This window comes from Pomacea canaliculata, linkage group LG6 (genome assembly GCF_003073045.1).
Source record: "Pomacea canaliculata isolate SZHN2017 linkage group LG6, ASM307304v1, whole genome shotgun sequence".
Lineage (NCBI taxonomy): Eukaryota > Metazoa > Mollusca > Gastropoda > Architaenioglossa > Ampullariidae > Pomacea > Pomacea canaliculata.
This window is the reverse complement of record NC_037595.1, coordinates 29,589,106-29,877,463: the sequence shown is the minus strand read 5'-3', so window position 1 is coordinate 29,877,463 and position 288,358 is coordinate 29,589,106. Positions and strand designations below refer to the sequence as shown.

The following is a 288,358-nucleotide window of genomic DNA, read 5'->3' as shown; positions in this document are numbered from 1 at the left end:
ACTAAAAAGTGTGTTATAAAAATAAAAGAAAATCAAAGTAAACTCAAAAGACGACTTTTGTCAACCCTCTTCTATCGTCCATCTTCAACTTTCAAGGACAAATAAAATCGAGTTGTCTGGCCGGGACCTTGTGGTGCTGATGACAGTATGAAAGTGATAACACGTCGCTGTTGTCATTGTCAGTCTCCTCTGACCGGACGTTGTGATGCAAGGGCGAGGGTGTGTAGTAAGTCCTGAAGCTTGTCATATTTACTCTGTTTCAGCTTTTTTCAATATATTTTATTGATATGGATAGCATGGTGAAAAGCTCAGTGTAGAATAAAAAGACTGATAGAGGCAGACGGACAGACTGACAGACAACAGAATACGATGATGGGTGTCAGGGTTAAGTCTTGAAGCACCACTCTGCATTCGGTGTTTATTCACCTTAAATAGTTTTACATATTTCTGCTCCCTATCCATGTCTGCGCATGAGCTTGCACGTGTGAGAGAGAGAGCCCCAATGTGTGAGCAAGTACGCATGCGCCGTCGTCCGTGTAGGAGCATCATTTTAACGGAAGCGCGCGCAAGCTTGTTTGTGTATACATGTATGTATATGTGTGTGTGCTTATGTAGATGTGTCTAGCAGCAATCAGTACCCAGTAAATGTCATGTTGACCAACACAAAGAGTGACAGGGCGTAGTCGAGTTGACACACGGTCTCTGCTCGTCTCTATCAAGTGGATCTTAAGCTGCTTTGTCCGCATAGGAAATCCGACGCACAAGGCGTGTTGCCATAGAAACATTTCCTCGCCGACCTCGTCACGACATTCATCGTTTGGCGCCATTTTTTGGCCGGCCTTTGCCCAGGTCTGGTGTATAGTATGCTGAGTAGTTTGTATGCACATCTCGATATTTAAACATACTGTGTTACTAATGACACTGAGTGTGACTCATGTCTTTTGTAGATACAACAGTAGAAACACTTACTCTTTAGCTTCATTTCAGCTTTAATTCATTTATTATTATTTATATCATGTTTTATTTCTGTATGTCTGCCTATTTTGTGATAATTTTGAACTCGAAAATTGTTCTTCTAGCCCTTACATCTCAACTGTTACAAACGTGGTCGCAGGTAGAAGATGTAAATGTCGTAAATGTAGTCGATCTTTGTAAACAGACTTGGTTTAGACGAGTTTTACCTCCCTTACACTGTCTGCTGACACACTGCCTGGGGATACATCCCCCTGATTATATTCCTGAATCATTCTATTTTAAGAAATGATGAGATTCTGCGGAGACTTTTAAAGATTTGTGTATACAGCTGTATTACTTGTGAGAAAATGTAAAGATGTTTTTAATTTATTTTAGTTTAGTGCTAATATTCTTTTCAGCTAAGAAAATCTTCAAAAGAATGATTCTCTTTTTTTAATTCTTTATTTACTGTCTTGAAAGCAAGAGTGTGTATTTTTACAAGATAAACTCAGCTGGCATACATTCATTCAAAGCTTAATTATTCGAAGACAATTCACCCTAACAGAAATCTTGTCTGGGCCAATACATACCTTGTGTTCATCTTACTAGGCTTCTAATATTTTTTAGTGCTAATAATTCAATTAGCAAAAGGTTATTCCTTCGATTGTGAACATTCACATAAGACGTGTTACATGACTGAGAATGCAAATACTAAACTTGTTTTACTGCATGCCGAAACAATTTTTTATCCTAGAAGAATAATATCCTAGAAGAATAATAATCAGGAGTAATGTTACTTTGTCCATGATGTGCCTTATGTGTCTGAGGGAGAAATGTTCACCTTTGAACTTATATTTTAACATAAGTCAGACGACACAGCCATATCAGACAAATATAAGAAAAAATGTTAGCGGCATGTATTATTTGATTGTATGCAGTTATTAACTGATTATTAATTATTAAAATAATTAATTGATTTAATGTTGATTGAGTAAACCTGGTAAAAATAATCATACTTTTGTGGCAGAACACTCTTCAATAATCTGATGTAGGACACTTTTCTGTGAAAATCACAATGTATCCTTAATCAATATATCGTGATATAATAACATATCACTATTTCAACATAAACATTTATATAATTTTTTTAATACTACGTATATGTATATACTAGTATATACTAGTACGAGCACTATTTGGAATTGTCCCTGGGAATCAATAATGTTGTGTTGTATTGTAGTGTATCTTAAGGGTTTTGTATCAAAATTAAATGCTAACTTTAGTTGACAGAAAGCTGTATATCAATTAATGTGATAAGAAACAGAAGTACTGGTCACAGAAATCGTGTTGATATACAAACCCTTGAACACCACAGGAAAAGAACAGCAAGACCCTCACACAAATGTCTTGTAGCTCACTAACTTATTAATACTACAAATATGCACGCCGATATATTGTATAAAGCAAATAAATTTATCAATAACAGCTCAAACAGAAAAACCAAAATAATGTTTTAATCATTCTTTTATTTAAATCTGAGATGTAGTTGCAGTCACTATAGTATAAGAAACATTGATGTTATCTGCATCCGGCTCCATGTCGGCAGCACATTTAAACTGAAGATTGGTCCCAAGTCCTTGGCTCTGTTGGTTTGATGCTCTTGGTCGTAATTTTCTTTGCCATCTTTTCTTGGTGACATGCAGTGATTGAATAGGGAAATAAATGTATGAAACATATTTGCAACTATTACACTAGCCTGATCTTTATATTAACTTTGTATTCAAGCCGTGACAGTTTATTTGAAACATTTCATGACCATGTAAAGTGTTTTCAGATGATGTATACTGCATAATGCTAGCGCAAGGCAAATTGTTAGTCATATTAGAAAAAACTATTTGCAGGAAGATTTTACATTTTACAAATATTTGTAAATTACATATCTTACATGCTCACATAAATCTCTATTAAACTTAACATGAAAATGTCTAAGAAGACTTTGTGTAATAAAGTAAAGCGAAAAAAATGTTATACCTTTATTTTTTCCTTTCGTTGGCTCTTGATATTCTGACTTTTGGAACAAAATGTGTTTTACAACACTGGACTGCCACTCTTGGAGCAAGAGAGACAACCCGCCGTCGACTGAATGAAAGTTACTTCCCTGCATACATCGACAACATAATTCCCACGTACTCTTTGCTGCAGCTTTATTCGTATATTTTATATTGTTAGTTTAGTGTATTAAAGAGGTCATTTAAAATGAATGTTGATAGGTCTTGATGATGCTGTGTACTGTGAACATGAGTACAATCGACATTGTGATGATAACAAGCTCAAACCTGGTTTTCTGACGACCTCTTCACGGGGTACTTTACAGCAAGCAGACCTTGTACATAGCAAGTCAGCACGTCTGGAACAGGTTTTAATCATGTTTTATCTTCAAATCTTCTTAGTTCTTTGCAAATAAGTTCTTTCAGCTCAAAACTTCCTTCCCAGTGACCACTGTATGTTTGAAGTGTAAGATTTAGGTCGTTATGAGGAGATTATACATGTTAAGCTACAAGGAAGAACGAATAACTATTACCAGTAAATCCCCAAAATGTAGAATAGAAAAATCTTTTAATTTATTTTTAGATGTATTTGGCCTTATTCTCCGTGTACAAAAGGTTAGGTTAGAAAGAATGTAAGCAAAATGTGGAAAGTATTGAATTAAATCAATGGACAAAAAATATAACGCACAATGTAACGATTATGAAAGGACACACTAACAGACAGAAAAAGTGTCGTTGTAGATAAAGCCTTTCCCGATATCTATCTCGGAAGTGTGTGTATTTACCTGTTATTACAGAGGAAGCGATAAAATAGGAATCCGAGCAGTGGAATACACAGGAGACCAAGTAGCATGAGCACAAGTGTAGTGACTGACATACCTGCCTCTTCTGAAAGAGATAATCATCGTCAGATGTATCGGATATTAATGGAGTCGCTACTACTAAGGACTACTCCTACTTTGTAGTCTCTTACATTTTTATCGGCTACTAATCAATGTGAAAAAAGTTACAAAGAGCACTGATGCAACAAGCAATATAAATCTTAGTGAAAATATGCTTTTAGGTGCAGGACTGAAGGGTAGAGTATATCATGAAGACTGGATGAAAGGATCTAGTGTTTTTAGAAATTATTTGCGTTAATAGAAGTATTAAAGTAGATTAAAGTATGAAGTCGTTTGCGTGCTCCTCTTCTATATAGGCGATAATTGCATTAGGTTTTTTTTCAACAGAAACATTTTCTACTAACAATGACTGTCGACACTTAACATTAAGTTAAATATTGATGAGAACGCATATCATCATTTAGCTTGTGTGCTGTGTGCTTTGATTCACAAAACTGTATACTGAAGGTAAATCACTCTTTATCAAAGAATTGATTATAAGAGACCTTCTGTTCTTATGTCCTTGGCAATAGGCACTGCATCGCACCCATCCTTTGTACACACAAAGCCAGTAACTCTGAAAAGTCCAGTCAAACTGATATACATCTCAAATTTACTATACTCTAATAGTTATTGTTTCTAGGAAATGAAAAAGGTGCCTACAGGCATGTAAAAAGAAGAATAAAAAGTGTTTTGTGTTAACCTGTTATACAGTAAACATAATGCAAAAATCTCTCACTGCCGTTACAACAAAGATAAAAAAAATATAAAACACAAACAGATAAATGGTGACAACAAAGAACGTGCTATCAATACTAAGATTTAATAGGTCTAAACTAAAATTTTAAAACATTTTAAAGGACAACGTATAAGCAAACTACACTTACGAGTATGTGGAACCAGGATCAAGGGGTCCATTGCAGTATGGCTGGTACAGTGGGTTGTCACAGTTCTCATTACCAACAATCAAGTCTTGTTTGTTCCTACATGACTCCTTATTTTCTACAACAAATCAATGTACTATGAAGCTTCAGCAAAATTCATAAGCTTAGAAGAAAGAACATTTTTATTCTATCTCTCTCTCCCTCACAATGGAAACATTAGAAGATTATTGCATATTCTTCTTGAAAAGTAGATGACGCCAGTCCAATGCCTGCAGTTTCGTTGGTTTATAGACTTGTGACCATTTTACTGACACCGTGAACGTGGCTGTCAAGCTTGCTATTGGTAAAACTCATATAAGTGTGAGAGCCCATCACTTGTGTGATATTGTAGAGGATCCTATCTTAATATTAAAACAAACAACTAAGTACATCACCCAGCTAGAGTATCTTTATTTCTGCTTCTTGAAGCATATCAACATCCACAGGTTACAATGTCTTGAGCTTGACTGACGATGACACGTGGGTCAGCAGCCATACATCGAGTTTGAATCAACAAGTTGATATTTTTCTCCATTTAACCTCATTGAAACTATCTTTTTTTTTTATCAAAAACATAGGCATTATTAGAATACTGATGGTTGAGGTACAAGTGTTATTTTAATGATGTGGTCACACGTGTAGGAGACTGGGTGCTCAAAAACTAATGTCGGGTACAAGCAGCTGAAGAGTGGGGGGGGGGGGAGTCGAATAAAAGAAATTAAACACATGGGAATGGAGCCTAGAGTTTATGGGTACTTTAGTTTTAATACTAATTTGAAACTGAACTAAGCCTTCCAAAAAACTTGATTTAACAATGTTAGTGACCTAATCAGACCTTCCTTAGCTGTGCCCTACTTTATGTGAAATTACTATGCGCATTCAGTAATCATAATCACCAATCATCATAATTAGTGATAACCAGCACACAGATAGCTATTACCTGTCTCTGTTCATTTTACTTTGCTGCACTTACTTAAAAAAGATGGTCGAATCTGGTAGTAGCCCATGGATCTATTGTACCATGTCGGTAGATTAGATAAATTACCTTCATTTGTCCATGATTCTAAAAATAAATGAAATTCTCGATAATTTACAATCGTAAACACACGAATGTTTGCGTAAACATAAATATATACCCCAACCCAATAGAGTTATTAAAGTTTTTTTAAATGTTTCTTTATACGGATTACTAAAAGACACAGAAATAAGTATAAAAAAATTAAACATATACATTTCCTATACAATTGGTTGGTTTATACCGTGTACCCTGTTTTATGTCAAACTTAAGGCTGAAAGGAAAAGATAATGATAACAAAGGTCTTCTAAAGGACCAATTTAATGTGTTTTAATTGTAAACAACATTGTAATTTAAGTAGGATCTCTTTTACTATTTTGAAAAAAATAAAGTATTTACTTCTCTTTTGTTAGTGATATGTTAAAGATTCTTCCTAAAAGATTAATTGTTTGGTAGATTTTCTTTCCCTCTTTAAATAGGCAAAAATAAATAAAAGATTTACTTTTGGAAATCACAAATCCATTTATGACTACTCTTCCATAGGTGTCCGATGTCATGAAGCAATAAGATGTCAATGAAAGAGCGAAGCTTGTCTTTTGTCTTTGTGTCGATATTTCGTGGGCTTGGTGTTGTTCTTTATCAGTGATGTTTGGTTTAATCGTCGGGACTTGAAAACTGATACAGTTGGTAAGACCCTTGTATGTCCGTCCTATCGCCGTCATCTGAAGAATGAGGCGAAAAAAAAATGCCAAGAACATGATAGCGTCCATCCCACACTGTTTCTGTAGTTTATTCATTACACGAAAACCTCACTTACACAAAGTGTGTAGCTGGATCCTGTGTCCACAGGAAGCAGGAGGCTGCACGTGGTCCTTGTCCTGTCTTGGCGCATCCCGTGATTCTCTTCGTTATCCCCCGGCTTACAGTTCACATAATCTGTCTCCTTCAAATACAAAACTTAATCTGTATTATACATCTCACAAAATCTTGAACAAATATTTGATTTTCAGTTCAGCAGGCTTTGGTGCTGGGCAATATTGATGTGTAAGTCAGGAAATTATGCCATGTCCTAAGACTGAAAACCGGAATATGAATCCGGCTGAATTAACTCCTACCCTTTTCGTGATTGCGGATGACTTGGATTTTTATGTCTTCGTCATGGATAATATTTAGGAGTCAATTATTATATTCATTTATTATAAGCTAGTAATTTGCTCAAAGTTTATGGGTACCACAATATGTAGGCTTGTGCTGATACATACACAAAAAAATACAAAACCAGACATAGTAGAGGAAGAGAAATCTAAAGAGAGGAAGAAAGGACTGAACGTGTAAGTGAAAGACTAACACATAAGAAAAAATATTGATACACAGACATTGATATCACATTATCTGGCCATATTCACTTGTAATACTATGAACCTAGTGTGATATTACAACATGCTGTAGTATGTATAACATCCAGACTTACATGTGTGTCGCCATTACTAAGACTGTATTCGTAGGTTGTGATGTTGTCGCCTCTCTCACGTGGACAGACCTCCTCCCACATCACACAGACATCATTGTACGACTCCCAGGGTGCATTGCCACACTTCATACTGTCTTTTACAAGCTTCCTTGTGTTTACATCCAGGTGAGAAACAGCACCAGGGCCTTTAATCAGAAACCACCACAAGCAACATCGCCATTTTATTTATCCATCAACGCACACAGAGGCAGAAAATAAACTTTATCGGTAGAATCAAAAGACGTCCTATAGTATTGAAATTAAATGGAGTGACATGGACCACACAAATATATACACACACATGCATAATAGCATAAGGGTTGTAGGACATAGCGCATTAAGAAAGGTTAAAATATTGAGTAAAGATATATTTAGATTAAAGAGCATCTCGGGTATTGTGTACTTAAATGTGTAATGGCTGTATATAACACGTGGCTGATGTAAAATGTTCACAGACTTACTTTCAGGAAGAGTTCTGACTGTAACCCACTGAGGGGTGGAGTTGCCTGTTTCAGTAGACATCACCACCGCCACCTGGTATTGCCAGAAGGGGTGGGGCACCGGGATGACACGGGGGCCTTGGATAGAGTTCTCCTTGTCTGTGGGAAACGACAGTCGACCGAGCAGCGATGTTACATGATAGAAGTTAACACTCAGGTTAGACACACCTGTCAGTTTGTAGCCATTGTAAGCAGGTACAAAATTGATTACATAAAATATTGCACAGAGTCAGAAACGTCTCGACAGGAAATGTGTCCACAATAAAAATATATAAAATCATCATCATCATCGTCGTCGTCGTCGTCGTTGTCGTCGCCGTGGCGGAGACAGGGTAGAGGCGTGCTACCCAGACGCGTGGCGATGGACTTATAAGCAATTTTTATCTCCCCTTCACTAAGAAAATAGTTTAGCGGCGTCTCCCACCCGCTGGTTATTTGATCTGTTCCGTCTGTACACGATGTGTGATGACATGACCGGGATGACCCCGTATATTATTTTATTGTGTCAAGCAAGTAGAATATCACATTATTGTATTAGCATCATGAGTAGTTACTACAGCGCAGTAAACGCGTGATAAGCGAGGTCACTACATTTCTTAGATAGTCTGCAGCGGGATGTGATGGTGTATTAAAAGAAAAACTGTTACTGCCTACTATCCAGAAGACATGGATACATGATTTACTATGATAGGTAACAGTCTCTCCACCTTAGTATCCGCCCCTGAATCCGATCAGCGACTTTTACTATCCACACGGCAAGACTGTTTACCTTTTAAACGTCCCCTACGATTTCTTCCCACCTGTTGGAATCCAAACGGATTACTTTTTACAATAGTAGAAAACCTTTTTTCACCTACATGTGGTCACATTCCAGGGTATAATGATCGGCAACGTTGTGTCCACGTCACATCCTGTTCCCGCCTCTCCGACCCGAGGGTCACCGTCTCTGATGTACAGGGTGTAGTTCGCGGGGTCAGGAGAAGGTAAGGTCCAGGTCACAGTGACACTTCTAGATCCCATGGATGTGGCGCTGATGTTTGTAACGTCAACTGGATCTTTACAAAAATAGTAAAATTGGTAAGTGTAACAATATTCCTACTAAAATCAATCTATTGAATTAAACTGTAAATATGTTATGCTTAAGATAAAAAAAGAATTTTTTTTTAGTATAAAAATCAACCTGAACGGTTTGCTGGGTTATTTAGATATCAGTAGTTATAGGCGATATAAACTAACCTGTACATTTCAGCCTCTAAAACCCATCCGTTAATTAATTATCCCTACGATTTGCACTTCGATAAGTGTACTACGTCACGTTGGTACAACCATTCTCAACATTGCCACTAGTCAACCTTTCTAAGTATCACAAATTCTACATAATTCTACACTTTGTTGTGTTACAGATATAGGTATGCCCGTTCGTGTTTGTCTTTATATACATACTTATTCGAAAGTTAAGAAGTCAAGTCATTTTATTTTATATTGAAATAAAGTCAGTAGCCGTTCAAAACGTTTTCTATTATTTGTGTCAGAATAAGAAGTCGTTGTATGTCAAGAGACCAGATCAGAACGGATTTATATTATGTATAATCAGTTCACGGACTCACTGTTATTTACAGTGTACACCCTAGTCACGACACACCTCAATGATTTCTGTGCAACAGGGAGACTAAATCTTCCGACAAAGCAACCCATGCATGTCATAAACAGTCCAAGTGTATCCAAAATCGGCAAAACTATCAAAACAACCAAGTTGTTAAAGAAAAGTTTTCTTTTGTGATACTTTGTTTTGAAATGCTGATACTTCATTAAAGACTACATGTACATGTCTATCTGAGGAGTAAAGTAACCAGAATATGACAGAGTTGTGTTCCCATAAAACATCTCACCACCAGCGCCAGTCGTTGCAATCAGGGTAGAAATCGTGATGATATTCGTGTTGAGGTCACAGTAGATGTAAGACAAGTCAAACGTGTAGTCTGTTGATGGCCGAAGATTATCGAGGGGCAAAGTGATGTTGATGTAGCCGGGCTGTTCATCGCATTTCTCCAAATCAATTTTTGATTGATGTCCACACGATGACGGAGGCTAGCGATAAGAAAAGCCTTCTAATTAGTTTAATAATTTACCAATTAATTAATTTACCAATCTTAAATTGTTTACAATTCTAAATTACTTTTAACTGATTAGAGATTTCCGTAGCTGTGCAGGTGATAAGTGGAATCATGTCTTTTAAATCTGCGTTTAGCTCTGGGTTTTTTTTTTCATTACCCACTGAGCTAAGGTAGATGTTAAAAAATATTAAACATCATAATTAAGTTCTATTCCTTAATGCGTGAGGGAAATATTTTTAGGCACATTAATTCACTGAGAGTACAAAAAATATATAATAAATTTGAAATAAAATATTTCCAAACCAGTATTTTATTGTGAAATAATAAAAATCGTTTTTTTTCTATAAATAAAGTTTTTGGTATATATAAGGTTTCTAAAGTGTGTTGTATTAAACAACTGACATGCATTATATGTGGTAATTTGATATTTACTCACGAATAATGCTTTGAGTTGAAAACAATATTTGATAATTAATTTGTACCAGTAAAAGTACAGGTAAGGCATCTGACAGGTATGTCTTTATGAGCACATTACTGACTTGTCTTACTGTAGGACGGTAGTTTAGTATTAAATATAATAAAACTGAAGGCTACTTCAAAAGTAAAATGTCTAGAACACAATAAAAGTACAGGGGTCATAGGGGTGGAGGTGACGATGATGACATACCTGACGACATAAACTGCGATTACAGTAGTCACACGTCGGGAACACCACACAGCTCGTGTCCATGTTGTCCCCTCTGATGTTGACCATCATGTACCCGATGTCTACTTTCATGGCGATACAAAAGGCCTCCATCATGATGTTCGCTGATCGGGACCAAGTACTTACAACAGGGCTACTTCTTACAGGTTCTGTAAAGTGACACAAAATATCACACACAAAAAGCAGACACACAAAAACACACACATATACACACCAAAAAAAAAACCCCACAAAAAACAGACACAAACACAAAAAACAGACACACACAAACACATATATATATATATACACAAAGGCACCAGAACCACAAACACACGCACACCAAAACACACACACACACACACACACACACACACACACACACACACTCACTAACACGCAAAAACACACATCAACAAACACACATACAAAGAAATCAACCAAACAAACCCCTTCAACCTTCCACCCCCAACCTGTTTCGATGTTTTGGGATGTGCTAGTATCTACATAAGCTTGATATTTTGTAACTGGTTTGCTAAAATGATGGTCCCGTTAAGACGATTTCTTACCTGAGTTAAAATAGTAGTCAATTTTTTTCTGTTGAACTGCAGTTCCACTACATGCAAACTTTACGGTGTAGTGGACATTTTGTGCCAAATTTGTAAATATGCAAGTTGATTCTCCATTTTCCTTAAAACGTGCATCAAGAGGTTTGGCTGTCTGGCTAGGAGGACACAAGGTGCAGGTGACATTTTCCGTGCAGCTGTTGGCCCAGAACTGGACCTCCACTTTGCCTGGACCTAATGGTCTGTCTTGGGCGCTGGCAGCACTTGGTGCTAAAACACACGTTGTTTCTGTTAAATATTTCTTATCTGTAGATTAATTCAAAGATAGAAAGACAGAAGAGCAGGCAAGTAAAAGAGTAACTGTACGTGATCTGTCTTTTATATTGAGTAATATTCGCTTCCACGTGAGAGCAATGCTTAACCCCGAATGCTTGTTGATAATGTGTGTTTGGATGTCGCTCAGACTCCCGTCATTTCTCACGAGAGGATATTTTCTAACATTTCTCTACTGTACAAAGAACTCCAACGACCAACAACCAGCACAAGACCCGACTCTTAAATTCTGTCATACAAGGGATAATTTAATGTTTCAGCACTGATCTTAGAGTATTGTACACGGAACGAACCTTCAGAGTTTGGTACATTACTCGATCCTGTGTTAAACACAGCACACTAGGCGTTAACTGTTTGAGTAAATATGTTTTTAAAACAGAAAAACATGAAAACAAGGACATTTGTTGATGTTGTGTGTAGAAGGGATTAAAGTCAGGCACACATTACCAAAATGAAGCTTAAACTAAATATTGAAAAGGTATAAGACTCACCAGTTTGGTTACAGATGTCTGCCAGGACACCCTGTTTAATGAAATTACAATTATCGGGTTTTTAAAATAATGAAGGCTGTTAAATTCTTACACTTAGAACTTTACTGCTTCAATGGCATCAATTAGAGGAATTTTTATTTTAACCAGGAATGCACTGTTCTTCAGCATTTCATAAGCTGTTTATCATATAGACAGGGATTTATGATTATGTTCTTTCTTTGATTGAATAATTTGATAATAAGGTTGATTAAATGGCTACTTTACCCCACCGTCAAAGGTCTGCTCAAAGAAAGAAAAAACAGATGATGATAATGATGCTTAGTGAAATAACAGTTTCTTCTTTGGGGTTTTTTAAATAAAGGCATTAGTTTATCTTTCCTCTCATATTCCTACTACATAAAAATAAGTGAGATGATTTTTACTTACCACGCGTTGAATATTATATAATATTACGCTAGACTTGATACTATAAATGACAGTTTATAGTATAGTTACAGTTCTTTATATAACTGATTTGTGCTTTTTTCTTTAAGAGTATTGTAACTTGTTTAATAGAGTTGAGATATATATATATACATTTTACACCACCATTTAACTCATAGAAATAATAAAAATACTACCAATAATAATAATTTCAGAGAAGACGCTGCCTTGGGTTGGTGAGCCTTGTGAGCACCAGGATACTGGATAAGCGATTATCAACTCTCCCAGAAGCAGACCGAAAAGTTAAGAGGCGAGACCTTATCAAAGATTTTTTGCGGAATGGTGTTGTTGAGAGCGAACTTGAAAACTACTTAAAAAGACTGCATAGGAGACAATGGATGCTAGGTGCTGGAAGACAATATAAACAACTAGGGGGACAGTATCGTCCACCGAAAGCTTTTTTACTTTTGTGACTAAAGCACCTTCTAATGTACAAATTGCCCTCTGTGACAAATAAAGTTGGTCATTGTCATGTTCATGGTCATGGTCATTTGCAGCTTGGCCGACGAAGACGGTGGTGGGAGGAAAAAAGCACATACACCATAGCAAGAGACCGAGAAGAGGGCAGACAGACTTGCAATTCTCTCTAACTCACTCACTAGAATAACAATTTTAGTGTTTAAAGAAAGTTCAAAACCTGTTTAAATATACAATTTGAAATTAAGAGTCATTATGTAGTCGCGGATCACTGGACTGAGAATTACAGACGTAGTCTGTGGATTATAGGTATGCTGCAATGAAATATTGACCGAGACCAAAAAAAAAACAAACAAACAAACAAAAAACAAACAAACAAACACAAAAACAAACCCAAAAATAAATTAAAAAACAAGAGAAGAAAAATAGTTTCGGAGGCAGTTGTCTCAAACCCAGACTTCAGTACAGAGTGCAATTGTCGGACCTTGGTGTAAATACATGTTCTCCTTTTTTCAAATTTCTTCTTTTATTAATTATATTTTGTGCCTTACATACGTGTACTTATATCTTCGTTGATTGTGTGGATGCGTCTGTTTCAATGTCGTAATAAAGTGTTGAATGGATGCTAGAGTCAGTCATCCATTGCATGACAGGGCACCGTTAGTAGAGGTGAGCCTGAATGTACAGGCCATTATGTTACACCTTGTAATCCGTTACACTTGCCCCTATCTATCCAACACTAATAATGAGCGAGTGGATAGAGGTGGCGACATCTAGATGGAACATGATAGATAACTAGCGGTAACTTTGAGAAAACCCGCTCTGACAAAAACAGCGGAGAGAACAGGTGGAGAGATACAGAAGGGCAGCTGAACGATCTTATAAAACGGTCATCACCTTACCACAACATCTTGTTTCAGATTTTAAAAACTCATTCCTGCTTAAAAACTTTTTTAAGTTCTACTTGTTGCACTCACACAAATACTTTTACCTACATATTACCATGTTACACTCACACCGATACTTCACTTACATACAGACAGCCAAAGACACACAGCAGTGCCAGTGCCCGGCTCATGGCGGCCTCTTCACGCCCTGTGGCTCTCCGATTCACTCAGGTGTGTGATGTCCAGTCACCTGGACGCTAACGGTAAACAACAGCCACACGATCTGTCAGACAGACAACAAGATCATATCTGCATCCTATCCTCGCACTTTTGTTTGCATTGTTTAAACGACTTCATAAATTTATAATTGAGTGTACACATATATTGCATGCATTAAAGACTGAAAAGATCAAAGAAATGGATACATATACCCATCTATATATATATAAATAAACAGTATAGATGGACATAGGACCGGACCAACATATAGCTCTAGGTACTGAAAGTTTTGGGGTTTTTTTTTTGATCAACTGAGATTATATTAAAATAGTTCATTATGAATGTTTAAAAGAGTGATTTCACATTTATTTAGTTTATGTGGTTTTGTGAACATAATCTCAATCACTATCAATGTTCGGATGTAAAATAATGATGTTTCTGTACATCTTACATAATTCATACTATCGAAAGTTAATCGTATTTTTATTTTACACAATACACTTTATGAAAAGGTTAATGATGATGGCTGCGGTTGTTCCCCTTGAAATATGCTCAGACTCACGCCTACTCAATAAAACAATTGGAAACCTGGAATCTCACAGTGAAAAAGTCAGACTGTACCAACAAATGCACGAACACGCACACACACACACACACACACACACACACACACACACACACACACACACACACACACACACACACATATTATTTATACTTGGAAAAGCGACCATTAAGCACTGCTGTCAAGTCCTGAGATGATGTAGTTCACACCAACAGCAGTGATGATGAGACCACAAGTCATCTTTAACTTCCGCGTCGCCATATTGCAAAGGCACCTACAGGGTCTTTCTGCACGATCTGGTATTCGAACTCGATATCGTTACAATAAACTTAAGATAATTCTGGCTGTTGTGGTGGTTAAATTATTAATTCCGTTTTAGCAGAAGAAGAATTAAAAAGTTATAAGCTGTCTTAGCCTTTTGTAAGTACCCGAGATATCAAATGTTTTCATCGGGTTTTTTTTTCTGCAATATTTACAAGTTAAAGTCAACAAAAGACATTTGATGAAGTGTATGATATTGTATTAATATTGCTTTAATGTATGATATACATAGAGAGAAGTAATTGTGCTCGCAAATTTCTCTGATAGTTTATGTAATGAGATTAAAACATTCCTCCAATAAGCTAACCAGTCTAACATTTTATGAAAAGTGAAACACGAAGCAGAACGCCGACGTATGCGTACAGAAAGTTCATTATCCCTGGACTAAATCTTCAGTCTGTTGTCTTCTGCACTACACTACACCCTTAAATAAATTTTAAAATAACAATCATATATTTGTTGATTACACGAGCAAAATACATTAAAAAGAAAAGAAAATATTTGTCCAGCTTTCTGCAATAACAGGTAAGGTCAACAGAGGTACGAGATAACACGTTCAAAACGCCATGCAGTCAGTGTGATTAAATAAAGGAAGTAGCGAAATGTGGCAAGAAAATTCACAAAGCATACGACTTACCTATAAAAAGAATTTTGTCTGTAAGAAATGTCGACCAGTACAATGATGACCCCAAAGCCCGCCACTAGCAGCTTCAGCCAGTTGCCAGCCTGGACCTGATGACGACTGTAGTGTCTAAGCTTCTTTGCTGGCAAAGCCCCTCTTACATAATACTCTTACTTTATCTTATTCCGGCACATACACCATCCTGATTATGAGGTTAAAGCTATATCTGATTGTGGTATAGCCAATTAGGCATGTGTGTGATGTGGATATCGCGCTAGACTGGAATGCGATTATCTTTATCTGCGAAGTTGAGACATGTCTGCCATCCATATCTAGCATCTAGTATTTCATTTCTAAATGTGTAGCTTTGGCAAGACTACTCGGGGTCTAAGTGCACATCCTAACACTGACCATCCAGCTGAGTCCAAGCGACATGTCCGAACCTGACTCCAGGTCGTCATCGATCTAAGTCACATGATTTAGAGCACGTTTGAAAATAATATTATTAAGCAGAAAAGAAAAGGAAAGATACTAGAAAGGAAAAAAAAAGAAATTTTCAAAAGCCAGAAAGAAGGAAGAAAATTGTGTAAATAGAAGTTAGCTAAGTTAGCTAAGAAAACAAACAAAAAACAAATAACAGAGTGCAACGATAAAAGTGACAGTAGGAGAAAATATTGCAGTAGTAAGGGAGCTATTTAAATTCACTAAAGAGGTAAATCCTAGAAGCCCTTAAGGTTGTTACCGTAAAAAGACAGGCTCCCTTCAGACACTTGGACAGGAGAAGGAAACAGTGAAACGCGAAGCATGTGTAAGAGTAACCATGAGCAGACCGAGGCTTGAAAGCTCTTTGACAGACATCCTGGTATCCTGTGGCCAAACCACGAGGACAAGGATGGCACAGAGAGGCCATTTCAAGTGAAAAATCTTTATTTGCGAAGATACCAGAATTAGAGTATCGTACTAAGTCTAAACCTGTTTGCCATATTACCTTGTTACTTGTAATAAATAAAATTACATCAGATGTAATGAAAACTTGCCTGTTGTAGTAATAATAAAAAAGAAGAAGTAATGATAAATCAGAAGAAACTGAGAAGTAAGGTATCAACATCTGTGCAAGTGCAAGTATTCATGAGTGCGGCCAAGAGCTTGAGTGTGTTTGTGAGTGTGTGTGTGGTATCTGTCAACATTGGCTGATTTCTTGACAAATATAATATCATTTATCTTTCTTGAACATGTTAATACTTCTATCGACGGAAAATGCTAATTTGTGTCAAGGCGTGTTTGTTTTACTAGTGTTTGCTCCAATTTGCATGAGCGGACAACACACAGAGACAATTTAAATTAGTATTGTTATAGCAGGTTGAACACAAAATCCTACATAAAATATCATTTTATATATATATATATCTTCTGAGTTTTGATCATCTTTGGAAAATATAAATAGTAATAGTCACACACACACACACATGTCTATTGTATGCACAAGGAAGGAGGTCAAACCAAACTGAAGAGACTGACGTGGGTGATAAAGAATTAATAATTCAGAGAGATAGGTTATATAGTTCTTTGTATTTTCATTGATGGCTACTTTACACATAACATCAGATAAAGTATTTTTCTGCACGTTTTCTTTGATGGGATCCTTGACCCTTGAGATCGTGGTCTGTGTTTTCTCGTGGACACCCTATTGTCTCCGTCCAGTCCTATTGTCTCTTGTCAGCTGTGTTTGTTGTCCTGAATTCTAACTCTCAGGTCTTGGTTTTTGACCTGGTTGAACAAGTTCTGTCACCTGTATGCACACATCAGGCTGATGGGGGCTATGCCATTTCTATGCTGACAGCAAAGTCTGGATTGCACATCCCACTGATGTCCTGTCTCCTGAATGAGGACTGTGAGGTACATGTTCAGAGGGATGAGGTCCATGATGAGAGTGTAGGGTGTAGCCCGTTTCCGTAGCCTGTCCTTACTTCCGCTTAACCTCGTTATCGTAAATGATTGTGGGAACATTCTGTTCTCTACATCCGAGTTGTTTTTTAGAAACACTTCCAGAGTCTCTCCTCACACTGTTCAACATGCTGGGCAAATAATTATCTCCACCATGACATCGACCACACCCATCCACACCGACCACGCCCATCCACACACTCTCTCTCTCATGAATTTTCTGCCCTCGCAAAATTTAATCAAGTATCAAATCGTTGTGATTTGTGCGAAGTAGTCAAGTGTTTAGGAAGGATGACAAATATCTGTGAATACAGATAAGGTAGTCCTGCTTCGTTATGCCATATTCAGCAAACAAACAAACAAGCAAGCTAATTTGTACCAGATCACAAAGATTTTAAAAGTTATATATTGTCTTCTTCGCTATTCAGCCTGCTTGAACTTTGAAAACACGAAATACTAGTTCTACTGCGGTTATTTTAGTCTTTTCTAGAAGCTGGCACATTAAGAAAGAAACTGAAAGAAAACTCTCTTGTCTACAAACTGACAAACTTTGTAAGATAAGAATTTTTAAAAGACTTGCTTATACTTTTGTATAGTTTGTGCAAAATGTGTCATATTGATTGAGTAATATTTCATGTTGAGAAAAAAATTGCATGCACACACACACACACACGTAATTAAATTGTGTACTGAAATACAGATATGAACACAAATACTGTTTCTAACATATTGATGAACGCGATATCAAGGAGATTTACACAAGAGACAAAAATTGAAAATCCATTTTTTTCTAGCGACATAATCACAGACACACAGACACAAGCACTGGTATGCACACACCTCCCATACTAAAATTTGAACACTTCGGAATGGTCTTCAGACCATGATTCCTTTCGGCAGCAACTCTACCGCTGTTTTGTGAGTACAGAAAAAAATGTTGGGATGTGTGTAGAACCTGGTTGCTGTCAATGCTGGGGATACATGGGTCTCTATGGTTACACCAAACAACGAGCAACTCTGTCAAGCCTATAATAATTTGAATTCCTCCGTATGCTAACGTCTGTAGTCACTGATGTCATAGATGAATTGCAATAGTTTAATTACATTCAGTAGCATCAAGTTAGAATTCGTGAGGACATTGTTTGATGAAGCCTCAACGTCTCTTCCGCGTGTTTTTAGGTGAATGTCAAAGTCTGGTTGTTGTGTAGGAAGTCCGTACCATAAGCCGAGGGAGAGTTCCTCGACATAGTAGACAGAGACACGATATGCTAATGTTAGATAAATGTAGATGTTCTCACGCTCGCTACAGTCCGCTGTAAATGTACCGACATATCTCTGAGTGCATCGTATTGTATGCTCCTACACCGTTAAACTGATTTACTGCCAAGATTAACGTTTCTTGAAGTTTTCGAAGTACAAAAAAGTGAAACTAGCATTTTATTACAAACACATCACATTCTTATATACATGTACTTGAAAGAGAGGGACTGCGGGGGGCTGCCTAGCGGTAACATGGGAGATGTGGGATTTGGGGAGATGGCCTGACGGTTTGTATTGTGTTACAGGCCTCTCTAGTACATCCACTCAGGTACCTTTGTCGTGGAGTGTTTGCCCGGGTGGTGGCTGGGGAAGGGGTGTGTTGCACGCGGTATCATCAGTGGGGGTTGTTTTGTTTTGGGACCGCTCAAGCGTTTAGGGCAGTGTGAGCTATGTGCGAGTGTTTGGTAGTTTGTTGTTTGCTTTTCTCCCTTTTTTTTTTTCGTCATTAATAAACGTGCATTTTGTACTGTTCCCATGCGTGTCCGTCCATTTGTGCACCAAGTAGCGATTGGGCACATCGCTGTGGGTCTGTGTGGCTGTTAGAGGGGAACGAGTGTCCCCCGATTGCTGAACACGACATTCATGAAGATGCATTTTAAGCACGCTCGTGCGACACTATACAAGCTGTCACGTGACCAACAGAGGAGCAGGAAAGAGGCGAAGGCTACGGCACTAGAGGCTCTTGTTTTAGTCTGATCGTTGATTTTTAAAAGTAGAACAAAACTATATTTTAATAACTATTTACTAGCAATAATATTAATAAACAATAATTTCTACAGCACGTTTGCCTTAAGGCACAATTAAACACCTGGAAAATGTCCAGTTACATTTAATTCTTACTTCATCCTAGTGCCTCAACAGTGATTACAATCTTCCTTTAACTTGAAGACGTTGACTATTGGAGAGAGTTTATATCTCCAACGACACTGATGCCAGACGAACATCCTTTTAATTAAGCAAAGTTCTCATCGCTTATTATAATTGCTTATATTTACACAGCTCTGCAGAACATGAAACGTGAGTACTTCCTCTTTGTGAAGATGGCAAAGCTAATGTCGATGGACTAGCAGTCACGTGATACGCTGGCACCAGGAAGTAGCGTTGACGTTTCTGGCGAAGTTTGCGACGACAGCTTCGTGGAAAACAATCCGTGGTCTTCTGGCGCCGTTACTTGCTGACACATCGTGTTATCAGATGCGTTGAGAAACTTCGCCTCCATCATCAGGGTTTCTTTGTAGGTTTTCCGGACTTTGGAGAGTTTGTTGAAGGATGGTCAAGGGAGGTAAGGCATCATAACCGAGCAGGTTCTGACTAAACTTTGGCTTTGGAGAAAATTTTGATTATCAGGAATTAAGTAGATGATTAACCACATTGTCAAGTTTAATTTTGATTCTGAGAATCTTATTTCTTAAAGCATGATTAAAATGCTTGGAGCATTAAAAGTTGACTCCAAATGTCAACCACTTCATTATTTGTAACCACTGACACGTGGATCTGTGGACTCTTGACTGACGATGTTGTCTCAGGCAAAAGATCAGTAATTTCTAGAATATAGTTGCAGTCGTCCTAAAATACTTCCTCGTTATATCAGGGCCCAACGAAACTGTCGCCACAGCTTGTGAGTATGACTGTGCTGGTTACCATAGTAATAAAACTGTTTGATGTTCCTTTTCTCTCTTTATAGCCTTGTTTCTCTCTCGATTCTGTGACTCTGAGAACTTATAATAGCCTATAATGCTGATTTCTCTGTATTTGGAAAGTTGAAAATTAAATGTGTGTATTACTTGAAGTCGAGAGGCAAAGTAATAATATGTTGCCTGCAAACAGCTACGAGGAACCCCAATTAGAACTGAGTGCCAGGTGAGGACCAACTCGATGAACTGCCCCGATGATTACGAAAATCCTCCCGCAATAAATACTACCTCCTTCTAACACCCTGACACCCCATCGATGTTTAGAAGAACATTTCTTTTCAAAATAGTGTAATTGTGCTATAAGCGACTGTAAATTTTATGTAAGGTCCACGGGGGAAGAAACCTTTTGTTTTTCTTCATGCAAATATAGTGATACTTTTGTGTTTTCCTTCTAAACGACACGCCATACAGCAAAACTGAAATTCTCATTGAAACCCTGACATCTGAATGCAGTCAGTGTCACCACCTTACCACTATGTTTATTCTGAACTTTAACTAAAGAATGAAATGACTTGTATTATATTGTATTATATGTTTTTAAAGTGTAAACAAAAATGGCGAAGTTCTCTATTGCCTGTTTGTGATAATGCCTCTGGCGTCGGTTCTCAAAAGTGACAATCAACTTAATAAAACAATTCTTCGCTTTATAGTTTCAAAATACTCTACTTAAAATATAAACATTAAAGAAGTGTTCGTGTTTTTTTTAATTTTTTGTCAATTCTTCTTCATGATATGAGGCAATAAAAATACACTGTAAACATAGGAAAGATGGTAGCTTTTGTATGACGGATTATTTTTACTACTTTAAAGAGAAAACTCACGGAGTGTAGTACAATTGAAAACCCATTTATACTGATTATGCAGGTTGAATACCTGTTAAAGCAAAATAAACAAGAAGGTAACAAACACATTTCATTAGTCTCAATAACTTGATCTCCTTGTTAATGTGTTTTACATGTTCATCACAGCTACACATTATTACAGACAGGAGGTGACGTAGCAACAGTTCCATTGGTCTCAAGCCGGAAGAGATGGTTCGACCGCCATTGTGCTGGAGCCTGCTGGGCTTGTTTATTGTAAGTGACAATTTTTTATGTTTTATTTTAACATGTGATGCAGCAGCAGCAGCATCGTCTCCACATCATAATCATCCTCCTTCTTCTTGTCATTATCATCATTTTTATCATCTTCGTCGTCGTCAACCGAATCGCAAGAGCAAAGTCCGTTTTGTAATGTTTGTTACACTTTAAATTGTTTCAGGTCGCCCACAGTGCCGCTGTTAGTTCCAACAAAGGTAAGGGACGCTAGTGCTGTTTGTTTTTCTTAAAAACCTGTTCACTTATTCACATTTTCTACAACTATATTCCACAGTCGCAATAATCTTTGTTCTGTTTTTGTGTTCCACTTTCCATACAAGACATGAAGTTAAACTCGAAATAAAAGCCTGTCAACGCACTCCATTAAAATGTCCACAAAGAACTGACATTAAAGACAGTTACAATTCTATACCTCGTCACCTATGACCGATGGTGGTGGTGGTGGTGGTGGTGGTGGTTTTTTTAGTGTTGTTGAGCTGGTGGTGATGGTGTTTTGTTGTGAGTTGTTGTTTACTCTTTTCATTCTTTGTGCGACAGGAACTTTGAATGACATTAACACCAGGTGTGAAGTTCGAAGCCCGGTTGACATCATCTTGTACTGGAAGCAAACGACGCCCACACAAAATGAGAATGTCACCTTGTGTCCTTCTGACCAGTCTGACGATAGTTGTATCAAAGGACAACTGATTCCATCAAACGAGGTCAAAAGTGGAAATGTGTATATGTTCACAATCTTCAATCAATCGTCCATGTATAAAGTAATTATTGTATATGATGTAAATAATATCATCTACAACGAAACTGTGGAGGTTGATATCGACCAGTGTTGGCAAACAGGTAAGTACCGAGCTTTTTTTAATGTTTACGATATGTTTTGTGAAAATATTCATTATATTAAATCATTTAAATTTTTTTCTTGTACCTATCTCACTGTAGGCATTCCCCTAGGGAAATGTGTAGATGCAGGGTTGCGTACTGTTGCAGCAATCCTGATTTTTGGCCGAAATGGAAACACTGGCCCCGGGTAGCCGAGCACGTTGATGATAGTTATACTTAACTCCTGCTACCCACGTTTACACAAAGTTGCAGGGGACCATGCGCACTATTTTCACACGTTGATAACTCAGTTTCCACTACGCGGCTCACGAGGCTCCACCCCTACTGTTCCCTGAACACAAGACTCAACGACATGTGATTTAACATGTAACAATAAAGAGGGAGTCCCAGTACTATCCGAGCTAGATGTCATGTAGACATTCGCTTTCCTTGACGACAGCAGGCAGACCTGACAGTTCTTCGTCACTGACGCCCCCTGGCTCAAGGTTCTCTAACCCAAGCGTCTCTCCTCGCGAGTCTCGCCCTCTTGGCTTAAGACCCGGTCTCGGGGTACAAGTGAAGTCGGCGCTAGAGATGCTGATGTCGCTTCGACTGTTGACTGGCTGCCCCGTCTACTCTGACGTCGGACCGGGACGTTTCTTGCAAGGTTCTCGTTCTCCTGTTTTGTTTCGCACATTCGCACAGACACACACACACACACCCACCAAGGGATGCTATTGGTCAGCACATATACACTTCTAGAGACGCCACTCTCTCATCATCCAATCATCAAGTAGCCAACACCGACAAGGCAAAGACCACTCTACTGACCTTCTGTACCGTCTACAAGTGGCGTGGTGGACAGGTGTGGGAGGCCTGAGGTGTAACTCTATCTCCCCAAGCGCCTTTGACAACTCTGCCAGCAGACTGGTCATGTTTGGCTGCTGTAACCACTTTGTCTGCCCCACACAACACCCATCACAGTGGCACATATGCCCCCTCCCTTTCTCCCTTTCTTGCCTAAGGGGTCTCAAGCTTGTCAACAAGCCACCTTAGACCCTACATGGGGCGATTATTATTTCCCAATTACAGCTACCACATGACGCATTTAATCTTTATAACATAATCATAGAAATTAATAATAATTATCTGATACGTATGACACTCTCCAAGTAAGATAAAAGTTAAACTGACACTTCTTCTAAAAAGCAACATTTGTTCTGAAAGGATTGTTACAGGACAGCAATGTTCGATGTGAGTTGCGAGGCCCAGTCCGTCTCACCCTGCACTGGAAGCAGAATATAACGACAGTACAGGAACACATTTATTTGTGCCTTGACGACCATATTATCAATGACTGCATCAAAGGAAAGCAAATCATCTATGACGGAACAAAAAAAGAAAGTATCAATCATTTCGAGAACGTTCAGCCAAATGCCACCTACAAGGCAGTCTTAACTTCAAAATTAGAGGACAAAACTTTCTACAACAAAACCATTGATATTGATATCGATAAGTGTTTAAAACAAGGTATGTAGTCATATTTCTTTCCAATATAATTGGCATGTTGTAAATGTATTTTTACAAGTAAAAACGAAAGAGAATGTCGTCCTAACATTTCTTTAGTTATTCACTTTATATTCTTTGAAAAGTGTTTTAATTCAAAACAAAACCACGGGTATTATTATCAGTTGATAGTGATATTTATTTCTATTTGAAGTTGTGTCTTTTAAAAAGAAATAGTTTTGACAAGAAAAAACGAGGTAAAATGTTATCCGAATATTCATGTCGCTATTCAATTATTCTTCAGTCTTTGAAAAGTGTTTAAAAAGTGTTTATCATCTACAACTTTGTAATCTGGAAAAAACAATACTTAATCATTACACACATGAGTTAGCTTTTAAATGAGAAGCAAAAAGTCAGCACGAATTCATTGTTCCACATAGCATATTTATTTAATCTCTTTCATTAGCTTATAATTTTATTAAGAGATGTAGGTACAACTTAAAACCTATTCTTTGTTATCTCTATATCATTGATCGTTTTTAAAGCTTATATATATATTTAGATAAAGTAATGAATAAATGTCTGCATATATACATTATTAGTGGGCTGATTTCTTATGAGCTTATATATATATATTTGTGTGTTGAAATTGTGATCAACACATTGTCTAGGATGCAAACCGGAGAGCACTTCGACCACAACTTCGTTTGCAACGGGTCTGGCGTCCGTCACTGCAGGAAGGAGATGATCGTCAATGGAGCTTGTTGTACGTACACTTCTTACTCTTAAGACAATACACCATCGTAAGGTTAGTAAGGTTCACCGTCAGTCGGTGATCGTGAAACGGCGATAGACTAGTGGAACCTTACTTAGAATTATACAAAGGTCACTGAAAATATACCATTCACATCTGTTACATTCTCACACGTGCACACACATGACATGTGGATGTGGAATATTGCTGTCTCTCTCAGTAACCATTTTCACGGGAAAGGCAGAGAGAGTTCTACAGCCAAAGCTGGCTTTAATGAAGTCTTTCTAATACGCAGTCGGTCAGGAGATTACGGGTCCTCTCACACAACTATAAATATCAAAGTAGATTTAATAAAAAGAATGCATGAATTTGTAAGAATTGTATGTGCTACAGTAAGTGCTTTATCAACAGAACTTTATTTGATTGCAGTGGTACATCATCACATAGTCCTTGGGGAGTCTTCAGTCTTGATTACACTTCATGTTCACGAAAACGTCGACTCGGATTATCAGTTGAACACAAGCCACCATGCTTCAATAAATAAAACAAAGAATGGCTGTGATGTAAACTTTACTGGGTTGATGCCTGGTGAAGAGGTCAAAGTTCAAATGATGTTGCATACGTTAACCGACAGTGACACCAAAGCACTTCAATACACCCGAAAAGCTTATTCATGTAAGTATTAAAATATTTGGGTTAATACTAAAGTAGTACTCGTGGTACAATTCATTGACATGTGACAATCTTTTGTTGCCTGTTGGGAGAAACACTAAGGCATCACAATACATTCAAAAAGCTTATTCTATAACAGTATACGTATTAACATCGTTAGATTAATTCTAAAGTAGTTCTAGGGTAAGATTCGTGTGGAAATTTTTGCCTGTATTTTTTCCGGGAGTTTATTCGTTTCGTTTTAAAATGCCAAAAAGGTGTATTTTTTGCCAACATATTTTTCTTACATACTTAGCAACGTGTCAAAGAAAAGATGAAATGTCTATAGCCTTGCTCTCCCAGACTGCCTTCCTTAGTTAAAGATAGGTAAACAGAAGGTAATAGTAGACAAAGAGACATAATAATATCACACGTTAGTGATAGAAAATACAAGTGTCTATTTTCTTTCAGGACCCAACACCACGCAGACATAACACATAAGTAGAGAGAAACGTGTAAACACATATAGGAGGATAGTTGTTACTTATAGGAATATATCTGAAAGAAAGTTTTATTGTAATGCTTTTCTTTAAAAAGATAACTCTTAAATTAAGTATTTATTATTATGAAATACTTATATCCATATGTCAGACCTATACTTTGAATTGCCATACAACTCACAACCACAACTCACAAGTCAGAAGGTTTAGTTTAGTGCTGGTCGGAATGTATCTACCGTGAAGTTTACCAAGTGTTGGATAGGTCGCATTAGGTACACGACTCAAGGACGCGTTTCAAAGATCTGAATAATCTGTATTAACAAAAGTAACAGATATCTAGAAACAGATTTAACACCTGGTCTCATCAACTGTTGTAGCGAGCATGTAATTTTGTCATACTTGTTACCTCTTTGGATTTCTCTTCTTCTGTTTAGTTAATTCCTTGTTGCTCCTTTGAGGAGCATAGGGCAACCCCTTATTCTGTAAATAGGAATTATTGCAGACCTGTAGTTACAGAATAGAAGAATAGCATCACTCAGATTTAGGGATAAGTGTCTTTCACTGAGCTCAGCTTTGTGGCGAAAACAAATTGTTGCAGACGTTTGCATGAAAATGTAGTTGACACAACTTACACAAACATCCATCGATCAAGGATAATATAATAAAGTTTAGGTTAACAATTCAATGTAATTTGACTTAGTTTCTCCTAAGCAGCTTTATTGATGTGTTATATCTATCAGTGTCAGCAGCACCCAGTGACCTACAAGGCCGCTGTACCACGCCGGACAATGTCAGGCTGACATGGAACCAAACAGGATTTTGTGCAAAAACCTTTTGTAGAGTGTGTCCAGCTCTGGGACCTAAAGACACGTGTGTCAGTGTAAACGGTTCCAGCTGTGGTGGCGCTGGTGTTAAGGAGCTCACCTGTGCTCTCAATGTTCAACTAGATGCCAATTATACTGCCACCGTCGACATATACAACGGTGCTGGTGAAAAGGTTACCACGGAAACAACAGTGAGCTGCTCCTCCACATCAAGTATGTCACTTTGTGTTATTCAGGTCTTTTACCTGTATTATGGAATTATAGCATTAGTTTAAGCGGAAGAAGTTAAATTAGCTTTCGACGAATTTTTTTACACACTTCTAATTTATGATTCTTCCGAAATAATTGTTTCTCTTGAAGGAAATGTCGGTTATCTATTTTGTAAACGTAGAATGTGTCTTAATTTCCTTTGCGACTGTCTCTGAGCAACCAACTTTAGCTTTAGAAACTATCAACAATATCTCAGCTGCTAATTTCAGTGAAGGGTAACCTTTAGGCTATCGAATTCGGCACATCGGTACAATTTTCGAGTGTACAAGACTTAATTGTCACCAGTCCAATACGAGACGCGGACTCGGCATGTTGACACATTAACTGCCTGAAAACTTGCTCTGAATGTTCGACACAAACTTTAAGCTCGTTCATTTAGTAAGTCGGCAGAGGTAACTGGATAGATACCACTTTGCCTTCTGTGAGGAAATCATGCATGTTGTGGATAGATAGCCTGTTCATATCATTAAACAGAAATGGCTTCCAACAATTCTCTGTTACCAAGAGGGGTGTTGGTAGTCTACCAGGGAGGAATGACCCCACTCCACACAAATTCATTCATTCTGCGTTTCATGTCCAAGAATACAACCAATATCCTCAGGAATATGTTATCGAATGCATGTAGTTTTCTCTTTGTATCAGCAGGCAGAGATCATGTCTGGCACCTGTAGAACAGGATTGAGACTTGTACAGTATGGCGTTGATAGAAAATTGATCATATTGCTGTGCCATGTTCAGTCCATCCCAAGTGTTCTTGCTGTGGCTGTTGTGGTCCTGATGTACATATATGCTGGGAAACTTTCAAGTTAAAGGTGTTTCCATGTACCAAAGACCTCAATCTGTACTTTGCTCATGCAGTTACAGTGGACATTGACCCTGACATTGTTCTTTTTCCTGATGGTCTGTCGGTGTTGAACTGCCATCAGACTGGTGTGGGCTGCAAAGTGCAGGTAGCATCTCTCCGACACCCAGTAAACAGCTGGTATTCGTCAAAGGATCAATGAATAAAACAAATAAACACAATGTTTATATGTGCTTTATTGCTTTCGTTTTCAGTACCAGCAGCACCCATGAACCTAAAAGGTCACTGTGACAGCCAGGGGAATATAACCCTGATATGGAATCAAACAGGACTTTGCACTCAAACAGTTTGCAGACTGTGTCCGGTAGGAGGATCTGACAAATGTGTCAGTGTACGTGGACCCAGCTGTGGTGACAGTGGCACAAAGGAGCTCAGCTGTACAGTCAGCCTGCCACCTGGTGTCGTATACAACGCCTTCGTCGAAATACATGGTGATGGTGGTGTTAAGACCAACTCATCAACTACAGTAAGCTGCTGTGGTATGCAAGGTAGGTCGCCTTTAACTTCTCAACCTCACATTATGTGCAGTCTTTTCACTTTAATGAGTAGACAGACGAACTCAGACTTACAGACTGTAAACAACGCACACAGGGACATCTGCACGTGCACAGGCACGCACCTCAACCGCAGTATAGGTGTCCTTTATTCGCACCAATGTATCTCATAGAAATCTCCAATTATCATTGAAACCAGCAGACATTTGAATCTCTAAAATACTTATACTAAAATATTATCAGTTCAAAGTTTCCAGTGTTAAAAGAGAGAACAAATCATTTCCCATGAAACTGTGTTTGCCTTGTGTCAGTCTGAGACAGAAGCAAACAGCGTGTGCTGGCCAAACAAAGGGTGAGGGATTCTCGGTAGGAGGTAGAGAAAAAGAAGCTTTTAGAAGTAGACAGGGCAAGAGTTTCAAAAAATAAAAAGTAAAGCAAAGCACAGAGAACTTGTATGCAATGTGAATAAGAACGGTCATCCGTTACCTGGTTTGAAAGCAAGACGTCTACGTAAAAGAGGTAGACATTGCAGCCTGCAGGCATATGACTGAAAGCAAAAGGTGAGACAAAAACAGAGAAGAAGAACGAATTTATTTTAAAAAATAGATTATAACGATGCTGGTTATAATCCTGAGTCTTCATAACTGACAGGTATAAATTGGTAATAGTATTCTTTACTGAGTTCCATCTAGTCATTTGAAAAAAATTACTGTTGATATCTTTAACTAAAATCTGGTTGATATAAAATAAAAGGAAAACTAGAAATGTATGAAATATCATTCGCTCTTCCTGTTCCTGCTTTTGTATACACATCACGATACACAGAACTCACAACTGACTTGTGCACATTATATACAACACCACAAAATCTCAAGTAGGCTCCCTGTTTATTACTTCGACTACAACAATTATGAAAGATAATGATAAAGAATCAACATAAGTGTAATGTTATAACCACGTAGCACGAAGACCGGCTCACACTCAAGTTATCTCCCTGCTTTAACATGTTTCCAAGTATCTCTGTTTACACGTACATCTACACAGGTTAGCATATACTGTGTCTCTATACCTGATTTAAATGAATGTTACTTCTGCAACGATGTCTTTTAAAAAAAATTATTAGAATGCCCCATCTGTGTCTTTCATTTCCGTCCACATAGCCAATCCTCAACACGGTATAAATCACATATAGCGACAAAATAAAATCATCAACATAAATGACACTCTCATTGAGAACAGACAGACCAACTCGAGAGCTTTAACAATTTACTATGTTTGTCTTTCAGTGCCTGGAGCACTCACTAACCTACAAGTTCACTGTAACAGCCGGGGAGATGTCAACCTGACGTGGAGTCAAACAGAACTTTGTACAAGAACATTTTGCAGACTTTGTCCTATCCCAAAAACTGAAGAGAACTGTAGCTTTATAGATAGACCAGGGTGTGGTAACACTGGTGTGGAGGAGATGAGCTGTAACATGAAAGTGAGAACAAATACCAACTATACTGCCGATGTTGCTTTGCAGCTCACTACTGGTTGTCAGACCAAGGTGCAAACCACAGTCAACTGCCATTCTGCATCAGGTGTGTAGTCGTGTCTGAACATTAGTCAAGTCAGGAAGTTCATGTCCTGGACATTCTGATACACTTTAGTTAGATGACAGCAGACGGCGGACTATGAAGAATAAACTCACATCAGCAAGCGCACACCCACGTACACCAGCTGCACAGTTTTTATTATGAACATCGCCATATTTGACCACTGAGCAAAAGACATAATATATGGACTCATATTCCCCCATCGCGCGAGCACAAAACAAAAACAAAAGGAAGAGACTGTGGTACAAGAAAGCAAAAATGAATCATCACATAAACAAAGGTGGCTTAAGTTTGATTCGCATGTGTGTTAAGCATCATCACAAATTTAATGACTTGATCGACGTACGGAGGTATTTAAAACTTTTTTACACGCACGAATAAACAGAAAAAAGCCATTTGGTCATCTACCCGTCTGACACGATCCCCACCCCCCCACCCCACGTTTACTGTTGGTTTACTTCTTTGTAACGTTTTTTCTAGCCATAGGGTCGGCCGCCTCCCCCGTGTCATTTCATAACCATTTTCTCCACACTGCGTGACATGACTTAACCACTTCAGCTTGCTTGTTGAATCAAAGCAACACACACATATTTGTAGAATCAGTTATTCCACACGTCACGTATTTGTTATCATTCCTTGTTTATTTAACACACCTCTCTCAGCTCCAGCCCCGCCGGTTGGTTTGCAAAGTACCTGGAAGGCCCCTGGAGAAATAAACCTGGCGTGGACTCAACACGGACCTATCTCACAATCAGTTTGTAAACTGTGTCCGATTGGAAAACCGGGAAATTTCTGTCTCAGTGTCACAGTACCTAACAGTCCTGACGACACTACCAACCATCTGAGCTGTGATTTAACCCTGCAGCAGGATGTGAAGTACTATGTCGTCGTAGAAGTCTCTAACAGCGAGGGTGACAAGGCCGCAGGGACAGGAAATATTGAGTATTACTTCAATTCAGGTAAAGTCACTTTTGTTCCATCACACCATGTCCTTGTCCGACTATAGTTCTAAACATACAACTCTACCAACACCTCCGTTTAAACAAAACTAAACTAGCGAATTCTTCTGAGCAAGCCATTTATTCTATAATAATAACAGAGGGTTTAAAATGTTGGCGTGGCATTTAAAAATAACAAAGTGAATTAATCTTTCATTTTCTAAAAGAATCTTTTGTGAGAATAGAGCTATTAATAGTGTCTGATACTAAGTAATAATAAACGGCCTACAAATACAATACATCTGTTTGCTTTTCATGTTAATAAAAATGAAATATGCTGTTAGCTTAATTCTTTGTCTGTGGGAGCTAAACGAATTATTTTGACACTATATGCAATTTATAAAAGAATGATATATAAAATAATTCAGCAATGATGACTTTGATCGTCAAGAAAGTTATGATTATTCTCCACCAGTCTGTTTAATCCTACAAGTTAATAGAGATTGCTGAAAATTTGAGACATGAACCACTTTGTTTGCAAGTTCTTTCCCACATTATCCTTTGTTTTGGTTTTCTTTTGAATTTTACTTCTTAGGCATGCACTTTGGATTTACATTTCGATCTCTTTTAGCTGTTTCTTTACACATTTGATATTTACCTTTTTATATGATACCTCAATTCAATCGTGTCAACCTTTCTTTTCTTTCCATATTGTCCATTTCTGATTTATAATTTACTTTGCTTTGTACTCTACCCAAAGCACACTTTAAACTAGATTTTAGTTGATTACTCTTTAAGAAGACTAACCTGATATTGGATGTTGATTTCTCTTACTTCTGCAAAGGTCTTTAGTTAAAAATGTAGTAATAATAGAAGTATTCCGGATATAATCTTCGACCATAATCCTTACACCATCAAAGTACTTCGTCCTTTAAATTGTTTTTATCGCAATACTGTATTTTAATTCATTTAATTGTTGACACTTGGCTGACAGAACCTGTCCGTAGTGCCTCTGTCACTGGCGTTGGGACTCGGTCAGTCAACGTGACTATGAAGGCCTCGTGCATGGCCATGGGAGGTGATGTGAGATACGTGGTCGTCAACATCACCAACAGCCGTTGTCTGGTCTTTGGAACTGGTCATACAATATGCAGTCAGGTGTTACCTTTTTTTAAAAACTATTTTATATTTAGTTTTTTATGGCCTTCTAAAGTATCACTTCATTTGTATTGCATACAGATTTAGCTGCTGTTATGGCACAAACCAGTAGGTGGGGAGAGGAATATTGCCGGCAGTGGGTGAGCTCTGCTCAGTTAACGACTCGATGGTCAAGGGACCGGTGCATGTATGTACACCACTGTGTAAGCAAACAGTTGTGGCGGAACACATGACTTTCATACCTATTCATTAATTCATCCCACGACCGGCTTATTATGACAATCAACTGAGGTGGAAGCGATCTTCAAAAGAAAGTAGAGAGGGACACTGTGTCTGTCTTGAGCGGCGGTCAGCAGCTTCTCCATGGTATGGACAGTCCACTCTGTTATGGGAGCAGTCAGCCGAGAAGCAATATTTTACTGGAAATTGAGACAACTTCATAGGTGGTGAAGAGGTGAGCGATGTTCAGCATGGCTGACGGACATGCTCCTGTGTATGGGAGAAAAAATTTTCCCTAAACCAGCTTCAATCGATGTTGAAGATGTTTAAAAAATATATAAAATAGTAAAAAATAATCAGGGAATGTACAAATGAAAGATTTCTGCACCCGCTGTGTTACAAAAGAATAACTGATTGTGAGACGTGGTGAGTTCTGCTTCTGCCGACTTCGTAAACAACTCTAAGCTTTGGTGAACACGGGCCAGGTTATGGCCTCAATGAAACAAAAGGACAAAAAAAGAAAGAAGGCTTCAAGTTCTGAAGAAAGTGCGATGGAAAGCTCCAAAATAACGGACGGAGAAGAGAGAACAGGCCGTCTTCGTGAGAGATCGGATAGTAATTCCAAAAAAGGTAGGCCGTCCCTGTCTAGAGACAGGCAACAAACGCTACTCACTCAGGCCTTTGTCGTCAAACAAGGCGACAATGCTGCTATTGTAGAAAGACTCGAGGCCTTACAGAAAACGACCGATTCGATGAAACAACTGATAGAAAACAGCAGATGTTCACTTGCTGAGCAAATTGATAAAAAATTAGAAATTCTTACAAGCACTTTGTTTGAATTAAGAACTGAAAACGATCTGCTCAAAAAAATCTTAGAACAAACGCAAAAACAAGTAAACAGCTTGGAGGAAGAATCACAAAGTTTGAGAATACAATGTGCAGAGCAGAAGGAACAAATCAACGTGCTGGAACAGTACTCACGACGTGAATCCATACGTGTGTTCGGGATACAGGGAGACAGAAAAGAAGAAACACCTGCAGAATGTGAAAAAAAAATATTGCATATGATTCAGAATGTGCTTGGTTTGACAGATATTGATAGTGCGAAAATTTCAACACTGCATCGAGTGGGGAGAGTGACGACAAACAAACCTCGACCAGTGATCATAAAATTCGTGTCGCGCAAGGACAGAGATCAGGTCATCAAAACAAGAAATAGACTTAAGGGCTCAAATGTTGTCATCACAGAAGACCTGACTAAATTAAATGTACAAAGACTAAATCGTCTGCGGCAACACGATGGAGTGTTAGATGCCTGGTCAGCGGCAGGAGGTCGTTTATTCGTTAAACTGATAGACCTATCAATAATGGAAGTCAAAAACGGAGACACCAACCCCATAGAGAAGAAACTGGTGGGAGTTACAAGAGAGCAACAGCGACAAAGCAGGGAACCAAATAGACAACAGCGATATCGTCAGGGGGAGCAACGACGGCAGCAAGACCAAAGACAACACCATCAGAGGTCAGGACGGATGGGGGACGACCGTCATGGGGCCTCACCGTCACGTTCCCACTTCTCTCCTACCACCTATTCGACGCCTTCAACTACCTGGGTACATGCGCCGAAACCTGTGTTAGAGACAAATGTCCATCAGCATGACTCTAACAAGGAACAGCAGCCAGCCGCAAGTGATGTGAGCAACATTGATGTGGGAAACACAAGCAGAACATTGGATAATCCACTTGTGTAATTGTGAAATACTAATGACAAAAAGCAGTAGTTACTCGGTATGTAGAAACTGAAAATTCATGGATATATTTGATTTCCCCTCAAAAACCAGTGTGTACTGGTAAGTAACTTTCATATATATATATGTTCTGTACTCTTTGAGACCTTAATAAGGGGAGTGAAGAAGCTAGTAGGAATACGCAGAGCCAAGGATGGGTTACCTTTTTTTTTTCTTATTTATTTTTATTTTTTTTTTTTAAATAGCCCACCCTTTGAGATTCTCTCTATTAAATAAAAAAGTAAGAGACAGTTATTAGTGCATTTAAATTCTAAACTGCACGAATTCTTACTACTTAGAATTGAGTGTGCTTTCTTTCCCCCCTCCCATGTACTCGCATCAAGAAAAAGTACGCAGCCGTAAATAAAGGTAGCGCTTATGCACAGCAAAAAGCTCACCGACGTAAACATAGATGCACAGTGGGACCTTTATGTCATCCCTTTCTGTAACAGTATACATCATCGACATCAATACATCTGTGAATACCGCTCATGGCAAAATGCTGTGGCCTTGCTGCGCCACCGTGCCAGCTTTTTTGTTTGTTGTTACATGTTGTTGCTCTGTACTTTGTTACGTTTTACATTCGGAAGAGGAAACAGTCCAGTTATGACTCTTTGGGCAGTCTAGTTTGTTTGTTTGGTTTTTTTTTTTTTTTTTTTTTCTTTCTAATTAAAAATAATGGATAAGTTAACTATATGTTCTATGAATTGTCGAGGCTTGGGAGACCCGAATAAAAGAGATGATATTCTCCATTTCCTTAAAGAAAAAAAATACAACGTATACTGTATTCAAGAAACTCATTTTACTAAAAAAATAGAACATATTGTCAAAGCAAAATGGGGATATGATGTTACTTTAATCTCACAGTTCAAATGCTAAGGGTCTGGCAATATTAATCAATAATAACTTCGAATACAAATACAAAGATCTATACAATGATCCAGCTGGAAACTTTATGATTTTAAAAGTGGGCATTGATGACTCTGATTATCTGCTAGTTAACCTTCATGGCCCAAATACTGATAGTCCAGCTTATTACAGTGAACTTAAAGAAAAGCTGCATAATCGAGAAAAAGTCTATGTCATCATGACTGGTGATTGGAACCTGGTGTTAAACCCAACTCTTGATTATTGCAACTATAAAAGAATAAATAATCCCAATTCGAGGAAAATAGTAAAAAACATTATTGAAGAGTTTAATCTAGTTGATATTTGGAGAGAGATGCATTCTGAGACTAAAGGTTTCACTTGGCGCAAGAGACACCCACTACAACAGGCTAGGTTAGACTTCTTTCTGATATCAGAAACATTAGCCGGGAAGTTACTTCAGCAAAAATAGAACCATCTTATAGATCTGACCATTCCCCTATAATGATATCACTTCAGCTAGGAAAAAATCATGGAAAATGCAAGACATTCTGGAAGTTTAATAAATCCCTTCTTAAAGATGAGGAGTACATACAATTAGCCAAGAAGGTCATTAGCGAGACTAGAGAACAATATGCAGCTTTACCATATTGTCGTGAATCACTGGATTCCATATCTCCTTCTGATCTTCACCTCCAAATAAGTGATCAACTTTTTTTTGAAATGTTACTTTTACAGATTAGGGGAGCCAGTATAGCTTATGCATCTGCCAAAAAGAAGAAGCAGATTACAAGAGAGAAAGAGCTAAAACAACAAATAAGTAACATAGAAGAAAACATGACTGAAGACTCCACATTACATCTTGTAGCACTGCAAAATGAACTACAGAATATTAGGGAACATAGAGTTGAAGGATTGAGGATACGATCGAAAGCAAAATGGATTTTCGAAGGAGAAAAAAATTCTAAATACTTTTGTAATTTAGAGAAAAGACATTTTGTAAGTAAATTAATGAAGACAATAGAGAAAGAAAATGGGGAAATCCTTTGCGATCAAAAACTGATTACAGAAGAATGTGAAGCATATTATAGAGAATTGTATAGAAGTAAGGAGTCTGAATTAATGGAGTTTAAGCCAAACTGTCTGGAGAAAAATAACTTCCCAATACTAACTGAAGATGAAAAGAATGAATTAGAAGGTTTAATAACAGAAAAAGAAGCATGCAGAGCTCTTAGAGAAATGAAGAATGATAAAAGCCCTGGAAATGATGGTTTCCCAGTAGAGTTCTTCAAATTCTTTTGGAAAGATTTAGGAATATTTCTAATAAGATCATTAAATGAGGGGTTCAAAATGGGCAGTTTATCTGTAACACAGAGACAGGGGTTATAACACTAATACCAAAGGAGACAAACCCAAACATCTGTTAAAAAATTGGCGCCCAATCTCTTTATTAAATGTGTCATATAAAATTGCCTCAGCCTGTATAGCTCAGAGAATAAAGCGAGTTATGCCATCTATTATTCACGAGGATCAGAGAGGTTTTATGCAAGGAAGATCGACTGCAGATAATATTAGACTAGTATATGATATATTATACTATACTCAGTTACAGCGGAAGCCAGGTTTGCTACTGCTAGTGGACTTTGAGAAAGCTTTCGATTCCATTGCACACTCATTTATTCAGAAACCCTTAGACTTTTTAATTTTGGACCAGATCTTTTACGGTGGGTAAATGTATTTTATAAAGATGCAGAATCTTGCCTTATTGTAAATGGCTGTGTCTCTCGACGTTTTCGTATAGAACGAGGTTGCAGACAGGGTGATCCTCTTTCGCCATATATCTTCCTTATATGTGCGGAAATTCTCTCCATTCTACTTAGAGATAATGCTGATATTAAAGGTATAGTTGTGGGAAGCAAATCATTCCTAGTGTCACAATTTGCTGATGACATGTCATTGTTTCTTGATGGATCTAAAGAATCTTTTGAAGCAACTGTTTGGGAACTGGAGAAGTTTGCTCTGTTTTCAGGTCTCAATATTAACTTTGATAAAACTGCTGCAATTTGGATTGGTATTAATCGAGGCTGCTTGACACGCTATATGACTCAATTAAAAATTCAATGGAATCCCGAAACATTTACAGTTCTTGGTATTACTTTTTCTCTAGACCTTGAAGCTGTGATAAATATTAACTACCAAAAGAATTTTACTAAAATGCACAGGATTATGATGGAATGGAAGGCGAGAGATCTCACACCAATAGGGAGAAACGCTGTATTCAAATCCCTTATACTGTCTTTATTTACTCATCTATTTATTACTCTTCCCTGTCCTGGTAAGAATATTCTTAAGAAAATTAGTCAGTCAGCCTTTGAGTTCATTTGGAAGAAGAAAATTCACAAAATTAAAAAAACCACTGTTATCAGGAAATACTCAGAAGGGGGACTAAAGGTAATGGATATAAATGCTTTTCATAATGCACTCAAGCTGACATGGATAAGGAAGATTTGTACATCAAATGCAGGCTGGAAGTACCTTTTGAATTCAATTCATCCACAGATTTTAAATTTTCAACAGTATGGAGGATACTTTCTGGAAAATATTGCTGAAACAAATGTGTTTTGGAAAGATGTATTCGCTATTTTTTCTGACTTTTGCATTAGATTTACCCCTTGTCACTTACAGAATTTCTGCATGAACCGTTATTTTTTAATACTTTTCTGTCCAAAAATGATACACAAAAAACAGTAGAAAAATGGTTAAACTGTAATATTATGAAAATTGGGGATTTACTTGATAATAATGGAATACCTATGAAATTTGAAATATTCCAACAAATACATGGCAAAAATATAAACTTTCTCGAGTATTACAGTAGAATCATGGCCATTGTCAGATATAAAAGAAAGATTGGTCACTTATGGAAACAATCAGATAGAAATACTACATGCTATGCACCACTGTTAGCCATAACAAACATAAAAAAGGCACAAAAGGTATATATAATAAACTGTTGTGTCCACAGACGCCTCCTACATGCATTAGAAAATGGGAAAAAGTTTTTCCAGACCTTCAGTGGGGACAAATATTTGCTCACCCTTTTATTGTTACAATGGATACAAAACTTCAGTGGTTTCAATATCGTATTCTGCATCGTGTTTTAGCTACAAACACACTATTATATCAAATAAAACTTAGAGATTCAGATCTTTGCACCTTCTGCAATCAGTCAAGGGAATCTATAGAACACTTGTTTTTTGATTGTATTATTGTTAAAAAATTTTGGAATGATCTCTTTACTAAGTTAAAAGAAAAATGTGCTCATTGTGAGCAGATAGAAGTAAAGAAACAGTTAATACTATTTGGAGTCCAAAATGAGCTTATGACAGATAAGATATTCAGCCTTATTCTAATTATGGCAAAGTTTTATATTTACCGGTGCAAATGTTTCAATATTCATCTAAGTGTGAACTCATTTGTATTGGAAATAAAAAAAAGATATCATGTAGAAAAATATTATTACACAATAAATAGTAAGCCAGAATGTTTTGCACTAAAATGGATACCATATGAGCAGCTTTTCTTCACACATTGAATGTTTCTGTCTGTATTTTTTTTTTTATTTTGTATTTTTTTTTTTTTTTTTTAAGTGAGAATGCATTTACATTGTGGTCTAATAAAAAGCCTGCGAATCCTGTTCTTTTCCACATTCCTCTTCCTCCCTTTTTTTTTTTTTTTTTTTTTTTTTTTTTTTCTCTTTTGTGTTTGTGTTTTTTGTGACAATCCATAGTTTTGTTTTGTTTTTGTAAATTTATGTGTTTTTTTTGTGTGTGTGTGTTTTTTTGGTTTTTGTTTTTTTTTTTATTTTTTTTGTTTTTTTTTGTTTTGTTTGTTTATTTATGTTTTCTCAAGGTGTAGAACAAATGTACAGTCTTGCTTACTGTTACTTTCATTGGCAACGTCATCAACCATGTGTTTAACTGCTAAAACTGTGTTAAGCCTCAGGTGTCCTTTATCTGTTTTCATTTACATTTTTGGTGCAATTTTTATCCATTCTGTCTTAATTCGTGCTTTACTGCCAACATTTGGCAGTCTCCACAACACTTTCTTTAATAGTCTAGTTAGTCTTTCTTTTCACATTCTTTATTTGTCTTGCTTCCCTGTTAAAATATGTAAATACTTGTTTCATTATCAGCCATTTGTATAAATGCGCTTAGGGCTTGGGAGAAATAAGTTTTTGTGAGAACAATATGGCTGCAGTTTTTGTGTCATTCAAATTTTGATTTATGCTGGAACAAACTGCACATTTCTGGAAAGTGTTTTGCAGTCTGTGGTATGCAACCAATGAAGATGGAGGAGAAATAAGTTTTTGTGAGAACAATATGGCTGCAGTTTTTTGTGTCATTCAAATTTTGATTTATGCTAGAACAAACTGCACATTTCTGGAAAGTGTTTTGCACATTTCTGGAAAGTGTTTTTAAATATGTGTGTGTGTGGAGGTATTAGGTCACATGATTGTTGGATGTAATTTCTTGTTACTGTCGTGCTTTGCTTCAGGGCTTGAGAGAAGTGCTTAACTTACATTCATATGGGGTTGACATGGAAGTGTGCGCATACTGTGTTGTATGACTTGTTTTTTGACTGTGCCTTGTGCGTTTGTGGTTGTATTTTTCCTACGATGTTAAATATTGTATATTTATTTGTATCTGTTTGGTGTATTTAAGTATTATGAAATAAAATCAAAAAAAAAAAAAAAAAAAAAAAAAAAAAAAAGAAAAAAAAAAACTTCATAGGTGGTGCTAAGAGAAAATTATAAATAAGCTCTCCTTTCTAGTCTTCTAGGATTCTGAGTATATGTTTCATAAAAAAAATACAAAGTCTTGATTCAGTGAATAAAGCATCGGTCAGTCTGCCTACCTATGTCAGTGCGTTTACAAGTACAAAATGACATGTTAATTATTCATAGTTTCAACTTTGAAGCTGGCATGAAAAGAAAGGAATTGGATAAAATATTAAAAACATAATAATTTGATTCACAGAAATCACCAAGATTATTAAAAAATATATTTATTCATAACTACATCAAAATATTAAATAAAAGTAGCATAAAAAGTGGCCAGGATACGAGGTTCCGACTGTTAAAGCTGCTTTTTTATCCTATTAAATCTCGTTACCTGATCTGTTTTCGCGTTGATGACGTAGATATATTCTTACCTTACAAAGAGTAAACTGCTGGTTCACATGGCCAAACCAGACAACCTGCACCACTTCACCGTTGCCCACAGAGGCTCATGTAGAAAATTTGGAGCAATTTTTTTCAGATACTGGATCTCGAGTTATCTATGCTAGTATGTAAAATAACTAATAGTGTGTACACTTAAATATTTGAATAATGGATGTTGGTGAAAGACTGTAAGTGAATGTGTGACATGTTTGTTACATCTTGTCACTGCTGTCACATAAAGTTTTATTGCAGAAAGAATTCTTGACTTTCAATTTTTTAGCTTAATATCTGCCTTCTTTGGAGAGAATGTCTGTGCATATGTTGGTATATCTGTATGTAAACATGTATGTTTATAATCTTTTATACCTATATGCATGCACTTGTGGTGGTGCAGAAAATGTCATTTGTGTCCTGTGACAGATTAATAACTTTATTCTCATAGAATAAGACCAACGAGTTGACAAGAAGCACATCCTGTGATCATGAAACGATTCTTGTACCATATCAACAAAATCTTTCAACTTTTCCTGTACATGTTGTAGACATAAACATTTACACCAAAAGCATTGTCTTTTCTAAGGAAAATCGTCAGCTGCTCGCAGCCTGTGAAAGACAGCCTGATATCCCTACAGACGTGTGTGAGGAAGATGAGGACCGTGACTTTATCTTACCTGTCAGTGGACTCACACCTTCCACCACCTACACACTGCTCATAGTGCCTTGGTACTGTGGCTATAACCATGGCAACACAAACAACTCTTTTATTCTTGAGACAGCAATAGATCCACTAGGTAAACTTCTTTTTTGGTCTGATGCCAGAAACTAAGATCATCGTGCTATCACTTATACAGTATTTTTGGTCACTGAAAAATGACAACTTAATTCTGTGTTTAGCACATATTTTAGCTTTTAATTTCTTTTTGATTGTAGCCAAAACCTATAGACAAAATAAAATCGTTGATCACCAAGTTTGAAAGATTATGAATAATTAGGGTGAGTATGTAAATCCAAGATCATAATAAAGTTTTCTTCAGGGTTTTAGTATTACAATTAAATTCTTGAATAACGTGCACAAGACGAAAGTGTGTGACAGACAAAACGTATACCTCACTAACCAAACATTAACAAGAAGTAATGAATCTTATTATTGCAGAAACCTTTGATTAAGCGTAAAATCTTGAACATAAAAGAATGGAGGATACATAAAGTGTGTGTTACAATGTATATGTATGCAGAATTTTCATTTACAATTTAATATAATTCTCAGTATCCTGTTATCACTTTGCAGAGCCATGGAATGTGACTATTGAAAATGTGACTTGGAGTAACAACACAGTAACGATCACTTGGCCGTTACCTAACCTTGACCCTGGTCCTGTGATATACAGTCTTCACATCACTGATGCCATACAGGCGCCACCTGGTGTGAAAAACACGACCACACCATGCAGTACTCCACACAAACCCTGGTCTCACAGAGTGTCCTGTCATGTACCGGGTAAGAGGATTCCAGTGATGAGTATATCTACCTTCACCTCTGGGGCTAATAACGACTAGCTTCTGCAATATCCTTCTCCACCTACCGACATTTTCTTTCTCTAGTGCTGGACATTACGAGATTTGATCCGTTTTTCTAGTAGTTAATTTAGCACAAAATACTACGTTTAAACCATATCTTAATATTGCTTGAATATTTATTAACATTTATATTTTATAATTTTAAAAGAAATGTGTCAGATGCTGTAGATTTTACAAGATAAAAGGCTTTAATAAACTCATGCACTTTACAGTGTACTTTATCGGAAGCAACACAAACATCAGTAGTTACGAAAAAAGTGTGTTTAATATCTAAATTTTTTGTGATTTGTTTTCTTTCGTCTGTTTACCATACGTGCGCTCACAGCAACCAGAAAGACAATGAAAGGACATTGCAGTGCATCAGTTCCTTATGCATTCTGGAACTACAAAGTGGCTGTAACTGTAACAACAGCAAAGGACAGCATGACTTATCAGGCGACTAATGTTGAAAGTACTCCACAAGGTGCACCATTCTTACGAACTGAATATGTAAAGTTTACAAATGGATTTCTAGATTCTCTGTGTAGGTCCATTAAGGTGTTTACGGTAGTAAACGACATAAGAAGAAATATCTTTACCTGAGTGATTAATCATTAGTGAAATGTTTATTTTTTATGTGTATTTTTGGTTTCTTAAGCAGCCAAAAACTGACCTTTAGCTTTGTGAAAGATAAACATGGCGCAAATACGCTCTTGAGCGTTTTGTGTGTGTGTGGAAGGAGGGAGACGTTGATTCCATATATGTGTGACCGTTTGTTTATTTATATTGAAGGCTAGAACGCGTGTACACTTTATTGAGTTTTCCAGCGACGTGTGTATCACCATTCATATCACTATTCATATCACCACTTGTGTATCACCATTCTACCTCCAGTCCATGTATTTCAGCTCCAGGGCCAGTCTCCGCTCTTCACGTATCTACCAAGAACATGTCTGACCTCACTACTCTATGTGGTCACGTGACGTGGACCGAATACAGCGATGTCTGTGTGATGTGGAAGGAGACTTGTCCCCACCAACGAGGCAACTTTATTCATGGATACATGTACAGACTGGCACCTGATGACAGCGGCAGTGTTAGTACTTTTATCTTCTATTATTGGATGAATCGAGCAGACATCTAATTTTATAATCATATTATCCTTAACAGAACAAGTTGTTTGAAATTATTATTAAATGTAAGCGCTTGTGTGAGCTGAGAGTTTCTAGTTGGTACCCAAAGGCTAGATGTGCATATTCTGCATCGTAACCATCGCTTTCATGTGATCCTATTTTCAGTGTAATCTTTCTTTTATCGCCGTAGTGTCCTTTTATTTTATTGACATAAGTGTTGTTGGAAAGGTGTGATGATAGATGGGCGGGTTGGGGATGAAAGAATGAGTAGTCGGAAGTAGAGATTTATTGGCAATCACTGAGGTATCAATTAACAAAAATTTTTGAATCGTACATAGAAATTACAGCAATACTGGATTACATTATTTTAATTCATGTTTTTTCTCACAGTATTACATTAGGACAATTTGGTTTAGATCCATCGATTATTTGGTCAGTGAACGATTGTTGGTTTGTAAATCTTTATAGACGTCTGTCCTCATTCACAACATCATTGCTACAGGCATCTTTACAGTTCACATATTCTCTTATCTCCTAAAATACATGTTACTCATAATACATGTCTCATTTTATCTTTGCTAAAGGAAACGGATGCCTGTTCTCTTAGTTTCAGACCCCCCAAGTGAGTTCCAGTCTGCTGCTCACGCATGGAAATGACGCAGTGCGCATGCGTAGCGATTGGAACGAGACTTCCTACTTCAAGCTGCTACGCGTTGCTACAGACACTAACTACACATTCTGTGTAAGTCCCAAGACTCAGGACTGAGAGTGGCTATGTTAAGCCAAGCTCTGAGAGCATCACACTGTCCACTGACCAGAATATTGAGAGCATTAACCACCAATGGTTTCTGTCTTGTCGGCAGGTGCGTGCTGTTGGTCCTTCCCCCATCATCACAGGAACAGAAAACTGCACCAAGTTCTACCTCCCAGCCATTAAACCGTCTTTGCCCCGTGGAGACCAATACAAGGTGGAAAAAAAGGACATTCCAAGGCAAAATGATTCCCATCGTGTTACCTTCACCATGAAGTCCACATGCTTTATGGTTAAATCAACATACGGCAACATCACGGATAATGGATTGATTATTTCTAAGGGTATACTGCATATAGTTTACATTATGTATGGTATTTCATATTGTGCATTTAATGCTATAACTGCTTTTGTTTCTAGCCTATGTTTCATAATACAGTAAATGTGCGCAGAAGTGTAAAGCAAGTGCAGTTGGTAAAGGGAGGTAAACAATAAATGTTTATTAACAGCCTGCATGAGCAAAGAGCCAACTGATGGAACCTTGCAAAACAGTGAGAGATTGTGTGTGATTTGTTTTATTTTATTTCCATAGGTCCGTTAAAAAATGATATCGACTATGCAAGACTACCATCATGGTTTGAAAGAGACAAGTTTGGATATTACAAAGTCAAACCAGACTACCTGAACTGTGAGTGACTGTGACTATGTCCTCTCTAAGCATCTACTTGCATACTTACTCTGTATCGGTGGCTATGATTAAGACAAAGGTAAATTGTAGATTCAACAACCTAAATACCTTCCTTAACACAACAAAACAACAGCAGCACAAATAAATAGCAACGTTTTAAAAATATTTTCAATGAAAAAGCATGTTCATGTTAACATTCGCGAACTTTTATATCAGCCGGTCTTAGACAATGTTTTAAATCCAAACTAATATGTTTCTGTTGTTCTCTCACAGCTCAGAGTAACTGCAACACGAGCAGAAGTGTTGTCGTGGGCAAGGATGCTTGTTCCCCTGGAGACAACCGGCCTGTAAAATACTGTGATGGCCCTCTTGACCCTGGAACAAAATACTCGTGAGTCTTAGAATTATATCTTTGTCATGATACTAAACCTGCAACATGTAATCATTATCATGAATTCTCCATTACTTTCCCGAAACGTGCTTTGCGCACACTTTAAGTACACTAGCTAAAACTATCTATATTTACTCCTTTCACTTATTTGTGTCCTTTCAGCATGTAATCCATGGAAATAGGTTCAGACTGGCACCAGTAGATATAGTACTTATATTTCACTGGCTGGGAATCACGTTTTATGAGACTTTTATTGAAGAGGAGATATCATTAAAAAAAAAAAGATGCGTTTATTTTAAATTTATTAAAATGAAATTTATATTGGAAGGGACTGAGGATTGACAGTCTGTAGGACAAGACTTGTGACTTCTAATTCTCGTTTTACTTCCAGGATCAGCGCCATGGTGTGTACAAGGGCTGGGTGCTCCGCGACTACTGTGGTGGACAACATCACAACCCCAGGTTAGATTTTTAATTAGTGATGTCCTTTGTATGTTCTTTAGCCAGCATATTCTGAAGATCAACTGTCCACATTATCATTATCAACAAGTATCATTCATCATTTATTAACCTTCACCCTCTGTCTTCTATTTAGAATATCCAGTGATGCCCCTGTTCCTAACATGCTTGAGGTGACGGCTTTGTTTGTTTTTGTCTCGTTCCTGGATGTACATCGGTTTTGATATCTCCTGCTGCTCTCTGTTTTTGTTAGGGTATTGGGTTGATGCACAGTCCTAGTTCATTTACTTGTCTTATTTAATTACTTACTCTTTCAAGAGACAGCGACCGAACAGTCTCGACGATCTCGATGTCTGCAAGAGCAGGTTGCCACATCCGCTTGACACCACATCAAGCAGTCCATAACAAACACCAGCTTCTGAAGCATAAAAAACTACTTACAATCACTCCTTATTCCTTTCAACTTTATTCTGCAGTACCAGAACCTAGTGTGCCAAAAGCCAAAACAAATCCAAAACAAAATAAGCAAAAAATACCAGCAAATACAAAGTGATCGTCTTCAGCCCCATTTGCAACCCACGTAACGAGAACCTCTGTAGCCCTCCATGTTTCTTCCCCCCCCCCCAAAAAAAAAAGAAAGAAAAGAAACACAGTTTGTCAAATATTTGTGCAATCAAATATCAACTTTTTTTTCTTTCTAGTTAATTCTTTGTTCCTACAGCACTTCATGTATTATCACAAGGCTTCAACCCAAAAGCTATATTACACAGATATCCTGTGTGGTCTCCTGTACAGGGTGTTACCGATATTTAATGTATGACCGATGAACAATTTCCGAGTGTCGTCGAATGCAGACTGAGTCGGTTTCTTGGCGGCGTTGACGATCGTTGAGTACGAACCCCGTACCGGTCGCTGATAATTATTCGCCGAACTTTGGATGCTCTCACGTTTTCATCCAAACCATAGCGACTTTTATACAAACCTCGACCTCAAAACGAGCAGTAATTCTGTCGCTTTTTTGAGAAATTCTACCCGGAATTCCAACTTTATTCTTGGAACACAAGGACAGAATAACAGAATAGTATACGATAATGATACATTAAGAATTACATGTAATGTTCTATGGGTATGTTTATAATTATGAATATTTGATTGGAACTGTATTTTACCTTAAGTATCAGTTTAATCATAACATTATACACAATATCACATTTTACTATGGGCCACAAAGAAATAGTTCAGATATTTGAGTACTTACAAGTAAGAATCCTAATCACGCCAACGACCGTGAACTGAATTCGTATCATGCATATTCGATTTTTTTCTTCATGAAACACAGTTCTACTTGCTTGCATATGTGTATGTGTGTGTGTACGCGCGCACACACGTCTTATACCCTTCCTGGCGATTATGCAAGCGAACTGTAGAACTACTTTGTCTGAAGGCATTCATTTTCATGTCTTTTCGTGTGTTTTCCGTCCTTCTCGAATAATACCTGGTATTGAGGTAAAAAATGTAAGACAATCCATGCAACATATAACCCGGCAGTAATCTGGGCTTAAATGTCACACACACATATATATAAACTATATATAAATATATAATGATACATATCTTAGTCTTAAGTTATGTAACATATACAAAGATAAGACCATATCAATACTTCAAACTGTGTTTTTAATCCGCTGCTACACATATAATCACGTGGATAAATAATGGATGAGGCTGAGGCCGCTGAAAAGCCATCTGACGGCTTGAGTGTGTGGTTTTGTTTTTTTTTTTTTTAGTCCCTTCGCCCCTCCTGTGGCATAGGCATAACTGTTGTCGATGTTTTAGTAGCAAGGATTTGTTTTACGGGGCGGGGTAGCTGGCCCCACGCCCAACCCTCCTCCTTTTTCAGCTGGGCTTGGGACCGTCCTCTGCGGAGAGCAGCCAGCCCTGTAAACAGATGCCAAGTGCAGAGAAAGAACAGCATGCCCGAGACGAAATGAACTCAGGGCAGCCAATCTTCACTGTATTGGTGACAGGCGCTAACCGTTGCGCCACCGGGCCGCCGGCTTGAGTGTACCGGGCCATTAAACGTATGTATTGTTCTTGAAATTTCAGTCATCTTGTGTCTATTTTTTACAACCATTTTTATCTCATACAGCTTTCATATCCAGCCACATTGTCTAAAATTGTGATTTGATTATTTCACAAAAACCGTGACAACAAAAACATTTTTCCCTTCTTCACAGGTGTATAACTAGAGGTCACCGCCGATGATCCATGATAAAGGGACATGTAGAGATAAGAGCTATACTAGTAACACTTAAACTGTTCTGGATCAATGTATGTCTTGGTTTTCTCCATTCAGGTAGCCTGGTATGGTTCTGTACCTCTGCCTCATAATCCAGCGTCAGAGAATTTTCCAATTTCTGTCCTAAGGTGACAAGATGTTGCCCCACAGTTGTGGAGGCAGTAGCTGTTGACTAGGTAAAAGATATCCAAGTAGCATTTATAGCTCACACAACTAAGGGTAAAAACTTGTTTCCTCTTTGTTAATTGATGTGAATGAAATAAGATTTGTTTCTCTTGCTCTTATGTTTTGATTTATTGAGATATCACCACGAGCCCCTTCATCTACCATCAGGCGCATGGACCGTCACTGCTGGAACCACCGCTGATAATGTGTAAGGAATGTGTACAGCAACCTGTAAACTCCTGTAAGAAATGTCTATCATAATTTAAAACCCTGTCGATCTACAGTCATTTATGTTTGTCATAACTTGCAGGACAGTTTGTAGAAAACACACCACGGCTTTTTAGCTCGTCTACCTCAAGCACTCCACAAGATAATCTAATGAAAGGGTTTGGTAAGAAATCACTGTAAAAGACAAGTTAGACATCAGAGATTAGACAAAAATCAAATAAAAATGTTTTTAGAACGTTCATTTGTTTTGAGTTCTCATGTAACGTTCTTTATATATAAAATAAATACTTTTACATATATATAAATGTGGCTAGTTTGACTCTTTCCCTTTATTTGACTTTTTGAAAGAGCTAAAAGCTTCCTTGTTGCAATCGTTAGCACACATTTATATATTCACCAAAATGTTTGTTAAAGACAGAAAATACTTGTATTATTTCATTTTCACATAGTTATGTTTAGGTATCTGTCCAAGAGCAAATTCATTAATCATCTAAAGCTTAAAGGGAGAGAAATTAAAAGGTTGTTTGCTGATTTGCTTCCCTTTTTGTGTTCACAGGTCATATTACAGGCTTTTCTTGACTGGATAAATATGGATGAACTCACATTAACCACATTTAGCAAAGATTGACTACAGTTATAATGTAAATACTTTAATTAGACTTAGGAAAACATTCAACCATCTGTGTCCTAAAGAGTGTTTATGGCAGAAACATTGAAAAGCCTAAAAAGAAAAACTAGTCTTTCAAAAAATATTTTTATATATGGCTATGTATATTTCGTAAGCTTTTTGCCAGTGCTAGAAAGCTAGTGCTTGTATGTATCTGCATATATATATATGCACACACATATTATGTGTATAATCTGTGATGTTTTTTCGTCTTACCAGCTTCAGGAGACTAGCTCTCCAAATGTCTATGGATTTTACTACTTATTTAGCTAATTTTGATTTTGAAGTCCATTGCTTGACCTGTCGTGATCATAATGATGTACTGGACTGTGTTTCTCGATTGTGACATTTTGTTTTCCTTTTATGGTTTCAGCTGCTCCTTTGACTAACCGTTCTTCCTTCCATGCCGCCATTTTCGTCTCAGTCCAGTTTCTTGTTTGTGCAAGTCGACAGCGGGATGAAACATGTGCCATGTGGCCAAGCATCTTGATGACTCGAGGCAGCAACACTGTCTACAGTTCTTTTGTCCTGCGGAGGTGTATCATCAGCATTCTTGATTGGTTCCTTCTAGTGACTTCTCTGATGAGAAAAAAACTGTTGATGTCACCTTTAAATCTTCAACGGGGAAAGAACCATGGGAAAGAAGGGCAGCCACCCCATCAGATTAGACACTGGGGAGGCAAGAATGTGAATGTTGTTTACTGTCAGCATCTAATTTGCTTTCCCACCTACGTTAAGCATCTTTCTACGCCACTAGAAATGTGTTGCGAAGCAGCACAGACAAGTCGGGTCCTCCAGTTGTTTCTGTCTCCAGGATTTTTTTTGGACAATAATTTATGCATTTATTTCAGTTTCATATACTTTTTTGATAACGGAGTACTGCATTCCTTCAGTTGTCAATCATATAGTACAACACAATTGCCCCCGTTTTATATGTTGTCCCCTTTTTTCTGGTATCTTGGTTATTTTCTTCAATTTCTCTCTATCATGATTATTATTTTTGTTACAATTAATGTTATTTGTAAAATTCCTTGAGCTTGCTAATAGAACTTTGGAAGATAACCCTAACGCACTCATCAATATTAGCATATCTACGGTGTAAAGTGTTTTAAAGCAAAGATGATAAGAAAGCTAACGAAAAACATGTTCTGAACAATATTTTTTCATATTTAGTATTGTTTTTTATTCCGCTCTTCCAAATGATTCTTACATCACTGAAATGCAGTTATCTCCCTTCCCTTACAACTTGGAACGATGTCTTTGAAAATATGAAATGTAATAACAACCATTTTGTATGCTCCAACACTACAGACATCTCTGCGTCGTGAAAATTGAGTTGTGAAAATAAATGAGTGTAGTGATCCACATGGGTTAGTGTGTGTGTCGCATAACCAAGCTTTTACCTCCCCTCTACCATCTTTGTCTCTTCTTTTCTGTGTGTGCATGCATGTGTAAGAGTTTTGTATGTGTCAGAGAGCGAGAGAGAAAAGATATACAAAACGACATTTATTAATGATTCAGGCATTTAATCTAATATCCTAGATAATACAACAGGATAACATGCAAGGTAAACTGAAGATATTTAGCATGTCCACCACTAGATGTTTACTCATTTGTATTTTACTCACACAGTATAAATAACATGTATGTATACAACCATTATAATCATGTCAGTGCACGGAGATGTGCCCCGACTATTTAAGTCGCCATACATACAGGTACAAGCACAGATATCAAGTTATTCAACACCATACAATCGTGCAACACATAGGTACATCTGTTAATATTTATGAAATAATTTCTCTCCGTATGTCATGTGATCAACTTAAGTTAACTATTATGTTTTTCTTTCACAAAAAAAAAAAAACCAAAAAAACAAAAAAAAACAACCTAATGTTCAACTAATGTTGCTATAGCGTTTCTTCTATTTCCAATGCATTATAAGTAAAGGTGGAAATGTGTGGTGTAATCAGCATTCTGTTATCTGACATCAGTGTGAGATGACAAAGAGAAGATAAATGACAAAGGAATATTTATTTTAGGGATAAACTGTTTACGAGGATACGTATATTGTGTGCGTACAAGAAGGTGTTTTCAGTTTCAGCTGTATGAAAACATGATCGAGGGGCAGTTTAAATACATGTACTTTGAGTAAATTAAATGTTAACACATTTAAGCTCAGTTAAACCATTCTAAATTTATCAGGTATCTGGTGAGAGTGCTGTCCCTTGGCCTAACAGGCTGAGTATCGGCTCTCCTTGATTTTATTTCTTTTGTGGTCGTGCTTTGATTTGGATAAAAGTGTTGGACTGTCATGTTTACTAGTGCTTCTGCTGCGTTTTCTTACTCTTCTGGTTTGCAACAGGACGGTATATAATGTATATAATGTTATTTTGAAGTGTAACTGTTTAGATCTGGCTGGAGTCCACACCGACGTGCATCACTCGCTTCGGCAGCGACCTTGAGCTGCAGTGAATAAACTGAAGTGATGATCACTCTCTTGCAGTTTTATATGATAACATTTCTTCATATTCTTAAGATTACTCAATATCGTTCCAGTATTCTCCTGATGTCACTAGACATTATTCTCTGGAGTAGTTACTGTTACATCTACAGTGATCTCCCTTTTCTGTCATAACGCAGTGAGTCCTCGTATTCTTCCTTCTACATCTTTGTTACCTTTTTGTGATTTTGTTCTACATCTTTATTACATTATTGTGATTTTGTTCTACATCTTTGTTACCTTTTTGTAATTTTGTTCTACATCTTTGTTACCTTTTTGTGATTTTGTTCTACATCTTTGTTATTATTTGTGATCTTGTTCTACATTTTCGTTATTTTTTGTTAACTTGTTCTACATCATTGTTAATTGTTTTGTTAACTTGTTCTACATCTTTGTTACTACTTTGTGATCTTCTTCAGCGCAGAGTCCGCCTTTGGCTGAGATAATGCACTTTATATATTCCCACTTATTATTATTATTAAGAGCGTCACACCATTCCTAGTGGTGACAGTCCACCAGTCTCAGGATTTATATAAAAAAAAACGTTTATCATCTCCAGTTCCTTGACATTTCCACTCAACACCAAAACCATATTTAAACAGAAATATCATAAATCATGTAGTCTGATCATAAGGTTTAATCTCCAAAAACTAAAAAATAGCTCAATATTAGATTAGGGGAAAGCTGAATACCACGTTATACTCATTTATGGTGTCTGTTACTTCGTTTATACAAGGATAAGTAGCACAACCATTGGTTTGAGACCACAAGTCAAGGCATTTAATACAATCAGAGAAGTTTTTACTAGCTTATCTTATATTCTTCATGTTATTTTAATACTTTCAAGAGTTAAACTATTTTCTCTTTCAACACCATTTTCCAGTACATTTCATATTTTGTTTCTTGAAACCATATAAAAGTCTATGGAAGCAACATATAATTTTTATGGTCAAGTAGCCACTTCTGAATTAATCCATGAGAGGAATGGCTTGATCTGAAGTACTATAGCATCTCCTAAACAACTGCTTGTTCTTCATCAATGTTTCCAGTATTCTTCAGCCCATCTGTAATTCTCTTATTAAAGGCAATAATATAAATATTGCAAGAGAAATTCAGTAGGGAAATGCCTTGATATCTTTTTGGTTTTACTACAATCCCTTTTTTGCATAAGGGTTTTATTCTTAATTGTGTCCACCAGTCAAGGGAAAAAATCTCTTGTCAAAAGATATTTAAAATATGTGATAAGAAAAGGTAAAACATAATTAAAGGCATATTTGTATAATTCTACAACTAAGCCATCTGCCTTGAAAGATTTTTTCCTTAGAAGATAGCACTGTTTAGCACATCTTTATTTTTCCTGGAATTGCTAATGGTATCCTTTTCTGTGCTGTTGTATGGAGCTTTAAAACTGCCATCTAGGATTGTTACTTTTTTGATTGAATCACAAAACACAGCTTAAAAGGTTAGACTTTTAGTTCAGTAGACATAGGGCATAGAGATAATGTTTTCCCCTGGATGGTTTTAACAATTTTCCCAAAACATTTAGTTCAGTTGTTTGATTGAGAAATCTCACAGAAGAATTTTCACGTCCTTTTTTTGTATAAAGCAAATTTTTTTAATTTCTTTTTTTCATATATTTACTTTTGTTCCCATCATAGTGTGATATGCAGAATTTCTTGAGTGTCTTACGCAACAATTTGCTACTTTCTCTGCATTCTTCATCAAACCAAGCCCTTTCTATCACTTTATGCACAATCTACTCACTGCATTCACCAGCAAACCATTAGCCAATCAATGAATATTGAAAGTGAATCATTTATGTCTTCAAGAATAAGATTCCCATCGTACTCATCCTTCTCATCCTCATCCTGCTTTACATTAAACGACTTCAAAGATTATTCTGAAACTCTAGGATTTTGTCATTTGTTTTGTACAAACTTTATCAACTTTACATTATTTAGTGTACTAATCTTGATCACCACTATTAAAGACAAGTTCAAAATGTTAATGATAGAGGCACAAGCTTTTTAGAAAAAGACAAAAACAGTGTCAGAACGTGAACTTGAATCCAGACATTCGAGGACAAGTGTGCCGGATCTGGTACAAGGAACATAAAACCAAGGACTTTGCAGGAAGCATAGTTGCCACACTTGTAGGACACCAGGTATCTCTACTTTCAACAGTCAAGGGACAAAAGGCCAGAGGAAGAACTGGCTGAGAATGTCGAAAACTGGGCGAGTCGTCCTGTACAGGATATGCTGACTTGCCCTCAGCAGGCAAGAGTGGTAGACTGTCACCTGGTTCGTGTATTCATGAGTTCCTCAAGACAGTACTAGTCCAGGGATCAATGATATATGTTTAGATTCTGCAAAATAATACAGCATCGTCTACAAATGGTTGTGACATGATTTTATACAAACATTTAACTTGAAAATGGGAGTCATTTAAGTCATTGGAACGCTAAACACATGCTCAATGATCTCAGTAAGACTAGTCAGTTAATTACTAGCTTGCAGCTTCTTTTGGACAACAGCGGGTGTCTGACAAGCATCCACTTGTCGCTTTACTGTAAAATATCTCACAGAATATTATACAGATAAATCTTGATCATTTTCTGTATCTCTGACTAGAGCGAATACGTAGCTTGCACTTTGTAGACGACATCCATATAGATGGCAGTCAGACCTGAACTAGAGACTGACAAGGAGATATAGATACATGATGTATACTATTGCTGACAATTACGAAGTTCGATACGTGTACAAGAAGTCGTTCTTTAAGCAATGCAAACATTGATTAAACGGAGATCCAACTACCATGATAATGTATCTTTACTCCTAATTGTGTGTGTAAATGTCTGTATGAGTTAATGTGTGCGAGCAAAAGAAAAATTCTCGACAGACAATAAAGTCTGATTTGATTTGAAACTTTAATGTTTTCAAATTGCCTGCCCTCTGTAACAAAGATGTAGTTAATAATCAAGGCACCACTAATTTAATTATTTCGTTATTTTGGGTTTACGATAAATGTTGCAGATAGAAAAAAAAGTTGATTTAACATGTGTCTAAAGTGCCGAGTTTATGACCAGTCGCAGGTTGTCGCTAATGTGTAATTAAGGTTTTCGGTGTGCAGAATGTTCAAATCACTACATTTGCAGACTTATCCGGCTTCGAAGTTTTTAGAGCTCACGGAGTGCCACATTGTTGTACTTTGAAGTGCTTGTTTCCGAGGACTTCCTGTGTTCCGTTTTGGGAATTTCGAAGTGCCTGGTATCAACGGCTGTTGCGAAACGCATGGCGGGAACGTGAAGAGTCAGAAATATTTACTGGATGACAACACCAGCGCATCCACAAGGAACAAAGATTATTTTAATGGCCGAGAGTTCCAGCGATCTTGCCAACTTCAGAAGCTGAGCGTCATGACTAAAAGAATCATTTTAAAGTCAGTCTGTCTGATCATTTACTTGCATACTATAGTACCTATCCCAATTCTACCTTAGCCTGCCATAATCATCTAAATAGAATATATAAATCATCTACAACAGGAGCGTTAGCAACAGATAGGGAAACTGTAGCTCACTTAACGAGATAAATAAAAACAAAATCTTCATCATAAGAAAAGTGTTTTATCTTGAGATGTATTCTAGGCGAGGGTTACTGTACACCTGAACTAGGACCTAATGTTGTTTTGTATGCGTGTCTGTCGTGTGAGAGCACCTTTGTATGAGAAGTGCAAAATACTACAAGGTCTGCCAGGACTCATACTGTCTACTTTCCTTAATCGTGAAGTCATTCACCTCTCACGTACTCAGCGTATGCAGAAAGGAGGAGACAACCGTAAGTCCACACTTCTTAAACACCAACGTTCATAGGTGAAGCTTGTCGTCAAGATTATCTTGTATATCTGTCGTTTGTCTTTCTCCACCGTCACCCCATCCCTCCCCCACACACACATTCTATTCTACTCACATGACCTCTCGAACTTTTATTTCACTTGACTCAGTGATTGCCTTCCGGCACATAGTGTCCTAAGTAGGGTGGCCCATAGCTATAGCGAGTTAGTGAACACCATTCCACCAAGCTAGGAAGGCATTGAACAAAGCATTCAGTCTAATTAATTTAGGACTTTGTTGTCTGTAGTTAACAAGTCACAGACGTGAACGCAGGGTTGAGATGCGCTAACAGAGAGATGAGCAGAAGATGGTGGAAGACAATCTGTGAGTTGACAAAGAAATAGAGACGTCAAGTAGACAAACCAACAGGCAGAGAAGGTAGAAATAAAATAAGCGAAATGTACAAACTTATTATTTATACCTAATACTTTAGTAAACTATTGAAAATCCAACATTTTAATGTTTACTCTGATTGGATTTATGTAATCGATTGTGACAATGCAATATTAATATTTAAAGATGTCTACTAGCAGTCAAATAGACTTATAGGCCGAATTAGGGGAGACAGTTGTAGTTCACTAGTCCTATAGCAGTAGTTAGCTAAGTAGAAGGCTCAAAAAATCAAACGGAAGAGAAGGAAGAGAAACAAAAGAAGACTAGGAAAAATGTGTTTTTTTCCCAGTTACTCTTAATATTTAATGTTTATAATTTGTATATAGTCTTACATTGTATTGAATAAAAGAATAAATAAAAGTAAATCCAAAAAAGGCTAAAACCTTTAAAATTAAAAAAAACACGTTTATCTAAAATATACTTGAAAGAGGAACAAAGTTTTTCCCTTAGATCTCGGAGTTTTCTCTCTTTACTTAAAATATGAAAGTGTGAGGGGTAATCTTTGTAAGCCAATGATTAATTCTGAATATGTTTTTAAATCTTATTTTCTTTGCCTATGACATTCTATTCTAACTCGCTCGAAGGAAATCTCAAAGCAGTTTTCGTCTCTTATCACCCGATCATTACTTTAAAGTTATTTGTTAACTTAACGTAGCTCTACATTACTGCCGTCGTCTCTATAACAGATTTTCTGGATGTCAAGAGACCGGAATGGTTGCTGTGCATGTGAAAGGACATCGTGCAAATGGAGACTGAAGGCTGCCTCCAGACGAGATGACCACCGTTAGACACCAGCTTACAAACACCGATTTGCACCGGGATAGATGTCTGCTCCAGGAGAACTCTTTGACCTGCAACCCTGACTGTTTTAACACATGTAGACTGCACAGGATGTGCCATTGAGGTCTCCTTAGATGGCTACTCTATGGCACTGTTCTGAAATGATGAAGTTGTGGGATTTGTTGCTAATAACAATGTAAAGTTTGATGCAAGAAAGTATTTCTCCGAATCTGAGTGAATACATCTCTTGGAAAGAGACAAATCATTTGTGTGCATAGATAGCCCTGATCAACACAAGCCTCGAGCTTAGAAGTCAATGTGTCTATCAGTCGTGTGTATAAAGGGGTGTGACCGATTTCATGAAGCCTCAGTTTCCGTTTCAACTTGCAATTTGAAGTGGATGTACGGTTCGCATTGTTGTGTAGAAAATCCGCACCAACAGGCACCGCACCCAGGAACAATTCCTCGGTAAACTACGCAGAGCATGCGCATGGGCAGTGTAAGATTACACAGAACGATTAGTTTGAATCTTACTACAACACACTGTCACCATACCGACAATCTTGCTTGTGTTTTATACAATCAGTTGTCTAAAGTCTCATCTGTGATTTACAGTTTAAAAAATGGATAAAGCATTGATATTTACAGACCTAACTACAACAAAAAACATAAAGAGATTCTAATATATACGCAGAAATGCAAACAAAGAGAACCACGTGCATGAAGTAATCATCTTAGCCTCATCATCAAACTCTAAGGTTTGTCGGTCAACTTCAACAGGGAGTCAGCGTAGTTCTCTAAGCAAGATGAGCGACGTGGTCTGGCTTACAGTTTCTTGTAACAATTCGAGAGAGCTGTCCACAAGGCAGACACACAAGATAGATTGCAATATTCAAACTCCAAGTGACCATTTCAGCAACAAGTATGACACAACTACTTTGAGAAAGATGCGAAGGGGACACGCGTTGGCCAATGGTTCTTAACTAGGTCTTTAAAATATACACAGCCTAAGTTTCTTGATTCTGTAACTGGGTTTAAAATATTTTTTCTGAAATTTCGAAACAAAGGAAGGTTCCAGTCGGGGTGAAAATATTTGAGGCGTACAAGGTTAACCAAAGCCTGTCTGTGAATTTGGATACCAAGTGTATAAGCGCTGAACTTGTTAACACAATCAGCCTGTCCGTCCGTGCGTCTGTCCGTCTGTCTGCCTGCTGAATACACGCACACACCACATATGCACGCACACACATATTCTTTATCGAGTAGTTTGCTTATTATCCTTCTATCAGTCAATTTTTTTGAATTCTTTATTTTGTGTCTGTCTTTTTATCAGTTCTACTGTGTAACTCTAGTCTTGTCGACGAGCACAATTTCATTAAACATTATTGAACAGATCTCCGGGAAATGCCTTGTTAAATTATAGCCATACTTTATTCTACAACCTAATTACAAAACAGTGATTGCAATCTTCCTCGAACTCGAAGGCGTTGACATTAGAGAAAGTCTGTCTCCGGCGACCCTGATGTCAGATGAGCATCACTTCTAGCAACGGTCGCATCGTTCATGACAATGGCTTATATCCGGTACAGCTCTGCAGATCATGAAAACGTTAGTACTTCCTCCTTCTAAAGACCGCGACACTAATGTCGATGGACCAGCGGACTCGCACAGTCACGTGACGCACGAGCATCAGGAAGTAGCGTTCACGTCGCTGGCGAAGTTTTGCTTCAGCTTCGCGGAAAACGAGTCGTGTCACGGTCTCCTTGCGCCCTGTTGCTTGCTGATGCATCTTATTATCAAGTGCGTGATCACCCTCGCTTCCATCGTCAGATTTTGGAGACGTTTTTCGAGACTTTGGAGAAAAAAGGCTGTCCCTCAAGGGAGGTAAGGCATCGCATAACTAAGTAGGTTTAGTCCAAAAGCAGACTTAGTCGAAGGAGAATTTTTTTAGTATCAGGAAGTAATTAGGCGATTCTCCATTTTGTCAAGCTTAATCTTGAGTCCGAAAATCTGTATTTCTTTAGAGTATAATTACAGTGTTTTGAGCGTCAGAAGTTCTTGAATAAAAAGTAAACACTTTTATTATTTGTAACCTCGGACACTTGGACCTGTACAGTCATTTGCTGCTCATTTTCACCACGTTCCTCTTGAGCAAATCCTCTCAGCTCTGATGGTCTCGTCCAGCTCTGGCGCTGAAGTCGTCCTGAATGACAGGCTCGTTGCTGATGGTAGTAGACCTGATGATGTGGTTAGGCTTTTGTAGAACCGCTCTTTTGATTTTTCCGAGCTTTCAAAGAGTTAATGGATAGGCACTGATAATGGTGATTTTTCTATGTTTAGAAAGTGAAACATTAAATTAAATTCGTTATTAATTCATGGAGCTCCCGATAGGTAAAGTAGTAATGTGTTACTTGTAAACGGCCACGAGGAACCACTAATGAGGTGGGGGCCAGGTGAGGACCAACTCGATGAACTGCACGATGACCACAAAATCCTTCACCGCCTTTGTGCCTCTTCTGATACCATGACAACCCATCAATGTTTACAAAACTGCTCTATTCACAACAATCCGACTAATTGTATTATAACCGACTGACTATCACTTTTGTGTGAGGTTCACGGAGGAAGAAACTCCTTTTTTTTTCTCTCGTGTAAATATTGTGATATCTTCGAGTTTTTCTTCAAAACGTCACGCAAAAATGAAATGAAAGCTGTGACATCTAAATGCAGGCAGTTTTACCCTCTGTTCTCATAGAGATGCTTTAAGCCAAGACAGGTAAAATGACTAATTGCGGTATAAAACTGCTGTTGGTTATTAAGTAACACTTGGTGTAGATTAAAAACTCCGTAACTCTGCGAAGTTGAGAACGACATTTTATCACTGTCTATAACTTGATCCCCTTGTCAATGTGTTTTATATGAGCATCACAACTACACATTATTACACACAGGATGTGACGTAGCAACAGTTGGTCTCTCAAGTCGGAAGAGATGGTTCGACCGCCATTCTGGTGGAGCCTGCTCGGCTTGTTCATTGTAAGTGATAAGGTTTTGATTTTTTTAACATTGATGCAGCAGCATCGTCGTCGTCATTACAAAATGTCTTCTTGTTGTTATTATCATCATTATTATTGTCTTCGTCACCATCATCATCATGGGCAGCAGCAGCAATATTTTAAAAGCATAATCTGTACTTCAGTGAATTTCACTATTTCTTTTGCATCTGTAACTATAAAATTCAGACTGCTACATACTAACCTGCAACAATCGTAATGGTGAGAGCAAATCCTGTCTGGTAATGTTTGATTGTTACACTTTAAATTGTTTCAGGTCACCCACAATGCCCCTGTTAGTTCAAACAAAGGTAAGGGCCAGTACTACTGCTTTGTAATAAAAGCCTATTGACTTATTCACATTTTCTACAACTGTATTCCACAGTCGCAAGAATCTGTTCTTTTTGGGTTCAACATCCCACAGTAGACATAAAGTTAAACTAGAAATAAAAGCCTGTCAACGCAATCCATTAAAATATCCACAAAGGACTGCCATCAAAGACAGTTACAGTGCTATACCTCGTCACCTATGACAGATTTTCATGTCACGAAGTGTACACTTCTAACTTCCCAGCTAAAAAGTTTTGAGCAAGTTTTTGTTTAACTATATAGTGCCCAAGATTAATTTATACCTTAGAAACTATATGAAATAAACCAAAAAGTATAATCTTAGATATCCTAGTTCACAACAGCGTCAGTTTTGAGTTGATATCCTCCCAGAAACAATTCAACTGTTTTTGTGTGGGTGACCAAACACTATTATCGTATGTCTTTAGTGTCACCCCTACTATATTTTATGTCAATAAAATTGTGTAACTTAAAAAAAAAATTCAGCAGCGCAAAAAATATATATTTAATAGTATTATAGACATATTACTTTTCTATAGTATAAACAAAATGTAAAGGTATTTTAAATATTTTAAAGACTTTAAGATTTTTCGTTACTTCTTTCATCCTTTGTGCGACAGGATCTTTGAATGACATTAGCACCAGGTGTGAAGTTCGAAGCCCGGTTGACATCATCTTGTACTGGAAGCAAACGAAGCCCAGACAAAATAAGAATGTCACCTTGTGTCCTTCTGACCAGTCTGACCAGTCTGACGATAGTTGTTTAAAAGGAGAACTGATCCCGTCAGACGAAGTCAAAAGTGAAAGCGCCTTTTTTTTCACAATCTTTAATCAATCGTCCGTGTATAAAGCAATAATTGTATATGATCTGAATAATACCACCTTCAACGAAACTGTGGAGGTTGATATCGACAAGTGTTGGCAAACAGGTAAGTACTGAGCTTTCTTTACATATGTACGATATGTTTTGTGAACATATTCATTAAATTAATTCATGTAGGCATTCAAAGTAGGGAAATATGTAAATTCAGGCTTGGTTGCATATAGTTTTATAACATATAACAATCATACAAATTAATGCTAATTATCTGATACGTAGGACATTACGTTCTCCGAGTAAGATAAAAGTTAAACTGACACTTCTTCTAAAAAGCAACATTTTTTTCTGAAAGGATTGTTACAGGACAGCAATGTTCGATGTGAGTTGCGAGGCCCAGTCCGTCTCACCCTGCGCTGGAAGCAAAATGTAATGACATTACAGGAACACGTTTATTTGTGCCTTGACGACCATATTATCAATGACTGTATCAAAGGAAAGCAAATCACCTATGACGGAACAAAAAAAGAAAGTATCAATCATTTCGAGAACGTTCAGCCAAATGCCACCTACAAGGCAGTCTTAACTTCACTATTAGAGGACAAAACTTTCTACAACAAAACCACGGATATTGATATCGATAAGTGTTTAAAACAAGGTTGGTAGTGATATTTATTTCCAATTGAAGTGGTATGTTGTCAAAAAGGTACTTTTACGAGAAAAAAATGAAAGAAAATGTCATCCTCATATTCCTTTAGTTATTCACTTTAAATTCTTTGTAAAGTGTTTTAAAAGAGTTAAGCATACACAAATATTGTAATATGAAATGAACAATATATCATTATTACATATTTGAGTTAACTCCTAATTTAGAAGTAAGAAATCAGTACGAATTGATTGCTTGAGAAATCATTTCTGTTCGTTTATTCTGCCTCCTAAGCCTGATTTGATTCAGAGATGGAGGTACAACGCCAAATTTCTTTTCTAACTTTAATTGCTTGTGTCATTCCTATGCCATTGATCGTTTTGAAACCGTGACTTTAAATACACGGGTTTTTGTGTATCTATTAATATGTGAATTAATAAATTAATGAAAGCCTTCATAAATGCATTATGAGTGGGCTTATTTAAATGAGATTTTAGTTTTACACGCTGTGTTGAAATTGTGATTAACACATTGTCTAGGATGCAAAACGGGAGAGCACTTTGACCACAACTTTTTTTGCAACGGGTCTGGCCACCGTCACTGCAAGAAGGAGATGATCGTCAATGGAGCTTGTTGTACGTACACTTCTTACTCTTGAGACCATACACCATTTGTGTTCCATGAAGGTTTCGTAAGGTTCACCGTCAGTCGGTGATCGTGAAACGGCGATAGGCTAGTGGAACCTTGCTACGAATTATACAAAGGTCGCCATTTATATTTGTTTCATTCTCTTTCATACGCACTCTCACACGCACGTGCACAAACACACACACACACACACAGAGACACACGCACTCATTCACACAAAGACGCACACACACACACATGGCATATCAAACCAGTGTCTTTCTAACCCAGAGCCGAGCACAAGATTGCTGGTACTGTTCCCAAGTATAAATATCAAAGTAGATTTAATAAAATAGAATGCCTGAATTTGCAGGAATTGTATACGATCCGCTTTGTTAAGTAAGTGCAGACAGCTTTATTTGATTTCAGTGGTACATCATCACATAAACGTCCGTGGGGAGTCTTCAGTCTTGATTACACTTCATGTTCACGAAAACGTGGACTCGGATTATAAGTTGAACACAAGCCACCATGCTTCAATAAATAAAACAAAGAATGGCTGTGATGTAAACTTTACTGGGTTGATGCCTGGTGAAGAAGTCAAGGTTCAAATGATGTTGAATACGTTAATCGACAATGACACCAAGGCACTACAATACACCCGAAAAGCTTATTCAAGTAAGTATTAACATCTTCTGATTAATTTCAAGTAATACTCGGGATAACATTATGTTGCAATGTGCCAATTGTTTGCCTGTTTTTACCCGGAGAAACAAAAGGATAGAAAGGTTTATTATCTTTTAACAACATATCTTCTTTATATACCTAGCAACCTGTCATAGAAAAGATAAACTGTTTATAACTTTGCTATTCCAGACTGCTTTCCATAGAAGTTGATAGTATTTGAAAGGACAATAATTTTACACGCTAGTGATAGAAAAATACAAGTATCAATCTTCAGTGTCAGCAGAATATTCTTGTAGCAATTCAATTATTCTTCATTCTTTGAAAAGTGTTTAAAAAGTGTTTAGCGTCTACAACATCGTAATCTGGAATAAATAATATTTAATCATTACACACTTGGATTAGTTTTTAAACCAGAAGCAAGAAGTCAGCACGAATTCATTGTTTCACAGAGCATATTATTTATTTATAATAATTTCTCTTCACAAACGTAACAGGTATTTAGAGACTAATTAACACCTGATCGATATCTCATCAACTGTTGTAGTGAGAACGTAATTTCGTCATATTTGTTACCTCTTGGGATTCCCCTTATTCTATAAATAGGAATTATTGTAGTCATGTAGTTAGAGAAAAGAAGAATAGCATCACTCAGATTTGGGGAAAGTGTCTTCCATTGAGCTCAGTGTAGTCGAGAAAACAAATTGTTGCAGACGTTTAATGAAAATGTAGTTGACACAACTTACACAAACATCCATCGATCAAGGATAATATAAACAAGTTTAAGTAAACAATTCAATGTGATTTGACTTAGTTTCTCCTAAGCAGCTTTACTGATGTGTTATATCTATCAGTGCCAGCAGCACCCAGTGACCTACAAGGCCGCTGCACCAGGCCGGACAATGTCAGGTTGACATGGAACCAAACAGGATTTTGTGCAAAAACTCATTGTAGAGTGTGTCCAGCTCTGGGACCTAAGGACACGTGTGTCAGTGTAAAAGGTCCCAACTGTGGTGGCGCTGGTGTTAAGGAGCTCACATGTGATCTCAATGTTCAACCAAATGCCAATTATACCGCCATCGTCGAAATAGACAACGGTTCTGGTGAAAAGGTTACCACAGAAACAACAGTGAGCTGCTCCTCCACATCAAGTATGTCACTTTGTCGTATTCAGGTCTTGTACCTGTGTTATGGGATTTAGCCTCATTATAAGCTGAATAAACTAAAATTATGCTTCATTTTTCTATAGAGGAAAGGAAATGTTGGTAACTATTTTGTGAAAGTAGAATGTGTCTTAATTTCCTTTTCAATGGTCTCTGATTCGTAGGGTTTCTTCTCGCCAATTTTATTTTATGAAATGTTAACAATATAGCACATCTTCTACTGTTGATGAATAATAATGTTTGGGCTATCGTGTTTTGAACCGCAAATACACCCACTGCAATTATATTTGTTATCGTTGTTTAAAATGCTATTTCATATTGTAACTGTTGACATCAATGCAAAAGAAAAAAATTGGAAAGACTACATTTCAACTGCTTCTCCCACTGTAGTATGCAACTAGGACACGCGACCCACTTTGCTTGCTTAGTAAAATATAACAGCTTTTTCATTTATTTTTTTTTGTTGTTACGGAAAGGAGATAAGATTAGAAAAAATAATTAATGTAAATATAATGTATAAAACCGTTTCTTAGTTTCAAGCCGCTTTAAATTTATGCAAGGTCAAAATGTCCACTAGACCTTGCATACTGTAAAGATTTCTAAATGTAATCACAATTATATCACATTTCTACAGCAGGAGTATCTTGAATTAAAGGTCGTCTAAAATTTAGGTATTTTTTTTTCTCCAGAATACCCGGGCGGCGCTCAGATTAATTACAGTGAGTAATTACACTGCTTTCTATATTTAAATAGACAAACATGGCGGTGGACTAAACTAGATCAGACGTTGACGTCACTAATGTCCAGGTAGTAACATACGGGTAGCTGACGTCAATCTTTACGTGCTGCCAAGGTATTTGACGTCTTTCTCTGCGGTCGCGTTCCTCGATCACAGATAAAGATTGATTACATAGACATGTCTGTACCTTTAAAAACCCAGATATCTTCTCATAAATAAAGCGATGTTGCGATATGTGTGTGTGTGTGTAAAAATAGGAATATGTAGGTTTTATTTCTGTTAAAGTACCCTGTACCCTGTACCCCAGTGGTCTAGAGCAAGACGAAAAATTACTTTCCTGATTGAAAAAAGAAACATCATCCGCAGCTACATGTTAACAACACCACAGCCATGTATGTGATCTAAAGGAGAAAATGTCGTGATGTTCACGCATCACTGGGCAAACATTTTCCACGAAGAAAGAACCACGCAGTCAGAATTAGAGGCCACACGGTGACCAATCGTTTAAAGGATCTCAGGCCTTTGAAGAATAGATACGATAAAATATACAAGCCTAGAGAAAGCAAAGGCTTAGGGATATATCAGGATGGATCGGTCGAGGTCCGGATGAGCAGCGACCGCGCGCCCCACTGGCGGGCTTTAGGGTGCAAAAAAAAAAAAAAAGATTTGCTGCTGTAGCTCAACCAACCATTAACCTGAACTGAAACTATCTACTGAGGCGTGCCATGTTTGTGTATTAAACAAGTGCGGCAGGATAAACCATCATACTCTGCTAGAACGATATCAGGGGACGTCATGGGACTGGTCACTCTTGGAGGAACATCAGTGGAAGAAAGACACAAGATTTGATACTGCGGTAAAGGAAGACAAGACGAGCATAGTGAAGACTTTCTTTAACCACTGTCTCCGCGTAGATCGCGTTCGTGTGAAGGTGTCCTACTAGGGTAGTGTCGTACAACACATTGTGCTATGAATAAATTAGAAGGGAAAAAACTCCTGCTGCATTCAGGATTTGTTCTAGCATGGATTACGTCCCTTTAACAGCCAACACTATATACATGTATATACAAAAGTCAACCAAGCAGGTACTTTGTTATGCTTGAAAGTAGGCAAGTTTTAGTTGACCAAGCGCCATTTTTGCAGTAGTCGCGAGTTACTCAATTCGACATAGATTTGTACTCAAACACCTGTGAATTACAAGAAAATAGTAAGTAATATTTAAAGCCTAATGTCGATTCTAATAAAATATATGTGCCGTGGCACTATATGTTTGCATATAATGTAGACATATATTTTTTAGAGAATTATAGAACTTTTAACCTTTTCTCGGTTTTTTTTCTCTCTGTCCCATACAGCTGCAAACTTTCATTTTGATTTAGTAGAAGAAAACAAAACCTATAATTCTTAACACACTATTACTTTACAATAAACTGAGAGAATTTTTCATACAGAAGTGGGTGTCCATCAATGGTGCCATTTCTCGCATGTACGTCTCAACTAACATCGCCTTGAAGATCATTATGCAAAATCATCTTCATCACCACCACACTTATGTAGCAATAGAAGACCATCATGTGACGTAAGCTTAGCAGATGACAAAGACCCAACAGTGTGAATGCTCATGGAATGTAGCCCAGCACTAAGAAGATCAAAGTCATTGTTAACATAAGTTGCGACCAAAGAAATCAGAGAGCTACATTAGCGATGATCAGTTTGAATTCATGGTTAGCCTGTTTATATAACTAAACCAAACCTGTTTGCGACGCTTTGGTGTCGTCAGGTGGGGATCTTGGTAGTCTACCAGGTTGGCACTCCGCACAAAATCAGTGGTTTTGGGTTTCATATATGAGATTCCAAGCAGCATACTCAAGAATGTGATATCGAATGCTTGCATTTTGTTCTCTTTATCAGCAGTAAGAGTCCACGTCTCGCATCGGCACAGCAAGATGGAACTTGTACAAACATTAGTTGTCATAAAAACGATTCTGTCTGCATAATGTCCTGTCTAACCTAGCTATTGCTACATTTCCTGTTGTAATACTGACTCGCATGCCTGTTGGGGTGATAAGTGTCTTAACTGGAATAGTTTGCTTCCAATCACTAAATACCTCGAGCTGCTCTTTGTTCTTGTCATTGTAGTTGATAATCATTACTTCACTTTATCAGTGTTGGTCTCCTTTACATTTGCCCGTCTGCCAGTCTCTCTGTAAGGTCTTTCAGTTCACTGTTGGTGCCAGACTGGTGTCGTCTGCAAAGTGTATGTAAAATATGGGCCTCCCCCTCCCACGCCTAATGAACAGCTGGTATCGGTCAACGGATAAATATGTGTTTATCTGTTCTGTCTTTCAGCACCAGAAGCACCCATTAACCTAAAAGGTCACTGTGATAGCCAGGGGAATATAACCGTGATGTGGAATCAAACAGGACTTTGCACTGAAACAGTTTGTAGACTGTGTCCGGTAAGAGAACCTGACACATGTGTCAGTCTACATGGACCCAGCTGTAGTGACAGTGGCACAAAGGAGCTCAGCTGTACAGTCAACCTGCCACATGGTGTCGTATATAACGCCTTCGTCGAAATACATGGTGGAGGTGTTAAGACCAACTCATCAACTAGAGTAAGCTGCTGTGGTACGCAAGGTAGGTCGCCTTTAACTTCTTAACCTCACGTTATGTGCAGTCCTTTCACTTTTATGGGTAAACAGGTGAGTTCAGACTTACAGACTGTTAACAACCCACACAGGGGCATCTGCAAGTGCACAGGCACGCACATTAACCACAGTACAGATATCTTTTATTTGCACCAAATGTATCTCATTCCTTATTTTCATTGAAACGAACAACCTTTTAAATCTCTAAATTATTTAGACTAGAGTATTATCAGTTCAATGTTTCAAGACTGAAAAGAGAGAAGAAATCACTTCTGATAAAACTGTGTTTGCCCTGATGTCAGTCTGCGACCGAAGCAGACAGCGTGCGCTGGCCAAACAAAGGGTGAGGGATTCTGGGTGGGAGGTAGAGAAAAGAAGCTTTTAGAAGTAGACAGGGTGAGTGTCTTCAAAAGAATTCAAGCAAAACAGATAACGATTACTAAATGTGAGCACGAACGGGCAGCTAGTGAAGAGAACAAAGGAGGGCATGGTTCTGTTCCCTGGTTTCGTAAGTTGTAAAACCTGTAAATAAGGTATACAGGGCAGTCCCATGGCATATGGCTGAAAGCAAATGAAGTGAGACAAAAGCAGAGAAAATAAAGAATTTATTTGAAAATAAATTAGATTATACCAAAGTCTGTGTACGATGCTAGTTATAATCTTGAGTCTTGAGAACTCAAAAGCTGGTGTTTGTACTGAACTCAACCCATTTATTTGAAAAAAAACAAAACACTATTGATATCTTTAGTTAAAATCTTGTTGACATAAACTAAAACGAAAACTAGAAATTATGAAGTATCGTTCGCTCTTCCTGTTCATTTGTTTGTAAAGACGTGAAGGTCAACAAAACTCACAACTGACTTGTGCACAATATTTACAACAAAACACAAAGATCTGACGTTGGCTATCTTACTGTGCATTATTTTCAGCACAGCAACAACAATAAAAGATTATGACAGAAGTAAAAGAATCAACATTAGTGTAATATTTTAAGACAGGCTGACACTTCCATACAACTCTACTCCATATGTCTCCCTGGTTCAGTACAAGCAATGTGCAATCAAGAATCGCTGTATAAACAAATTAACATATTCTGTACCTCGATGCTCGATCTAAACTGAGTGTCGATCTAAACCAATATGTCCTATAAAATTCTGCATGAAAATGTCCAATCTGTCGCTTTTATCCTTCACTCTCGATAAAAATGACATGATAACATAAAAACAACAAGACACTCACTGAGAACACACATTCCAACTCGGGGGCTTTGACAATTTATTATGTTTGTCTTTCAGTGCCAGGAGCACTTACTAACCTACAAGGTCACTGCAACAGCCAGGGAGATGTAAACCTGACGTGGAGTCAAACAGGACTTTGTACAAGAACAACTTGCAGACTTTGTCCTATCCCGAAAACTGAAGATAAATGTATCGTTATAGATAGACCCGGATGTGGTAACACTGGTGCGGAGGAGAAGAGCTGCAACATGAAAGTGAGAACAAATACCAAGTATACTGCCGACGTTGCTTTGGAGTTCACTACTGGGTGTCAGACCAAGGTGCAAACCACAGTCAACTGCCATTCTGCATCAGGTGTGTAGTCGTGTCTGAACATTAGTCAAGTCAGGAAGTCCATGTCCTGGACATTCTGCTACCGTTTAGTTAAAAGACAGCAAATTACGGATTTTGAAAAATAAACTCACATCAGCAAGAGCACACCCACGTACACTAGCTGTACATTTTTTAGATAAAACATGGTACTACTAACAGATCATAATGCATTGATTAATATTTCCCTATCCCGCGGGCAAAATGTCGGAGCTTGTAAAAAAACTGTAGTACAAATATGGAAAATGAACCATCATTCCAGAAAATGTCTGTAGATATTAAACAACGCTAACTTAAGTCTGTTTCACATATGTGTTAAGTGCTTTTACACACTTAGCGACTTGGTTCATGTACAGAGGTATTGATAAACACTCTGACAAGCACAAATAAACAAATATCAAGCAAAAATTAAAAAATTTAAACATCCCCGCCGATGTAAAAGTTGTGAATATTGCTCGTAAAAGGCGTTTGTCAAGTGAAGCGTGTCATTCACCGCTGATGTCTGGATGTTGTTCCATGTAATAAAGCCTAACTTACAACTCACTCGTAAATTACATACATATAAAGATTTGGAAACATTGCCCATTTACTGTGTGACTAGTGAAATTTATTCTCTTTTTCTCGACTGATCTTTGTCTGGTTTCTTTTGACCATCAGGTGTCTAACGAAGGGTGTGTTTAGGTGACGGGTTTGTTCACTTTCTGAGTACATGACCTAAACGTCTCCTTTTCAAGATTATAGTTGTCACAGTTTTTTCTTTGTTGTGGTTATACTATGAGACATCTTTGGCGAGTTCATTTTTTTTTCTTTTCGATATGTTCAAGGACAATATAGTATAGGCTGTTTATGGAAGCTATGGTTTGCTAAATACGTGTGTGTGTGTTTTAGTACATCATTAGTTGATACATAGTTCAGTTCTTTTTATGTCAGTTTCACAATATCTGTATTGATGGCTGTATTGTATAAAGTTGATACACATCTGTTTACACAGAGCTATTGACTAGTAGTTTTGACAGATCTTGTTTTGTATAGCTGGCACTGCTGTGGGAAGAAGATAGTTTTACTGAAATGCCAAGAACTGTCTGTCCTCTATAAGTAACTGTATATCAATCGCTTTTCAAATGCTCTGAGCAGAATGAGAAACCATGGTTATTGAGCTGGCTTGCCGCACAGACAACTTCCTGTAGTTGTATTGCTGTCTTTTGAGTTCTTGGCAAGGTGTGGTATCCAAGAATTTCCAGCAATTCACATATTCGATATCATTACCGTTAATAATGAGATTGTGTCTATTTTTTGCGAAATGTTACTAATATCTGTTTTTTCATGGAGACATTCAGCGGAAGATTGCTGGAAGATGACATCAGTCTGTCAACTGTCCTTGTGGTAAACGGTCTCAACAAGCATAATATATATATATAGTACTGTCGTCAGCAAATTTTTCTAGATTTGAAAAAAATCAAGTGAAGAGACAGAACACTCATGGTAACTATTTCGCCTAAAGTTCGTAAAAGACAGCTACAATTGCTTAAAATGGGAGAATAATGCTGTTTGTTAATGAAAACATCACACGTTCATAAAATGAGCTATTCGACACGTCATGGAGTCGCTCTTTCCTGCCTTGTTTATTTAACACACCCCTCTCAGTTCCAGCCCCGCCAGATGGTTTTAGAAGTACCTGGAAGGCCCCTGGAGAAATAAAGCTGGAGTGGACTCAACAAGGACCTATCGCACAATCAGTTTGCAAATTGTGTCCGATTGGAAAACCGGGAAATTTCTGTCTCAGTGTCACAGGACCTAACAGTCCTAACAACGGCACTACCAACGGTCTGAACTGTAATTTCACCCTGCAGCAGGATGTGAAGTACACGTTCGTCGTAGAAGTCTCTAACAGCGATAGTGAAAAGGCCGCAGGGACAGGAAATATTGAGTATTACTTTAATTCAGGTAAAGTCACTTTTGTTTCATCACACCATTTCCTTATCTGACTATAGTTCTAAATATAGAACTCTACCAATACTTTCGCTAACATGAAAATAAAATATTGCATGCTGCTGTATCAGCCTTTTTTTATGTTAACAGTTACATGGTTTAAATTATTTGTAGTTTTTTGAGGTAATTCCTATAATTCTACACTGAAATAAAAAAAAATAATTTTCCATATTTTGAAAGAAACTTTTTCAGAGTTGAGCTGGTAATAATGTCTACTCCTTTCTTTCAAATCAAATCTCAAATACTCAAGTAGCTCGCTGTGGAAAAGCCTCACTCTCCATTTTAAGCAATTGAGCTCCCTGGGCTGGTTTCTACACCAGTTACTAAAATACATGTAGGAAAATTTGATGAGGCCTCCTTCAACAAAGATTCCTAGACCATATAACATCAGAGATACCTCCCACTTCCATGGCCCTCGTAAATATTTGTTTTAACCACCACTTTTGTACATTTTTACCTTTCATCACTCTCTTCTGAAATCTTGCCTTACGTTCATTACTATTTATTCTTTTAGCACTTAGTTAAATGCTTAGCCTATTCACCCGTAAAGGGTGAGGGATAAATTATTTTACATCTCGTTAATAAAGAATTGTCCTTGTCACTGTCATCTTTTAACAAGCTGAAAACTACTAGCATGTATATTTTTCATGTCAGCAAAAAAGAAATAAATTAGTGGCTTTGCCTGTGGGAGCTTCGCTACGCCTTATTAATGTGAACATTTTATTAAGAATTTCCCAAATTGTGTACTGTAAGCATCTGTTTTAATTTTGTACGTGTCTTTAGCATAAGTTTAGTGTTCTTTCCGCCTTCATCTCCAAACATGTCTCGTACTTTTGTCTCCTACTATGCTCTTATTATTGTTCATTTCAGATTTATAATTTATATTTTACAGTTGCTTTGTCATCTACCCCCACCCCCGCTTTAGTTGATTTGGAATTACTTTTAAAGCAGACTAACTTATGTTGGATGTCTGATTTCTGTTTTTTCTATTTAAAATACAATGATAATGTTCGTAGAAGTACTTGGGCTATAACATTAGATGTTCCGCACACACTCAAAGTACTTCGTCCTTTAAATAATTTTTAATCTCAATACTGTATTAATATTAAATATTCATTTAATCGTTGACACTTGTTGGCTGACAGAACCTGTCCGTAATGCCTCTGTCACTGGCGCTGGAACTCGGTCAGTCAACGTGTCTATGAAGGCCTCGTGTCTGGCCATGAGAGGTGATGTGAGATACGTGGTCGTCAACATCAGCAACAGCCGTTGTCTGGTCTTTGGAACTAGTCATACAAAATGTAAACAGGTATGTTTGATGCACTCTTCCCTATTTTCTTTCTATATTTTAGTCTATTTCTGAACTATCACTTTATGTGTTTTTATTGCATTCCGTTTTGCACCAACTGCTATCGTGGCACATTACACTACGTTTCGAGAGGGACATTGCTGGCAGTTGGGGAGAGATGTTTATTTGACTAGATGCTTGGGGGTAGGTGAGTGTATGTATGCGCCTGCATAAACAAGCAATTATTCCAGGACACCAGAGTTTCTTATACTCATTCATTTAATCCCTCCCTTGACTTCTTTACTATATGACGAACAGTTAAACTGTTAGACGACTCGCTCGCCTTTTTAGTCTGTTTTGAGCGGTGGTGAACAAAGTGTCACACACACCCTTTCCCCCTATTGCTACTTATCTTCTTCACTACCTTTGCAAAATCACGATACTCTTAGTTCTTGTTACTTGGTTCCTCTTCGCATTATCTCTTTGCTTTTGGGTTTTTTTTTAATTCCTTATCAGTGCTGGTGTTTATCCTTTCATCTTTCATATATTGTTTGTTTTTCTGCCCCTCGTATGTTGTCAATGGCTCGATCTTCTTTCCAAGCACTACGAGCATTCTCCTTACGAGAGGGAATTATTGTTATTATCTGTGTATTTTGTGACTGAACCAAATGATAATAAAACAAAATTACGACACTTAAATAAAGCTTAAGATAATATAGGGTGGAGGCGAGGGGACTCAATGTAATTTAATAGAAGAGTCACAGATATGGAGAGTTCTGATTTAATAGCTGAGATAGCGACACATAATCTCTAAAAGAAGAACACAAACCAAACAGTAATTCTTCTAGTTTTTAAGTGTGATTAGTTTGTATGTTTTAAATAGAAGTGAGATATAGAGTTCTAATAATAAAAGTAAAATTCAGAAATAAAAATAAGAAATAAAGTTCAGCGTTAAAAAAGATGTCAACAGTGACAAATACCAGCAAAAGAAAAAAGGCAGGGGATAATTTTACATATATATATATATAAAACAAACAAGAATACTTACATCAAGGATATTCATGTGTGCACGTAAAGCATCACACACACCATTGACATTTCATCTGAGGTTGAGCAGCTATACTGCTATTTAAAATAGTACAAGAAGAAATGGCTATGAATGAAGTCCTACTAAATAAAATTAAGATAATTATAATGCACCAATCATCCATCAATAAGGAAGTTGATTTGTATAGCTCTTTTCCCCACCATTAAAGGCGGGCTCAAAGCGCTTTATTATAGAGAAAAACACACAAACATAATAATAATGGATGCTGGTTTAAAAATAATAAGTTTCAGTGTTTTTATCATTATTTACGCTCACTCGTTCCCTCCAGCACCGGACTTTGATGCTGATCTTCGCAAAGCAGATCGGTATAAGCAATGTCTTGAATGTCCATTGTAGCCCAGCAAAAAGAAAAATTCGTCAGAATACGAAGAGCACAGTCCTGGCACTGAAGAAGCGAAGACACCAGCAGCCAGCTACACGCAGGAAGCAAGATGGAGGATGGCACACACACACACGCGCGCGCGCATGCCCACACATACAATCTCATCGCCAGACGACAGCGTGACGCGCATAGATCCAGAATCTAATGTACACAACATGTCGCAACGTACGTGGTTCGTCAATCAACACTGCTAAACGGCCTGGAGCACACTGGTCTACAATGTCAGACAGTTAACAGTATTAGTGAAGGAAGCGCAGAATGATCTTCAGTCAAAAATCAAAGCAAGATGGAAAAACGACGAAAAGAATACAGAAGCTGTTCGTGGAAGAAGAAGATGTCTGTTGTAATAAATGACGCAACACAAGGACCAAAGAAACATCCACAACAAAGGTGAACGGAGCACCAAACATCACAGATGAGTAGAAGAAACCAAAACTCGACGTACATCCACATCCACAGACGAACAAAACGACAGAGAGCCGGTCTCCTCCAGTCGGGTGGGCGAAGGGACATCACTCTGTCATAAGTAGTCAACATGATTGTTACGTGCATCACGGTGATTATTCCCCTTTGTTTACAGTCGACGTTCACTGCTTCTTGTTCTCTTAGTGACTTAGTCATCTGTACTATAGAATTATTCTTCTTGGTTTCTAGACAAATATTGCTTCTTTTTTTTTTATCCGTCTCGCTGTCAAAGACACATTTATAAAGATGGTTTTACACAGAGTAACTTGTTGGTTCTCATGTCTAAACTAAACAATCAGCGCTGCGTATAGTGGGAGCTCTTATAGCGAGGTATCCCAGCCAACGCCAGGCTATCTGAGCACTGCAAACACAAAAACACAAGACAGACAAAACTCCTGTGGCTCTGTAAACTTAATAGGAATGCCAGGCCATTCTTCTGCCAGATGACATTCATAGACCAAGATGTCAGTGAGACATATCTACAGTCACTGGACTGAAGCACAATACATCAATAACCAAACACGCAGATCAAAGCGCCAACAGCCACTTAACTATTGTCTGGAGGGGTTCATGGTGATCTGCCGTGTCGAAACTTCGGGGTATTTGGTTTCGAGTTGAATATATCCGTATGTCTATGTCATATAACTATATCTGATCATGTCAATTCTGTAGTCAAGGCATGTTATTTCCATATCCGCACACTTGGACGACTCCGACCCATTCTCAATAAGAAGACTGCAAATGCAGTTGCTGTGTCCCTCATCGGTTCTACATTAGACTATGCCAACAGCTGCCTCTGGGGGATTTCAAAGAGCGAGTTGTCGAGGCTACAGCGAGTGCAGAATACAGCTGCGAGGATAGTTGCAGGAAGGAAAACAACTGACCACATTACTCCTGTACTTCGTGACCTACATTGGCTTCCTGTGGAGAAAAGAATTGAGCACAAAGTGTTAACCTTAACATATGGCTGTCTTCACGACCTTGCGCCTGTCTGCAAGAACTCATTCGCCGTTATCAACCTCAGCGGAACCTTCGTTCAGCAGCACACTTCAGACTTGAACGACCGAGTGTTCAGTCAGGGAATGCTAACAAGAAGACTGCGGGTTTCAGATCCTTCTCAAGTGTATCCCCGCTTTTGTGGAACTCGCTTCCCCTCTCGACCAAGGAGTCTGATAGTATTGCATCTTTCAAGAAAAATCTTAAGACTCACTTGTTCAAATTTATTTGAAGTTATCATTTGACCTGCAGTTTGGTGGCTGCTGGGATCACCGCGCATTGAGCGCATCTTTGTGATGCGGATACTAGCGCGTAACAAAACATCATTATCATCATCATCATCATCATCATCATCATCATCATCATCATCATCATCATCATCATCATCATCATCATCATCATCTGTAAACAGACAAATATTCTGTACACTTAAATAAGAGAAAAAAAATTCATAAATTATAAACATACTGTACTCCAGTGAGTGATAGTATTCTCTTTTTCTGAAAGTTTAGGTTCATGTCTGTACGTTGGGATGTCTGTGCATGTGTTCATATGTCTGTAAACATGTGTTTATACTGTTTTTATGTACATGCTTGTATACTCGACTATGTGCGGTATTGCAGAAAATGTCATTTGTGTCCTGTGACAGATTAGTAACTTTATTGACATAGAATAGAACCAACCTGCTGACAACAAGCACAGCCTGTGATCATAAAACATTTCTTGTACCATATCAGCATATTCTATTGACTTATCTTTCTCTATATGCTGTAGACATAAACATTTACACTTAAAGCATTATCTTTTTTTTTCAAGGAAAATCGTCAACTGCTCTCAGCCTGTGAAAGACAGCCTGATATCCCTACAGACGTGTGTGAGGGTGATGAGGACCGTGACTTTATCTTACCTGTCAGTGGACTCACACCTTACACCACCTACACACTGCTCTTAGTGCCGTGGTACTGTGGCTATAACCATGGCAACACAAACAACTCTTTTATTCTTGAGACAACAACAGATCCACTAGGTAAACTTGTTTACTGTTAGCCTGATGCAAAAATAAAATCATCAGTTATATACAATTTTTTTTAATTCACAATAATTTCTAAAAGATTGAGCTTTTTAATTTCTTTGCTCGTAGCCAAAAAAAATCGCTTAACGCAATGCTTAGGAGATAAAAAATATTTAAGATGAGTGTGTAAAACTAAGATCATTGTATATCTACCTTATACTAAACAGGCGATAACAATTTACGCCTCCATTTTAATGTAAAACTCAGTATCTTGATATGTCTTTGCAGAGCCATGGACTGTGACGATTGAAAATGTGACTTGGAGTGCAAACATAGTAACGATCATCTGGCCATTACCTAACCTTGACCCTGGTCCTGTGACCTACACTCTTCACATCACCGATGCCATACAGGCGCCATCTGGCGTGGAAAACACGACCACAGTATGCAGTACTCCACACAAAACCTGGTTTCGCAGAGTGTCCTGTACAGTCCCGGGTAAGAGGATTCCAGTTATGAGTATATCTACCTTCACCTCTGTGGCTAATAACGAGTAGCTTCTGCATAATCCTTCTCCACCTCGCGACATTTTCTTTCTCTAGTGATGAACATACAATACAATACAATACAATACAACTTTATTAATCCGCAAGGGCAATTACAGGTATGATGACACACCAGCACACTAGAGGGAAGATTATGTATATATATATTATATTATCATATATATTATGAACATACACGTATCTGCAAAATTTGATCAGTCTGTCATCAGTATAGCACAACATAAATAGTATCTTTAAAGCATATCATATCACTTCAATATTTATTAACATTTATATTTTATAACTTTAAAGAAGTGTGCCAGATGCTCTAGATTTTACTAGTTAAACAAATACACTCCGCACTTTGCATGTACTTTATCGGAAGCAACACAAGCATCAGAAGTTACGAAAAAGTGTTTAAGAATCTAAATGTTTTGTGATTTGTTTATTTTCGTCTGCCTACCATACGTGCGCTCACAGCAACCAGAAAGACAACAAAAGGACACTGCAGTGCATCAGTTCCTTATGCATTCTGGAACTACAAAGTGGCCGTAGCTGTAATGACAGCAAAGGGCAACTTGGCTTCTCATGCGACTAATGTCGAAAGTACTCCACAAAGTAAAGCATTCTTACTAACTGAATATGTAGATTTTTACGTAATTTGTTTCTAAAGTTTCTGTATAAGTTCATAAAGAAGTTTTGGTAGGAAACGACATACGAAGCAATAACTTTACCTAAGTGATTAATCACAAGTGAAATGTTTCAATTTTATGTGTAGTCGTGGCTTCTAAAGCAGCAAAAATCAGACCTTCAGATTTGTGGAAGATATATCGTCCGCAAATACCTTTTTGAGTATTTTGTGTGTTTGTGTGTGTGTGTTGTGCGTGTATGCTTGTGGAAGGAGGGAGACGTTTGTTCCATATATGTGTGCGGAGTTGTTAATTTATATTAAAGGCTAGAACCCATCTACACTGTATTGAGTTTTCCAGCGACGTGTGTATCACCATTCTACCTCCAGTCCATGTATTTCAGCTCCAGGTCCAGTCGCCGCTCTTCACGTATCTACCAAGAACATGTCTGACCTCACTACTCTCTGTGGTCACGTGACGTGGACCGAATACAGCGATGTCTGTGTGATGTGGAAGGAGACTTGTCCCCACCAACGAGACAACTTTATTCATGGATACCTGTACAGACTCACACCTGATGACAGCGGCAGTGTTAGTACTTTTATCTTCTATCATAGGCTGGATCTAGCAGACATCTGAAATACAGCTTTTTATCATAGTCCTTAAACAGAAAGAAGATGTTTGAAATCGTAACGATTTGTAAGCGGTTGTGTAAACTGAGAACGTGGTGAGTTCCTGCTTGGTACTAAAAGGCTAAATGTGCTCTTTTTCCACTCGGAGATAGGTTTACACTTGACAGTCAAATAGTGTAGAGAAGATTATATTTTATATGTACTCTTCCTTTTATCAATTCAGTGCCCTTCTATTTTTATCGGCATGAATTTTCTTTGGAGGATGTGGGGATACATGATGGGTTGGGGGAATAGAGTAGACGTCTGTGCTCATTCACAACATCATTGCTATAAGCATCATCTCTTCAATTCACATACAGTGGAACCTCGGTTAGCGAACGCCTCGGATAACGAATATTTCGGTTAACGAACAAAAATTTCGATAAAAGTTTGTCTCGGATAGCGAACAAAATTTCGGATAACGAACAGCCACGTGAACCACACGTGACCGACCAGCATGTCATCATTCGCGCTCGAGACACAGATACGATCGGTCGTTCCTTATCTGTGCGCATTCTTCTTATTTAGTGATTGTTGTGCTTTGTTTTAGTAAGATAATCCTCAATCATGGCTCCAAAGAAGATTAAGAGCAATTAATAGTAGTGAGGTAATGACAAGGAAGCGGCCAACAAATGATTTGAAAAAGGAAATGATTTCAAAGTATGAAGGTGGCATGCGTCTGTCGTAATGTGATGTCGTATTACCCAAGAGTTTTACAAAAAAAGGCAGAAGGAACAGACACTGGACAAGTTTTGTCCTTTAACCTCAAAGCCACAGAAAAGGTAAGTCACCCCCGATTTTATAATGTCACGTGTGCTCATGGAGGGGGAATCCAAGCAGTAATTCCACCCCTTCCTCCCCAAACCTGCTTCCACCCACGCCGTCAAAACGGCAAGTTTTCTGTTTAAATGCTTTCGTTAATGTTTTTATGTTTATTTAACTCCATTTATTTTGCATTATAACTGTTCTCATTAAAAAAATACCTATATAGCCTGTAACTTTCAAATATTAGCGAGTCAACAGGGGCTGGGAACCAATTAAATCTATTTCCTTTATTTCTTATGGAAAAAATTGTTTCGGATAACGAACATTTCGGATAACGAACAGCTTTCCAGAACGGATTAAGTTCGTTAACCGAGGTTCCACTGTACTCCTATATCTCCTAAAACACATGTTACTCATAATACGTCAGTCTCATTTTATCTTTACTAAAGGAAATGGATGCTTGTTTTGTTTATTTCAGACCCCCCAAGTGATACCCAGTCTGCTGCTCACGCATGGAAATGACGCAGTGCGCATGCGTAGCGATTGGAACGAGACTTCCTACTTCAAGCTGCTAAGCGTGGCTACAGACACTAACTACACATTCTGTGTAAGTCCCAAGACTCAGGACTGAGAGTGGCTATGTCAAGCCAAGCTCTGAGAGCATCACACTGTCCACTGACCAGAATATGGAGAGCAATAACCACCAATGGTTTCTGTCTTGTCGGCAGGTGCGTTCAGTTGGTCCTTCACCCAACATCACAGGAACAGAAAGCTGCACCAAGTTCTACCTCCCAGCCATTAAACCGTCCTTGTCCCGTGGAGACCAATACAAGGTGGAAAAAAAGGACATTCCAAGGCAAAATGATTCCAACCGTGTTACCTTCACCATGAAGTCCACATGCTTCATGGTTAAATCAACATATGGCAACATCACTGATAATGGATTGATTATTTCTAAGGGTATAATCTATACATACTTTATATAATCTGCATTTTATAATTTCTATTACATTCTGTATTTATATTTTAATTGCTTTTATCGCTATCTTATATCTCATATGCAAAATACTATGCACAAAATGGTGAGACAGGATACAGAGACAATAAACTTTTTTAATTCCAGATAGCTTACCTCAAGTATATTTTTGGCACACTAAGGGTGCGAATGTTCAGTGCCTAAAGCAATTTCTATGATATGACAGTGATATTACGAATTCTTGAAGAGACATTCGCGATTATTTTTGCTTAAATTTATGAAGTATCTTTTTGATGCACAACTCAGTAGATTTTGAGCATATCAAGATATCTTATTTGTTGTGAGGTTAACTTAGGACAGCATTAATTTCATCAAAATAGTTAATAGACCAGTCGCGTATTTTTAAACCCCAGTAATATACCAAAAACTGACAACTTCGTTGTTTGCACACATTTCAATACAAGCCTGAGTAAAGTGATCCGAAGCCTCATTACAAGTAAAAGTACATTAGTAATTAGGTGATTGGGTAAATCGACCAGTTAATTATGTTCATGTCTCCAAAACGAAGAAATACCAAGATTATCTAATAATAAATGAACAAATCAAGCCATTATATCTTAGTTAATTAAACGTATGCAATATTCTTCGTCTTAGGAGCAAAAAATTACAAAATTACAGCGCCCTCCTCAGATTACAAGTGAAACTAGAAACAAACCAACTTAGACATCGTGAAAATAGAAAATACATAAAAAACCGAGATCCAAAGAAGTTAAAGTACATTGTCGGTAAACATCGCCTCGTGACCTTTTGGGTCGTTGGGAGAGAGGTGTTAGAGCTCACACTTTTCTCGGAGCCAGCAGCTGTCTGTAAGGAAGGAGGGGAGAGCTGCTAATCTCCTCTCCCTAGTGGGTCTTCCTGCCTCATCCCGTTATGGAGTCAAATACATACAGTATTTCCTACATATGGTTTGACTGGGGAATGGGGTCAGGTACCTATTCTGTAACCTTACAAATGCGGTCTGTGATAAGAGATTAACAAAAACTTTTTTCCTGAAAGGCTGCATGAGTAAATAGTCGATAGATGGAGTCTTACAAAACAGTGACAGAGTGCGTGATTTGTTTTACTTTTTTTCTTTTATTGTATTTCCATAGGTCCGTTAAAACAGGATGTAGACTTTGCAAAACTACCATCATGGTTTGAAAGAGACAAGTTTGGATATTACAAAACCAAACCAGACTACCTGAACTGTGAGTGACTGTCCTCTCCAATCTTTTCTTCTTTACATAAATTACTCTGTCTATTTTTTCATCAGTGAAGTCAAAGAAGTGATTACTTGTGCATTATATGCAATAAATATTTAAAAATACATTATCATAATTTTTTAAAAGAGTTTATGGTAAAAATCAGCATACAAATGTCTAAATGTAAGAAAATACAGACTTCTATTCACGCTAAAATTCAGTTCATCTGGGTAAACAATCTCACACACACACACACACAGAGACGCTAATTTCATGCTTCAATTGTAGCCAAAATACTACTTTATTTTCGATTTTGCTGCAGAAAACACACACCCCAAGCAGTTAAATGTGTTATGGTTATAGAACTTTTATTTTTAATGGGCTACAATCTCTCTGATACATGTGTATTTAAACATTAACACAACGTGGAACTGGTTGTAATGTTGTCTTAGAATCAACCAAGATGTCGGTTATATATAATCTGGTAGCTCGTTTGCATCACGAATTTAAATTGATAAATGTTGTAGATGTTGATTATTCCTAATACTTAATTTGTATGTTTAGTAGAGATTGTTGTTCTTTTGATTAAATTCTGCACTAGTTCTGTTGTGTTTACACTCTTTAGCAGGGAAGTAAAATCAACTAACCTATTAATCATTTTATCAATAGTCGATTAATCAGCGTATCAATCAGCCATACAGTCAATTAAGCAAGGTTGTAGTGGGTCTTAGACACTGCTTTAAATCCGAACTAATATGTTACTATTGCTATGTCACAGCTCAGAGTAACTGCAACACGAGCAGAAGTGTTGTCGTAGGCAATGATGTTTGTTCCCCTGGAGACAACCGCCCTGGAAAATATTGTGATGGCCCTCTTGACCCTGGAACAAAATACTCGTGAGTCTTAGAACTATATCTTTGTCATGATACTAAACCTGCAACATGTAATCATTATCATGAATTCTCCATTACATTCCCAAAACGGGATTTGCGCACACTTTAAGTACACTAGTTAAAACTATCTCTATTATCTAATGGTCCATATTTTTACAAAATCGAAATCCCTTTAGTTCCCATTATGTCTTCTTTCTTTTGTTTTGCTTCGTGTGAAATATTTTTTATATCTCACTTAGTTGTTTAGGTATTTAGCTCCATGAAAAAAGTTTTAGACGGGCACCAGTCGAAATATTGACCAGGACTCCCGATTGCAAAGAAATAATTTAGGAAAACGAGTGATTTTAAAAAAAGAGCACAAGTTTCTCGTTTTTTCTGGGAGCTCAAGGTTTATTTAAGATGAATTTTTTATGAGGATGGGACTGATGATTGGCAGGCTGTAGAACAAGACTGGTAACATCTTTACGTCTCGTCTAATACTGTTCTTACTTCCAGAATCAACGCCATGGTGTGTACAAATGCTGGGTGCTCCTCGACTCCTGTGGTAGACAACATCTCAACTCCAGGTCCGAATTTTCATTGCTGATAGCCTCTAATGTTCTTTAGCCAGCGTATCTAGAGGTCCACTGTCGACATCACCATTATTAACAACCATCATTAACCATCTATTAAACCTCATCCTCTATTCTCTATCGAGAGTGATGCCCGTGCATTGTTCTGTGCCTGCACCAATTGATTTTTTACTTGTAAACCACTTCTCCCATTATCCTCAGCTCATGTTTTGCTGAGGCTTTTCCTTTTGTAGATATTCCCCTTTTGTTTTGGCTGAACAAATGAGTATTGCATTGCGGAACATGCGTAAGCAGATGCGCATATGAAACGGGATGATGATGATGAGGATGAGGATGGTGTAGTACTAACAACAAAAATTGTAACGCAGCTGCAAACCGCAAAAGCAATAAAACATGTGTGGGAGGGAGAAATGAAGGGGAAGGAAGGAGACAATAAGTTACTAGGGACACTAAAGGGAAAGGTAGATCTTAAGGTCAGTCTTGCCCAAAGGTGGTCATTGTATGAAACTAGTGACCAATCTAGCGTAGGCTTCACCTCTGCTAGTCACTGCTTCTTCCAATAATTCTACGACTGTGGCATCACACATACATTAAGGTGAAGGATTTACACATTCTATATTCTTTAATCTTCGTTTCTTCAATGTTTCATGCTTTTCACGTCCACTGTTTTTTCTAAACAGGCGATAACAATTTACGCCTCCATTTTCATGTAAAACTCAGTATCCTGTTATGGGTTTGCAGGGCCATGGAATGTGACTATTGAAAATGTGACTTGGAGTAACAACACAGTAACGATCACTTGGCCATTACCTGACCTTTGACCCTGGTCCTGTGAACTACAGTCTTCACATCAACGATGCCATACAGGCGCCACCTGGCGAGAAAAACACGGCCACAGCATGCAGTACTCCACACAGACCCTGGTCTCACACAGTGTCCTGTCCTGTCCCAAGTAAGAGGATTCCAGTTATGAGTATATCTACCTTCACCTCTGCGGCTAATAACGACTAGCTTCTGCATAATCCTTCACCTCGTGACCTTTCTATTTTAAATTTTTTATGATGGATATACCCGTATCTGCAAAATTTGATCAGTCTGTCAACAGTATAGCAGTGCATATCATAATATCACTTCAATATTTATTAACATTTATCTTTTATAACTTTAAAAGAAATGTGTCAGATGCTGTAGATTTTACAAGATAAACTAATAAACTCCGCACTTTACAGTGTACTTTATCGGAAGCAACATAGACATCAGTAGTTACGAAAAAAATTGTGTTTAAGAATCTCATATTTTGTTATTTGTTTATTTTCGTCTTTTTACTATATGTGCGCTCATAGCGACCACAAACACGACGAAAGGACAGTGCGGTGCATCAATTCCTTATGCATTCTGGAACTACAAAGTCGCCGTAGTTGTAACAACAGCAAATGGCAGCTTGACTTCTCAGTCGACTATTGTCGAAAGTACTCCACAAGGTGCAACATTCTTACTAACTTGAATATGTAAATTTTGCAAAATGGATTTCTAGATTTTTTTTATAGGTCAGAAAGGACTTTCGGTAGAAAATGACATAAAAAGTAATATCTTTACCTGAGTGATTAATCACCAGTGAAATGTTTCAATTTTATGTGTAGTCGTGGCTTCTAAAGCAGCAAAAATCAGACCTTCAGCTTTGTGAAAGATATAGCTTGCACAAGACCGTTTTGGAGTTTTTGTGTTTTGTTTTGTTTGTGTGTGTTTGTGCGTGTATGCGTGTGGAAGGAGGAGACGTTGATTGCATATAATATGTGTGCGCGTTGATTTATTTATATTAAAGGCTAGAAAAGGCATCTACACTTTATTAAATTTTCCATTGACGTGTGTATCACCATTCTACCTCCAGTTCATGTATTTCAGCTCCAGGCCCAGTTGCCGCTCTTCGTGTATCAACCAAGAACATGTCTGACCTCACTAATGTTTGTGGTCACGTGACGTGGACTGAATATAGCGATGTCTGTGTGATGTGGAAGGAGACTTGTCCCCACCAACGAGGCAACTTTATTCATGGATACCTGTACAGACTGGCACCTGGTGACAGCAGCAGTGTTAGTACTTTTATCTTCTATCATAGGCTGGATCTAGCAGACATCTGAAATACAGCTTTTTATCATAGTCCTTAAACATAACAAGTTAATTGAATTTATAATCGGTTGTGTAAACTGAGAACGTGGTGAGTTCCTGCTTGGTACTAAAAGGCTGTATATGCACATTCTCCACTCGGAGATAAGTTTACACTTGACAGTCAAATAGTGTAGGAGAAGATGATATTTTATGTGTAATCTTCCTTTTATCGATTCAGTGCCCTTCTATTTTTATCGGCATGAGTTTTCTTTGGAGGATGTGGGGATACACGATGGGGAGGGGGAATAGAGTAGATGTCTGTGCTCATTCACAACATCATTGCTATATAGGCATCATCTCTTCAATTCACATACTCTCATATCTGATCCTAAAGTACATGTTACTCATAATAAATTAATCTCATTTTATCTTTGCTAAAGGAAATGGATGCTTGTTTTGTTTGTTTCAGACCCACCAAGTGAGTTCCAGTCTGCTGCTCACGCATGGAAATGACGCAGAGCGCATGCGTAGCGATTGGAACGAGACTTCCTACTTCAAGCTGCTACGCGTTGGCTACAGACACTAACTACACATTCTGTGTAAGTCCCAAGACTCAGGACTGAGAGTGGCTATGTCAAGCCAAGCTGTGCGTACATCACACTGTCCACTGACCAGAATATTGAGAGCAATAACCACCAATGGTTTCTGTCTTGTCGGCAGGTGCGTGCTGTTGGTCCTTCCCCCAACATCACAGGAACAGAAAGCTGCACCCAGTTCTACCTCCCAGCCATTAAACCATCTTTGCCCCGTGAAGACCAATACAAGGTGGAAAAAAAGGACATTCCAAGGCAAACTCATTCCCACCGTGTTACCTTCACTATGAAGTCCACATGCTTTATGGTTAAATCAACATATGGCAACATCACGGATAATGGATTGATTATTTCTAAGGGTATACTGCATATATACTTTATATAATATTCTTGCTGTATTATATTCCGTTTTTTATATTTTAATTGCTTTTATCGCCAGCTTATATCTCATAAACAAAATACTACGCACAAAATGCCGGGACAGGATACAAAACAGAAAAACTTTGTTTTTAACATGCTTTTAACTCCAGTTAGTTTACCTTAATTATATATTTTTGGCACACTAAGGGTGCCGATACTCAGTGGCTAAACCAATTCTTATGATATTGGGAGTGATGTGACGAATTCTTGAAAAAGACATAAGCGAATAGTTTTGCTTACATTTATAAAGTATCTTTTTGATGCACAACTCAATAGTTTCTGAGCATATCAAGATATGTTATTTGTTGTGAGGTTAACTTAGGACAGCATTAATTTTTCATCAAAATAGTTAATAGACCAGTCACGTGTTTTTGAACCCCAGTAATATACCAAAAGTAAAAGTACATGAGTAATAAGGTGATTAGGTAAAGGAATAGTTAATTATGTTCATGTTTCCAAATGAGGAAATACCAAGATTATCTAATAATAAATGAACAGAATCAAGCCATTATATCTTAGTGAATTAAACATATGCAATATTCTTCGTGGCAGGAGCACAAAATAAATAATTACAGTCGCCTCCTCAGGTTACAAGTGTAACTAGAATCAAACCAACCTAGACATCGTGAAAATAGAAAACACATAAAGAACCGAGGACCAAACAAGTTAAAGTTCATTGTCCATAAACATCGCCTCATGACCTTTTGGGTCGTTGGTGAGAGAGATGTTAGAGCTCACACTTTTCTCGGAGCCAGCAGCTGTCTGTAAGGAAGGAGGAGAGAGCTGCTAATCTCCTGTCCCTAGTGGGTCTTCCTGCCTCATCCCGTTATGGAGTCAAATACATATTTTCTACATATGATTTGACTGGGAAATTGGGTCATGTACCTATTCTGTAACTTTATACATGGTTGACTATGGGAAGTTCTCAAGCTGGAAACCGTTTTAAGCAAGTGAAGTTTGTGAAAGGAGATTAACAAAAACTTTTTCCTGAAAGGCCGCATGAGTGAATAGTCGATAGATAGAGTCTTACAGAACAGTGACAAAATGTGTGTGATTTGTTTTACTTTTTTTCTTCTTTTATTGTATTTCCATAGGTCCGTTAAAACATGATGTAGACCTTGCAAAACTACCATCATGGTTTGAAAGAGACAAGTTTGGATACTACAAAACCAAACCAGACTACCTGAACTGTGAGTGACTGTGACTATGTCCTCTCTAAACTTCTCCTCCTTATATAGATTACTTTGTATATTTTTGTCAGTGAAGTCAATGAAGTGATTACTTGTGCCTTATATGCTATTAATATTTAAAAATACATTATCATAATTTTTCAAATTAGTTTATGGTAAAAAACAGCATACAAAAGTCGTCTAAACTGTAAGAAAATACAGACTTCCATTCACGCTAAACTTCAGTTCATCTGGAAACACAATAAACACACACACACACTAATTTCATGCTTGAATTGTAGCCAAAGTATTTATTTTTCGATTTTGCTGCAGAAAACACACACCCAAGCAGTTAAATGTGTTATGGTTATAGAACTTTTATTTTTAATGGGCTACTATCTCTCTGATACATGTGTATTTAAACATTAACACAACGCGGAACTGAGTTATAATATTGTCTTAGAATCAACCAAGATGTCGGTTATATATAATCTGGAAGCACGTTTGCATCACGAATTTAAATTGATAAATGTTGTAGATGTTGATTATTACTAATACTTAATTTGTATGTTTAGTAGAGATTGTTGTTCTTTTGATTAAATTCTGCACTAGTTCTGTTGTGTTTACACTCTTTAGCAGGGAAATAAAATCAACTGACCTATTAATCAATAATCGATTAATCAGCGAATCAATCAGCCAGACAGTCGATTAAGCAAGGCTGTAGTGGGTCTTAGACACTGCTTTAAATCCAAACTAATATGTTACTGTTGTTCTGTTACAGCTCAGAGTAACTGCAACACGAGCAGAAGTGTTGTCGTGGGCAAGGATGTGTGTTTCCCTGGAGACAACCGCCCTGGAAGATACTGTGATGGCCCTCTTGACCCTGGAACAAAATACTCGTGAGTCTTAAAATTATATCTTTGTCATGATACTAAACCTGCAACATGTAATCATTATCATGAAGTCTTCATTACTTTCGCTAAACGAGCTTTACCCACACTTTAAGTACACTAGCTGAAACTATATATATATGGTCCATATTTTTACAAAATCAAAAATCGAAATCCCTTTATTCCCATTATGTTTTCTTTCTTTTGGTTTGCTTGGTGTGAAATATATTTTACCTCTCACTTAGTTGTTTAGGTCTTTTAGCACCATGAAAAAGTTTTAGACGGGCACCAGTCGATATATTGACTAGGACTCCCGATTAAAAAGAAATTATTTAGGAAAACGGGTGATTTAAAAAAATAGAAAACGCAAGTTTCTTGGGTTTTGGGGGGCTCAAGTCATACTTAAGATGAATTTTTTATAAAGATGGGACTGATGATTGGCAGGCTGGGACTGGTGACATCTACTTTTCGTCTTATACTGTTCTTTCTTCCAGGATCAACGCCATGGTGTGTACAAAGCTGGGTGCTCCTCGACTACTGTGGTAGACAACATCTCTACCCCAGGTCCGATTTTTTATTGCCGATACCCTTTAATGTTCTGAAGCCAGCGTATCTAGAGATCCACTGTCGACATCACCATTATTAACAACCATCATGAACCATCTATTAAATTTCATCCTCTATTCTCTATCGAGAGTCATGCCCCTGTTCCTATAACTTGCTTGGGGTAACTGCTCTGTCGTTTTTTCTTTGTTTTGTTGTTATTATTGCTTTGTTTGTTTGTTTGTTTGTTTGTTTGTTTGTTTGTTTGTTTTTCTTTCGTTTTTTGGGCTTTTTGTATCGTTCATGAATCTACATTGTGTTTGATATTTCCTGTGCTTTTGTAACGCCGTATTCTGCATTTCTCTGTGCCTGCATGCAGTGATGTTTTTCCCTGTAAACTACTTCTCCCATTATCCTCAGCGCATGTTTTCCTGAGGCTTTTCCTTTGCAGATTTTTCCCCTTTGTTTTGGCTGAACATTGCAGAACATGCGTACGATGGTCATTGTATAAAACTATTGAACTATTAACCTCTACCAGTTACTGCTTCTTCCAATAATTCTACCCAAGATCTGTGACGACTGTGACATCACACATATATCATTCATTAGGGTGAAGGATTTACATCTTCTATATTCTTTAGTCTTCGTTTCTTCAATATGTCATGCTTTTCACATCCACTGGGGACATATTCATATAGAAGGGATGTGACAAGATTAATTTTTTTACGTGTTTTTGCCTCATTTACTGACCACTCACAAGTACACAGCTCAAAATTGTTCATCTTATTCCGTATTCTATATCCTAGTTGGTACACATTTGTTATCTACATTACGTTACAGGAAAAAATGTAAATATTGCCAGTCAAATTATAACTTGCAGGTATACTGTAGTATACTCGAAAAAATAAGCGATTACAATTAATATTTAATGCAAGAGGGTCGTAAAGGTCTGCCCGGGGCATGTGTTAGCTTTAAACTGCCCTGGACTCTCATCGTGATATTTTGAAATTATTTTATGTGATCATGTGTCTACTTTTACTTACTTTTTATACATTTTTTGTGTAGATGTTTAAGTACACCAGCTAGTATTATTTATAACTGTTATCTGGCAGTCTACATACTTTTTACAACGAAATTTATCTTAGAATCTCTTTATGTAATACAGGAGGGGTGTAAATACAGAAGCAAAGATCGGAGTTCTAATTTATACTCCGTTTGTTTTGTTTGCTTGCTAAGAGGTTACTAAGACAAGCCACAGCATCTCCCTTCACACTCTTGTGGTAATTTGTGTGGCTCCAGTCTTGTTGATAGCTATCGCCTTCCTCGTGTATGTTATTATTCGATCTAAAAGGTGAGTTCCACAGTTTCAGTAAGAGTAGCATTCACACTACATAGTCAGCTGTGTTGTGGCCTGGGTTTGAGCAAAATTACTTACAACTTTGTGAAAGCCAATTTGTGGGTTCTTCAAACCTCATATATAATTATGTGTATAAAAATACATAAACAGTTTTTACTAATTTTATGGAATATCTGCTAAAAATTCTATACTAAGTCATATATCTTGAATGTCTTTGTATCGCATTCCAAATCTCTTTTTTTCGTCTTGTGCTGATTTTTTTTAAATGTTTTTCTTTCAATCCTCAGACGACAGGGAAGCAAGACTTCGGCAACAGAGATGACATTGTGGCAGTCAGATCCGTCTGCATGGAAACGGTATGAGTACTCACTTGCTCGTATTGCATTTCTGTAGACACCAGGCAGTAAGGGTTAATGCTTGTAATGGAAAACGCAATATTTTGTTTGTTTTTGTTTTGTTTTTGTTTGTTTTTTTTTGTTTGGTTTGGGTTTCTTTGTTTGTTTGTTTGTTTGTTTGTTTTTTCTTTTGTTTTTGTTTTTTGTTGTTTTTATGCATTCTCCGTTCGCTTAATTTTTTACTATAAAAAAAACACTGTGTTGGTATATAATTACACGGAAGAGATTGTTCCTCTATAACTAATATGCCAATCACATTTCTAAGCTCATCTGTTTTACATTAGCTTCTACAGTTTGTTTGGTTTCGATTAATCTGTTTGGTAGAAGCATCGAATTTTTAATGAGCACATTGCCAGGTGGAAGATGAACAGTAACAGTTCATCAGGGGAGGGAACACACCTCGGGACTCAATTATTTCCCTTTACACTTAACTCTTGCAAAGCTGCATACTTGCGCAAACACAGGCACACAAAATATTTGTTTAGGTGTTATGACATTTTAGTCAATACAAAAGAGTGTACCATACATGTGTCTTAAATGGCACCATCACCACCCACTTGTGTGACATTATTGTATTTCAAGCTCACAAGCGAAGCAGCACTCCTGGGAAAGTGGCATTCAAAATCAAACACGGTGAGTTGTACTTGACTGTGTAGGTGGTCAAAGTATTTCCGGATTTTTTTCCTTGTTTTTCAAGTTTCCATTTATTTATCGCATGCACGCACGCAGACACGCAATCAAAGCTGAAGGCACCAAAGTAATCATAACCTAGTGTTACACTGATTCAAGAATCCCTCCCGTATTCAAAAACAAAACAAAACAAAACAAAACAAAACAAAAATAAAAACAACAGCAACTACTCGTTGTTCTCCTTTTTCCTTTGCACTGTGTAAATATTTTCATACGGGTATCTGTGTCTTTGGAGCAGCCCCATTCCTTTGTCCAAACTGGAAGAAGTCATCAAACGAAAAGAGCAAGGGGACAACGAGAGACTGCGTGAAGAGTTCAAGGTAATCCACGGTGTTTTACCTTTTGTGAGGAGTGAGTTAAAAGTAACCCTAATTTGCTATCTTTACCTTATGGGAGGAGTGTCTTATGTGAGAAGTTCGAGGTAACTTCCAGTGTCTTACCTTATGAGAGATAACCCCTAGTCTCGTGCCTTATGCGAAGAGTTCGAAGTAACCCTAGTGTCCTATGCGAAAACGTTTAAGGAAATCTTCAGTAATTTACTTTATGTGAGGAGTTCATGATATCCCTTGTATCACCTTATGTGAGGATTTCAAAGTTAGCCTATGTCTTATCTGATGTGAGTTCACAGTAAGGTCATTTATAGCCATATCTTAAGATCTGTGATGATTGTTGTTGTTAGTTGTTGACTTCCATTTTATGTTCAGTGCATGATATTCAATGAAATCTCTAGAGAGTTGTGTTCATGTGTCGTGAAGTGTTTAGGTTTTTTTTTCAGTTATCGTGCACATTTGATTTTTTCTTTTTTCTTTTTACGAGCACATTCAGACCGTCATAAACTGCACCATTACCTCTGTTGTGGTAAAACTCTTACTTGTTTTACTTATATACATGAAAAACTAACTGTGCCCTTCTATACTTGACAAATGAAAGATGAAGTTTTCTAATATACACGTTTTTTTCATATGCTTCAAATACCTTTCTGATTGAAGGCTATAAACAGCTTGTCAAGAACCTTCCCAGTCGATAACAGTACTATGGACTGCAACAGAGGGAAAAATCGTTTTGCCGATATATTTGCCTGTAAGTCGTCTCAGGTATAGACTTATACATAGGGGCGCGAAGTCTTACATTCGTGACCCTAAAACTGTTTATATTTGTTTACATTTAAGAGACATTTATGTTTGATTTTTTAATTCCTTCTGTTTACACCTCTCTCCCAACCGCTTCCTTTTTCTGTTTATACCTTCTCGCTTGCTTCGTCACTTACTCAACATATTTGTGTTCTTAGCAATTCCATAATGGTTTGAGGAAGTGTTTGATTATCTTCGGGAGTATTATAGTAATCCGAGTATTTCGCGACTTGCATTGCTATTGTCAAGACATAATGAAGCCACTAGTAGAAATATGTGTATTATTTTTATGTGATTTTATCCTGAAGATAAATCAGTCTTAGTAACATAGCAGCTTGCTAGCTTGGCATTTGCACTGGTTTTGTAATTTTAATTGTAATTTAATATTGTTTTAAATTGTTCATTCACCACTTCACAAGGGAGCAAAACCCTACTAATCAAACGATTCCTAGTCGTATTATGAGTCCACGTCCGTGTGTGTCTGTGTGAGAGAGAGAGAGAAAGAGGTTGCCGGTGCGGGCATTTCCAATTTATTTTCTGTTATAACTAGATGTTTTAGCGAAATAGGTATTTACATCGTTTATAAATCTAATTAAGCAATACATAGATAGGTAGTATACACAATAGAACAGATTTTACACATTAAGTTACAATGGTCGGCTGAAAGAAATGTTCGTATAACTTTTATTTCATCGCAGATGACCACAGCAGAGTTCGGTTGTCCATTCAAGATGAAGGAGGAAGGAAGTGACTATATTAATGCTAACTTCATCCCTGTGAGAACTCTCAACTCTTCTACATTTTATCTCAATGAAATTTTGGTTTTGCTCTTTTTGTTTTGTCATATAGGATTATGATACAGATATATACCCTCCAATCATAAAGATTACTGCGATATTTCTTTTATACTAGTTGATATTCCAAAGATAAAAAATGGGCAGAAATACATTGAAATAGAATTACAAGTGGAATCTAGACAGTGGCTAGTAATAATCTGTTCACTTTGTTACAGGGTTATAACCGCGATGATGAGTACATCGCATCACAAGGTCCTTTGCCGAGAACAAAGGACGACATGTGGCGGATGGTGTGGGAATACCGAGTGCCTATGATCATCATGCTCACACAGACACAAGAGAAAGGCAGGGTTCGTGTTTTACACACACACAAACACACTGAGACACAGTATTTAACTTTCGTCATCGTAACAGCAATCATGTTTACATTGTGTATTTGATGATGATGGAAGATTTAAGAGGAGGTCTCCCTCCAGGTGTGGGACTGTTTGCAAGGAAGACTAGCTTACTGTCATACGTCTTATTAGTTTTTGAATTAGTATGAACCTCGACAACAAGTTTATAAATACGACTTTGGTGAGACAGGTTATGTGCGAAGAATACTGGCCGTCTGCACCTGGAGAAGTGAGACTGTACGGGCAACTCATTGTCACAGCGGCAGCATCTTCTGCCTTTGAAGGACTATGTTATCACCCGCTTACTCGTCAAACACAGTCAGGTATCCAAACATTTGTAAAAACCTATATACCATTACTTAATTATTTTGTTGTGCGGTAATGACTCGAGGTAAGTAGAAAGAGGGAAATTAAAATAGGTAATTATGTGGAAAATGCTAACTGATCACATCTTGCTTTTGTTTTCAGTTTAACAAAGGTCTTGATCCAGATACTTAAAGAGAATATCAGTGTCTTTTTCTGTTTCTATCCGTGCAGCTAGCAAACCGGTGGATATTTTAATCTTTTGAGGTTTTGTAAAGCTGATAACACCAAGACAACAAAATAACACATTCTGCTCTTTCTGCTTCAGAACACATTACATCGGCACTGTCAGCGTTCATCCTGTTGATTTTTTTAAATATTAGTTTTAAAGTAGAAAGAGAGGAACGATACAATTTTTACAGTTTATTTTGCACTCTTTAGCTTTTCCAGAGCTAATGTTTTTGATTTTTTTTTTCCTATTACTCTTTTTCTTGGGAATATCTTTTGTTGTGAAATATTTTGCTATTTATTTGTTTCGTTATCGATATTTTACACTACAGAGTATCATAGTGAATATTTATTTATCTTTTTAAGCAGAGTATTGTACTGCAATCTTAACTTACTCAAACAACCTACGTCCATTTGATTGAAGCTTCATTTTACGCTCATCAACTGTGTGCTTCAGGATGAGGCCGAGGTGTTGCAAGTGTTCCACCTGCAGTACCTGGTGTGGCCCGACATGACAGCTGACGTGTCCTGTAGACTCTATACTCACCTTACTCCGCGTGGTCAGACATCTGCTGCACGATTCTCCTCGCCCCCTGGTGGTCCACTGCAGGTGAGGAACATTAGGATGATGTGGCGGGGGAGGTATTAGAGATGAGGACAATAGGGATGTTGAGGTTCTTGTTGATGTTGGTGGTGATATTAAGTGGTGTTAACGGTCAAAGCTAGCTTTTGTCTTTACAGTGCTGGTGTTCGGTCGTACGGGGACCTTTCATTTGCCTCGACTACATCATGCAGTTCATCCGGAACAGACCGATGTCGGACAAGCTGGACATCTTCAAATTCATTCTACAGATGAGAGAATACCGCTGTCGCATGGTTCAAACAGTTGTAAGTTTTGCAGTACGGTTTGCTTTGTTTATATTAATCCTGCTTTTTCTCTCTTTTTTGTTTTTGTTCGGGAGCTTTCTTTTTGTTTGTGCTACTTTTGGAACTATTTTTTTAAAAATAACTTTTCCCATCTTTCTCCATCTCTCGTGCATTTGTGCATTTTTTGCATTTGCGTTTGTGTGTACGCGCAAGTATTTGTGTGGATGTGTGCTACGGACATTTATTCCTTAGCATCACTAAAAGGATTTTAACAAGTATACCGGTACAAAAGGGAGGGAAATGCGATGCGCAACTGCCGTCGTGCGATCACGATGACAAAGGTTGCTTCCCTTATTAAAATCGCAGACTGCGGTAAAGTGTGATCTTGTATGAGATAAACTAGCACTGTAGTATACAGCGCACAATGATAAAAAAATATTGTCTATAAGACCTTTGATATATTTCAATATTCTAAGCACTGTCTCCAACTTTAATTATGCTGGGGGTGTTTTTTGTTTCATTAATGCTAAAAAAAGGGTAGGTCATTCATGAGAAAAATTAACGTTTTACTTATTATCAAATGCATGAGCTGACGGAAGTATATTTCTCGTTTCTTTTAATAGAATCAATACATCTTCATCCACAATGTTGCCCGCCATCTGATGGCAGCTAGAAAACGCACCAGAAAGGCTTCCAAGAGTCACGAGACTGGAGGCATCGCCAGTTCGTTGAGCGAAGCAGAGATGATGCTTCTTCCACGGCCAAGCGATGAATCTGTGAGTACATCCGAGGGGACAGAACTCATTGAAGCCGATATGAAAGAAGAAGATGTCCCTGAGGTTGACAAGTTTCTGCGCGTGTCCAAGTGATTTGTGTACTTAAACAGGACAAACAGGATGATCCATCTGATAAACTGATAAACTGCTGTCGACTGAGTGTTGCCATAAAAGTCAGCGTCACATCTGTGTTTACACATGAGAAATTTGTGACTGGGGCGGCAAAAATAGTAACTGTGGGGTATTGTTTTATGAATTGTACCGAAAAAAATGTGCTTGTACAGTTTGATCATTAGCTGAAGATGCCTTCTAATAAATTATCAAAGCTTAATTTTTTTCGTATGTAATATCATTTTGCTTGTAGACACTTTTTTGAGCATTTATCTTTTGTCATTAAGATTACTTTTGAAGAAAGACAAATATCCTGCTTCATGTACTATATGTTTGTGTGATGCAACTACAAGATCTGGTCACATATATTGCTTGTCACAAAAAGCATTATGATAATTTTTTATAAACAAATCCTTAAAACGACAATTATGCCTATAGGCTAACCGAGTGAACAAAATATTTTCAAATGAGGGAGTTTGATTGGTTTTATAATACTGCTTCTTAACGGACAAAAATAGATTGTTCTGCTCGAGCCTTTCAACACCGTAGCTATCTTCTGATTTTGAGAAAAAGGCCAAGTTCCTGTTATCCCTAACATCACAACAGTAGGTTTGCATACTAGGCCAAGCCTCCGTGGCATGGTTCCAAGATCTTGCATTGGCTTCTTTGACGTGTTCTTTTCAAAGTCACATCAAAATATTTATATCAGTCTCTTGAGTGAGACTACATTATAACCACGTGAGCCAGTAAATCTGAACGTCCAAATGTAATTTTTAATTTGTTAATTGTAATTTACAAAATTAATTGTAAATGTGACTGTAAAAACACGTCTCATAGAAATGTATATATAATTGTCTACTTGATAAAAAAACAATATGTCAGAGATAATAATTGTCAGAGATAATTATAACTTTATTCCTTTGGACTTTTTTTTTCGTTTAATTATCAGTAGGGTGTTAAATCATTTTTATTCTGGTTTTAATTAAAGGAAATGACATAACCTTACTGCTGTAATTAATCAGTAGGTTACCCAACCCCTCTGACATTCGACTTCGCTCTGGTCTTTAAGTTGTATTCTCTCTTATGCGTTAAAACCAATCGTTAGCGCTGTATTTGCGCATTTTGCATACCTCGGTACCTCACTACAATGATTTGATTGTATATTTCCTTCATTATTTTCCTGTTTTTTTTTTAAATGTTCCATTTCAAGCACAAAATACAACTAGCTTATGCACTTTAGATATATGTATATGCAACTTGTATTCGCTGTTCGAAATTCTAAACCAGTTGTACTGGTCTGTTTACTCCATGCTTCTTCATGACTTTAGTTCATCGTTGCCATAGTGTTCATCCATTTTCTGAGGAGTATTTTTCTAATTGGGTTGACTGTTTGGTTTGTAGTCTTTCGTGTACAGCACATGGAGCCGCATTCACCAGGGGAAAAACTTATTATTGTTGTTTTGTTATTGTTATTGTTATTATTATTATTGTTATTATTATTCCTGAGTTATAAGCTCCTGCTATCTGTTTTTCTATCTGTTCTTACATTCAAACATTTTCACACAAAAAATCACAAGTGTCTCTCACGAAAATCTCATGCATTTTCTTAATGTCTGTTTTTGCAGAAGCAAAACGATATACACTAAATTAAGCAGAGCAGAAGAAGACTGTTAGCAAGAATGTTAAAAAAAAACGATGATGTGAAGAACGATTATCTTGTCTTTAAACGGCTATTTTGGGTCTCCCTCTCTGTTAAATTCTAATGCATTGTTCATCGCATGATGTGATATTGCAGAATATATTTTTTCTACTTTATGCACATTGTAAAAATAAAGATTTAAATAAGGTTATTTTATTTGATCATTGGGATGTTGTTAATTAGGGTGTTTTTATTGTTTTTGTCTCTTTTTTGACTTGCTTTCAAGGTTCCAAAATAAACAAGTAGCGCGCGCTTAAACACATATTTCACTAAAACATTGATCAAAGTATTTGTATCTTGTACCTAAAGCGAAGTGTTTTTAAATGTTCTTTAAAACTAAAATAAGATTAACCTTGGTCATTTATTGTGTCATTTTTTACATTTTCTTTTTTTCATTATTTTCTTTATTTATATTTCTCTCTCCCCTACCCGCGACAGTCTGTTAATGGCACCGTGTCTTCATTAACCTTTACAGACTGCTTCAAACGTTTTCTCCACTTGCAGGAAGAAAAGAGCAGTTGATGGTATCGCCAATCAATATATTTCTTGTTTCCGAGAAGCAGAAGATGAGTGCAGTGGAGCACAGATGTGGTGAACTCATGCTCAACACGAGGAGAACATGAAAGTGGTGTGTATGTGTGGTAACTGTGTTCAGCGAGTGTTCAGTTTAGTTTCGGTTTCTTAATACTCTTAATTGTTTAATCTTTCAGTTCAATAAGTTACTCTAGATATTACGAACTCTAATGTGGTGGTTTACAACACAGAGAGAGAGAGAGGAAGGAGAGTCGTTCCTGCGTTTTTTTCACCAAGCACCAAAATTGTTAAAGTCTGTCCGGAACAAACTAAGCAACTAAGACTATATCACGGCAGAGAAAAAAGTGTGCCCGAGACGAAAGCTGAAGCCCAGGACAGCCAACCTTCCCTGTATTGGTGCCACCTGACCACTCTAACTGAGAGGAAGACTGTTGTAAAAATAACTGGTATAAAAAGGGTAGCGGCTATCTTTTTCTTTTAAACTCGAGTGTGAAATCAGTTCAGCTCTCTGTAAACAGAAATAACCTGAACATGACAGCCAGTTCATTACAGTGCAAACAAAATACAGCAATGAGGCTTCAAGACTCAGTATAAGCTTTAACCAACAAAACAACATCTGGATAACAAAACACCCTTTCAATCTCCTCCATCTGCATCCTCTGCATTCCTGTTTCTTGGCTCTGTGGTATGCTGTGAAGAGGACTTCATTATTCTGTGGTATTCTACGAAGAGGACTCTTAAATTCAGTTATTCGTTTCTCTCTTTATTTTTGGTGTGGGTTTTTTCCTCCCACGCCTATTCGTGTTCATTTAACACACGTACGCTGCCATTTGTATTCCGTGCTTCTGTAAGAAACAAGGTTTTAACTGCTTTGCCCTGAATTACACGTGTTTTCCAGATGGTGCTGCTTACCCCTGGAACCAGTCAGACAAAGAGAGTGGGAGTTAATGAAGGGTGAAAGGGGCCTGGATGTTAGAGGGGAGACCAGCAGTCGTGCACAAAATGCAGTGCACATGCAATAGAAAAGTTACTATACTGCCTACAAAGACGAACCTGTGGTGAAGCTTTTATAATATCTTCACTTCTTAGCTGCCGGCAATGAACGCAATTAGCTCAACTATGAATGTAATTTATTTACTGTTCACCTTTCGACTGTGATCTGTTAAGGGGACAACAAAAACCTACAAGTTTAAAATTTCAACAAAACCCAAATTCAGGAATTTTTCATAAAAAATTTATATTTCTTCGACCATTCTCAGAAAATTATTATATATTCTCATATTGTGGCATTCAAGACAATGACCTTTGTGACCTCATCTGATGGCAGTAGCCAATCGTCAACTAGTCCTTTGTGACATCATCAGTTGGCAGTAGTTTGAATCTTGCTGAGCGCGTGGGATGTCGTCTGGTACAGTACTTGCTGCATGGGGAGCTTGTGGAAATTTTGTGATCATCCAGTGTAAAACCTAAAATAACTGCCGGCGTGCGTGACATTAAAACACTGTCATGGGGAGGGGCGAGCTGAACAGAGAGGCTTTCAGGAGATAGGGACCAGGGCTGGGTCGCCATTAAATTAAGTATTATGTGTTTCTGTTTTTAAAACTCTATCCACATGGCATTATAATCTAATAGTATACACAACTGTCATGCGTGGTAGGCTAGATACACCAGCTGTTAATTTAAATTTTAAAATAATTATTTCGTTAACCGGGATGACCGTTAGTGACTATTAATATCAACTAATCAGGTTAGTTCAATTTTTCAAAGGGTGTGTCTTTCTCTCTCTCTCTCCAGCACGTAGAGGGTGCGATGAGAAAAGATATATTCTTGTAAAATAAGACAACTGAAGCGCCTTTCAGCTGTTTCTGGTTTGCTAGCTCGTGCATGAGCCCAGTCCGTGGGAACCTCAGGTTGCTGTCAGTCAGTGACCTACACACGCAGCACTCAGCAGTCGAGTGCCCTGATAATAGCTCCCACAGAGGTCAAGGCTGTTTGCCTTTTGTTTATGTCAACATGTAGTAACTAACCGTTCCCAAAGTTTGCGAGTCTCGCTTTGTTAAACATTGGGAGAACCACAAGGTAGTGTAAACGAAGAACACAAGAAACACACATCGAAAAAAAGGTGAAGAAAATGTTTGATATGCATGGAATTTTTAGTGGCTGCTGATGTTGTGCCAGTAACATAAACACAAGTTTCGTGTTATTTTTTTCCTCACTAACAGTAGCTTCAGAATGTGATCTGAAAGAGCTTCTAGCACCTAAATGCTCTGACTAAACTTTAAAAAGGTGCGAATATTTCATATTCAATAACAGCAGCTCAATTTGCTATCTCCAAGAGGTTTGCTAGTGCGTGGTAGTTTTGCCAAATGTTTCCAGGACCTTCAATTTCGGGCCAAATAATGGAAGAGATTTTATCAAATCGTGGAGAACATTTTCAGGCCGAAAATTTTCCTCTGGTGCCATTCTCCATCGCAGTGCAACTCGAGCGAACGAACAGCCGTTGACCCCGCGTGAAGGCTGCCAAGTCGGGAAGTCGGTGACTGCCGCACTGCCACCTACCGGCAGCCTTTCCACTTCTCCTCACAGAAAAATCCCACAGTTCCACTGAAAATATTGAGCGGCAAATTAGATAACAAAGCGTGTGCATGTTTTGGATTTGTATTTAAACTTCTGACGAAAGGACTTTTCCAACCTGTTGGCGAAATCAATACGCATCCGTTACAAGGTCAAGGTCGTTGCTGACGAGGTTGGCGTCTGTACACCACGAGCAGACGACCCACTAGCTGCAAACTGGAAGGAAGCAATAGATACGAGTTTTCTCGCAGACCAGCTTTTGTCTCAGACTTCAATGAGGCCAGGGATCGCGTAAAACAAAGGAGGAGAGATTCGACTACACAAGCTCCAGTCCTCTCGGAGCTGGTGGTGACTGATAACAAAAAAAGCGAAAAAAACAAAACAAAAAAAACTGAGAACAGTTGGTGTGAGATTTTGGAAGGTTTGAGGACTTTAGTAAAGTGCCTGTGGACTGATTCCCAATGGTGAAACAGACGCCAGAGGAGATTCGGCAGCTGGTGCTGGAGGAAGACAGAAAGAAAGATGTGGCGTTCACCCCCGCCGCCTTGATCGCAGTGGTCAGTGGTGTGTCGGCCGCTACAGGTAAGACAAATGACAGGTAGTTGGCCTCTTTCGTCTTTCTTCATCTACAATCAATTTCCCCTCTTTTATTTTCATTTTATCGGTCGAAAGATGTGTAAATTCTATCTTGACTTTTTTTTTCCTTTGTTCTTCTCACTCTTCGGTGTCGTGTGCTTCATTTTTATACAACATTTCATTGAAGTGAGCAAAATACTTTAAAATAACCTCTACTACTTTTCAGCTAAAGGTTGAAGGTGAGAGAGTGTTTTGTTACTCGTGAATTTTTTTTTTTTTTTTTTTGTTTGCGCAGTCCTCGATTGGGCTGATTTGTTTAAGTCATGGATTTTTAAATTTATTTGGAAAATGTTCTTGGGTTTTAATCTTGTTGGCGGAAATGTTCTTTTGCCCTTTAGCTTTTATTTTACTTCAGTTTGTTTTTTTTTTTTCGTTTTTTTTTTTGGAGGGGGGGGGGAGCGAGAAGGGTTGTCTCTTTACTGATAACATTTTCATTCACACAGAACTACTATTTGCAGGCAGTATGTATTTGTAGCTTCTAACATCTACGTGTGTGTTGTTAAAAAGGGTTGTGAATGACAAAATTGTGCGGATAAGGCTGGGTGCCATTAAATTTATCGTGGTATGATGAGGAGGTTGGTGATGCTGCTTCTCTGTGAAAAGTATCCGAGGTATTCTCCCAGATGTTTTGTCTGATTCTCCCACAACCCATCGCTCTACACACCTGAGTCGCCACAGTAGAAGTCAGGGGAAGCTGTTCGATCCTAGCTTCCCGGCTGGCAGTGAGCACTGAGCTCTGACAGATAGCAATAAGGCCTCAGTTTGAAAACATTGCAATGGCTGTCTACTCTAGTCTTCCTCCTTCCATCCTTCCCATTACTTCCTCTTATTTTTCTGTCTTTCTCCTTGTTTTCCTTGAGTTTCCTTCGGATGAGTTATTGAAAGAAGAGGGACTTGACCTGGATTGAATTGTGTGTAACAACTTCTAGAGCTAGGATACACGATTTTCTAATACTTGTTATTGTTGGTGCTTTGGGCTGACATAATATTATGGTTGCATAGACCAGTGGTTCTCAAAGTATTTCGGACCGCGGACCACTTTACTTAAGTAAAAAATATGGCGGACCACCAAGGCCTAAAAATCAGTCTGTACTATGAATTTCAAATTTAAATTGCCGCATTTGTTTCATTACAATTCAAAACTAAATGTCCTTTGTGACAGTAGTATAGTAATAAGTTGACATAAAACTACCTACCTCTATGTACTTAAAATGTTAATACGAGGAATGCATCACTTTAAACATCACTTTGCTGACATATGACGACTGTCAGCCGCGGACCACCTGAGCTATGAACGCGGACCACTAGTGGACCACACTTTGAGTACCACTGGCATAGACTATTATCCTTTATATCGTGATTATCATTAATACTTTCATTTTCATAATAATTATCATAAGTGATTATTTATGTTGTACTATCTTTGCTATCATATTACCCTGTAGAACATTATTTTGAACTAGAGATACATATGGTTAGCTTAACCTCCCTAGTAAGTCCTCCTTTGTCACAGATGTAGACCATATACTAGAGGGGACTATCGGCATATCTGTTTTTAAGTCTGTGCTTGTCTCCAATAACAAGACCACAGCGCTTTCTGCCCATAGCTAACTCTGAGCTAACCCGCTATGTTTCATGATTATTCCCCTTGGCGAAGATAGCCAGTAGCTAAACACATCCTTCTGACCTTTATACAACTTCTGAAGCAAAGAGAAAGGTGACAAAGGTGGACCAAGCTTGGCCGAATCTTGCTTGTTTGCTGGGATGTAAGGGCTTAGGGAGAAGACGAGTCAGTTCACTTGTGAGAGGAATATTATTGTCGCGGTCATCATGATCATCACTATCAGTGATAGTTTTCATCTTGCGGGCCAAAGGTCACTTGCGACAAAGTGCAATCACAACGTATAGCCTTTTAACCCATTGTGGACTTGTGCCAGTCTGACCTGTCACGACAGGACAAGAAGTCGTCTAAAATCGATGAATGCTCGTCTGTACCTGTTCTGAATTAATCCATGCACTATTTTCCTATTTATTGTGTTAGACTGAGTGAGGGAGGGAGAGAAGGACTGGCAGAGAGCACGAGCCTGTGGAGGAAGTAGCTTTCACCATCTGCACTGTTATTTCTTGAATTTCTTCCATTCTGTAAGATGATAGCTGGTCGGCTGTCTGGATATGGCTATCTAAAAATAAAATTGTACAAAGGATAGAAAGAAAAAAAATATGCGACTTACAAGAAAGGGCAAAAAAAATTAAGCTATCAGAACTGAGAAAATATAACAAAGTATCAGCATAGTGATTCTACATGGTCAGGATGATATCATGCGTCCAAGAGAAGAGCGCTCAGCAGGGGAATAATTCCCTCGTCAAAGATGTCTGTATGGTTACTGGAGGCCACTTAGGGTAAAAAAAACAAACAAAACGTACGTTAACCCACTGGAGATACGGCAGTTGTCTGTCAGGGAGGGAATTAGTCAAAAATCTGGAGGCAGAATGAAGGAGGAAAAATGATCAAAGTCTTGGGAATGTTCCCACGCCCGCATCCACCCACCCACACCACCCCACACACACCCGACACACCCACACACCCACCCCACACACACCACACACACCACACACACCACACCCACACACCCACACACAGACGAGCGACAACGATTGAGAAGCCACGAAGACAACATAGGGAAGGGAGACAATCCGTACGATAATAGCAGTTCACTTATCTCACCTCCAGGGGAAAGCACTCTTTCCAAGCAAATTAAAACAGCAAAAACTATTTGACTGGCGCTAACAGGTAACTGAACACCTAGGGTCGTGTACGCAGGCAAGGAGATACACTTTCCCGGTGTGGTGCAGTGAGGTCGTGTGAGGAAGTGAGCTTTCCTCGTCTCACTTCCATTCTAGATCGTGACAGTCGTCGTGCTTTCTTGGGTGTTCACAGTTTTTATAATGTCTAACCTGTTAACATCACTATCCTGCTATCGTAGTTCACAATTAATACAAGCGGACCATCTGCCACACTTCTTTTCTTTGTCTCAGCTGTTTAGTAGCATTTCAGGACATTTCAGGACATTTCAGCTCTTTTCTGAATCAATTAACTAATTAATCTAGTTGTTAAACATTTGTTCAGATATTCAAACCTTGTTCTACTTAACTTCCTGTGGCCATTTCCCCCTAATCATTTTAAACGAATTTTGTTGAAATTCTACTGAAAAATCTACTTTTTTAATCGTAAATGATAACACGATGAATCCTCGCTTGGAAGAAATTTAAACACCTGAGACTTTAAATCATTGTACTCACTAGCCCATGATATAAAATCCCGATAAGAACCTGTGTGTTTTAACATCAGTACCTACAGTCAGTGGCTCTTTGCCCGAACCTTCCACTAAAGAGAGAAGCCAGCAGCTCCAGTGTTCCTGTCATCTGATGTTGTCCAGATGCCCAGGTTCACAGGACTTCTGACGGATGTCGTCGTCTTCTGAAACTTTTTTGATTGGTCCTTTCCCCAGATCATCCCCGTATGTTTGTTGGCAATCAGTACAAAGTCTGTGCTGCTATAGTTGTTTACCGACTATATATATAGCCAAACTAAAAATATCTTTTCTATTGTTCTGGCTCTGGTAATTTGTTAAGTGCTACGTGCCTCAGAAATATGTTGACCAGACACACGGGCAAACCAAACATGTTACATATGTATTAACTCAGCGAGACGAATAAATCATTAAATAATAGAGAACCAAGAGATACAGGACTTGATTACATGTGACTATCTCCGCTTTTATCTTTCTTTACAAACCGCACAAGCTCTTTGTAGGTGCATAGGAGCGTGTTCGTCAGTGTGTACAGGTCGCAACCGTTGAATACAGTTATAGAATGTAGAAGGGATGAGCACAATACTTTTATCTCTTTATCTGTCTGTTTTCAAGCCCTTCGTATATGCTGTGGGTGACTGTTCGCAATTGATTAGAGAAATCGCGAGAAAAAACTTATACTTAAAACTTAATTATTATATTTTTTTAAAGAATTAAACAGCAAATTCTTCTTTTCGTCTTCTCAGAGGGTTAATGTTATCCTTTTCGTTTGACTGTAAGCATTTCGGATTTGCTATTAAGATGTATAAACACCATACACATTTGACCAAGCAGATTATCACAACTGCCAAACATTGTCAACCCCAACCCTAGTTCCACACACACACCTCCATACAAGTTAATTTTAATCAGTAAAATACATTAACATCTACTGTAAATCATTATCAAAAATGACTGCGATACTATTCTTTCCTGACAGCAATCGGCGCCATTGTGGTGGTGCGGGCCCTGGACTACTTCCGGCGCGACATAGATGCTCATTGGCTGACATGTGTTCCGGTGAGTACAATGAACTGTAAAGTGACCTGGGGTCACGTGCATAATGTTGCTAGGCTAGTGACAGCTGGGAGGTCAACGCTTGGTACTCAGCTGAAATGCTCATAAAACTCATTGTAGTTCGTTTTACAGCTGCAATGTAGCCTTTGACCCTAAAGCTGTCATTAAGCCCTCACTCTATTGCTTGCTATCTCTTCATCCTCGTAACCCTCTTCCTCCTTCTCCCTGTCTGTTCATTGCTCTGTGTGTCTCAGTGAACTGCATGGCGGGAAAACGACATCAGATGATGTTGGTGCAAGTGTATTTTCTCCTGTCCTTATGGCTGCTTTTGAGTGTGCCTGGGCGGGTTCAACTAAAATACATAAAACACCAAGCGCGGTTTTGGTGTTTAGTAAACTTTGCGAGCGAGAAAGTAATTAAATGAGTCCTTCCTCTGACCTCGTCTGCTTGCCGTCTTCTGATTATCATCACCCCTGATCCCTCTTTGCCGGGTTATCATAAATGATACAAACACTTGGCATCTTCTTCAGCCCTGGCCTCAATCACAGACCATCTGATAAAATTGTTCCTCCAGCACGATTACTACCTTCTTTTTTTTCCTTCAATAGTCTCCAGGTTCCTCTTTCATAGAAATACACTTTTTTCACCAATAGTCGGTGGTGCACCTGCTTATATAAGGATGAGAGAGTTTTTTCTCAGAGCAAACCATGCGGCCTGATTGAAAGCATGCAGGCGTGCCGAGAGATACATCACTCGTCATGCTTGGTGGTCTATCCCCACAAAATATTTGCTGGAAGTGATTTAAGTGCCGGCCATCCGTAAACAAACCCGGACAGTGGCCTTGCACCTGTTCCGTCCTCATTAAGAATATGTTTTATGTTACAGGTAAATGCAGTTCTTAGCCACAAAAAGGTCATCGTTTGTTGTGAGAGAGGTGTTTTCAATCTGCAAATATAAACAACAAATCTCTCAATGCAAATAATAACACTAATTGTACAGTTTGGTGCAAGTTTATTTTAAGCATATTACTGTCTTCTGAAACAAAGAGCTGGAAAAATCACCTGAATCAGAATAGTTATGTCCGTTAATTATACTAATTAGTCAGGTAAATTATACTGGACTTGTTCACATCATGTTTATTTTTTAAGGGGCCTTCTGTGAAGTAAATTTCGGACCCATTGCTGGCAATGTGTCAACAGTTCAACAGTTCACAACAGGGACAGATGATTCATCAGTGTATTACCTCCCCTTGTAGCCTGCCGGAGGTCAACAAAGGGCAACTCAAACGTCACAAATAATCACGTGACTAGCGGTGTTTGTCAACAGAGGAGTGAAAGTTTGCGACCATCACTAAAAGATGTGAAACCCTAACCAAGTGCACAATCGTGGTGTACACAATGTTTAGAATGCACATCAAAGGTGGTTTATGTGACCAAGGACGCACATGGCGGCCATTATCTCAACCGTGTGTACTTTGTGTTTTACTTCCTGTCAGCTTTAGTTGCAGTTCTTCTTTCCTGACATTGCAAGGTCGCATGATTGCTGATGTGTACTTTACAAGCCCAAAATATTAAAAAAAGAAACATCCTTCAGATCCTGGTGGCCTCGTGTTTACATCCTCGTACCCTGCACATCTGGCAGCTCGCAAACAAGGTTAGAGCAACCATAATGCAGCATTCTAGTCGCTGTCAAGTGGAAATAAAATATTGCTGCCTTACACATAAACAATTAATTTCGGGGAATAGAACTGAGCAAGCATGATGCTGCACACAACGAGGATCCGTTAGGATCAAGGAGGTCGTTGTTGTCTCACACCAGTGACACGGATCTGATGACGATGATGATGTTGACTTCTACTTGTCATGGGGATGGTGGGGAATGTTTTGAAATGCAAGATGCATTGTCTTGCCTCGACACTCCCCGCTGAGGTTCCCCGGCGCCAAGGATTGTTTGGTCAGCTTCTCTGAGCTTGGAGATGCTTTTAACCAGTTTTCGAAGATCGTATTGATTGCAGGAGTGCCACATGGAATTCTAAAAGAGTTTAAGCATTTTAAGGTCTTATTCCTGCTGAACATGATATGACATCAATAAATCAATAGGTTTCAAAGGACATTTTTGTTTTTCCATGCACTGTGTTCTTCTTTCCACTAACATCAACCGTTTGCTGCCGCTTGTGTTTCTTGTGTGGTTAAATGTTGGATTCTTTGTATTAATGGAGCCGATGTATGCATTTAATCCGTTTAAAGATGTGTTTGATCATCTATAAATATACAAATGTGAGGGATGGCTATGTGTCGAGGACTTATCTCCGGTGCTTTCTCTGACTGGAAATTCTAAGGTATGGTCGACCTAGGGACCTACCATGGTCAGATATCCTGTGTTACTAACTTGGAAACTAGTGTAAGTAACGGAGTGGTGAAGTGTTTGTATTTACTCTTCACTTATTTTAGTCTTTTCTACATTCGGAGCCTCTGCCAATCTTGTCTGCCCAAACCTTTACAGCCGGGACAGAAATAGAAACCTCACCACAACAGTGCAGGGCACCATCGAGCTTTTCATTTTTTTATTGCTTTTTGCGTTGTTTGCGAGAGAAACAAAACCTCGAGATGAATTCGGACTTCGCAGTCTTCTGTTATTTTTTGAATTGCAGACGTCTGTTCTGAATAAGACCCTCGAATCATGTGTCCTTGCGGAGAATATTCATGGCCCGTGGATACGATACGGTCAGTGATAGCTCTCCCAGTTGTTTGCTCAGGAAATAAAAACAAAAACAATTGCAGGCGAACAAAGTAAGTCTGAGACACCCAGTATCGGTATGGATTATAGGAAAATGACTAGCGGCACTCTTTTTGTACTTGGACTTCCAGCTTCTCCAATCTCCGCTCATCATTCATTTCATGGCTCTCCCTCTCTCTCTCTGCATATCTCCTTTCTGTAAGTGCTCATAAAATTCATAGGACGAGTGGGGACACAGAGTTATTTGTATGTGTAGAAGGGATACGAACTCTCATGAAAACATCATTTGTAGGGCAGAGCACAAACACCTGGTGAACTGACACGGCTACAGGTAGAATGAAGACCAAGCAGGTGAGGGTTATCAGTTTGGGTGTAGGACAGCTGCAGTTCACTCGAAAGTAGAGGTGCTGATTTTAAGAGTAGTGGATATTACAAGGAAATACAATATCCTTGCTGATACATGCTAGATGTATCTAGTTAAACACAGGTCTGAGTTCAGAAGCAGTAGTTTACCTGACAGGTATGTACATCACTTGTAGATGGCGCTTGCTATGCTACACCGTGTCAATGATCTGTATCATTGAGAAAGTTGATATTCATTGGTATCAAGGATACATTCCAGATCCCATGATGGCTATGGTAGGGTTCTTTAAAGGATAGTGTTGATGTCTTTTCCTAATTTCTTATGATCAAGTTGCTGTGAGAAGAAGCGGCGTGAGAGCGAAGAGTTAATGCCAAATATTTGACATGACCGCACTGGGGAACGAAAGCCATGATCCACCTGGCACCTTGCCTTCTGTGTGGAGTAAGCAAAACACTTGATGATGCACAACCAAGCTTACTAATAAAAACAAATATATATATAATCTTTCCAGTGCATTATCAACAGAGAGTTCTGATGACCAGTGTGGCATGATGGCACAGTCCTTGACGAACAACAATAGGTGCAGTGAGAGGGTGGACGACATCACAGCTTGCACATCTATAGCTTAGCAGAACATTTTTTTCTGGTGAGGAAACATCCCCAGAATGCAATGATCGGGTCAGTTGTTACATGCTGCTGTCTCAGTGGATAAGACCCTCTCCTGCACCAAACTACTTACATGTGCGCGTGTGGGCAGGTGATTGCTCATAAGCATGTATCCTGTCTGATAAGATGTATCGTAGTCACCCACTTCACCCACACCTATCACACCCACTTCTTTATGAGCATGCTGTTGGACTGGCGAATGTCATTTAGACAAATGTTCTCTACAAGTCTGTTTCTTGTCCGATGCGAACCATGCCAGGGCTTTTATCACACCCACCCCGTGTATTTTGAAACACAATGACAATGGCGAGTGTCATACAGTGCTGTTGCCCGTATTGTTACCTGTGACAGGTGGAAGTCTTTTTAATGCAGCATGGAATATAACTCACGCTTTAAAATGTTAAAATTTGTGGGATCTGTAAATCAGTTTGTTTTATCATCAACAGCAGCTTTTCAGGTGCAGAACGAGGATGAAAAATATGGCAAGCCGAGCCATGAAAAATTCACTTTCGTCGTTTATTGCCTTCCACCCGCCAAATGCGTCAACGGTTGGCTGTTTCGAATCTCAGTGAAACTCGTTGCCTTCCTCTTTTTTATTTATTTTTGGTGGATGAAGGGTTAAATAATCCTCATTTGCTGCTGAGCGATATATGTTTATGCTAATAGACTATGTCCGAAAAAACTGCATATGGGCATGCAATTATGTGTGTGTGTGTGTGTGTGTGTGTGTGTTATATATTATAAAGCGCGTTGAGCCGACATGGAAATAGCGTTATATATTATTATTATTATTATTATTATTATTATTATTATTATTATTATTATTATTATTATTAGTATTATTAGTATTATTCACAAATACATACATATATTTATTACTGCCCTTTTTTAATGTGACTACTTGTAAAAGATATGATCGAAGAATTTTCGATTGAAGTACTCTATATCTGTGCCTGGGAGTGAAGAAGGAGGAAAACTAGTGAAAATCAGAAGCCGCCTGTGTCCTCAACATAATGAATCAGAAAATAGTTACTCAGCCAACACGACATCCATAGTGAACATAATTGGTTGCGATTGACAAAGGAAGTCCATTATATTGCCAGTACAACAGGTGCATGGGGGTCTGGTGAGATTTATTTATGTATTTTTGACAGAGAAATAGTTTCAGTGCTTCGCTTTTACTAACCTTTTACGATTATTTATGCTTGCAGTTCCTGTTTCCAGCAATTACAGGGATGTATGTTGGCTACAAGAAACAGTTTGGCTCGGTGAGTGATTTGGCATCGGCACAAGAACTTTCCTCTGAGTGCTGCCATTACATGTGATACCCAGGAGCGAGCTACATGTAGTTCAGCCAAGGAGAAAGAACACAAATAAGCACAAAATCACACATCCAGTCCATCACGCACATTTTTCATCAAATATTAGTATTACTATATATATATAGTTGTTTATTTATATGACTTTGTTTCTTGCTCCCCGCCTGTATATTTTTATTGTCTTTGTCTTACTTACTCCCTCAATTACTTGCTCACGTACAATTAATCTCTCATGAGCACACGGATGGTAATATCTCCACACGCGTGCACACACACACACCCACAAGTGCACGCACTAGATGTCACTAGGTGTATGCAATCTGTAAACCCTCCTTTTCTCTCTCTCACCCCGACATTTTCACACATTATTTGTGTGTCTGCTTGCTTGCATGTTTCTTTGCTACGTGTTCTTGTGTTGGTTTTATGGGACCCACTACTGTTTCTGTGGCAGCCTGCCACCTGCACGTGCCTCCTACACCCATGCACTTTCTGTCTGTTGCAGCTCGGGGTGCACACTGCGGTGTCCGTGATGGCTCTGCTGTTAGGAGGCCTCGCCTTCAGCTCGTCCGTGGAGACCATCTTCATCAACAGGGAGAACTGCCAGTACGCGTGGGCAGGCGTGTTGTGTCATCGACAGTCGTTGTCTTGACCACCATCACACCCCAGTCCTACCTCCTCCCTTCTCCAGTCACAGTGTCCCTGCTTCCATCCACTCCCGTGCTTTCAAATGTCCCCGCAATGGCGCAACTCAAAACTTTCTGTTCGACTATTTATCTCGCTACAAACCGATCCCTATTTTTATTTGATGGATGAAGTAGAGGGAGTTCATAATCCTTGGGTCGTTTGGGTGTAAGATGTTAGAGACCATCTTTTCTCGGAGCCAGCAGTGTGCGAGGGTGGTGCCCATCTCCTCTTTCACACGCCTCACCCTCCCTAGCTCTTTACGCAGTCGTGTACCCGTACCCGACAGCTGGGTTGACTTGGAAAGTTCGCCCCAAACCGCCACGCCTCCGGATTTGGACTCCAGTGCTCTAACCACTCAGCTCCTTGCTTTCCTCATTCATTCAGGATATCAATTCATACATGATTTTAAATTTGTTCGCACAACATTAAGCAGCAAATGGGATACTCGGGTGGGACGCGGCATCATGTACCTTCCGTTACCCTACCTGCTACGCCATAGTTGTAACCCACACAAACAAGAAAACTAAAATATCCTATCACCTGGTCTACAGTTCACTCATGGTCAACAGCTGCAAGCCCGACTCCCCTCTGTTCATTTTGTTCATCCAGCTATCCCCTACAACCATCCTCCTGCTTCTTCTTCTTCTCCTGGTGCTGACAATGATGATGCTCTTAAAAAACTTTTATTATACATTTTTGAAATTAAGAAAAAAGCGTTTCTATTTCGAATTACTTAGTAGGCTTTTATGTATTTATACATACCATACATATCGTAGAAAGCAACAGCAAAGAAAAGCTGCCCAAGGTAAACTTTACATAATGTCAGTTGATTGCTTGCAGGTCAGTGTATGACAAAGTCAGCTGCAACAAGGAGTCGCTGGCCTACCTGTACATCATCTTCGGGTCTGCCACCGTCGGCACTTCTCTACTTGGACTGGGCTTGACCTTATGCACGTGTCACTGCGCTTTGGTAGGCAGGAGAAGCATGGTCTGTCTGTCTGTCTGTCTGTCTGTCTGTCTGTCTGTCTGTCTGTCTGTCTGTCTGTCTGTCTGTCTGTCTGTCATCCCCAGCTCCCTCCTTCTCTCTATGATCTCAAACATTATTTTGACCTCTCATCTTTCTTCCTGGTGGACTTGTTGGTTGGATCCATGTCTGTCCACCTGTTTCATTTCCTAGTCTGTCTGTCGTACAGTCTCAGTCTACAATAATGTTTTGTCAAGCTTTGCCAGCTAACCACGGCTTTGTTAGCGCTGCAGGTAGTGTTTTCTCTTTAAAAAATAAAAGCTGTGTGAAAAAAAGCCAAGTATTTCTAAGATATCCTCCAGTCTTCTGTAGACCTGTTGTTCATAGGCGCTCAAGCAGAGGTTTGGAATGAGATAGGGCAACAAAAGCTAGCATCTCGCATGGTGGGCGTATGAGGTACCCGTATGTTGAAGCTAGAAAAAGTGGGGGTGATGAGGAGGGTTAAATGCATACTCTTTGAAATATTGGTAAGTTATTCATCCCTCTTCCTAAAACTTGCTTGCCTGTATTTTTCGAAATTAACACTTTTGTCCTTTCCGTTTTTAAATGTTAGTGTGTGCATTGTTTGTAATAATCGGGTAAGGCTCAGTTTAGGAAGCATCTAAGATCCCTACTACACTTCTGTGACATAACCATTCGTATCCTCTTTTCAATGAATTTAATGAAGCAAAATGAAGAGGAAGCAGTTTGTAAGGATCCTGTCTGGCACAGACTAAAATGCATTTAAGCTTGAAGTCGGTATATTTTTCAGGTTTGAGTGTGGATTGAAAACTAATAATTAAGGAACGTTAAGTATAGACAGGTGATCACTAATACCACTGATGCCTCTAGGAGTAACAACGGAAGGTGAGGATAGTAGACTAATGGTCATGTAGAAGGTGAAAGGTCAAGCATCTTAACTAGTTCACTTGGGCGGGTCAATTCTAGAGCCGAATCTCCAAGCGGGAGCACGAGGAGGCGGTGCGGCTCCGGCACGAGCAGGAGCTCAAGCAGCGCGAGGAGCGGAAGTTGAGGGATGAGTACAGCTGCTGGAAGTTCATAACCGAGCATCCCTTGACGGGCACCCAGCCCAAGCAGCCAACGACTCTTAACGGCACACTGGCGTACCAGGTCAGCTGTGGTTGACAGCTTCACCTCTGTCTTCTGTCGCTCTGTATATCTAAACCCCTCTTCCCTTCAGCTTCTTTGCACTTCTTCCGCTCCTTCCTGCTTCCTTCGGTCCCTGCGAAAAGTCTTTCCTTCGCTGAAATCGTTCGCCATTCTTTCTCTCTCTTTCTCTTGCGGTTATTTATTCACCCTTTTTTTTTTCTTTCTTTGTTTCTTGTCCCTGATATGTCTCCATGTTCCTGTCTCATGTCTCTCGTAATCTCTCCCCCATGCTTTCTTCTCATTCTCTCTCTCTCTCCTTTTGTCTCTAAATTTATTTTTCTATCAGTGAGTGAGAGTCTGTCTAACTGAAGAATGGACAGAGAGAAAGAGAGAAAGGGAAGTTCATAAAAAAGATTAATGGACTTTAAAAAAGCAAGGATAATAAACTCGTTTTATAATAGTCAAGAATGTATTGTTGAGAAATGCAATATAATAAGAAATAATAAAGGCGCAGCAAGAATGTTGGTGTAAGAGTGAGTACCTGACTGTATGCGTGCACCTGTCATCTTGATACTGTTGGCAATATAAGCTTAACAACCCTGCTCGCTTTTCAGATAGAGAATGAAGTATCTTTTAGAAACTATAAACCCGAGGTTTCCAGGACATAGATATTCAACAAATGAGGGCAGTAACGAATAGTTTTTTTACTGAAGTCTGTATCTACACTCGAGTGAATTTACAAGCACGTGTAAACATCATGTTTTACCCCCGTACATATTCATCTGCCTCGTTCTGTTTGGTAAGTCAGCTGGGAATTCAATAATTCTGTGCCGACATCTTTCTGTTTTAGTGGAAAGTCAAATATTATTCATCCATCTAAAACGAGTTCTCGGATTTTATGACCTATGACCTGTAACACGCAATGTCACACAAACACACACACAAACACACACACAAACACACTGGACCGACTGACTGGCTGACTGAAGTAGGCCTTCAAGGCATATAGGGCTCTACTTTTTCACTGCCTCAGCCACTCAGCCACAATTGTTCTCGTTTATCTTTATTGATGGGCAGTGTGCGACAACTCTAGTCTCATTACTCGCTTTGATTCACGGTTCTTCCCCCCTATACCTGGTTCCTCCCCGAGGTAGATGTCTGTGCACACGGGAACATTTATGATGTTCCTTTGCATCAGACTATCGCATATTGCAAAAACGATAAAATTTTATCATGTTTGTATTATCTAATCCTTGCTGGCTGTATGCGCGGCTGATGGTTTCACCAGAACAAATAATGTTGACAGTTGTTGCCGAGACTTACAGAGCAGACAATGAGCAGACAATCAGTAGACAGAGGGCGCTGTTTGTGTGCAGATCGCTCGCCTGCAGTCACAAGCACAGAGCCTGGCCAACACACCAGATGTCAAGCGGCGAGACCAGAACAAATCGTCCTCGTCAATAATCTCGGTTGGCAGGGCCACCCCCTCAGATACAGGAGACGAGTCTGCTTCCACAAGGCTTTAAATATTTATTTATTTTATATGAATTTATTTATTTCCTGATATTTGTCTTCTGTTTTTCCAAAGAGAGTTATATCTGACCGTTGATTCCTTACCAGGCATCAACCTTCCTCCGTCTCCTCTTATCCTGTGCGATGTGTTTCTTTTATTTTTTTGGGGGGAAGTGTAGGAATATGCTCCGGGGTGGACTTAGTTTCCTTTCCGGATCCGGGGAGCATTGTTTCAAGAATAGGGCGCCATGGACTAACGGAAAAACTCGTCCACAACAGTCATGCAAACAGTCGCTTCCATTGTGATATTTACTGTTGATCTTGTTACTATTGTTGCCTTCAGTGTTATTTTGCCAGCTTTGATGTCTATAATGGCGAAGAGGAAAGTTTATTTTGTATATATTCTTGAAATCACTGCCTTCACTGTAAGTTTTAGGCCCAGATGTGTACGGGGGGCTGGGGAAAGGCCAAGAAAAGACTAGCTAACAGAAAAACAGATGCAGAGAAAAAAATCCAGAGCCACAGACAGTTTAAATATAATCGAGATGAAACCTAGCAAAAGTCACCAGATGACACTTAGTGTAAATGTAGTTGTGATGGAACCAACCAATATTCGCCACTTGCTATATGTGGTAAATATAACATTTTTCAAGAAAGCGCGCAATATAATCTGAAGGACTTGAAAGAAAGGAAAAAAAACCGAACGAATTACTAAAATAGAAACAGACAGGCAGACAGGATTAAAGAATGAATGGATAAATAATTGTATAATTTTTTTTAAAGTTTTTAATATTATAAAAACAAAAACAAGTGTAGAGTTTACAGGCTACTAAGTGAAATATTCTAGAAACACTGTAAGGGCTTTACATGTTATCAGGAAAAAGATTTGCCTTTCCAGCTTGACTTCTTATGATTAAGTAAATCCAGACTATGTCTACAATGTTTACAATCGTGTACAGTTTCTGTATTACTGTTGTCTCGAGGCTATTGCTTGTGTACACAAATATCTTTTGTACATGAAATATGGAGCTGCTACAAAGCTTTAATCCATCTATGTAATGTGCATAGCGATATCATTGCTAATGTACAAATTATTTAGTTATATAAGCTAATAAAGGTCATATAAGCCTCTACTCACCGATAACATGTTTGGAAGATTCGTTAGTGAAACTGTAACCCTTGACTACAGCCAGCATGTGCGGTATATATATAAACTTGTCACAAGGTACACCACACTGACAGTGTGAATATAGTTGTGATTGAATCTTGTAAAAGTCACCACAGAGACACTTAGTGTAATTGTAGTTGTGATGGAGCCTAGCAACAGTCATAACTTAGTATGCAGCATTTTACCAACCTTCTCTCTCTATATATATATCAGTCTGTTCTATTTCAAACTTATTACCATTCTTCATATCTCCAAATAACTTCTGATCATCCGTATGTCATATGTTGACTTAATTTGTAGATGTTGAAATAGATGTTAGCGATTATCGTTTTCCTCGTTTGTATTGTTGTTCTCAATGAAATTGTTAAATGACAATGCCTGGTTGGTTTTTCTAAAGATTATCATTAATTAAAAAAAACTTGCATATGGGATTAAAAAAAAGAAAGAATTCTTGCTCACACCTTGGTTAAAATGTCATTTGTCGACACATGGTTGCAATGAGTGACACGAAGCTGCTCTCACCTTTCATTGAACACCATGAGGTCCAGGCAGCTTGAGTTTGGTCCAGTCCAGACTTCAGCAGCATGGTGAAGTGGTCATATATAGGTGCCTGCCCCCTTCTCCTTCTTTAAGTACAGGTGGCATATGTAGAAATAAGATTTAGTTACCGTAAGCCAAACACCTGAATTCCATTAATGCTTTCACAGAAGGAGATGTTGAAAGACTGCTCAGGTCACAAAGAGCGGGTGTTGTCATAAAGAAGCCACAAAACGGGGCTTGAACGAGGGCTGGCCCTGATGTGTCCACAGTAAGATGCATCAAAACAGTTATGTTCCTCCCTAGCGGCCTTTTCTCGAAATCCTTTTCCTTTCGCAAAGCACAAGAACAGATCGTGACCACGAGCGGGAATGAGTCAGAATGAATTATGCTACACGCAGGGACTATTCGGTTTCCTCCATATTGCCGAGCACAGTTTTATGGACACATTAATGGGCAACAGGAGAAATACTGGAGTGCTTTCAGGACAGTACCGGTCTCACACACACACACAGACACACAAACACCGCGAGAAAGAAGAGAGAATAAATATAGAACAGATGAAAGATTAAAATGGAATACTTTGTTGGAAGAAGTGGATGACGAGTTTAATTTAACCCACAGGTAGACATAAATGGAAAAATAAACTAGATTACTGCTCTTAACAACCGAGTAAATTGTCAGAAAATGGCCTGGCACAAAGTCATCGAAGTATCGGACACAATGGCAGCATTCGTTTCTTTTTTTTTTTCTTTTTTTTTTTAAATATACCTGGGGAAAGTTATCTCCCGTTAAAATCAGCAGCATTCAACTCCCGTCATGGATACTTTTTCACACAATCATAACTAAGCTTTTTTACAAAACCACAAGGGAAATTTACAAGAGTTAATTAATTTTTCTTCTTGTTCATAGTCTTCGTAGAACATAGCATCTATGAGCTTCACGTCCTTGGAATCCAATAAAGAAGACAGACGGGGACCAGAAAAGCAGGAAAAAAAATCCCGCCTGGAGGCTTTGAACCAGCATCAGGTGTGCAGCTGCTTCTCAGGCAGTGACTAAAGAGTTATTCTGGAGGCGGAAATCCTGAGATTGTTGTATTGTAAGGCATTTCTTATGAAAACACCAAGAGAAAACGAGTTCATTCATGTTTATTTTTATTTTTTATATTGTGTCTCTACATCGTTTTGTGTTTACCTGAACCTTCTTGGACATTGGAGAGTACCAGAAATTCTGAAGCGTTGAATTAACACATGTGGGCTGGCGATTTCCGTTTTCTCGGATTTTCTTGATAAAAAAAAAATGTCTTGAATTCAGCAAGAAGAACACGGCACCAGACTATAACAGTGTATGTGTGTGTTTTCCTATCTTCACGCAGAACATTAATCAAGAAGCAAGAAATTTATGGCGAATGCATCAGCATCAATTCAGAAACCATTTCCATCTCGCAGGTGGCCCGCTGCTCTCGGCTTGCATGTAGTCTTGTTAACTGATATCCTTTTCGTTTTCTGTGCCTCGTATATTTTAATCAAGCTGACATCTTCATATCCGTTAGGGCCTCAACTGCCGAGTGTTTCGCTGTTTATCTGCTCGCAGAGCTCCCATGATATAAGGCACCTCAGCCTAGAGGGGGACAGCGATGTCGGGTATTGAAGCCCTAATCTGGCTACACACGAACACCCATCAACTCCAGCCAGTTGCAGGCAAGATTTGTGACACATTCAGTGTTGGAGGCAGTGCACTGCTTGCATCCCAGGGCTGGACAAGTGGGCAGCTGAGTTGTTAGCACTGGCATCAAGGTTGGAGCCGCAGGTTCGATTACCGTATGGCGCAGCGAACTTGGTCAAACCAACCCAGCTGTTGAATGGGTACCTGACTCTTCTGATGATTGAGGAAAGTAAGACATTGTCATCACATAATCAATCTGGTCCGACAAAAATGTGGTCTTTAGTCTCGCTCTCCAGCGACTGAAAAGCTCGGGTACTCGGGTGGGTAGACAAGCTCGGTGTCTCTCTCCACGTTTCTTCAGTTAGCAGAGCTTCTTTGACATGGTAGTTGGTCCCGTTTCATTTCTGGTTTAAATTTCAAACCGCTAAAAATTTAGACAATTAAACTGAACCCATGTTTTCGTAGCAAATATTTACGACTTTCTTACAGTCATATATTCTTAAATATGTCATAGGTCAAAAACACCTTTATGACAGGCGCATTTATTATTTTTAACGAGCTCCACACAGTCATTTGAATAAAGTGTTGCACTCTTGTCAACTTTTATTTTTTTAATCCGTTCGTATCCTTTTCAATCAACCCACAGGGTTGAGTCTGTCTTCCAGGTGGGCGGGCAACTGGTGAAATGGACGAACCTATCTACACAGCTTACATCCACATCTTCGCCTCTCGTTCCTTACTTCGCTTTTTAATCGGTTGATGGATAATGTTATCAACCTGAGAACACGATCGAATGGCTTCTGCTGGTGATAGATAACACGCGCTGTTTGACACTAATGAGTTAATGCCAGGTGATGGTGGTCGCCATCCATTAGCTTTGCCAGTGGTATCAGAAGCACCACCACTAGCAGCAGGTTGCTCTGGCTGAAGTGATACAGAATACAGTAGTAATAACAATAATACAGAGACAAACAAAGTTTCAACAAAACTAACTACTGCAGTGGTAGTAACAACGGCAGCAAGTAGTAATAGCAGTAGTTATTGTTGTAGCACCGGCAGGTGTTATAATCTATATTGACAGTAATAATTAAAAATAGTTGATAGTATGACACCTGAGTAACACCAAATTAAAGCAGTGGTAATCATATTCGCATTTTCAAGTCACGCGCATGCAGGCACACACACATTCTTACTCCCACAAATTTGTGAAAATGGTTTAGCTGAAGAGCTGCAAACTTCAAACATGACCGATAGCTATTTCATCGAAAGATTCAAGGATTCTTTTCGAATAATGGCTTTAATTGCCCCGATTCCAAAGCCTTCCCCCCTTCCATCTTCCCGCCCTAGTTCTTACACTCTCCCTCTCCCTACACCTTCAATCCCCGCCAGCTGCCGAGGGCAGACAACAAATGTTCCAGACTGGCATCACATTGGCTCTGACGTCGGCAAAGAAGTCAATCGATGTGATCCCCAGAATAGTCGAAATCTGTCTATTTTAGCCCTACTTTCACCAGCTGCACGTGCTCGCAGACGTCATGTGCTGATGTCCAGGTAGAGCGTGGTGGGAGTCAGTGAATGAGCGCGTGCGTACAATCCGGGCTCTCGTCACGAGCTCTGTCACGTGCAGGGGCGGCCACACTTACACACTCTTTCTATGGCTAGTCCGTGGAGAACATTTTTTTAATAGGCGGTCTTCGCTTGAGAAATTATTACCATTCTGATATTTTTTTTTTCTTTCATCATTAAACCTGACCCTTATCATAGAATGACGGGTTACTTTTTTTTTTCAATGCGGATACATGTGTGTGTGTGCGATGTTATTTATCAAGATGTTTAGACACCCACACACACAGTAACTGTAACGACTGCAAGGACGGGGGATGCGCATCAACAGTTTCAAACTTGTGGCTGCAAACTTTAATAGTACATGGTGGTTGTGGAACTTCGTGTTCGCAGCATGCACGTTGATATATTTGTTTAGCTGACCTGCTAGCGATGAGTGTTTATATTTATTTTATAAGTGCGAGGGGAGACTGCTATACATAGCCCTCCGTTTTACGGCTGGCGGCCTGTTGCTCCCCCCAACCCCAGCCTTTGTCCCCTGTGGACACATGCGCAGTCAATTATGTTCTAAAAGTGCAGCCAAGGCCGATCTTTATTTTGTAACCGTTGGAGGGGGAGGTGTGTTTATCATTGCATCAGCTGCGCCGCCTGTTCCGGCCAAAGTGCTTTCTGTAAGGTAGGTGCACGTGACCTTGACTGCGCGAGGTCTGCGACGTATAAACAACGTGTCGGCCACGAGCAGCAACGGGCGGCGTGGGTGGTGTGCGCACCACGGGTAGCACCGGAACTGCGCAGTGGACCTACCCACGTGTAGACTATATTCATGTACCTGCGGGCTAAAGCTCTCTTTGATGCAACTGATTCTTTCTATTTGGAATATCGAGAGGAACAGTTGGTCAGCTTGAATAGTTTTGATAAAACATAAATGAAGATTCTGTGATACTTTAAATGACATCAAAAGTCTCCTCCACCCTTAATAATTATCTTATATCAGTTATTCGTTCAGCCATGTACTTGCAATCTTTAATTACAAAGCAACCAGCCCATCAATCGACGAACTATCAGTCACCACGATCGATCAGGGTACGTGGCGATATGATGTTCACCTATGATTGTGAATGATGTAAGGACCGTCTGGATCGAATACAATGAAACTTTTATCCCAAGAAAACTTCAAGAGTGGGTCAGCAGCTCGTTGTTATGTATACACCGCCAACAGATGTATATATAAAATAGATGCTACATCACGATCACCTTTGCAGCATGTGAGTGAGATATTTACGACAGTCCGAGGAGTGCAAGGCGATCGATACAGCATACAGGTCAGTCCCGAGAACAACTGCAGAACTATATTTATATAAACAACACATGTAAACATAGACAACAAATCCTTAGTTCGAAAATATTTCTCCAGTGAGAGATGCAAGTCGGAAAGTTGCATCGAAATATGTTTTCGGAACCAAGTTGGCGACACTCGAGCACAGTGAATAGTTCACATTCATGTTTTCATGTTGCTGTTTCTTTCATCCTGATTTTTTTTTCCCTCTCTCTCTCGTCGCATACAGTTCCTGCTCTGGCTTCCCCACACCCACGCCAACACTCGCCGGGTACGACCATGTCCTCGATCGACGTACACTCTGACCTCTGTGTCTGATCGAGCCTCGTCGATCCTGTTTCCTTACGGACTTGTCGAATCTTTGACATCCACGATAAGTATGGTCTCCCCAAGGTCCTGAAACTACAACAACACCAACTGTTTACAGCGGTTGTTGGCGATAAGGCGCAGTCGCCACATCTACGGTGCAGCTGAGTGTAACATCTCGCGCTCTCACGCGACGACGCGAGAAAACATTCCAAAGATGGCGGACGAAGACGATCGTGACGACCGAGGGTGCTCACCGAGTGAGACTTATTATCCATTTTGCGATGATGACAACGTGTAAGTATTTCACCATTCCAGTGATTATACTTGAATAATTCTGTTGCATTTGCTTGGGACATTTGTGCTTTCGAGGGTTGCGGGGGTGCATGCACAGTTCCTGGACCGTGGGCTGTTGTGGCCATGACTTCATTTATTGTGCCCTCGTCATAACATCAGCTGCACAAAGAAGCGCTTGCTCAGCTGATCGCCAGTGGCTCCTCGCACTGACAGTGTCTGCAGCACCTTCATAATGAGGGATAACATCTTATATCATTGTGCACATTTAAGTCCTGCAAGAGCTAGACAGAAGTTTAAGGGGATAAGTCGTGTAGCCATCAACTGGACAAAAGAAAGCCTGCGCAACGCTGGCGATGACTGGAGTCGGAGATGTCTGTGCTGATGTAACCACCCAATGCTGACGTTATCGTACATTCGGTACAGATGTATATTTAGCAACACATACAGGTGTGTGTAGGTGATTTTGACCCCTACCTGCGTTCCTTTGATCATAACAAATCTTTCTTACTCTTCCAGCAGTCTGACAACTTCTTTGTATCAAATGTTTATTTTCCCAGTGTTGGATTTACATTTTGCATCTCAGACTTGTGATTGACTTTTCTCAGGTGTACACCATGAAATTTATTCTCCAAGTTTTGCATTTACACTTTGCATCCTGGACTTGTGATTGACTTTTCTCAGGTGTGGATCATAAAATTAAAGCATTTGGAACAACTTGACATTTTTTTCTTCTTAAGTTGGGGATAGAGGCACATCATGCATTGACATAGGGTTGTTACAGACACCATGACCCTGAAACCAACAAAACTTTAATCCTAACCCACCCCCTAATTTTAGCATCTTTTTCCAGTTAGTTAAAAGTGTCATGACATTCTGAACCCTCAGATTCAGTAAACATTGTGCCAGCATTTGTCAGTAGATCTTACTCCTATGTTATATTTGAGTTATTACAATCACAGTTTGGCTGTTTATTGACCAGTTTAAAGTATTGACTAGCACTTGAATTACTTTGCAGTTATTACTATGACACTTGTAGTCTAGGTTATCAGTCCCACAGTGTCCTAACTGTAAAACTATACAGTTGAAATTTACACAACAATTTAGTGACAGAGTGACAAATGTGAAATCTGAAATCTGTAGATCAGTACAAAAAATTGCTGCAGTAACACATTAGCTAGTATTACTGTAGTAGAGTATATACACCGCTGATTAATTGGCTTCTTCTTTTATATTGTAGTTGATAGTAGTACTAATAAGCAAAGATTGAAGTTGTAGTGAGAGCAATCACTTGAAATTATACAAAGATGGCATGCATTGAATGGTTTGGAGACATGAATACCACAAAAGTGATATAAATAGAATTCTTTAAGCTTCAATTAAAGTGTTTTTTCAGTGACATATATGCAGAGGGTCATGTGTTATCACACATCATCTTGGTATCCAGGCTTTGCACTTTTCCAGCATGCACTTTTAAAGTAAACACTGACATCCTTCTGTATCTGACTGCAGCATTATTTAATAATAATAGTAGCACTTCCTTTCTGGGCAGCAAGCTCAATGCAGTTTAACATAAGAAATTGGTCAGCAAAAGATGTTTTAATAAAAAAGTATAGAACTGGTAAATATTTAAATATATGCACAGAAGGTACTTGCTGTCTGTCTCTCTCCCCTCTCGCCACCATTCTCCACAACTCGCTCTCACATGCTGACATCCTTTACTGCATTGCTTGTGATTTCTTGCTGATAGATTCTGTGAAGATATTAATTTTTTTATTGGGTTTTTTTTTTTATTAGACTTATTCTGTTGCATCTCATTCCAAACAGGTTCTCATTTCTGATTGTTTACTTTTACAGTGAATTAAGGTTGAGAGATGCAGCAGACCAGTCCACACATGATTATTATAGTGGTACAGAAGAAGCCGAAGGTGATGTAGAGGAAATAACTGAGACAGAACTGTCATATGGAACTACCCCACCCCAGCGCCGCATTTTTAGACGTGTGAAAGAGCGGCAAGGTCCACGCGTTTCTTCATCAAAAAACTCTGGTAGAGATTTCATAAACAAAGAGTGTGCAGTCTCAAGGCGCAGAAACCAGCCAAAATCTGTGTTTAACGTTATCAAAGATGCTCACATAGGTGATCCTACATTGCGTCGTTTATCGGGCTTTGACTCCGATGACAACTTGAACTTAGAATCCATTCGTGAAAAGCGGGACAAGCGTAAGAAAGAAAATCGAGACTCTAAAAAGTCCCAAACCAAAGCACGAGGGCATGACCGCCTTGTGAAGAACATGTCTGATAATTTCTCTGCGCTGAATGTAAGCAGCATTGCACAAGCTCCTGAGAAGTTAGAATCATCTGGACGTTTTGCCCACTTGTTAACGAAACCTGCTGCTTTATCGGTAAGTGCAGAAAGCCGAGAAGCTCGGAGTCAGTGGACTGAGCCTGCAGAATGTCCACAAGACAGAATCGACTTCTCAAAGACCTTTTCTATGCTGATTAATCTTGGCACTCAAGCCAAAAAGGACAAAGAGAAAAAGCTAGCAACCACAAAGCGACAGATGTCCACAGAACTGGAAAGATGGCAGTCTCAATTTATGGATATGATGTGGATAGAGCTCAATGCTTACCTGCATGGTTCTTCTTTTGAGAATGAACAGACACTGTTGCAGGCTCAGCGTGAGACTTTAGGCACAGTTCTTGAGGATATAATGGATTTCCAGTTCCGTGGTCACAGTGTTCCACCTGTAACTTACGAGTGCACTTGCTGTGCTGAGAATGAAAGATGTGTAGACGGTTCATGCAGAAATCAACCCCATTTAGAGGATAGTGTGTCAGCAACATTCCACGAAGTCACGCTTACTCGGGATACGGTGCGGCTGCAGGAAGAGGCACTTGCTCAGGTACAACACATTCTGGAGAGACTAGACTCCTGTGAGCGTCTCTACCCAACTTCAAAACAGCTTGGCAGTGATTATCCTTTGTATAGAGAGCCAGCATTCACGCTGCGTGTGAAGTGCCTCAACTTGTGGCTAAACATTACCTGTGATTTGTGCCACAAAATCAAACTCTTTGGACGCATTATAGGTGCTGAACAGCATGGCATTGAATGGCCTGTCATAAACTTTGATTATCCATTTCCCTCTGACAGTTCTCAGGAGATGAAACGTCGAAGTTCTAGCATCCCCTTTATTCATGAGAATGATGTGGAAGCCTGCAGCAGTGAGGACGAAGTAGAAGATGGTGTAGGGCAGGCAATACCAGAGGCAGACACACAATTTCTCTCCCCTCTCAAGCAAGTGAAGTTCAGTTTTGGATCAGACAGTGCCAGGTCTTCCAGAGATGCCAGTCCCACACAGAGAAATGTTGCTTTGCCAGAACTATCCCCTCCCAAAGAATGCAGCACGCCCACACTAAATTCACGCAGCAGTGTGGGGTCTGTATCCGCCAGCCTCTCTCGTGCCTCCAGTGAGATTAGCATCGATGAGGTAGGGCTTACTAATGGTCAGTTGGCTAGCTTAGTATTTAATGTGCCTTTCTTTGAAGTGGCTGGAAAAGACAGCTTAAAACAGTTTTTGATTATTCTTTATTACTGTTGATAATTTTTTAGTCATTTCAATTACCACATAATTTCCTACCCAATCCATTTATCACTTTTTGGGTAACAATTTCAGTCAGGGACCAGGTAAGCTAAGAGTAACAGTAACTGCAATCACATTATGGCTTTTTGAACATCACTTCAATTTTTTTTAAACTGATTTTTCCTGCCCATTACAAGTTGTGAATCATAGCTGGCTTTCTTTGTCAAGTAGTTTTATATTCCATTACCTTGGCTGATTGGACAGTCAGTCATGTATAGGTTGCTCAATATGCATAACATTGGGGCTAATTACTATTTCCTGTTGGCCAGTGATTTTTAGTTTAAACTGTTTTAGTCGTGTATGGGCATTGACTGAAGAGGTCAACGTTTCAGGTAGGGCGACCAGCCATTTATAGGCATTATGTTGACCGCTGCCTAAAGAAGATGGGCATGCAGCGGTTGATAATTCGACTGCGGGACGTCCTAGACTGCACGCTGCAACGTGCCATGGAAGCCTTGAAAAGTCCACGACATGGAAATCTTGCTGCAGACCTAAAACGGGTAAGAGCTGTTGGACAATTTGTTTCTCTACGATGCTTGTCCATTCAGTTGCCTTCCTTCTGTGTTATTTGTTTAAAGGTTTGTCACCATGCACTATCTTGGAAATAAAATGATTACACAAAACTTGTGCTTTTAGTGGCCTGCAATTTGAGAGCAAAAGGCTTCTATAGGCTAGTGCAAAATAATTTTCTGAATAAAGTAGTAAAGGGTAAAGGTCATCCTATAGTCTTTGAGATTTTGGAGAGTGAAATGTTAAAGACACCTCAGGGCCAAATGTTTTGGGAGGAGTGCTCATTGCCTCTCCCTCACTATGTTACTTCCCAACGTTAAGTTGCTTTAACCTTAGAGCAGCGGTTCTCAACCTTTTACTTGTGACGACCCCCCTGACGAACACCGGTACGTCCGCGACCCCGTTAGCCAGGTAGGTCGGTGGAAGAGCGGGGGGGGGGAGCCTTAGCTAACCTGGAACGCCGAGTCTAGGAAATCAATGCAATTGAACAACGGAAGAACGAAGTTCGTATCTGCAAGAAGTATAACTGTTAATGAAATTTTACTAAAGCAAATTCTGCGGTGCTAATAACTATTATTTCATTCGACACTCACTTTGATTAATGAGAAGGTTGAGCCTGCTTGCTGTTGCATAGAGAAGCGAACCTGTGTGCCATGTTCGTACCCACTGCTATTCGCAGCTCAGCCTCTGCGTCCACACGATTTCTGTTTTGAGACTTCAGTGCTGCCAATGCTGAAAATCCTTGCTCACACATATACGAAGTTGAAAATGGCGGCAGAACTTTCATTGCTTTCTCAGAAAGGAGAGGATATTCACCGTTGATGCTAATCCAAAATGTTGGCACTGGTGTTGTTTGGAAGACAATTTTCAGGGATTGGTCACTCGAAAGGTCGATGAGCTGCTCTTCTTCTTCCGTGGACAACCCGCTTGTGCTAGGATCAGCCAGAAATGGATTACGAATCCAATCGTATTTAGTCACATCAATTTCAGCGAAGTAATGCTGAAACCTTTCTTGCAGTCCGTTTAGATGGGCAATAATTACATTCTTCACCTGATCAAGATTCAAGTTGTCAGCCTTGCACTTACACAAGCACGGAAACATATCAAAAATATTTTCTTGGCGTATCTTTTGCGTCCACAACGAAATTTTTCGGACGAAAGCATTCATCTTGTCAGTTGTTTGTAATATGGTGGTGTCTTTCCCTTGCAAAGAAGTATTCACAACGTTCAGCTTCTCAAATACATGTATGTCCGATGCCAGTAGCAGCAGCCATCGGTCGTTCTTAAGCCCCCACCCCGCACTGTCTGGTCATGGCCTTCTGTCAGGGACCTAGAGTACTAGGAGCACGTGCGAGGGCGAAAGGTGTGAATGATGGACGTTAGAGAGGTGTGACTGTAGAGGGAGAGGGGAGTCAGCGATGAGAGACTGGGGGAGAGAGAGGGCAAAAGGCGAGAGGAGGGAGATTGGAGGCTTAATTGTTGAGAGGGGGATTGTGTTTTGAGTTTTGGAAGTGAGAAGTCACTGCATGCCGAGACAGTGTACTTGAATAGGGAGAAGAGATTTGGAGTTTGATCGCCCTCACCACTCGGTTACACAATCTAAACTAATTTCACTAATACCGGTATAAGAAACTTTTAAAAAAGGACCACCTTCGCGACCCCCTTGTAGGCACGTCGCGACCCCCCAGGGGGTCGCGCCCCACAGGTTGAGAACCGCTGCCTTAGAGCATCAGCAGTTTAGTCAGCTGAGGGGATGATGCTGTCCAAGTTTATCTAGTTGCTGAATGACAGTATAGTCAGTGTATTTCAATTGTCTGCATACTTACGAACACTAGTCATAACTAGATGACTGTCTTTTAAGTTTGAAGGAAGAGAAATCAAATTCCATTAAGAAAACATCCGATATTAGGCTTTTTTTTGTGTGTGTGTCTCTCTCTGTGGTTTATTGACAGATATATGTTGTAGTAGTTATTGAAAACTGAGCAAAACTTGGCTTTATGTATCCAGTATCCTTCAGATGAAGCTGGACTTCATGAAGCAGAAATGGCAACCTCTCCTATGTCACAAGCAGTCCCACGCAACAGGTTTCATTTCGGTCGTAGCACAAGCCTAGCAGAGCATGGGGAATGGACCCAGGAGTTCCAAAGGATGAAGTTGCCCTCCTTTCGCCCATCATACCTTTTTCTTGTGCGTGTTCCACTTGACATTGTTCATGAATGCCTGCGGATCAGGTTAGAGCAGAGGCCTATGGGTGATCCCTCTTTTCTCAGCATACGACAGGTAAAAACCTTCAGTTTTTAAAGTCACTATACCTTCAAAACACATCCTTTGGATTTTTACTCTTTTAAAAGCCATCATGAATGTTGTTTTTCTGTTATTTATGAAAAATATTTGTTTCTTTTATATAATGTGGTTAGTACAAATGTTGTTGATGTCATGGTTGGATGCAAAGATGCCAGTTTCTGTTCATGCCATTCCTTTGAATTTCTCTGAACTGTTTTCAGCTTATACGTGAGTGCAAGGATGTACTGACTGCTGCGACAATTGTCAAGCAATATTATCAGTATATGGTGGACCCAGTTATTTGGGACGAAAAAGAAGCGGAGGAGAAATTTACAACAGACCTGGATCAGTTTGATAGTGATTTGCGCAGCATGCTGGAGGTGACCACACATTTTCAAATCACTTTCAAATTATTACCTCCTATTGTCATATCATCTGGTAAAGAGGATTTACAATAAAACTTTTATTTTTTTATTAGCTCAGTCATGGTTCTACATTCTCCCAACAACGATGAATGGTATTTGAGGGGCAAATTTTTTTGTGTGCAGGTTTATTTTTCATTTCTTCAGTCATGGATCTACAGGCTCCAAAGCTTGCCTGAGGGATCACAGGACCTTAAATCAGCCTTAGAAGATGAATGGGACTTCACCAGAAACATATGCATCTACATTGTTGGTGGAGAGGCAGAGGCAGGCAAGAGATTTAGGTAAGAGAACCTGGAGTATTAGAAAGGAGATGCTTGGCATCTATGTGCAAGCATACTTACCTATTTGTCATTCAGTAAAATGTGTCTGTTTTATATTTTTTTTAATGGCAGTACTCCTCGGTTCATGCCATTAATAAAAACTATACCTACTTTTGGTCTGATTTGGCTATTACTAATTATAAGAAGTAAACTAGAATATTTCAGTTGTCCATCAATTCTCTATATTCAGTTCCCTGGCTTCAAGTCTTCTAACGCTAACAGCTGACTTCCTGGACAATGGCATTGATGAACACACACGCAGCCTTTATGACCAGTCAGGAATGGATGAGGATGAAGATGGTGAAACTAATAACATAAACGGCCAGGACTTCATGCCAAGCATCGAATGTGATGATTTATCTCTGCGTCCACGATTTAGTGCAGAAGTAAAGTGAGTAGTAAGGGTAACGAAGATGAAATGGGATGAATTTCCTAAATTTGTTTTGAGATTTGTAGCGAAATGATTTATATTAATGTAGACCAACTAGCATTCACTGTCTCTTTCTTCATTAGTTGACTTTCCCTGAAATTTACAGTTTGTTCTTGAGTTCTAATTTCAAATCTGGTAGCAGTAAGTTATAAACTTTTCCCTTTTGTATTCTGTTTTGAGTAACATGAACTTTATCTGCATTTCTAAACAGGTTCAACGCTTTTGGTATTCATCTCTTGTCTACCATTTCATAATAGTTAATAAGTTAATTCACATACTATTATGTTTGTTTTTGTTTTGTTTTTTACTTTGCCCCATTTTTTCCCCTTGGATTTTTCTTGGAATTGTATGGTGTGCTTAAAGGATTTTTAAAATACTTTTGCAGGTCTTCTGTGCAAATTGCACTGAGAAGTTTCAAGAATCTCTTTCATGAGGCCAGGGAACGAGCTACCAAGGCACTTGGGTTTGCAAAAAAACTGAGAAAAGTTAGTCACTTTGGAGATTTTCAACAACTGTAGTATTAAGTTCTAAAGTTCTTAATTTAGTAAATTAAGTTCTAAAGAGGTGGTTATTTTGATAAAAACAGAAAGGGTCAAGATTTTTTTGTGTGTTTCAGGACTTGGAAATTGCAGCAGACTTTAATATTAATGTCACAACTGCTGAGCTGTTCGAAAAACTTCTGAGCACAGATCATGTGCGGGTAAGGTGCAAACATGTTGCGTAGACACAGAAATGGTCCTGCTGGTGCATTTAATGCACTTAAAACTGACAATAGCTATTCATATATAACAAAAATTTAAAAGTTTGACATTTTTTTTTTTTTTTTCAGTGAATAGCGAGGAGCCTGCATCTTATGGCATTTTAGTACTTTAGCAGTAACATGGATACCACTAATGCATTTAATTCGTAAAGAGTGCAAGTCTTGAATGCCTCATTTCTCTCTTACTGACAGTCTGCCACTTTTGTAACCTTTTCAGGTTCGAGCTCCTCTCAGTACTGGGTACATGATGTTTGTTCCTCAGCGCATTGTGGACAACAAACATTTAATACTGCAGCTTCTAAATGTCACCAGTGGTCGTGACAACAACACAAGTGAGGACATGTCTTCTCGGGATGAGGGTTACCTTCTCCTCATGCGTTGTGAAGCAGGAATTGACCATAACCCAACATGTCCACGATGGTGTGGAAAAGACGTGATTGTTGAGCCAACTGCTGAAACAGCTATTGCTCTCTCACACATTCGGGTACTGTGTTATTTATATATGAAACCTTGATTATCCAGTCTTCAGTTAACCATGCATTCAGTTATCCAGAATCGCCTTTTAAAAAACAAAAAGCTAAACTGCTAGACATCATAAGACCATCAAGATTTTGCTGCCAAGAATTCGTGAAATGTACACAACGTGTGTCACAGCTTAGGTCTGTTTTGTTGATGGGTTCCTGAAAATTATTCTTAAAGGATTGAAAGTAGCATCTGTGCACCACCCAGGCAATCCCCTGCTATGAAAAGCCACTTGTTCCAAACGCTCATCCTCCACTTTTTCCAAATTCCGACGACTACCATTTGTAATTTTTTACATTTGTCTTTTGCTTCAATGCTTCTCTTGAAAAAGATTGAAGGCAATGCCTTGTTCACAGTTAATTCATATAGCATCCGCACCTCAAGGTTAGAAAGTGGCTTCACTTAAGTTCGTGCTGAAATGCCAGGGTCTGGTGCAAGAAGTGAAAAGAAAAGAGTTGTTTTATCACTTGCTACAAAAGTGCAAATTGTTGAATGTGCCGAAAAGGGTGATTCAATTGCAATTTCAATTTCATCAGAATTTAACATCGGAAATCAAACAATGCATGATACTTTACCTATTCTAGCATTTCCAAATTTTTAGAATTATTTTTGATTATCTGGATGACAGGCACCGGTTATTAAACTGGATAACTGAGGTTCCAATGTATATAATTTAAAGCAAATTGGTGTGCATTTTATTGAAATAAAGGAAATAAAGTTAAAGTTGTTTCAGCATTTGTTGTCATAATAATGTATTACTTCATTAACTGTGTTAAGTGTTGTTTCTCACTTTTGCGATGTTGTGATTACAGGTGGAAGGTCTGCTGTATGTGGTCATTCATTCCTCTTTGCTTGGCAGCCAAAGAAAGGAATTTGAACAGCTGATGGGAAATACCCTTGTGCTGGTATATGAACAGACACCATGCCATCAAGCAATTGCAGAATCTCTGTCCGAACTGAAGGTGATGCTATATCATTTTATGTTAGAAAAGGGTGACAGTTGGCTAGAATTCACTAGTAAGTTAAATAAAAAGAAGTTTACATTACAAGAACATTTTGGACTTCGAGTAATCTTGTAACAAAAATTGTGTAAAGAGGTAATGTCTCTTAGGAGATGGGGGTGTAGAAAGGGTGATAATTCTGGCAGTGGCTAGCCTATGCCATCCTCCCCTGATTGTTGTGATAGGAGCTAACTCACACTAAGCAGATTATTATGGCAGTGGCTAACCGACACCCACAATTGTTGTAGTAGCTAACCTACTCTGTCCTCTCCAGATAATTTGGAAGCTCTGAGAATGTGAAAGAATTTATTGTATATTGTATGTGTCCATGCAGCTAAATGCACTGGAACTTCAGGAGAAGGTGGTGGATGCAGTGAAGCAGGTTGATGACAAGCTCAGCTTTAATGATGTCATTCAATATGAGGATAATCTGCTGAAACTATACAGAGAGACTCTCCTGCAGTGTTACAACTTTGGATTTGAGGTTGGCTTTTGTATTGATGGAATAGCAGATTTGGGGTAGTTCTTTAGATTTTTAAATAATAAAAAATGCATTCATTTACTTTATAAAAAGCTGTGACTGTCATTCCAATGTTTCCCATCATTTATTAATGCATGTAAATAATGTAAGAAAGATCTAAATTTTCCAAAAGAGGTCTGAACTATAAACATTTTGGTACCAAGAGTCTGAACCTGTCATTAAATCAGAGTTTTATCATGTAAAATACTTTGCAATAGACCAAATATAGGAAAGAGTATATTGTGATTACTTGCTATTAAAACAGTTTACATGCGTAAAAAAAAGGTGCTTACAATTAAAAACAGGGATCATTATTACAATGCACATTTATGAAGTCTTCTTTTTTTTGACTGGTCGGTAAAGCTCCAATTAAATTTATATTGGAATCGGAACCTAGTTTTAATTAGGGGTCTGACAATCCTTGTGTTTTATGGATGGGGAACAATGACAGTTCTGTTTAGTTCAATTAATGAAGAGAATGATTCTCGTTAATTTAGGATGTAAATGTGCGTGGGCATGCTTAGCTTCACTTTGGCATTATTAGCAGCGTAACAAGTAGATTTCCTAGAAAGCTTCCTGAAAGAAAGGTTCATCATCACCTAATGTCATGATAAGAGCATTTGCTTTTCAGTACTCCAAGGAAGTGATGCGTCTCATCTCCAGCGATCAGCGACAGCGGCTATGCCACAGTCTAGTTAAGTTTGCAGCTGAGTGGATGCAGTTTGTTTTGCAGAAGTGCGAGAGAGGTCGAGGAACAAGACCCAGGTAAGGAGCAGAATTGTGCTCAAAATACAAAATGAGTCTTTTTCTCATTTTCTTTTCTTTCTTTTTTGAATTAGTTCTTTTCACAGGGTCTTTATATTTGTTCCTAAGTTTAGCCAGTAGTGCAGCTAATGTCTGTGTGCAGGTGGGCAACTCAAGGTCTTGACTTCCTCACAGTGGTGTGTGACCCCAAGTTCCTGACATACCTTTCAGAGGATGAATTTGCGGTGAGGTTGCAATTAAGCATGTGTACTTTGACCTTGTATGCAAGTGCATGAGTGATGTGGCAGGGGAAAGAATAAGGACCTGGAAACAAGAAAGCTTAAATAGTTCACTGATGGTGACTCATGCTTTGCATTTTAGTAGGGAAGAGCTTTGTGCTATGCATCTGTGTAAGCAAGTCTACTTTCTTGTCCCTCCTTTCTTCCCTTTGTTGCAAATGCACACATTGTTTCAAAAGATGATAGATATGAGAGGTAGTGTACCATTTAGTTATGCTACCTTTCCATTTCAGAAATTCAAGCAAACTATCAGCGACTGTCTAATTCATGTGATTGGAACTTTGGAACAAAGGTCGCTTGGGCAGGGTATGTGCGGCGTTCCTACTTGCAGCAAATTTTTTCCCATCATAAAGTTATGAGCTGGCAACTTGATTGAGATAGTAAATGAAGTCAACATGATGAATATTTTCTTTTAAATTCACTGTAATATGAACAGCCATTAGGAAGAAGAAATATGCAGTTATTAAACTTTTCCTTATTCTTTCAGGTCTTTCAATAGCCAGGCCTACCATAGAAGTGACCATGCGTCAGCCCATGCGCATTGTATCCTGGCCAGAGCCACCTCCTAGTAAATTTTCCAGATCAACATCAGCAAGGTCTGTGTCTATGGAACCAGTGACTCTGAACTCTTCTGCAATGTCTAGCATCTCCGCTCCCTTTTTGCAGCCTGACTACCGTAAGTTTTCAGCTTTGAAATGTTTAGGAGTGGGTGGGGGATGGGGCTGGTGGAGGATGAAAAAGAAAATGAAAGTATTGTGGATCTTTTTCAAGTCTACTGTAATTTGTGTGCAAACGCTGCCTGTGAAACGTGCAGGATGAGGTGACTTGAGAATTTCAAATGCCACTATGTATTTAACATGGCTACCAGACCACCAATTAAAGAAAGAAAAAGTGGGTTAGACCTCCTGAATTGTACCATGATTCCCATCAAGTCTTCGAGAAAGTTGAAATAAGTTTTTTTTTTTTTTTTTATCTTCCAAGCAAGACTTGATTTTACAGTTCCTTTTTTTTTTTAAATCATGGGTCTTATTTCAGAAGTTAATGTATTCAGCATGGTTTGAAGAAGCAGCTTTCCCAGTTAGTTACTCCAACATCTGCTGCTTTTCTCCATCCCTTGTCTCCCCCATCTCATGCAGAGGAGAGTTAGAAAAGTAGTGTATATCTGCATTTCCATCCAGCTCCGTCTCCTCATAGTGTGTGTTCCGTTGGTGTTTATATCTTAATAGCTTATCGATGCTTTATCATAATGTAGTTTTGGGGTTTCCCCTTAAGTACAGCAATGTATAAGCATGCCTGTTTTATTGCCATGAAGTGTTGTGAATTCATCCTTTCATTTAATGTCTTTTCTTTCGTAATTTATTGCTCGTATAGTTCTCACAAAGATAGCACAGAATTTAAAATGACGTACTAAAATTCGCTGTTTAAAACTCCTTTCTACCAAAAGTTCTAGACCTGTAGATTGACTATTATGTTGAAGAAAATCAGAGGGTTTTTTTGTGGTTCCACTTCAAAAGCAGCTACTTCAAGATTTTTAATGCAAAATTTGTTTTGCCATAGTTTGATTTTTCTTAAACTTCAGTAAAATTTCCCTAAGACTCACTAAAATCCACCAAAATAAGGTCCTAAGAGAAAGGGGTCAGTAGAAATGAGCCAGACTGCCTTTATTCCAACCAAAAACCAAAACAGAGGATAAACAGATGGCCAGAAGGGGTCTATTTTTAGAATTAATGTATTAATACTTTTTAACACTCACCTTCTGGAACAAATGTTGTAATAGAGCACAAACTCTTGGTCATATGTCACATTGGGGAGGTAGCTGTAATAGAAATGACATTTATGTAGCAAAATATGTCTATGAGAAAGTGTTGGTCGTATGTAATAGGGAGTCACAATGCAAATGGCCTTAATGGGGAGATTTTATTGTATTAAAATTATATATATACATTGTAGTTTTGGACATGTGGCAAGAGTGGTAATTTATCCCAAATCCTGCATGACTTCTGAATGTTCATTGTACCTTGTGAGAAGTTGTACTGCTCGGTTTTGTTTTTGTTTTTGTTTTTTTGGTTTTTTTCCATGCTGCTCTCAAAGTTTTTAAAAAAGAAAATGAGAGGAGGTGGATGTGATTTTCTTACAAGATAAATTTGTGTGCTGCTGATAGTGAGAAGTGTGTCAGCTTGTTTGGCTGCATGTCATTGTATGTGTACCCAGGCGCCCGTCGTTTCCATGAATCTCGCAGTGAAGTCAACATTTATGATGGCGATGATGGAGGACTTGTTATGGATATTCAACATCTGAGACACCGAGGTTAGCAGTACTTACCACCTGATAGAAAGAACTAAAATATTATTGCTGGGAAGATGGTGATTATCAGCTTGAACATGATGATGGTGATTGTTGGGAAAATATTTTCTTCTTTTTCTTTTCTTTTTTATATATAGTAGTAGTAGTGTGCATGAGGATTCCAGTACATAAATGATGACTTTACAGACATTGAGGCATGGTTATATTTCCTTTAAGTGGGTGAAGCCTTGACATCCAGTGGAAGATCTTGTGACCTTTTGGAAGCTGAGCACCTATAGCTCATAACCTAATATACTAACCTGTTCTGTATTACTAGAATCTCTGTCTTTTACAAACATATATGCATGATATTAAATCGCCAGTTCTTTCATTATCCTAGTGGGTACTTATTAAGAATACTTTTTAAGGTGTTTGAGTATGCATTTTTTTCATACAGGATGAATCAGTTCATATTTTAAATGTGTATTGAAATTATTCACTAATTTTGTGTTAAGTTTTTTTTTCTACATCTTAGCAAGTGTCTTTGAGATGTAAAATGCTCCAACTTTGTTTTCTGAAGTTTTTCATATTTACACCTTCTGTGATTTTTTTTTGCATTTTATGCTGTGTACTTGATGTTGCATAATATTTAAAAGTTATTCTTGAGTTAACACATTCAGTAATCAAACCTTCCTCCTTAGAAACTGTCTCAGCTTCGCTCATTAGCTGCCTTTTGTACTTCATTAACTGTTCGTCAGAAGCTGTAGCTTTACTTCAGAGAAACAGCTATCTCAGACATAGCCTTGGACTTAAACCAGAGCAGGCTGTACTTTTTTCTGTTTACAATCACCTGCCGGTGTGTGTGCAGACGTTGGGGTAATGCAGCAGGAGAAAGTCAACACCTGTAAACAAAATACCTCGAAGCAAAGTCATTTAAGTGCAGACACACACAGTGTAGCTTTGCAGATAATCTGAAAAAAATTACACCTCATAACTTTGAAGGCTGTAGTGACAGAGCCAGGGTAAATGGATGGTGGCTGTGAAGTAACCTAAGGAGAAGCCCTATTGTTTCCATGTCTGTGGTACATACACTTTAACAATCATTGGTTAATTGCTGACAACCAGGTGCTGCAAATAGGTCATGTGACTAGTTTGACTCCAGAGGAGTGTTCTGTGTACATTTCTGCAACAGTGTGTGACATCTGCTGATGGCTGATGTTACAATTTATCCATGAAGTTTGTATGGATAGGAAGGGTTTTTTTTTTCAAAGCTGATTTATTATTTTGTCAGTACATCAGGAATTTTAATAACCAAATGATTTCATAAAGGCTTGTACACTGTGAAGAATAAAACTGCCTTTTCATCAAGAACTAGCATATACATTTTGGTAAAGGGGGTCCCCGAATATAAATTACAGTAAAAATGTCTTTGATTTGACAGTTTTCTTTCTTTGAAAAAGCTGATGTCTTCCTGGGAAATCTGCAGTTATATTTACAGCTACAGAAGAAGGAAGGCTGTTGAATACATCATTTTATTCCAATTAGTGATGGTTAACAACAACTGTTACTTGATGAAACTGATTTATCTTGTTGTTTAGGTGTATCTTTTGTGATTTGTGGGAGGAGATATTGTTTACATTTATAACCCCTTCAAATGTAGTACAGATGTTTTGGTGTTGAGCTCAGCTAGCAGGTGTATACAGTTGGTACTTGAAATAGCAGCCATTTATTTTTAAGCAGTGACCCCCACTCCATTCTTTTAATCTATCCTATAATTAGAGCTTCTGCATTGTTGGACTTCAAAATATCCTAAAGAATCCTGCATAGACATTTGATAGCAAAGCATCTGGCTGGTTTTTCTTTTCTTTTTCATATATTCGCTGCTTTTGATGGTCTGTGATCATTTGATTTATACATGTACACCAATTGAAATTTGCACCTCTGCATTGTATATCTTTTAATTTGGTTTGATTCAATAAATGACTATATATCAAAATAATACTTTTTTTTTAAGTAGTACCCCTAGTTGATCAGGCGTTTTGAAAAGTGTAAGAAAGGCTGTGTAGTTATTTGAGGGACAAAAACACAGATTTTGGTAGAAGAACTGCTGGGGTGTTAACGGGGAAAAACTACAATTTCTACAGAAAGTTATGAGCATCCTCAGACTCACCTGCTGTTCTGCTTTTGCCCAGCTTCAGCAGCAGAGTTAAAGATGTCTACAACATCTAGGCAGGAGCGGATACGCCAGGAAATCAAGCTAGTGGAGGGAGTGCGTGACAAAAAGTTGCAGGAGAAGCATCGCATTGGCCATGTGACTGACAAAGTGCGAGAGCCTGATTTCCGATTCACTGTACGACGTGTTAATTTCCGCTGGCAACGAGGCAATAAAATTGGTGGGTATTTGATTGTTGTTTTATTTTAGTTGCTATGTTCTTAATAGAAGTATATAGGCTTCTGTATTTTAAAAGCTGACTACAAGAAAGCTGATTTTGATTTGTGAATGAATGTAGGCCTAAGTGTGCAGGAAAGATCTCAGAGGTCTTTTAAAACAGTAAATAAAAATTTGGCTTCATAATCCAGGCCTCATAAACAAAGAAAAAAAATAATTGAATTTTGTGCTGGAACTGCTGAGAACTGATTTATACTGGTATCGCTTCTTGTTTAAGTGAGACCTAGCTCTTTAAAGGTCTAACTGGATGCAATTCGTATTTTTAAAAAAGATTGAGTTCATGACTCCTTACAAAATACTCAGCGAATAACACCTCTCACCCTTGTCATCCTACTAGGTTTAAGTATGTTAAACATCAGTCAGATGTGATGCTGAAAACCTGATAAATACTGGTTTTACTTTTGATCAAGATCTTACTTATTTGACTAATTTATATTGACCATTGTATGAGTCTTAGGGTACTAAGTGAAACCAGTTTGTGCACAGCATGCTATAAATATCATCCTTTACTGTTATAGGTGAAGGACATTTTGGAAAGGTGTACACAGCTGTGAACATGGTGACTGGGGAGCTCATGGCCATGAAGGAGGTGAGGCAGTGTGTTTTATCGCATTCATTCCAGGAAATTTTTGCAAGAATCTGTGGTAAACATCGTTGATTTGGAATGGAAGGGATAGAAATCACTTTTGTGGAAGCCTTTGGGTTTCTAGTAAAATACAGGCATTCATGAACTAAAGAAGATGATAATAACTTGTGCACATGCATCACTTGGCATCACAACCAATATACGCTGCTTTCTCTGCGCTGACCAGTAATGATAAAGGGAACATTTGAACATTCGGTAAACTGAACAACAAAGATGAAGAACAAGAGTATAACATAATGCAAAGGTAATAGGGACTGTCAACAGTGTCAAGATGGAGATAGGTGGGGGGAAGAAGTGGGGAGGAGAAGTTGATAAAAGATAGTTGTGGCAGCTTAGGTACCTTTTCTCAAATAGCGGCTCTTACTACTTGCTATGAATGGCAAGTGAACAGCAATTAATTCTCCATGTTAAAATACAGTTTGGGTATACAATTAACCTTTTATGCAGAGATCAGCATTTCTGTCCTAAAATCATCATTCTTTTTATTGTGCAAGGCTTGGTGTGAAAATCCTTCACAGTTGATTTCTGTCATGTCTAGATGAAGCTTCAGCCCAATGACCTGCAGCAGCTTCGAGAAATTTGTGATGAGATCAAGATATTTGAAAGTATACAGCATCCAAATCTAGTTAAATACTACGGGGTTGAAGTTCATAAGGTATTGGAATTTTTCTTCTGAATCATTATGGGGTTTTCTTTGTATGTTTTGCCTCCAAAAATGTTGTCTGATGTATTAAATAGCATTTTTGTTGATACCTGATACAAAAACATTTATTTTGAATTCTTTTCTAGATATAACATTGTTTTAAAATATACCTATAAAAGTATGACTTCTATACATTGTTGGCAACATCTGATTGCAAACTTGTGCTATTTTAAATTGTATAGTCCATCTGTGGAAGGTTAGCTCAGATGTGCCTAGAATACATGCATAAAGTTTTAGGAATGGTCATCATTTATGAGCTTTTTCATCTTCCTTTCAGCAAAATAGTTTAAGTTGAGAATTAGCAATGAACTTTCACTGTTTTATCTCACATTTACTGTGGAAGGTTGTTTTTTTTTGTTTAATTATCAGTTTATAATGGTTTTAGTAGTTGCAATGTTTGCCACTTCTTGACATCTCCTCCTCTTGCTTTGCTTCTCTTAGGAGGAGATGCTGATGTTCATGGAGTATTGTGATACTGGCACGATAGAAGAGGCAGCCAAAATGGGTTTGCCTGAGTACCTCATCCGCCGCTACACAAGGGAAATTGTGCAAGCTGTGAACCACCTGCATGAGAATAGCATTGTCCACAGAGACATCAAAGGTTATCTAAGGCTTGTTAGTGGAACTTTAAAGAAAAGGCAACGAGAATTTATTTCTGCAGTAGTCAGATAATTCAGCAATTGTTAGATACAAAGCATCTTTGTGAGATCTATTTTGTTTGTCTTTCAATTTATTTTTGTCCTAGAAGATTATTTCAATGCAAAGTTTATTTTACAGGTGCCAACATATTTTTAACCTCTACTGGTCATGTCAAACTGGGAGATTTTGGATGTTCCGTCAAGTTACGGAGCCATAGCACAATGCCCGGAGAATTCAATAATCTTGTTGGAACAACAGGTGTCTTGCATCATTATCATTGTATCATTATTAGCCACAAGTTTGGGGTTGATCGTGTATAGTTTAGTGGCTGTAGTAAGCTTATGGTTTGTTTATCAGGTATCGTGGCTATAAACTTATGGTTTCACATTATATTTTCACTGAGGTTTAATGGCATGATTTTTTAAAAATTAAATAACTATATAATCTTGCATTTTGAACCTATTTGTTATCAGAAGAACATAATTGTGTAGAAGAGGTTTAAAATATAAATAGATATAAATGTTTATTCTTATTTTAAACCGTAGTTAATTGTTGTTTAGAGTTACTGATAGGAAGAGTGCACAAGTGACCAGACTTTTGTTGTTTGTGGAACAGCCTATATGGCACCTGAGGTGTTCACCCAAAACGATCAGGCTGGCTACGGACGAGCTGCTGACATCTGGAGTCTTGGTTGTGTGGTCATTGAGATGGCAACAGGCAAGGTCAGAATATTCTCCTCTTTATTGATGAAAGCTTCTGAAATGAGTCTTTGGCAAGCAGTTTGATTGTGTAAGGAACTGCAATGTCATGGACAATTTCAAGCAGGCTGTCACAGAGGATTGCTAGAAATGGTGGTCAGTGTAGTTTAAATTTGAGATGTTTAATTTGCAGTGACTAGATTGTCATTTTTTTTTATATATATATTTTTTTGCAGCGACCATGGCATGAGCTTGAGAATGACTTCCAGATTATCTACAAAGTGGGAATGGGTCAACGGCCTGCTATTCCTGAAGGCCTTAGTCCTGAAGGCAAAGATTTTCTGGAACAGACTTTAATTCATGATGCTTCAGAACGTGCTTCAGCGAGCCAGCTGCTTGACCATCTTTTCACGAAGGTATTTGTTATGTGTGTATGCATACATATACACTCGTGCATGCTTGTTTGTCCATGCTTGTACAAGGGCAGATACCAATGATATCACACTGATATGATACTGATATACTGATTCATAAAAATTAATATTTCATTATCATTTTATCTTGTAGCCATTCTTCTGCTATATTTGTGCAACCTCCTCAGGCCATCATTTACATCTGTGAAAACAGTTTTAGAACAAATAGATAAGACTCTTTCTTTCTGAAAATCTAGGCAACTTTTTATGCTTATTTCATTTGCAGCAACTGTTCTCTTTTATTTTCTTAGGTCTACAGTGACCAAGAAGAATAAAGCTCAACCATGGGTAGAAGACCAGCAGGTTCTGTAGCTTTTCACACAATTGCAAACAGGAGAGCTAAGCTTTTGGAGAAGAGCAAATTATTTGCTGATTAACATCAACAAGATTGCTTCTTTTCATTACTGACAGAAACATGACCTTGCTGATTGCTTCTGCTTGAAATATAGCACATCAACAGGGCCTTAAGGACATGTGATCTTTGGCATTTTCTTAGAAATGATAATTCATTAGTGATGTGTGAATTCTCTTGGGGGAGGTAAAACTGGTTGTGGACCATGTCTTGTAACAAAGTACGGTGGAATACACCAACCTGTTTCTGCATCATGGAAGGACTTTGTTGCATACACAAAGTGAAAAGGACAATAACATGCTGCTTTGTTACTGTCTTTGCCTTTATTGTACATGGGAAGACATACCGTATACACACTGACTCCACAGTGTTTATCTCTCTGTCCTTATACATATGCATGCATGAATGTGTACATGAGACATTATCAGTCTGCAGTGTTTTGGAATCGTCAGTGTTAAACATTTTTTGTTTTTAAATGCAGGAGTTTGGGGAGGAGGGCTTCCCCAATTTCAGACCACAAATATTATTAAGTTGTTCTTTTTTTAAAAAAAATTCAAGTTAAATTTTTTGGGGGTTTTATTGATCCTTAACAGAAAACAGGGCACCTACACCATACATGTGTTAATATTATCATGATCTGGGTCCCTATTCAAGAAATGTTTCATATTTAGACTTGTTCATGTAAAACTGTGTCACTGATGTTGGATAATAATGATGAAATTTTAGCTTTTCTTTGTCATTATAAGAGACCTTTAAACACTTACATTTTCAGACTCAAGGCGCCAAGTTGTTTACATTTCAGACTCCATGAAAAATTTTATATGCACAATTTGAAGCTTTTATACATGATGTGCACATTTCTAATGGGAAAGCACTAGTCATGAAATGTTGGGCAGGCAGACTGCTTTCAGCAGGGATATCTGATCTTTGACATGGCTAATGACTACTTGAAATAATGTCTGGGATTTACTGCACTGGATATTCATGCTGATGGCAGATGGTCTTCAACCATGAGTGGTATAGCAAGTGAAGCCATCTCTGTGTTGTGTGTGGGAGAAGATTTGGGGTGGGGTTGGGTAGGAGGCAAAACAAACTTTTTCACTTAGTCTGCCATACCTTTTGTTTATCAATTTTGTATATCCTAGAGCAGTGTTTTGGGGTCATTTTTATTTCTTGATTTCAAATGTACCACTCACTTGCTGTCAGTGTAGATTTAACTTTCACAGGGTCTTTTCTGATTACCTATATCAAAGCATTGTATTCCATTCACTGCATAGGGACAGCTTATTGACCTCACTTCTGTGTAAGAAGATGCACTTAATCAATTCTTCATTATTATTATTATGACTAGTAGTAGTATTCATTTTATCACTTATTTTATTTGTGCTGTGATACTTTTTAAGTTGTCGAAATGAATGGATGTTTGTTTTGTAAAACGTTTACTCTAAACAATCTGCCAAAGAAGACTTTCAAAAGAGGATTGTGTTTAGCACATGTATTCAAGTCTTTGCTGTAAGTGCTTTGATTTAGGAAATTCGTATATTGTTACCTGGTCAAAAAAACCCAGCTTGAACTGAACAGATTCCTAGCATGACATTGCTCAGTTTAAACTGTTTATCCACTTAAATTAGCAGGAGGGAAAGCATTTTAATAATAGACTTCATGTACTGTGCCCATAATGTGCTGTGCGCACACTCTCTGTCACACACAGAGTCTTGGCCTCTGTGCACTTTTGTTGGTTCAACCAAACTCAGCATTGTCTTGATGTGGAATAGTGATTATATGTGTGCGGAGAGAAAGTTTTACAGATGAATACCAGTGGAGGTTGCAGCATTTGGCATTAAAGAAGCAGTGCTGCTAACTTGAGTCATAGTTTGTCTGATTTTCCCCACCCTAATGCTGATGTCTTCCAGCTGCCAGTTTTATCAACACCTGGAGCAGTACAAGTTGTTTTACCAAGTGAGGTATTTGTGAAGGAGAAACCTCCCGTTGTGCTGTCACAAAACTAGCCTTGCATTGTTCTTAGAAATAGTGTTGTCATATGGAACTTCCTTTGTGGTTGTAGAAAAATACTCTTACAGCTTACAATTTAAAAGAGTTATGTGTTGGACCAGTTTATCAGGTATATAATATTTTTGTTGCTGAGAAATACTGCTTAAGGCAAATGAGCTTAACAGCCCATTGCTAGTCTGGAGTTTAAAGGTGTACATCTGTATTTTATTTTCACCTTTGCTGTTGAAAGTCATTTTAAAGATGTTTGTGTGCTCCAACATAGCTCAAAAATACACAGTGATTTTGACCTTGTTAGTTCATTAGCTGTCTTGTGAATATAATGTAGGCGACATATTTTTTGGCATTCAAAATGGAGTATGTAACTGTTGATAAATTTTTTTTTTACATATTTAACCAGAGTGGATATTTATGCTGAATCATAAATGTGCTGTTCTCTTCAGGCTTGCTGCAGTCTCTCTTCAGCTGGATATTATCAGGGATGCATTTCCTTGCAACTTATAAATGCTGTTGCTTGTGAACAGTAGCATGATGATGACTACATTGTTTACAACTCGCAGGCTGGTCCGGAGTTGTCCTTCATTAACAGACGAGATATGAACATATTCATACAGCAGTGGTTTCGTTCCCATAGTGTTCCACAGATTCCAAGCCCTGTTCCGCTTTTTAGGCCCCCACCCCCAATAATTTCAATTTTAGGTTTCTTTTATTTTTATTTCTCTAGTAACAACAGAAGTAAAGACTTAGTTAAACATTAAAGCAATGCATTGTAGTACTGCTGCCTCACTTGAAAAAGAAAGTAATCATTAGATTTTGGCTTTATCACTTTTCTCCCTGTGGAACTGAGTTTCCAAGATGATGAACATTACAGATTAGCAAGAAAGTGCCATTGTTAAGGTACATTTGCTTCACAAAAACTTTAAAAAAAAATAGAGTGTAATTGTGTTTTGTAACCTTTCTTTTTTTGGCAGAGCAGGAGTGTGGAGTTCATTGGCAAATGATCAATATCAATCAGAGCAACATTTCTCACCATTACATAAGTTTGAGCTTTACTCCTCTTCCACCCTCCCTCCTTCCACTGAAAGCAAGCACTAAGGTGTTTATTTTTTTATACAGAGGACACTGTAATTTTTTTACCTTTTTTGAGATTGATTGTTTTTAAAGTCTAGTTGCTTTTTTATAGCACAGTTTTCATCACAGGACTTGCAGTTATTCAACATATCAAAAGCCCTAGGTCATTTTTTAAACTGCATTCATAGTTAAAACATTTAAAAATCAGTCTTGGCAGATCATAACTTTTGTGAAAAAGGTAAGACACTGGACTGCTTTATCGTGCTGAGTATATTTTAATTTTAATTTTAGTTCATTCGAAAATGCATGATTGTATATTCCATTATTGTATAGGAAGCCATCACTCATCAGATCGTGTAATACATCAGTGAACTTTAATTCAACTTTTTCTGTGGAAATCAAAATCCTTACTTTGTTTGCAGGATTATTTATTATTTGTAGATGCCAATTTGTCTCTGGCATGATAAAATCCTGTGCTGCATTTAAACCTCACGTTTCTTTGTTCATCTTTAGGAATAGGAGGGGGTTGGCAGGCAAATGTGTCTTTTAGTGCACTTTTTAGTGACCATCTCTAAAACCCATCTTTTTACTTTTTTAAACACTATGTCCTGAAAGTTTCATATCAAAAATGTTGTCTAAAGGGAAGTATCTTTCTAAACCTAGCTATGTTCTGTTCCAGGTCAGGGAACCTGTTTGAGTTAGAGCTATAAATATATGTTTTCATCCTCCCTATTCTAGCCTATTTTCATATATAATCATCAGGTGAAATAATTTCTGTGATAAATTCTGACTTCTGATCTGTGAAGCCTTATGTAACAAGTGTTGAATTTCAAGCAATAATGGTATGATATGTGGTTTTATGCAAATCAGAGACATAACTAACCTCTCTACTTTAATCAAAACATGGAAATAATAAAATTTAGGATTTAGTGTCTTGATAAATAGATTTTGACGTGTAACTATTGTGAAATTTTGAAGGTTTTATTTTTGTTTTGTGTCACAAACTTCAAGCTTTAGAAATGCTGGTGGAAAAATGTGTATGATTAAGACCCAAATAAACAACTGAAATGACCCATCCTTCCTTTGCACCTTTCACTTTCCACCCACATCTGTTAACTGGACCCCTTCCTGCACCCATACAGTGAAGTGACAACGACAAAGATACTAACAATTTTACGAAGATTATTTATGCCATGGCCTATTTTATCGTCTTTCATGTATGGAACTATCAAATATCAGTTATTTTCTAATTCCTGAGTTTGATACATGGTGACACATCAGTCTTATTCACTGTTCTTTGCTGGGAAAAAAATGTCATTGTGTTCATTTATGAATTGTGACTTAGAAGTTTAATTATGGCCAAGATGGTTTGCTATACAAGCTTAATGTTTACATCAACAATAACTAGAAGTTCGAATCTCCTTAAACCACACTTGAAATTCCCTGTGCAGGGGAGGTTTGCTATTTCAAATGATGTACAGTTGTTAAGTGATGTACTGCATTTGTTTTGCTTATAACACTTGAGTTGCTTTCTTCTTCCCTTTTTTACGATGTTCAGTCTTTCTTCTTGAGGTTGACGTAAGTCCCAAGTCAGTGCATGACATGTGAAAAGGAAAATGTGTGAAGCAAATTTGTCACAAAGTTAATTATTTTAATCTACCACAGGCTGTTAATTACACAAGCCTTTCTTGTAATATCATGTGCAGATGTAAGCCACTGTGTTTCAGCACTTTAGTTCATGACACAAGTCAGTGATCTTTATCTTCATTCTTCATCCTGCTGTTCACCTCTTTTGAAACACTGACCATAATTTATTGCCATTTCTCATAACTTATTGGGCGTCAGTACAGTAGTGCTATTCATTGTATATAATTCATAAAATAGTTGTTGACAGAATGGGGAAGGACTTGAGTCTGATATTGTTGAACAATGGCAGATGTTATCCGTAGGTGCCTGCTCAGATTATCCAAATATATTTATGAAGAAAATAAAATGCTGTATGCATCAGCATGTGAGTTGATGTTTGAGTTTAGTGGATGTCAGTATTTATGCACATATGCAGTCCTCCACTTTAGTCTCTACAAAGCACAATATGGAGTGATTTTTTTTTTCTTTTAAAATCTTTGTGAAGGCATATTATTACAATTACTCATCTTGCGAAATGTTAACTGCTTGTGTGCTGCGAGGAAAGAATAAACTACATTGAGACACCAGCAAGTAGTCAAGGAAAGTGATGAAAGTAGTCTACTTGCCAAGTCCCACTCTGAGACTATCTGAAACGACCAAATATCCAATGGTAATAGTGTTACATTGTGATGCAAGACTGTTCTTTCACTTTTCAATTACTTCTGAACAAAAAGTGCACACAAACTGCTTAAAACAGTCTAATTTGCCATGCATTTTCTCAAATCTTTATTTACAAAAAAAAAAAAAAAATTCTTTTTGAGTTGTAATGTAATTATTTCAAAGGAAGGCTATGCACAGAGGCTAAGCTTCACAGAAAAGAATCACAGTCTCTTACCTAAAAGGTACTCATTGTCTCAAAACCACTCTTTCGGCACAGACTGGACTAAAATATTGAGCAATGCAGAAACAAAATTATGACCTGTTTTTCTTCCTCTTTTCTGTTTTTAGGTACATGATGAATCACACATGCACCTACAAATTATACATACATCTAGAGAGGGGAGAGACCCAAAAATTATATATAATCTAGAGACAGGAAAGACCAGTATGATCAGGCATGGCTTAAAGATGGAACACAGCTGACTACTGCCTGCCACCCGTAACATTCCTTGGAAGGCTGTGGACGGAAAGGTTTTTTTCAGTCAACAGTTCAAGCAGGCATCAAAATAGTCAACTTTGAGAATAAAGTCCTGTTTGAACTCTATTCCTGGGACAGCCTGGAATTTCAGTAATGGAATGCCTTTTACTTCAATCTTTCAGTGATGGAGTGCCACTTACCCCGTAAGATACCAAACTATTCTGAAAATGAGATTTCAATGCTAAAATATTACTAAAGTGATGCTACCTATTGCAAAATTGTAAAACCAACACCTCAGAAGAAACTATTGCACCTAATATTAACAAAAAAAGCAACATAACATTTCAAAATTACAAAATAATGCATCACAAAAAAATACCCAATCCTTCATAAAAGTTCAGGCGAAGAAACTTTGTTTTTGATATTCAAGATGCAAAGATTATTTTAACACGCATGAAAATGAGTGTGAAGTAATTCACTACTCAGGCATTCATGCATAGCCATCTAACCCTCATTAAGATGAAGCTTTCACCCATCTTTTCCAATCAAAATTAAAATACTTTTGAACAAAGGCTGCATGCCTTCTTACCATCAGTTAAGATCCTGTAAGGCAGATACTTGAGAAGTGCAATTTTACTAGTCACCTACTCAATACTCAGGAACTTGGTAGCTTATAAATCTTTGTCAACAGGTGATTTACTATTCTCCCATTCTTTCAGACCGCATGCACAGTTCACATTTATATGCAATCAGAACAAAAATATTTTTAAAATCTAATCAGACTAGTATATCTGGAGTAACCTAAAATAACAAAACCATATTGGACTTCAAATGGAACTTTACAACTGCCTTCTGTTTTCCCACATAGTGACAGATAAAATATAACATGAATAAAATGAATCAAACACAAAATGCTCATAGCAGCCCATTCTCTCTCTCACACACACAGGTCACTGTCATCCGGAAATGTTCAGTGACAGTAAAAGGAATAAATCCAGCATGACATAGAACTCATGGCTCTCAACAAAGCACTTATTGCACACTTGCTAGCATTAACACACAATTGAATTCAAAAACATTTTGTCTCATCATGCCAGTTCACTCCCAAAATGAGACTGCAGCCTCATTAACAGTCTGTCCTCATGTGAAAAGATCATCACTCCTCAAATATGTCCTGCATGTCTGAACTTAGGTAACAGAGATACAGACGTCGAACCAGCAGAAGACTTATTGCTACGCCTAACAAAATCATCATGATGAAAATAGCTGTACCATCTGAGTGTTGCTGCCTGTTGTTACTGTCCCCCCTGCTCATGCCTGTGGCTGTTCCTGCTGACTGAGACGATGGAGATGTTGGCTGCATCTGACGTTGCCGCAGTTCTGTGGTCGGCTGGGTGCTTGCTGAAGAGGGCGTGGCAGCATTTGGGTTTGGCTGCATAGTGGATAAAGAACTAGCAGCAGCCTCAGATGGAACTGAAGAAGTACCAGAGGTGGACTTGCCAAAGCTTGAAGAACTTGTAGATCCAACCTGCTCAACACTTGGATCTGAAGAACTTGGCACCATGACTGGCGAAGCAGCAGGAGAAAAAGAAGTCACTTTAACGTCTGGTGATGGGGAAGAATCCAACGGTGGTGTCAAGGAGGATGTGGTGGCTGGGCAAGCTCACTGAGGTGCTGGGAGCAGGCTGATCAACTTGTGATGTCTGGCTTGCCCCAGGAGTCTGGGGGTGTGATGCCTGAGCACAGTGGGTTGGTGGAAATGGAGGCATTCCTCCCAAGAAGGGAGGAAAAAATGGTGCCGGTGGAAAAAAGGGCATCTGCTGGGCTCCACTGCTTGTTCCTCTCTGGCTGTTAGATGCTGCAAAGTTTGGAGGCATACAGTAGGGCGGGTAAGGAAAACGAGGAACAGCACCCAAACAATTATTTGTTCCTGCTAGAGGCCATCCAGGGGGAACTGGCCAAGGAAACTGAGCCCCAGGAAGTAGTGGGCGAAATGCTCCTGCAGTGTCCTTTCCACTGCCAGGTGCTGCTGTTGCAGCAGTGCTATTCGGTGTTGATTTAGGCTCATCACTTCCACTTGTATCTGACTTGATAGTTTTCTCCCCCTGTAGAAAGTATGATGGTAATTACTTTGTAATGAAATCCAGTGGCTAGAAAAACTGTTTAGGAAGTTTGGCAGCCACTAAGCTAAGCTCAGATCGACTAAAACTAAAAATTGTACTCTGGCAAAACGTTCCTCGAAATAATTTCAAAAACAAATATCTAACAGAAATTTACAATGATACAATTTTCTTTGTTACAGCTAAAAAAAGGGAAAAAAAAACTTAATAAGGATGGTTTTATGAGTTTAAAGAAACAAAGTTTAATGCATAATCAACCATGTAATCAGCACCTTACTTACAGAAAAGTTTATTTGTGCTGCAAGTTCTTTTGCTTCTTTGGATGCTTTCTCTGATGCAGCAGTCAGTGGCTTGAGTTTACAGCTCAAATCACCACAATCAGAACATTTCCAGTCCTGAGACCTGTGTTATACATCTTGCATCTTAAATCACCACAATCAGGACAATTCCAGTCCTGAGACCTGTGTACATTTATCTTTAACCAACAGGTAACAGAAATGTTTTTAAATCATCATATTATGCTGCTTCCATCTCCTCATTGTAATAGTGACATCATCACGACAAAAGTCATAAGGACACTCAAAAGCAGCTCTAAATAGCAAATTCTGCTAAATTTCTTTTCAATATTTATGAAGATAAGCTATAGTCTGTTGGTCTTACAAGATAATATCCTATTTTATAGCCATAGAATTTTATAAACCTAAACACCTGAGACACAAATATTGATGAGCATTTCAAGCATTTATCACCAGATTTCCCAAAAGCCCACCAGAATCTTCTTCACACTAGTGTATGGTTTTGTTATCGACTAATGACACAATGATTGTGGCCCTATGCTCCACTGGGGGTGATTAGGAACAAGAAGAATGACACAATGAGAACATGAGACTTTATAGGTTTTAAGTGGATATTTTGAGAAATCTGCTAAAAAATGAGCATTGTAAGCAAGAAAATAGGTGAAAAATCTATTTGGTATTATTTGGTATATGTAAAATATAGTAAAATAAATATCAAAAGAGCTGGAAATTAAAAGATATTACTTTACCTCTTGGCCAAAACCTTGCGCTCTTCAGGAGTGTAGTCAAGGGAACCAATGGCTCCACCACCATGAGTTGGCATAAATCCAATAATGGCCAAAAGTGCTGTACGGACTGCAACCATATAAAGAAATGTCTGATGCTAACCTGTCTTTAAAAATGACAAGAAAAGAACCCCCTAGCATAGTGCACTTAGGAGCAGTGAATGTAAGTGGTTCCCCATATCTAGGGCATGTCATATAAAAGACAGAGCTCAGACCTATACTTCCACCACTTTATCATCCCTGATTAATTAGGTACCTATTTCTGCTGGATAGGTGGGAAGGGCAAGAACCTAAGGGGTTTTTCAGTTGTGTGATTTAACAAACCTTCTGCTCCCCATCTGAGTGAAATACACCGAAGATACAAAAAATAGTGAAGCTACAGAGCCCAAAAACTATAGTTTTAATCTGCCTTTTGATTGAAGCATAAATATAATTTGTGGCGTCAAAATTATTTACAAAATGGGCGATTTCAAAAGTGCAGTAAACACCTGTATCATGGTTGTTTATATATGACTAAAAACAAGTATGCATCTATAATTAAAAAAGAAATTGCAGAGGATTTAAAGCATACTGATATACAAGTCTACGTTCCAAAATATTTTCCATTCTGGGATGTAAAGGGTATTGCAGAATTACAAATACTCACTGGACCATGAAGGCTGCCAGGACTCAGGGTGGTGACCAGAAATGCTAAGGCATATTTTTTTGTTGGTTTCAAATCTTCCATTTGGCTAAAAAGTAAAAAAAAAAATAACCACATCACACAAAAAATACTGATAAAAGGGAACTGCACATTACAACAGAAGCCATTCAAAAATGAAGCAAAAATAGTGAAAAAGTCATTCATCATAGCTAAATCAGATTATCATGTAGTTTTAGTTTAGTCCTTTAGTTTAGTCATGCTGCTGTAATTCTCACAGAAATAAATTTTCTTACTTACTGTTAGTAAGATAATACTTGGTGGCTTCATAGGATAGTCTGGTGGAAGGACAATGCGTCCATGGTATATGCCGCCATCAAAATCACTGTCTTCTGGACCACGCAATGTAAAGTGCCATTCAAACAAGTTGTCCTGAGTACATAATATGAATGGGAAAAAAATAAGCAAACACATCTTCACTTAGATAGCAGTTATGGAAAAATGAATTTCTCGTAAATTCTCGTCCTTTGATATTTCACAGAGTACCCAACTATTAGAAACTTATAAAAGCTACAACTGCTCTTTAGCTAAACCAGTGAATGGATTACAAGCTGCCCTGAGGTCGCCACTACTGAACTGCATGTGTGAATGAAAGAGAATTTGACTCGGTAACAAATGTGCAAAAATCCTCCATGTTGTTGACAAAAAGAACAAACCATGATTAACAGCTGACAAACCAGGCGCTCAAGCAGCAAACGAGCAAAATTAATAATAACAGCAAAGTGCATATATCATAGCCATTGAACCAAACAAAAAAATGATAGTTGGGCTTTTTTTACAGATCCTTATATAGCCATCCAGGAAGGATGCACCCATTATCAATGAAGCCCCTAGCAGCAGTGTCATTAACTCACTGACCACAGCAGTAGTTTAAAGAGCATTTGTAGCTCCTAACAGCTTGGTCATCTGGTAATATTAAATTGGCAGTTTTATATGCTACAGTTCTATATGGCTCTGAAGATTTTAAAAAAAAAATCTCTTGGTTACATATCTTAAGTGTTTCTTTATTAGACACTCATTTCATTCACTCATTCCCATTCTTTCCATTCTGTAGACTAATTTATTGCTCACTTCCAAAGGCTGTGCATAGTACAGTTCTGTTGGATCTTTCAGTTCATGGGCTTCCTTCATCAGCCTTTTAACAGCTTTTAACAAACCAAAATAAATGGTTTAGAATACATGTTTCTTTGCAAACATCGTTGACAATTATAATGTTGTAATATCTCTTTCCATTAGGAACAAAATTAAATCCTCCAATATATCCGAACATGCAGTAGATGAGATTTTAATGGTACTCCACTTTCATATTCTTTATTATGATCGATATGGCAAGATTAGGCAATTATTATTTCATTTGATTGTAAGAGATGATCCCGACTTTGCCAATATTTTTGAAGAAATACACAGGCTAAGAAAAGAATTATTTAAATTACAGAACAGAAACTTAAATTTTATAGAAAGAGTGCTATGTTGTCTGGAAATTTGTGTACGTTTTGATGACACAATTTTGTGATCATTTCTCGCTCTTCCTCCTTGAGTATTGCCAACAATAAAGCATTCCTAGTAAGAACATCATACTTCCATGGTAAGAATCTTGACATAAGTACAGAAAGGTGTCCAACAATCATGAAACGAAAGGACGAAGATAAACAGAATAATTATTAGTAGGTTACCTGGACTGCGCATATTATACTGCCCCTGCATTTTGACAAAGCACCCGCTTGGTTTCACAAGCAATTCCTATATTTTCGCTAGGCTCACGAATTGTTGGAACCTTGTTGACGTCTGCTGATCTTGACGTGGCTTCCGCAGAAATAACACGTAGCCTTGTAAAACTTTCAACGATTGGTCCTTAGAACCATCGTGGAGCAGGAAGCCAATCATTAATTCTGTGACAACCAGGTGCTACAAAGTTCGCGTCCCGTAGTGTATGGTCAAAGCAACATCTGCACCATGCAGTCACTAAACTTTTTGAAATATTCCGGATATTCTTTTGGACGTGATCGATTTTTGCTGGTTGTACAGAAACGGTACAGATATAAAAAGAAATGGGTATATATCGTTTTAAATACAACAAGAATTGGCTTTGATTGTAAACAAACGAGAAATCGTTGTAAAGGATGGGATGTTTAACCTCAGAATCTGATAAGATGTTTTCATACAGAATATAAATAAAAGCTCTCATGCACACGCCATATTCCATCTAATACACCTCTTTGTGCAGAGCAGTGCTCTATATTGTCCCATGCACACGTACACATTCAAATTCCTCACGGGCCAAACAAATGTACTATAGAGCGTTTATAAGGTAAATTTATAGTGTTAAGTGAAGTACATGGTGTTTCTAAGAGTAAAACGAGGAATAATGGAAAGAATTTACTGGCTGATCAAATCATTGATATCAATTTTTGAAATGTACAGGCTGTCAACCTTCGACCAAAGACTTCGTGTGAATTGGCACTTGACCACTTTGATGCTTTCTACAAGCCAGTACATGGAGAGCACTGGCCCTCAATTCGAGTCGCATTATTGTCCTTGCCAAAGTATGTAGCCATTGTAAACAACTTTGGAGACACCGACAGTACCATACAGCAATTACATCAGCTTGGTGCTGTGGACATCATAGATTCTTCTGTCAAAAGTGTCACTAAAATGGAGAGTAAACTGCTTGCTGAAATTCAAGCACGAAAAGAAAAAGCGGAGACGGAAGGAGGAGTGATTGATTTCAAAGATCAATCTCAAGACCAGACTGATCATTCAATGGGTGTTGATTATGAATCAAAAGAAATTGATAAAGACAATAGTGAAGACTTCAAGACAGAACATTTGCAGAATGTCTTCACACCTGATACTGTCTATAACAACACAGACTTACAGTACTTTGTACCTACACAGACAAGTCTTCTCTGAGAGAGAAGCTTTACTGCAAGAAGAAGAAAAAATGTACAGTACCTATGAAGACCGGCCTATTTCAGTACGAATCTTGCCAGAGCATCTTCCTGCCCTTTCCAAAACTCTGAAGGTCATGACTTTCAAATCTGGTGATGTTTCAGACTTTCCATCACCAAGAGCAAATGACATGGGTCTGCTGAGTAAGCTGATTCTACATCACTATTCAATTTAATTTGTTGAATGTACTGGATGTAATCTAGTTAAAAAATGCAACTGTGGTTAGTGCAACAGTGACAATTTATCAAATAGAATGTAAATGTACAATTTAAATTCTTTATTTTTATCAAAAGAGATCTGGGGAAGGATACTGAGATGGTGAGAAAAAGCTATACGTCTTGATTTTTGAAAAATATTTACTCTAAAAATTACTGATTGCTAAACTTGTCTGAAGACCTAGCTTAAATACCTCCAGCATCAACATTGTAATCTCTTAAAGCTGTTTAGAAAAGAATGTTTGACCAAAACTTTGGCAATAACAAATGATTTTTTTTGTTTTTGTTGTGCTGAATGTAGAAACACAGTACCTTTTGTTTCTGTCAGATGCATTATGCTTTATGGCAATTTTATAGCACTAGACTCTACAACAGTTTGGAAGTATTTAGTAAAATTGATATTCTTTACATCATAGAAATTGTCTGTTTTAAGACTATCTCAGTTAAGTTGTCTTGAAAATCCCTAACATTTAGGAGTTTAGGCATGCGTAGACTATTTACTATGTGATTCTGATTGCTACTGCCTTTAACAGGCATTGACTGTAAGTTGTATGACATTTATTTTTGATAGCCAGATCCATCATATAAGTCATACACTTTCCTTTCAGATTACTATTTGCTAGATGGGGCATCTGTTTTGCCTGTCTTGGCACTCGAGGTTCAACCCAACGACAGTGTGCTTGATCTTTGTGCTGCACCAGGTGGCAAAACTTTAGCTATGTTACAGCTGCTAATAACCCAAGGAGGTAAGATGAAAACACATGCTTTGATAATATACTGTAATAAAGATGCAGAATAATGAAAAGGAATGATATCCTCTGGGTGTGATGTTTTTGTAGAACAAATTACAGAGCTGTTAATGTAATTTGTTGTTCTTTATTGATCTATCTGAGGAGATAATACTGTGGTTAGTATTTATTGGATGCAATACTTTTAAAGGCAGAACTTTTTGTGGGCGTTTTTTAAAATGGTTTCGCATGTGCAAGGGAACTTAGGTGGAATGCACACATAGACGGTAGATGTAAGCACAGACTATAAGCCGAATATTGATATCCCTGCTGTGAGGAAAGAAAAATAGGAGATATAGAGAAAAATAAAAAAGCAATAAAGCAAAAATAAAGTTTGAAAATTCAGTTGTCTTTATGTTTTTGTCATTAGGGCTGTTTATCCTTCTCTCCTTTATATATTCTATTTTTGTTTGTGGAGATTACATTCAGTCTTAACCATGAGAGTATGTTCAGATAGAAGCCATTTCGACTCAGCTGTCAGACCCTACAGCAAGTACTGGTCGGGCGAGAAAGACGTTTTATTGCTAGGCTAGTCGGAGTTGACTTTGATCTCCACCCTGACTTTGTCCGGGTAGTAGTTGGAGATGATTGGACACCTAGTAGTCCGCTCCGCATGTATTCCTACCTTCCCTCTCACAGACGAGACCATCCAATTATGTCAGCCAGAAGAAGTTCCACTTTTAAAATTTAAGGTCTTTTTTTTTTTTTTTTAGTTTTTTGTAGGGAGGGTGGGTAGCATTAGTGAGCAATTTAGAAAGAAATTGCAACAGCAATTGATAACATCAGCAAACAGTACATAAAATCAATGGTCTTTTTTTCCTAGGTCGTCTTACTGCAAATGACGTCAGTTATTCCCGCATAGATCGGCTCTATTCAGTCCTGCGAAGCTATGTTCCTAAAGATCTCCTTGCAGCGTTGGTTCATGTGCAGAATAAGAATGGCAAGCTGTTTAATGTGCCAGCTTTTGATAAGGTGAAGGATAGAGTTGTTCAATAAAAAATTCCTCTAATTGCCCTCTGGGATAAATAAAATCTGACTCAATCATACTCTAAACATTTTTCAGTGGTGCATTAGACAGTCTGTCATGAACATACAGCCCCTTCTTACGTACAACTCGCATGCATACATAAAGGTAATCAAATAGCAATCTGGTCAGTAGAACAACTGTTTTATGATCCCATTTAAACACTCAAGGATTTGCGCCAATCTCGACCATGCTGTGGTTGTATTTCATATTGTTATGGGTGCATTGTGGAATCATGTGGCCAAAGCCTTTCAGCTGAAAAAAAGACAAAGAACTCCTTGCTCAACAAATGTAGAGTTCAGGATGTTTGAAACATTTACCTCAGTAAAGAAAACTTTGGTTGTTTAAGCAGATTTTAAAATATCTTTTGACCATTTGTTTAATGACATTCTGTATGAGCACACACACACCAGTCATTAATAAACAAGTCTGCTGTGGAGGATGAAACATAACCACTGATTATGATGAGGTGTTGCAGGTGCTGGTAGATGTACCCTGTAATAGCGATCGTCATGTCCTACAAGAGGAGGACAACAACTTGTTTAAGCCTAGTCGCATCAAGGAACGTCTTCAACTTACAAGTCTTCAGAAGGATCTTCTCATGTCAGTTTCATTGCTGCACCTCTCCATGCTTCACTTTTCTTAATCCTTATCTTTGTATTTCTTAATGAATGTTTCACTTTTTCATGTGGTTAGAAATGCTATTCAGCTGCCTAGTACAGATACATATTATGCATAGCAACGTGCATCAGTCATACATGTATCTTTTGAAAAAAGGTGTTAGGAGACTGAAATCTATTTCCTCACTTATTGACTTTAGCAAGTACTAGCTAAATCATTTTTTGTAATTATCACTGTAATCTGCAGGGCAGGATCCGGTCGTGCAAACCAGGAGGATCCATAGTATACTCTACCTGCACCCTGGCACCAGCTCAGAATGATGGAGTGGTGCAAGCAGCTGTAGAAGAGCTCTGGGAAACCTCAGATTTAGATGTTGTAGTAGAGAATCTTTCACCTCTTGCAACACTTTTACAACCATTTTTTAAGTTTCACAAAAGCACACGACTTGGACAGCTTGTTTTACCTTCTTTGGTGAATAATTTTGGACCAATGTACTTCTGCAAGCTAAAACGTCTTAGGTAGGATGCAGGAAGCATGAAAACAACTTAGTGTGTTTGGTACGGTGCATGTGAACTTATAGACGAGTGATCAAGAAGTTGACAAAAATTCATGGAGCAAGAGGCAAGATGAAGAAGACAAACAAAAGGGCTGCAGAGACTGTTAGTGAAAGGAATATGGTTGGGAAAAACTTGGAGAACGTAGATCCTGGAATGAGATGAAAAAGAGAGGATTACTTGAACCATTTAGGCGAAGGAACATGTTGTTCTGACTGGCTTCAGGTTTATCTCCTTTTAGTATACACATATTCACAGTCAAGGAAACACATACTGTAACTGTTTTATTACACAAGAGATGTATCAAGCTTTATATACAATAATGAATCTCTTCATAGTGGATGGACGGATGTTTGAAATAAAGTGAACATAAAAAAAAAAACCCATGCATTGATGATACCTTCACAAAGTGTTTCATGTTTACACTCTGGAGTGATGAGCTAGTGATGAAAACATTGCACAACAGCTGTAAAGTGTCAGTTTGGTGTGAAGGTTGGTTGATTTATTTCATAGTAAAATGCTTCCACTTCCCGATGATTTTAAAGGGAAAGGGTGATGATTTACCCTTGGGTGAATGGGTTCCTAATTTGGGTGGAGAGCTATAGCAGGTTAAGTCTACACAACAGACAAATTTACCCCCAAGTAAGTAAAGTTGTATCAGGAATTCCCAAAAGAGGCTGTTGTTACTGGATGTTAAAAAAGATTTGTGTAGGCCCATCCTGAAACTATGAATATAAGATATTAGCTATTGTTGGCAGGTGGCCCAGGCTGGGTAAACTTGCTTCATGATTGTCAGCCTTCTAATAGATTAAAAGCCAGGACCTAATGTTTTTTTGCTACATTGGTGGCAAGGGAGGGTTCACCATTCTGCAACCAATCGCCCTATGAATGACACAGTTTTTTTTTTTTTATAATTCTTATGCAAATAATCATGTCTGCAGGTGATAATATTTAATATGGAATGTTTGTTCACATACCAACATAAATTTGTTTTGATTAATGTCCATTCAAGAATAATTATATTAAAACTGTTTTGGTGTAGTTCTTTTGGGGCAAACTGCCCTTAAATCAGAATGTAATAGGCAATAAAATCTATTACTTCAATCAACATTCATTTAAAGTTTAAAAGATTCTTATACAAAATGTTCTTAAGAATCTCATAATAACTGTAACAAACTGATGCACGCATTTTCACATTTTTGTATGCACTATAAAATACATATGTAAAATATCACAGCTACATTTTGCGCTTTCCAGTATATGAGCATATGGAAGCTTTCCCAAGATTCAAGCAAATGGTAGCCTTTCTTCCATTGCAGCAACTGTTCAGTACCCTTCCTGAGCACTGTGCATTTAAATACCTGCAGCAATCCTAATATCTTCCTTTTTTATTCTTACTTTGCTGACATGTGACACAATATAAGATTAATAATATAACCCTCTAGCAGGTTTGAGTAATGCTTCAATTTGACAGGCTAAAGATTACACTTTCTGTGGTTCTACAGTGCTGAAAGCAGTCAAGGGTGAAAACTAGGCTGTGTATTCTTTGGCCTTACCAGTATCTAATGCTCAAAGAAGCTTTGTCAACAAAGCAGCAAAAATGAATCCTGTTAGAGACAGCACAACTTTCAACAAAGCTTCATGCAATAGTTCTTTTTATGTGTGGGAAATGTACATAAAGTTTATAGTGAACGGCAGGCATTAAATACTACAAACAATCTCAATTATAAATGGACATAGTCTGAGGCAGTCTCTGGGAAAAACACAAGAAATTTCCAAGATATGCTTAACAGTTCACAGATTACAGTGCACCAACAATCTGACAGTAAACTGAGAACCCTTTACCGTTCACCTGAGAATCAGTTCTCTTCTTTTAATAAATACATTTATCAAATGTTAAGCCACACAAGCTGCTGCTGGATTTATTTAATAAAATGTCTCCAAAACACAGCTTCCCTCTGATTACCTAGTTTTGTGAAAGGACCAAACCTCAAAATTGAATAACACTTAACTCATGAAAGTAGATGATTATTTTTCCTATTCAGCAGCCTGATGTACAAAAAGGTTTAGTTTAGCATGACTAGTCAATACCATGTTTACCTGCTGGATGAGCAAGAAACTTCGAGATTTTTAAAGAGTTAAATGAGGGGGAAAGGAGAGAAAATTCATTTCAAACACTTTAAAACTTCAAAAAATTCTGCATTTATGTGACAAGATTTAACAGCTGTTTGGCATACAGGCAAAGCTCTACTGATCATCACAATTTTTAGCTACTGTGCAGAAAAACAATGGAACTCTCTCCTTTTCCATATCCACTACCTGTCCACTATTGAATCCTTTAAATGTAGACTGAAAACATGCCTCTCTTCCTTAAACATTATTCCCAACACCAGTCTCCACAATGCTAGTCCCTCTTACTCCCCACTTCACCCTTTCCTTCTTATTGCTACTTATGTAAAATCTCAATACTCTCAGTCTTTGTTACTTGGTTCCTCTTTGCATTTTCTGTATTTCTATTTATTCGTCATCAGTACTGTTGTTTATTCTTTCGTAGTTCATGTTTATTTTCCTGCCCCTCGTATGTTGCCCATGTCTCATTCTTCTTCATAAGAGCTAAGAGCATGCTCCTTAGGAGTATATGTGCTGTACAAATTTTGCATTTTGTTATTATTATTAATTCAGCCACCAATTCACCCTATGAACCAAAAAAATAATTGCGTGTGGCTTTGAGTCAGTCTTGCCTTTATCATTAACATGGAATTGGCTTTTCAGCTGGCACTGTCCATGAGGTCAAGCAGATCTGTGTCACCACAAGCTCCACTCTCACTGACTGTCATTTCTCCCATTATTCGGTTTAACTCTGTGCTTCGATGCTCCTGCAAGTCATTACCATCCATATATATACATATCAAAAACACTGATTTTGGTGCACTTTTAGTTTTATAAGCTTCGCCTGCACTAAACAGTGTGTGTGTATGAGAGAGAAAGTTAAGTCTCAGGCATATATCTCATCATTCAAGGGCAGTTAGATCTGTGTCAAAAAACAAAAAGTAAAACCCAAAGGAGTAATTTTATTCTTTTTTATCACAAAAGCAAATTATTGGAAAAAAATACTGCAGCAGATGAACAACTTTAAATAAAACCCCATGTAATAGTCATATCAGGCTAATCTGGTAAAACATCAAATCATTAAAGACTTCAATGGTCAAAGCATTTAATTAAAATAAACTCTGCTGGACAAGTCTTTGCAGTTAACCAACCAACCAGGCTTGAGGCATTATCAGCCAGCAATGCTGATATGAAAATTTACCAACAGACATTGCTTGTTTATTTATTTTTAATATGAATAGTGACTTGAAAACTGAATAAAATGAATGCCCGAGCTGATTATAAATGTTGGATGTGAAAAGGTAATAAATTTTAAGCTGTACAAGAATCGATGTTAAGTGACTAGTTTTTTTTTCCTCTATTATTTTATTTTTTTATTTTCTAGAAAGGAATCAACAAAGTTGACAAAGTAGTTTTACCTTAGAGGCATCAATCTTCACCACCTGTGATTCTGTCTTCTCAGTAAGCTTGACTGCTGCTGCATGTCTGAAAAAAAATCATAATATATTTGTAAAGACTACAGATGGTTGTAGATAAAAAAATCTTGTTATCTCATCACTTTTTACCCATCTACGGTAAGATTAAAAGCAATGTTATATTAAATAGACATCTGAAATGACACTAAGTGATACAGTTGCATGGCTGACTGTGTGATCTTAATAATAATATATATAGTACTCTGCCAGAGGAACATTTACTCTTCTTCTTTATCAGTGTTGAAAAGGTTGAGACGAAATTCTGCACGAGTGACAGATGCTCCAATCAGCTGAGAAAGAAGATCTAGGTGGGCCTTTGCAAGTGGGTCTGGCTGAGCAGAGTCCTGCAACCATCATCAATCCTTTCATCAAAAGTGGTTGTTATTTGTTTGAATAGTATGTGTTAGTTTATCATTTTAGTTCATCATGCATAGAGAGGCAATACACCATTACCAACTGCTGCTTAAGCTGGCTTAGCAGTTATCATGTAGTATCAAATTGACCCCGCTATCAACTTCCCTTCTAACCATTCCTAAAATGATATGAAGTCACAGCAAGTGAAAATCTCTTATCTATCAACATCATCTACTACTCAGTATTCAGTTGACTGGGTGCAAGACAAAAGGCTGCAGGAGCACTTACATTCAGGATTTCTTGCTCAACCATGAAGCATAAGTCATGTTTTGACCATATATATGTTCAAGCAAACTATAGGGAATTAATAGCCACTGCACTTGTGCATTACTACTCAATCATAATGTTCACTCTTCTTTCTCCCATTGCTTGCACATACTAACAAACAAGACTGAATCTGACTGACCTAATCAGGGGCAATTCTAGCTATGAAAAATCTAAGCACATTGGCACTCACACACTCTAACACACATATACCCATGTGCACAACTCAAAACTTGTCTTTTTATTGCATGGGTAGGGGGAGGCACACCAATATTTCATCTTAGCTTCAGATGTTACTTCTTTGAAATGAAGAGCTAAGGTGTACATGCTGTAGTACGGAATATAAGTTCAAAAAAGGAGTAGCGGAAACTGATCATCTTTTACTGGAAAAGTGGCATTAATGAACTATTAATGGTAGGCAGAATGTAAACAGATATAGCAACAATTATAATTATTCTAGAGTTATCTCATCAAACAGCAGTATGTTTGATTCACTGGTGGTGGTCGGGTTGGGGAAGGTGGTGGTATTTTTCTTGCTATACCTAGCCACCTTGATGACTGTGATTGAAAAGGGTAAAATGCATAAAAACTATATTAATTATTAATGTAAGGGCTTTCCTTTGTCCTTCAGATAGCGAACAATCAGCAATTATTTTGTGTGTTTTCATATAACAGTAAATACAACCAAGAACCGCTCACAATATCTGAGACTGTTGTTTTTCCTGATTTTTGCACCCCCAAAGCTTCAGTAGGTCTTGTGGCAGAATACCTGACAAAAGAATCACATAATGACATAATTTACCATAAATATTAAATATAACATAAAGTGCAAAAGTCTACTGTAAAAGATGAATGCATTAACTCAAAACTTACACATGAGAGAAAAAAAATTATCTTATATCTTAAAATAAAGAGGAACCCTCCAAAAGTTATTAAAAACTTTCCAACCCATTTTATGCACTATTTGTGAAGCTGCTACTGAAAACATTGGAAAATACTACATCATCTTAAAACAGTACACCTTACATGTTCGTTCCAAGTTTGGTGACACGATCACCTGTCATGTCAAAGGATCCTTCTCTCGCAGCCTTTACATTACCAACAGGAGCTGGAAAGCTTGTCTCTTTACAGTTTCCACTCTCATCAAAGGTTCTAAAAGAATAATTAATTGCTGATCAAAACGTATGCTTACCAATGGAGTTCTCATAAGAAAATCCTTTACAGATAAACTGTACATGTGGCTACAGTACCAAATAAAACATGCTATGCTTTGAAGAACAATTTTACATAAAATAATCTGAAAACATTTAACTCCTCTTTCTATCATGTTGAATATACATTTGTGTGAACCATCCATGAATAAAGAAATGTAAGGTAAATAGGGCTTGTGGCTATAAAGCAGATATAATTCCTAAAAGAAAAATGCTTAGAATTCTCAATTAAGAACCCCTTCTGGAGATTTAGATACATAATGTGGTGAAACCACCATCCATCTTGTCCTGTGCACACCCTCAGCCACAACCACCCATGAGTCTTACAGCCACGTTCCCAATGAAACCCCTCCTGCTGACCTCTTCCCCCCACTTCTGCCATGACCACTCAGCTGGCCAGGGAATGAATAAATTGATCCAGCCGTTTATGCCTTTCAGCACTGCTAAGGACACATCACCAGGTGGTCAGCTACACTGGCCTAAGTGTCCCTGGTACGATGGCCCACACATATGCGCAGCCCCTCCCCATCCTATACATAATATTTTTGATTTTTAGTTTTACATCTTTAGTGTTAGAGACAGTTTTGATGGTGTGACATGCCAGTTCAAGAAAACATGAGGTAGTTTTACAGTGTTGTTTCCATTTCCATCATTTGTACCATAAAGTAACATGAGCACTCAATGTTCACCATATGGTGTTGTAGACAGAAGTATCATTAAACATTACCCAGCACCACCACTGAGGAAATGATAGCAGAAAACCAGGCTGGCTTCAAAAGCACAGCTAAACAGATCTTCATTGACTTTAAAAAGGAACCATAGAGCCTGGCGTGAGAAGCTGATGTATGATGTAAAAATTCAAGGTTGATGAGAGTCTCATTCAAGTTATCAAAGCACAATGAGTACAGTACTGAGTGCTTGAGGAGACTGCTTTGAATCTTGTACAAGGAGAGCAAAACCAATGGTTTTATATGCAGCATGGTTGCATGATGGCAGGAACCAATTCTCGAAATGTGAAGCCATAAACTTGACTGGTTCAGCCATATTACCTAGCATGACACCTAAAATCTTTCAGGGTACCTTGGAGGAAGGTTCACACTGAGGACAAACTGACTGGCAAAAGTGGACAGTCATGCAGGACCTGCTAATCACCACCAAGACAGGCCTAAGTGTGAGCTCGTCAGTGTGGTGTCTATCCAGTTGTAATTCAAGCCCAGTTCCAATAAACAGCATATCAGTTGGGACCAGTCAAAGCATGAATGTATGTTAAGATCTCTTACTATACGGCATAGTGCTATAATTGAGATTCCTTATGACTTGGGTAAAAATATATTATTCAGTGTTTCTAACCTGGTTATGCATACCTAAAACAATCATAAGGAGCTTACCAGCCATTAATCTACCGCATAGTAATGCCTGAAAGATGAATCAAAAGCAATGCACACTACCTGATAATTCCTGGAGGCTCTGTTCCCCAAGGTAGCTGTCCTGACAGTGGTAATATAAAGCGACCAGTGTTGTTCTGAACTTTGTCTTTAAGGAAGATGGAGACCTGTTGCACCAATGAAAGAGTGTACAAAGCAATACAGGTTGCTCAGGATACAGGTTATCATTTCATTGTGATAATGATTTCATTTGTTGACTAGCTACCCTACTGCTTATATGGATTTCACAGTATTAAAATTAATGATAACAAAACTGTCATCCATAATCAAGGAGATAGGATGTACAGTATGGCATTATATGATTCTTAATTCTGACTGATCAGTTTATCATAAAGCATTTTGTCACTCTTAGGCAAAGAATATCTCAAATATATCATTAGTTTTCAAGGAGCTTATTAAGAATAACAGACATCCAAGTGAAGACTCTGCTACACAGCATAATATTCTAACACAATACTTACACGGATATGCATGTCTTGAAAAAAGCTAAGCAACGTCTGTCGAATCAGCTGGAACTCTCCAGCAGAAAGTGATGCATATGTCTACAAAAAACAGTATGTACAAGAACACTTTTTTTTAGTGGGGGAAACAGTATTCTTACATTTTACTAAACCAACATTTAATATTCACAATGTTGTAAACATTATACAGTTCCTTGCATTTAACTATACAATATATCAAATATGCTTTCACTGACTTTTAAAATGTGCATTAGCCGTTGCAGCTGACAAACCTCAATAAGCATCCTGTAGACCATCTCCACTTGCTGGCGAACAGCAGGAGCATTTTCTACATATTTATGTATTACATCCATGTGGTTAAAGGTTATGAGAAGCACATCTTTGGGTTGCAGGCATAAGGATACCTGGTACTTGAATGCCATGGTCATCAGGTCATAAAGCTGGAATATAGGTATCATCCCTTTAGAATATGCTTCATGTCAAATGCAAAGCTTATGCAATTATAATTCAAATTATGTTTGGTGAGTTTTCTATGGCACTTAAAGAACCATCACAGAATAAGAAAGACAACTATCTCAAATGACAGAATGTGTGAGTTATCATACTGCTTAAGCGTACCCTGAAAAAGTCCAGCAGTTTTAATTGCTTGCATTATTGTCAAATCTCTATGATAATGTCCCCATTATGGCAAAACCATGTCATCTTCCATTATTTTTGTTTTAGTAGGAAGTAAGGTAAACTTACCTTATCCATGCTAGCTGCATTGAGTCGCATTATGGAGGCATGAGCCAAGCGGTCAAAGACAGTGCGCATTGCCTTCTTGGAGTACAATAGTTGGGGCTTAAATAACTCATCCATGAAACGCTTGTTGAACATTGTAGCTACAATATCATTCAGGACTGGAAAGCATAAGGGAAGTATTTTAGGTCTGGTATTGCTCATAATGTTTATCAATGATTTACCTAGTGCATTGTTCAGCACATGTAAGTTGTTTGCAGATAATATATAATGATGCATTTCATAGCACAATGATTAAAAGTGACATTGACAAAGTGATATTTTACAAGAGATTATGAAAGACAGAATTATATTTCAATACATTCATGTGTGAAGGCATGGATCTAGGTAAAAATAATTCAAAATGCAAAATAAAATTGCATGATAAGGTTCATATGGTAAAAGCATATGTCATGAAAGTCAGTTTTGATTGTGAGTTGTCCTTTGACTGGCACATTCAAAAAGTGGTAGGCAAATAAGAAGACATTTTTAAAACTGTACAAAGCACTTGTGGGTCCACATTTGGAATATATGAAAGTGATCTAGTGTCCATTCCAAAAAAGACAATCAATATTAGTGGAAATTGTACAAAGACATATATACTATTAAACTATTAGTAGAATATAGAGATATGTCTCATACTGATAGACTGAAGTACTTAAGACTCCACTCTCTAAAGGAAAGGAGAATCAGAGGAGACATTATTCAGATGTTTAAGATATTTCATGGATACGATGATATAGATATGCATGTATTTTTCTCTCAACATGTATTTTTCTCCACAAACTAACATTACTAGAAAGAGTTGCTGCTGACTGAAACTCACTTTTAGCTAACATTATATATAAACCGAATTTTTCAGGTAACATTTCAAAACTTATATAGATCTGTTTTATCCGTTTTTCTTTTATTTGATGAATAATAAAATATAAATATAAATGTGAAACCGAGACACGTGACTTTAAAAGGGGACGATAAAAGCAGTGTCAGTACAACAGTACCTCCTTCTCTAACAGCTACTTTTACAACATGTATAACTATAAGGATATAAAACTGTTCGCATGGCCTTCCAATTCATTCCAATTTAAAGTGATAAGCGGGAGTGTGTCTACTAGGCAGATGATTCTGTATAGGATGACTTTCGAAAATTCTTATGAGTTTCGCTAAACCAAATGCCTAATTCATATGGTATTATTATTTTTCTGTCATACGACAGCCGCCTCTATTATTACCTTTCTGTGCCTTTTCTTCTGCAACGTTTTGCGCCCGTAAACGTTGATCAAGAATGTACATCATCTCGCCTCCGAGGTTGAGGAAAAGCAATGGAAGCGTTTTCACGGACATCTTTCTTGGGTTTATAATATTTCCCCCTTGGGTTCAGAAGTGTCGACAGTAACGTCGAAGCAGAGAGCACCGATGTGAAAGCTTTCCGCCGGAAAACGCGGACAGCGTCCCTTGATCGCGTTATCTCTAAGGGCTGTCTCGCGAGACTTCAGGGTTCACGACATTTAGCAGACGCCCCAAGTTCCCGGCATGTGTTCATAATACTACGTGAAACATACGGGCACCAAGAATTTATTTATTGATCACATAGTCCAACGCTCTAAAGGTAGTTTAGTTTCCAGAACAACAAATCTTACTCTAGCTGAAATGGCACACTGAACTGGTTTTCTAACCAAATGAGCATTGAAACATCCACGGACGTGCATCGGCATTTTAAGTTCGTGGAAACACCCAAGTGTATGTCGTGTTACATTTTCCTCTACAGAAATATTGACTAGCTAAAACAAATTTAACGGGAAAGGGTAAGCACCTATATCACAAGAAATTCTAAACAAAAGTGATCGCTCAGAATCAATAAGACGATAAGAAGTTTACACCCCTGATATTGGATCCTACTTTCGAATCTCAATCATCTCGTGTGGTTCATCGAGAGGTCTCATTGAAAATGGCGGCTAGTCTAGCAGACGCTATCAGCTGGCAGATTATGTTATGGACTGGATTAACGATTGTTATTGTTGGAGCAGTATTGAAAGGAATCATGAAGCACTTTTTCAAATCACAAGGAAACAGCAGGATACCTCCTTTGTATTCCGGGTGGATACCATGGCTTGGATGTGCAGTTGATTTTGGGCGAGCGCCTTTGTACTTTATTGATGAGAAACGGAGAAAGGTGTATAGACATACAGCAGCATTACATTAGTCAGCTTAGTGCTACACTAAATAGTAACATTTATAAATTATACCTAGAACTAGCCAAGCCCGCAACTGTGTGCGCATACGAGAGAGGAAGAATTCACAAAATATACACATGAAAAGGGCTGTGCCGTACTAGTATCTAATTGTAGGTGCTTAAAACGTACTGTAAAATGTTTTATATGCACTGTACGTACTAGTTAAATACCGAAGATACCAAATTAAACTGAGTAATATTTTTCAGCTGGGACCAGTTTTCACACTTAAAGTGGCCGGAGAAAGGCTTACATTTTTGATGGATCCCACAGATTTTCACCTTTTATTTCAGTCCCCAAATGTGGATTTCCAAAAGGCTGTACAAACTCCTGTTCAGAATGTTGGTATGTGTTTAAATGGAGAGCAAAAGTAATCTTGTTTGAACGATAATTATAACCTGCTATAAACTCAGTTTTGATGCAGACGTTTTGGCCGCCACCATGCAACTTTACCATTTTGCATTAATTGCTTGCTTGATTAATTAAGGCAATAGATATGAGATGCTAGGTGAAAATTAATGTTACACAATGAATGTTAAAGCACTCCTGTTGGATACTTATTTATTATTGTAACTTTTTTTTTACATAAATGGTATATATATATATCGCTATAGAAGCCATCAAGAAACAGCGCTTGGACACAAATTGTGACATTTGTTATATATTATTGCATATTATATCACATTGCAAGAAACAAGTAAAGGCTGTAAGTTTTGCTAGTGTTTGCATCCAGAAGCTGTGGAGAAGATGAGAGTTATTTCATGTGAAAGTTTAACTATAAAGTGTTATGGAATAATCATATAATTAATACCTATTCACCACTTTGACTGTTTGTTATAATAAAATTACTTCTACTGTATGATTGCAGCATCAATTACAGAAGCTTCATTCTTTACATATCACACAAAAATTCATGACACAGTTAAAGGGAAACTTGCTGCCAACAAGCTAAGTTCTATATTTCCAAAGCTTCAACAAAGCTTTGCAGAGGGGTTGGACAGTATCAAGTCTAAAGGTAACTATAAATTTCGCCATTTTAATATATTTTATTTGTATGCAAATTATTTTTACAGGGATATTTTTATACCATTAAGATTAAGAAATCTTGATAATGTGGAGAAATTGAAAGCACCAAGAGCACACACAGGAGAGACAAGAGTGTTAGATCTTTGATTTTATTTTAAATTTTGTAAAAGTAATTGTTTTCTGTTTTGGTTGGTTTACACAAAGTGTTTACTTTTTCTAGAAAAATGTGAGCTTCTTGAGCTTGTAAGGAATATAATGTATCGTGGAATCATAGACAACCTGTTTGGTAAAAACACCCTGCCAACCATTGACAAGGTACCTTGAAAGTGAGAGAGTGTGCATGTATGTGAGGATGTGAGTGTGATTTTGTATCGTATATTTTTATTATTTGTTAATAAGTAATGACAATCACAAGTTGATGATAATGATTGGCTAAAACATATCAAAACATCCGGGAAATGTTTAAAGGTATAAAACCAAAAGAACAAGAGTTTAGTTCTTCCCTCTTGTTAATGTTGCTTTATCGATATTTTATTCTTGACTTCATTGCTATCTCTTTCAAGGAAGCATTTGAAGAACTGGTACAACATTTTACAAAATTTGATGAGCAGTTTGAGTATGGTTCCAAGATTCCACAAATGTTTTTAAGGTAGGGCCATCATAAACAAAATTCAGTTGGTAGTTTGCAGGTTTTGGGTAACGGTAGTTTATTTATTATGATGCATAGCATATGTTAATGAATATGTGTGCAGTAGATCAGTATTTACACATGTCTTTTCTAAAGGGTGTTTATGAAGAAAAATTGGTTTCTAAAATTGAGTCAAAGTGATTCTTTGACTATATCTTGTGAGTCTCATATTGTTGTGGTCTCTATTTGTACATTTATGAGCAGGGAGTGGACTCAGTCTAAAGTTTGGCTGCTGAAGCTATTCACCAAAGTTGTCAAGCAGCTGGCATCTGGCACTGCAGAAGAGGAGAATACTGTTCTGCAGTCTCTTCTGGCAGTTGTTGATGCAGAACACTCACCAAACTACAGCCTGCTGCTCTTGTGGGCATCTCTTGCAAATGCAGTCCCGGTATGTACTTTGCATTCCTAACTTTCACCATTTAACACTTTGGTACTATGCAGGCTATCAAGCAAATAACAAAAATCAGCATCTCTACATAGGGCATATTTGAGCACTTCACCACTTGCATTTCTTTTTGCTTTGTTTGTAGTGATTATCAACATAGACAGATAGCTCAAAATAGTATAGTTTCGGTTATAACTATATAGTGAATTTTGTTTCTAGTTTTTAACTGATGTAAAAATCTTTTCAAATTTCTCCATTGATCATAATTTCTGCTCTTATTGATGCAGATCACATTCTGGACACTAGCTTTTATGCTTGCCCATGAGCATGCCTGGAAAAAAGCCAAAGATGATGTGGCGGCAGTTTTGGGATCTGGAAAAGAAGGTAACAGAAGAATTGATTTTAATAGCAATGGGAAAATAGCAATAGTGGGAAATAATAATGATAATCACTATCATCATCATCAGCAGCAGCAACAACAGCATGTGTAAGGTGTCTATTCAACAGATATGTATTTTTACACATTCTTGCAACCCTGGATAGGTATCAATTCATTTTGTACTTCATAGAACTCATTGCACATGAACATAGAACTACCCCTATGCGCATCGAAATCTCGGCTTATATCGGCCCGATATAGGTTACCTATATTGACGGGCGAGAGTACTCTTACCAACCAAGGGCCATAACCCCTAATAATGGCACGTGACTTTTAGCCAATGGTGTACTAGGTGATCGGAACTGCGCGCCATTTGCAAAGTTTTGTTCTACACTTTTCGCAACAGGAATTATAATTAAGCTTCTTCCGCCGTCAATTCCAATACTGATACATGTGTTGGAGTCTTCAATAACAGTATGTATAATTTATATACTCTAAATTAGCATAGTTATTGAGATTTTAGTTCCAAGTTCAGTGCAGAATATTACGCTAAGAGACGAAAGATTAGAGTACACATTTACGCAATAAATGCACAAGTTTTCCAGAGAGAAGTAGAAATCAGGCCCAACAGTTCTGAAAGCTTGCAATTTGATAATTCTTTAGCCGTTAGCGATGCAGAGAATTCGGAGCTGTCAGAATTTCCTCAAATAATTGCGATTACGAAAGTGTAGGTCACGAACTTTACCATTCGAAAGCAACAGAATTTCGACAGTTCCTTCTGTTTACTGTATAGTAGCGTTAAAAGTATCGATTCGGACAAATTAACTTTAATGGCATTTTCTCTACAACAAATGGTAATGACTGTATGATGGTCAATAATTTATTTTACTGTTATTCTAGATAGCTGGCTGCTGCATTTAAAGATGAAAGTGGTCACAGGATGTGCAACTGGCCATCACAATCTGTTGAACCAGATGCAAGCTTCATTAATTAGAGCTATAAAGCCAGATTCCTCATGTTCTATGCTTCCAGTTCTCCTGCACAAGTCATTAAGTAAGTGCAATTTATTTTTTGATTCCTAATATTCATAATTAATTCTTGTGCAGAAGAAAATTTATGAACTGTTTGAACACTATAACATGTCATTACGCACAAACAGTGTAACTTTGGTTGTGATTTTGCCCTATAAGAGTGAAAGGGACTAAAGTACGTGATTATATTAAAGGGAAATTTATGCTGTGCTTTTGGTCTTGATTTGTGACATCTAATTAGCACCTTTGCCTTCACGCCTCCAGCGCCCCTTGTCTGGTGTTCATCCTGCCAGCACAGGGACCCCCAACCCTTGGAAGGTAATTTGAAGTCATTTTGTTCATAATCATTTAACATTTTGTTTGTTTTACCCTCGGCCAAGACTTTTGAACAGTGTTTTTGTGAAATATAACTAGAAGTGCAAAATCCCAGGCTTCTTTTGCCATAGTGAAAAAAATTGAAATAAATAAGGATCACTATTTACATGTTTTCTGCTATTGCATTTGTTGGTTCCAGGTAAACAAGATAAACTACAGAAAGCTGTACAGCATATACTGTCTCTTCTGGAAGAGATGAAAACTGACGTGAAAGACGTGAAAAATAGGCTTGCGCAGATGGAGTGCCAAACCCAAGAAAAGGAGCTGACATCTGACACAAGGGTTACAGTTTCCCTTAAAATCTTCAGAGGTGTAGAATGTCTCAAGTGGATTTAAAGACAGATCCAGGAAAACGTGCACGCTTGGTATGTACTCTATTCTGATTTGTTAGGAGTCAAGTGTCTGTGTGCTATTCCCTTTAAAGGTTTTCATAGCATTATATTGTATAATGTCTGCAGTACTAAAAAGTAACAAAAGCATTGTTATGGTGGCATGAATTACAGCTGATAATAAATTTTCTGTAAGCACTTTAGCTTGGTTACGAAGAAAAATATGAAACTTCCTTAATGGTTTCATCCATATTTTGGTCTTAGAATACGAAGAAAAATATGAAACTCCTTAATGGTTTTCATCCATATTTTGGTCTTATAATACTAGTTCTCATAACATGTATCATGATACTGACCACAGCAAGTTTATTATAAAAAAGGATGTTTGTTTATTTTTGTCTGTTTCCAGGAATGCTATTTGGCGATGAGGGGAGGCTTTAGCTTAAAGCTCGTAGTCAGGGGTATACTGTCTGTGCTATTTTCAACAGAATTAGCCCGGTGTTACAACTATAATGGCCTGAAGGGAAAGAAGGGACTGAAGAACCACCCCTTTATTTTAAGAACAGTTCAGGGTAAGGATTTAAATATTTGACTTTGTGTTTTCATGAGTCATTGAGAAAAAATATTTCAGTGTGGTTGAATACATTGCAAATTTTAAAATATGTACACATGTTTATGCAATGTCTGTCCTTTTAATCAGCTGGTTAATACTGTGTAGAAAGGGATTATGATGACAGTTTATGGATAGAGTTCTCCTGCCTATAGAAATTCTAACTGAAATTCAAATGCAGCTCCACTTGTTTCTGTTATAACGCTTTAAAATTTGTATGCCACTTTACATATCTTTATAATTTGCTTATTCTGATTGGTGTCCAGTCACTTAATCCCCAGACATTTAATCCCCGACGCTTTTACATTTAAAATAGTTTTAACTAATTTGTAGATGTTCAAATGATGTTGAAGTTAATAGTATAATTTGAATATTATTAATGTATTTCAATATTTATTTTAATTGTAAAACTTATTGTGATGTTTATATGAAGATAATTATTTGAATTTCAATTAAATTTTTTGCCGCTTCATAATTTTTATAGTTAAAATTTCATTTTAAGGATGAAGCGTCGGGATTAAGTGTCTGGGGATTAAGTGACTGGAAACCTTCTGATTTGTTAGAAGGAGGAGTCAAGTGTATTTTTGCTATTCCCTTTAAATGTTTCATAGCATTTTATTGTATAGAACAAATGACATGTCTGCAGTACTAAAAAGTAACAAAGGCATAGTTATGCTGGCATGAATTACAGCTGATAATAAATTTTCTGTAAGCACTTTAGCTTGGTTACAAAGATAAATATGAAACTTCCTTAATGGTTTTCATCCATATTTTGGTCTTATAATACTAGTTCTCATAACACGTATCATGATACTGCCCACAGCAAGTTTTATTTTTAAAAAAATGATGTATGTTTATTATTGTCTGTTTCCAGGAATGCTATTTGGCAATGCGTGGGGGATTCACTTTAAAGCATATCGTCAGGGACAAACGGTCTCTGCTATTTTCAAATAAATTAGCCAGTCTTACAACTTCCATGGTCTGAAGGGAAAGAAGGGACTCACGAACCACCCCTTTCTTTTACAAACAGTTCAGGGTAAGGATTTAAATATTTGACTCTGTGTTTTCATGAGTCATTGAGAAAAAATATTTCATTTGTCTGTAAAAGTCAATATGTTTATGCAATGTCTAGTCCTTTAATCAGCTGGTTAATTTTTGTGTAGAAATGAATTAAGATGACAGTTGATAGACATCTTTACAGTTCCCATATACTGGGATTGTTTTTGAAATCAGTATTTCCAGAGTTCTCCTGCCTATAGAAATTCTACCTGAAATTCAAATGCAGTTCCACTTGTAGTTCCTTTCTGTTTATAGCCATTAAAATTTTTGTGCCACTTTACATATCTATATAATTTGCTTGTACCTTTCTTTATTTCACCTTATGTTCTGGATATTAGGGTCAGTGACCTACAATTAAGTGATTATTTTTACGCAGAGTTCATATTCTTATATTTGTTTTATTTTTAGATGCTGCACGAAAAACTTGCCCTCAAGCTACTGAAGCAGAACTGCAGACGCAGATCTCTAGCTGGTTAGCTGGTGCTAGGGATTGAGAGAATGGCAGAAGGGAAAGGGCACCTGAGCACAGACTGTTAAAGTCAGTAAATAGTTCTGGGGTGGGGAACGAATTGGAGGACAAGTAAAGCTGTACAATTTTTGCATATTTAAAATTAGTTTTTTAATTAACAATTTCAATAAACATCAGAAAACGACAAATCATGTTTGTTTTTTGTAACATTTTGTTTGGCATTTATAGGGTTATTTTGATGCATTTGATATTATTGGTTTTTCTAGGAATTTTGGCATATCCTGATTTAAAAACAACGTAAATCAGAATATGCCAAAATACCTAAAATTACCAATAATAGCTGGAAATCTAGGTATCTAGGTTCACATGGGCTTCCCATATAGGAAGCCCATCTCAGCCCACGGTCGGACCTGTTTGCGCTTTCGGCGGTTGGGCCGATATAGGCTTCCCATATGGTCATAAGATAGCTCATATGGGTCCTATATGGGACACACATGGGTCCTATATGGCCTCTCCTCCAAATGCTACTAGGGACATAATCTGCATTCATGCTTCTGCACTTGTATACAAACATACACCCTCATATCTTTTCTTCATAATTTTGGGAAAATACTTAAATGAATGGCTTGAAAGTTCATCTTACAGTTAAGCTTGATGCATAAAATATTTGTTAAAACTTTAGTTACTGAAGATCAACTGTTGAAAACACCTTATCTGAGGTGGTGCATTATGGAGGCCATACGTTTGCGTTCACCTGGAGTTGTAACACGAAGGGTGATTAAACCATTTACAGTCAAGGTAAAATTTATATAACATCTATAAAATATACTGCCATGTACATTTTTGATGTGTTGTCTGTCCTACTTATTCTGGCAGCACTCTATAAAGTCATTTGATGCACTTTATAAAGTCACTCTTTGCATACTAGAAATGTCTTCTGTGTGACATGGTCTTTAGTCCCCAGCTTGATAAATCCTAAACTATTGATTTACTCTCCTAAAACTTTTTTTCCTTTGAGGTTACAACATATTTGTCATTTGTCTGCTTTCCTTATCTGCTTGTCACTTTAATCAAGAAATTTTTAAAATTTGTTTCATGGTCTTACATGGTGTAGTTTATATTACTCATAAACTCAGATGAAAATCCAGTTTCTCAAAATTGGCTGAGTAAAGCACTAAAAATGTAAATATTTGTGCATCGACAGAACTACACCATACCAGCTGGGGACATGGTGATGGTCTCCCCTTATTGGGCTCATCGAAATCCTAAATACTTCCCAGATCCAGATAAATTCTTACCTGTATGTATCTTTACTTTATCTCACATTTTAAGCACATTTAAGTATAAAATATAAAAATAAAATAATAAAAATATTTTAGATTTGTTATTTGACATTTAAAAAAGATTATTCACAAAATTCATGTTTAAACAGATATTTTTTTAGCAATCATTGTTAAACGATTAAGTTCACCCTTTTTTCATATACGTAATAAACTAAAACATTTCCTTAGTGACTATTAGTTTGTGTATGAATGTCTGTTTGTGTACGGTTTGGGCAGTGTCTTTCAAATGCTTTTGGGGTTAAAAATGTTAAGAATATCGATAATAACTGTTTGTCTTGAAGATTGTTTTTTTGGTAACCTTTTATAACTCTAGGAGCGTTGGCAGTCAGCTGATTTGGAAAAGAACATCTTCCTTGATGGCTTCATTGCTTTTGGAGGTGGAAGATATCAGTGCCCAGGAAGGTACCAAATGACATATTCAGCAAACATGTTTATTTGCATTGCAGTAAAGCAAAAGCATTCAGTAAAAGCACAACCCTGAAAGCACTTTTATGTTTAGGGAGATTATTACGGTTAGTAAAATATAGAAATAACATGTCCATGATGTTTTGAGTTTTATTTTTTAACAGGTGGTTTGCACTCATGGAGCTACACCTGTTTATCGCACAATTTCTTCAGCGATTTGATTGCCAACTTCTCAGTACAGTGCCTGACCTGGTAAATTAGTTATCATAATTTAGAGAAAAGAACAGGAAAAGATTTCAAATAAAACTGTGCATGTTAAAATAATGTGTTTTTACTTTTTTCCTTTTTTTAACTTGTACAAATAGTTTTCTATTTCCCAAATTAGATCAGAAGTCAATTATGTCAAAGTAAATCAAAACCAAACTCAAACATCGGAGGTCAGCAAATGTTTGCCTATGGTTCTGATTTATATCCTGCATAATAAGGCTAAGAAAAATTCAGAATTAATGATCAGTGGCTATTTAGCATTCCCTGAAAACTGTATTTTCTTTATACTTTTCAGAGTCCACTGCATGTGGTGGGCACTCAGCAGCCAACAGGACCTTGTCATGTCAGGCTGACTCGCCTATAACTATGACTGATGGCCAGTAAAGACTCAGCAGCATAATATTAGTATTTTCTATGTCCATTCATCAAAATGGATACAGTTTTCTGGTACCTGTGTAGCAAGGTTGATTATCATCCAAACTGCTGAGCAACATTCTCTCATCAAAATTTATGTTTGAAGTCTCAAAAGAATCAATCATTGTCTTATGGAATTCTTGGCACTTTTTCCTTATTAATCAATCCTCGTCTTTCTCTTTCCTAATCCAGATCCACCCCTTGGTTGTGTGTCCAGGCATTCAAACCTGATTAATAAGATAAAGTAACCTGCAGGAACAAAAAGACAGAAGTGAATTTGTCATTTTCTTTCCCTTTTACATTCCTCACAGTTTTGTTTTTTTCCATTTGGTATGTTTTTTAATTATGTGTTAGGCTGAAAGAAAAGATTTCTTTTCCAATGTTACAACTGCAATTTTGAAATGCAAATCCATGCCTAACTTGCACATTTACAAATGTTACCATTATGACTGTAAACATAAGTAGCAGAAGCTGAAATGAAATGCTTCGGGAGTATTTTGAAAGCAGGCTATTTACCAGTATATTTTTTTAGAAAATAAATACCTCATTTTTATAGCATTATAAATCACATAGTTGGACTGTGAAGTATATTTTTATACATTTATTTTGATTGTTGACTTATTCATATATACAATCTGGTGTTTTGATTAATAAACTCTAGAATTTTAAAGGAAGTGTGTGTTTCTTTTTGATCATGTTTATTGTTATTTCCAAACGAATTCATGTTTATCTTCATTTTTCTTTTCATTGTGTTCTTGTGCTCCTTTTCTCTCACTCTATAATTCTATATCACTCTGTAGTTCTATTATAATTGTCCCTTGTCTCCAGTACGTTTTAGCGGCTGTCTTGCTGGGAATGATAAATCACTCAGACAACTGCTCTTTCAAACAAAGTTCCGCAAAGAGATATTTTTCCAATCTTTATCTGGTTTGAGCATTTGCGCTTAGTACAACGGAAGGTAAGCAGGATACAGAGGTCCACCTGTCTGTTCCCACAGGTTAATGGTGTGCGTCCCTGCAACATGACCCACTACGGTTTGCTGATGATGTGGAGCAGCCTGACCACACTGAGTGTCTTTGGTAACGCAATCGACCTTTTCTATTGATGTAGAGGATAATGGAGATTATCGAGATTTCAGATGACGAGTACCTGCAGTGAGGGTATGTGCGTACTTACGTACCTGAGTCGATCTCATTGTCTGCGCGCTGCTTTAGGGGCAAAGTTTTCAAAAGCAAGCGGTGAGCCGGTAACATGCCAAAGTTCCATGCCAAGTGTTTACACAATAAATCTAGTGATAATTAATGGGATAAAAAATTATGGGTTGTAGTGTTCACTCAACAAGTTTGATTTCAAGTAGTCCATGAAGCCAACAGGAAAGGCAAGATTTGTACACTACTGGAGATCACAAAATTCGGAGAAAGCGGTGAAAACTGCGGGGCTTTTCCAGCTAATTAAGCACTTAACTTTATTCCAAACAATGAAAAAAGAAATTTCTGTGTTGTCCACTCGTTTTTGAATCCCTATTTTTGTCCAGGTGTATTCGTGGCTGGTCACTTCTGTCCCCAAGGTTGGGAGTCATTGCAAGACAGATGTTACCTGTATGTAAATCGCCTCTTGACTTGGTCAGCAGCAAAGGTGAGAACAGAATTTCTTTCACGATTTTCTTATGTATTTCATTCTATGAGGGGGAGGGAAGGACAACCGTAGTACCTGTAGAAAACCCCGACGATCAGACCTACTAACAGGTGTAACAGACAGAGTGGCCCGAGACGAGATCTGAACCGAGCGGTGCAGGTGTTTTAAAATAATCTCTCGAGACATTCATCTGGAAACAGATGTAACACTCCAGAAGGGCTTTGGGTACACCTTAGTGGTTGTGGCTCAGATTGATGTTGCTGTATCTTGAGAAGGTCCACATTCTCAACACGGTTACAAAACCACGTGGACTTTCATTTGATACACCACTGAAACTAATACAATGAAGTATGTCGATCATTACTAAATGAGATTTTTTACTCTCTTGTTGCAACTGTCTCGTATTTCTCCAAATTACAGGAAATCTGCAATGGCAGTTCTTCTTCCCTCGTTGAAACTGAATCAGAGGAGGAGAACAGTTTTGTTCACAACATGATGAGGGCCCATGGAGGTTTGTGTACAGTATACAATGCGGTAGACCATAATTATTTTTTAAGATCATTAATGAAGAGAAAGAAAGATGCAGAATGAAAGAAAGACAAATAAATAGACAAAAAGGAAATAACTAAAAAGGAAAAGAGGGGAAAAAAACAAAAGAAAGGTACCCAAACTGTAGTTTGCTGCACAGCACAGGTTGGCGTGTGGCTGAACATCGATGACAGGACCCAGGAGGGTCACTGGGTGTCGTCCACCACACACCAGCCCCTGACCTACAGCAAGTGGAACGACGGCGAACCCAACAACATGGACGATGAAGACTGCGGCATGATGCGTCTCCCTGGCAACTGGAATGACCTGAACTGTCAGAAGGGGGATGTCAACAACGCCGTCTGCGAGAAAGTGTACGTGGCACATTATTCCTTGGTGATGAAATTAATACCTGTCACTGACCTGCTGCTCTCTGTCCGACGGGGTCACACATGAGGAATTATCATCTGTTAGATAACCGATGTAAACCATCTACAGATTCGCCTAGACTACCAAATAGCATGATCTTACTTTAAATCACTAGACCTAATTCTCCTCTAGCAGAGCACATCTAGTAAATCACATGAAAAAGCATTTGTAACTGTCATAATTTGTCAGCAGTTGTGGATTCCTAAAGTAAATATATTTGTATTTTGTCTGCAGCTGTTCTGAAGCTTTTGAATGTTCATCGTGGACCAAAAATTAAACTACGATACAAGGTGATAATTTGAAGTAGACATCGACGATGTGCGCGGGTGCCCTCTCCCCAGCCTGCAAGAGTTCATCGGCCCCGAACGGGCCCGTTTCGGGCTGAGAAATGGGGCCGTTAAGGGAAGTTACACTCCCAGCCCGCCGTATTATGGGAGCCTAAAGTGCATCGGCCCCTTGCGGGCTTGGGAGAAATAACTCCCTCAGCCCTCCAAAGCCCCACCCTAAAAACACCTCGCAGCCCTTCCATAGTCCCTCAGCCCTCCAGAGCCCCACCCTAAAAACACCTTGCAGCCCTTCCATAGTCCCTCAGCCCTCCAAAGCCCCAACCTAAAAACACCTCGCAGCCCTTCCATAGTCCCTCAGCCCTCCATAGCCCCATCCTAAAAACACCTCGCAGCCCTTCCATAGTCCCTCAGCCCTCCATAGCCCCATCCTAAAAACACCTCGCAGCCCTTCCATAGTCCCTCAGCCCTCCAAAGCCCCAACCTAAAAACACCTCGCAGCCCTTCCATAGTCCCTCAGCCCTCCAGAGCCCCACCCTAAAAACACCTTGCAGCCCTTCCATAGTCCCTCAGCCCTCCATAGCCCCACCTTAAAAAACACCTCGCAGCCCTTCCATAGTCCCTCAGCCCTCCATAGCCCCACCCTAAAAACACCTCATAGCCCTTCAAAGCCCCATCCTAAAAAACACCTTTCAGCCCTTCAAAGCACTTGGTAAATACCAGCAGACAAAAAATAGACATGATTCAACAATTTATTAAATGCAAGCAGATACACAAGGTTTTCATATTACTTTACAACAAAGAATTTTTCACAAATGCCTGACCAAAAAATATTCATTGCAATTTATCATATACATATACAAGCAAAAAAAAATAAAGGGTTTTAATATTTATTACAACAAAGAATTTGTGTCTTCAAAAACTTCAGGCTAATTGTTGCGAATACCTGACCCCCAAAAAAGAAAAAAAAATCATTACAATCTTCAAAACAATTTATCATATACAAGCAAAAGATAAACAAGGATTGAATATTTATTTACAACAAAGAATTTGTCACAAATGCCTGACCCCCACCTCCAAAAAAAGAAAAAAGTCATTACAATCTTCAAAAACAACTTATATACATATACAAGCAAAAAATATACATGGTTTTAACATTATTTATAACCAAGAATTTGAGTCTTTACAGTCTTCAGGCTAGTTGTCGCGAATACCTGACCAAAAAAACAAAAAAAAATCATTACAATCTTCAAAACATATCATATACAAGCAAGCAAAAAATATACATGGTTTTAACATTTATTTACAACAAAGAATTTGAGTCTTTAAAGTCTTCAGGCTAGTTGTCGGGAATACCTGACCAAAAAAAAAAAAACAAAAATCCTTACAATCTTCAAAACAATGTACTATATACAACACAAAAAGGAGAGAAGAAATTTATTATATACAAGCCAAAACTAAACATGGTTTTAACATTTATTTACAACAAAGAATTTGAGTCTTCAAAGTCTTCAGGCTAGTTGTTGCGAAAAAAGCTTTAATTAGATTTCACAACAGCCACTTTCCCCCTAAATTCTCTACACACAGATTCCTCTTCCAGCCTATAAGCTTCCTCACCTAAAACATGAATTGCTACTGGAGTCATTCCTTGATCACCTACATTTCATAACTTGATTCATATGTGGAGCATGCTTTTAAACATTTCTCTGTGCTCTTCAATAGCATGACCCATCTGCGATAAAAATATTAGTCCTTTAATGATAAGCAAAAACAAGGCATTTCAATTTATTCACTTCTTACCGATGTGCCATTCAGTTGAAGTAAAACGTATTTCTGTTTCTTACTATTTATGAGCTTTAAAGCAGCTAGGAGGCAACAGGAAGTTGATGGCCAACACCACTTATGTAAATAGATTCATGTAGGCTTGCTTCTAGTGTTGATTACTATTTGTGGATTAGAAAGGAAAACTAATAAGGTAGAATCACTAGAACCATATCACATCAAAGCAGTTGCACTTGTAAACAGGTGTACAACATGCAGAGATTACCCAGAACAGGGTAATAGGCAGGGTTAACTTTCTTCATAAACAAATCATGAATGATAAAGCCATGCTTACATTGATAAATTAAACACATGCATGGTTATTTTCTTTGATTTCTTATTGCACTGACCATCAGATGGCTTTGTCCTTGGACTTGTTCCTCCATTCTTGCCAGTTACTTCCAAACTATTTGTAAGCAGTGGCAGATATAATATCCCCAGGCTGCTGCTGTGCACAAAGGGAAATTGTGATGGTTAAAAGTCAAATATAAATGTTTCATTGTAATACATTTGTACATGAAACCACAGTCTACTTCAGGGTCATATGCAACCCAAACAGGAAAACATATTGACTTGCAAAAACAAAACAAAAACAATCAAGTATGCTCTCAGTATCCCAACCTTTGCCCTACATAACTAGCACCACAATTTCTACCTGCCTGCCCCACTATTTCTTCAAAGAAGCATTTTGACTAAAAGAGCCTGCTCTGTAGTAACAATTATCTCGTTATGAGTAGCAACATCTTTCATGCATTGATGAAATGTCAGTAGTTTTCAGTGTATGGTTAGATATGCTATCTCTCTCTCTTACATATCTATATGTAAAGTTTTCAATCTACTTGAACAGGAACATTAAAAATGGAAAAATTAAAATTTTGACAAGCTATCAAGTGACAGGACACTTAAATGAAAGTGGAGCATTTATCTTGTGAGACTGACTTATAGCTAAACCCAGTCAGACTCACTGCAAGAATCTCTCTCCTTGCAAAATAAAGTACTTAAGCTCACATAATAAAAAAGTAGCAATTTAAGAAGCCACTTCAAAACACTTACTGGTACAGCAATAATCCTGTTTCATATGCAGAGTGATGAAATATTTTAGTTCTTCTTTTATAATTCCACTCATTCCAGATTGGGAATAACCAGTCTCGTCATATACCATGTCAGTTGATTTTCTTACAACCCTTCCAGGATCTTGAATATCCTACACAAATAAAGTAAAGCATCCTACACAACATGTTAATTTATGGCATTGTCACAACTCTTCATGAAAAACCTCTAATTACTGTTATCTTATCACGCGTGTGCACATTTATGCAGAAACAATCTGCAGTTTGTGTTGTCTCTTTTTCTAATATATATCCTACATTGCCCAAAGATTACTTGAAGTTATCACTAAAGTTTCAAATAGATGAAATTTTAAGCTAATGAGGTAATTGGTTTGGTTGTGTTTACATTGTGTTTAACTAAACTGTAACTGTGGTCAGTCTTCATGTTTGCAATAATGTACAACAGCTTTACAACAATGTTATTTTATAAATTATAATTGCAGAATGCAAACACAATAGAACACACTTTAAGCATTCATTGTAAAAGTATGCAAATATTATAAAACTGGACTACTTTATATGAAAGAAAAAAAGTATATATAACACATTTTACCAAACTGAAACACTAATGTATTTCACTCTGTCAGGAATACTGTTTGCTGTTCTCAATGATTAAGAAATGTGTAGTCTTATTTTACAACATGGAACGGTTTATACGCACACTATACATTCAGCTTGGCTCATCTTCAGCCACGCTGTGGAGTTATCTGTTGACTGTTTTGTAGTCGGCATTATTACAATGCTTTGACTAAGCACGATCCCCGATCTTCAGCATTTCCTAGAAAGTGAAATAACCAAAGTCTGCATTAAAAAACAAACAAACAAACAAACAAACAAACAAAAAAACGATTACAATAATCTTTCAATACACGATCGAGTGTTCAAATTTCAATAGAAGGTAAATTGCTAAGAACTATTATAGGGTCAATTAATTATAAGGATTGTTTGAAACACTAATATTTTGCTTCGAGAATTTATACATAAAATACCTTGTGTTAGCCATGCGGCATCTTCCTACAGCGAGCACATGGCACAAAGCGGAAGTAGCACGCAACAAATCGACGATTCGGGCTGAACTATACAAATTAAATTAAACTAATACCAGAAATCCTGATACTGTACAGACAGTTTCAACTGGTATGAATAATTCATGTTATAATATTTTACAGAATTTTAGGGTACACTTTACACTTAATTCACAAACTCACCGAGAATGCGATGACCAAAGCGGTTGTTGCAGGTAGAAGCCCATCGGGCGGCGAGTGTGGAATCCGACAGCAGGTCAGCAAATGCGGGCGCGAGGTCAGAGGGCGGAGTGAAAAGTCCGACATACGGGTCACTGTCAGCGCGTAACGGCTACGCCCTATGGGCGTTCGGTCAGTTAGGAGCGGGATAGCCCGTAGCCCTTACTTTCACCCGTCCCCCCGATCGGGGCCCTTCAAAATCTGAAAGCTTATGCAGGCTGGGTCGTGAATGTAGGATTTTCCTGTAATTTTCATGACTTCCTGTTGTGTCCTTTTCCCAAACTTCCATTGTTTAACGACACAAGGTAAAGGTGTCCCAACAAAAGTTACAGTGACAAAAGATATGAAAACACTTTTAGAATATACAGATGAGTGAGGGGAGAGAAAGAATAAATCTGAAAAATTAACTTATCTTTGTCTAGAATTTTTTCTATTCAAACAAAATCTCTTTTAAAGAATGAAATTAATGTTAGTAGTGTGCTGTGCTATAGTTGTGGATATGTCACAAATACTTCTCTCTCTCTCTCGTTCTTTAAAGCCAACCTGAATGTTCTGCATTTTTTGTCAACACCAATCTGAAAAAAAAAACCCAAACAAACCCGCAAACCGTTCAGGTTGGTCTTGAAGCATCCTTCACGTTTCTACTTCTGAGTTGTCTCTCTTACACTGATGTGAGTGCGGTGTGCGCATGCCCATCATCCGGGATGAATGGAGGAAGTGATGTTTAAGCAGTAATGCATGATGATAAAATTGCTTCAGCAATCGACCGCTCCATTGTTACACATATTTTCGCTAATACAACTTTATTTAACTATATTTTAACTATCACCCACTATCCTCTCAACTCAGGAGACTCAACTGAGAACCTTTCGCTTTATCAAGAACGAGCCATTCCACGCCAGTTAATAGCCGCTGATGTCAGAAACAAAATCAGTAGAAATACCCATAAATCAACAAAAGTCGATTATGTAAGATCCGGTGCTTTACATGCACAAACTGAACGTTAGCAGAAGAAAGAAAGAAAAAACAAACAAACAAAGAAGCAAACAAACAAAGAAACAAAGAAAAGAAAACACTACATGTGACACTCTCTCTCTCCACTCGATCCTCTGAGATGGACCTAACAATACCTGTATTCACCGTTGTCCACAATCAAATAATCAGCAATCAACCAATTAGAGATTCCGTTGATGTAAATCGAATTATCAGTCATCCGTTCAACCAGTCCATCATGTTTTTAAATTGGCGGTGGAGTCTAACATAATGACGAAGACGTGTTTTCAAATAATAATTAATCAACAGAACATGATTTCTTTGGAAGTTAAAATCGAAATTTGAAATTTCCGCATTTGCTGAGAGTGGTGGGGGCGAGTTGGTTCACACAGAGATATTTGTACACAGAAAGTAGACGCAGCTTGATTGTGTGAAAAGGCATTAATTTAAATAAATAAATCGCACAAATGCTGAAAAGATAAAGAACAGAGCCCATGGTGGATGGCAAGTACTCGACAACAACCCTGATTTCCACATCGATCACAAGTCTGTAAGACGTTGTCAGCGGGTAGCTTCCCTCTGAGAGAGCCTCCGGTCCGGGGGAGGCGAGGAAGTAATTACAGAGCAAAACTGAACACGAGAAGTGTGTAATAGCTCTCTAGGGTGAGGTGGAGCGCCATGGAGGGGTTGTCCTTAGAAATGGACGCCTCTCCCGCGCTATTTGTCCTGCAAGAAGCTTTGAATTACACCAGTGATTGATGGATCGGACGAAGAATTTCTGCTATCATGTCATGCCCAGTGTAAATAATAATAGCTAGTTAGCAGGACAGCGAGCTATTCAGGGTGATGACTGCAATCGATGACTGAGTGGGCAAGAAGTCGTCTTGTTTGTCAGACCTTGGCCACCGGGATACAGAGGTCCATCACAGCCGCCATGGAGGACCACTTTCAGACAGCAGCAATGGTGCTTAGGTTCATCGGAATGAGTGGCTGACATTTTCTGGGCCATGAACATTCCTCCTCAAGTTTTATTCAACTATTAAGAAACACGTGTGACATTCCAAAAATGTTTCTTGTCTATGGCGCTGATGGAAAACAGTCAATCTCTTCGTGATTTGGTTAGTCAATATTGTTATTCATTTAGTCTAATTATTAGACATTATTCAAACAAGCCGTTATTCAATCATCTATAATTAATAACAGTTCAAAATGTATCGGTCAGTGGTATTGGTCAGGGCTATGTGATTTTGCAGTAGTGGAGTATAACTATTAATTGCCACCAAAGCCTAATTTTTGCAAAATGAGTGCAATAACGGCACAGCTTTTTGTTGTCCCTCCCTATTTCCACCCATCCTTCAATTCATGCAAAGAATGATGGAGGTGCATTTCATGTTGGCAGAAAGTCTCTGTGCTGGACATGGAGGGTTTCAGCAAAAAAGCCCCAGTCACGGATTCTGGACGCAAGGAATCGATCAGGTCGTCTGCAAATCCTCAGTTTCATAAATGAACAGTCTAAGGTTCTGGCCTTCTAACATACCCGTGTAATGTTAGGTAGGTGTCCGATCCACTCTGGCCAATTAGACACGCCACGTCCCTGGTTGTCTTTCAATGACCGTCAACCAGGTATAAACATCTTCCAATGATTTTTCAGATAAATACTCTTATAGCCACCATCAGTCAAAGCACCGAAGCGTGTCCGATCGGTGACCGTTATTTGTAAAGATGCTGATTCGTCTGAGGGACGGAGTGGGTGCTCAGGTGGCCAGAGGTCGACAGGTGCAATAAAACCTTGCGCAAGCTTGTCCCACTTCCTTGTAAAGCAAATAGTTTGGGCCGATTTCTTGTCTTTCTAAAAAAAGTTGGTCGTCCGGGGTCTCTATGGTTGAAGTGAGCGACTGGCTTGCACGACAGGGAGCAAGGACGTGGCTTGGATCTCAAATTACTGCCAGAGATAATTCCATCCGGCTTGCAGTGTTAATTGGACCACTTTTTCTGTCAATCGTACTCCTTTGACCGCCACCCCTAATCCCTTATTGCAGTAACCATGGAAATCAAAGCAGGCACATTTTCTCTTGTCACGCATGGGTCGTGACCTCGTCCAGTGCATGTCAGCCGTCGAAGACATGTGCACAGTTTTTGATCAGGCGAGAACTCTGTTTTCCGAATCCGCCTTCAATGCCTCGCTGATTAGGGTCCAGAAGGAAAACGATGCTGTTTCCTTCAGCTTGGATTTCACGTTCGTTAGAAGGAGCTAACCAAGGCTTTCACCAAGGGGCCAGCTGCTCGAGATGTCGCTAAGGCCAACACCAGACTGGGTTTTGCTCTTAACCTGAGGTTAGCTGAGTGCTCGGTGTCCAGCGTCTGGCCATAGCAGCAAGGGATGGGGTGTGCACCCAGGCACTAGAATTATAAGAGCTAATGGGAAGTCAGGCTTGTTGATGAGGTGTGCTTAAAGGTTCATAATACTGTCCCCGGCGCAGTATAAAACTTGGTGTTAATCACTCAGCTCAAATGGATGGACGCTATCAGGTTGAGGGAAAGTGTTTGCGCGTTCAGATCCCTCCGCTGAGAAGCGAGCTCGTTACCCATAATCTGATACAGACAGGAGTCATTGCAAAAACTGCTGGCAGCAGTTGTCATTGGATCCACTTTAATCAGGACAGGCACCAGAGAGTGAAAATAAAGTCTTGGTTCGTGAAAATTGAAAAGTTCTTTTATCTGCTTCACCTAAGTGAACCCGATATGTAAATGAGGGTGAGTATATGATGAAGATAGTCGCATGCTGAGTTATCTAGCTTTATAAAATATTTCGCTTCATTTTTATTTTCGTATTTCATTAACTTTCACAGCTCACGAAAACGATCTAGAACGACAAACATAATCGTGTTTCTTGACAGCATCTACCCAATATGCGAGAGGTCAGCATATCTAGAGGTCAGAGGTCATCGCAAGCACTATGACGACGTCACGTGATCAGGCTAAGTACAGCAGCTGCTGCTGCTACTGCCGGACATCGGAGGTCTAGAGGGAAATTTACCCAACACGACCACTCCCCTCAGTCTAGAAATCAATCAAATAACTGAAAACATTAATGGAGAAATGATGACGTTAATGATGATGACTACGACGATGAGAATGATAACTAAGGATGCCGTGCCTCCATGATGGGTTGAAAGTTGGTCATGAAGTCGATCACAATTCTTAAACGTTCAGAAACTATTCCTTTGCAACTGATATCATTTCTGTTATCTCGCCTCCCATCCACAAGAAACCTGCGCAGACGTGGCCAAGGGAAGGAAGGAGAGAGAGAGGATGGAGGGATGAGGAGAGAAGGTGATTTTCAAAACGCAGAATGTCTGAATCAGAGAGGCTTGTATTTCTGCGATATCTCTGGCAGAGGCCCCGCAATATTATGACACGAAATTTGAAGAGGCTGTAGGAAATGTCAAAGGTGGGCGATCTGTCATGTCGGCGACGTTTCATCGTCTCCGTGCCACTGATTATCACACAAACATCGCGACGTGCCACTGATTACCACACAAACATCGCCACGTGCAAATGTCATCGCTGTTTGCGCGAGTGGGCAACGACAGATTGGCTCCCTGTGGGACAGAGGACAATAAAGTCAATTGCTTGTCCTCCGAGTATAGATCAACAACTGCTATCGAACAAAACATCGTCGCCTGGAGGTTTACATCGTTAACGAAAGAAAACGAATTTGAAAAAAGTGTGTGTATGTGTGTGGATGCGTGTATTTTTTCACATCAATGTAACTTTGGTTTTCTTCGATTCGTAAGCTCTCTGGGATTTTTCTCTTTCGTTGTAGCATCTAAAGTGCACGTGAGGACTATAAGGTCGTGGTGGCGGGTTATAAAGTTGTCATCACTGTAATGCAGACTGCGAGGTTGTAGGTTCCCTTTTCGTGTTGGGGCGAATGTAGATGCGTAAGTGATCCTTGTTGACCATTTTATTAAGTACTTTGTCCTTTTAGACAAATAAACAAAACATAACACACAAATAAAAACTTTGCCAAAAATGGTGAAAAGTTCATCCATCTTTGTCCGTTAAGTAGGAACTTTAAACGTTTGAACTGACCGCCAAGTAGGAAAATCTCTATATAAGAAGTGATTACTTTGTTGGGACCATCTGCCCTCTGCTGAGGTAGAAATCAGATGTCCTCCGGGGTTAGTGAAATCCATTGATTGTGGATGGGATGGGGTGGTGGGGAGTGGTTGGCGGGCAAAGAGGGAGAAAAACTTCCACACGACCTTTAGACCTTGCGGTGGATAACTCCTCACCTGCCAGACATTGATAGTTAAAGGTAGATCAATGTGTCTTGTGTTTGGACATCTGGTCCCACCATAGACTAGCAAGTCCGGCAACTCCTTATTCCCACCTGCCAACCTTCCTCAGCTCTTCTGGCTCATTTTGACTTCTTTTGTCCTACTGCTCACGCTCGTAGACCCGGAGAAAAAATTCTAATTATTCTTTCTTATTATTTACTTATTTTTTGTGGACTGGGGAGGGAGAAAACCAACAAATCTTTCCTTCAGCTTTCTGGGATAATTATACATGTGTGTGCTTTGAGCTAAAGAACTATCCTTCTCCCTCTTCCATCCCCACCACTGACCTTTTTATTGCACATGTGACCACTTGAGTGTTGAATATTGAATGAATACCTGTGCTGGTGTTCTTTTCTTACTACTTTGTGATTTACGTGTACAGCTCTGATAGTAACAAAAGAAGGAGTTTTTCTCATGAGATAACGATCTGTATTGTTCTTAAGGTCTTCCTTCCCTCGAGATGAAGAGGCAAGATTGCTTTTTGTTTACAGAAGCATGACCAGTCAGACTACAACAGGTGCGATTGTAGGGAGTCTGGGGCTGGTGGCTGTAGTATAGCGTGACCAGCACAGGAAGCAGAAATCTTCTGTGGCAAAGGGATGGATGTAGGAGATGGATAACGGGGACGAATAAAGACCTGCCACAGCCAAATAGCGACCATGTGCTTGCACCAGTCGTGGCTCATGTCTTAGATTCTTTGAACCGTAACAAACTGGTGCAGGTGAGAACAAGTATAGATGTAAGATAGCCTCATAGTTAGCCATAGACTTCAAGAGTATGTGGTTACCAACTGGCAACACGTGCAGACTTACAAAGTAGAATTATTATCTAGGGAGCCTCCATCTTCCCACAGCTGTGGATACACAGGATCTTCTGTAGACGGAGGAATTCAGCGGAGTACTTAGGGGTTCAGATGTACATTTGTTTTACAATTCCTGCCCTGATGGTAGGACGAGGCCTTATAACTAATGTTTATGTGACTGCTGAAGACAGTATTTGTTTTCCCTCTGTGCACTTACACCCGGTCAGCGCCCTCGACATTATTTATTTGAACCCCGACACGTGACCGCCTCTGATGCCTCATCCTCGCCTCCTGGAGATGCTGACCCAGGTGTTCGCACGCTGATGGGGCTCATCCTCCCTAATGGGAGTCAGATGTGTCCGGCGGATCAATCATCAGATTATCGTGGTTGTGCGGACACTGCAAGGAATGGCATGCCAAACCCAGGCTGTGATTTGATGAACAGCTGCCTGAGTGAACATGAATATTTAATGAGCGACTGTCGCAGCATCATGAATAGTTAATGAGCAGTTGTCTAGTTTCAATGACCATCAATATTTAGTTCACGGAAAACTGTGGATGTTTAAATGCAAAAAAAATTATTTTGTGTTGAAATTATTAGAAAAAAATATAAGTAACTTTTGATAGAACTGTTTTATTAGGATACTGACTAATGCAAGCATTTTTATTTTGGTCCAGAAGCAGAGCATTTTTCAATTTCAAATTAATTTCTTGTCCAAAATTACCATATTAGTCAAGAGAAACACTTTTCCGAAGAGTGAGTGTATTTATAGACTCGTTTTATTGCTTTGTCTCGTAATAAATGCTGGACTGGTAATCGATCTCAGAGCCCTGGGACTTTGTGTGCCTGGACAATTATAGCTCGTCTACCTACTTTGGAAAGGGCATAATGAGAACAGAAATATCTGATTTTTTAAGGAAATGTTTTTCATCACACCACTTCTGCTCGAAGAACTAAAAATAAATGAATAATGTTCTGTTTGCTCCTTTGTGCCCTAATATGTTTCTTATCTATCTATATCTATCGTATTATTGTGCATGGAAAGTTGTTTCACAGTTTCAGAATCTGTGGATCGGGCCTTGTGACAGACAGACAGACAGACAGACAGACAGACAGACAGACAGACAGACAGACAGACAGACAGACAGACAGACAGACAGACAGACAGACAGACAGACAGACAGACAGACAAGAAAAATAAAAAGCATAAAATTAGGTATGTGAGTGAGATGTTCATATATTAAAAGATTTATAAAAAGTGTTATGGGTGTAATTAACAAAAATTCACAGCTGAAACATTTAACCCATTGGTAGAATCTTGTGACCACCAAACATTTCAGGAATTTAAGTCACCAAAAGAATACAAATATTAGTAAGAATAAAAACAAGCAGGTGTCGCACCATCAATACCTATGCACGCAGACACAGGCTGTTCGTGGTACAAAGCAATCAAACACTCGCGAAGTTCCTACCACAAAGTCCACAGATTTTTCTGTAGTGTCGATGGTGGAAGCAGCATCCTCCATGATCTTTACCAACGGACGTCAGTAGACGATAGACTGGTGCCGTCCTACCTGCCAGGTGAGTCAAGGGCCTCACGAGACCAGAGCGTGTGGGGCGGACCCACGTGGGATCGAATCCTTCCTTGCTTTCCTGACCCACTTCAACTTACAGCATGAACATAATTTTTGGTTTTTGAAAACCTAGAAATGTCACGAAGCTGGAGTTCTCTGAGGAATATCAATTCATTTTTGTGCTTTCTTTGCGGTTTTCTTACACGATGCTAAAAACAAGTCCCTTGAAGCCATACAGGGTTTCGCCGCGGAGGGGGAGAGGAGAGGAGGATGTAGCCACAAACACATATTCAACAAGTTTTTGACAGGCTTGAAATGTTCGACCAGGGAATATAATTGGCGGTAAAAAAGAGAAAAGTTTTCCTGGAGTTCAAATTAGGAAAGAAAAGATCTGGCTTCTTTTGAGAGATGGATGGATAGTGTGAGTTTGCTTTGCATCTTCTTCTTCAGTCCTGTCTTCTTTTCGTGTGTATGGGCGTGTGCTTAGTTCTTGTGTGAGGTGTTCATGTCTGTGTGGATGGGTAGATATTTGTGGTGTATGTGTAGGGTGGTGGTGCTTGAGTGTGGTATGTTTTTTTGGGGTGGTGGTGTTGTGTGTCTAGTGCGCATGCGTCCGTGTGAGAGAGAGAGAGAGAGAGAAAGAAAGAGAAAGAGAATAAGGTCACGATAATATAAACAAAAATCGTCCTGCAGACCTACACTCGAGTGTATCCACTTGTCTCCACGGGCAGGTCCCTGCATGGTTTAAGTTATACAATCAACAAATACCATCAAGTGTGTAACTCTGTGATCTTTGTCCATTGAAAATGTCATCAGCAACTGTACACTGTCTGGGCATCAGAGGTTCCATCGAGTTCCTATCAAATATTTACAGCTCTCTTTGCATGAGCAGATATTCCAGAAACGGATGCTCTCGGTATCACTGAACATCGACATTTTCTCTCTCCCTCCCTTCTCTGTAACACCCCCTTTCTCGTCTCTCTCTCTCCCCGTCTGTGCAGCCTCCGCTCAACTCTTCCTGTTCTTTTATTTGATTCCTTTTTTGTTCCACTCATAAAACTGCAAGCTATTTTTAATTGCACTGCTTTTTATTTGATAAACTGGATTCATTTAATATTTCTTTTTTTCTCTCAATTGATGACTCGTTAACCCTCGACAATTAGCAGGACTGAAAGGTGAGAAAAACGAATCTATTAAGTCTTCGTTCATTGTTAAGGTTTACAACAACAACAGCAATAATAATAATAATAATAATAATTAAATAATATCACAATCCATTAAATAAAGATTAAAATTAAAAACATTTATACTCATTGGTCACTACTTGTCTCGCCATCGACCTCTGGTCAGAAATAAGTCAGGTCAAAGATATTATTTCTTACGATCTATATTTGGACTATCTTGTCAATAGAAACTAATTTTAGCAGTTTTGAGGAGAAATATCTTACGATGTATACTGTAGTGTCCGGGTGTATTTTAAAAGGATCAGCTAATGTGGCCACGTTGCTAGTTGTGGGTAAAATGTTGCGAGGACAAGGCTTGCATCTGTCTGTTGCCTCCCAGATGATGGCGGCTGCTTTATGAGGGAAGGTGAGAGGCTGTGTGCGGGAATGAGAGAAAAGAGAAAAAGGTCTTTTTTGTTTCTTTGTGAACTGATATGTTTGCCTTTAGCCTACACAGCCACTGGAAGAGCTCTCGCCATTGCCACACACACAGACCTGTGAAACCATTATCTACATTTAGTTGCCCTTTCTTCTGACAATCATTTCAGTGATTATAGCTTATAGCTGCCCATGTTCATTGTGGCTGGGTGCTGGAACTGAATCCAGGAGCGGATTGAAGATGGTCTAGAGATCCTCTTCTCGCGTGCGGTCCACGATAATGCATAACCTTTGAACCCTTTAATCAGGAGGTCATTGACATGGCAGGTCTTCCTCTCGTGCACCGAGTGATGCAGTTCTCTCTGTCTTCGTTATATTCCCTAGCAGATCGTTTTAACGATACCTTAGAGTGTAAAACAATTCCCAAGTCATTGGGCTGAGCTCTTTACATTTGTGTCCTCAAACTGCAGTAAATATTTCTGTCCACTGGATGTCGAGATCCCCGCCTACAAACATCGCCACGGACAGGACGACATGAAGATCCGTCACATCACGAGGATCCAGTGATTCGCTTCCAAGTCTCCCACTGCAAACACTTTTTGTTAGTACATTCTTATGATTTTTAACCTCTTTCTTGTACGCAGTGTATCTCGAATATGTATTCCTATTTTGGAAAAGTCGTTTTGTGCTGAACTCAGCACAATCATTCGCAAAAACCCAAATGTATACCTTTTTTTTATTTTTCGTTTCTATTGTACATAGCACTTTGATATTTGTGTTGCTGAGGCTGAGCATCTGGAGATAAAGTAAGCTTCCTGCTGGAGGAATATTTATCAGCTGAGCAAGAAGTTAAGCTTTTATTTACATTTCTGTTCGGAAGTTATGTTTACTCTCCCTCTCTCCTGATGGATGGCAGGTAAACATCCGAGATGTAACAATGTGCAGAGCAGCCCAAAGTCTGTTTTTTATTGTGCTGTTGAGCTGATGCGTATTTATTCTTTCTTTTAGTGTTTCTTGTTCTGTTTTCTTTTTACTCTAACACAGAGAGAGAGAGAGACTGCTTTCTGTCTCAGGGTCGCTTACACACTCTTCACTAGGGGGAGGACATTGTCTGTGAAGCTCACCCCCCAGGCTTGTAGTAAACTACGAAGAGAAGAGTCTTCATGTTTTATTCAGCACCTCTAATGGTCGGCAAAATTTAAAATCTGATACAAACCTTTTGCACAATTCTAAGTATGTAGACTCACAATCCTTAGTAGATACCAAGCGAAACAAAGCAGACAAAAAAGAGAAAGGATTTCATGTTACCTCTACGAGCTATAAGTCTCTGAAAGTGTCCTGGAAAGCGTTTGTACCGGCTTGAGTAGCAGGATAACCAAATTATCTTAAAACTTAAATTATCCAGGAATTGCGGGGGTTAACATGCTGATGAAGAAAGAAGGTTGGGAGGAAGTCAGTAAAATTTTCAATGTCTCTGTGTGGACTATATTTCCGACACTCGAGTTTGCGATTGGGCAATACCCTTAGCACAGTTCATGATTTTCTGAAACACAAGAGGGAGAGAGAGCTGCCAGAAAGTCTGAGAGAAGAAAGCCACAACAATAATAACTGTCTGTGTTGCGTTCAGCATCGCGTGCTTTTTGGATGTTTGGCTCTGGTCACGTGGGCCGCCACTATGTTACCCTTCCATTGGACGCAAAGAAAATTGCTATTACCCTTTAACAAACTGCTGCGAGCTTTTATCCATTTGCGAGGAGACTGCGGTGAAACCCAGATCCGAAATGGCTTCATTGGGAATAAAGCCGCATTGTGAAGGGAGCAGCACATGAAAACAAAGCGATCCTGACAAGCCCCAAATTGGTTCTCGCGACTCCGCCAGGCCCGCCGCGTGCTTTTTAACCCGCGGGCTCTGTTCTCGAAAGGTCAAAGCTTTTTCGGTTGCCGATGGCCGCCTGAGTGATAACTCTCACACACCTATTGGCTGCAGACCGTCAACTTTTTTTTTTTTTTTTTGCCGTTCTGCTCTTCTTGGACATTGCAGGAAGGCAGCGAGTACCCGATGGTCCTCGACATCTTTTCATATGTTAAAGAGTGTTTATTTTTAGCACAGGTTATTTACAGTAATCGTACTGCATGTTTTTATATTTTGGATTTAAAAAAATTGTCGGTGGCTTAAAATGTATATTTAAATTTCGGTCTGGTGGTATCGGCAGATTTTGATGAAACCCCTCGGTGAAGGCTCTGTTTGGGGCGCACAATAATTTTCTATTTTTGTATGCGCAACGCGTAACTACTGAAGGTTATCAGAACAAATCATTATTTTTATTTTTAATTTTTATTTTCTTTTTTGAAGCGATGTGTCTGGAGGTTCCACAGAGTGTCGAAGCTTGCTCGGGCCTGTGAATCGGTGCAAGGGAGAGGGGTGTAAAGTGTACCCGCCTCCACCCTGTATCATGATAGCCACCCTGTTGACAGTCGGGGACCGGACAAGCCATAGAAGGTTATGCTCGTTAAAAATGTTTGTGATAACCTGCAAGTCGATGAACTACATTGAGAGGAAACCTCACGACATCCGGGCACCCAGTGCAACGGTAAAGATAAACCCAGTTCGTGACATGGCAAACATGTCTGCTCTTTCCTTCACACCATTGTCTTATCATATCACTGTCTTATTACAGCATTTATTATCTTATTGTAGCACTTACATCATTGTCTTACTGTAGAACTTTATTGTTGCCTCTTTCGTTTTTCTTGGTTTTTTTTTTCCTTCTTCCTCTCTCCTTTTGTGAGTTCGTGTTCTTTTCCTTTTTCGTCTTCTTCGTTCTCATCTTTCTATGGTCGCACATCCAGTAATTCATTTGAAGCACACAATGCTCATTTGGAACCATCATTTGGAACCATCAAAAAGCTAAATACAGCTGTGTGCAAGTAGTCCATCCACCATCAGATGTAAAAGCCAGTAAATTTACAACAGCAAATCGACTGATGTTTGCTCACGTCTGATATGGCTTATCTCCCGCAACAAACTCTCCAAACCACTCGAACATTATCAGCCTTTCATCTCACGTGCACCCAACTGCAAATAAAAATTTTAAAAATATTTGTAGCAAAGGTAATAGGCAGACTTGAAATACTGACATGCTATGAACAAATTGTGGACTCTGTGTGTGGAAGTGGGTGTGCTTGCGGGTGGGCACGTGTGGTTGTTATAAAAATCAAGATTGTTTTTATGTCTCCTACCAGACCCACATAGGTTGATCTCAGCAAACGGATTCCTTGCTCTTGCCAGTAAAACGATACGAGGTACTTACTGATGGAAACCAATTGATTTCAAGATAAAAAAAAATGATCTCGCACCTGCCAAACACTTTTTGTGCAACAAAATGAGAGCGAAATCCAATTTGCTTCATGTTCGCCATTTCAGAAAAAGAACAAACAGGTAAAGCATCCTACATTCTGATTAAACTGCCCGAGTTTTCTCGCCATGTCCGGATATCAGTGTAAACTACACTTTCTCTCCCTGGTTGTTTTTTCTTTCTTTCTTTAGGTGCGGACTGGTGTTGATGGATGCACTCAGCATCACACCAGCAGCATCAGTGCATCAGAATAATTCATTCTGACACATTAGTTCTGCCTGACATGTCAATTAATGAACAGGACATCGATACAGGTCTGTTCACATGTGTCAGACATTTAGCACGACTCCTGCTTCAGAATTGCAGATGACAGTAAGACAAGCTGGCTGATGTCACCTTTTTGAGATGTGCACCCTTGGGTGATGTAGTCCACACTCCCTTCCCTTCTACCCCGTTAATTTTCATTTTGCCTGTCTTGCATACTGTCTGTCTGTCTGTCTGTCTGTCTGTCTGTCTGTCTGTCTGTCTGTCTGTCTGTCTGTCTGTCTGTCTGTCTGTCTGTCTGTCTGTCTGTCTGTCTGTCTGCCTGTCTGTCTTTAAAAACATCAAAGCTTCACGTGAATGGAGGCCGACACAATGTCCGTCTTGGTCATGTTGATAGAGACACTCGTTTAATCAAATTTTCCCCTGGAAGAGAGGGTCCTAAGCATCCTAATTATGTCAGTGTTGGATAACCCAGTCTCAGGATTAAAGTTTTATCAAGCCACTTACTGTCGTCGCTCACCTCATCCTCCAGCTTTCCATTGAGGTTGAGATGAGTTGACCTAAAGTCGGACCCAAGGCTTGGTTGAAGGTTTGACACTAAATATTTTAAGAAACATTTTCAGTAGACCTGCCTTTTTCTTCCACTCAGTCGCCATAGTTGCCTCCCTGTCTCACCACAGGTCTCTCTTTTAGTTTTTCTACTCTCAGATTGTATTTTGGCTCTCTCTCTCTCGGTCACAGTGGCCATTGTGATCATTCATACAGCCACTCATCCTTCTATCACTAAGTTTCGCGTTCTTTCATTTTCACGAAATTTCTTTCATTTCATTTAATCACCATTCTCCCTTCAACATCCCTATCATTTTGTCTTTCACTTAATTTTTCCTTGCCCTCACTTCTAAAACTACAGCTTGTATGTACTGTCATATAAAACTAAGGGTTAGATTACACTTTAGGACCAAGATGCTAGCAACGGCTTCTCACAGAGAGCATTCATAATCTAAACCCGACAGAGACAACTGGTCAACGATGTTGTTTCCACATTGAACTGCCTGAGGAACAGGACACTTCTATATGAGGAGGTATAATGAAGACAGGAAAGTGGTTTTGTTTCTAGAGGAAGCTGGTCAGCCGTTTGGTAATTTGTTCTGACATCCCGACACCCAGAAAGTCAGTATTAGAGAGAGAGGAAGGAAGGTGGAAAGATAACAAAGTATTTTGGGCTGATGTCATCTAAAAACCTTAAAAATACCACAGTTATGTCTAAATTTAAGTGTTTTTGGTTGATTTCTCTCAAGAAATTATTATTTTCATATAAGTCAGCTCATACAAAAAAACACACGACAGCAACTCACACAGACACACGCACATGAGAAACACACAAACAACACACACTCGATCACTAACACATGCAAGTTAATACAATGCGTGTGCACGTGCTCTTACACAAGTTCCAATCAACAGTCACACCAAGAAGATAATCTGCTCTTCAGTTTCGTTCCTGAATTAAATTTATTCGCCGAATCACACCAGCCTCAGCAACTGCGGCCTCAGAAGGGCGCCATCTTGGAAGACCATCGTCTGTCCAACGGCTGCTGCTACCGCCACCTGCTGGCACTGCTCTCCCCGTAAAATCTGTTTTGTCAACTGCGGCAAAGGATAATAAAGACACGGAAAAGACGGGAAATTGGAAGAAAAAAAAAGGGAATCGTGCTACTGATTTGCAAAACGTAAATCAAGGAAGGGAGAACACGAACAATTATTTAATCATCTGCTCTCTTCCTGAACATGCGAGTCTTGGTGTGTGTGTGTGTGTGTGTGTGTGTGTGTGTGTGTGTGTGTGTGTGTGTGTGTGTGTGTGTGTGTGTGTGTGTGTGTGTGTGTGTGTGTGTGTGTGTGTGTGTGTGTGTTTTTGTGTGTGTGTGTTATTTTAAAATTAAACTGCAGATATTTTATTTCGATTGTCTTAAGGGCCTAGTAAATTAAACACATGATTCTGAATGTAATTTTTCAATTTATCAAGATGCTAATATTTTTTAAAGCAAACATGCCAAGTACTCATATATTATCAGCTCATTTCCATAATATGTGAAAACAGACTTAAAGGTAGTTTAATTTATTGAAATTATTTACTTTTTATGCCACATCAATCCTTTGTGCTAAAAGATACATTGTTGGCATTGGGTGATGCTGTAGACACATCCACATGCGACATGCGACCTCGTGATGAGGAGAGACAAGTCCGTGCAGAGCATCAAAAGGTGAAATAAAATAGAAATGGTTTGTATGATGCAAAGGTTTCAACCATCAGGCCATGGCAGCTGTAATCATTTATTGAAGGCCGGAGGGTGAGGTGAAAGCTCAAGGGTGACACTCCGAGCAGATGGACATGTCATCTGTGGATACTGGAGAGCTTATCTTCTGGATGGATGGGTGTGCACGAATAAGATATCATCTCTGTGTGTGGACGGAGTGGTATGCACCCCAACTTGTCTGAAGCTTATAAATTATTAACTTGTTTGATTCTTGTTAGTTGCAGACACATGGCAATAATGTCGCCTTTGATGGTGTCATCTGCTTGGTGCTGTACACATCAATCCTTGTTTTTACTTGGGTTTCGATTTTTGTTCTTTTTTATATCAATTGATAGTGCAGTCAAGGGAAATGAAAAGTGATTGGTATTATTGCAAATACAGGCGATGCCTTTATAGCCAAATTGTATCTACCAGTCTCAGATGGCAGAGTTCAAGGGCTGATGCCAGATTTCTCACCAAGACCAAATGTACTTGGAGGTATCGCCTTCACTGTAATGGCGATAAATCCGCATCATTGACAGCAGGCCTACAGAGGATATCCAGGGGATACTTTTTGTCTGCAACCTAGAAAGTTGTCAGCGTCAGAAATGTCGGGTCACCGAGTACAAAAGTACATGGCCCGGATTTGCAGCCGAGAAATTTCTCAGGAACCATATTGAAGTGTATACAGCCCACTTGGTCCACTAAATGTGAAGACTGACAGAAAAGCAAGAGCGACTGCAAATATAAAACAAAGAATCAGAGATTATAAAACTAATACTGATGATGGAAGTATTACATTGTGACATTCCCTAGCTCCGACAATCCTTTCTTCCTTCCTCCATCATAGTCTTCTGCATCGTCTTCATCTTAGTCCTCTTTCATCTTCTTCTCTGTACTGTATGCTTTAAAAGGATATGTTTCATGGTGCTGAAACAGTCAAAACCCTTTTTCACATTTAAATCCTATTATACTGAGTTATAGTAAAATAAAAGATTGATAAACACTGAAAAAATGTTTTCTCTTATTTCATATGTATTATTGTAAGCACAAAGACTAAGAAGAACTATACGTGCAATGTACAATCATTCAACGATGCTCACAATGAAAAAATCATATCATCCTTCGAATACAAGTATTCGCATTTTTTTTAAACCAAACCTCGCGAGGTGGACAAATAATAATTGAAAGAGATGTTAAGCAAGCAAGCCATCCATCTCAAGGAAAGCTGTAGTTCAGGCATGCTCCAGTACATGCAACAGAACAATTAACTATTATGTAATTTGTTTTGTTTGGTAATGACACTGTGGCACTGCGCATGCCCCGGTGTGATGGATGTTACAGAGAATTGCCTGACACCACCTCTCTGTCTGCATCATGCACCGGATCCTCCTGCCTCCGAGCTTCTACGAGAGGAACCGTCGCCATGGACAACACGGACTGTTATGGATGCGAGATGCCACCAGAACATGGAATCTGAAAGAAAACATTGAAACGGTTTTTCTGATTTGTTTATTGTTTATTTCTTCGCTAACATATCTTGTCCGTGTTTAAAATGTCCATCTTGGCCAATGTCGATGGTGTGGGTCTCATGGAGAGAAAGTTTCATAAAAGGAAGTAGAAAAGAAAAACAAAATGCTGATCAGGCTTTGGATTTCAGTGATCTTTGTAAACAACGTCCGTTGTCAATGTTTTCCTTCGCCAGTGCCATTGTCACTGAGCCCCAAGACATTGTCACCATGGATGACCGTATGCCGCAGGTCAGAGTCAACAATGGCAACAGCTTGACAAAAAGAACATTTTCTAGAAGGTTCTGCATTCACTTCTTTTATCAAGAAACGCATGCAAATGACTGAATGTAAATTTATGTTTGATCGGCTGTTCTCAAGAAAGAAAGACACAGACTGTCAAAAAGAAAAAAACAAAACAAACCAAAGAGAGTAGGAATAAAAAGAAGGAAAAACTAAAATCAAAGAATATAAATTATGAGCAAACTAAGGGGATAAACAGAATAGGTCCGAGCTACAATAAAGGAATATTCTAGTGGCAGAAGTCCAGGGTGGATTTTCAAACATTGAGCTGTCTTTAAAGATGACTTTCACAGAAAGATGGCAAGAGTTAGAAAAGCGAAGACAATGTAACTGTGTTTATAACACAGAAAGAGGTCATGAAAGTATGATCTTATTTTTATCAGACTTTTTCTGACATATCAGTTCTGAGATTTGTGGCAACCAATCAGCGCTTTAATAAGATGTCACAAGGACCAAACGCAGCAGCAAGGTATTTTTAGAAACACTCATATCCCACATTCTTTGTTGTCATATCACCCTCAACAACAACACTTTGACGATGGGAGACATGAAGGCGACTACTGCGTTGTTTAACAGAAGAGATTATAGCCGAGAAAGTTCCAGCAAATTTTCCACTGAAGTGGACAACAGGAATACCAGCAAGCCAGAGTTTTCAGAAAAAACTTGCAGTGAGCTTACAATCTAAAAAGCTTTCTGTAACCGGCTTCCATCGCCATTGAAACCTTAGAGTAGCTTTTCCCAAATTATTTTTTTTAAATTCCGACGATAGTGTAAAGATGGTGTGTCTCTTTAGAAACCTGCTCATCCAAACAGGTCTGGGAAATCCAAAAAGTTAAAGGCCAGCCCGAGTGTAAATTATTTTCAAAGCAGTCTTCTTCACTTCTTATTCCCCAATTTAACTAAATCCTAGTTTTCACTTTCGAGGCCTAAGTGTTCCAACGGTAACTTATTTTACCGGAAGTCACAAAAGCCTCCCTGATTAGGCCTCGCCTCATTAGCATAGCACACGTGACCTTTGGTGACGTCATGAATTTAAACCAATACATTGTGATCAAAATAATAAATAAAAGTTCACAGTATGTTTTCAGACAAACTGAAATGACAACACTGTGCTAGTCTAACCTGACTGCTACTTTAAACTGAGTTTTAAGTCTGACTCGGGGTTGTCCTTTAAACTGGGGTGTGTAGGTTCTTAGAGTGCTTCCCCTTGTCGGTTCTCCGACACTTGCACCCTCCAGACAGAAATGTCATCAGACAGGCGAAATGGATTGGTAAACTGTACAAGGATGAGTTCCCAAATTAGGCTCACAGGTCAGCCAACATCTCCTGTGCCAAACATTTCATTGAAGCAGTGCAATGGCGAGTGTTGGCCAGACAGTCACTCCCTAAGAGATACGATCGCCATCAGCCAGATGTCGGCAATGACTCATGAATCACTCAAACAAACGTTACATCGAATTGTCAATAACAACATCAGACCCCAGCCAATGAGCAGGACATTAACAAACAAATTGCAAACATGTAAACATATGGATCCCTACTGACTCAGAGGTATAGGGAGGATAGTCGTTGGGGATCAACCTTATAACAAACCTAACTGGCCAATGATGTCATCAGCTGTCTGACAAAACTTCCAGGACTAGACATCATTGAATAAAAGTGCTTATACGAAATAAACACATGCTTATTATGTGTAAATAGTAAACAACTACGTTTTGAGAATCAGAATTAGTTGTTTTCTCTGCATGAATGCGTCTTTTCAACCATTGTCCACTCAACACTTTCTCATCAAAAGTACATCAAACCTCAGAGGTCAGGAAGTGGGTGGACAAACTGGTCCCGAAGGCTCCCAGGGGTAGCATTCATCTTTCAACTAAGTGCTCAAGGGACATGCAGGCTTTTGCGGAGGTGACACACATTAAGATATGACAGGAAGTTGAATCTTTTTTCACCCTGACAGACGCCAGAGGAAAACTCTCGGGAGTTGGAGATAATCGACTCATTTGTTCCCATCCTCGCTTGTCTGTAATCAAGATGCGAACAGCTCGCATCTCGCTCAGTCTCGGTAAATTTATGCCAAAAATAAGCATAAAAAGATAATTTTTAGTCTCGTACAGGACATATTGAAAATAGTGATCAAGGAATGGAATGATGACATTTGACAATGACATCAATAAGCAGAGAACAGTTCTGCAAAAATGTGATATGTAACGATGGTGTGTGAATAATTATTACTGAGAACGGGACCGAGGAGTGGCTGAATATTGAATAATAACACTGACAAAACACGGCATGGAATCTCTCTCCATCCTTCTCCGTTTCTTTCTTTTTTTTTTTTCAAGCACACGCACACAGATAGAGCAAGTTTATTTTTGTTTATTTCATTATTCTTGCGTTTTAAAAAGAATGGAAGAATCGACATACACACTGAATGGAATTCATAACAAAACAAGCCTGAGGTGGAAATTTTTACGGAAATACCGATGACCCAGGTACTCAACTCTCACTACTATTTTGAAATGTCTTTTTTCTTGACCTCAGTGGATCTGGTTTAAGCTCTGTAAGAGTAATTAACTTTATAAAAAGTGATTTAGAGAGAAAAAAGATAAAGGCAGCCTTGACTCCGGCAATGTTATAGAGGACCTCTCCAGTTCCCGTTCTTCTCGAGAGGCCAGCAGCGTCTTACGGAGCTTTTCTGGCTCTTTGTTCACCTGGTCTGCTGTAGGGGGCGCTGAGCACTAGCTTTCCATATTCAGCTCGCCAACAATGAATACTCGGACTTTCCAATTACAGCTTTCCGTGCTCTACAGCTTCGAGGTCAGCCACTAATCAGGCAACCTAACGATTTTTTTTCTTTTGAGATTTTGTGGCGGAAATTCTCCTCGAAACCAAGAGACCAGGTATGGATTGTTTGTAATCCATGTCGCAAGAAAGTGTTTGGCGGCGAGTTTTATGGCCTAGCCTTATAGCCAAGTCTTATAGCCTAGCCTCGTGGCCGAGTCTTATAGATTAGCCTCGTGGCCAAGTCTCATAACCTAGCCTCATGGCCTAGTCTCATGGCCAAGTCGCAGTAGACACCGTGAAGGTAAGTAGTTCCCCGTGCCTAGTACATGGTATGTTCTTCATTTCTTTCCTTCTACTTCCTTTACATTTCAAGATTTATTTTTTATGGATGAGCAGGGGAAAAGTTGATTCAGAGACCAGGAAGGGGCGTTTTTCTCCAAGATGGCGAACTAACCACCAAGGAATGTACTCATGAAGAGGAGTTAAGATGGAGAGCATTAACCACCAGAAGTAATCACGAGATAAGGTTATCCAATGAATATTTATTCACCGCACTCGTTACGGACCCTGTATTTAGAAACAGACTAGGAGTTGAGATGATTATTCTAGAAGTCCTTGTCTTTGTCCACAGGAATGACTATAGGAGACGACAGGCCTGTAGGCACTGATCAGAGATAACACAAGCCGACTGAAGTACGACCTCAAGAAACCTCTCTGCGCATGTCCATGCTTGTTGTCTCGGGAAACTTTGGACCGAGGGCCAAACCCAATCAAAGTAAGAATCAAACGGTTGCCGAGCAACCAGAACTCGCCTCTAAAGATCACCACAGTCTGTGACCTTCGCCTGGGAAGAATTCTTTTGTTTGTTTTCTGCTGCCAGCCACACAATACTTCTCTAATTTTAAACACCTTCAGACCTTAAATCTTTTTAGATAATCAGTTTTATAGAAACGCAGTGCACAACACATTTTTAGGACTTTTTAAACTAAAAATGTTTAAAATAAAATTAAATTGGTTAATCTAGACTTTAGTTCCCGTCGGCACAATTTTTCCTTCACGCCGTTGCACCGTATCTAAGTAGAAAAATTGTCGACAACACCCTTGAAAGCTATTTCAGTCTGAAGATGTCGATAGTGCCTGAAAGGCATTTGATTTGTGGTTAGATAATAATAAAAAAGACAAACTGAAGAATATAAACTATTATTTTGTTTTTCATTATTATTTATATATAAAGGCAATAAAGTACTCAGACTATTACAGTTTAGGTTTTTAAAATGTCAAGATGTCTATTTGAATATTTTTTCTGGGTATGAATAGGAACCACTAATAAATTTATCATTTGAGAATATTTATTTTTTTAATGAATTAGTAATCAGTTCTTCATTTAAACTTCCAGGTTTGGAAAAGGAAAGAAAGAAGCAGCATGAGAACGGGGTAGGGAGGTTCTGTCTTGAAGTGTTTAACCTTCTGGAGTTCACATCCTGGAAATATCGCCTGGCTCCTCACCTCACTTCTCTGTTTTCATCACGATGACTTGGCCGACAGTCTCCACTCAGCGAGTGCGAAAAGAACACTGAGCGGATAAACACAGCCGGGTGTTGACCAACCTGACTCCAGCCTTGACCTTTTCACAGGATTGGGTAAACAGTTTAAAGACCTGCCCGAGGGCAAAATCTATATTCTATAAGGTCTGTGAACGACTCAACTCACTTCCAAACCTTTTTTTTCCTGTCTTAGTTGATTAATGTGCTTACCTCCGAGCTGTTATCTGTTGTGGTGTGAGTTTGATCGTGGCAAGATGTCGGTGTTAACAACCTGTCGTCTCAAGTATTTCATGTTATTCAAACTATTCCAATGCACTGCGCATATCATTTAATCCCTCAATCGTTCTACCTGTCTGGTGGCATTACAGGCTCTTAGAAATCATACCTTAGTGCAAGGTATGTTGTTTAGAAATAGAGCTTTCTTTTGAAATTGTGGCAGGGTGTGACTGGCAGTTGATGTATATGGCGACAGTTGATAAGTAATGGCTTTGTTTTTAAAAAGTTGTAAGTTTTAGAAGCTGGCTTGTAAACAGCTTTGTGTCTAATGTGGTGTCAGTTACAAAGGTTTGATGAGATGGATTTGTTTTCAAGTGATGTCAGCTTCAGAAGCTGGAGTGTAATAGTTTGGTTCTGTTTTGGGTTTCTTTTATTTCAGAGGTAAATAATTGATGCCCTTTGTTGTAACATGGCATCAGTTTCAAACGCACCTGCGCTGCTGTCAGCTCGGTTTTCAGGGCCAAACATTCAGACCTCCTGCTGGTCACAGTGTATACAACCGGCTTTACAGACAGACCAGAACATAAAGGGCATTTTCAACAGAAGACTGACACAACGACTTGCCACAGCTAGGTATTTCTTTTGAAAAGTCTTTAAAGTAAAATAAATGTTTTCAGTTTTTTTTTTATTCAAGAACTAGGCCACTGTTTTGTTCTATTTAATGGTTGCATCACTTATTCTCTAGGGGCGGGATTTAACATACATTCTGCTCATTTTATACATCATTTTGAGCACTGAGCAGATAAACAGAATGCGCTTGAAATAACGGGCGGTACAGTCAGAAAATAATTCCCTATTCCTGGAACCAGGAGCACTAGCTGACCACCTGGAAGCAGTCAGCTAAGCGAATATTGTATAAGCAGCTTAGCTGACTGCTTGGCTTTAACCGTCAGATAGCGCCGTAGCGGCACACCGTGCATCTGACCCCTGACCTCTCACCCCAGACATCCCCTGCGAGTAAGACGAATCCGCACACATGTCAAGAACTAAAGCGAGTGGAAATATCTCCAGAACATCCATCGTGTAAATCTTGTATTGCCTCCCATGTAATTAACTGACCAAGGTTCTTCAGTTTTGCCAGATTCTGCTGTTGCCCATGCTCCTGGATTTCCTGTCACGTGAGGTAGTTGCTGATTGACCGACCATTCATCTTGTTGCCATCATCACTATTTGCCACAACGTGCATAATCCTTATGAGAAACAGTCGATGCTCTCTTATAAACAAAGCCGTTCAAATAAACATAAATTTTATTGTAAAATTGAAAATTTTATAAAGTTTATTCAAGCATTTCACAGACAATGAGGTCTCTGAATAGACTTTTATATTTATAGAACAAATACTAAATATATTAAAAGAAGAAACACGAATATATAAAAACATAAAACACAAAACAAAAAGTCTCACGAGATTTCACGCGTTCTCTGGCGTGCTGCTGAGCGCGATAATAGCATTGCAATCAGTCTCATTAACTGAAAGGCCCAACATGGCGCCACCAGACTTTATTATTCCAGTACTTCTGGCCTCTCGGGAAATCTCAGTCGCTCGAGAACCAGAAATATTCACCGGCCAGTCGACGAACATTTGCAGTAGAGCTCGGCACGACAGCTCGCAGTACATCACCAGATGGTGGGTAGGTCAGAGGACGGGAGGGATCGGGATGGAGTCCATGAAACTACATCGTCCCCACGGCATGGCCACGGCGCATGTCCCCCTCAGCATCCCGCGCAAGGCCGTGCTGTAGCCGCTACAAATCACATCAGATGGAGGATAGTTGATGGAACAAAAAGTGTGGCGGCTTCACTTGAAGACGAAGTGATATTAGAAGGCTGAATGTAGGAACCTAAGAACTGTGGAGAGTGGCCAGCAATTACTAAAAGCTATTGGCCCACGTGGTGTCCACTTTATTGAGTGACATGTTTATACATTCATTTCATCCATTGCTCCCAGGAGAATCTTGCTTTCCAGGCCCTTTCATCTTCTCATCTAGAAGCGGAGCAAAGAATGCCGATGATGCCACGTTTTCAAAATCATTTACTTCTGGTGATTTTTTAAAAATATTTTTCTTTGATCAGACATGGTGGTTTGAGATGTGATGAAAAAAAAACTGAACCGAAAACAAGAAGTACAACTACATTATATTTTAAATCAGAGATAACGGGCACCAAGAACATGGAAAGTGCCAAAAGCTGTTGTGTTTTGATGGCTGTGAATGTTCCACCAAAAACAAAAATTTAATTATGTAGCCTTGTGGTCTTGCTCCTAAACTCGAGTACAGAGTAGGGTGTTCATTAGAGGCTGGGCTCTACAGACCTGTGGCCACCCGTTAGGTGAACGAATAAAGAGATGAGAGCTTAGTAGGCTTGGCTCCACAAAACAGTGACAAAGCAATTAGATGAACGAACAAAGAGCAAAACTCTCTGTGTTAGCGCCTTCCATTAACATGGAAACAAACATTTTTCCATCACATCTTATCGCTTTTATTGGACAGATTGCTCTGGAGGGGTTTACGGGTATAATTTAATTTCTGTAGAAAAAAAGAGGATGGAGGGACGCAGATGAGATTAGTGGACGATAAACAGACTTAAAAAACGAACACAGTTGTATGTAGGAGCAGGAGGATACCCAGATGCTCGCGCGTACACACACACATACACACTATCATATCACCGGGAGAATCAAAGCAGATTTTTCTTGCCCTCTGCTTGCCGTCCCAGTGTTGCATTAATCGTCCCTACCATATCAGTCATGTTCTGAAAGCAGACCCAGGCTCCAGTGACCATCCATGCCACCAGAAAGTGGGATGCTCTTCACGCTCCCAACCAGCGTCTGCACAGAATTCGATGCCGTCTAAAGCGCGAGCGAGGAAACCAAAGTGACATAGTTCATGTGGAAAATTCCTCTCAGACTATTGAAGATTCAGTGGACCATGACTGAAAGTCAGTGTAGCTAGCGTGAATTGTGATTTTAAATAAGAACAAGGCACGCGCGCACGTTCCTGTGCAAAGGCGCATAAATGAACGCGCATGTATGCATCATTATACATGTATACAGTATATATCTATATAATCTCTTGTGAACAGGACAGTCAAACACACAAAACTGCACAACAGAACACATAAGCAAGCTGTGCAGTAAAAACAAATAATAAAACAATAAAACACATGCTCTGTGAAAACGTACCACCGTAAAAATGAAAATCGACTTCTAGTAATGTCGGCGTCTGGCCACCTTTCAAATTGTAATTACAGGTGTAAATTTTTTCCTGAGTTCTTGAGCCCCAGTTTACAAATATTAATAAGAGTGCTGAAGCCAGGGAAACTATTCCTGCTCAATTTGTAAATTATGGTTCATACTCCATGCCGGCCAATTTTGTTTCAAGGGTGAGCCTGCTCCCTGGACATCAAAAAAGCTTTTGTCACAACATGGAGTCATTCGTCCTCCCTTTGTAAGGCCCAGTCTCCTAACTGGGTTTGAAGGGGAAGGAGGGAATGTTCCCTAGTTGCCACCTCCTGGTAGTCATTCATCAGAAACCCACGTCCCGGATTTATATTTCTGCTCTTCTACAGCGACAAGCTTCCTCCATTTTCCGTTGTCTTCTACTTTTCCATGTTTAATAATTCACTTGGTCTCTCTCTCTCCATCTTCCTCCCTGTAGCACTGGGAAGATTGAGCAAAACTTTATCAAGAAAACGTGACTACACTAATGTGTAACACGTCACTGTGTGTCACAACATTAAATGTCAGTGGTTAGGTGGTCAAATATCCCAGAAACACTTTTTTCAAAACGTCTGCAAACATATCTAAGACTAAATGTAGCTAGACACACACAAATATAAGCTCATGGTCATGCTCAGTAATTACAAAGATTACTATGCACACTTAAAAACAAAATAAGATTACCAACTTTGTACCCGGATTTAATTGACACATTTTTTATAATTTATTTAGTGGGTTTTTTTTTGTTTGTTTCTCTGCTCTTTTTTGAAAACTCGATCACTAAGGCATTATTGTAGTGATCACACATTCCTGTGGGCAAAAAACCTGAAAGAAATTTCTGTAGAGGTTTTTTTTTTCCTCCTCCACCGGAGATTTCTAATTCCGTCCTCGTGTCGCGCACACTTTGCGGAGCAGTTTTTCTCAGCTTGATTTATTGTCAACAAACTGATTTTCGATTATTTCCTCTCTTTCCTCTCTGACCATTTTTGTAGCAGTCGCCAAGAGCAAAGTGGAGCACTTGGTTGTTCACTACACAGACTTTTGCTTTTTTCACTTTTTGGTGGCAGGGTCACGTGACCATCACGAGCATCATGTCCATGACACGCACGGAGTGTTTCAGTTTGATTTGTTTAATTTTACTCCAATCTTCACTTGTCCAAGGTAATGATTTTTTTTCATGGGGACTACTATTGTGTGATTTTATTTCAGGACATAATAAATTCATTCGGCTTTCTTTAAAACAGTGATGAAGAAAGATTTTTTGAAATCTTTGAAGAGTAAAGTGGAGAAATGAAATGAACTGTGCATCACATAAAATGAATCTTAACTAATCATAACCATTAATAACCTGAGGACCACAGACACAGTCGTTAATTCTACGGTCGTTTGGTTTCAAAATTATTCGAGTATTCTTGAAATAATGAAATCAGAAAAAGAAGAGGGATGAACATCAATGAAGGAAGCTGGTTTGGTTTTCTCTCAGCACCAAGTCAAGACATCTAATTAGAAGTAAAAAAAAAAAGGAACAAGCAAGGATTGAAGCTTTAAACTAAAGAAGAAAAATACAAACAGGTCATTGAGATACTGAATTAAAATCAATGCACAGTTAAAGTGTACTAAAAAGTAACAAGATTGTAAGTAAGCAAAGTTCTGTCACATAAGTTCTATGTAATAAATTTAAGATTGAGAAAGAAAATACAACGACACACGGGTTACAAAAAGAAAAATAGAACAAATCATTGAATGTCGTGAGATCAGAGAGAGTCGAGTGGTTGTGAGGATGGTATGGTAGGTAGAGACAGAACCGCTGGTAAAATAAATTATCGGAAGGGTAATGAAGTTGCACAGCTGTCTCGTCATGTGCCTCAGGTAATTCGTTTCTCCTCAGTTTTCAGTCTGCTAATAACCTTTGAATGAAAGAGAGTCTGTGTGTGCGTGTGTGTGCGTGTGTGTGTATTTGTGAGTGTGTGTATGTGTGTGTGTGTGCTTTCACAGATGGCAAAAAGAAAAATAATATCTTAGATACATCCTCCTGATTAATTTACTGTACACACATCCAGTATAACGACCTTTGGTAATTTTCTCTGCAGTTAGACCCTGAAAAAAACAATTATGTGAATGGAATCCACATTGTCTCTGGAGCTAGCTTCCTGACACGTGCATTGTCCATCAGTTGACCGCACGCGCCGTAATAAAATAATGGACTAGTCATCAAATTAAAACACTATCTGTAGATGTTTATTTGTTTGTCCCATATCTATCTACAAACAGAGTGCATGCACCAAGTTCCTAGTATGACATACAACTGATAATAGACGATAATGTTTTTCACATTCCATCTCGGCAATGCTTCAGAAAGGACATTGGCACTTGCTCGATTTTCAGTCGTGTCCCTTCTGATCTCGTTCTGACATTTAGAGAAAAAGATTAGAAACATTACAGTTTCAGGAGGACTAGGGGGGACATCAAAACGTATTTGTGGAGTTCGCTGCATCGACTGAAGCTGGAGTTTGGCTGCAGCCTTCAGGTCAAAAGTGTAGTTTTTTCTCCTAAAAGTGCTTCCCTCTTTCACTTTTATTCTTGTCACATTCACGTCTTATTTCCGAAAGAAGCAGATGAAGGAGGGTAAGTTCGATGTAACATCGACTGCGACAGAGACGCCAGTATCTGCAGACAGAGGGCGCCATGGTGATGTTGCCACCCATCGACCAGGTCCTTCGGTGAAGATGCTCAGTCCATTACAAGACCCGCTAACAAGCCAAAGTTGTTTTTTCTTGTACTTTCCCTCCTCCACATTTTTTTTAAAGATTCATTCAGGTGGCCAACATCTTGAATACTGATTTCTACACGACACTTCAGTTTTCGTAAACTTTCATGAAATTTCAGCAAACTTAAAAGTTTTAAAATGAAACACGTATAAGGATTTCGAATTCAATTTTACAATCAAGTTATTATCAAAAGTTTATATGTCTGTAAGCTCAAACGTCACAACATATGAAACATATTCTCATTAATGTGTGTGATTTCTTCCATATTACATTTAAGAACATTTTCAAAGTAGTTTTCAAAGAAATCTTTAATCTTTTCTTTAATAATTTAGCTCGTCAAATGGGATTTGTTTCACTACCTAAAAACTGTAATAAAACTAAAGTTACATGGAGGTATTAACACTCTATGGTGTATATACATGTTATTGCATTGTTTGATATAATTACACACTGTTAGTAGAGCGAGGGTGAGCACTGAGAACAATATCAACACTAACAACAGCCACGCAGGTCACACTGCCTTGATGTTCACTGACAGGTGAGTGAAGAAGATTAAATTAAGAAAGAAGTCGACATTTTTTCAACCATTTTTAAAGGACACTCTAGACTGCCGACAAAAATGCCAGAAATGCCAAAAGTTCCACAAACGTCACTCAAAAGCTCAGAAAAAAACTGTTGACAGCAGCAAGATGTCCTTCTGGCGGAAGTCGTAGTAAAAACTCGATGTAAGGCAAGGTAAAGTGTGATTTTTGTGCTAACTTAAGTTTATGTATATACCCAGTAACCACGTTACTAAAAATAGAAACAACTTCAAAAAGAGAAGGAAGCTGTTGAAATATTAATGGGTCAAGTGTCAAGTGGCAGATGTCGTCTGTCCTTCGTCTTCAAGCTTTTAAGTCTTGGATGATTTGAAAGTTGTAAAGAAGGATTTATCGTTACCATAGTCCCCAACAGGAGAGAAATTACATTTTGTAGCAGTATACTAGAAATTCGGGAGAAATAAAATACATTAAGACATAAACAAGGGCTTTGTTGACAAGTTAGTTTGTGGTCATCTGTACAACAGGGTGCTATCCTCAATTATTATGTGAATCGACTCCTGGAATGTATGTTTTATACTATTATATATATAAAAGTTATTCAGCTTACATAGTTTCTCAACATCCACAAAGTCCATTATCAGGAGACAGTCACTGTTGGTTGAAAACATCTGTATAAAAATGTCAGATATTCCAACCTCCACCTTGTGGTGTAAAGAATAGTGTTGGGGGCCAAGACAAGATCGTCTATTCCCACTTGACTGTCACTTGGGAATACCTTTATTCCCCTTGCAAATGGACCTGTTGTCAACAAAAATTGGACAAGCCTTACGCGGTTCGTTTCTTAGTCAACCAGACTTTTTGTCTCACATACCCGTAATCCGGCCTGCTTCCGTGTGTCTGGTGCATCGTGTAGCAAATCGTGAACACAGATCCCCGGTAATGTCTCTCTGAACAAATTTGTAAAAACTCGAGTGTCTTGGCTTAGAGATCGATAGCTTGGCTCTATTTTTGTCCACCGAGTGGCTGAAAAAGAGAAGAGTGTGGACGTGGCTGTTCGTCAACAAAAACTTTGACACCGCAAAACGTTAGAAAATGTTGAATTCGGGAATGAGAAAAGTAAGGTTTGAAGAACTACAGAGACTGTTACAGTGAGGATAAAACAACCTATCAGATGACTGCCCTCTAAAGTATGGCCACTTATTCTTATGTAAAAAAAAGAAGCAATTAGGAGAGCAAAAAAACTTTAAATTAAACGATTACCTGTACCTTCCTTTCTCCACCTGTTTTTGGTTCATTATTGTTTTCGTTAATTCTTTCATTTTTTTTCTATTTATACAGTTTTCTTATCTTTCTTTTTTGCCGAAGGTTAATTTCTTTGTTTGTTATTTTTAGTTTTCTTTTTGCTGCCCTTTCACCTCTTGATTCAAACCCGGATGTAAGTCCCCGTTCAGAGATTAACAGCTCGTGTCAGAAGAAATGTCGGTAGTAAGGTCTGAAAACACTGGACCCTTTCCCTTGCCATAACAAAAGGACATCAGCGCTAAGTAATCCTGGCAAGCAGACAACAGCAATGGCGTGCTAAGACCCTGTTTGTTGACTGTGACGTCACTTCCGATCGCCACGTGCACTGGCGCTGCTTGCTGCACGTGCACAAATGGAGCAGCAGCCCCGGGCCGTCGCGTGCATTGGCGGCTGCTTGTCACGTGAGTATTTATTTTCGCTAGCTGTACTGTTCCGCTTGACTTGGCACGAGGAGAAAATCTGTAAACAGAACCTACACGAGAATGTGTTTGTCTGTAGCTGCGGGACCTCGCCAAGCGTTAAGTGGCTTCCAGCGAACTGAGAAGTAATGTTACACCGAGCTCTCCGAGGTCTGAACCTTCTCCCTTGCCTCCCAATTCCCTTCCTTGGTTGGTTACCAACAATTGCAAGTTTCTGAAGCATGGCTGGAGTGCAGACTGTTTTGCCGCCATGAAGATGGTGGACGCCTACTGGGAGATGAGCAGATGTCTTGGGAAGTGCAGACTAAGACTTTTTCTGCAAGCACTGCTGAGTTCTTAAAAGCTCGGAGGGTGTGCTACCACTTCAGGTGACTTCCTTGCCTTCCAGCTGAGCGACTTAAGGGTCTTACTTCTCTGGCATCTGCGTCATCAATTTCTCTCTCACTCCATTTTCTTTTCTCTTCCCTCTTCATGTTATATATATATAGAGAGAAACAGAAAGAAAGAGATAAAAAGAATAAATTGTCATATTCTTGTCATTATGAGCAAGCTCAAAAATGGTGATAAAGCGGGTGTGGAGTGGATCGAAGAACATCTATTAGCGAAGAAGCTCTAGAATGTTCTTTTTGATCCAGTGCAAATTATTCTGTTTTTATGTTCCTGTTGAAAGAAATTTTGCCTTAAAGGAAGGCTGGCAACAGCTTCCCCTTCTGAAAGAAGCAATGCCACCCGAGCTTCCTTTACACTGAAATTAAATACACAGCTAATCTCGCTCAATTCTTGAGGGCAGACCACTGCATTTTGTAAATGACTATCTTTGTAAGGGAAGCTACCCCGCCCCACGACCCAAGGTGTAAATTATACCCGTGAATTTTGCTAAAGTGTAAGGTTATTACGAAAGAAACAGGACCTAGGGATGTGACCTGTGGCGCACAAAGGAGACCCTCACTGGTACATAACATCTCACATTGCCATATTTGGAAAGCATTTTCTAGATGAAGGGAGATGATTCTGTGAAATCGGTAATAGAATGTGAGGACGAATACTTTGCCCAAAGGCAGAGTGTCCAAGTGCCTCAAAGTCCTTCTGCATCGGCAGTGTATTGACAAACACGCCCAGCATGGTGTCTGACACTCCAATGTCTCCAACATTTGCCCCCAAAGCACTGGTTTCCTGAGTCCTTCACCAACAACTTTCCCAAAATTGATTTTAAATATTCTGCGCGCAAACACACGCACATACACACAAACACAAATGAGAAATCTTAGACAAAGGTCACATGGCGAGAGAGAGAGAGAGAAGCATAGGCATCTCTGATAGACAGACTGTCGTGGTAAGTGACAAGTTTTTGATGGATAAATACTCACAGTTAACTAATGAAAAAGGCTTTGAGGAGGTGATGGCGGCAAAATTTTGTTGTCTTACAAACCTACTTCTTGTTTTTGACAGAGTTTTGACTGGCTAGAAATAGACGAACACCAAAGAAACAAAGAAAAGACAAAATATACACATCCCTACAAAAACAATTTCGGGATTGATACTGTGAACACTAACTTGCAATGAGATTTTCAAAGAAAAGCAGATTGAGCCTGATATCCACTCTGCGTGCGCCGCCACCGTTGGGGAGGATGAGCGGTTGGCGGATGGTGAGGACAGTCGACCTCAAAACCAGATGCGGACGTGCTCTTCACCTCGGACAAAAGATAAGACAGCTCCAGGCCGGGATGAGACAATATCCGGTCTTTATACTTTCGATCGACCTGTGAAGACGAGGAGCACGCGGAGCAGATGGGTGAGAGGAGGAGGAGGAGTAAATGGCAGGATGGGGAGCTACTAGACGGGAAGGATGCTCCATGAGAAAATGTCATCTTCCCACGGGCATCATCGTTTGTTGCTTTATTTCACCCCTCAGGCGAGGTTACATGTGTAAATGAATAATAAACAAAGATAAACAGGGCAGATTGTAAGACAAATGTAAGGAAGCAGTACCAAACTTAAACATTAAGAGGAAGCAGACACAGGGAGGAAAAAGAAAATTATGATTATGGACGAATGGTGAATGTGTATTTATATACATGGATGTATACATCATGTGAACATGTTTATATGTATGTGCGTATAAACTGTGCGATATCATCATCATCATTATTCCTTTAGCTCTGATTGGCCGAGGGCAACTAACATCATTACCATCAACTCTCGACAGCTTTTTCTGGTGTCTGCCATTCTTCAAGATACTCCTAATAAGAGATTAGCCGACTCTTGGTTGTTGTCTGCTCGTCTTTCTTTTGTTTTATTAATTAATTAATTAATTTATTTATTTATTTATTTATTTTATCCACCCTTGCCATTGATAGCGTTCGCTTGTATGAAGACATGCATAACTTGCTCGTTGAACTTGCAGACAAAAAAAATAAAATAATTAAATTTGGCTGCCACCAGAGAAGGGGGAGTCCTCCCACTTGTTGCCAGTCATGCCGGCTGTGGTGTCTCGGTGGCGGCCTTGTCTCGCAAGTCTGTTTAGCTGCTCTTTACAACAGACTTTTGCCAGGGGGACGATTTCCATCGATCTCTGTGGTGGCAGCGACATCTTTGATGAGGCCGCCTGTCAGCCGACCACGTGGTGCTCAAGGTCGTCTGTGATGTGTCCCACGCTCCACCGCCCAAGGTCGTCCATCTCTTGTCCTTCTTGACGAATGCCCAATGTCTTCATTCCTTCATCATTCTTGGTGCCATTTTGAGAGACTAAGCTAAGAGCCTCGTTCATCATAGTCTTACAGACTGTCATGGACCCTCGTTATTGTCCTCATCATAGAAGTTCAGTCAGGCGGAAAGAGGGCGGGTCTGGTGGCCCAGCAGTTGTTGGCCCTGTACTTTATTGATGTGTCGCCAGTGACGTATGTACTGCACTGCTTAGTGCTGTAGAGATCTTTATACATATAAACACATATCCTGACAGTAGACATGATGTGTCATGTGTAACTAAATACTGTGTCGTATGTCAAAAAAAAAAAGAGGGGGGAAGGGATCAAGACCAAGAAGAAAACAACTCAGAGGAGGTCCTGGTGGAATGGTTTGCCATGAAATCCCTTTCTGCTGGTCGATTGAAGGACGATAAAGGGAGTCTGCAGCTCGCCGGGTACCGTGTGATCGAAGCGCCCTCTGTGACTGGCGACACGTGGCGACCTGCGACATCAGGCGGGCGGGGGGGGGGGGGGCTGCTGCTGCTGGTGCTGGTGACTACAGATGAACAAAGAGTCAGTGCCAGTGTGTCAGCCACTCGCTTGACTTCATCCCCTGGACTAGTCTCGGTCCTCAGTCTGTCTGTATGCGTGCGTTCGTGCGCGTTTATGTCTTGGTATTTCTCAAATCAAGAAAGCAAAACTACTCTTTGAACAAGCGAATTGCGGTGTGTGAGAGAGAAAGAAGGAATGAAACTGGGTTAAAAAAGAGGAATTGAGACAGTCATGGAGGGACAGAAGAAGTTGAATAAACTAATGCAGACAATGGTAAAAGCCCAACAAAACAGTGTAACATGAATCTAAGTCGTCATGACCACCTGTAATCATCGTTGCCTTGGTCACTCATAATCACTTGACAAAATGGATCGGCTAATTGGCTCACACAGTGGGACAGCTTGAAGCTATTCTTCCCATTCCAGACCTCCAACTCTCTGGTCGTCTTGCATCCAGGTCACTATTTCATAAACCCACTCGGTCATAAATACTCTTGTCCTTAAACTCCTCCACCCAACTGACCTGTTTCTTCTTGACATCTGGATTTTCTCTGCGTCAAAACTGAACTGTTATTTAATATTAACAACGGTCAACGGTCTTTTTCATCTTTGTGTTAACAAAGTCCCTGGCACTTGACACGATGTACAACTACGGGGACACCATTACTTCTGCCTTTGGTTGAAACAAGATTTGAAGACCGCGGGTGCTAAGAGGTCTCTGTAGCTAATGTCAGGGTGGCGAGCTATTCAGTGGATACAGAGGCACCCACTTAATTAAACTGCACTCGGCGCTGTCTGGCCCCTAACTCCATTACTGGGCCGCCATTGTGGGCCTGCTTATCTGCCCCACATCACGTGAGTATCGACATGTAGCGGCTTGAAAGCCCGGACTGACTCAATGAATACCTTTTCAAAGTCTCCCCCCAAAGAAAACCTTAAACAACCTTTTGTAGTGAGCTTTGAGGGAGGGTAGGCAAGGGCAACTAGCGTCTGGCGCGCGAGACAGAAGACCCTGGAGGTAGTGGGGTACTTCTGTGTGTGTGTTTAGGGTGTTTGTGTGTGGATAATTATATATCTGTACCTCTTTGTATTTTCAAAGGAATCAGTCAGAAAAACAAGAGAGAGCGCATGCGTGTGAGAGATTATCTGTACTTGTCGGTCAGTGTGTTTGTGTGTGTGATAATATTTTTCCTGTGTAGACAATGGAATTTGTTCATGTACGTGCTTGTCCGACCACAGGAGAGAGAAATAGGGTGGAAAACAAACAACAAAAGAGGTTCGTGTGACAATCATATTGGTAAACACACCTGCACTTAGTCTAGTGGCCTAGTCGCTACATGCTGGTTTACACTTCATTCCCACACTCAGTGAGAAAACAACCAGCACACGACAGACAAATCTTGGCTCTCAGACGACAGTTCCATCCCTTGAACCGCCATTAATCTTTATAAATCATTAACGTCTGTTCGTCTCAGACCTCAGGGACTGCTGACTAATCACAACCTGTAGACTCATTCACCTCTAGTTGAGGAACAACAAAGACGAGTCTGACCCTGTCATGCTAAGATAGTGAAGAAGGAAGGATCGCCGAAGTCGTGAAGAAAGCGGTCGCTCGTCTGTCAAGCGTTCGCCGGCTGGTGTGTAGCGCGCGGCTGACAGTTCGCCGCGTAGCGCTCGTAGATAAAGCCACGGCGAGCGCTCGCGCTCTCTCAGTCGCCAACATCAACAGGCGCAGGAGCCTGAGCCTACACCACAGGGCTCCATCCTCACAACACCGCCATCGTCGTCACCGCTGCTGCTCCTCCTCTCTCATCTCTCGTCGGTAACCATGGACCACTTGCAGCGCCCCTCGCCCCTCCCGGCTTCCTCCGATGCCAGAGTGGTGTTTCCGCACTGGCTCACCTGACACGCAAAGGCTTTTGTGCGGCGAGCGGCGGAGGCCTTGGGCGAGAGGTACCCGGTACCCGGTGTATCTCGTGACGATATCTCCCGCCACGCACCGCGCCGTCACGACAATCAGAGCGAGGCTGCCGGCGCGGGAACGAAGTGTTGTCCCTGGTTCGCCTCTCATCTCAGCCTCCTGTCCTTCCTCCTTTCCTGAATGGAATGCCTCCGAGGATTTTCTGCTTTCTTTCTTTCACAACGGTTCAAGACTGCATCGCCCTTCTGTACGTGAGGAAACACACAGCGGCTTCTGATTCGATGAAGGAAGTGACGTGGTGGATGACGTCAGAGACACAGTCAGCTGATCTGTAAACAAAACCTCTCGTGGTGGTGGAGTCGTACTGGGGTCTCAGTGGGGTTGTGATATCTCCGACTTCTTGTTGGAGACGACCTCTGTAACCGAGGATTCTGTCAGTCGAGGGCGAGAGATCAGTGGGGACGGACGACATTCGAAATCTGATGAAAGGAAACATCGACTCGTCGACGATACGACGATGACAACTTCTTGATACCCGGCACAGAATCCAGCTATTATTTTGTTAAAGCTGTTTCTTCCCTCATTTTGTTCACAATAAGGATGCCTGACATCACGAAGGTAAGTAATTTGTCTTTGTAACTTTAGCATCTGATTCCTTCTACTTACATTCATGCTTGGTGCACGATGGGTGTTTGTTATCCACGACTTTCGCTTAAGAAAACAAAAATGATTATATGTTGGTACATGAGTGTTAACTTAAAGCATTTATTTTCCTGAAATAAATAAAACATATCATGTTTATTAAAATTATGGGTAGTAATTAAACGTTAATCACAAAGCCTCACTGCATTCAGTGTGGACTTTGTGAGACGATTACATGAACTATTGACAATATGCTTCTTTATGGGTGGTTATCACATAAACCACAGTGAGAATATGCTGCTCACAGAGGTCTGTAGCTCATAAAACAAAGCAGCTGTAAATGTTTATGAGGCGAGTTGGTTACATGATCCAATAAGCACATCCGCTGATTTATGAGAAACATAAAAGAGACTAGTTAATGAGATCCTACATCATTAGACAGGCGGCGATGATCTTGCGAATATTAGTTCAAGGAATACAAGATGCATCAGCTTCATTTACTTTGAAGTATAGAGAGCAAAAATAAATAAATAAAAAAAATCCACTATTTATTATTACTTACCTTTTGAGGCTAAACAAAAAGGTAATTCAGAGGTTTGTGTGCAAGTATCAGTCCTTTGTATTCTAATCCCACTTCTTTTAATTTTTGTTTTTCAATTTTCCTACATGAAACTTATGAGTGGCTTGGACAGTTTCAAAGCTGACATACTGTTGCAGATCGCTGTTGAAGTGCACGTGCACACACACACACATACACACTTTACAAATTACATTCTGTCCTCAAAACACAACAAACAGAGGCAGGAGGAGGTACAGACACCATGCCTCACAAACTCACTCTGGGGTCTCCCCAAGTGAGTAAAAGAAAAATAATTTGCAAGCTAAACATGAGCAAGCTGACAACTACTGACTGCTGTTATCAGAACCCATCAACACTTTGTTAGTTCAACACAAACAAAAATTAATTGCGCGCCTAGGACACGAACGCTGATGCGGAGGAGTTCATAGGTCAGAAACAATGAAATATTTGATTTTTTTTTTTTTTTTTTTAAGTAGGCAGAGCCACGCGAAAGTGTGAATTTTCTGCTTTTGTTATCATGTTTGCTCGTTTTGTTGTTTGTTGTTAATTTGTTTGAGGGAGAATCAATTGAAGTAATCGTGTAACGACGTGCGTTAGACACGTGACCCAGCGTGGTAATAACGAAACAACAAAGAGATAACTGACCAAAGCTCACATCATCCTGCGTGGACACGTGGTCCTTATGTTTATCGTGTGGACACAAACATTCCTGACACGTAAACACGTGTTCATCGTGTTAAAGCACAAGACTATCGCGTGTAAATTCCAGAATTTTCTGAAGATGGTCACGTGGTTCGTACTGAAGCGAACTCTACGAACTGTGAGTGTTGTCATGGATACAAGGATGAGGACCAGCGGCAATTGGAATCACCTTTGATGCCGATGTTCAGTCACCTGGCGCCAGGTGCTGCTGCCTACCCACACCTGAGCTGCTGGCACGAGGCTGCTGTACACCCCACGATCACATTACATCAGCAGTCGTCGTCATCTCACCCACCCGACCATTATGTGCTGTGACACACACACCGATCCATACCCGTGTTCCAGAAGTGGGTGACGTGGTCATACGTGGCTGGTATCGATCTCACCGTCAGAACACAGACATACGTCCTCTCTACCATTACCTGTCGATCCTTTTACCTGGAGGACAATGCTGGAGCCTTCATGAGGGCTTTGTCATGTCGGTGGTCATTGTGTGAGGATGTTGTTAATTGTATGACAGTTAGAAAAGTCAGAGTATCACATGTGATCACCTTTGGCTCTTTTCAAACGGGTGTTAACAATTAAATGGTGGAAAGAAAAAATTCAAAAGCCAAACATCCAGGAGCTAGAGATATGAGTGTGTACGTTTGTCTGTATGCGTTTGTGTCTGTGTATTTATTTGAGGTGCATAAATAAACTCCATTACCACCTTTTCACCGACGTGTCTTTCAGCTCTTCATTCAGACAATTGCAGTCGGTCTCCAAGGCATTTATTAAGGTAATTTCAGTCTGTCACTGAGGCTCGTAATTCAGACAATATACCTATACAGTATATTACTGCACTCCTGACTTACCCTCCACACCCTCCACACCCTAGTGACGTGTCAGTAGGTGGCGCCGCTAGTCACTGCTACTGAGTGACCTCCCATCCCGTACACATGCAAGCTGGGGAACAGAATGGAAATTAAAACTCCACACAGTTGTTGACCACAAACTTATGCAATATTCATGTCCATTATTGCATCAATAGAGGTTGTGACATCGGTCAACATCAGACACTCGCGCCTTTGTGCGCACATTTGCGTCTGCATTGGGTCGGTCTGTGGGATTCACACACTCTCACACACAGGACTAAACACACAGCAAAGTAAGGACACACACACACAAAGTAACCCTTATTCATACATTTACATACAATGTATCCATATTGAGAAATTAAAAGTTTTAACTCATCAAAGCTGAACGTGAGTGTCGACGACGGGTAGGTTGACAATATTTTCTCCTGAAAAAATTCAAAACACTGGTCTGTACCAGTCCACGGAGGCATTCATGTTTCCACACTCTTTTGCAAATGAAAACAAAATAACTCTATTAGGCACGTGATGCTATCAGACCATTATCGTGGATCCATCAAATTCCCCTTCTTTAGTCCAGACATCTTCATGTACCCATTAACATCTAACGAAGAATTTGGCAGAGTGCTGCAACAGACGCCGGTATCATCACACCGACCTAATTATTTGTTTATTGAATTGTGACACCAGATGTTTCCCTCTGTACTGGGGTAAGGCAGGATCTAACCTTTTCTTCTTCCGACGGGCACGCCCACCTCTCCCTGCGGCTGGACTGTTGGTTGTGACAGGACTACACTGGAACCGTCTGCGACACACGACCTGTGAGGTCAGGCGTGCTGGTGTCTGCTCTCTGCTCCTCTCCTCACCTTAATACCATTTCAATCAGCGCCTGAGGCTGGGGATGTGACCCAAATGCTGTCTCCTGGTCTTTGAAGGGATTCACATCCTTTGACTGACTTACTGCCCGAGGCTGCCTCTCTTAGCATGCCTCTTTTATATGTCCGTCGGTCCGTAAATCCAGTTGTCAATCTCTCTGTTAGCTTCTGTGTGGTGGTAGAGTTGGTCCTGATGAGATTTTTTTCATGGATTCCTACTCGATATATGTGAGTGTTATTGTGCAGATAAGTATAAGGATGTTATATTTGTGTGTGTGTGTGAGAGAGAGTAGCATGTGTATGAATAAGTGCTCATTCTAGAGAGCAGATGTGATGTTCTGAGAGTAGCAGGTGCGTGACCAGACAAAATGTATTCAAGCCAACGTCCAGCAGTGCTTACATGATTACGAAACATTTTTCTCTTGAAAACCTTTCAAGAAAATGCTTGTTAGCACCAGAAGACTGATATAATTGGCCACTTCATAGACAGCACGCTTCAGGTGTATCTCGCAATTAGGACGCCCCAACACAGAGCAGCGCCAGCAAGAAGCGGGGCATCCACTGGCAGCATGGCGGGCCTGAGAGGGGAAGTAACTCTGACGTACACATTACACGTGGGTTGCGTGCCCCGCACACTAACACTACGCGTGCTTCACGTGCATCGTGACTGCGCATGCGTGAGTTCTTCCTCTTGGGAAAAGTGTGTTTCGTGGTCTCCTGTAATCTTGCCCCGATGTTTAGCTCCCTTGATCTTCAGATTTCCTGCGATAGAAAGAAACATAGTTGAAAATGAAAATGGTTTTCTTGGAGGAAAAGTGAGGAGTTAGAAAACCTGAAAAGCAGTTGAATAGCTGTAATTTGAAAGTGTCAAAGGCGAGGCTAAACAAGCATTGGCGTAGTAGAGAAAATAGAGAAAATATGAATCCAGGAGTGGTGAATATTGAAGAAGGCGTGAGTGAGAAAACAATGATAAGAAAGAGAGTTGTGAAAGAAGAAAAGATGAAATCCATGAGAAGGAAAAAATTAAGAAAGAGCGAAAGATAGAAAGGTACAAACGACCAGCGTCTGATCGTTTACAGTTGTAAAGGTCTTCGAACACAGTTAAAAGAAACAAAGACAAAAGAGGAAAGATAAAACATACGAATGTTACACAAAGTGAATTAAAATTAAAAAAAATTAAGACAAATACACATGTACAAACGCATACTTACTATGTATATATATACAACTCACATGCGCTCCAGCTCATACAAGGTTGATTTCCATATTCAGACATAATTCTCAACCACATAATCATAACTTTAACTGTTTTGTATCCAAACCACATAGTGTCATGCTGTCATTGTGCCAACACTTGTGACATGTCTTCCTAATCATGTAGTATCTCATTATAATGTGTCAATACTGATGACCTTTGAGCCCAGGTATGTATTGTCACAATATTCTTGTGTTAGTAGTGACTTTCCCTTCCAACCCTGAAGTTTCATCTTACAAATTGTTAATCACAACTTTTTCTTCCCCTCTGCAAGCGAAGTTTTGCTTACTCTACACCAGAGCTCTTACCTCGTACATTCCATCCTGTCTTCGCACCCACTTACCTTCTCGGGGCTGGAGGAGGGAGGCAAGAGATAAACGAAAGAGAGTGCCAGACGGTCACGATGACCTCTCGACTGCTGAGTTGTTTGACCCTGAATGTTTACCTCAGTGTTTAAAATATTAATATTCGCTTTTTTCAATGGGCAGATGGCAAAAAAACTTGACAGCTGAGCTTAAAAACCAGACGACAAAAATCAAAACCTTTTTCTAGGTTTATTTGAAGACTGATGGTTGTAACGTGTTTCTGCTTGGCTGTAACATTTTTCACCTGTAAATCATGTTTTTGACTAAGTAGTCATACTTTTATACCTTTGGCTTGGTAGTAGGGTTTGTGTTAAGGTTAGGCGGTCATTTTTGTTGTCATCGTTGTTTGTCTTTTATTAAGCTTATTAAGTGTTTGCCATCTGCCCACCGAAGAGGTCGAGTATTAAAATTGCTAACATACTCTTCTGAAGAAGTGAGAACAGGAGGTTGCACATGAAGTAACTCGAGGATGGTGTAGGTGACTGAGAGGTATGTCTGGTCAGACAGTTGTTGCTGCTTCAGGTCGGAATAAAAAAAAACTGTCAAAATAGCTTTTCTCTCACTGATTTCATCAGTTTTATGCCATGGACAGCCAGGTGCTGGATGAGCAGATTTCAGTCCAAACTCAGCAGAAGGTACTCGTCGACAATGACGCTTCTGGTAACTTAAAGATAAGCTTCACATCAAAATGATATCTTGGTCTGGAAAGCTCTAAAATGCAATTTTAAACCTTGTGAAAAGGCTGCACACGTGTGTACAACACCACGATGTCTGTACTATGCAAACACACGGGACATCTCATTCCTTACCTGATAAGTCAGCTGCCCCACGAACACTTCCAAACCTGCACTTTCATAAAACACAAACTACTTGCCTTTCATCACCAGTGATGATGTGGCATCGGTGCTGCAGATAACCGACGATAACTGTGCCTCTCTGCCACGGGGCCTGAAAGGGTCTCGCTGGCTGCACTCTTGAACTTGGAGTACAGTGTCCATTAACACAGATAAAAACAATCTCGTACCCGTCCGGGTTTGGGCTCTAGCCACTCAGCCATGCCCTGGCCCCTTTAGACTGAGCACTTCGACAAAAACTCCTCGCAGACATCTTGTAGTAGGAATCGCATCATCAATTGCTGGGTTTGAGTTGCTGATGAGTTTTGATGAGCTTTGATGAGAAAATCTTGTGATTTGCCCTTGTTATCACAGCTGTCAGGGTTGCTAGTGACATTTGGACAGGAGGACAGTGCATCTGAGTGGTGATTGGTGTTACTGAGAAGGTACAACTCTTGTCTTCTCACAATCTGCCAATACAAGATATTATTTCGCATTTAAAACAAACACACAAACACACGATCTTACTTCTATCATCACGGATTATCTCCCCTCGCTCTGCTTGCTTCCCGTGTGGATGCTCTTTGCCAATCGTAGGAAAGGGACACAATCCCTGCCTTTGATGTGCAGGGTGCTCTCTGCTCTCGCAAACAAGGTGTGGAGGCGGCAACTTTGAAGTTGTGGCCAGTTCCATTGTGGTTGTCTTGCTGAGATCAATGAGCAACTCAATGCTTCAACAACTCCATGCTTGCTCTTTGCTTGTGGGTGCCATGTGGCATCACGGGTACACCTCCTGGAGACCCAGTATGGGTGTCCGAGAAACAAAGACCTTTCTCATCCATCCAAGCATCTCTCTCTTTTTATCTGCAGTAGTATAATAATACATATGCATGATTCAAACACCCAACGGTTGTTGACTTGCTAATACATTCACACCTGTTTCAAAAACAAAGCTTTTGGCATAAAATTATACACACCATAGAAAAGAGTAAGTTCATTAAATTTATCATCATTATTATTGTTTCTTGCTGGATTTGTAAAGTGTTTTGAGTCCGCTTTGAATAGCGAGAAAATGTGATGAAAAATCTCATTATTATTATAAGTAGTGATATTAATAATTATTTTTAGACAAACAGTCTACACTAACACCAACCAAAATACAGCCCATTTTTAGAACTAAAGCGTTTCCTGCCACAAAAATAATCACTTGCATTTACTTTCCTTCCTCAGCAATATTCTTTCATATAGTGTTTTTCCGTATTTTTTTTCTCCCCCCAGGCTTCTCATCTGCTGATCCTGATGTCATTATTAATGCAGCGTATGATCTCAATAACTCCCGCGATAACTGCCAGCACGGTGTTCGTTCATGAGAGCCTCTCATAATCACGAGCTTTGCTGAGGACCCCCACACCCCAACATCCCCCATCCCACCCATAAAAAAAAATGCAAAATGGACGCAGTTGCCGGGTATTGTCAAGATTTGAACTAATCAGCGTAGACTCGACAACCCAAGCATCCAAACCAGTGGAAGCTTCCAGTTTTTGTAATCCTCAGTGTAGTTGTTAAGAGAAGACAACAGTTTACTTTCTGCTGCCACCAATGTTCGTGTCGGTCTACCAGTTCTCTCCTCCTCTGAGACTTCCAGAGTCAGGAGTTGACAATGTGTCTTGTCCTGGTTAGCTTCCACACATTAAGAGATGATTACCTTAGCGTGACATCGTCTCATTCAAATTATTTTTATTTATTTTTGTGAAATATCTGTTTCTTTTTTCTTTACTCGTCACAAGAGCTTAGAAATTTGGTCGTAGCATTGAAAATAAGTTCAATTTCCTGTAGTCTGTGTGATTGTAATGATTGCATGCTTTTACAAAAAATGTGTGTTGTAATTAATTATTTGTATACTTCTGTAATCACTGCACTTTGTGTCGGCAAAAGGTAATGAAACTGAATGGAGCGTAGCTAAAGCATCTCCCACGGGGCTGTGTCCATCAGGGTCTCGCCACGGGCACCCATTAAGGTTCTTTTGATCACCCCGGGTGTGCACGCTTCACTGACACTCTTCGAGCTGCTGTCACATGCTTCAGGACAAACACGCACGCGAGCTGGTCTTTGAGATCGCTCGGGAAAATTATGAACATGTAAAAAGGAAAACACAATACCGAATATGTCTGGACGGACAAAACGGCCGAGAGAACTAGGGACAGAAAGAAAGAAGGAAAGATTAAAAAAAAATAATGAAATAAAAAAAAATAAAGAATAAGTGAATGTAACCAAGAAAGTGAAAGGAAATAAGAAGGAAGAGCGGTTGAGCCCTGAACAAAGACATAAATAAGACAGCAAGCGGAAGACGCACCAGATTGTCTCCCATTAGGAGATCTTCATGCGAAGGTGAGACGGGCTTACAGATGTGTCAGTGTGTTTCCATCCACCTCCCAGGCTTTGGTTTCCAGGCAGATGTCGCCAGCAAACTGCCCTGAAAGAAGAGGAAGACAGCAGCTAAAAGCCGCCGAAAAAATAAAAGCCAGCGACTGGAAATCCTCCTCCGCTGGAGGATCAGTGAGAATGTAGCCTCGTCTCCAGCCTCCATTTCAACTCTGATTAACATCGTTAGAGTCGGGTTCCACACAGCCTTGTTCCTTTTCCCTGCCAGGATAAAAAAGTCTTGTCTTCTTGTTTTATGTGTTGACTTCTGCTAGTAGATGTCGCATGTGGATTGCGCAGGTTTATAAATATTAAGTGAAATGCGACAGCTGGATGAGAGTGAAAGATGAAAAATAAGAACGTAAAAAGATGAATAAAACTGTTTTTATCCAAAAATCAGGTTATTCCATCTGAAGCTCCACCTGTGCTCAGGGTGGTCCACTAGGAAGCCATCTGTTTGATGGACGAGGAATGGCTCTAAAAGGATTAGTAGTTGCGAAATAAAACTACTGCGCGGACGGGGAGGGGAGGATGGGGATGGGAATGGGAGCTGGCAGGTGATGGAGGAAGGACTGAGGATGAGTTTATCACAACATCCAGGACTGTTGATGTTGGAGTCGCAGATACCGGCGTCAAACGTGTAGAGGTCGTGGCCCACATCCCGCGTTTGTAGACGGAGAAACAAGCTTTGTGAGCTTTTCTGATGATGTTGTGGAGGCTTTCACCTGGTCGCTCCAGTTCCGTGCACGTGTGTGAGAGACAGTGTGTTAGTGGTTTTGTCTACTTTTGGTTGGATGCTGGCGCGTGTGTATATATATAAATGTGGGATTATTATAAAACATAGCTTGCTTCGTTAATAGAAGCATCCCCTCCTCCTCGCCTTCCTTACGGTCATTCGTCAGGATCATGGAAAACATTCACTTTCACATCGATGCCGTCATCAATGCTTATTTATTAAGCTCGCGTGTGTGTGTGTTGCGGGCGGGGAGGGGGAAGGGAAAAAAAAACCCAGGATGCAGTTTATTGTCTTCTCAGACATCCCTTGCCTCTAATTTTTAATTCCTTGTGGTGCTGTCCACAGACACGATTCGATCCCTGCATGTTTGGAGGCAATACTTTGTCGAGACTTAGTTGACACAACTGATTCCACCTGTCATGACAGTGGTGGTAGGTCCTAGAGGGGAGGATCTTCTACTGACTTCATCCCGAACTCTCGTATTACTCATTTCACAAAAGTGCATCGTGGTCACGTGTCGTGCTCACAGCTCTCGCGGTCAGTCTGCGCGTGCAAACTAGTGCACGACCGACTGACACTCTTGGCGAGTGTATTAGTCATGTACGTATGTGTGTGTGTGTGTTTGGACATGTGTGCACAAGTGCGTGAAGGTACGCAAACATGTTTGTGAGAAAATAGAGGCGGACAACATCATCAGATGTCTGACGTTCATTGTTTCTTTTGTGTATTTTATTTACTTTTAGGTCAGACTTTAATTAAAGTCAGGTTTTGTTTATTTTGTTTTTGTTGCTGCTAAAGCACTGCTAACATTTTGTTGATTTTTTTCGATGGAAAAATACAGGCTGGGATGCTGTCTTTAAAAAAGATTATGCAAACGGTAATGAAGAAAATTACACAAATAATAAATAAAGAGAAAAACATTGTAGTCTTTCTATGAAACTGTCGATATACTTAGAGTATGGGAATAGAGGCGCACGCACACACACATGCACACACGCGAACGCACACACACACATACACGCGAACGCACACGCACATACCCACACACATACACACACGCACACACCTACACATACACACACGCGCGCGCACACACATACACACACACACACGCGCGCACACATACACACACATACACGCGTGCATTCCTCTCTCAGCTCCACCAGCTGCTAATGAAGGTGAGCAGGACTCAGCTGTTGATGCCCGCCTCCCGTTGATTGCGTGGCCGAGGTGCAATCTCGCCGGCGCGTGCGGTGCACGAGATGGAGGTTAGTCATCAGTGGGAAGAAGCTAAGACACCTGCGGTACGACAGGCTGACTGACACACAGACACAAGACATTAATTAAGGCTAGCAGCGATGTTAACAGCAATAAGAGAACCTCAGTCGTCACTTCTCAATAACAAAACTTAATTACTTCTAAAACCACTGGGGACAGAAGTGTGAACGAGTTGTTTGCTAAATTATAAATATTTGTGTTTGCATCATGTTCATTCATTCTTTTTTTCATCTACATAACTTAAATTTTACGCAAAAACTAAGTGAAAGTTCGCAAAATAGTAAAAACTTTTGTCTTGTTCTTGCAGCCTCATCGTCCTACAAAGCACATTTTAAAACTTACAGTAAAAGTAAATGCGCTCTGATTATAAATAAATTGTTTGCAGAATGTGAAGATGGATAAATCATGAATGATACCGTGATTTTATGGGCTTTCCTTGTTTCTTCTTGATTTATCCAAATGTCACCCGGTGCATTGTTTAATTTTGTGCTGTGGGCTGCACTCAGTCGGTGGGCTGGCATCGCTGTTAGTTTATTCTGTTTGACAACATTGTTTGAAGTTTGGTCCACAGCTTTCCTGATTGAGTTCAGGGTTGGCTTCCTTGCCATGATACAGTCTCAGTTGCTGGATCGGCATAAAACACCAAATTCTCTCTCCCCCAGTATTGCCTTCAGTACTTTTACGAATACTTTAGCATCCAGAACAGAATTTTGCTTGGGTTGGCGAAATCTTTTTATTTCATGACACATAATGCACATAGTGCATATTATTGTATCCTGAGATAATGACCCACTCAAAGTCGGGTTGTCAGCCCCGTAAATAAACTGGAAGTGGGTCTGGCATGAATACCCAACGACAGATATTCATAGGTTCCATTCAGACATGCGCACACAAGCCATTAGTTCCAGACTCCCAGACGCCTGAAGAGATTTGATGAAGACAGTTTCATGTGAGGCTTAAGCCTCCATCGTCTCGGGTGCTCTGTGGTGAAACACCAACAGTTGCTGTGACTGATATAAATATGCCGAATTCATTTGTAACCAACGAGAGTGTATCTGTAACGATTCCGTGTCTGTAACGATTCCAAGTGTGGAATAAAAGGGAACGACAGGAACATTATGTGAAATGATCGATGGCGTATTTGTATTACATTTAAATTTTTATTGTAAATTTTTCTTTAGATAAATACAGACCTATCATTAGTTTGTGGATAAACTACCTAACACGCGACATCAAACACCTGTGTAGTCAGGAAAGCTAAGATGCTATGTTCCAGTCTGATGCAACCGTCTTTGTCAATCTGTTGCTGCACCAGGTCCAATGAACTCTGTTTAGTGAACTGTGTGCACTCAAGAGATGTTTCAGCCGCTTGAATTCTTTCAGCCTCTGTTAAAAATGTCCACGGATAGATTAGGGTGGAAATACCCGGATAGCTCTTAGCGGTCCATTTTCTGAAAATTTTGATGTCTTAAAAACTCTTTGCGACGATGTACCCCACGCAGTTAGGTATACTGCAGGAAGCAAGGCTTTTCATTTCCTGCAAGAGGAGGTAATTTCTGCTTGAAAATTAACCCTCGGAGTCTTGATGCCCCCCGCGCCTGCCTGTCTCCCATGAAGTCCTCGCTGCTCGGAAAGATTAGCGAATTGCGTTTTTCCGTCTCATTTTGTTTGTGGCTTTTTCCCTTCTTGAAGGATCCATGAAAGATCCACTAAATTTCAGGATGTTTCCAGACCAGATGAGGGTACAAAGGGAAATTTATAGGCCGCCTCGTTCGGTGGGGTGTCGAGGAGCTGCGGAAACGGCGCGGACTTTAATTTACAAGTGTGAGACATCTCGACCCTCTCTGCCTGCAGTTATCTCCTCCTGCGTAAAGGAAGTTGTTAAACAAGAAGAAGCAAGAACTGCGTTTCCTTAAACCTCGAATTTATTGCTGTTTTGAATTCCTGTGCTTCCAGTAATGGTCTCTGCAGCGTCTGTGGTTCGGAATTTATGGAGGAAAGCTGTTTAAAGCCGCGCCAAGTAGTTTAATTCCTCTCTTTATGTCCATTTTGTGGTTTTGTCTTCAGTGTTCATGCAGTTTTAATCTTGTCAAAAATTGTTCTTTGCTACTTTTACAAGGATTGAATGGTATTGTCAATGATTGTGTAATCGTAAAATTAGAGGATAGGTCAGTGTTTAATGGAGATTAAAATACGATGCCCAAAGGTCTTCAGATATGTCAAAGTTGCCTGATATCTAGACATTGACCTGTTCACAGTGTTTCTATCAAGATGCAGGACATGTTCACAGCTTGTACATCTCAACACAGGCATGTTCACTCTGTCCACTATTGTCTCTCTAGAAGTAAGACTTATTTACAGAGCTGGCTGTCGGCCTTTTCTTTCTCCGTTAACCTCCATCGCCATATGGTGCAAATCTGTCATTGGAGGAAACATTTTCCAAATGCAGTTCGTTACAACTGTCTAGCTTTTTTAAAGACCTTAAAGCCTCTCTATTACCCAGATTCCAGCATTGATAACTGACGATGATAAACTTCTCACAATATTTTTTTTTCTCTTTTTTTTTTTTAATCGTGTTGTCATTCTATCAACACTTGTTCCAGAAAGATAAACATGTAAAATCGTTCAACGAGTTCTGGATCATAAAGAAGCAGGCCGAGTAGTCAACCCTAGCTCTTCCTTTGAACAGATGGTCTATTGTGCTTCTATTACACACACATTATCCACAAGCACTCCAGACATCACCCAAGAGAGGCTTCACCAAAGACAAGAGAACACGTTCTGTGCATTAAGGTGCTATTGACTTTGCTGTCCTCACAGAATCACTCTTGAGATCCAGGAAAGAAAATAACAATTACACACCTTCGAACCAGAATTTAATATCAAGAAGTTGCACACATAAATTCCTCTCATCTCCGACAGACGCATCCAGAGAAAACATTTATAGACAGATTCTCAACAGGGGAGCTTATCAAGTAGTGGTGATAATGGATGCAGGAGAAGTGATGCTAATCTTCTGATGGAAACACATATACACACACAGGCGCGCGCAATCTCTGTTCTCTCTTATTATCACAGCCAGTTGGCTAGCTCGAGAACGAGGCTGCTGACGTCACGTAATGACACGCTTGGTGTCAGATGTCTGCGCATGTCATGGTTTTCATCAGGTCACGTGATTTGTGAAAGCCGTTGTAGACAGCATCGCCGACGCTCATGTAATGTCAATCGAAGAACGCGGAACATGTCTTTCCCCGCAAAAGACAGGATGACGAAGCGTTCTGCTCTTACAAACGGATCGAAAGAGGGAGGACAACTGTGTAGGGGCCGACTGGACTGAGTGACTGCGGGGAAAAAATAATCTAATCCTACCGACGGATATGATCTCCCCATCTGTCCATTAATGGGACGCGAGTGTCCACAGGGGGCATCACTTTTTGTGAGCAGAGACTACATCTGCTGCCTAAAAATAATTTTTTCAGAAAACTTTTAAAAGAAAAAATCTAAAATTGTCGATGATAAGCTTGTTTATTGTTTCTTTTGGTTTATTTTGAATAGTTGTTTTATTTGTAGACCTTTTAGAACTGTTCTCACTATCTTTGTACAAAATGGTTAGAAAAGAAATTTGGCAACCATCGTCACATATTTTACAAATTATGTTCAGTAAACAAAACTCTGAAAAAACTCCCAAACATTCTGCTGCGGAAGGTGGTGTTTCTACGGCGAGGTTTTATGGACTTCTTTATAGAGGATGGCGCGCGAGTGTTGAAAGACGAGGGCTGATAGCGGGACCTACAGACAGCATCCACACAGCATCCACAGACCATCAGTATGGAGGCAGAGTGGTTGTGAGTTAATCCTGTTTTAAGTGTGTCTCGACGGCGGCCGTTTATACGGTGACGTCAGAGGCAACTGAAAATACGCGAGACGGACTCGCCAGAGGGCGCCTGAGTTTGTGCTCAGCGTGCTGAGAATGATGAGGGATGAATGAAAGAAAGTAGAATGAGCAGAAATCATACCTTTGGTCATGTTTTATCACGAGCTGGCCTTTTAAAATTTATGATTTCCTGTTTAGTGACCATGTTTGTCACGTGATAGTTCACGAGGGCAAACTTCTCACTGGAATGTTTCGGGTTTTTCATTATGCATCTTGTTGTCATTCACTGTAATGTCATCAGTAGGCCGATGATGGTAGTGATGTGACATTTCCAGGCACCACGGTCTTGTTATCGCTGACTTTTACATTTGGAAATTTCCATCGCACCTGATGCTCCTCGAGATGACGTCACAAGGTAATGCCCCGCGAGGCACGAGCGGAGAAAAGGTCGATGTAATGGCATAAAGGTCACACCATAGACAATGTTTCGAGTCAGATGACAGAAGTCAGGTAAGAACGAGTGAAGAGCACAGCTTGGTGTTCGGTGTAGCGGCCTTGACGATAGAGAGAATGGAGGATGCGTATTTTCTCTTCCTCCCATCGCAGCTCCTCCTAAGTGGCATCATTTCATTATACATAGCCGCAACCTTTTCCATAAGCCACTGGGGCATTATCTCGTCCATAATGCATTTTATGACTTTTAGTTCGCGCACCACAGCACTAATCCATATTCATTTCTTTTTTTCGGTCCGGATTTTGGTTCTAGTGTCCTGCAGGAAGGTTACATTTACATTTTTACTCTTTAAAGTAGCTGTGTCCTCGCCACGTTTTTGTCATTGTAGCTATACATACACCAAAAATGACAAGTTCCACATATGTGGCAAAAAACAAAATACAGTCAACAGGAGAAACAGTTGTCTGATGTGGATGGAGACAGAAGCAATGTCTCACCCTGGATCTGCAGACCATGAAATTTCTTCTTCGCGATATACAGGGAAGGTCCAACAGCAGTTGGCTTGACTTGCCTGTGTCACAGAAGACTTGACTATATCACATGTCATTGCCCTGTGAAGCGGAAAGAATCTTTTATCTCGTATACAGGCTCAAAATGACTGAATCCATAAAATGTAGACGGTCGAGGCCAGAGAAGCCCGTATTTCCGCCATCATGGAAATCTGTCAGTGTTCGTTTTTCTCTACATCTGCAAGTCTAATGTACAGTGTAACACACTCTGGCTTGCCATCCCAGATGACATAAACACGAGGAAATTCTAAAAGTAAAAAGAAGCCAACTCTGAAATATTGATTAGTTAAGATTCTTTTTTCATGGCAGACCTCTTCTTGAGGTCGAGTGTGGTCACCTCGACACAAAGACACTCAGTAGACATGCTCACCAACATTACTGTCTTGGCTACTCAACTCATTCCATGCTGTGTACAGAATGTCTTTTTTTCGCATTTGTTTATTTTTTTATTTCAAAACTGAAGGATGAATTATATTCAAAACATACCGTCCTTCTGTGGCCTTTAACAGAGCATTTTTCTGATTTTTGCAGGAAGAGCATTGCATGGGGGATTTGCATGGCAGCCATCATTACAACGTTAACGGCGTCTGACGAGGATATAAAACTATTTCCACATGGCCAGCTGTGAGCTGCTGTCCATATTCCTCTTTATAACAACTGCCACCTGCTAGTCCACAATATTCGCCCATCGCCCGCTGCTCTCAAGTAATGCCGTTCGCCGTCACGTGACGATTACGTGAAGCAAACTGCTCCATTACGTTGCTATTGGCTGGGTCCTGCGATGGTTCCAGAGCACCTCATGGCCCGCGGCTGTGAGCGATGCTAGTGGCTGGAGATGCTGACCCATGATGGCAGTGTGGTGCTGTGGTGCCGTCAACAACGAGGTCCAGACACACCTGTGCAAGTCTGACTCACCTGGTACGATACAGTCTTTCTGTTCCTGCCACCCAGTGACCATCATTCTCAAAAACCCTCAAGTCTTCACAAAATTTGTGTTTCCAAGGCAACGTAGTTCATTTGCTTTATTATAATAGAGAGATCCATTTTAATTGGTTGTTTTCTGTCTGATTTTGTGTGGCTTTTCGAAAATCAGCAAAAGAGTTTGAATTAAGTATCAGGAATATTTAACAGTTCTGAGCAGCGTTAGACGAATGATTGTAACACATAAATTTCAGTTTTATTTTTTCGACAGACGATAACAATGAACTGATGGTGCTTCAGGGTAAAGAACATCATTAGAGTTTAAACATACAAAGTGTGTATTCAGTGAAGTATATTCTACCGTGGTCCGTAGGCGAACACTCTAGGTCCTTGTAACCTCACCTGATCATCTCTGTCTTGTCGGAGACTACAAGTGTTTTGGGAGCTAGTCATGCGGAAATTTTAAATTCTATTTGCGCGCTGGAATGTAAACGAAAGATCAATGACATTAGACGTTAGCCGAGAACAGTGAAAAAAATAATTTGAAGAATTTGCTCCCTTGAGGGAGACCTTTGGCCTCATCTTTCTTGTGCCCACTGCCATGGCAACCCTCAGGGAAGCGGCCACCTCGGAGCGGATGCTCCACACTCAAGCCAAGTCTGCCAAGCGCGGCTTTCTCAAACGCCACAAGAACAAGAACATGTCCGGCAACGGCTTTCCCAGCATCCTGCCGGAGCATCTCGAAGTGGACTACTCATCTACCTCCACCAACTCGCAGTCGTTCGACTGCAAGCACCTGTCCCCGCAGACCGACAAAACCTACAACGAAATGCTCCAGAGCCGGCTCACCGGAAGTCACTCGTCATCCAACATCCATTCCAAGAACTCCATCCAGTCCCGCGTTTACAACTTCCTGGAGCGTCCCACCGGCTGGAAATGCTTCATCTATCATTTTACAGTGTAAGTCCGTTTGAAATTAAAGTTTTAAGGTTTGCTTGTCTGTCTGTCTGTCTGTCTGTCTGTCTGTCTGTCTGTCTGTCTGTCTGTCTGTCTGTCTGTCTGTTTGTTTGTTTGTTTGTAATGTCCGTTGGCTCCCATATGTCACTATTACTGAGATGTCACTATTTTACCTTAAAGTTTTTCGTGTATGTCCAATGTAGTTCGATCTACCATTCATTTATTCATTTCTTAGTTTATTTGTTCGTTTGTTGATGTTTTATTCTAAGATCTCATCGTGCATATTTTGTTTCTCTCTTTTGATCCACATCGAACATATTCTTACTCATAAATATCATTCATGAAAATTTACTAAAATTTTTCTCTTTCTTATGGTATGTTCCATGTTAAGTCTTACTTTGTCTGACTAGAGTTGTCAATTTTTCTTTGATCAAATATTGCTCCATTCTTCGATTTATCTTCCTTCGCTGTCTTGGCTGACAAAGAGGGGAGTGTACCCTCGCCAGCATAGTTTGTGGCTAGAGAGGGAGGAATCCTCGACTTTTTCAACATCACCGTTAAGATGACAGTTCATCTGCCATCCATATTAAAGACACCAAGGCTCTATGCTACACGGGTCGCAAGGGAAGTGAATTTAAGTCGCTCACAGTGTCCAGGGCACAGCCGTACTCCTTCCTTTTGTCGCCTGTTACCTCCCCTGATTAAACAGGGTCACAGTTACCTCCCCATGATCAAACAGGGTCACTTGGCTGGGAATGGAGTTTTCTAGCCACTGCTTCGATCGAGTGTTCAATGTCTGCGTCACAGTCAAAAGCCCCGACTACCAGGCTACGTGCCTTTCTGTTAGCCCCACACCCTGCACAGCTCCATTACTGAGCCTTGTGTGCACAGGAAGGGTGGACCCACCCAGCCATGCCTGGCTTACATGCAGTTTCAAACCTACTTTGTACAACCGTTAAGTGTATTTTCAAAACAAATACTTCTTGTGGATATCGACGATGATGGAGACAGCAATAATTCTTGACATGAATGTTTGAATGTGACTCTGTGGCGATGTGTCTGATTGACAAAGTGTCGAAGTGTGTGGCGCTGTAACCCAACCTCCCTCACCCGTCAGCTACCCGTGACTGAGTACATCGACGTCACAGCCGTTTGCCGAGGGTAATGAAGGCGTACAGACCATTCCCCTGACACTATTACGAGCCTTCATCCCTCCAGCGCTCCAGGGGAGGAGGTAGGTAGGTAAAAGCCGCTGGAATGACGTGCGGTGGGCAGACAAGGGTTTCCCTCCCGGCAGCTATTGATTGTGCTCCTCCATGTAAAGGCCGCCATTAATTATACTCGTCGTATGAACAGTAAGGGGATGAGATTTACTTTTTAGCTCCTCCACAAAGGTTGCGCACTTGATCTCACCGAGAAATGCCGAGGATTCACCCCGTGCACGTGCAGTAAGTACAGGTAGTCTCACAGCAGTGCAGTGGTTACAGGTAGAGTTAACTAAGCGGGTAGGGAGCGGGTAGCTGTATTTTTAATTTAAGTTTGTTTAGCTGACAGTCAAAAGTAACCTGAGTGGTTCTCAACCACATTCAGTCTGGTCTGTGGTCCTCCCTGTACAACGCATGTTTCGTGAATATTTTTTTGTAATATTGTTTTCCTTTTCTCTCTCTATCTCTCGCACATGCGCCTAACCCTTCGTTTTTCCTACAATGCCGTCTTTTTATTCTTCTCTTTATCTTTACATCTCGTTTCTCTTATTTACATTCCTATACTCTTCTTTTATCGATTAACCTCTTGTCTTCTTTCTGTCACTTCTCTTTCCTCTCACTTGTTTCTTTGTTTCTCGCTCAAATCTTTGCTGTACAGCTAAATGTGTTTATTCCACGAGAAGTGAGACCAGATGCAAATAAAGGAAAACCCGGTGAAGAACAACTGTTTTCTTTCTCCCAAGCTTAACCTGTGATTCCGTTAGCTCACTGTGATGAGGAAGCAGCTTCTGAAACCTTACCCCTGAAAAGTGACCACCTCCCTGCACTGCCGGGGGGAATAGAGTCTGGGGGATAGGGGGAATTCTAGGAATGACGAATCAAAGCCAGGGCTCAATAATGAAGTGCACACCTGTCTACAGCCAGGTAAGGGAGGGCAAGCTTCGGTCAGAACCGATCCCCCGCCCCGCATGGGAGGGTCCTTCAGTGTTTAGTGCTGGGCTGGCTGATGCTCTGGCTGTTGGTACCAGAAGGTTTGTCCAAAGGGAATGGAGTAGTTATTAAAATGTATCTTTATAGGTTTCCACTTTCTGTACATCTGTTCATAACTCTTCTTCTTCTTTGTGTGGAATATAAAAGTCTACTTATGACTATTTACTGTCTCTTGATGAGCTTGGTTCACCAGACACCAGAACTACTCTGTCCTACCAGGAAACCGAGCTGAGGGATGAAAGAAGATAATAAAGGGAACAACACGAATCAATATAATAGAGCTATGTAGTGTACAGCAGATAATAAGTTTAATTAAAGGTTTCACAATTAATCGCAGTTCATATGTAGGTGGGCTGAGAAGATGATGTAGAAGATAACTGGACTCTTCAGTTGCTATCGTCTCTCTATCCTGAGGATCTTTCGTATGCAATGTATCCCACACATATTTGAGGTACAGGATTTCTACAAGACCGCCTTCCCCAAAACCTGAAAGAGTTATGGTGGAGTTCTGAAAACCAACCTGCAAGCTGCATGCGACTGGCTTTTTATGAGCGGACGAAGACATTTACTGTCGTCTTTATGTGGAATCTCTTAAAACTTGACCTGCGTCTACTGCTTTGAACTCTGTGGATTGAGTATACACCCGGTCGTGGGGTGAGTGGAGTACTGGGTAGCTGACATTACGACTGTAACATAAAATACACGGTTTGCTTTTATGTAAAGCTTCGGCAGATCGCAATAGTAGTGTTGGACTGATTGTTTCACCATCATTTGTCGAGAAGAATGATTAAGAGTACCCAGCATGTCTGGATGGACGGGTGGATGGATGATTACATGGATAGTGGAATGGGTGTGGATGGATGGAAGTGACATGCTGGTTGATGAGCGCACAGTCACACACACACACGTACAGATGTGCTTCTCCTGACATTTTGTCTACATGACCACATCAGTCCTGGAGATAAAATAATCTTGTCGGTGGGAAGGTTCCTGGTGTCTAGTGGATCTTCCACTGTTTAATGTTTCCACGCCAGGCGCATGATGGTAAGATGGCTCCAACATGGAAACCCCCTGTAAGCTAAGACCCGGATGTCGTATAACATCTTTAACACAAAGCCTCTCACTACTTCTGCCAGTTGCTTTGTCACGTGGTCTGCCCACGCGCTGACAGCATCATCATCTTGTACAGCAGCGGATGTTTGTCAGCGACATCACAGATCCACGTCTTCACCTCCCGTGTTGACAGTCGTTGGCTTACTGCTGCTTTTTGTGAGGACTACATCAAGAAATCTGCTGCCGGTCTCCCTATATCTCCTCCAACTCTTTGCATCCTATAAAAAAATTCTTCTTCGTTTCTGTAATCACTGTCTTCAAAAGATAGCTTTTTTACTACGAGAGGGTTTAAAAAATATGCTTTCTGACTTTCTGTCCTTATTGCGAGCTTGTAGCAACTTATTGATTCCGTGTTTTTCAGATAATTGATTTGTCATGTTCACATTTCCTGTTATTGTTAATCCGTATTTGCAAGGATGGGCCGGTGGGTTATTTCGATTGGGGTACATGCATATGCGCTTGTTCGCTTGCACACACACACACACAGAGTAATAATTCAGTTCTACAAATCTCTTCGGGTATGTCGACAGTCTGATTGTCGTTTCCAGCAGAGCCACCGCGCTGACAGTCAAACTTCCCCTCCCTTACATCTCTGCTTCCATCCGTGGACATCACATGCCCCTTTGTTTCCCTCATCCCCTCAGCACACTCCTCCGCGATGTTGAAGGATGAGTTGGCCTGTGGCTGCCGATACCATCACAACAGATCGAAGATGGGGGTCGGGGTGGTGAGAAAACGAGAGCAACTGCCAGGATCTGCCGGCTAAACTGGTGGGCAGGGTACTGGAAGCTCCACAGGAAGATTGTCTTCAATCGACGAAACATTTGAATCACATTCTCTGAAGGACTCACACTCAAGGATGGTCGGTGCCACGACTCCATAAGACCTGGGATTGGGGGGCTAGAGTAGATGGGGGAGGGTGGAGTTCATTTGGACAAGACACTCCCGCCCTCGTTGCCACCCTCGCAAGGCCAGGCTGGTGATTTATTCAGCTCGTCCCCGGGAGGTTTCAGGGACCCTCTGCCCTGTTCTCGAGGCGGAGGATGTTGACTTCTCCTGACAGAGCCTCCAAGACAGCTAGAACAGGGGGAAAGACGAACTTTCATTTATCTCGCAGGAAATCTCACGTGATTTAGAGGTTTGATTAACCGGCAGAATGTGAATCGATTTCAACTGGCATTTACACTTTTTGAAAAAAATTGTTGTGCCTAACATATCTGTCTGGTCTTGTCTGTTGTTATCTAAGTTCACTGAGCTTGATGAAAGCCGGCAACAATGCGCAATGAAAATTTATCATCATCAATCATCAATCATCAATCATCATCATCAGTGTTTTAGTCATCCTGCCGCACTCGGACAAACGTTCGGCCATATTTATCCTGTTAACGGCCCTCCTACATTTTTGAGTATCCATGTTTAGTGGCCTCCTGCACTTGGGGTGCTTACCATCACCGGGTATCGAGTGTCAATACGATGCTTCAACACACTGTCTGCTACCTGACCACACGTGCTACAGTTTCCTCCCAATATCCTCCAAGTGGGCAGCAAGCAAGGAACAGCTCTCATTCCTTATCTCCACATCCTCTTCCTTCTTTCTCTCTACCTGAAAGGAGCTGAGACCTTTGACATTCTCTCGTCTGAAAGCGTCCATTTCTAAAGACAACTCATCTGTCTTCTTTGTTTTCTCTCTGTCAGGTCATGTCGATGTTCCCAAACAAACCGTTGGAGAACTGATCTCTCTACTGTGTCATCCCTAGTGAGGCTGTCATCTGCTTTTAACGGCCACCAAAAGCTGAATGTTCGTTGAGAAGACTGTTTATTTTAAGGAGGAGAGGATAAATAACTGACCAGAAGGTTTGCTGTTAGTGTTGTCATCTGCCGGTGGTGATTACAGGCGTGATGACAAGTTCGAATTCATCCTCTTTGAGGACAAACATCTGCCGGTCTGATGGAGTTCAATGGACAGGAGTAGATGGAGCTCACGATGACCCTAAGCCAGATCCGTTTTTTATGATAACCTGAAACTATTGTTTCCAGTGGTACTGTCAATGTAATCAGAAATGTTTTCAATGGTGTAACAATGTAACCAGAACTGGGACTAAAAGTTGCCAAGGTAGACTCTGATGTATGTTGTTTCTGTTGCAGGTTCATGATGGTTCTTATCTGTCTCATCTTCAGCGTGCTGTCCACCATAGACCAGTACACAAAGTTCGCCATGGAGACCTTGTTTTGGATGGTGAGTTCTTCTCCCTACTGGTGGTGCTTGTTGGGTTTGTTTACTGTGCACCTGCTGGGAAACACCCCGAACAGAGAACACACACGTGCGCGCGGATCATACACAGGAAGGAGTTCGCAGGCGGGCACTCGACAACGGCTACACAACTTTCTTTGCTTCTAGACAAGTAGATAAATACAGAACGATAAACCCACTCTTCCCACCACACACAGCCACTTACCACCTTGAAGTCTGAACTCAAGAAACATATTTTAAGCGAGTTCACTCCGACACTGTCCGGACTATAGGTGTACATGATGCGCGCGTGCACACATCTAAACGCTCATACGCTAGCAAGCACCTATACACAAGCTCTTGGCAGCTTCAAAGATTCTCTCTACCACCCCTCGCCTTCCCCACCTTCCTCTCTCTTTATTTATCCTTCTAAGAATGCACTGAAACGACATGTAAGTTTCCAACATGTTTACTCTGATTGTCGTAAACACGCTCTACTCTCTCGCTCTCCTAAGATCCAGGAAGCAGAACGCTTGACAGCACACGACCCAAGTGCTCACATAAATACAAGTTATATTTAGGACCACTGCGTGGTTATTGGCTGCAGACAGAAGCGAGCCTTTCTACTTTCCTTCCTTTCGATCGTTCATCCACATTCCTCTGTCACGACCATGTTGAACTATCATCTCACTCGTGAAGGACGATGAAAAAAATCCTTTTATTCATTCTGTCCATCATTCCAAGAAATCACAAAAAATTGTTTACGATGCTGTATTCTATTTTCAGTATTCAAACTGTCACCTGTCATTTTGTATGTCTGTCTGTCCAGCGAAAGTTGAAAACCTTGGAAAACAAAAAGTCCACAGATGGCATTGCACTAATATCTTTATTTTCCTCTTACCCATCATTTGCCTGTTGGCATGTTTATCATTCTACCTGCTGACCATGAGGTCGGTAGTCTGCATACACTCTGTACCCTCCTCACTCCTCCCACAAACACTGATGCTGCTTACCAGGCTATACTCGATGGCAGACGACCGTCTAGCACCGCTTCCTGCCGATGGTCTTGGCTGCTGCCTGGTGTTTGGGTGGCGCACTCCAGTCAAGGCGATCTGTCTTTGTGAGGAGATTAAAGCTTGTTTAAACTGCAACATGACTAAAAGCCTCTCCTCCAAGTCTTCACAGACTGCGCTTGACCCATCCAACCGTCAACAATGCTGGCTGGCGGGCTTCCAGAAGCTTCCGAAAGTCTACCCTTCTTCTTGGTTTTCTACCGGCTCACCGTGCAGCTGCCTGGCATGCTATTAAAAAAGTTCTCCAGAGTTAACTGCAAACTTTTCTGTCATTCACGTGGCTCAGTATCTGTGAACTGTATTATTATAACAAACAACCAGTTCCAGTGGCTGACAAAGGACAAAGAACCAAAGCTGGGTTGAGGGTTGTGTCCAATCATGAATCACTAGAGGAAGGCAGGAATGTAAGAGGAAGAGTGCAGGCTATTAATAGAATTAGAGTGGGGGGGGGGAGTTGGCACGAACTCTCCTGTCAGAGGTTATTTGGTGCATTAGCCAATCAATGGGATGACATCTGTGATGAACTGTGGAAACCAGGTCAAGTCAACCCACTTTTTGCACACCACGACTAATCAAAGAATATTCCCGCCGCTAATAACAATAATGACGATGGTGATGATGATGATGTTAATGTTAATGATTCTTGAATTTTATAGAATCCCATTTTTTTACCAGGCTCTGCATTACTAGGTTAAGAATAAATTCAAGAATAGAAATTACTGAGGAAAGGCTAATGGAAGTTAACATCTCTGCGATTTCTGTGACACACACACTCACCACGAGCGGCTTCCAACTGCAGGGTGAGAGATGATGCTGTAAGAGACATTTCTGAAACAAGAACATCTCAAACAAATTATAATTGACTGTAGCAATGGTCCTGCACTCTTTGCACCCTGAGTAACTTCACCTTTGACTTGTATACTCTTTGCTTTTCCCTTAAAGCTGTTTACCACGTGACTGTTCCTGTCCATCTCTTTCACTGGGTAGTCCAGTCTGACTCAAGTCCAGGGTTGGTTGACAATATTTTTAATCAGCTTCCACTTTTCTCCTTCCTGAGAAGGTTCAAAAACGTTGAGCCGGAGATTTCGCGGAATTATTTTTGTTATACTGGGATATATCTATCTAGATAGTGACTCAGCAAGAAGTGTGAATGACAGTCGACCTCATAAGCTCTCAAAGAAAACAAAAAGCAGATGATAAAGAATGAGGATTAAAAGTTCAGACTTGTATAACTAAAAATGCCTATTTCCTGATCCTATGCCTGAATCCGTTTTTATTCTGTTTCTGCCATGATTTCGGCTTTTTCCACTTTTGTCTTGAGAACTGTCGTGGTGAGGTTTAATCAGTGTGAAATATGAAAGACAGCCTTTGAGAAGTGCCTGGAGCAGAACAGCTCAAGAATGGTAAATCCGTTTTTTCTCCAGAGTATGATTTGGACACAACAGGAAGTGTGTGTCTGATGTTCATCTGACTGACAATGGTCTTTCACATTTCTTAATGTCTGTCGTTTGTTGTTGTCTATCCTGGTATATCCGGTGACATTTAGAAATACAGTGAAATTAGCCACAATTGTGTTCTTTAAAAGAAATGATTTTTTCAGAGTTATGGTTCCTGAAATAGTCAATGGTCAAGTACTGGATTCAGTAGTAGTTGCAGTAGTGGTGTGTTGGTGGCGGTAGTTCTGGTGGTGGTGATAGGACAACCACATACTGTGTCCATCACAGACATGTCATCGCTCAATTTGCTCTTGTAACAATGTTATTTATCTGCCTCATCCTGCTGCAGTGTCTAAACTAAAGTTTTCTGATGCCAGGAAATCTTTCTCGTCTGCTTCTTCGGCGCGGAGTACGTCATCCGCCTGTGGTCCGCCGGCTGCCGCAGCAAGTACATGGGCATCCGCGGCAGGTTCCGCTTCTCAAGAAAGCCAATCTCCATCATAGGTAAGTGGACGAGCGAGTGCTGGGCCATTTGGTTGATGAAATGCGAGAGACGGGGATTCTCTTTCCTCCTTCCACTACAGTTGATGAACAGAAGATGCTTCTAATACAGTCTACAGCCTGTAGCTCCGAGATTGGCCATCGGTCTGCCTGTCAAAGGGAATGTTTTACAAACCAGTTTATTTACATGACAGAAGTTTTACCGAGGTCAAACTTGATTTCAGACTATGTGTGATGCAATGGTGGGTGATACACAAGTGTTGCCGAATATTTGGCACATGTTCACATCACAGTGAAGCTCACATTTGCCGGACAGTGTCACACTTCCAGCAGTACATGTCTGAGTAGAAGGCTTCCTCCATCTTTCTCTCTACTTTTGCAAACTAAGCTTTGAAAGATTGTTAGTGATTGGGGGAAGATATGGAGAGATATTCTGATGAAGGTCTTTCGTTTTTCATTTCAAGCTTCTAGTGTGAAGATGATAATATCCTTTCCAGTGTACAAGATGGATCTGTTTCAAATTGCAAGGAAAACAACAATATTTAAAGTCGTTCATCTTCATTTTATTACAGCGTTAGCTTCCTGTCCGCACGAACATCGATCCTTTCCTCTTTTGATCCCAGGCGACCTTTCTGCTTCCTTACACTGATACCGTCCCATCACGCTCTGTCTCGCAGCGTCTCGCGTGTTCTCACAGACGAGATCACGTGACTGACGTACGCTAATGCAAGTAGAAAATAGTTTGCACCTGACCCTCCGACTGACAAGATCAAGGTTCTATCGGAATGGTGGAATGGTGTGGAGGGAAACAGTTTATGTTCACAAAGTGTGAGCACTGGAGCGTTTGTCAAGGAGAACCTGTCTTGTTGATGTCGGAAGGCTTTTAGGGTAAATAGTAAGCAGACCGCCATTGAATTGCAGAGCTGTCCTTTTGTGGTAAAGCTTTCTTTATTTCTCTTTGAGAACCCTCCCCCTCCCACATAAAATCTGAAATAAATTGAGAGAAAACATACACAGAATGGGGTGATACGAAAATATTTTTATTCCATGAAAAAAGAGAAACACAAAGCAAACCATGCGAGAGCTCAACGAGAAAAGATGGAACAATGCAATAGCAGCCAATACCAGAAAAGATAAGCCAGACACGGGTGGACGATGTGAGGTATCAGCAAACACCACACACGAGGTGGACAAGTCAACCGAGACCGGCCAAACCTTTTATTCCATTTTATTTAATGCGGCTTTCAACATCAAAGTCGATGGTGTCTCTAACTAGGTCAGGACAGAAGGAAGAATGCCGGAACGAGAGTTGTTCTGTCTGTCTGTCTGTCTGTCTGTCTGTCTGTCTGTCTGTCTGTCTGTCTGTCTGTCTGTCTGTCTGTCTGTCTGTTGAGACTGATGAGAGAAGTTATTAAGCTCCCCACAAGAAACCCTGCATTCAGCGTCCAGTGCAGTCGTCGCCTGGTGACGGTAGGACAGCCCGGTGCAGTTAATTAGCGGATGAGACTGCTTAATTTCATAGGCTGGAACCATCACGTGACAGCCGTTCACGCAGCCAGCCTCGGTCCTGTCACGTTCGACAGGGTGTGAAGGGGAGGAGAGGGGAGTGCTGACGTCTGCCTCAGGTGTCACGTGGTGCAGATGCAGAGTGCGTGTTGAGGAGGATGTCGCCAATGGAGTTTTCACTAGTGCTTATAATTGACCGTCCTTAATTAACTTCATACTCAACTAAATGAAGAAGAAAAAATATTGAAAACATTTCGACTCGTCCATATGAGCGGAAAACCTTCTGTTTCCATATGAAGCCTGTTCGAGTCTAAGAAGAGACTGGTCACTCAATGTGGACTTAGACATATTGCTACAATAATACAACAACGATAAAAAACCAGAAAAAATGAGAAATAAATCCCGGGTACAAGGTATCCTGGCTACAGTCTGTGGCCGTGAAACTACACAAAAGATAATTACATTTACGTCTCCAAACACTGTCTCTGTGTCTCCTGCCAGACAAGTTCGTGTTTGCAGGAGAAACAGCATCTCAGTCTCCTGGTGAGCAGGACGATGATCCAGTGATTGCAAGACTCCTGTATCTGTTTGTCTGTGTGTTGGTGAGTGTGCGAGAGTGCAGTGTTCAGACAGGAGAATAGATAAGCACTGGTAAGTCTGTACAAACATTCATGAAAGATAAAAAAGTTATGTCAGCAGGCGTTTAATGGAATACGAGATCGATCTCGCCAAAAATAAATGTTTGTGCTGACTGTTACTATGACACTCGCCTCGCCTCCTGCTGATGTCTGCTCTCCAGCTTCGTGTTTCCAGCAGCAGTTGAGGATTTCTGTGAGTCTTGCCACACACTCATATCTGGAAACACTGTGACAACATTCTCTGTCTTTTTTTTTTTTTTTACTCGATATTCTTGTCGAGGGCAACGTTGCCATGCTAACACCCGCTCCGTTCAGAAAAATTGAATCACGTGACTAGAGCTCCGCTAGGATGTACCGAGATGTAATGCCTTTTAGATAGATAAGTAAAGTAGCTTACCAATGAATGAGTGGGTATTCTTCTGTTAGTTAAAGGTATTCCTACCCTGCACCTGCATACATACCTTGTCTTCGTGTGAATTTTTTACTCCCTCCCCTCTCTCTCTGTCAGTGAGTCAATAAGTCGGCGAGCCAACGAGCAAATACATGAATGAAGGAGTGAGTGAGTGGAATGAGAGCAAACACCACAGCTGGAAGCAAACGTAGACGAAATTTTATGACAATACCTTTTAAAAAAATAGTGTGGCAATATTTTCAGTAAAACATTCTTTTCGATAAACAGCTTGACTGTGACATGCGCACGAGAGTGGTTAATGATGTTTGGCTGCTGCCCGCAATATTTATCTTATCGGAAGTTGCTGAGGGCGCCAGCGTCGCTCGCATCCCACGGAGCAGGGACCCACAGCAGGGACCGCTCCACCGCCGGAAACCCGTTTATCGCGGATCGACCGGTGGGTGACCAGACTTCCTACCGTCAGATGTCGCAACGCCACGCACGACAACAGCGCCATCTGCCGGCGAGCGTCACATGCGCGTCAGCTGCTGGCGTCCTTCATTCATTACTCCGTTGTCTGGCGTCTTCCTTGGGGTCATGGAAAGGTCAGCATTTCCCATCAAGGTAGAAGCTGAGCAGAAGCTGCGATTCCAGGGAGGATGGAAACAAGCCTGGACATTGGTCATTGGTCAGAGCAGACGTGTTCCTGCTGAGAAATATATTAGGAAACCACATTCTGAGCGTTGCCATGGGAACACAGCAAGGTGTCATATGAAGCTGAGGATGGTCGTTGTCTTAGTAGATGTCTATGGAATAATGACAGGTCAAAGCTTTTCGTGTGCTATTTCTTCAATCGCACTTGTTTAAAGAAATATAATTTAACTGCACATCACAGAAACTTCTGTCGGTGTTAACAAAACAACAAACCCAAAATAATCTCACTAAGTGACCATCTTTAATTGTCTTTGGCCTCTTCCCTCTGTTGTAGGGCTAAACAACGAAAATTGTTCACTTTAGCTATAGACATCTTTAATTTCTGATTAAATGAGCCTGTGTAAAGACATAATAATGGCTATAATTATTTTAAACAATCATTCATAAATTCGTTTGTGATTACAGTTGAGATGTACAAATCTCCGTCAGGATTTCATAATTAGAGGGAAGTTATAATTATTTATAATTAAGTCCATTTGTCTTTAATGAACTGTCATAATAATTTTTTAAAGATTAATTATTAATTCAGAACAACCTTGCTACTGGAGCAAACTGAAAAAATAATTACTCAAAACGAACAGTTTCGAGTGTAAAAAAGTATGCGAAAAAGAAGATAAACTGAAATAGCAGGTACAGTAGTGATTGTATCCACCGTACAGACAGATTGCTGTGTGATTGTCGCACTCACCTCTACTCACTCCGTAGTCGCCATTCTCCTGACTAATAAAGCCACCCGGCCCTCCCCGGTGTCCGATGCCATTAGCCTCCCTGACACCCAGCTCCTCGCTTGTATGTTTTCAGTCTTATGAGAGAACTTTGGTGGTTTCACTATCCATTTGGAGCCGTTACCCACATTGCCTTAGAGAATTTAACCTCCCATCATTTTGAAACCACTGCTTGCGGTTTTCAAACTACATCGGAGCATCACAGAGTGACAATGTACATTTGTCTATTTGCAGCTTTAGTGCGGTTGTGTTCCTCTAAATATTGCTGTACAAAGCTTTCACATCCCTCAAGATTTCTGAATATGTTGACGACACAGTATTCCAATATTTTAAATTAAAAAAATATTCCATACACCTTACATCAAAAAGCATGCTGGCTGATGGATTTTCTTGTGCGCTGTCTCGGGCAGGTTGTAAATGCGTTGCCATAGCAACACAGCAAGGTGTAATACGAAGCTCATTATGTTCGTTGTCGTACTCGCTGTCCATGAGAACAGACAGAAGCTTTCTCGGATGCTCATAGAAACAAGTTAACAGCCTGTTATCCCGGGATAACAAGATAAATCGGTTAACCGGAGATAGTGGTTCAGGACCGCGTGCGTGTACTCAGGGTGAGTCTGTAATTCTTTTGTCATCCAGTGTTGTATCGGCACATGTCCCCTTCTGATTACTTCTCTCACCTGGAGCAAGTATGGAGGAGATCACCACGGATTTACTTTAACCAAAGTGAACACTGAATTTTATTTTTGGACCTAAATAAACTTGACAGATAAGATGGTACAAAACTGCTTGGAAGATACCGCTTATTGAATTCATTTCTCGCCATCAAAATTTAAATTGAGTTTTGCAATGGACATTATAAAAATGAATTAATATTTTTTTCTTCTAATACTTCATGGGGACATCATTTGGTCAGAGTGAATAAATTTAACTTCATATACCATCTTGGTTATTTATATATTGTTTTAATATGTCTTGTTTTAGTCGTAAGTTTCCCTCCTCACATGATTAGCACATGATTACAGCCTCTAGGTCCTGCTTTTTCCTCTCATCCATGAAGATCAATGCTCAGGCTTAATGAAGCTGCTAATAAGGCTGAAACGACCAGCAGCCCCCAACACTTAATTCTGACAGCAAATGGACCTAGCGGTTCTCTAAATAATGAATCAAAGACAAGGAGTCTTCCTACTGCTGGGAGGCTAATCGTCAATAAGACAAACCATCTACCAGACATTAAATCCTTAAAAAAAACAAAAACCTGACCTTTGGTCTTCACGTGTGAGGCTGGCCGTGGTTACCTGGAAGGTCTGTCATAGGGACAAAGATAATTTATAGCAACGCAGCTTCAGTTACCGATCTCTGCTATACCCGGGGTAGATGAAAATAATGAGAGGATTCTAAAAGGCCCGTGAGTCGGATGGTGAAGGTATGAGTAAGTCAGACAGGAATGTCAAGGTAAGACCGTAGAGACAAGGGTGGCACAGTCTGACCATCTTATAACCAGCGAGGACTGGCAGCCATTGAAGCTCGTGTCCTGGGTGGTCTGCTTTTGCCTTCAAAAGACAGTACAAGCGGCATTCATCTGAGACCTTTGAAGTTTGTCTAGCAGGCGGGTATGGAGATCAACAAATAAAGAGTTGGAGTTGCAGTAATGTAGCCGGGACAACACACAAGCTTCCTGATGGCAGACACTGACAGGAGGGTCGGCTGTGACTGATCCTGTGAAGTTAGACTGTACTGAGAGGCCGCCATGATGTGAGATTGAGGAGATAAGGATATGTAGACGTTCGTGGTAGCGCTAAGATTCAGGAGATAAGATACCTTCATGGTAGCAACAAAGAGAGAGGTGTTCACATCAGGGAAAGTAGAGGATGGTGCAAATTTCAGTTTATTTACAAAGGGTGTTGGAGGACCTCGGTTTTGACTCTTTGCCTGTTTATTTGTTTGGGTGGGTAGGTGTATGGATGTTTGTTGGTTGGGTATAATTTTTTTTCATGCATGCCTAACACACGATGTTTACCTGTTATCTGTGGATTTGGCAAAACTTTCTGAAGAGGTCCCACACCTAACCACCATAATAAAACGAACTTTTTTGTGATAAATGACATGGGCACCCACACGCAGGGCACTTTAAAGTAATCAACAAACAGCATTAGAAGACAGGTGTGACATAGAAGACAGGTGTGACATAGAAGACAGGTGTGACATGCGTAGTCGACTTTATGAGCACGTGAGAGAACAATGCAAGTGACGGCAATCTATATCAGTGTCTCTAAAGAGCTCACTGTACTGCTGGCAATATGGCCGTGACAGTTTATGTGTATATTTTTTTTTTCGACGTAGCAGATCGTTTTTAATTGGACACTAGAGAGGTCGGGCCGAGGGTCAGTTTGACCCCAAAAACCTGTTGACATGAAGGACATGACATCGACATTTACTCGGTCTGGAGATTGCAGACATGAAAGACATAACATCGACATTTACTATTGCTGGAGCTTGCAGAACTGATGAGATGGTTAAGCAGCCATAACGCTCATTGTCAAGGGCACTGTACTCCCGCGGGACTCCATTCGATCAATGACGTCACTTCCTGTGCTATCCTCCACCGGCCTCGGAGGTTAGAAGACATCGTATAATCGACTTACCTGAGCTGATGGATGATCTCAATCGTGATTCTTAGTATATCTGCTTCACCAGCGGAATGAGTGACAAATAAAATTCTAGTATTAATTGAGTGTCATGTCGGAACTCTGGCGTTTCATATGACAGCCGAAAACATTAAAGAAATTTGTTTACTAGTTGTATGCGCTTGAGACTTGGGGAAACATGTGTAAACATCATTCACGTGGTGTTACCCTCAACCTTGCACGTGCGCTGCCCGTGCACTCAGAGGAATGAAGGAGGAGCCGTAGAATACATAGAATCTATCCATTTCTACAGAATAAATGGAATATGTGTGTGCGTTGTTTTTATTTCCACCTCGTGCTCTGGATTCTTTGTTTGGCTTGTGGCTGCTTGTTAGTTCCACAAAAACAACAACCTGGCTTTTCTTCCAATTGCTGCTTCATGTCCCGGCCTGATGTTTCTTTTTGCTGCACTCACGTTCTCCACTTGAAGCCGGCCCACGGCCACACTCAATCACGAGGTTCAATTCTCTTTCTGTCTCTCTGTGTGGGTGGCAATATTAAGATATTGGGGGAGGGGAGACCATGGAGGTGTTTTATTGCATAACTAGACTGTTTTCTATTATGAAAACTATTGTGCGGTATAAATCCTGGCGCCTGGTTGTGTTAATAAAAGCCTGGATGATCTTTATCTAACGTTTTCTCCATCATGCAACACGTGTCTTTCCCTCCCTTCACCCATCCCTCCCTTCACCCATCTCTCCCTTCACCCATCCCTCCCTTCACCCATCTCTCCCTTCACCCATCCCTCCCTTCACCCATCTGTCCCTTCACCCGTCTCTCCCTCACCCATCTCTCCCCCAGCCCTGGTCGGGTGGACCTGTGGCTCTGTCACAAGCAGTCACCGCCTCACGCTGCTGATGCGGGTCTGAAAAAGCCAGCTGCCCTCCATAATGGCGCGGGTGCTGCTCCCTGTGCACTGTATGCCATGTGTTCTTCAAGTGAGTTTGACAGCTAACTGGCTTCATTATCCACTGCCCCTGCTGGGCCTGCAATACTGTTCAAAGAAACATCTTTCTCCAACCGCTAAAAATATGCGTTCATGAACGATGTCAGAGTCTGCACTTTCTCTCCATTTCCTTCCTTCCCCATGTTTCTTAAAGCTTCCAACCGCTGTCTCTTCTTTTTCGTGAGTTTGGCATTTTCATTATTCTTCTACTTTTTTTTTTTTTTTCGCTGTGAAACTTGTCTCTCAACCATTTTAAAGATTTGTGACTTTTCCTTGTCCAGTCACGCGCGGCTATTTTTGTCCGATGTTGAAAATCCAGGGAAATTAAAAGAAAGGGGTAAAGGAGTTACAGAAGCAGATTAAATTCAAATAAAACTCACTTCCTAGTCAGGAACATGCGTGTGGAGGGCAAAAGTTTGTTATTAGATATGAACTATGACAACTGACCGTTTTCACTCAAAGAAACTGTTTTTATTCTTCCTTTCTACAGATCTCATCGTCGTGGTGGCTTCCATTGTCGTCTTTACTGTTGGTTCTGAGGGACAGGTCTTCGCCACCTCGGCTATACGGTAAGATGTCGGCTTCTTTCCTTGGCTTTTATGTTTTTTATATATGTATGTAAGCAACGTTTACTAGATCAACATCTCTACAACATTGATTGCTATCTTCGATTTTTAAACTTTCTACAAGACAAGCCCAAGCGTGTCGGAACTTTAAACTTTTCCCCCAAGAGAGCTCAACCTCAGGGAATGTTGAAACTTCACGGACGACAGGCTAAACAAGTGAAAGATTAAGTTTTTTCGAGATAGCCTAAGCATAGAAAATGTTTCTTTGTCTTCACCATGTCATGTCAGGAAAGTGCGTTTGTCCTGAATGCCCCTTGTCTACCAGCACGCATGCGTTCGGGTGTGTGATTATGCGTTCGTGTGTGTGAGTGTGGAGGTTAGGCATGAGTGTGTTAAATCGATTCCACTCTCGATGTGCTGCACATGTTTCTAATTGTCTTGGTGTGACTTGGCGGCCATTTTGACAGGCCTACAGCTAGCGCCCTCATGCGATCGCCTGACAAAACAAAGTTGTCGTTCGTAGTTTCGAGTCGTGGGTTACTCCCCTTCCTGTGCGACGGAGCTTGGGGTGGGATGGGGATGGAGATGGGGCTACAGCCTCCGTCTCACGGTTTCCTTCAGCTCCAGCGCGTGCTCATGTGTGTCTGTGTGTGTGCGTGTATGTGTGAGCGTGTATGTGTGTGTGCGTGTGTGTGAGAGCGTGTCTGTGTGTGTGCGTGTATGTGTGAGCGTATCTGTGTGTGTGCGTGTATGTGTGAGCGTGTATGTGTGTGTGCGTGTGTGTGAGCGTGTGTGTGTGTGTGTGTGAGCGTGTCTGTGTGTGTGTGCGTGTCTGTGTGTGAGCGTGTCTGTGTGTGTGAGTGTATGTGTGTGCGTGTGTGTGCACGAGCTCACGGGGTGGGGGAGGAGGGATGTTTTTGTTTACGCGCGCAGTGTGCTCATGCATAAAACCTTAATGGATATTGTCTTCTGTTCCCATCGACCATGCCTGCTGCTGAGTGACTAGGTCAACCTTTGTGCTGTCGATATGGGAGAGACATTAAGGTCAGGGGTCAGAGGTCTTGCCTTTATTGGTAATCTCAACTCACTCGTGAATTCCGAGTAAACATCTTCACTGATCGATGCTTTTTTTGAAATTGCTCCAACGCGATCCATTTTCTGGCCTTGAGTAAGTACCTCTTACTAAAATCATTTACAGGAAATCAGTTTAAACTCATTTGCTGAACTTTTCGACCGAAATGTCAAGCAAGTGCTTTAATTATTAATTTGCCAGCTTTGCAGTGGTCACGGTTCACAGAGAAAGCTCGTTCACAGGTGGTTGCACTCAGGTTACCGAGTCGTCGATAGAACTCCATTCTCACCTTTCCTCGTCACCTACATTTCTACTTTTTTTTTATTGAATCAATGACATGTTCTGTCGTCATCGTCGTAGAACTGTGCACTTGCTGTTATCGACTCCCTGTGTGCCCTTTGTGCCATGGACGAAGCTTTGTGCACATCTTAATTTTTATCAACGATGTAAAATTGTGCTACTTCAGCTTTGACTTTATCTTACCTGGTGTAGAGGGAGATTATCTCCATAAATGTTCATAAAATACAAAGTCCGGCACTGTCGGCTTTGTACTTACCTTGGTCTCAGGTAAAACTGTCAATGTTCAGAGTTGTCTCCCTTCTCAGGATTTCTCATCTTATTTTTTTTTTTTTTTTCTTTTCTTTTTTTTCTTTCTTCGTCATTCTTGTATGAATGGTGAGCTAGACAAAGAAAGCATTGAAGAATTTTGGCCATGGTTTCTGCTCCTGTCCACACCACACGATCTGGACGATGTTCCTTCTCTGGCCTTCGTTGCTGACTGTCCAAGGCAGTTACATCTTGAGCAACCTCCAACCTCTCCTCCCTTTGTTTCTTTGTCTCCTTTCACTGCCTACGGTCTGGTAATAAAATCAAAATGCCGGAATCGATGTCTTCTGTCGAGTGCTTTCCTCTCTCTGGCAGAGCATAGAGCTGAGGCGAGTGTTTGCAGATCACTTCATCTCAACTTTATTGTCTGCCTCCTGCTGTTGGAACCACCTCCTTAGGTGGAAAGCCGGGCTTGTCAACGTGTCTCGACATGAAATGAAATCGATTTCGTGAAAGAATCAAGCTGTGTGGAGAACATTCTCGACATGTTATTTTTAAGAAATTATTTTCGGAATCTGTAACTTTACAAACGACGAGAGTTGGCACGATGAGCCACACCACGTTTGCTCTGTGCTAGCAAGAGACTGGTGATTTAAAATGTTTCATATGTGGACCTAATTATGAACAGTGAACTATATATAATTTTGGTACAAAAATCGTTGAAGTATAGACTAATGTAAAGCAGGTAACAAAAGATGGAGATGTGTTAATAATACTACATTCAGATTGATAATTTTCAAATGATAATAGACTGAAAGAGAGAGAAAAAAATTGAAAGACGTGATGGTAGGACCCTGAGCTTTTTGAAATAGTATCTTGAACTCTACTGAAGGAAGCTGCGCCCCGCTCGACCATTTATCCCTCAACTAAAATTAATTGACCTAACCTATAGTAAAAGCGGTCGTTTGATAGTAAATCGTTGAAAAACTTCACAGATCGTTGTACATTTGAAAACTGTTGCCTATGTCACTGAAAATTTTTTTAACTTCACTAAAGCATCAGGTAACGGGTCAGCAAAATGAATGCCATAGAGAACTGTAGTTTCCCTGAAGCATAGAATTACAGATAATTTCAGACAAAATCAGACATGGCTGAAGGCCGATGTTTTCACGTGGCAAAGTTTTGGTGCACGAGACCTTCTGTGACCTGCGGACCTGCGACACATTTCTCCCGAAAACAAGCGGTCTGGCGGATTTAATCATGAAAAACCAGAGAGGGTTTGCCGAGCCAGCTTAGCCTTCGCCATCAATAAAGACGATCGTATGAGGGGAGACAAGCCAGGCAAGGGCAGACAAACAGAGGCGACACTTGGAAATAAGGGGACCACCCATGGTGGCAGCCCCTGTGCTCCGTCTGTATTAAATCTGTATTTACTACAAATTCAGGGAGACACAGGATCACCACTAGCCCATGGGAATGCAGAAAAGTGTATAGTGTAAATGATCAGACAGACAGACTGACTAACAGACCGGCAAAGAAGCAGACAGACCAGTGACGAGAAATCAACCAGCAACCAGTGTCCTACCTGCTGCAATGTGATGTAATATCACCCATTGATACATCTTCCTCCACAGCTACATTCTTACCTGTTAGTTTAGTCTGCGAACATATTGACGACAGTGATGAAAAGAAAATGGTTTTTACTGTTCGCTCGTTGTTGTCACTTGTTGTAACAAATAAACTGTGTTCAAGTCTACAATACTTACCTCCTGTCACCTAACAACGTGTATTGTCTGTCTTACAGAGGCGTGCGCTTCCTGCAGATTCTGCGCATGCTCCACGTCGACCGACAGGGCGGCACGTGGCGCCTCCTGGGCTCCGTCATTTACCTCCATCGGCAGGTAACACGTCACCATGTGCTGCAGTCATGTGAATCTGTTTTATCACACACCTGTACACCTCCGTGATTTTATTTTGCATTGATGGTCCGTGTGCTTGTCTATGACATTACTTACTTTACAGAGTGGAAACAAACCTCCTTTCTTGTCTACGGCTGTATGTATATTGTATATTTTTACGGAACGATATCAAATTTACCAATGGTATATTTCGTATATACCAGAAAATACGGAAATCAAAGAAAGAACAAAAATAATAAGAAACAAAATTAAAACCAAACAAATAAACAACTAGAAAAATCAAAACAAAAAAGAAAATGCTATGATGAATTCAGAAACGAACGAAGAGAGGAAAAAAAAGGAGAAAAAGAAAAATATAAATGAAATAAGGAATAAAAAAATAAACAGAATTAATGAATCAAAAAGACGATAGGAGAAATGGAAAACTAAGACAAAAAAGTCTGTTATATTCTGCTGAATCTTTCTTTTACTTTTTCCGAGACTTAAAAAATGTCATCAGCAGGTTCCTGCATTATCGTCTACACCGCTCGGTCATTTCCCTCTCCTACCCCATCCGCCTCCCTCCCAGCGGCTGTAAATCGCGAGATTTCACTGAAAGCGAGGCTGGTGTGTAGCACAGACTTCCGGTATCAGCCTCCCGCGGCTGTCGGTAATTTTGCGCATCTTTGCTCAAGGAATTCGCTACAATTATCTCATTGAAAGCCGCCATCCAGCTCCAGCCTCGTTACCCACTTCTTGTTTTCCCACACTCTCCTGCTAGACATGGACTTTGTTTGTCCACGATGCATGACTGCACGTGCAGCACGTGCCGATGTTATCTGTGTGTTAGTGCGCGCGTTCCTGTCACCTCGAGTGCTTATGTTTATGTTTGTGATCGTGGTTGAGTTCTTGTGGGTCACTTATATCTGAGATATATTTGACCTGTTTCATAAGTATCTATTCTTATGAATTCAGTTTATTCTGTGTGTATACATCCGCCCTCTAGTGTCCGCGGGATTTTTCTAACGACATCTACAGATGCTCATGTTTCTTATCTAAGCCGGCGTCGAGTTTACATGTAACCTCTGCCTCTCTTCCTCTGTATACAAATCATCTACAGATTATTTATAATACGATAGGAATGCTTTGTTTATATTTTTCCACTGCACAGTTTATCGAATAATAACAAGAAAAAAGTCTGCACATATTCAGTTCCGACATAAGCTTACCTACAGGACACGTCAGTTACAAATCCTATTCCCTTTTATATCTCCACCTTCGTCCCTTTGGTTATTGTCAGATGCTGGAGAGTACTATAACAAGTATATTATTATGAGAGAAATAATGTTATTGTTTGATTGTTTATGTCCGTATTACTTTCATTTTATTTTTATTTGTGGAATTATCTTCTGTGTGTATGTACTTGGCTGTGTACTGGTTTCAATGATTTTATGTCTTAAATGTTATTAAAAACTTTCAAATTTGTTTCAGGAGCTGATAACCACCTTGTACATAGGATTTCTTGGCCTTATATTTTCTTCATATTTCGTGTATCTTGCTGAGCGAGGAGAAGAGGAGAGAGACGACTTCAAAAGCTATGCAGATGCTTTATGGTGGGGTGTGGTGGGTATTGCCTTCCTCCCGTTCTTCTCAATCGTTTGATGTATAATGGTGTATCCCATAAAGAGTCACGTGACTGATGAACTAATCCCTAAAATAACGGACCTTTGGAGATAAAAATGTAGACGAGGGACGTGAAAATTGATGCTGAAATATTGATTTTCACTTTGCCTTTTCTAAGACAACGATTTTGTGATGGAGGTATGTGGTTGTGGAAGATGCATAAAGCATCATGCAGCACATAATTTTTTTATCAGTCCTTAGCTTCAGCTGCTTATCCACTAGTCTGCTGCTTAGTCTATCCTCACTTTGTTTCCGTCCACCCGTTTATGTATTCAATGTACCCGCCCATCCAGTAGTCTGTGGATCAGTGTACCCGCCCATCCACCCAATATTTTTCATTAACGTACTCACCCATCCACTCATTTGTTTGCATATGTCACGGTCACTCCGTTTGTCTCCTAATCTACAGTGTGAAATTGCAAAAACAGTGTGTGTGTGGTTTGTATGGTGCCAGCCCTAACCCAACTGCCATTTTACACGATGCACTCATTAAACCAACTCCATCGAAACACGAGACAGTTATCTGAAGGTAGGGAGCTGCAGGGCCTGCAATTTTCCACCACTCTATTGAAGCCGAGGGACAAATATTCTGGACTTTGTGATAGCTGCACCCATGTTAAAGGGCTCACCCTCCATTCCCTTCCCTCCACCCGAACGTGTAAATGACAGAGCTACAAACAATATCGACAGGACTGCACTCAAGTTCTTTGAGCAGAGGTCACGGTTGAAAGACCAGGTTTTTTCCTCCCTTTTCCTCTCTCCGTGTTCTTCATTCCCTTGGGTGCCATGGTCAATGCTGTGCCTTTGTCAGCTAACCGAATGTCACACGCAGTGACACGGAGGAGGGTAAAAAGACCCGGGTATCATGCAAGCACGAGTTATAAATAGTAAGGTGGACAGGAGAAAGAAAAAAGTTTTGCACGCAAAAAAAAAATTGTATTAAGTAAAGAGAACGGCTAGAAAAAGATGAAAAGGGAAATACTGTTGGATCTCTTCTTTCTTTTCAAGCCGATAACATAAAAACAAAGTGTTTCTCATAAACAGTAGCAGTTATGATGATAATAAACACTGGCTTTTATTTGTTTCTTGAATCAATATTATTCCATATGCTCCTTCTAATAAACAGTAGACTTTGCGTCTAATAAACAGCAGGTTTCTCTGTATTTATGTTTTTCTCATAAACAGAATTTCCTGTATTACTAATAAACACCAGTCCTCACACACTTTTATTAAACAGCACCCCTTGAGTTCTGCCCCTTTTGTGATATCACCAGCGCCATCAAAAGTATCTTGGACAAATAAGCACATCGCTGTTGACCTTTGACCTGTTATCTCCGCAGATTACTGTGATGACGATCGGCTACGGGGACAAGGTGCCCCAGACGTGGATGGGCAAGATCGTGGCGTCCTGCTTCGCTGTCTTCGCCATTTCCTTTTTTGCACTTCCTGCGGTGAGTGAGAATGGCCTCCCTTGTCTATGCGACCTGTCAGTCATATCATCTCATTTGCTTTGTGCAGTCTTGCAATATCATCCCATCCCGATGCCACAAGACCTACATTTTTCATAAGAATGAGGCGGGGTGTGTTTTGGGGAGGTAAGGGACAGTTGTTTATGAGGCTCGGTTGCTCCCCTTCCCCTGCTCCGACCTCAGACAGTTCCCCTTTCCCCACTCCGGCATCCCACCTCCACTTCCCTGAAGCCTGACGTGTTCAGTCTCCTGCGATGGCTGGGAAATGAGATATTTAAGGGTTATCGAGTGTAGCAGGCATTCTGATTACCGCTGATATAAATATGACATGACGTCATGTGACTTTCCGTCTAACCTTTGACCGCTAACCGTCGTGATTACTCTCATGGATTTAGTCTACCCATCGACATGTTCTTATCATGTAGTAATGTTAATTAGTCCTTTCTCCTATTTTTCTTTGTTTTTCTTATTTATAGAGTACGTTTTTTTAATAATTAAAGATACAGCGTTTGGAATCTTCGAAGAATCATGTAAACCGCTTGCACTTTGGCTTAGAGCAAAGGGACTATTTACTTTAAATTATTTTCTTAAAAACTTACTGAAAGTAAACACCAAAAAAAATTTTCAGATCACAGCACTACAAGGATTACAATCGGATGTCAACTTCTTTTTTTTTTAGAGGTTTTTTTTTCTCATAGAGATACCTTGAAGTTACATATATCAAACACAACACTGACCTTGTTACCTGAGGACATGAACAGAAAAAAATCAGACACAAAAAAGTCAATGAAAGCTTCAGTGCATTAGTTTTACAAGCCACATTTTTGCTTTATTTTATTTTTGCTATTACAAATTCCTCTAAAGTAAACACTCGTGCAAGGCAGCTCGACTGCACTTAGATGAGGGCAAACGATCCGCGCCAGCCGCGGGTCACGTGACCTTATTGACGCTTTTATAGCCGCGAAGACAAGAACAGCGCCAGGGGTAGGAACGCCTCCTGAACATCCACATCGCCTCTCTACAGGCAACTACAGTAATTAACTCCTTGTTGTTGTCAAAATAATACACACACACGAACATGCAGACACACAAAAATCACGCTAACAAACACACCAACTACCACTCCCAAACATACACTCAAACAAACGAATCTGTACATGTCTAATTTTTTTATTTGCACAAAATTCATCTACAAAAAAAAAAAAGAAAAGAAAACAGATTGAAAACACGAGGGTGCAGGCGAGGGCTAATCTGGACGCCAGGGTCAAAGTGTCCCCCACGCGGTTGTGTGCGTTGCGTGACTCGCAAGGTTCCAGTGACAGGGCGCGCGACTGGAATCTCATTATGTCGGGATGTCCCTGGAGACCAGCCATGCTGTGCAGTATCATCGTGTCCAGACTGCTTCCAGCTCAGCCACAAACTACAAAGACAACGTGTTTTCGGAACAAACCTTCCGGTAGCGCGACCTTTAACCCCACTCCCTCTTGAATACCGATTCTGTTGCCTGGTAACCTGTATAAAACTGACATCACAGTCGGTCGTGATCTGTTGATATATTATGAAGCCAGAACAGAGAATCTCGGGTCTGATTCCAGCCTCACATGTAGCATGTCTGCAATAACGATTTTTCCTCTCTCTCGCTCACACTCTCGCACGCGCGTGCGTACAAAAGAGAAATGTGAGATTATCTAACAGTTATTTTCAAAACTGAATAAATAACAGCTCGGTTTTTAAACACACCCCAAGATGTGGACATTTCGTCTGACTCGCAGACCCACGTACACTCCACCCAAGCACCCGATCAACTTCAAGGGTACAACAACTTCCTGTTATTTGTCATCAGGTCAATGGCTGCACCCGATGTCGTGTCACACTGGCGTGTCCTGTTATTTCGCCTTGACGGGTGGCTTGCACCAAGCGAAACGCAGATAACTCGGTGTGCGTAGAACCTACATTGATTTTCCTCCCCTTGTGACGGAGGAACATTCTGTCCTCGTTCGCGCTTGAGAGACGCTGTCACCGCGATGACCCGCCTTTCCTTTAAAGGCCAACCCGAGCGAAATTATTTTCAAATCAAGAAGCACAATACAATATTAAAAACTTCCCAAATTATCAACGAAAACTCTGTTCTGCTCCCTTGTAAAACCCTTTGAATATCCCAATCTTTAGGCTGATATTTGTGGAAAGGAATCAAGACCTTATTTACTGCGATATCGTTGACTGCTGCTTTTTGTGTTCGGTTAACACAAGAGGTTATGTCAGGTCAAAGTTGACGGCCATGTAAACAGATGACACACGCAGAGAATAAACAGGGTACCCGAGACGAGATTGGAACTAAAGGCAGTTATCTCATGTTAACATGGCAACAAAATTTTCTTCCCCTCAGCCTTTAACCCTCCTTCCGCTCGCCAACTGTTTCTGCAAGTTCTCTGTTTCTGGGCATGCGCGCCGAACTTTAGATGTAGACCATCGATAAGCAAGAGAGTGCTGTTCGATGCAGAGCTAAAAAAAAAAGCCATCAATGATTGGTGGCATGACAATTCCGATTTGTAATTTTTTTGTCTGGTCCCTTTTTTTTTCAACTAATAATGTCTGTAACTTTGCAAGTCTGCCAAAAGCCCAGGTAAAATTACAAGAACTTATTTAAGTAGAAAAACTTGATGAGTCCACATGTAAACCAGTTCCAGCAAAGGGATGGCCTGAGTACACACATCTATCTTATCATCGGATGATTAGACAAAGCTGGTAGAGGGATAATGAGTTTTAGTTCGTCACAGATTGCAGGTCAGTAAGTTGATTGTTGTTGCTGCTTATCGGCATCGGCATGGAGTTGCTCTAAATTAGTCAAAAATAGGCTTCCATGAATTTTTTGTTTTTCAAAATGTGGGCCTGAGCTTAAAGTTTAAAATAATTATGAAGATGTGAAAACAAAATTTGATGAAAGTTTACCGTATCCCTAAAGAGAGGCATGAATTTTGAATTTCTGTTGAGCTGCAAATCATGCGAGTGCCTCCTTCTGTCTGCAGGGTATCCTGGGATCCGGGTTTGCTCTCAAAGTTCAACAGAAGCAGCGGCAAAAACACTTCAACAGACAGATCCCTGCAGCGGCCACCCTGATACAGGTAACACGGAGACAGACAACAGTCGGGCAGTGATAACAGGAGAGATGTGGGGAGAGAAGGAGGTAGTGGTGACGTACACAGTATATGTGACATGTTTTAAAGTACAGTATAATTCATAATCTTGCCACAATCACAAATATTGAGTGAGTGGAGAGAGGTGAGGGTAGCGAAATAAAAAGGGTATGATGTAAAATTAGGGGTAACTGTTGGGGAAATCAGTTTTGCGCGACGAGAGGCTGGCGAGGTAACGAACTTAGACACACACGTGACCTGGCTGTTAATATATACACGATGCTATACAAGTTTATATGCAGAAAACGATGTGAGACGTAAGGGTTTGGCAGTAGTGAAGCTACCCATGGGATATGTCACACACTGCCAGTCAGTCGGTCGCCCCTGGCGAATGTTTTCCATCTCGAAAACTGTCTTGACATTTGTATCCAGTCATCGCCCACCCACCGGCTTCTCCGTCTTCACCAACCCTAGTGACTAAAAATAAAAGAAACTCACATCGACCCTGGAGTACTGATGAGGTTTGGTCTGAATCGTCTTGCTTGAGATAAACTGAAGAAGCCACCCTTTGTCCCCGACACTCGGAGGCTAATATTGCAGGTCAGGTTTGGGCGGAGGAAAACGATCTGCTGCCAAGCTCCCGAGACGCGCCAATGCAAAGCAAACAGCAAGAAGATGAAGATGCCATGGACTGGAAGTGCAGACAGGACAGGACAGTCTTGTCCACAACAGTCACCTCCCTGTGTGCTGTGCTTCATCACTACCAACACCTGTCTAGCTGATGTCGATGGGGTAGAGGAGTGAGACTGGTGTTTGCTATGTGTGCCACACATGTTCTGGGTTGATGGCTATCTATTCCTCCCTTCGCTCTTTCTCAGGGTCCAACAGTGAGCTGATTTCTCATGTATATATCGACACTGTCTACAAAGTCATTTCCTCTGTGTGTGTGCATGTAGTGCCTGTGGAGGTGTCACGCCGCGGCCCCGGGGTCAAAGTCGGAGGCAACGTGGAAGATCCACGTGCACGACCCAGGGAGCGAGGAGACCATGTTCGCCAAGATGGCGAGACGAGCGAGCCTCACTCTTCGTAAGAGGAGGATGTCCCGCCTCGACTCCTCCAGCACCGTGGCCAACCACAGCGTCTACCGCGAGAGTGTCTCCTCCATCACCTACGCCGATGAAAAACCAGGTGTGTGTTTTTTGTGAGTGCTGGTGAAAACACCTATGTATACTTGCACTGGTAAAACTCGAGAAGCTGAGTGTGAGAGAGAGAGGCCAGGTATGTGTAGGTGTTTACATTCGTCTTACATGTAAACAAAATCAAATAAACAAGTTTCACTGTCTGCCATGGCCTGCCTGGCACCACAGAATGTTCGGTTATAGAAGAATTTTCTGCCGCATATCTTTCAATGCTTGGCGCCTTGGAAGAGAAAAGCGTTTTTGCATGATCGCTGATAATTCGTTTATCACCATGACAACACGTGCAGTGGAATCACGCGAGCGCACTTTGCATTTAATAAAATTGGCATTTCACAACTTCTGAATCCTTTTACATCCTTCGGAATAAGAAGTTACTGTCTAACTAGTGCACGAGCAGAAGATGCCGGCCTCGAAACTCGAAAGTATTTTATTGTAATTATGTGTGCGAGAGTTTATGCTTTGTGTGCTCGCGCGCGCGCGCGTGCGCATGCACATTGGTTGATTGATTGAATTGATTAAAAATGTTACATATTGAACAATAATTCTCTTACTTTTTCCGACGTATTATTACAACTGTTAGAAAAAAAATATTAGAAAACAACTAGCATTGTATCGATGGCACTACGAAGCAGTAAGTGCAGTTACAGCGACTAAACAATGATTATTCATCGTGTCCATCCACTAATGTTCGGAAAACATTTGCACGACATCTTGTCATCTAGCCCCTGGTTAGCAATTGAAATTTGCTTCACCACAGTTGTACCGGGGTGGAGAGACTGTCCATGTTTACCCATTACCCTGTGGCAGACGATTTGACATGACATCAATGGCAGCAGCATCTCCATGTCATCTCCTGTTCCCACGATTATGTCCACACTTGATCGTGAGCAGATATCTTGTCAGTCGGCACAAGAGGCTTGGTAATTTCCCGAGTATATTTTCAGCTTGTATCCCTCACAGAATTTGATAAATGACTGCAGGCACGAACATCAGGGAGTAGGGTGGACCGGCCAGGGTCTCGCACTTTATAGACGAGGTTTGGTGAGGCAGCCATGCGCATCTTGGACCCTCCTCATCTGATGGTACTACTCCCCAGAAGAAAAAATAGTGCTGTGAGGATGCATCATCATCATCATCGGCTCTGAATAGTTCAGGGGGATAGTGGAGGGGGAGGAGGCAGTTCGCCTCCTCCCCCTCCACTATCCCCCTGAACTATTCAGAGTCCCGAGATAACTCATTCCGCCTCCCAACACGCGAGAGTGCGATCGATCTTTTTTTGTGGGAGTGAGCTGATGCACCTCCTGGTAATGACACTGAGAGTGATTTTCGGGCCATTATTCAATAATCGAAAAATCACCCCTGACATTTCTTTGCGTCCTGTTGCTTTATTTTATTCATTCTTTCTTTCTTTCCTTTGATGGTTCGTTCATTGTTGGTCTTTCTTGTTGTTTTTCCTTTTTATTTGCCGGCTCTCTCTTCTCTTTTATTCCTACTCCCTTGTGGGCTCAGAAAACCAAAGACACTAGTTCCAAACTCCTAGGGGAAAGGAGACAAATAAAATTGTTTTTGCTCTGTCCTCCCTCTAGGGCCATTGACACCTCGAATACTGAGGAGGGACAGTCATCGGCCGAGTATATGCGGTGCCAACGAAAACAACTACAACGACGACACGGACAATGACCTAGACGATTCCATGGAAAAAGTTGTCCAGTGAGTTTAAAATAACATCCACAAGCTGCTAATGTTACTTTGCATTATTAATACCTTCATGTGAGTCCATCTAATTACAAGAAATATTGTCTATGTCGTCTGTCTCATGGGGGTTAGTTAGTACCTTGGGTGTCGATACTAGAAATGTAGGATTAATACCAAATGCAAAACTGTTGTTACAGCAAGTATAGTATATCAGTTATTAATATTTCTCAACATTAAAATAATATTCAGCCATAAAAATAATGTTTCGTGCGTCAAAGATTGCAAAAAGCTGTGTTTACATCAGCATGATAATGACAGTGTTCAATATTATAGTGAATATATAAAATATACTTATTACCATATGTTTCACTCCTGCAGGCTGACAGAAGCCCACAAAACTGCCATTCGTGTTATACGGAAGATCAAATATTTCGTCTCCAGAAGACGATTTCAGGCAAGTTACATACTTCACTTCATGTAGATATTAATTTGCATTGATGTGGGTGGGTATGACGCAGAAGAAATTTATAATTCAATTTTTATAGAATCAGGTGCAGACAAGTAAGATGCAATGTTTGGCATAAAAAATGTATTTTTTCTAGCTAAACAAAAAATTCTGTTGACAGTAAAAGGTTCACAGATCTTGCGATCGCTGCCTGTGTGAGTAAACATCACGTATATGATTTCAGAATATTATATCAGAAAAGATTAAACTTATCAAGTGCAGAGTAGTCAAAGCTAATATTTCGAGGAAATGGCTGTCATGGTGTAAAGACCTATTCTCACGTTGCAATGTTTTCAATGTTTGTTTGTGCAAGATTTCTCTTGCAATGTAGCTTTGCAACACCCTTCTCCTGCCAAGTCCCTTGCAAGGGATTGCAAACCAAAAGTGCGATACCTTGCAACATGAGAATACTCCTCAGGCCATATTTGCTGAACGAGTAGACAGCCTATTTCTCAGATATTATTTCCTTCATGAGACACTCAGTGCGCCATTTGTTTGCTTGTCTTAAAAGCAGACGATGGTTTTAATCTCCTTAACTGCCTTCGCCACATTTTATTTCTCTCCGTGCGTCCGTTCTCAGTGAGGCCAGCAAGCTGTCTGGCACACTCTGACCGGAAACAGATGGTTTCAAATTCTTGGCCAGACCATGTTTCAGAACTCTGTGGGTGGTTTAAATATATTTTTCTGTCTGCAGCAAGCACGTAAACCTTACGATGTTCGCGATGTGATCGAGCAGTATTCTCAGGGCCACCTCAACATGATGGTCCGCATCAAAGAGCTTCAGAGGAGGTAAGAAGACAGTGACAGGAGAGCTAACCCTGGCAATGGCAGACAGGGTATCATGTGTCAATAAGTTCTGTGGTGGTGGAAGTGCTTCAGTTTTCAGTATTTAAGCTCGTGTTGACAAGCTGGGCACTGTTTGGTGAAGTGCTTGCTCAGCTCACCCATTTGCAAATTGAATTGACTGGCGAACAGTGGGTACGATCGAACTGTCTGCAGTCCTCAATTATTTCGAAATAAATGCGTTCATTGTGTGTGTGTGGGCGCGGAAATACGTCAAGAAGAGATGAAAAATGATGAGAAAGATGAAAATTGCCTACATAACATTTTAAAAATCTATTTATTTTAAATAAATTTAATTAAATTATCGGAGTTAGAAGGAGGATCAGGCTGGTGGAGTGGAGTTTGTTTTTGGAGCCTGGACGAATCCCAGATATTTTTCTGCTTGTTTTGCCCTAGACTGGACCAGACCCTCGGGAAGCCCAGTAATCTGTATTCCAGTCAGGCCCGAGACAGGGAGAAGATGACTATAGGAGCCCGGATGGTTCGAGTAGAGAATCAGGTACAGTGATGGTGCTTCACTACTTTCTCTACAGGCTAGCAGAGAAAATTAGTGCAATGAGTGCATGCAACCTGTCAGAAAACCCGAAGGGCGTCCATGTTTTGCAATATGTAATGCATTTACTCTTTCGTCTACCGTCGGACAGGTCCATGTGTTTGAGTGTCATTTGCCAAGAGAGACTTTCTGTTGAGAAATGACACTGAACTAGATAATGGGAAGTTCTCAAGGACAGCTAGACATTTTCTCTCCCATTTTTTTTCATTTATTTATTTTTATTTATTTATTTATTTTTTTTTTTTTGGCTGTTGATAATCTTTCAACCTGGTGTGTATGTCGCTAGATTATTACTTTTATGTGGATCATGTTATCAAAATTGTTTTGAATTTCGGTCTTGCGATTGTTATCAGCATAAATATTTTTTCAATGTCGTGATCAGCTTATAGCTCTCTATATATATATACTTTCTATATAATTTATATATGTATATAGATCTTTCTGTGCAGGTAAACCGACTGGACCAGAAGATGGACCAGATGGTGTTCCTTCTCAACACTTTACTTAAGACCAAGCCGAATCCAGAAACACAGGAAGATGAGGTCTGACCTTCACCTTCGTACTTGCGAACTTGGACACGTGTACCTGCGTCACTGTCACACCTCGTCTACCCGAGACTGAGTTCTACGAGTTGACTTCATGCGCACGTGCACACATACACACACGCATGCGCACACACACCCCTTGCTCGTATGCACGTGCAAGTCGAATGACCAGGTGGCTGGCAAGATGCATTCGATCGGACATGTAATGGCCAATGGAACCTTTGATGACAGCATTTAAACTGATGTTTTCACGGGACGAACGGATAATACAACAGACAATGCAGGGGTGGAGATTTCGCTGAAAAAACTCCTTAAACTGTCGAATCCTTGCTTGCAAAGTGAGATGTTTTCTTGTGGGCTCATGCCACTGAAAAAAAAAATAATAATAACGACTTAACGACTTCCGGCGAGAACGGACGTGACGCAGGTGAAAGGGCAAAGTTCAAGCCAGTTTTTGACCTTACTTGCCACTTCTTCCACTCCTTTGCCTTTTCTACCTGCAGAAAATATAGAATCGGCATTCTTAAAAAAAAGGCAGGACCTTTAAGTTTATGTTGCAAAATACACGTGTTGCACTTCAGTCTCTGAGCGCATCATCAAAATAAAATGTTTTTCTACAAAGACGAGCTATACTCGCCATGTTGAGAGCTGCCTGCAGATGCCGCACAGCTCTGTTCCTTCAAAATGTGTTCACATGTTACCAAAAGACTTTCTCCTCCCTGTTCTACCGAGCCCATGACCAGGGAGAGCTTTCTGCCACACGTTGCACCATAGGCTACGATAATCAAGTTCCTACCTGAAGGCTCTCCATGTTGACAATGGATGGCACTGATATATCAAAGTGACAAGACTGTTCTCTATACTCTGATGCTGTTTCTTGACTGAATGACCTTTCGGTTTGTTTGCTTTTTCAAACTGAAAGGGACACGTGGTATTTTAGCCTGAAAAACTGTTCTCGGTCGCCACTATTTATTCGCAGTGATTTGTTTGACAAATCACCTTTTTCTTCATTTTCCCCTTTTTACTACACCGCGCTTTGTGTTCGTCTTTCTACAGACCTGGCACTGCATTCATCACCGAGGTTATCACTGCGAATCTCACATTGTTTTATTATTTTTGAGGCAAACTGGTTGGATAGGCTTTCTGGTCTGACCTTTTCCTTTTCATTCGAACATCAAAGCGCATGATCGCCTCTGCCAACTGTGTGTACATGGACGGACTAATGTTGATATGTGTGTTGGGTTTGATAAACAAAAGGGACTTGGTTAGGAAGCGAGGTGAAACATTGCCCCTGGGGCAACGTGGGGAAAATAAGTCTTGTCCCAGAAGCTGTGAAAAGGTGTGCAGATTCCACAAACATTTTTAGTATGTTTATCCTAAGACATAAGACATGTTTGTCACTACTTTCGTAAGCTACCACTCCGGAAGTAAAGCTACCTTTGCTGTGTCTGGATCCCACTTTAAATACGGAGTTAAGACTTGTCCTGAGTTTCCCAAGGTACCCCAGGGCAACGACGTGCCCTCGCTTTATAACCATGAAAGTCATGGCCCCAGATCGAGTACATGTTGAACCCAGTATGTCTGCAAACTTATGAAACTCGAGACCAAAACCATAGTAGGACTTCTCAAGTCAGACTGTCTCTCATCGTCTGATGCCTCAGGGAGATGCATGATAGATGTGTGCCAGCGCCCTTTAGTCCACGTTTCTGTGTGTTTGTGTGTGTGTTTTCACGCATGTATAAACTTTAAAAAAGACCATGACATTTACACTCACGGCCATGTTCTTCTATGTTGCCTACCATCTCACTCTTCCATATAAAAATATTTTATCAATATGTCATCAACCATGAGAACAAAAGTGCATGTCGAGGAGAAAGCTGAATGTCGGGTGTTACCCAAGTTGCTTGCCTGTTGTCGTATCAGCTTCGATGATCTGAACTGATGCTTCTGTGTTTAAAGATGATGTGAACTGATGCTTCTGTGTGTACAATGGGCGCTGTTTCACGCAAAAGCCGCAGCTTTCCTGCATTTCGAACCGCATTACCCGCGTTTGTACTTCGCGAATGCACACTTTGGCCTTGTCGCGTCTGGATGTCACCGCTAAATCTCGCCATCGAAAAAAACAGACACGGTTACCACGACAACGACACATCGCAATAGAAAGGCACCGATAGCCTCGCCTTTCTTGCGATTGTCTTTGTTTTCCAACAGACAATCAAGTGACACTTATTGACTGTCTCCCTATAGACTGCCAGTTACAGTAGGTGGTAGTGATGCTGCAGATACCTTCAGCTCTACTCAGGTAGAAAGAGAATGTAGCTTGGCTTGCGAGTTCAAATTTGCTTTCATCTTCTTTCCTTCCCTCGCTTAATTGATGTTGCGTAGTTATTTCTAAACATCTGTTGAGGAAGCGTTACCTTGGAATGAAAGCATGACTGAAGACAGTTGGTGTCTCACAATGATGGACATCCTTGCTAACGCAGTGCGCTTTGAAAAAATTCCTGTCCATCAACTAAAGCTGCCTTTGATGGATCTGAACACAGAATTGGTTAATGGATGAAGACGTGTAAGGTAGACTGCTGCGGAACTATGGGTTGGTGCCAAAGCTGTGCCTGTCTTCTGACACTGGACCAGGTTAGGCCATTTGGATAATTCGAGCATTACCTCTGCCCAGCCTTGGACCAATCTTGCATCCTTGACAGGAATTCTCATTATGAGAGAGTCAGCTTCTGAAATTTACTGCTCATAAGAATGAAAGGTTGAGACAGAGTTGGCCTCGGCAGGGTTTAGGGGTACAGGAGGTGAGATTCTAGTCTACCTGGAGCATCTAGCCTTCTCTTGCTAGACGGCTATTGCAGCAAGTGATTGGTCAGTATGCTCAGTTCGGTTAGTCTTATTGTTATCATTGCTGCTGCTGTCCTTTTTCTGCTACACGGGCTTTTTGTTAGCTTGTGGTCACTGACCATATATATATATAGGTCACTGATAGTGATCATTTTTTAACCTGTCACGTTTACATGAGTACCTATCACTGTTTGCAGTGTCCTTCCCACTCAGTATTTTCAAGTCTCGTTCAGAATATTGCCCTCCAGTGTGATTTTCTTATTCCACGTGCAACAAGTGTATGTGTGGCCAGTACAAGGTTCAGTTTGAATGACTGCAGGTCATTGCAGCTCTGCTGCGTGCAAGTATCAACTCGTTAGGTGTTTACAGGGATATGAAGTAAACAAACAGTTGTGTTCGGGGATGCGTGATTTCAAAAAGAAGCCAGTGGAACTCTTTGGATGTCTGCCATCCTATCCGACTTCACCTCACTCGACAGTCCAAGTGACAACTTTCATTCTTTCGATTTTGTTTTCAATGAAAGAATTTCATGGGCGAAAGCTTTTATGTGCGACCACTTGACAAGCAACTTTTCTTGGCATTATATCCTTGAATGTTGTAATTTCATTGAATCCTCACCATATTTCAGATAATGTTAAATGCCACATCTATTGGGACTCATACATTCCTGAAAAATCTGTCTTTAAAAGTCCCTTTCTAGTAGCATGAAATCCTTGACTTTATCTAGTATGAGAATAATGCTAGTCTCATGGTCACTGCTTAACACACTTCATCTGAGATGACTTGAAAGTCTGTGATATGAAATTTTGCAGCTGGAAATGTCTGATCACATAATGTTTCATCAGAAGTCATCAATCTGAAAACATGATGACTAACTGCGGCACTGAAAGAACACTGAAAGGTTTGACTGTGATGTGCTAAACCATCTCCATTTTTACTGTTTTTCTCACATTTTTTAACGTTATCATACAGTGCCTAATATTCCACTGGATGGACTGCTCTTCATAATCACCAAACTTCCTATGTAGATTTTCCAAAAGTACCCATTAATTTTTAGCTTCTACTAGCTTTGTTTTTCACTTTAGCAAATCATTGAAAGTTGCAAACTTGCCACACTCTCCGCCCATATTATGAAAGTGACTGTCCTTTGCAACATGATACACTTATCCTAGACATGAGAACCCACACCAGGATGCTGAGAGGTTCTAGGCATCTACAGTGCTTAGATCATTTCATAAAAAAAGTGTGGGAAAAAATCATTTAAAAGTTTCATGCTTTTGTACTTCAAATCTAACCAAGTGGAATTTTTATATTTGCTATTCTGGATTTCAAAAAAAAAGGCATGACATCAAAAAATGTTTGTATTTCCACTGATTTCATTCAATGTTGTTAATATTTATAACATTGACAAATCATTCCCTGTCAATATTTATTCTTATGGTGGAGGGAAAGTAAGATCGTTAAAGAACACTCTGCTAGAGTCTACTATAGTTAATTGTGATATTGTTTAAAAAAATGTATGTACAGTAAATATTACATTTTGCTGTCTGCTTAGAACACATTCCTAAAATGTGCAAAATGTTTCTAACTTCTCATGTTTCATGAGCAAGAAGCAGTTCACATGCTAAACAGAATTAACTAAAGTGCTTGAAAGACTCACACAGGAGAGAGAATAAATTGGATGTGTAGCAGACCAAAGTAATTTTCCATTTATATATATATGATCACTTAAAATGCTCGCACATTTTCTGTATTCCCCACTACCATATGAATGAAAGTGAAAATTCCTTACAATGATGTGTTCCCAGGTTTTCGAGATTCACTTGACCTGCATTCACTATTCCAAGTCTTATTTGTAATGGCGGATACTTTAAAGCTCAGGTAAGGAGTCTCAAAGTCTAATGACTGTTCAGGCTATGAACACAAGTCGTTGACTGTGTCTAAAGCATAGCAAGTGCCAGAGGGAGCTTATCCTTGCCTGCCTTCTTTTACCTTTCCCGATAAATCTGGGGTGGACATTTTTCTAGGTGGGCAGAGAGGAGGATACAGCTACAGGCCAAGTGGGCCTTGAACCAGAAACCTGTTGCTCTATGGTCAAGGACACAACCCCCCACAATATGGAATCTCCCAAAAATATACATTAGTCGACATAAATCTTAATTAAAATCACAAAAAATTTGAATTCCGGTCTCTTGGACAGCACTAAGTACAAACACTCTAAAAACTCTTGGGGAACATTTCCATTGTAATAATTGCCTTGCAATCCCTTTCCTTGACTGAGTCTGACTTTACAAAACTTCACACAAAATGGCTTTGATGATGTAATGCAATAAAACATTTTGAGCAGATGTTCATGTGCCTGTTGAATGATGGTTTCTTAAGCTTGTTAAAACATGTCCTTTTTTTAAAAGTTGCAGATGCCATTAAAATTATAGATGTCACATTCATTTAGCAAACAGCTGTGCAGTTGTATCAGTGTGTAAATGTGAATGTTGTAAATCAGGCAGAACAATTTTAAATTAGGCAGAACAATTTTAAATCAGGCCTTCTTAATGATTTGAAGGCTCTTAAGGCAAGTAAAAGAAAAATGTTAACAACGTATTTTTACATGCATGTTTATTTTCTCTTTCATCTATATAACTTCCGCATACACATGAATACATGCTCAGATGTTAAGCACCCACACCAATCTCTACATCAACCATACAAACTGTAGTTTGCATGGGTAAAAGGCTTTATCCAATATTCAAGATATTTTAAAACGTCATGTTCTAGTTGTGTTTATTACACCATGTCTTCAACCCACATGGCCTACCTTATGCATTTATGATCCCAAATTATCTGATTAATATTTTTTTAAATCTAAAAAATATTTTTAGAGGAATACATCTTCCAAATCAGTGTCTGTGCTTTATTGAGACCCTAACTACTGACACATTTTTCTCATGCAAAAAAAATTAACAAATATGTGAAATAAATATGCTTCCTTCTATTTTAACACATTAAGATACACTTATACAATGTACATATGAATATCCATCTGCAGATGTATGAAATCCCCAACCCTCCCTCCACACCAGCTATGCACTCGCACACACACACACACTACAATGATTTTCCTACTCGTCACTACTGCTTGAATTTGGACTAAATCCATGTTCAACATTCCTGTTTAGTCTCCGGTTTGGAAGATTTGAATGCGAATCAGTGCATGCTGCTTGGCGAAAAAAGATGTCCTAAATATTATGATAACCTGACATAAACAAGGGTTCGCAAAATAAAACACTCTTGTTTCCCAAAGGCTTTTTATCCAAATTTCTGTTCTTTTAGAAGTTACAAGCTTTTTATCAGATGCTAAATACTCTCTCTTTTATTCCACATCTTGAATATATATAAAATAGTATATTATACTCAGACTTTGATGTTATCTGCATCCTAAATTCTTTTTTCACGTGCATGAAAATATGAAAGTCAACAAAATTGTAAGCACACATTTCAGTTCTCCTTGCAAAGAAACAACCACACACTTTTTCTCTCTTTTCACCTTTGCTGCTTAATCATAAGTAAAAAAGTGAAATATATGTCATACAAAATTTTAAGCATTGGTTTTAACATACATCTAAACATGAATCCCATATAAGCTAGACATTTTAAGAAATACCCAGCCCTCCTCCCTCCCAAAAAAAAATAACAAACAAAAAAAAAACCCTGTCTTCTCTGATTACAGTTTCATGAAAGTCTCTTCCATTCAAAGACAGTACATTTGTGTAACTTCAGGAAATTTATGTCATAGTCTACACAGCATTCTTCAGGTTTTATTTTGCACAAATTAAATACTTTTGACTTGATAGCTTTAAAAAACGGACAAAAACTCTTTATCAACCTTACTGATAGCCTTAGAAAAAAATCACAGTTGAAATATTCTTCAAGTTTATGTCCTGAGTATTGCATTGCAAAGTGATACATCTTGTGCCTTGAGAGAAACTTGTGGATTTTCAATGTCAGCCTTGCTTTGCACAAGCCGCAATTCCATTTGAGCAGGTGTAGGTCTCATTCCTTTCTCTGCGATTTCTGCACATGCATAAACACATATATATGTGAATACAGCTGACACATCTGATTACCAACAACAGCAAATCGTAAAGTTGTGGCTCCTAAATAATGTAGAGGGGCTGTAAATCAGAGTCATTATGTGTAATATTTTTTGGAACACATCAAAGGTTAAAAAAAGGTCTTAAAAAATAAAAACCAAAACAACCCAATGCCGTGGCCCAAAAATTGAAACGACAGGAAAAATACTAAAAGTATGGAACCAGTGAACAAAGCTTAAAAAAAAAATTGAACCGAAATCTGAGATTTTAAAAAGTTTTTGGTGAAGTAAAGGCTGTAAAGTTTTTGTGACCAGAAGACATCCTAGTTTGACGAGGAGTGGATAGAAATACATAAGTATTAGTAATATAATGCCAGCCTGACCAAGTAACATGTTACCCAACCATCATATATACATACACCTTTCATCCTATCTTACACCAATAAACATAAGGTTTAAGTTCTGTGAGGTCGCTTTAAGTTTTCAGATTGATTCTTACTTGTAGCATATGCCAGTGTTCGTCTTATCACAGCTTGAAGTGTTGCCATGGTCTTCTCCAGGGCTATCTACAAGGATTAAAGTGAAGATCCACAAAATTTAAGCTGATATAATCTGCCTATTTGGGGCAAAAAGCTCAAACTGACAGCATCCTTCAACCTTAATTACTGTTGCGATTGCACACAAATTTACATGCATTCACGTTCAACACACATACATAACACACATTCACACATATAACACATATTCTAGGTCCATGTGCTCAGCATACACTTCAAGTCCACATAACATATTTCATGTCCATCTAACACACATTCTACATTCCACAGTAAACAGTGGCTTTCCTTTACATCCACTGGCTCAAAGCTTTAGAACACCCTTTCTAACCACAAACTCCACAAGCATACTCACTCTCACCCATCTTTTATTTCAAAATACCACACTCATCCAGAGGCAAGCATGCCAGCTACCCACACACCTTGAGGTCACTATCTTTATGCATCCATGCTAGAAGAGAAGCAGCAAACAAGTCCCCAGTTCCGACAAATGTGGCATCAATATAAGGGATCTCCAGGCGGTACTTCTGCCTAAAGCCATCTGTGTAAGAAATAAATTTATCAATGAATACAATGAGTTTCCAGATAAACCCATCACATAAAATATAAGCACATGAATACTGATGAACATGTACTGAAGCGCCTACCTTAAAAATATGCATATGCGCAACACTAAAATGATAGAAAGCATAAGGTAAATTGATTTATCAAAGCCATGTAGACCAAGATGTAGATACAAAAGTGACTCACGTGTCCAAATGCATGTCTGTGTTGCAAAACTGCAAGTAATAAATACATATGTATGTTAAAAGTACACATGTATGTACTTACTAGCTGCTGTACTGGCCAGGCAGACCAGAAGGCCGTTGGAGCCCAACTCACTGCTACTCAGCACTACAGTCTTCACTCCCTTTTGATGGAGCTTGTTTATAGCGATAAAAGCCTCTTCTTCTGAACTTACTTTCGAATCTGTTAGGATTCTGGTGAGAAAGGTGTAAGATTACAAACATTATATTGAAGCAAGATATTCAAATCCTGTTGAGAAAGATTTAATTTCAAAACTCTTGGCTAAACTTAATGACATCTACAGGTATAAAGCATTATCAGAATGAACAGATCAATTAAGTTGAAATCATTTTTCACCAGGCTCCAGAGATATATTCCCAAAATTTTTTAAGTGCCCTTATTAATATGGGCCTAGCAAAATGCTACAAAGTTTGTCCTTCCAACAATGCTGACATAAAAAGTTTTATAAACTGTATCTTTACATTGATGACCCTTTGCACACAACATATATAAGTACACAAGAAAGCAAGAAAACAATGATATTTCAAAATGCTCACTCTAACTCAAACTGGTTTGGTGTTATGATGTCTGCCAAAGTAACAATTTTCTCACGATAGACTGGAATCAATTCTTCTTTTACATACTGAAAAAAAAATCCCAGGTTTTTTTTGGAGTTTGGCTCATTGTTTAGTTACATTGTTTGCTGTCTATAAAAAGCCATAATATATACATGTCTTTTTCACTTGCACAGGAGAGTGCTAACATGTGAAGAGTATGATGAATAGCAACACTGTCTATTTGTTCATGTACAAATATAATACATGTTCAAGCTTAAAGAATTTTTACTGAAGAATTGTTTCAAGCACGTAATCTTTATAACTTTGTCAACTGTTTTTCAAATGTACAGCAGAGTATTACTAAACTGATTACATGACCACCTCACTGATACAATCAATAACAATGAACAGTAACATGCATACTAGCATAGCTAGAACAGTTCTGACTTTCAGTAGACTAAGTATAACACTGCATTCTCACCAATTTTCCATTGTCGCCCATCACTGGATCACATACTGGGAAAAATAAAGATGAACATTCATCGATATACAGTGAATGCAAGTTTCAAATGACTGCACGGCATTTTTCAAGAGAACTCTACTGTCTACAAAAAGTGCTGCAAAGTAGGAGGGTGAAATGAATTTAGAAAAACAATAATTATATATATATAAACCTGCCCTACTAGTTTGTATAATTTTAGTGTACCAATGCAAAATCATATATATATATGCAAAGTACATAAAAGATGCTAATACACCAAAGAGTAAAAGCATGCATACCTTACAGCAGAATGCACATTCACACCTGAATATGCTTGCACACATATTTAGGACAATTCAAACAGTTTCAAGGCAATACTTTGAGGTGAAGGTACAATGCAGTGAAGACATGTCTCTCATAAGCTGTACACTTACCATACACAAGCTTGGGGTTAGACTTTTTCATTTCCATCACTGTTTCCCCTACTTTCTCTAAGAATGACTCTGATCCTATATAACCTGCACACAGCACAGTACTGGAGTGAATATTCTTGATTAACCAATATGTATGGCTCACACCAAGAGCTTTTTCCTCCTACACTTCCTCATTTCTCACATTTCTTCTCTCCTTCCTCTCTGTGACAGACAATCTTCACAACTACCAAAAGAATTAGCAAACTACAAATTATTTACAAATGTCGCATCAGTGTCTACTATAGATGGTGGTGAAAACAGGGATGATAAACACAAAAGTTTGAGAAAACATCTGAAATTCTTTTTTTTCCCAAAACATTAGAAATTTCTTTTAGCAAGTTAATACACTTTTATTTATACGGTTGTCAGTTCACAGAATGTAGATGTTCATAAAATAGATACATACATGAGCTGCTTTAATAATCTAAAATAAAAGGTAAAAGGCAAAGCCTGTGTAATTAAAGAGAACCACAAAATATACACACAATGACTTCAATTACACACTCACTCACCTGTGAGTACATGAGAAAAATGCAGTAAATTATTTATCCGAAGACCTTCAAAAAGTTCAGCAACATCATCAGCATTTAGGACCTGACCCTTCCACTTACCATACCCTGTAGAGTTGTATATTTATGATTAGTATTTATTATGTCTGTCACCATATCAGTAAACACACAGATATGTCTTATACAATAATCATTACTTCTTTGGCTTCTTACATGTTAAATGCCTTCCAAGAGAAATTGAATACTTGTACAAAATTTATTTTGTTGCAGTGATACAATCTTAGCTGTTTGCTTCAGCATGAAACATAAAATACCAATAATCCCCTTCCAGTATCTATTTCAACAACATTATCAGGTTAGTTTATTCCTTGTTACTCCTCAAGGAGTATAGGGCCGCAAAACATTATCAGGAATCCATTCAATATAAAAAATACTTAGGTCTAACAGCTAGACAGTAACTATCTTACTATTTAAATATTCTGCTTAAATAAGAAGGCTGTGGTCAAAGCAAATTTATCTCTTACTTGATTTGCTACTAAAAGTAAAATTCACTTTCCATTACTTTCTCCATTAATTATGACAACTGTTGTTGCTGGTTAAATTACAAGTAAGTCAAACTTTACAGCTTACTGATATATTTGAAACAACTTGTTACTAATCTAAGCATATTTGAGACACTATATGTTACTCATATAAGTATATTTGAAATTTCATTGTAGGTCAAGACAAAAAGGAAAAAAACAACAAAAAACAGCAAAGAGTTATATGCACACATTTTGAAAACACAGCCCTGAGTCTATTAACATCATATTTTCATCTTGATATCAGGTACCTCTCAACTAGCTCTGTCTACTAATCATAACTACACTAGTCAATAAAGAAATTTATCTTTGAAATATTTTCATTCAGGGGGGAAAAAATGTTGTAATAATATCCAAATGAAAAGGTTGACAATTATTACAGTAGCTGTTGCTGCTGACCACCTATATAGTAAGCTAACAACAAATAACTATCCCTTGGGGCACCTTTCGTTACACTTGATGACATACCTGTGTGATTTGAAAATTGTACAGAGTTGATTGTGCTGACATCAAACCCAAGAACCTGAAAGAGGTGTAATAATCATCTGTTGCACCTTTAAAGGACCTCAAAAATGAAAATAAGCTGTTCCTGACTAGCTATATTCTTGATAATTTCCAGTCTATCAGCTGAGAACTCTTGTAAATGAAGGTATAAACTATGCTAGAAGCCACAAGACTGCTAATAAGAAACCACAATAAACAAAGCTCACACACTCATGATGCAAATGCAGTTCTTTACATCTCATAACAGCAGTATGTCTTACATATTTCAACATAAAAAATATGTGTGAGTGAGAGTGTGTGTGAGTGTGAAGTCTCAAAATTGTATTCATGGTTTACTTATTTACATCTCTCATATCTTAGTGCAAACATGTCTTCAAACCTTTATTCCACATTATAAAGCCTTAATACAATGCTACATCTGACAGTCTTGCTTTATAGTTAAAGTATTTATAGCTTTATAGTATAAATTATGTCAGAATATTTTAAAGATAATGTATTCCTACCAACCTGCAAAGGAAACCTTGCAATTTCATTGCCAACATTTCCCCATATTACAGATTTTTGAATGGACAGAACATTTGGTGTAGCATCTTTCAGGTGATTTTGGTTTTTACAAATCCTGCCACAAGTATAACTCTCCATTGTAACTGCATTCATTGCCTTAACGTTTCCACATTTTCTTTTGTCACAGAGTTAGTTTCTCTTTCACCCCACTTTTCCAAATATATCAAGTACAGTTATTTAAGCATACATAAAAAGAAACACATTATGGGGGCTACTGCATGCTGAGTCACATCCAACCATAAATTAAATGCTAGCTCACTCAACTAGCCTACTTTTTTAATCCGTGTTTGCTACAATGACAGTTAACCTCAATAAATGACTAAACAAAACACAAAATTTACACTGCACACAGGACATTTTTGAGCCTCTCACTGTTTTCAGTAGTTATTTTAAGCTCTGCATGTGTGTACCCAAGTGTGTTGACCGATGGGGAAGACACAAGAAAGGGTGGAAGATATGTATGCCACATTAATGGCAAAGAATGCCTCATATCCCAACAGTAAATACTACTGGTGCCATCAACTAAAAGATGTGGTAGTTCACACACATACATGTATATGCTGTCTAGACTGATCCTTCACCTATGTGAAAATGACTAGCTGAATGACACTCCTAACACAGAGCATCAATCAGTTTGTTCCTCTTTCTGGCTCCTGGGAAGAGGCAGAAGCTTCCAATTAGTGTCAGTGTGCCACAAGTTTAGTTTTTTTAATGTCCTCATGGTGAGTATAATTTTTCATCACTACACATCTGCTGACCTCAAAGTCCACAAAAGCTTATTATCTTCTGTGAGTTTTCAGCAATGAATAAGAGTGATGTCCACTCGCCAAACTGGCTGGAGGGACAGAGCTCTGTTACATTTGTGTCTTATCTGACACCTTCTTCGTATTTTAGTGATTGTGTATTTTTCGATGAACCTGTAATTATGCATGTAGAATGTGAAGCCTCTTCTGCGTTGTTGGCTTCAGTTCCTTTTCGATATGCAGACTTGAAGATGGCACAGTGCACGGGCTTCATGTCTGCTTGACTTTTGTTGATCAGTTAACTTTTGTGTAAGCTGGGGCTTATTCATCATTTCAGTGCAATGGATGCCTTTTGTTGGATGTGCTATTTGAAACTGTATTTCAGCTTGTAAGCCATTTTTGATATTTGGCCCACTGATTGTGTTCATGCTTTGTTTGGTGTGGAGTACAGTCATTTTGTTCTGATGTCAACTTATTTTCACATCACAACACCTGTCATTTGTGAAGAGCCTTGAGCTTGTCCAAAATGGGTGGATAAGATGAAATGCAAGCCACTTTTAATTTTATTCTTATTATTATGGATTGGATAGCTTTTGCCTCATTCTATGTAGCTCACAATTGTCTTTACTAGAGCTTTAATGTGCACAAATCTCATTCACTCAAGGTGTAATGTTTATCTTGATAATATGAGGACAATAAGATATAATCATTCAGGCTCTCTTGAACAAAGTAAACTCAAAATGGATTTATTTGCAAAATAATGACCATTTACTACCACCTAGCATAATACTTGATCTTATCTTATCTATCTTATTTAGCTTTAATCATATAACTAAAGCATTATCATGTGTATAACTATAAAATTAAATCAAGTTAAAAGACAGTCAAAGACAAAGAGAAGGCTGGAAATATATATTTTGGTAGTAGAGCAGAACTGTAATGACTACACCTCTGCTGATGGCATTCACCTTCATCTCAGCAAGTAAACACATGTTCTTTTTGAGACCACTTGTTATTATTTTGTATGTTTATATTTTTTCTTTGGAAAGCGCTTTGTGCTATTTAATTAACGTATGCTTAATGTATTCAATAAACGCTACACCAGTTGCACGCATCTGATTACTTTCGCTACATTACACAGTTTGATTACATCATCATCGTCGTTTGAAATCTGTAGTCAAGACAACTCTACCATTTAGAGTTTAAATGTATTAAACCAAATGGCATATTTAAATAAAACAGAAGAAGCTAGTTTGAAATATTATGTATGCCATGGTTAACGTTTTAAAACTAATACGGGTGTATTGAAGGTGATGAGTGTAAATTGTTTGTTTATAAACAGGAAGCGTAAGTTCATCATGAGACTTCGCACCCACAGTCAGGAAGGGTTAAGTAATCATAAACACGTGATTATTTCAGTCCGGATGTGATTTAAGAATATAATAATAATTAAAAATAATAATACCTGCAGTGGGAAAGTCGCACTCTTGTTTCCAACGTAGCCATACACCACGGAACTCTGAATAGATAAAACTCGACAGTCTTCTTCGGCTGCCATGTCGTCTGCCCGGGTAGCGCATCACATGCCACTTCCGGTGTGACGGTTGTGTTCAACGCGAGTTGTTGACAGAGAAACACCCACCGCTCGTCTACAGCAAGGTAGGCACAAATAACAGGGGGCAAAAATGGTGGAAGACACTTCAAATTGAAATGCATATTTTATTTTTTTTATTTTGTGAGAACTTATAATATTTCCTTTTCTTTTATCATATAGGACATTATTCTTAACGGTATTAGTAAACTCCGACTAATGCTGTACTTCATCCGAGCATGTGACCAATTGTCTCCCTTGATGCGCAAAGTCCACCTAGAAACCTATTTTAATTTCAGTAAGCTTGTATCACCGAGAGCAAAGCTCAACCGTGAGCAAAAACTTAAAAAAAAGGAAAGTAATTTAAGATATAAATTTTTTTGTCAGCTTCAACCCGTTCAATTATTTCCAGTAACACTACGCATCACTGGTGAGAAAAACACAGAAAAGATATATCTCTGAAGATGGGAAGACTTGATGGAAAGGTTTTCGTTCTGTCCGCTGCAGCACAAGGAATCGGGAGATCAGCTGCACTGGTATGTGATATCTTGTACAAATCATAATCACAGTAAATGTACAGCTACGGTATTAGGATATTGTGTGCCTCCATCTCCTCATCATTACCACATATATCACACCACCTCCACTATCATCACAACCACTACAATTTTCTTCGTGGACGCACATGTGGTATCTGTTGCAGCCTTATTGTATCAGAAAAATTTAAATATTCCTTGCCTCCAACTAACAATAAAATACCTTATTAATATTTTATTGTGCATCATTATTTTAAAATGAAGTAGGGATAGAGTTTTAACTGTTGACTGGGAAGATGCCTAAACGTGACATTCACTTTTATATAGTGAAATAAGTCTAGCTTTAAGATGATTTTATTACACCATATTTGCCTTTAACACGCTAACATGGAGAGGGGTCCTGGTCAAGTGGATCAACCATTTAACTGTGCAAGCTATTGGGATTATACATATCTTTAAAGGATACCTTAGCCTGAGGTAGCCATTAGAGCAGATCATCAGTTCAAGGCTGGCAAAGGCCTGTAACAGGTAAATGTCACCTGACCTACAACAGCTGGGTATCTGAGTATCTGTGAAGGTAAAAATATGTTGGAAGAAGAGATTTGGCTCCACTTGATAGATGCTGTGTCATTGACAGTAAACCACCCAAAATTCATTTCCCCTTCTACCACTGTGTGATCCTTTTCTTTTACCTTATCTGTTTTTCACAGCTTGCAGCTAAGGAAGGGGCTCGAGTAATTGCCACAGATGTAAATGCTGAGAAACTAAAGGAACTAGAAGGAGTTCCAGGTGATATTGACATACTTAAATGTGTTAAGTATTTTACTTTGGATGTGTGTATCTAAGAATTTGTATTTAAGCATGTATCTTTGTGCGTCAGTAATTTGAGATAAATAGAAACATAGAGAGTTGGGAGGTTGGGTTGTTCTGCAGGTTCAAACCTGTTTTCCTAGCGATAATTTTTAACATTGTCATCTTTTGGTTCAAAGAGCGTAAGTCTGAATTATTTCTGTTTCTATGCACACAGGCATTGAGACATACGTCTTGGATGTTCTAAATACTGAGGCGGTAAACGAGTTTGCTGCAGCACTGGACAGAGTGGATGTGCTCTTTAACTGTGCAGGGTAGTGAGGTTATGAATAATTTTAAAGAATGTCTGTGTATGAACATATTTGTATGAGTGTGCATCTAAAATCTTAAATTTAACACTGATGAGCTGCTAATATAATTATGTAAATTTGATGGATTTTTACTATTTGTTTACTAGATTTTCTCTTACCTGGAAAAAATAGCATATTTTGTATGTCTATTTGCACAATCACGTTTATTTTATGTTTGAGTGTTCCATCTGTCACAAAGTAATAGATATTTTCTATGATGTATTGTTTAATTTTAATGCAAACAATCAGATTTGTAGCAAATGGAACACTTCTGGATACAGATGAAAAGACTTGGGATTTCTCTTTTGACCTCAATGTGAAAAGCATGTACCGCATGTGCCGTGCATTCATTCCAAAGGTTAGGAGGTTATTTTATAATTCCTTTCTTTTACCTATTGGTGGTTCACTCTTTTAGAAAATCTAGTACGTGTTACTTTTTTAGGCTATAAAGTGCTGAAATCAAGGCAGTGACCCTTCAACTAACATTATCAGTAACATATGGATGGGGCTATGGAGTAGAAATAACAGCCGCAAATTAAGACTGGGCTTGCAAAAGCGAGATTTAAAGCTGCAAATAGTATTGTTTACATGTTTTCTTTTGTCACAGTTTATTGCTCAAGGAAGTGGTGGAAGTGTTATCAACATGTCATCTGCTGCCTCAAGCATTAAGGGTAAATCCCATTCTAATACCAAACAAACAGCCAGGAAGCCTCATTATTTTAAATGCTAACTCCAGCATTCTTTACTTTATGAATGAGATCGAATGGTGCTAATAAAGATAAATTAACTTTAACAACAAAATGTTTGTATCAATAATCGTAAGCATTGCAATGGACAGAGTTCAATGTCTTTCTCTTTATAACTCAGTCTTATGCTTTTTCTGGGAGAAATTCAGCAGCTAGAATTATCACAAACACATATTTGTTTCTGTTGTTAATCAATTAAAGTGAAAAGATGCCACACTACCTGGTGAACAATATTATGTGTTTGTATTTGTGTGTGCTCTTCTAGGGGCTCCCAATCGATGTGTCTACTCTGCCACGAAGGCAGCAGTCATTGGACTCACCAAGTCGATGGCAGTAGATTTTGTCGGTCAGAAAATCAGGTTCAATAGCATTTGTCCAGGTAAGCACAAACATTCAGACAGGTGTGAATAGCCTCAGTTACTTTTCTTATTGGACCAAAAAGAAAAACTGATGCTTAATGGCTTAAAGGTATATTTGCACAAATGAAATAAAATTTATAATTGAAGTGTTACCAATTTCATCACAAAATAAATGAACAGGTTTTCATTAACTCCTGACCCTCTTTAGAACTTGTTTTCTTGGGTATTTTGTTATGGTGCTGATGTACTGATGTTATATACATTCTGTTTCATTTCTGTAATGTTGTTTAAGGTACTGTGGACACACCTTCATTGAGAGATAGAATCAACATCTCAGAGAACCCTGAACAGGTGAAAAGAGAGTTTAATTTCTGCTAATTTATTGATTTCTAACTAAAATTCAACAAGCAAGTAAGGAAGCCAATCTTGATTTGAACTTTCAGAAATTTGACATAAAGCACCATGAAAGATCAAAAAGCATTTTAACGCTATGTTAGAGAATTTATACTTACTTCTCAAAGAATGTACTACTAGCAGACTTTACAGACAGTTCACTTTGTCACAGATTATAGCTTTGAGCATTGATACAATGGCGCTAACGGTTCATTATGATACAATGAAATGTGTGAAAGACATGAGGAGGGATAGTGAGAGAGAGATTGATACAATGGCGAGAAATGAGCTAAGGGGCGTTAAAAGTAATGGCCGAAATGTTCCAAAAATTTTAATTTCACTGATCATGTTGTATTTTTGTTGCACTAGACTTTCAGTTCTCTTGCTCCTTTTCTGATGACTGCTATATATTTTAACTTTTTCACTGTTTGAAGATCTGTTTACCCTGGTGAAAATAAATGCAGCTTTTTCCACATTACAGGCATTAAAAGACTTCATAGCACGACAGAAAAATGGGCCGATTTGCTACAGCAGATGAAATTGGCTATCTGGTTGTGTACCTTGCCTCGGATGAGGTGTGAATAATAAAAAAGATGTATTAAAAAATCTCTTATTTGTTTTAACAAATTTTTATAAAAATACCATTTCTGTTTCTTACTAAAGTAATAGCTGCATCTATCTACAGCCTTAATGCTATTTATCACCATAGAACAAATGGCCATTGGTGTACGTAAAAATGGTTCTACTGAATTCCACATGCATATATGAAGAAACATGCACTCTTGCACACACTCTCTGGACACACACACGCACCCATTCAACAACCACACAACTCAGGAGCATGCTATCACACATCAATCTTCCCTTCACTTTACACACTCTCCCATTCTCCTTCATTTTCTTCACTCTGGTAGTCAGATGTGCTCATTATTTCCCTTCTTGTATCTCTTCCCTACATTTACTCTTTCTGTCTTCCTTGAAGAGTGAAGATATATGTGTGTGTCAATGCCTAATTGAACTTTTTTTTTCATTTTTCAGTCAGCTTTCATCACTGGCCAGGAGTTCATCATTCGATGGAGGGTGGAGTCTGTAACTATCCCAGTCAGCAAGTTTTCTTTATGAATACAAACAAAGATGTACATCTTTTATTTTCATGGCAACCACACGTACATAATAATATTCTGGGTTTATCTGATTTTTCTGCATTTAAAAATCACTAGTGATATTTATGAGTGCCTTTAAATTATGCTGCCAAAGACATAGCATTTATTAATTTCCTTTTTGTTTATTGGTACATTTAATATTGTCCGTGCTTTATCTTGATTTTGTTTTGGAGACCAAGATACAACAGTAAATAAATGTTGTCACACTATGGCATTATTGCAGTATTTTAACAAATTTATTAGTCTTTTTATTTACAGTAATATTTTTGTTATTAAGACACACTTATTCAACAAATATCTTGAGGTATGAGCTACGAGGTATTGTTTCATATCATTTACAACTTTCACTGTTTTCGTTTGTTGTAAATGTTAACTGCTCATGTTACTTATGTAAAATTGAATAGAGTGCTGTGAAAATGTAATCTATTATTATATCAAGAACAAAATGCTTTTCTTAATACCCAATTAAGTGTAATGTACAGCTATATATGCTGCATTGTGTGTATTTTCAAAATCTGTTCACTAATAACAATCAAACAGATTTGCAAAGTAACACGAAGTTGTTTTTTTTCAGGTTCCCTTTCCTTTCCTTGTAATGAATCATGGTGTTAATTTTGACAGCAATGATTTGTTGATGGATGGGGAAATAAATCAACTAATTATTAAATGGAATGCATCTTCTGTGATAGTAATATTGTGGCATAAATAATTTATGAGTTGATCTCATGTGGGGATGGTAATGCTAGTTGGAACAGTGGTGATGATGATGGTAGAAGGCAAGAAGAAATAAAAAATTAAAAAGAATAAACAAATGCTCAAACGTACATTACAAGGCGCTGGCAGACAAATGCAACGCACTTGGTTAAAATGTTTATGAAAAGTGAATGTATTTGTGTAATATAATTGCGTAGAAATATAATTTTCTTTTAATCTGACCACGCACATAACAATTTGCCCTTATATACATTCTGAACTAACTAATCATCCCCTGGCTGTCGTTTGGCAAGATGACCGCTATCAAATTTCCCTATAAATCGCCACAGGCCGCCTTACTTACCCCAAACCCCTCTTAGGACTAAGATGGATCTTCTAATGGTCCATGGCGGCACACGCGACCCCACGCCCCTAAATCACAAGCTACTACAGTCTGGTGTCCACAAGCTCTTGGGATCCTTCCGGACCAGCTAGTGGGGTCTATAGCTGCTCATGTTTCTGATGAAACTATTGAGCTATTTTACAAATGAATCAGTTTGAAGAGTTTAAAGTCTTTTTTTAACAGTTGGGCCAAATCGTGCAGCTGGGAAGTGCTATAGTTCTGACTGAAGATCAAGTGATTGTAAGGTTTAAGTGACTGTATGGTCAGTTGTTTTTGTTTGTCATAGGCCATTCTGTAGTAGTCTCCCTAAACCCCATTTGAAGTTTTGTTATGTTGGTTTGTTGATTTTTTCTCTGGATTCATCTTCTGGTAACTAGTGGCGTGGGTGTAAGCTTAGAAACATGGATAAGAGCTTCGAACCTAGTCTGCAATTCTTTAATTCTCTTTGTGATATCTGCACACTAGACTAGATCATCATGACCTTTGCTGACAAAAACACAGAAAGTCTCATTCTCTTTATCCTATGTTTCTATAATTTTGTCCTCTTCTGTTGATTTTTTTATTCCCCACTCCCAACTTTCCCTCTTTTCCTTTGATCATGAAGCGTGCTTTTTGCTCATAAATGGTTCCCACTCTTGCCTTTTGTTCCTGTCACTCACCATCATTTCATGTTTCCGCCTTCGTCTAGTCGTATGGTTTTTTTTTTTCTAATTTTCTTAGTCTCTCCTGATCTTTTTCATGCATCTGTTCTTCAACTTCTCTTTCTTCATCTGTAACCTCCATATTTTATTCTTTTCTTATTTGTTTGGTTTCTTTCTCATTTAATGTTTGTCTTTCTTTGCTTGGTATTTATTAACCTATCGTCCTTTTGCGAGATTCTTTTTTCTTTCCTGTTTTCCGGTGGTGTTCACTGATTTAGTGACTGCCCCTCACTCCTCCGTCTGTCTGCCATTGATGCCTCAGCCGTGGATAGAAATAATCAGCCGTTGTCACGGCTGGAGCTTGATTTACCGACCTCTGTGGAAGTTGGAGGGAACTGCCATCCCGTATTTCAAGGTTAGGGGACGACAACAGGGCCGGTGCCCCCGACATCAATGTGTGCCATGAATTACAGTTTGCATTATCATGGACAGGAGGTGCTGGCACTGTCACCGCGCCCAGTCATTTTCACTTACATTGCACGACCCTTATTATTTTATTTATTTTGTTATTTTATTTGTTTATTTTTGGTTAAATGACAATCCCTGCGACTTCACTACATCTAGTTAATGAAAGGCTGTTTCTTTCCAGACTAAGAAAAGAATTAAGAAAACACTTCTCTTAGATTTTTGTCATGAAAGCACCCTGGCCTCCATCATTAAATGTTAGTCATCGATGAGCACGTGACTGCTCAATGGATGCCGTGCATCATTCCATGTTTTGAAATAGTTCGTAAACTGTTTAAACTGTCGGTACAAGTCTCAGCATTTCGTTCGATGATTGCTAATGGAAAGCTGCGTTCTTTAATACTGATTTTATTCGATTTATAATAGGCCTAGAGAACAACTAAAAGTACACACACACTACACACAACACACCACACAGCTGAATGTGCTCAGCACAGGACTGATTCCTGGTCAGAATTCAACATTATGCTGGTTTATTTTGGATTACAATTGTTTATTTCTTGTTTATTTCTGCATTACAATTTGTTCGACTGTAAACCTGAGACGCACTGTCCCTGTGGTGATCATTATGATTCGACAGCAACATCATTCGCTTGATAATCATATCACACAGTTGATCATAACACCCACCAACATCCCTGTCCACATAACAAACACAATTGAGTGGGATACATGAAGGACCAGCTGTAGCCGAATAAAAACTCTTAAAGTGCATCGTCTGCTTGGATCCCATCAGGATGGACATCAAG

General features: G+C 39.3%; 12 protein-coding genes and 3 long non-coding RNA genes across 31 annotated transcripts; 10 read left to right on the top strand and 5 right to left on the bottom strand.

The window, feature by feature from the left end:
• Nucleotides 1-1,716: 1,716 nt before the first annotated feature.
• On the bottom strand, nt 1,717-15,681 carry LOC112567166. 5 transcript variants are annotated; one of them, XR_003099766.1, is made up of 18 exons: nt 15,550-15,681; nt 13,954-14,090; nt 12,021-12,051; nt 11,200-11,466; nt 10,613-10,800; nt 9,721-9,919; nt 8,689-8,886; nt 7,793-7,930; nt 7,293-7,477; nt 6,639-6,764; nt 6,324-6,543; nt 5,780-5,869; nt 4,771-4,885; nt 4,390-4,460; nt 3,788-3,890; nt 3,291-3,361; nt 2,986-3,112; nt 1,717-2,642 (listed from the first exon to the last, which is right to left on the bottom strand). XR_003099766.1 is itself a non-coding variant. In XM_025243740.1 (17 exons), the coding sequence occupies exons 2-17, from the start codon at nt 13,996-13,998 to the stop codon at nt 3,105-3,107; spliced, it is 2,055 nt and encodes a 684-aa protein (XP_025099525.1). In that variant the 5' UTR covers nt 13,999-14,090; nt 15,550-15,681; the 3' UTR covers nt 2,689-3,104. The 5 variants fall into 5 exon arrangements, 3 of the variants coding, with proteins under 3 accessions (XP_025099525.1, XP_025099523.1, XP_025099524.1); XR_003099767.1 differs by having other exon boundaries at nt 1,717-2,637; XM_025243740.1 differs by lacking the exon at nt 1,717-2,642 and having other exon boundaries at nt 2,689-3,112.
• A 31,311-nt stretch (nt 15,682-46,992) lies between these two features.
• Nucleotides 46,993-49,758, top strand: LOC112565646. Its single transcript, XR_003099462.1, has 2 exons — nt 46,993-48,369; nt 48,769-49,758. It is a non-coding gene; the product is annotated as an uncharacterized LOC112565646 (long non-coding RNA).
• Nucleotides 49,759-57,293: 7,535 nt separating this feature from the next.
• LOC112565644 lies at nt 57,294-96,450 on the top strand. Of its 7 annotated transcripts, none has more exons than XM_025241224.1 (33): nt 57,520-57,847; nt 58,915-58,999; nt 59,294-59,327; nt 59,985-60,293; nt 60,537-60,839; nt 61,367-61,462; nt 61,884-62,132; nt 62,993-63,289; nt 63,991-64,020; nt 66,390-66,680; nt 67,987-68,283; nt 69,943-70,242; nt 71,433-71,596; nt 75,343-75,553; nt 75,827-76,036; nt 76,564-76,701; nt 77,116-77,303; nt 78,627-78,755; nt 78,877-79,108; nt 86,044-86,139; nt 86,900-87,017; nt 87,503-87,572; nt 88,788-88,902; nt 89,196-89,264; nt 89,886-89,936; nt 90,232-90,313; nt 90,983-91,073; nt 91,822-91,899; nt 92,136-92,270; nt 92,506-92,638; nt 93,304-93,456; nt 93,588-93,734; nt 94,337-96,450. In XM_025241224.1, the coding sequence occupies exons 2-22, from the start codon at nt 58,955-58,957 to the stop codon at nt 87,552-87,554; spliced, it is 3,789 nt and encodes a 1,262-aa protein (XP_025097009.1). In that variant the 5' UTR covers nt 57,520-57,847; nt 58,915-58,954; the 3' UTR covers nt 87,555-87,572; nt 88,788-88,902; nt 89,196-89,264; nt 89,886-89,936; nt 90,232-90,313; nt 90,983-91,073; nt 91,822-91,899; nt 92,136-92,270; nt 92,506-92,638; nt 93,304-93,456; nt 93,588-93,734; nt 94,337-96,450. The 7 variants fall into 7 exon arrangements, with proteins under 7 accessions (XP_025097012.1, XP_025097009.1, XP_025097007.1 ...); XM_025241223.1 differs by lacking the exon at nt 78,877-79,108 and adding an exon at nt 84,657-84,888 and having other exon boundaries at nt 57,524-57,847; XM_025241225.1 differs by lacking the exons at nt 78,877-79,108; nt 89,886-89,936 and adding an exon at nt 84,657-84,888 and having other exon boundaries at nt 57,524-57,847.
• A 2,623-nt stretch (nt 96,451-99,073) lies between these two features.
• Nucleotides 99,074-115,430, top strand: LOC112566751. 2 transcript variants are annotated; one of them, XM_025243086.1, is made up of 7 exons: nt 99,085-99,989; nt 104,334-104,413; nt 109,388-109,444; nt 109,998-110,098; nt 111,020-111,149; nt 112,131-112,313; nt 113,669-115,430. In XM_025243086.1, the coding sequence occupies exons 1-7, from the start codon at nt 99,869-99,871 to the stop codon at nt 113,816-113,818; spliced, it is 822 nt and encodes a 273-aa protein (XP_025098871.1). In that variant the 5' UTR covers nt 99,085-99,868; the 3' UTR covers nt 113,819-115,430. The 2 variants fall into 2 exon arrangements, with proteins under 2 accessions (XP_025098872.1, XP_025098871.1); XM_025243087.1 differs by lacking the exon at nt 112,131-112,313 and having other exon boundaries at nt 99,074-99,989.
• Nucleotides 115,431-119,764: 4,334 nt separating this feature from the next.
• Nucleotides 119,765-145,461, top strand: LOC112565561 (mitogen-activated protein kinase kinase kinase 4-like). The gene is made up of 25 exons (XM_025241077.1): nt 119,765-120,676; nt 122,531-124,163; nt 124,649-124,816; nt 126,834-127,106; nt 127,331-127,489; nt 127,658-127,815; nt 128,045-128,245; nt 128,670-128,769; nt 128,901-128,984; nt 129,262-129,528; nt 130,379-130,528; nt 130,902-131,051; nt 131,719-131,852; nt 131,995-132,076; nt 132,364-132,436; nt 132,618-132,806; nt 134,342-134,437; nt 136,606-136,806; nt 137,381-137,451; nt 138,047-138,163; nt 138,653-138,812; nt 138,989-139,108; nt 139,466-139,572; nt 139,785-139,964; nt 140,273-145,461. Exons 1-25 carry the CDS (start codon nt 120,597-120,599, stop codon nt 140,294-140,296), a joined length of 4,977 nt encoding a protein of 1,658 aa, XP_025096862.1. The 5' UTR covers nt 119,765-120,596; the 3' UTR covers nt 140,297-145,461.
• Nucleotides 145,462-145,853: 392 nt separating this feature from the next.
• On the bottom strand, nt 145,854-151,943 carry LOC112565565 (ubiquitin-conjugating enzyme E2 J1-like). Its single transcript, XM_025241080.1, is given in 8 exon segments — nt 145,854-147,817; nt 147,819-148,323; nt 148,620-148,740; nt 149,384-149,489; nt 150,066-150,150; nt 150,360-150,491; nt 151,191-151,264; nt 151,793-151,943. Coding segments are annotated over 8 exon segments (1,497 nt in total). The 5' UTR covers nt 151,824-151,943; the 3' UTR covers nt 145,854-147,374.
• A 69-nt stretch (nt 151,944-152,012) lies between these two features.
• On the top strand, nt 152,013-156,675 carry LOC112565563 (5-methylcytosine rRNA methyltransferase NSUN4-like). Its single transcript, XM_025241079.1, is given in 7 exon segments — nt 152,013-152,171; nt 152,541-153,011; nt 153,013-153,211; nt 153,892-154,029; nt 154,895-155,043; nt 155,574-155,702; nt 155,963-156,675. Coding segments are annotated over 7 exon segments (1,461 nt in total). The 5' UTR covers nt 152,013-152,072; the 3' UTR covers nt 156,239-156,675.
• LOC112565562 (protein OSCP1-like) lies at nt 156,564-165,931 on the bottom strand. The gene is made up of 10 exons (XM_025241078.1): nt 165,659-165,931; nt 164,394-164,548; nt 163,922-164,089; nt 163,650-163,730; nt 163,192-163,295; nt 161,559-161,684; nt 161,232-161,301; nt 160,077-160,198; nt 159,798-159,864; nt 156,564-159,146 (listed from the first exon to the last, which is right to left on the bottom strand). The coding sequence occupies exons 1-10, from the start codon at nt 165,768-165,770 to the stop codon at nt 159,039-159,041; spliced, it is 1,113 nt and encodes a 370-aa protein (XP_025096863.1). The 5' UTR covers nt 165,771-165,931; the 3' UTR covers nt 156,564-159,038.
• A 433-nt stretch (nt 165,932-166,364) lies between these two features.
• On the top strand, nt 166,365-176,099 carry LOC112567174 (24-hydroxycholesterol 7-alpha-hydroxylase-like). 2 transcript variants are annotated; one of them, XM_025243752.1, is made up of 12 exons: nt 166,365-166,599; nt 166,867-167,002; nt 167,526-167,672; nt 167,904-167,998; nt 168,247-168,332; nt 168,576-168,759; nt 169,044-169,140; nt 173,691-173,806; nt 174,213-174,308; nt 174,665-174,753; nt 174,921-175,008; nt 175,319-176,099. In XM_025243752.1, the coding sequence occupies exons 1-12, from the start codon at nt 166,375-166,377 to the stop codon at nt 175,385-175,387; spliced, it is 1,428 nt and encodes a 475-aa protein (XP_025099537.1). In that variant the 5' UTR covers nt 166,365-166,374; the 3' UTR covers nt 175,388-176,099. The 2 variants fall into 2 exon arrangements, with proteins under 2 accessions (XP_025099537.1, XP_025099538.1); XM_025243753.1 differs by having other exon boundaries at nt 166,428-166,559.
• LOC112567175 lies at nt 170,868-173,616 on the top strand. The gene is made up of 4 exons (XR_003099769.1): nt 170,868-170,906; nt 171,280-171,442; nt 172,355-172,516; nt 172,948-173,616. It is a non-coding gene; the product is annotated as an uncharacterized LOC112567175 (long non-coding RNA).
• A 271-nt stretch (nt 176,100-176,370) lies between the features above and the next one.
• Nucleotides 176,371-178,622, top strand: LOC112566519 (C-type lectin domain family 17, member A-like). 2 transcript variants are annotated; one of them, XM_025242737.1, is made up of 5 exons: nt 176,371-176,516; nt 176,972-177,072; nt 177,493-177,583; nt 177,761-177,974; nt 178,264-178,622. In XM_025242737.1, exons 1-5 carry the CDS (start codon nt 176,459-176,461, stop codon nt 178,304-178,306), a joined length of 507 nt encoding a protein of 168 aa, XP_025098522.1. In that variant the 5' UTR covers nt 176,371-176,458; the 3' UTR covers nt 178,307-178,622. The 2 variants fall into 2 exon arrangements, with proteins under 2 accessions (XP_025098522.1, XP_025098523.1); XM_025242738.1 differs by lacking the exon at nt 176,371-176,516 and adding an exon at nt 176,561-176,597.
• A 1,243-nt stretch (nt 178,623-179,865) lies between these two features.
• LOC112567164 lies at nt 179,866-182,850 on the bottom strand. Of its 2 annotated transcripts, XR_003099764.1 has the most exons (5): nt 182,233-182,850; nt 181,905-182,021; nt 181,188-181,338; nt 180,485-180,582; nt 180,026-180,045 (listed from the first exon to the last, which is right to left on the bottom strand). It is a non-coding gene; the product is annotated as an uncharacterized LOC112567164 (long non-coding RNA). The 2 variants fall into 2 exon arrangements; XR_003099763.1 differs by having other exon boundaries at nt 179,866-180,582; nt 182,233-182,840.
• Nucleotides 182,851-217,119: 34,269 nt separating this feature from the next.
• LOC112566252 (potassium voltage-gated channel subfamily KQT member 1-like) lies at nt 217,120-272,008 on the top strand. The gene is made up of 15 exons (XM_025242307.1): nt 217,120-218,152; nt 233,504-234,853; nt 240,304-240,394; nt 243,275-243,401; nt 251,496-251,574; nt 254,994-255,090; nt 256,579-256,710; nt 258,111-258,221; nt 261,266-261,361; nt 262,330-262,561; nt 264,159-264,282; nt 264,646-264,721; nt 265,467-265,561; nt 266,012-266,114; nt 266,618-272,008. The coding sequence occupies exons 2-15, from the start codon at nt 234,495-234,497 to the stop codon at nt 266,714-266,716; spliced, it is 1,821 nt and encodes a 606-aa protein (XP_025098092.1). The 5' UTR covers nt 217,120-218,152; nt 233,504-234,494; the 3' UTR covers nt 266,717-272,008.
• A 155-nt stretch (nt 272,009-272,163) lies between these two features.
• LOC112566253 (pyridoxal kinase-like) lies at nt 272,164-281,037 on the bottom strand. 3 transcript variants are annotated; one of them, XM_025242308.1, is made up of 11 exons: nt 280,865-281,022; nt 278,600-278,711; nt 278,057-278,111; nt 277,011-277,115; nt 276,460-276,543; nt 276,026-276,060; nt 275,545-275,630; nt 275,033-275,181; nt 274,624-274,742; nt 274,147-274,213; nt 272,164-273,628 (listed from the first exon to the last, which is right to left on the bottom strand). In XM_025242308.1, the coding sequence occupies exons 1-11, from the start codon at nt 280,903-280,905 to the stop codon at nt 273,489-273,491; spliced, it is 993 nt and encodes a 330-aa protein (XP_025098093.1). In that variant the 5' UTR covers nt 280,906-281,022; the 3' UTR covers nt 272,164-273,488. The 3 variants fall into 3 exon arrangements, with proteins under 3 accessions (XP_025098093.1, XP_025098094.1, XP_025098095.1); XM_025242309.1 differs by lacking the exon at nt 278,600-278,711 and having other exon boundaries at nt 280,865-281,033; XM_025242310.1 differs by lacking the exons at nt 278,057-278,111; nt 278,600-278,711 and having other exon boundaries at nt 280,865-281,037.
• On the top strand, nt 280,925-286,171 carry LOC112566254 (3-hydroxybutyrate dehydrogenase type 2-like). Its single transcript, XM_025242311.1, has 10 exons — nt 280,925-281,058; nt 281,403-281,526; nt 282,237-282,315; nt 282,554-282,650; nt 282,936-283,044; nt 283,294-283,357; nt 283,698-283,811; nt 284,084-284,142; nt 284,666-284,759; nt 285,223-286,171. Exons 2-9 carry the CDS (start codon nt 281,455-281,457, stop codon nt 284,720-284,722), a joined length of 651 nt encoding a protein of 216 aa, XP_025098096.1. The 5' UTR covers nt 280,925-281,058; nt 281,403-281,454; the 3' UTR covers nt 284,723-284,759; nt 285,223-286,171.
• Nucleotides 286,172-288,358: the final 2,187 nt, after the last annotated feature.

Bases quoted from the DNA above. Each gene is read 5' to 3' on its own strand.
- LOC112566519 (XM_025242737.1), top strand. From the start codon at position 176,459: ATGACCCACTACGGTTTGCTGATGATGTGGAGCAGCCTGACCACACTG. The intron at 177,073-177,492 runs GTGAGAACAGAA...TCCAAATTACAG, and splicing joins TGACTTGGTCAGCAGCAAAG to GAAATCTGCAATGGCAGTTC. The intron at 177,584-177,760 runs GTTTGTGTACAG...TTTGCTGCACAG, and splicing joins CATGATGAGGGCCCATGGAG to CACAGGTTGGCGTGTGGCTG.
- LOC112566751 (XM_025243086.1), top strand. From the start codon at position 99,869: ATGGTGAAACAGACGCCAGAGGAGATTCGGCAGCTGGTGCTGGAGGAA. The intron at 110,099-111,019 runs GTACGCGTGGGC...GATTGCTTGCAG, and splicing joins ATCAACAGGGAGAACTGCCA to GTCAGTGTATGACAAAGTCA. The intron at 112,314-113,668 runs GTCAGCTGTGGT...GTTTGTGTGCAG, and splicing joins ACGGCACACTGGCGTACCAG to ATCGCTCGCCTGCAGTCACA.
- LOC112567174 (XM_025243752.1), top strand. From the start codon at position 166,375: ATGGCGGCTAGTCTAGCAGACGCTATCAGCTGGCAGATTATGTTATGG. The intron at 167,003-167,525 runs GTATGTGTTTAA...GTATGATTGCAG, and splicing joins AACTCCTGTTCAGAATGTTG to CATCAATTACAGAAGCTTCA. The intron at 167,999-168,246 runs GTACCTTGAAAG...ATCTCTTTCAAG, and splicing joins CCCTGCCAACCATTGACAAG to GAAGCATTTGAAGAACTGGT.
- LOC112565644 (XM_025241220.1), top strand. From the start codon at position 58,955: ATGGTTCGACCGCCATTCTGGTGGAGCCTGCTCGGCTTGTTCATT. The intron at 64,021-66,389 runs GTGAGTAATTAC...TCTGTCTTTCAG, and splicing joins CGGCGCTCAGATTAATTACA to CACCAGAAGCACCCATTAAC. The intron at 79,109-80,275 runs GTATAATCTATA...GTATTTCCATAG, and splicing joins TGGATTGATTATTTCTAAGG to GTCCGTTAAAACAGGATGTA.
- LOC112567166 (XM_025243738.1), bottom strand. From the start codon at position 13,998: ATGAGCCGGGCACTGGCACTGCTGTGTGTCTTTGGCTGTCTGTAT. The intron at 11,467-12,020 runs GTGAGTCTTATA...CGTGTGTTTTAG, and splicing joins AGACATCTGTAACCAAACTG to CACCAAGTGCTGCCAGCGCC. The intron at 9,920-10,612 runs GTATGTCATCAT...TCTTATCGCTAG, and splicing joins ATCGCAGTTTATGTCGTCAG to CCTCCGTCATCGTGTGGACA.
- LOC112565562 (XM_025241078.1), bottom strand. From the start codon at position 165,770: ATGTCCGTGAAAACGCTTCCATTGCTTTTCCTCAACCTCGGAGGCGAG. The intron at 164,090-164,393 runs GTAAGTTTACCT...CCTATATTCCAG, and splicing joins ATGCAGCTAGCATGGATAAG to CTTTATGACCTGATGACCAT. The intron at 159,147-159,797 runs GTAAAACTACTT...AATGACTTGCAG, and splicing joins TGAAGATTGATGCCTCTAAG to GAGCATCGAAGCACAGAGTT.
- LOC112565561 (XM_025241077.1), top strand. From the start codon at position 120,597: ATGGCGGACGAAGACGATCGTGACGACCGAGGGTGCTCACCGAGTGAG. The intron at 128,246-128,669 runs GTGAGTAGTAAG...ATACTTTTGCAG, and splicing joins CGATTTAGTGCAGAAGTAAA to GTCTTCTGTGCAAATTGCAC. The intron at 139,109-139,465 runs GTGTCTTGCATC...TTTGTGGAACAG, and splicing joins TAATCTTGTTGGAACAACAG to CCTATATGGCACCTGAGGTG.
- LOC112566252 (XM_025242307.1), top strand. From the start codon at position 234,495: ATGGCAACCCTCAGGGAAGCGGCCACCTCGGAGCGGATGCTCCACACT. The intron at 258,222-261,265 runs GTGAGTGAGAAT...TTCTGTCTGCAG, and splicing joins CCTTTTTTGCACTTCCTGCG to GGTATCCTGGGATCCGGGTT. The intron at 265,562-266,011 runs GTAAGAAGACAG...GTTTTGCCCTAG, and splicing joins ATCAAAGAGCTTCAGAGGAG to ACTGGACCAGACCCTCGGGA.
- LOC112566253 (XM_025242308.1), bottom strand. From the start codon at position 280,905: ATGGCTACGTTGGAAACAAGAGTGCGACTTTCCCACTGCAG. The intron at 278,112-278,599 runs GTTGGTAGGAAT...CACCTCTTTCAG, and splicing joins TTGCAAGGTTTCCTTTGCAG to GTTCTTGGGTTTGATGTCAG. The intron at 276,544-277,010 runs GTGAGTGAGTGT...TGCTGTGTGCAG, and splicing joins TTTTTCTCATGTACTCACAG to GTTATATAGGATCAGAGTCA.
- LOC112566254 (XM_025242311.1), top strand. From the start codon at position 281,455: ATGGGAAGACTTGATGGAAAGGTTTTCGTTCTGTCCGCTGCAGCACAA. The intron at 281,527-282,236 runs GTATGTGATATC...TGTTTTTCACAG, and splicing joins TCGGGAGATCAGCTGCACTG to CTTGCAGCTAAGGAAGGGGC. The intron at 282,316-282,553 runs GTGATATTGACA...CTATGCACACAG, and splicing joins GGAACTAGAAGGAGTTCCAG to GCATTGAGACATACGTCTTG.